This window comes from Ptychodera flava, chromosome 17 (assembly GCF_041260155.1).
Source record: "Ptychodera flava strain L36383 chromosome 17, AS_Pfla_20210202, whole genome shotgun sequence".
Classification (NCBI taxonomy): domain Eukaryota; kingdom Metazoa; phylum Hemichordata; class Enteropneusta; family Ptychoderidae; genus Ptychodera; species Ptychodera flava.
Window position 1 is genome coordinate 35566281 of NC_091944.1, and position 245353 is coordinate 35811633.

At 36.5% G+C, this 245353-nt stretch overlaps 8 protein-coding genes across 14 annotated transcripts; 4 read left to right on the top strand and 4 right to left on the bottom strand.

The window, feature by feature from the left end:
• Positions 1-395: 395 nt before the first annotated feature.
• LOC139116179 (FAS-associated factor 2-like) lies at positions 396-16172 on the bottom strand. The gene is made up of 10 exons (XM_070678731.1): positions 16038-16172; positions 14517-14585; positions 13672-13793; positions 12605-12851; positions 11459-11544; positions 11140-11231; positions 10752-11011; positions 8574-8663; positions 7503-7646; positions 396-6232 (listed from the first exon to the last, which is right to left on the bottom strand). The coding sequence occupies exons 1-10, from the start codon at positions 16101-16103 to the stop codon at positions 6032-6034; spliced, it is 1377 nt and encodes a 458-aa protein (XP_070534832.1). The 5' UTR covers positions 16104-16172; the 3' UTR covers positions 396-6031.
• A 161-nt stretch (positions 16173-16333) lies between these two features.
• On the top strand, positions 16334-44797 carry LOC139116177 (kynureninase-like). The gene is made up of 14 exons (XM_070678730.1): positions 16334-17319; positions 24657-24875; positions 27327-27447; positions 31266-31348; positions 31866-31927; positions 32413-32484; positions 33442-33516; positions 33773-33919; positions 34290-34388; positions 38146-38219; positions 38595-38647; positions 38833-38918; positions 42252-42506; positions 43224-44797. The coding sequence occupies exons 2-14, from the start codon at positions 24665-24667 to the stop codon at positions 43344-43346; spliced, it is 1461 nt and encodes a 486-aa protein (XP_070534831.1). The 5' UTR covers positions 16334-17319; positions 24657-24664; the 3' UTR covers positions 43347-44797.
• A 12851-nt stretch (positions 44798-57648) lies between these two features.
• LOC139116181 (alpha-tocopherol transfer protein-like) lies at positions 57649-75115 on the bottom strand. 2 transcript variants are annotated; one of them, XM_070678734.1, is made up of 6 exons: positions 74926-75115; positions 70475-70916; positions 63153-63346; positions 60455-60514; positions 59550-59660; positions 58287-59170 (listed from the first exon to the last, which is right to left on the bottom strand). In XM_070678734.1, the coding sequence occupies exons 2-6, from the start codon at positions 70860-70862 to the stop codon at positions 58967-58969; spliced, it is 957 nt and encodes a 318-aa protein (XP_070534835.1). In that variant the 5' UTR covers positions 70863-70916; positions 74926-75115; the 3' UTR covers positions 58287-58966. The 2 variants fall into 2 exon arrangements, with proteins under 2 accessions (XP_070534837.1, XP_070534835.1); XM_070678736.1 differs by lacking the exon at positions 60455-60514 and having other exon boundaries at positions 57649-59170.
• A 30-nt stretch (positions 75116-75145) lies between these two features.
• Positions 75146-84528, top strand: LOC139116180 (clavesin-2-like). 2 transcript variants are annotated; one of them, XM_070678733.1, is made up of 5 exons: positions 75146-75284; positions 76834-77500; positions 78971-79081; positions 79824-80023; positions 80476-84528. In XM_070678733.1, the coding sequence occupies exons 2-5, from the start codon at positions 76937-76939 to the stop codon at positions 80570-80572; spliced, it is 972 nt and encodes a 323-aa protein (XP_070534834.1). In that variant the 5' UTR covers positions 75146-75284; positions 76834-76936; the 3' UTR covers positions 80573-84528. The 2 variants fall into 2 exon arrangements, with proteins under 2 accessions (XP_070534834.1, XP_070534833.1); XM_070678732.1 differs by having other exon boundaries at positions 75220-75524.
• A 1689-nt stretch (positions 84529-86217) lies between these two features.
• On the bottom strand, positions 86218-138394 carry LOC139116183 (sodium/potassium-transporting ATPase subunit beta-1-interacting protein 3-like). 4 transcript variants are annotated; one of them, XM_070678741.1, is made up of 7 exons: positions 138218-138394; positions 99601-99738; positions 98590-98673; positions 96082-96279; positions 95466-95526; positions 94390-94483; positions 86218-90581 (listed from the first exon to the last, which is right to left on the bottom strand). In XM_070678741.1, the coding sequence occupies exons 1-7, from the start codon at positions 138269-138271 to the stop codon at positions 90563-90565; spliced, it is 648 nt and encodes a 215-aa protein (XP_070534842.1). In that variant the 5' UTR covers positions 138272-138394; the 3' UTR covers positions 86218-90562. The 4 variants fall into 4 exon arrangements, with proteins under 4 accessions (XP_070534842.1, XP_070534840.1, XP_070534839.1 ...); XM_070678739.1 differs by having other exon boundaries at positions 94384-94483; XM_070678738.1 differs by having other exon boundaries at positions 86218-90638; positions 94384-94483.
• A 495-nt stretch (positions 138395-138889) lies between these two features.
• LOC139116182 (uncharacterized) lies at positions 138890-164324 on the top strand. Its single transcript, XM_070678737.1, has 3 exons — positions 138890-139121; positions 161313-161486; positions 163395-164324. Exons 1-3 carry the CDS (start codon positions 139061-139063, stop codon positions 163844-163846), a joined length of 687 nt encoding a protein of 228 aa, XP_070534838.1. The 5' UTR covers positions 138890-139060; the 3' UTR covers positions 163847-164324.
• A 14-nt stretch (positions 164325-164338) lies between these two features.
• On the top strand, positions 164339-180513 carry LOC139116415 (aspartyl/asparaginyl beta-hydroxylase-like). The gene is made up of 10 exons (XM_070679053.1): positions 164339-164364; positions 164480-165938; positions 166390-166627; positions 166924-167060; positions 167757-167948; positions 171006-171143; positions 171934-172069; positions 172838-172929; positions 174438-174568; positions 176633-180513. Exons 1-10 carry the CDS (start codon positions 164339-164341, stop codon positions 176781-176783), a joined length of 2700 nt encoding a protein of 899 aa, XP_070535154.1. The 3' UTR covers positions 176784-180513.
• A 3705-nt stretch (positions 180514-184218) lies between these two features.
• Positions 184219-236252, bottom strand: LOC139116184 (E3 ubiquitin-protein ligase RNF217-like). 2 transcript variants are annotated; one of them, XM_070678742.1, is made up of 3 exons: positions 234730-236127; positions 209348-209549; positions 184219-190319 (listed from the first exon to the last, which is right to left on the bottom strand). In XM_070678742.1, exons 1-3 carry the CDS (start codon positions 235759-235761, stop codon positions 190039-190041), a joined length of 1515 nt encoding a protein of 504 aa, XP_070534843.1. In that variant the 5' UTR covers positions 235762-236127; the 3' UTR covers positions 184219-190038. The 2 variants fall into 2 exon arrangements, with proteins under 2 accessions (XP_070534843.1, XP_070534844.1); XM_070678743.1 differs by lacking the exon at positions 184219-190319 and adding an exon at positions 198134-199377 and having other exon boundaries at positions 234730-236252.
• Positions 236253-245353: the final 9101 nt, after the last annotated feature.

Here is a 245353-nt window from a genome sequence, read left to right on the forward strand (position 1 = left end):
CTACCTGGTGTTGTTAAATATGATGGAAATGGTTACATGAAAGAGAGACTAGATATTTTGTCTTTGCTGTAGATGAGCAGATTGGCTGTAGATCGATGAAGCAGAATGCCAGCCTACTGAATTAGACTGTTTCACCTCCAGTTTGAAGATCGCAAGATCTTGAACATCTTCGCAGTACATATGATTGGTTAAACATTAAAAATAAATTTGCATGGTCAAGATTTGTTTTCATGAGTTTGGGGGGTTGCACATTCAAGGCTTGTCATATCACTGATCTGACAATAACCCTCCATTCTGTGACTTGTATATCCATGCAAAGGTTTAAATGTGCCTTATATAATATGATAGGTTGTATCATTATTTGATGATGAAAAGGAGTGAGACACTGCAATAGATTACAATTATAAATGTATCACATAAACCTTTATTCTCAACTTTGGTGAACAAAACAAAAATCAGAAAATCAACAGAAGAAATGTTTGCACAAAAAATGACTGATTTATTAAATATTGTGGTACAATATTTTGCAGCAATGGTGCAGAGTTATATTGATAGTGTGATTTCTTAATTGGAAGCCTAGATGTTGCTATGTTTGTCAAGATTTTGTCAGCATATCTCGTTTAAGTCATATCAGACACATACTACTTTGTGGTGATGACATCATACATGATAAACAGATTAATGTAAAGGATTAGACACATGAAAAATATGAAACAAACATAACAATGATCTCAATATCATTTATCAATGAAGCATGTCAAATGAATTATTTCCAAGTAAGATCTAATATTCCAATGACATACACTGTGGTAAAATTTTTGCTATTATTACCAAAATGAACGAGAACACCCTAACTTGTTCACAAACTGAGTCAGATTAAAGATGAAGGAACATTAACAATCTTCTTTCTGAAATCTAATGAAACTGCAAGCTTGAAATGAACTGGATTTTGTGTACCTTTGTACTAATGCCAGAAATTGAAGATGGAAAAATTTGCATAAGATTGATTGCTGAAACAAATGAATTATCAAAGTGTGAAATACCACTAGTATGGCCAACACTAATGCAATGACAAAATATGAAACGAGGAGGGGTTTTGATACCGAGCATGTTATGAACACTGTAAATCAGATAGGGATATATTATTTCATACAGTACAGTAAAACTTATCTATAAAAACAGTCTTGGCAACAAAATAGTCTTTAATAAAGAGGTATTGTCACCAGATTGGTTAAGTTATCTTAGCTTTGGCAGCTTTTCAGTTCAAGTTTGTCCTCAGGAGAGAGATCTACGGAAATGAGAGCTGTTTGTAAGGACACGAGTCGACTATACATCATTGCTCATCAGTTAACCATTAGACAGTGGCTCTGTGCGAAGACTCAAAGATTTCACCACAAGGGGACCTTAATTATTCACCTGTTCAAGATACCAATGCTGAAAACTCTGCTTTTCTTGACAATATCAGACCAGAACATTATGATATCGACCAGACAATATGATAATATTAGACCAATATGATAATATTAGACCCGACCAACGTAATAATATCAGACCAGAATAATATGATAATATCGACCAGACAATATAATATCAGACCAATATGATAATATCAGACCAATATGATAATATGAGACCAGAACAATATGATAATACAATCCGTTTTTTATCAGTCAACAAGTCAGCATGGTCATGACAAACACAGGCAGTGTTGACATGGCAATGTGTTGAAATGTGCTTATGTATTCCCTGGTAATATTGTAAAATAAACTGTTATCATTGATGGCCCTTAATAGTTGTTTTGTTGTTGCTATGCGCGGTAGAGTTCCAGTGATTTTCTTTGTGGTTGTTCATGGCTGTTGGACATTATGAAACATCTTTGAACCAACACTAACCAACACTGACATGCAAAATGGTATTGAACTGGACAAGTATTTACCAGTGCTATTTATAATGCAGCCGTATCATTTGCCAAAGACACTTCAAAACTGAAAATATTACAAAGTACTTATTGAAAAACAGCTATTCATGCTGTCAGCTTTATCACTTACATGTCTGAGTTGGGTACATTGTCTCAGATCACATTTATGAAAATAATCATTGATGTGTGTTTCTGTGGATCATTTAACTTGAACCATGAACAGTCAATGTTGACAATCAATGATAAGATTTCTCTATCTAGATATCTATTTGACTGTCAGCGAGTTTCAATGAAAACATTTCTAAGTCAAAGCAGATGATAACATTGAAACTTAACAATGTAGCATTCACATTAAATATCGCCATGACAGCGAAATCTACATAAACAAAACAAATGTACATCCTTACATCTGTAATCATGTTTACCAACAAAGTACATTGAAAAGGGCAAGTAGGACTTTTCCACTACTTTTGATTTTTACTTCAACTACAGTTCCTTGATCTATTCCCAAAAGCATGTTGAGATACACAGTATTCAGCTTGTCAACACAGCCTGTACATGTATTGTTGTTGTTTACAAGTGAATTCTTGTCCAGACTAGAACATGAATAGAAATAATAACAGTGCATTTTACACACCTACACGCTATGTTAACAAGCTAAATAAAATGTTTAAACAAGCTATGGGGAGTAGGATAAGAACATTCAAAAAACCAATTAAAAGTGAAAAAATCATCAGAAGTTACAACTACTGGCCCTTTAAGTCTCCTTGGATCATTTACTCAGTATTTCTTGAAATCATGTCTTAAGAAAGCTAAGTACAAGCGTTACGTATGCTTACATCTGCTGTCACTTACGATATCTTCAACAGATTTCTCTCTCACAAACCAATCCCTAATATTGCTATAATACCTGCTGAACATGCCAATCCCAAGTCACTGAAAACTGTACAATTCCCAGTCGCTGAAAACTGTACAAAAGTTTGTAAATATACATTATCAGAATGTAACAATGAATTGTTAAAAGGAGTTTCAGTCCCGTCAAACATAATAAATGGTATTAAAGTTTATAAATTGAAGTTACACCAAATCATATATTGTCTAAACTCTGAAAAAACAAAAACAAATTGGCTTCCAATGATGTAGGCTCTTGGGTCAGTGCATTATCTCATGGCACTGGAAATACTTGAAGTGACTCATCAAACTGCCTTCAATAACAACAAAGTAACCAGTAACTCTCATTTGTATGCAAATATCAACTAGCAAGATAACACCTGTCAATGGCCGTCATGGCAAAAAAGATTAGATTTTGTTTATGGTCATATAAAAATGTAACATTTTCCAAGACATAAATACAAAGTTAAAGCATAGTCTTTGCCCTTGTAATAAATTATCTTTGTTGAAAAACTGAACTTGAAAATGATCAGCAAAATGCCAATTCCACTGAGCGACTTTTCACTTCAGTGAGAAAGTTTACTGACTTGTTTGAAATCAGAATAACAGTAAAATAAGAAAATTGAAAACCTGTTTTTGTTCAAAATGACCTTCTCTATAGGTTTTCAGTTTAAACTGAAAGCTTCAGATGACTGCAAAACACAGTAATAATTTCATTTTCTTAGAAAGTACTATCATTGATGACATGCAAAACGTGCTGATGGTGTTTTCCCTGTGACAACTGTATTGATAAAGACATCACGTACATGTCAGAATATACCAAAATCTAAATCGGCCTGGATATTGGCACAGAACAGCTTCAAGAATTTGCTTTCAGGATATCTAAAATAAATTCACTCCCAGTATTTTATGACTGATGTTGAATGAATGCATTCAGGCAGTTAAAATACTAATGCAACATGAATATTCTGCTGTGGGATATCAAATAATGCAGAAATTCCAACATGAATAGAACCTAACAAGGTGGTACAACATGAATTTTGTGAAGACCAAAAATAAAGTTACTCTATTTAGCTGATATCATATGCTCAATATAGGTTTACAATGGAACATACAGTATTTCTAATTCACTCCTTTCAAATTTGCACATGTGACTTTGGAGTTTTCTGTTAACATCAACAGACTTGAGAAATATTCTTTTAAAAGTCAAATTTATTTTCTGTCCCTTTTCAAATTGGCAAATGTACAAAACTCACCGTCTATGACACTACGATATACAATTATTCTGAAAAAGACAGTGTCTTCAGAATGTTGTATGCAATCAATGTAATGCAGAATACAGACCTGCATACTGGCATCAACTGGATGGTAGATCATGTTAACAGTTCGGTATTTCAATAAATCTATAGATACTATATATTAATAATCTTCCTGTATTCCTGTATCAAGTAACATAACTGTGGATCTACCCCTCCTTTGAATAATGGTATCTCCCTCCGACCCATATCAAACACTCCTCTGAATAGTAGCATCGCCCTTATCAAAGAGATTGTTGGCCTTTGGCAACTATCTAGCAATACAGAACTGTAGCAGATAACCTTTATGATGTTACCTTGCTTTGGAATACCAGTAAATTACACATAGATAGTTATTGATTTGAATTCAGAAGACTACAAGTGACTCATTTTTATGTGTTTCCTACTCATAGAAATGAGCATCAAGAGTTTCTGAGAAGAAAAGTTGCGTATTTCATACAAGGTAAACATTGAATAAAACAGATTTTAGAACAATGAATGTTGATGAATTATGCATCCAATAGTCTGACAAGCAACTAAAACAGAGCATTGCTTTGAGTATGTGTCTGATGAAATGACAGCTTATGGATTCGAAAAAAAACTAAGACGCATGCAATAGAAAGTGGAAGGCTAAATTTTTAGGTTTAATTTTGCAGTCTACAGAAATCTCCTAACTCATCCTCCAGTCAGAAATGTAATGCCTTTATATTGCAAGTCATTTGTAAAAATTCAATTTAACTGACAAAAACACTATCATCAAAGACATATTTGAAAGTTTTCTTCTACACATGTCACAAATGTCAATATTCTTCATTTTTGTACACAAAGTATTACAAGATAAGGATGGTGTGGTTTAATTCCCTATGCAAATCAAACTGTATGACAGTCATTAGATTTCTATGTCTTTTCATCATCAAGTTCAACGGGTGCTATAAAACTTTTAATTTAAAAATTCCAAACACATTTGACCGAATCTAGCAAGGATAGATTCACGAAAAAATTTAGGGTTGAGCGCCGTCAACGTTTCAATATCTGGTGTCATAACCCAGAGTACAAGAATTCTCTGGTTTTGTTTGAAATTATCTTTATATTATGTTGTGGAAGCATCTGTGGAAGAGTAATGACAGTGGGATGTCTTTTAAAAAAAACAACTTTTAAGGATCCTAGACAATGCCCAAGTATTTCAATAACTTACATCAGAAAGGTAGATATGGTCAAATATCTCAACAATTTACTTGTCGTTTATAAAACTGATGACAGCAAATGCGGCAGATAAACGACAGTCAACAAATGTAACATTTCTGATTTCAAGTTCATGTTCATTAAGAAAAAATCAGAACATGAGATATATTGTGATGCTTAGTGGTGACTGTCATGGCAAATAATTACTCTAGCTGTGTAATGTGTTCAGTGAGCCAATTTGTCACATCACTGTCACGGCAAATAATTACTGTGTAATGTGTTCAGTGAGCCAATTTGTCACACCACTGATCTACGAAAGTTTTCTGAAGAAAAAGTTTACACTTTCAATAAACTGGTAAAGGGTTGACTAGAGGAAATTTCCACAAAATTGTAAATTGACTTAAAGAGTTTGATAATGCTGGAAATTAGAGAACATGGTGCAGTAAAGTCCTTTCCCAAGAGATTAAAACTAATAGTTGTGTAGTACTAATGATAAACGACATTGCTAGATTTAAAAACATATCCATCCAAGAAATGTTGAAACTACTACGACAGCAAGACTGAGGAACAGTTGGCCTGTAAACAACAGTTTTGCAAATTAAGAGAATCCTAAGGGGTTTTACTTTTCAATTACAATAAGAAGACCCCCTAAGTAAATCCCATTGGTTTCATGAGGAAAACTGGGCCCTTTGTTCTTCAATTGAAAATAACAAACCCACAAAAGTCACCGAGTATGCAATCTTGACTATGAGTCATCTTCATCGTCGTCTGCGATGTCTTGTACAAACAACATTTCTGTTTTACCAAGGCCAGCAGCACTGAGTGTCATCGGCCTGCCATTGTCATCATTGGACACATCACAGGACAAGACTTTCCGAGGGAAGTTTGTGACAATGTGGAACTCCTCTGGTGCATTCTCATTGCAAAATACATAGTCATAGAGAACCTGAAATCAAACAGCAATGATCAGAAAATGCATTCGTCTCAAGGACAACCTCTGTCTTTACAGCTGTACTTTCAAGACACATCACAAGAGGCAGTTTGTGGTTCAAGATTGTGTGTAAGATTGAAATTGAATTGACATGATATATTTGACATTGACATGCTTAATACATCAGTTGAGGAGAAACATGAATTCTAGTTACGGCCATCCTTGATGTAGAATATGCAAACTGGTCTACAAATGAGTTATATCTCCCTATGCCAAGCAACACAAGGTGTGAAAAGTTGATATTTTTATTATGCAATCTTTTCTGCTTTACAGTTTCATTAGCAGCAATTTTTGATGTAATTTTTAGCACTATTTTAGTTCTGTTTGAGTGATTTACTTTATCGTTCTACTCCCAAAATCCTGTTGAAATACCAACCATAAAACATGTCAATACAACCTGAGTATAATGTATGTAATGTCTGATGTTAGCGTTGACAATTGAATTTTTAGTTTGGAATTGTATTCATTTGTCAATGGTAACATTGTATACTTTACACAATGGGTAGTTTGCAAGGCTTGTGGTTTGTATTACACAGGGTCTATACACTCAAAGTCACTTCAAATTCATGCACATTCAAGGACTTTTCAAGTCCGTACAAACCCTGATTTCAATATATTTTTAGAGGAAAAGATAGAAAATATGTTTTATGCACCAAAAATAACCAATATTTATCAAAAGTTACAGCTAGTAAGAGTTACTAGATTGCTGAGAATTTAATTAAAGAATCTATTTAACAAACTGGACTGTTTATGATGTCACCCGTTCGCCCCCAAATTCCCAATAAACAAGTCCACAATCACTGTTGACAATAATCAGTTGGGTCAAACCATTGTGGTAAAGGTAATTTTACTTGATGGCAGAAAGCAATGCTTGATTTATCATGAGTATCAAATTTGTGTCAGTCTTGTCTGTAGGTGAATATTTGTTTCAAAAAAATACTGTGTTGTAATACATGTACTAAATTTCACACAATAATCAGTGTTATGATTAGAACAACATATTCACGGACTCATTCAAAATTTCATGGCTTATTAGATCGACATGTTCACTTTTCTGTAATTAAGGAATCAAAAGTTATATAAGAAGATAATTTTACCAATATTGCCGAATATCTTCAAAATCTATGAATTTAAGAGGCATACTTCAAGATTAATTATTCAATATTGCCTGATCCTGTTGCTATCATGATAAAACCATGATACTTGACTGTTGGTATGGACATACCTGTACAGATTCTGAGTTGAGAAATCTTCTTTCTATTCTTGTACCATTGGGAAACTTAAGCACTAGTTTAACCGCATTTGGATCATCAGAGTCTGGTTCACTTGGTAAATTTTCTGACTTGGTAATTTTTAATTGCTTCCTCTCCTGAAATGAAAAATTGACATTGTTGTGCAATTAAAGACTTTCAAGTGGAACTATCTAAATTTTATTAGTGAATTCTGTTGAAACAATAACCTAGGATGTGTGCAATAAGCCCTACTCTTAGTAATATGCTACTTTTGATTGCTTAGATATTAAAAACAGAACACATTATTCATGACACATATGCACGGTACATGAATGAAAGCTGTTAAAATATAATGATAAATATAAATGAAAGAGTTTGTCCTGACCAAACAATCTATTACTACTCATACAAACCATTGTAAACCATGATTTACTGTATACTGCACAACTATGATACTAGACTGTTGATATTTATATTGCACAGGGAACTTAAAGTCATATAAAGTAATAATCTTAATCAATGTTCCTGATAAACAATTTGCTGCCAGAGGTTGCATAGCAATAGGGCCACAACTTTAGAAGGTCCTTCTAATTCTACTGTATGACAGAGGTTGCAAAAATGCTTATCAAGGCTGAAAAGGTTTTATCATTTACCTTATAGGGCATTATAATATGATTATAATAATTATTTTTCATATTTTTCACATTTTCAGATGTGAATCTGGTATTCAGTACAATTCATTCACAATTTGTATTTGATATGCAACATGTACGCCATACAATTGAAGCCTTGCCCCAGTGGACAGGTAATTCTTACAAGAAGACATGATTTGTTTTACATTCAGTATATCTCACTCTTACATATTCACAAACACCACTCTTATCATCACTTTCGAACTGCCTTCAACTCACTTTCAAATTCAATGCGGTCAAAACAAGTAAAATCATTCATATAAATACTTATGATAATGGATGTAAGAGCAACTGTCCCTATAGCATTACATCGAGGTCTTTTCCCAACTATTGATGATCTCTCAAAATTCACAATAAATCACACATTTTTACCTCTTGTTGTCTTTTCTTCTCATCTACTTTTCTCTGTTTTTCATCTTCCTGTCTCTGCTTCCTCTCCTTCTCTTCTTGTTTTCTCCTTTCCTGATTCAAATAGAAACAAGGCGTGTAAATACACAGTCACTGATATCAATAATAAATACAATGTGAAATGCTGGGTTTCACACAGCACAGATACAGAAATCATTTGAGCTGTATTCAAAGCCTTTTACACACAAAGTGATATAACTCCACCATGATGGCATGTGCAATATTCATGGGGCTATTCTATATAGAAAACGGGATGAGCAGGTCGTTCCATGGTTATGAGGTGTTAATGTGAATGGAATGATGATGCTCACTGATATGACACCCACCAACCTATTAGAATGGTGGGTTGTAAGTTTGGCAGTATGTCAGGTGACCATAGCATACAAACCTTGTAAGTTTATAACTGCATTTACATTGTGACTCATGATTTTGATCACCACATTTCAAAGCTGTGAGTTCAATGCATTCAATTTGCTTTCACAATCTCTGACAGTTATGAGGCATGGTATTCTCATAAACATGTCTAAATTATTATTCTCTTGGCATAATTTAATCTGTGGCTGAGAAATGAACTCTTCACTTGTTGGTTTGGCAATACTTGTATCGTTGGTTGCACAGCAAAGAAAAATATTATTTAATTTGTAAACAGAATTAATGGTCGGACAAGATGAGCAGTACATGGGCAAATTTAAGAAAACTATACAACTTTGCTATACACACTTAGATTGAAATATTTGGTCCAGTTGTATTTTATCATCATTTAAAGTTGTCATCAGTACATTTCAATGATCACTCACACTTTACCTTGCATAGCTGTGATATCGCAGTGGTACTTGTGGCGTGTATCGAACGCGCTCGGGTCATTGAGGTCATCGCCACAGTCCTGCTGCGAGCCAACGCATAGGCTTCGTTGGCAGTTTACTACGAGACCGACCGGTGTCGTAGATTTAGCTTGCAAAATAATGAACTATATTAGCCTTTGAATAAATAAACTTGTATCATCTTTATCATTGACTATCTGAGACTCATTCTGTACGCCTGCTAACTTTCTTGAAGATAAGAACACGTATTTTCGACCATTTTCCCGTGAGCCGTCGACGGTTTCTACGATGTTTGCTCGATCGCGCGTACAACGCACTGAATACGTTGGAGGTCAAAAGTTCAAATTCAAGCAGGAACCATCGACGACTCACCGAAAAACGGTCGAAAATACATGTTGTCACAGTCGGGCTCGTTAGCAGGAGTAGAAGATGAGTCTCAGATAGTCAGTGATACAGTAGGTATAATTTTCTTTATTGCATGCTTTATCTATTTTATCATTTTGCGAGCTAAATCTACGATACCGGTCGGTCTCGTAGTAAACTGCCAACGAAGCCTATGTGTTGGCTGGCAGCGGGACTGTGGCGATGACCCCAATGACCCGATCGCGTTCGATACACACCACAAGTACCGCTGCGATATCACAGCTATACCTTGCACTAACTCTGAACTTGTCAAGTCACATTAGTATTTCTTGATATTTTGTTGGGTCACCTCTTGACCAGAGTGGCTATACTGATATGTAAAGGATTCTTGTTTAAAAAGACTTCTTTGAGCCAAAGGTGCAACACTTTTCACTTTTAATGAATAGTAAAATGCATTGACAGAAAACCAAGAAACTACTTACAGGGTTCATACACTCAAGTCACTTAAAATTCCCGTAATTTTCAGGACTTGTAGAGGCTCAAAATACCACTTTTTAAGTATACTTTTCACAATACATCATTTTTGGATATCATTTTACTCGTCACTTTTATCATATTACAGTGAAACCTGTCTAAACCGAACCCTGTCTAAACTGGAAACCTGTCTTAACTGAACCCTTTTCCCAGTCCCATTCCAATAGAGCTCTATGTTAAAAGGACCTCTATAAACCGAACACCTTTCCAAACCGAACAATTTTCTCAGTCCCTGAACTGTTTGGTTTTGATAGGTTTTACTTTATTACCAATTATTTAATAATTTTCAAAAATCATTGGTGACATTAATTTTCCAAGACTTTCTGGGACTGAATTTCACATTCAATGACTTTTTATGGATTTATAAGGACTTTCCATGAATACCGTACAGAACCTACACTTTAAAAAATCTCGATGTACTGACCTTTTCTTCATCAGCTCTAAGTGACTCTAAATATGCAGCATCTTGTTCTTGTCTCAGTATATGAGTATGGTTTCTTTCTTCTCGCTCCATTCGAGTGGCTGTTAGGGCGCCCTCGTTGTCCTCCATTATCTGACCAAGTCTTTCTATAAGATCCTCTCCAGAAATGGGGCCTTGTATCCTAGCAACTACTGTCATTTTATTGTCTCTTAAAACTATGAAGGTTAATAAGGGATAAATGCTACCGCGAAGTGTTAATGATACTGTAAAGAAATAAGAAAAGGAAATTACATTTTGAAACAGGTACAAATATCAAACTGGAAAGGACAAAATTTCATGCAAAACAGACACAAGACAAGATCAATGGAAAGGACAAATACTACACACTTACCTCTATATCCTTCTGGTGTGCTAACTGATGCAGCCCAAAATAACATTTGGCTGTTAATAAACTCACAAACATCATTGCTACCTAGTGTATTCCTACAAACAAAAAGATAACAGGATAGCAAAACTAGCTGATTTAAGACAGTATCTATTACTTCTGAAAGGGAATGAAGTAAAAACAACTGAGTCTCCTTGACAAAAATCAAATGTCTGCATTTTGACAAGGGTTCAACTTTGTATGACTGCTTTTGTTGCTCACTTTATGCAATGCAACCGTATCACACATTACATAATGCTTATGGCTGTGTTTACAAGCTACTTACCTACAAAACTCATCGGTGTCTTGATGATCTTCATTGTGGAGATAAACTAATAAAAATTTCAGTTCTCGTTTTGCATCATTTAAAGCCTGAATGAAAGAAAAAGAGTTTAGATCTCTAAACCTAAATAAACTTGACAGTAGCATCATTGAGAATTACTTTCCATGTGGCAAAGCTTGAAAACTTCCTGTTTTCCTGTGTAAATAGGGATGTTGCAAAAGATGCTAATTAACTACATGAAATGTGACAAAATGGAATTGATTCTCATCCAATCGAAGAACAGTCTTTCTTTCCATTTTGGTTCTCATTCAAATATAACACGATAAACATTTCCTTGAAAGGCTGAATTAATGAAATTCTTTGTTTTGCATCCCAACATATAGATTTTTGGATTTTTTCATGAACAAGCTGTATTTAAATAGGACTTTACTATGTAGTTTTTCTTCTACAAATCATTGTAAACAGATTTCATAAAATGTACTCAAATTGTAGTGTAAATTATGGAGATGAAAAAGAAAAAAGTTAATTTTTCCGTGTGATGTTTTGATATGCTAAGGCCGAAGCAAAAAAACTGTGTTGTTCCGATAACCCGACCTACCCTATTTTTTACCTGCCGACCCTTAACTTTTTAGAACTAGGTAAACACGGAAGTAAAAAAAGAGAGAAAAAACGTAAAAGCATGTGTTCGATACATGGCATTTGATTTTTGCTTGAACGAGGATGTATTTTTTTCTTTTGAATTTGTATGTATGATACATTTTTCTGGCCAGTGTTTGACTGCACTGAACCCCTGAAAAATGCATATTTAAAAATAAATATATTTGGAAAAAGAAATTCCGGCTGACCTACCTACCCTATTTTTGAAAACCATGTTATTGGAACAGCACAATTAATTTTTTTTGATATGCTAACCTGCCTATCTTTCAAAACTGTGAGTGGGCAAAAACAAAGAATTTAAATTATTCTGGGGCAAAATTCTAATATCAAGTATACTTTATTGCAATCTGGTGATATCAATTTAAATCAAAAACAGTAACTGTATTCCCTGAATTCAGTGTTGCTGCATATTCTCTAAATATATTCATATATTCTACTCTATATCGGTAGTTTCCTGAAATGTAACAGATGCAAGACAAGTAGTAATTTTACCTGGCCATATGTTCCTTGATAAAAGATAGGATGCACTGGTCCGTAGGTCTCTTCATAACTTCTTATGAATGTCATTACATCCCCAACTGGGTCTGTAACAATTCTACGGGCATCTGGTCTAAATAGTCTTAACGTAATTCTAAATAAGTCTAATATAGTTGTGTATACAAAACGGAAAGGTAAAAATACAAGCATATAACCCCATTGTAGCCAGGTCATAGGATGACGTCTTGCTATGGTGTAGACTCTGTGAAATAAACAGACATAGCAAGATAACATGATTAGAGAACATATATGCAAGTTATAAAGTTCCTAATCAATTATAGTATACATATCAAAAGTGAAAGCACTGAACACTGCATCCAAGATACATTGGTGATTAATGGAAGTTGAAAACATATAAAATATAAATGTTGCAGCTATGTTGACGTGCATGAAATATATTGTTTGTGAACAAGAAAGTCACACAGGCACAGTTCCAATGACCCCCTCCCTTTGAATTAACTTTCATATTTGCCAAGGAAAACTTGAGAATGGTCATATTGAGAAGTGAAAATGCTGAATTTTTGGATCATAGAAACGAATTTCCTCAAAGTTATCCGCATTTGAGAAGTAAAATGGGAGCCATTCCCTGTGTTAACTCTATACATGAAAATTGGAAGGTGTGGTTTTGAAAAACCAACTGGACATTTTATCCATTTTACAGCTGTCAAAATTACTCTTTGAAGTTTGGAAATCTGTGCTGAGTGTTTGCTCCATTTAAAATAATACAATGCAAGTTGCTGCTCTAGGTTGTAATTTCACATTTCATAAATTGGTTATTACGTAGAATATTGTACAAGTCCCTGATGGGCAATACGCTCCTGCATGTAAGTAAAAATTTTACAAATATCACAGACATAATATTGATGTTTTTCATCATTTCACATTTTGAAATGATATGCTGCTGTAAATTTGTCTGCAAAGGGTATGTGCAGGGCAGGAATGAAACAGTTGAATACCATACAATGCAGTGACTCATTTTGCAAATTGTTTTTGACGGTTGACTTCCTCTATTAATTAATCACCTCTGATCTCTTGGTTGAAGATCTACCATCGGTGGTCTCATGCTAGGTCTGGGTGGTGGTTCCGGTTGCCGGAATACTGGTGAGGAACCTTCTGCTTCATTGAGAGTATCATGTACAGCTGCCTGGTATCCAAATAAAATTGAGATACTGTATATAAATGATCTCATCTCAAATTGTAGAATACTAACAAGGCGCAAGAAAGCAGTAAAACCATAGCTTTTGTTGTATCAGTGATGTTCACTTTGATAATTATTACATGTCTGTTGGTTTAGACATGTACCTTCCTTAGCCTCAGATGTTTAAATGGTATTTGGTACCCTGCCCTATTTTGTGAGTACAAGTCACCCTTACAAAATAAGCAAAATCCAAAGCAACCTTATTGTCTTGTATGGCAAATTGGACCTTTGAAGAAGTAAAACAGGGATGTCGGCAGTGGGCAAAAATAACCTCCTGTCAGCTAAAATTTGCTGGCTGTGAAATTATTAGTTTAAGTGCAAAATTAAGACATTTTGCCAAAACTTAATGCACATACACACTGCTTGACATCGCCCATACTTTTATTTTTGCAAACCTGTAAGCAAAATTTTCAACATTCCCAGAGTGGTAGTTACCTTTGAAGTGTGAATCAAAGAAGTTAAAGGACTCAAGGGCATGTTTCCATCATACATACCAGTGAAAGAGTCCTTTTCACTCTGTCATAACACACTACATATCTGCATTATTTAGGTCAGGAAAAACTGCAAACACTTCACATTGTTCATCAATCTCAGACTGAAATTGTGAGAATCTTTGCAAATGAAGTGGTGACAAATTGCAGAAATTTTCTCTATTTTGACAGAACTTACTTCGATATTCCAATTATGTGATTCCAGGACTCGTCGACATTCTTGCATGTCTTCAATGCCAGTTAAATCCTGCAAAAATCAGAAATGTGTATAGCTTTCCATCACTGCCAATTACATTTCCATATATTTAATACCAAAGTCCTGTGTGATACTGTTCAGCTCAAACACAGTGGAATTAAAACACTATATGTGAAAGAGACGGATAGCTCATGATGTGTAATAAAGGTTGGAGTACGCATACATACATACATACAAACACACACACACACACATATATACACACACACACACATACAATATGAAAGAAAGTTATATCACTGGTCGAATTTAAGGGTATGCCTTCCCACTATGCACTTGGATTAGACCATGAAAGCGCTCCATCATAGAAACTGTATTTCTACAGTATTTGTGTTACAGTCAATCTCTGCAGAAATTAGTACCGTGTCATTGAATTATTCTGTGTTCATGATATTTCTCTGCAGAAATAAGCACTAAGTAATTGAACTATTCTGGGTTCGTGAAACGGAAATTGCACGCCTATTTTTACAGTCAATCTCTGAAGAAATAAGCACTGAGTCATTGAATTATTCTATGTTCATGATATTAAAATCGTATTCCTATTTTTACAGTCAATCTCTGCAAAAATTAGCCTAGCTGCAAAATTGCAGTGCTACTGTCTGGGGTCAGTGAGTTTTTGTTTTTTCGTCCTTAGTCACCAGTAGTGCTACAAAGCCGATGGCCCTGTAGAGTTCCAAATAACCATAGTGGGGTTTGGAATTTGTTCAAACATATCGATGGTGTTCCAAAAACATTTCTGGGAGCTGCCATTACCAACTTCCGGGGATGGCGGCTCCCAGAAACACGGATGCTCCACACTCAATATTTATGGAACGCGATCGACGTGTTTGAACAAATTCCAAATCCCATAAATGACAAGGTTAGTGTAGTATAGTGTTTAGTCTTCCGTAGTGATAAATCGGTACGACCAAATGCAGTAAATATGTATCATTTCAAATCAACACGCCTCGCCCAGTGCGATGCGCTTATTTGGAACTCTACAGGGCCATCGGCATTGTAGCGCTACTGGTGAGCGAGGTCGCAAAAATCAAAACACCGACCGCCTCACCGTAGCGCTACAATTTTGCAGCTAAAATTAGCCCTGAGTCATTGAATTATTCTGTGTTCATGATATCTGTATTCCTATTTTTACAGTCAATCTCTGAAGAAATTAGCACTGAGTCACTGAATTATTCTGGGTTCGTGAAATGGAAATTGCACTCCCATTTTTACAGTCAATCTCTGAAGAAATTAGCACTCAGTCATTAAATTATTCCGGTATCACCACAATGTGATGAAACAGCGTCATCACAACATTCGGGAATCGCAATCTGTAACTGCAGCTGTAGCGTAGTCCGTATACTTTCACTGGTACGGGCATAAAAGGAAGTAACCGATCGTAAATGGGGCTCATTTTATAGAGATTCTGCACTTGGTTATTTCATCTACGGTAGACCACTGTACCTGAAACTGAAGCAATTGCTCGGTCCGCTCTTGCGACAGCTCCGCTTCCTCTTGCCCTGCCGCCATTTTGAATGTTCTCCCCTCATTCACGGACAAGTAAAATTAAATGAAATAGGTGGCAGAAATGACACTTCCAAAAAAGAGTGCATGTTCTATGTAGCTACTATTTTATTGCATTTACATCCATACAATCTTTTTTCCTATAATATTTCCTTGCAATAAGGTTTTATAAAAGGAATAACTTTAAATTTTATATGAGGCAAATCCTAACCTTTAACCTCTGACACCGCCAGGTTAGTGTTACGTACGTACGTACACCAACGTAAAGTTGGCGTCATCCTCATCCTCATCCTCAGCCTCAGGGGTCACGCGAAAATGAGGATGAGGATGACGCTACAGCGTCAGCTTCACCGGCGTCAGATCCGATTATTCCCGAATGCGTCTGATGGAACAATAAGTGTAAAAACGACTTTAAAAATGTGCTCCAAGTTTCATATCACTGTAAATGTTAATCAAAACACAGTGGGGTATGTATTTCATAATATTTAGTAACCTCTCCTCTTAATATCCGTTTCTCACGATGTAGTTATAACGCAATATTCTTAGCCTTAATTTCCTAAAGTTCAAAGGTTGTATGTTTAATACGTTGACTTTTCAGGCCTCAAGTCATAGTTATACGAGTTAATTGTTTTATATGTCCTCTGAATAATTAGGGCTTTTATATTGCCTCTCATGGTGGCGATTTTTACACATTTCGGACCACGTATACTTTTTTGCACCAATTTTTGGAAAATCTTTACGCAAGAGTTGAGAGGATACCAACAAACACATCCGCGGATCCATGGACTGAAAATTACGAACATTTCCAAAGAACTAGTCTGTATGAGATATTCTAACGATAAAATATTACCTACGAACCAGTTTTACGATTCAAAGAAAGTTGAGAAAGAATGGAGTTGTTATTTTCTTAAGTTTTGGGCGAATTTTATCATTTAACCGTCATCGGGTAGCGCAACTTCGGCAATCTTCGGATACGACGCTGAAGCTGACGCTGAGTAGCGTCATTTTCAGCGTCAGCTAGAAAGGTCACCTGAGGCTGAGGATGAGGATGAGGATGACGCCAACTTTACGTTGGTCCTATGTACTGCATAGTTCCTCTGCTAGTGATGCGGTTCGTAAGTATGCATATCATCATGCGTATCGTACAGTGAGCAACACTCGACAGTCGAGGCAGCTAGAGCAGCCAGACAAACACGTATGAAGTTTAAGAAAACGTAAAAAGGTATAGTCACTTCTTGATTAACGATAGCTAAGGCTTGTATTTTTCCGATTTGATTTCCATATATACACCTGGGATCGAAATCGCGCGTTTGACTACAAATCAATCTTTATTATACTCAACTCACACTAGCACTAGCAGAGAGTGTGGTATGGTACATTCCAAAATTGGACAGTGTACAAAACTGAACGCTTTCAAGAGGACAACAAAATATCCAAGTTGTACAATAAACAAACTGTTTAAAAATAACAGTGGGAAGGCTACTGGAGGTCAGCACAAATCAGTGTTCTTCAAGAATATAGCAAGACTAGAAAATTATGCTCCATAACCATTTTAAGGGCCGTTTCTTTTTGAGTGACACCGGAAAAGTGGATTCCACTTTCTTGTAATAATAAACTCGTTCAGTAATAAACAAATGTGTGGGCCCGGAGTCCTGCGTACCGCCCACAGGCGTGATGTTTTCTGGGTAGTTTCTAATAAGTGTAGTTTATTCTACTACCCAGAAAACATCACGCCTGTGGTACCGCCGACCTGCACCGGGGCCGGTGGGAGGCCGTATTAGATAACGCCGCCGGTAACACACACCATTGTACGCAGGGCCAGTATGTGGGCCTACTCGAGAATGAAATGTCCCACCACCGTGGGTGGAGGGACGATGGTCCCACTTTGACTTCTTTAGGCTGCGTTCACAAAAAACGGTAAGGGGGGCTGGAGGAATTCGCGGGGGTCGGGGGATTCGAAAATTTTGGGGTAGTAGAGGGGGAACTTGAAAATTTTGCTCTGTCTGTGGGGGGACTTGAAAATTTTTCGGTTCCATTTTTTGCTCACGTGTTTTTATTTCAGCTAAGGAGCGTTCAGTTTTTACGGCTGGGGGGGGGCCGGCAAAATCTTGTCGCCGGTGTTCAAAAAAATATAGACCCCCCCTGCATTTTTCATGAAAAAAAGATGACCCCCCCTTTGTCAAACGAAAAAAATTGATGACCCCCCCCCCCCCCCCCCCCTGCTTAAAAATAACTAAAACCCATGTCAAATTTACCCGCATGGTTTGGATTTGAACTCCGGTACACTTTATTCGTGTAGCAGAGATGCCAGTGCACAAACTTCTCAGCCACATCCATTGAAACGTCTGTTAATTAGGATGACTGTAAGGCAATTTTTAACTTCATTTCCATAGACAACTCATGTCCATGGACATTGTATAAAGTGAACTTTATTGGAGTGGTTCGCCAAAGGCAGCCCTCCGGTTAAGAGGGTCATGGGCCATTACGTAAAGTCAACTTTATTCTATGGGGCCACCAAAGGTTGCCCGCCGGTAAAAGGGTCGATCATGGCTATTGCATAAAGTAGACTTTACTGGACAGGGCCGCTGAAGGCGCACGGCCATTAAGATTGCCGTGGGGTATTACATAAAGTAAATTTATTGGAGTGGGCCGCTGGAGGCGGCCCGCCGGTAAAGAGGGTCGATCATGGCCATTGCATGAAGTAAACCTAATTTGGAGTGGGCCGCCAAGGCGTCTGCCCGTTAAGAGGGTCATGGGTAATACATAATGTATATTTATTGTAGTGGGCCGCCGAAGGCGGCCCGCCGGTAAAGAGGGTCGATCATGGCAATGGCATAAAGTGAACTTTATTGTTGGTATTATGTTTTTGAAAATGTGGTGACCCCCCCTTTCCTACCAGTGAAAAAGCGATGACCCCCCTTTGCGGATTCCAAAATTTGATGACCCCCCCCTGGATTTTGCCGGCCCCCCCCGGCCGTAAAAACTGAACGGTACCTAATTACATATTTGTATACTTCATGACCTTTTAGAATTAATCGGCGGTGATTATTGTTCATTATGTTGATCATAATAATTTCAATGAAGTTGCAAACATGTGGCAAAGGTTCAAATTTACACATAACTTCAATATATAATGAAACATGTGAGCATTTCCAGTTCATATCTGGTATGTTTTACATTTTCCTATTCCAAGTTTTTATAGGTAATTCAATAAAAAATGAATACCATTTTTATGTCATCAAATTGTTGAAATGTTCGTAATAACATTAACAAAATCTAGAACCATTTTGTCATATTTCATGACTTTTATCTTGAAAAAATCTAAATGTGTGTTTTGTCATAAAAAACCAAACTTTAGCCTTGTAACAGGGCAGAAGCTGCAAATGTTGATGATTTTGCAATATTTCTATGCAATATATCAACTACAGTTTCTTGCTGTCTCCCTACAGCATGCTCAAACACACAATATTCAGTTTGTCGACAAAGCCTGTATATACAAATATGTATTAGGTGATAATTTAGACTGACAGTCAGTTGTCAGTGATACAAATGCATGGTACACATACACAGGCTGTGATAGCAAGCTGAATACTCGACAGTTCAACATGCTGTAGGGAGTAGAACAAGAACGCAGAAGTATTGTCAAAATTATCAAAGTTAATACAGCTACTGCCTACGGGCAGTGTCACTTTTAGATACTGCCCTGCTACTGAGCAGTGACAGAGATAGCTCTAACTCTGATGTACATGGTCGTCGAAGAAGAGTTTGGGTCAAATGACGCTCATGACAGTGAAACATACTTGTACACAAGATCAGGCCAGAGAGCAACACATGGAAGACCAGGAGACTTGAAAAGTTATCAGGGATTTTTGAATTCTGGCATATGAGAATAATCAAATATTAAAGATAAAAGATGGGATCACCATGCTTGATTTCTGAATTTTCAAATTCTCGTCATAAAACAAATACAAAAGTAAAACTTTGAACAGTAAAGACTAAATGAAAGAATATGTGACTTAATGGAATTATTTATTTTTTAACCAAATTTGCCATTATTACACCCAACATTTCAGAGATTAAAACATTTATTTGATGGAATATCAAAATAATTGTAACCTTCCAGTATTGTCAATTTTGAGTAGCATCTAATTCATATATGTCTTGTACTTTTTAAACAAAATTTTTGGTAGGTCACTGTGCTCAGTTTTTTACAATATGGAAATTAGCCTGCAGAATTCACAATTTTCCGACACTCTCATGATAGTCATTTTGTGTGCTTTTCGGCAGGAGCAATTGACCCGGCCAGAGTTGGATTAAGTCAAGTTGGCTTAGATTGATAAATCCAAAAAGTTCCCTGATGTGTTTAAAAATAAATCAGTTTAAGAACTTGCCTTTAATAGGAATATGACTTTACAAAGTACTAATAACAAGTAGTCTTGAATACCTGCGAGCGGAATGGCGCAATACGTATTTATTTTTTTCCTGCACACATCCTTTACAAATATGTGGGCTTGTGATAGTTGGGGGGGGGGCATTTGAAAATTTTTTAGGGTATTGAGGGGGGATCTGAAAAAAAATAAGATTTCAATCACGGTTCCTCCAGCCCCCTCCCAATGGTTATTTGTGAACGCAGCCTTAGTACTTCTATGGAAAACGGACGCTGAAGACACTGTGATGGAAAGACTTCCCTAGGTTCACTTCCCTAGGGCCCTCCTCAACCTTCTCCCCGTTTTATGGAGGATATGTAATTGATACCAACCTTGAACAAACCTAATTTTCCCTTTCATTGTTTGATATGCCTCCTCCAAGAAAGCATCAAGGTTACAGTGATTTCAGGTTTAACTTCGGTTCGAAAGAGGGATAAGATTATCCGGGTTAGGATAATTACACCCCTTCTGAACAATTGTGGCGGTTGTATAGTTGTTTGAAGGCATTTACTGACTTGGCATTAACTCCGGTAGCAGGCAGGCTGTTTCATTCATCCGCAATCCTGGATATGAAGAAATATTTTTGAGGTCCGACTTAACTGTAGGCTTAAGGCTGCATTCACAAACACCTAGGGGGGGGGGCTTGAAAAAATTTACAACATGCCAGGGGGGAGGGGTCTGAAAAAATTGACATTGCAAAGGTGGTACTTGAAACTTTATTGAGTATCAAATTCCTTTTCAAATACCTTCTGGCACTTTCATTTTCTGCCATTTTCATTTTTCGGTGCACCCTTTGGGTGCCAATTATTGATGATCCAAGCAGTCACCGTGAGGCAAAAGATTAAGGTTGTCATGATCTCTACTAACCCAACCCCTCTGTTTTGCAAAACTGTCCTATAAATAATGACTAAAAGTTTCAACTCAACCTTTCAATAACAATTTGGGAGATAACTTACATTTGATAACATTCTCCAATTGACAATACATTGGGTCTAGGTCAGTGTCAAATGTTCATGTCGCCGTATGTACATTGTTAGTTTTTTAGGACTTCACATCATAAACCATGGTAGGTTCTGTGGTCTATGAAAATCAGCGTTTTTCAGATCTTGGACCAGACCGGTGACCTGTTGGTTTTCATATGTACAGCAACATTAAAATCAATCATTTTGTGATCACTGTTTCCCAAGTAGCCCATGAAGGTGATATTTTTGAACCATGCATGTCACATTAGACAGGATCAGGTCAAGGCAATTAGTTCCAGGCGTAGGAAAGTCAACATGTCATTTTTTGTACTGCATCCAGCAAGTCTTCACCATGTTTGTCTGATACATGTGCCGACCAATCTATGCCCTGAAAATTAAAGTCACCAACAATGATTATGTATACAGATTACATCTCTTTTGGCTGCATGTGCTATAGCAGCGTTTACCAATATTGTGTTATTGTTGTTTTTGTTGCTGTTCGGTGGATGACAGAGGACATCTTGAAGAAATTTTGCTGCAATGTGTGTAGTCCTTGCAGTAGAGATTTCACACCATATTGACTTGTGAACAAGAATTTCTGCAAACTTGACACTTCTTTAATAGTACCGGTATATTCTTCTTTTATGTAGAGTATCATAGGGGCCTAGAGGAAGTCTTGCCCTTTGGGATGGTGGTACAAACATATTCACACACTGAAATAAACATGCGTACCATGATACACATACAGTACTACATAATTCTCCCTACATTTCTGCAAGTGGTTTTGATTGTATGGCCATCCATGCAAATTTCAGGTTTAGCCTATTAATTTTGAAGCTATTGCAGCATTAAGGTCAGGTTCAATGCAACTCAATTTTGTGAACTTTCTCCTGATCCCCCTCGAAAACTTTGGCTGACAGTACAGTACCCATCACCAAGCTCTTTCTATAGTCAAATCAAGGAGGTAGGAAGGTATGATCTACTTGACCACCAACCTATAGACAGTTCATGGTCATACATGTACCTCCATGGTCAAATAGAGGGTACCAGCAAACACATTGCTGCTTTATTTTGTTACCAGTATAACTTTCTTCAATAAAGCTTGTATCTCCACAGGGGGCTCAGACCCTTCTTTGTTTGTTTGTTTATGCATGTTTGTTTACTTATGCAGAGTTATTTCCACATTCAATAAAGAACCAATAAAGAGTTGTATTTGTATTCATTTTGTCGTTGAAGAACATTGTTTATTTGTTTGCTTGTTTACAAGAATAGTCAATAAGTGATACTTTACAAAGTCTCTAAGTACAATCCAACATTATAAAATAAAGCATACCATTAGCCTTGGCCATGAGTGAGCACTCTTGTGTGTCCGTCACTCTCTGAATACTCAATGCCATGCACTCTAGTGAGTTACTGTAAATAGAAAGATTGAGTATTCAGAGAGAGTACTTCACTTTGTTCAAATGAATGAAGTTAGCATTTACCAAACATATGCAAATGAGCAGAACAAATGTATTGACATGTGAAATGGTGCAATTTGAGAGATGTTTCAATTTTTCAGTTCATTTTGCACCAAAAATTGAGTACCTCCCCTTCTTTCTCTCCACATTTTGAGTAACTCCCACCCCCACCCCCTGTAGCTTTCAATTTTTTGAGTGACCCCCTCACATTCCTCTGACCCACAGGCTGTAAATAATGACGGCTCCCTAACTACTGGTCACATTGCTTTTTAAGTTGGTATGCAAGTACCTTAGGTAGACTTCATTTTAGCTGATATCGGAAATTGTTTGTTTTTCATGATTACAAAAGTCCCTTGTTTGTTTCATTGCAGTTCGGTTTGCAAGGTCATGAAATACATATAGGTTTGTGTTGGACATTTCCCCATCTGGCTATGACACTGCCATGCTTGCTAAAATAACTTAGAGGCAGTTTGGTGCACGCTATTATCATGTAGATGTGGCAGAATTGTTGGCACCGCCAGATTGTTCATCATTATGACAAGAGTAAAAACAATTTTAGTCCATTTTTTGTGACATTTGCCAGTAGTACTCATATTGAAAGGCAGATGATAAGAAAATGACAGTTTGGATCGGTTCAATAACAACGTCTTGTCTATAGCTTATGTCACAATGTCGTGTGTTCTGAGTGATTCTGCTTATGTAATTCCACTTCTTGATCCTTAGCATTCAACATTCATTGTATGTCACTTACACAAGTGTGTAAAATAGGCTTTGTGTTATACTTATTGTCATCTCAGTGCCTCTATGCTTACTGCAATGTTATGTACGATAAGAATGGCAATGTAAAGTAGCATTGAACTCACAAAAATGTAAAGAACTGGTGAAAGGACAAGTATAGGAGAACATTATTGGGATGCCTTTCTGCAACAACTTCATGGTTCAAACATTTTTAACGCAGACGCAGAAACTTTGATATATCTGAATGTAGAGTTATCTTGTTTGCTGATCCATAATGTTTGCGGCAGTATACAAATTTGGTAATAAACTTACGCTATTGCAAAACAAATTTTTCATCTTGTTATTGAAATCTGCAGGTGATCCATGGATCATGTATTACCCGCAATGATTAAGAATGTAGCTCTGTGAAAAGTAACATGATTTCACCCTTTCATTCCAACCACTTTCCCAACAAGAAAGGAGATTTTATTTGACTATTGAAATGTAGGAAACTCAAGTGTGAAAGTTGAATTTTTTTCTGAATGTCATTTCTTTACAGTGAAGTTAGCATGAATATAGGTGAGATGCAATCAGACATGAATCAACCAATGAAACAGAGTTTTGTATGGGAAATAGGTGAACAGTTTTGTATGGGAAATAGGTAAACAGTTTCAACAGTCATTATGTATTGGTGGCTTAAATTACAGGAGGAATCAACTTATGCCATAAATTGCCATTAATTTTGAAACTTTATGCCTATTTTCACAAACATCACTCCTCTTTATTGGCAAAAGCTGACCCCGACCTTGGCTTGAGGGTCACACATATCGCCACTGTGGCATTAATCTATTGATGTTGGCTAAGTATGAGTGATGTGACATACACGTTGGTGACTTTTTACGCTCTAAAAATACACACTATGTGTGAATCGTATGAATCTTCCTACACTGTGTAACAAATTTTCACGTAAGGTTCAATACTTTCCCATTTCAGAACTAAAAATGATGGATCAACCTGATCTACATAATCTTCCCAAAAAGAAACAACGACTTGACTCTGATGCTCATCCCAGGGAAAGACTACTGGAAAAGGCAATGGAATTTGGTTGTGATGTCACAGATTTGGAGTTTGCTATGCAGATGGATCATAGAGATCCACTCCAGCGATTCAGAAATGAATTTTTTTATCCCAAAATGAAAGATCTTCCCAAAGGTAAGGTTATATAAAAATGAAGCAGTCCTTTCTGATAATACACAATTTGATTATTTCCATTGCTTCTGAAAAGCAGAAAACATTTTAACAGCAATTGCAAAATTTTATGTTATTGTTTTCATTGCATCCAATGATCCATAGTAGAAAAAACTGCATTTCTTTCAGAATGTGAAAAATTAATGCATCACAATGTCAAGGGTCACGATAATCTTTTATCCCTTAGAGATCACAGTCTATAATAACAAGATTAAATTTAAATGAAGGTATGCTTGATTTTTAATGAAATACAATTATTATGCTATCTTGAGGAGTTCTATTTGCTTGAGTCATTAATTCAGCCTCAAACTTATTTTTAATACTGATGTCGGATTCTGAACTTGAATGTTATCATGTTGATTTTTGGGTGTCAATTAGCACAAGAGAGATGTTCATCAAAATCTGGTTGAAAAAGATAAGGATCAATAAAAATCAAGTGTCTATTTGATCAGGAAAGACTATGCCTTATCTTCTCAATTTACTGATAATTGTTTTGTGGAGGAAATTTGATTGTACATAAAACACTTGGCAGGACTGTAATAAAATCAGTTGAAACAACAAAATGATTTAAGAAAGCAGTGTATTGTATGCTGCTTTTACTGGTACATGTTTATATGTGTTAACTAAAGATGTAAAAAGTTTTCACTGATCAATCCAAAAATTTAAGGATAACACAGTTTTTCTTTTGCAAATGTACAATGTACAATCATAGAATTGTTGAAAATTTGTGAATTTCTCTGCATGGTCAATTGTGATATGACAGTGTTTGGTTCATTTTGTGAATGGCTAAGTCACTTGTAAACATTGTATAGTGTATCAGCATGGGGAGTGATATCATGTCAGATAATCAGTAAACATACCGGTAATCATTGTATACACAGGTATGGACTTGTCTATACACATCTATCTTTACTGTGTGTGTCCATTACAGATAAAAATTCTACTGTAAGGCCTAAAAAAATAATATGTTTGTTTCTGGTCATTGACACATGTGGCAAAAATGATGTGGCGACACGACTTTTTTTTTCAATTTTTTTTAAATTTTTGGTGGAATTTGATACATTTTCCCTATTTGCCATAGGGCAAATGAAAAACAGGAGAAAAATAGTTGACGCGCACACTTTAAAGTGATGCGGGCAGTGACCAGAAAGAAATCAATTATTTTTGGCCTGATCATTGTGTTATTTGGAACATTTTACACAAAAAATAACAGGTCTGACTAGATCTTCTTGTAACAGTGAGAAATAATTTTTAATCGACAATCATGATCGTTGTTGCTTTTGATAATATTATCAGTGTTTTTGGTCTACAACAAGCTCATGTGCTCATATTTGTATGCCTACTGTAGTTGAAATACACAGTTATATCCTCAAAAATACATCCCCGCCCGTGCTTAACAAAATTCAATTATTTTATTTACAAATGAATTTTAGTCAAACTAACATTGAGTCATTGATTAGTAAGATCAAGCAAAACAACACTCGCATAGCTTGATAATGTCTTTGCTTCTTTTCAAATCATGGCCAAATCTGTTTTAAACCTATCAATACAGCCTGTATGCTTGTATGTACATTGTTATTGTAGGCATACGAAAGCTATATTAATCTGATAAACATTCTTAATCTGGAGTACAAATCATCCCTCAAAAATAAGGTTACAAATTGAAAATAGCGTGTTGTCTGTACAACTTGGCTTATTCTTAAAAGTCCTTTAATCAATGTAACAGAGAAGAAGAAGAAAGTGCAACCTGATTTCTAGAACAAAAGTTATGAAAATATCAAAAGTTTACAGGTCTTGCCTGTATAAGTCTTGTATATATTAGCCGGTGAATCCTCCATTATGGAAGATATTTTGGCGATTAATTTACTGACTAATTTAAGAATTTCCACAATGGCAATTCTTGTATTAATATCATTTAATAAAGTGCAGTTGATCAGATAATATTCCCATATGTAAAGATCAATCTATCCCAGGGATTAGCAAATCCAGTTGTTGAACATCCAGGACTGGCAAATATTTTGCCAGGACAAGTGAATTCACCAGTGGTCAGGCAGGCCAGTTGCTAGTAATAACACTTGAAACAGGGATGATGATGAAAAAGTAAACAAAACTACCAAATAAACTTTGATGCTTGTTATCTAACCATGGAACATTGAATGGAAATGCTCACTTCTCATTCTGTACACTGATTTGCAAAAAAACCAAAACCACTGTCACAAGTGCTTATTTTAGTTTATAAAATGAAATATAAGTAAAAAATTACAATAATTATCCTTCTTGAAGCACTATACAGGATTTGTTATGTTATTTGAAGTAAACAGAGAAAGACTTTGAGATTTTTGTAACATATCTGTCATTTTTTATGTTTATACATTATTGTAGATTTGATATATGAATCAATTTTTTTTATTCCAGTTGATGTGTCTCTTGTGGATCCTGAGTCAGACTGTGTTTACTTTGCTGGAAATTCTCTGGGTTTACAACCAAAAGGAGTTTCTAAGTATATAAACCAAGAGTTGGAAAAGTGGGGCAAAGAGTAAGTATAGTGGTTTGACTAACCAGCCAAGTTTAGCATCATGCAATGTTAACCTATTCAGCCCAAGTCCTGAAAAGAAAGTCCATAATCACCATCGGTAACAAGTGGGTTTGGGCCAAACCATGCTGGGGAAAGGGTTAAAGTACTGAACAGAAAGTTCAACTCTGTAGAAGGGAGCTATTGAAATTTATGTTATTAGAGGATATTTTCATGTCATTAGCATGCGTGATGTGTGCTTTCAGGCTTAAATTCTTATTTGCAGGCTGATAAAATACTTCAGAATATTAAAACCCCAAAAGCTGCGAACCGATGTCAAAATATCCTCAGTTTTCCAAGAGTTTTCTTTGAATAAAACCCATTAGAGACTGAAAAAGTGTATAACACTATCATAAGTGTTGAAAATGGCATGTAAATTTAAGCATTTTAACATAATTTTAGATTTCCAGCCATTTTCAAAAACTAAGCATATGACAGAGAAAATAAAGATTACAATAACAAAATGTTGACCATCGTGTGTTGTGCGTTCAAGTTAATGGCATCATGTGTGTTTCTGGTATGATCATGATGTGTATGTGCAGGAAATGCTGTTTTTTGTAATTTTCCATGGGGCGCCATTTTATGGGTGCAGCATCCATTTATTATTCAGCCTGTTAAAACGTGTAGACATGGTCCACATCAGCGAGCAGTATTACTTCTGTACATGTGCTTCAGTTCGCACATTTGGCATAAACAAACTTTTGTTTAAAAATACAAGTCATCGTTGATGACACAGTCCCCGCTTGTCCATTTTGTTATAATCTTTGGTGTCTAGGTAGCTGTGGTCTAGGTCGCTGTGGAATGACATTGGTGCAACGGGTGCATCAGGCCTGTGACTTGCATAATAAAGTAATCCGAGGAACGTTCAATAAATGACTCATCTCTGCCGGTAATGACCACTGAAGGAACTTTTGATTACATCACACATAACGATGCCCTCACTGCCTCTAGTGTCATGATGGCACGTACTATACACATGGTTTGGTGGAATTTCGAAATGCTATGGGATCGGGTATGTTGTTGTAATCAGCCATCAGCCATTTCGAATCATATAATGAAACAAATTAATGTGCACAAGAATGCAGCCATAGTATTTTATCTTCGTATCATGTTTGAACAAAATCAGTCCATCGAGGGACAGTGACCTATGTTTATGTTTCAAAGACATAAAAAAATCACACCAAAATTGAAATCAAATGGCTGTCTATTGACCATATGGATCATAGCACAAAATAGTAGACATGTATATGTATGCCATAGTTCTTTATCTTTGTACCAAGTCTCAACAACATTGGTTAAGGAATATTTGCATATGATTAAACCTCAAAGACATGAAAAAATCCAAAAATGACCATCGGGCAGCGATATTGGAAAAAAATGACAATCTGGCAGCCATATTGGAACATGTCACGAAGTAAATTGACATGTACGGTATGCCATAGTGCTTGATCTTTTTGCCAAGTTTGGACAAAATGGGTGTAATGACCTTTGAATTACGCTTCAAAGACATGCAAAATTCCAACAAAATGGCAGTTCTGCAGCCATATTGGATCCTATCGCAAGGTTAATTGATACATGCATATGCATGCCATAGTACGTGCTTTGCCTTTGTGCCAAGTTTGAACAAAATCGGTTCAAGGATGTTTGAGTTACGGTTCAAAGACATGAAAAAATCGCAAAAAAATGGCCGCCTGTCAGCCATATTGGATCATTTCACGAAATAAATTGGTGTTCATATGGAGGGCATACTGTTTTGCTTTTGTGACAAATTTGAACAAAATCGGTTCAAGGGTGTCTGAGTTATGGTCTAAAGACATGAAAAATCACAACAAAATGGCTGCCTCACGCCCATATTGGATTGTATCGCAATATAATTTGACATGCATCTGTAGGTCATAGTGCTATGCCTTTGTGCCAAGTTTGAACAGAATCGGTTTGAGGATGTTTGAGTTATGGTTCAAAGACACGAAAAATCGCAAACAAAATGGCCGCCTCGCGGCCATATTGGATCGTATCGCAAACTAATTTGACATGCACATGTAGGCCATAGTGTTATGCCTTTGTGCTAAGTTTGAACAGAATCTGTTCAAGGATGTCTGAGTTATGGTCCAAAGACATGAAAAATCGCAACAAAATGGCCGCCTCGCGCCCATATTGGATCATATCGCACAATTATTTGACAAGGATATGAAAGCCATAGTGTTATGCCTTTGTGCCAAGTTTGAACAGAATCTGCTCAAGGATGTCTGAGTTATGGTCCAAAGACATGAAAAATCGCAACAAAATGGCCACCTCGCAGCCAAATTCGATCGTATCACAAAATAAATCGACGTGCATCTGTAGGTTATAGTGCTATGCCTTTGTGCCAAGTTTGAACGAAATTGGTTCAGCAGTGTCTGAGAAACTGTTGATGACGGACGGACGGACGGACGGACGGACGGACGGACGCACAGACGGGACCCAATCTATAAGTCCCCGCCGGACTTCGTCCGCGGGGACTAAAAATCATGAAAATAATGCATAAAATTTGTAGCTGGTGGGTTTAAATGTAACAGCCATAGTTCTTACCTTTAAAAGTATAAAGTAGCCATCCCAGTGCCAGTGACAATGCTTAATTGTCTGTGTGATTTTATGAAAAAAAATAATGAAATAGATAATATATCCAATTGTGCATACTAATTTTCAAATGTCGATTGCAGCCCTAGATTCAGATACAATGATGTACATATAAATAATATTATATAGGGCTCAGCCCTTTGTGTCGCGCCAGGGGTCAAGATTGGCAATGTTATTTGTATTGATTCATGATAAACTGTAATTGTTACTTCATAAACGTTTATATGACAACTATGCCCAGTTTCCCTCTGATGAAAACAGTTCACGTACTTACACGACGTCAAACCTGCAGCAGGGCAGGTATAGATTTTCTGTAGCGTGTAAAAATTTTGGACAAAAATTGGCAATTTTTACTATGATAACAGCCTATTGCGTTAAACAAGGGACGTATTATGCAATAATTATCATTGCAATGGTAAACCGCACTGCCCACCTTCCACTTGCAAGCTGAAAACTATAGCATTCCGTCTAAAAAACTTGCAATTTTTGAATCTAATTATTGACACAGGGGGCGCTCTTCTATAATTCGATCCAAGCATTCTTTGCGTATGCCCCCGTTCATATGCACGACAGTTTTCTCCGTTTATCTATATCAACGATACTTTGTATCAGCGACAAGGTGTATAATAACATTACTGGCTAATAAAAGAGGTATATTTTATAAAAGGCATGTTATATCATAGTAATTTGTTTCATATTTGTTTATTTACGAGTACTCAAAAAAAAAACATGGCGGCGCCCATGAAAGAAGGGTACACTTCCGGTTACTCGCATAGTATATTATGAATAAGCGCATGCGTAGTCAGTAAGCCGCTGGCGCGACTATTACAAAGTCTGGCGCGTAAACAGAACTTTTGTTATAAAAATGTGAACTTTGTTACTTCTGTAATTAGGGAAAAGATACTGACATTGTTTCTTAACTTATAGATTTCATTACGAGTGTTGCTTTAGTTTAAAAGCTCTCGGTGTATGAGTGTCACATGTTTTCATCTCTTTTGTACATTGACTCCATGATCTTATATACCTACATTGCTTTATTCATTTAAATATACTAATAGGTGGATTACAGATACCATTGTCATCTGGTGAGTTGATTGCAATATACTAATACTGGTAACATGTTCCAATACAAACCGTTTTCATGTACTTTTATCATCCTATCGTAGAGGTGTATATGGTCACTTTACTGGGTCTATTCCATGGGCTTATGCTGATGAAGTTGTTCAAAGTCAGAGTGCAAAGATAGTAGGTAAGTCACTGTCTTGACTTTTTTGTAAGCTTTGGAATTTAAAACAAATGATAGCCTACAAATATTTCAGAACAAAATCTGGACGGTGATTTGGTATCACTGCATATGCATGGTTTCCATAGCGCAATCTTATTGGTGCATATTTAATGCAAAACTACACACAATAACCAACATAGTACTGACTTGCTTACCACTACCAGGTTAAGTCAGTAAAAATTCTGGTGTTTATGTGTGTAGTAACGCAGTCTGGAAATATACCGTACCATTTATGGATGAAAATAGAGACCACTGAGAATTTCACGAAGGAAATTTTCTTTTGGATGCTACCAGCTGACTTCATTTCGTATGCATATTTATGAAAAGTAGCATGGTAATTTGCATATTTTTGTATCTTGAGGTATAGGTCACAATCTAGGTAATGGGCACTAGGTGTTTTTCTCTTTGACAACAGAATTTGATGCCAAAATTTTTGTAATATGTACTGCTTTGTAATGTTAATCATCTTTTTCTTTGTCAGGAGCTAAAACAGAAGAAGTGGCCGTAATGAATGGACTTTCAGTTAATCTTCATTTCCTTATGGTAAATAAATGTGTGTTACTTTCTCAGTGTAGTGTTTAGTGTATAGCTGTAAAATTGTCACTTCATGTCTTGATTACAAAACTGCCCCAAACACTTGCATCATGCTCGAGCAAATTTTGTTTTGAAAGTATCTTCTGAAGAAAATAGAAAAACACCAGCATTTTTTCACTTCACATCAATTATCCATGGGTCATAGGTCACTAAGCTGTTAGGTTTCAAACAATAATACATATATAAGAAGAAATGAAATGTTCTCAAACTCTCTCTCTCGCTCTTTTCCTCTCTCTGTCTTTCTGTCTCTGTCAGTTTGTCTCTATGTCTCTGTCTCTCTATCTCTGTCTGTCTGTCAGTCTTTCTCTGTCTGTGTTGTGCTGTCTCTCATACTGGTACAGAATAAGGAAGTTAAAAAATATTAATTTATAATTAATATTAATTTAGTAGAACTCTGAACAATATTATGTACTTTTTTCTGATTTAATTGACAGGTATCTTTCTACAGACCTACCAAAGAAAGATGCAAAATACTGATTGAGAGCAAAGCCTTCCCATCAGATCATGTAAGTATACACAATAAAATCAACTAACTTCCACTTTTCCCACTTCATTACACGATAGTGATCAAATGACTCAAACATGAAAATGATGATTTGTCAGAAAATTTAATTTTCATGTTAAAATGACATGATTCATGAAAAAGATATGAAATGTTTTTGCTAGAAAATATTCCTGAGCAATCTTAAATTATTTTGATTTTCACCGAATGATTCCTCATTATGCAAATGTAAGACACCAGGAGAGAAAAATGTTCTATTTAAAGCATTTTGATTGTTTTATTCATTGCAGTTTATTTTGCACAAAGCCTTTATTTAAAGGTGACGACTCCATAGAATGTGGCTCATATTTTTAGGATTTGCCAACAAGTTTTTACCTTAGAGTGAGGCATGCCTATTGTATAGTTATTTATTCTTACCCTTTTGTTTGAAGTCAAAAGAAAAGAAATAGAATTACCGGTTGATTAGGAGTTCGAATTAACATCATACATCTATATTGTTATATCTCTTACAATTTTAGATGGGCACAATACGCTTCCTGAAAGCAAAAGACTTCAACTTTTGCTCAAGCTTTCAACCATTCTCTTACCAAATCAAGAATAAAAATGTGGGGTCACAGTGCAAAGTTTGGAAGTAGAAAAACAAAATACCTAACATTTACTGATGTTTGAAATTCAAAATGGCCACCATCCCTGTGGTAGCTTGAAGGGGAAAAATAAAATTGTCGATTTCAAAAACCTAAGATAATGAAAATTGTTCCTACTCCAAGAGCTTTGAAATGAGCCCCCCACAAGTGGTAGATAAGAAAAAAAATTGTGAAAATTTTACTGACCGAATGTCTGTCCCAGAGGTGCGTTCTATCTTAATGTGTTTTAGATGCACAAAGAAAAATGTCACAAAACATGATCTTCTCATAGTGTTGTTTATATTCCCAGTTAATTAATTTGTATGGTCTCTTCACAGTACATCGTAGAATCACAGATTCGTTTACATGGGTACGACCCATCAGACTGTCTGTTGCTAGCCGAACCAAGAAAGGTATGAACATATACCATTATCATGCTTGAAGTACTCTGTAGTACAAAGCTAGTTCATATGGCCACATGAAGTTTTCTATGTGAAAAGCTATGGAAAAACAGTAAACTTTTGCTCTTCACTAAAAATTGGAGTATAGTCTACACATTCTGTAGAAATCAGCAAAGAACAGTAGGATTTTTAGTTTGAAAGATTGTTGAGTAAAGTAAAAACAAACAAACAAAAACCACCAAAAAGATGTATGATTTGATATTGACAGGGTGAAGAGACTTTGAGAATGGAAGATATCTTGAATCTCATAGAGAAAGAAGGAGACAGCATAGCCTTGGTTCTATTCAGTGGTGTTCAGTATTATACAGGACAGCTATTTGATATGAAGGCAATTACTGTCGCTGGGCACAAAAAGGTGAATATGAAATCTTTTGTTTTCATAACTTGGTGTAAGTGTGATTCACAAGGGATATGGTATTATCCAGTAATGTTGTACTTATTCAAGTAATATGATTGGTTGTTACAAATACCCTGCAGATGATGTATTTTCTCTAAGATACATGTTCAGAGTTTACTCCAAATTGTCAAGATATAGTCTACTTTTCACTGTAACGATACACATCAGTCAATTTTAGCAAATTTTCAGTCAAGGAGAACTCTGTACACTGTTTGTTTATTTATGTAACAATAAAGAGAAAGGGAAGATATGTTGCTCCTCAAAGAAAAAAAATAGAGATATTGGTACATGCATATGTAAAAATTCTGTTATAAATCTGTTTCTGTAGGGTTGTTATGTTGCCTTTGATTTGGCACATGCTGTTGGTAATGTTCCTATACAATTACATGATTGGGATGTAGACTTTGCCTGCTGGTGTACCTACAAGGTGAGTCAAACCTTTCCAGAAATCCTTGATGTGTTTTATGTCTGTAGGGTTTCATGAATCCCCTTGGAGTGGATAGCCTGTTTTCAGCTGCGGAGCATTCTTGGTATCCTTGATAGGCATTATTTCTCACTTTAAAATTCATCAACCACACTGATGAAAGATGAGAAGACTTTGGTTTTTAAAAAAGAAAATGTTGATATTCCCATAATTTAGAGGGAAGATAAACTTTGACAAATCATACAACATTACGATTATTATGTTAAAAAAAACATTAAAATCTAAGTTCACTTTGTTCAATTCTTAAATTCATAATTTCTACTTGACAGCATTTTACCCCGTTTTACCCTGTTCAGATTTCTACAATAGGCGGGCTTTGTTTGTTGATCTATTAGTTGATCCATCTGGAGTCATAGCTTTAGTATGCTTGAATTGCTGTCATCCAATGAAGAAAGTGATTTACAATGACTGACCTTTACATGTTGATCAACTTGTTTTGAAGTACTATCCAACATGGCCACTAGGCAGCCATTTTGTCATTACCGTATTCCTCCGATTCTAAGACCCCCTTTTCAGAACCAAAGATGACGAAAAAGATATGGGGGGTCTAATAAACGGATGTCACCGCAAAATCGAACGTTGAAGTTAATTTATGCAAATTTATGCGATGTTATGCAAATTTTTATGCCAATGATTTTTTGATTCACGCTACAGACAACTCATACTTTGTGATATCGACTCATGACCATGCTGTGTAGATACTGGCAGTCAAATCTGTACAAGTATAAATTAATGGAGATCCACAAGTCTTGAAATATAACGTATTTTTGCCATACCTTCTAAGTTCTTTTACTAAACCATACGATAGCAATAAATCTTTGTATTTCGTGAATAGATAATCACCACGAAACTTGGTACAACAAGTACGTTCCTCAGCAGCAGCTAGCTCCCCATAGCATGGCCACAAAGGTCAGACAATGAGTGAAGGGAAAGTCCCTGAAGTTCCGCTGGCTGTGATTGGTCAATTTACGCAATAGGTCAAAGGTGTCAGTGCATGAGGTCAAGGTAAAATTCTGTTCAGTGGGATGGTGTCCGTCCGATGTTTTCTATGTACGATTTTCATTTACTGTACTCCTTAAAATAAACGATCAATTACACGTCGTGAGTTTTATTATTTTGCTCCTAGTTTCAAAAAGTCCATCCGTATCTCGAAACGAAATGTGATCTTACGAACAGGCAGGCTCGAACAGGTAAAGTGTTGAGGCATCGGCTGGCCGAGACGAAAGATTGCTGCGCCAATCTGCTTTATATTTGATGTGTTGAATTTTTGGCAATACACCCTGAAGTTTTTTTATTACTTGTATCGATGACCGAAATGTCTCCTGATGTGGAATTCAGTCATCTATGATCAACTGTTCGGAATATGGTACGATCATGCACGTTTTTGTTCTAACTGTAAGTGTATAGGGCCGTTTAAGCTATATGAAGTTGGGTATTTTTCCCTCGCAAGACTTCGAAAGCGTGCATACCCGTAATCTTGAAAATCTGTTACACTATCGTTCTACTCATTGCTGGGACTAGTTCAGGAAAGGACACACACAAATGCCATTCAAACAATAAATACCTTCATTACATGAGAAAAACTACAAAATTGATGAAACATAAACGGAAGAAATTCAAAGAATTTTCAGTTCATGCGCGGAAGAAACTTTGGATATCGCGTTTCGTTTGTCAACACAATAATTGCCCTCTTCATCTAAGTCAAACCAGTCGAAGTCGATATCGTCGTCATTAAGTCTTTTTGAAAGATTTTACGATGCCAATGATATTTCTATTTTCACTGGTTGCTTATACGGTAAAGTTGAACGTAAGAGAAAACTTTCAACTCTTCACAATGATCACAAAAGAAAACTTACGTGATAGAAATCTGTTGAAAAAATCTTCTTATACTTTAATGGTAAATTTGAACGTAAGAGAAAACGTGCAGCTATTCACAATGATCACAAAAGATACCTTACCTGATAGAAAACTGTTGAAAAAATCTTTATAAGCACACCATTTAAAGAGCAACTTTTTATGTGCCGTAGTCTTTTGCCTCAGTAGTATGAAAACAAAAGTGTAAAAGTTGAGCGAAGCAAGTTCAAAGCTTGTGTCATTCACACGTCCCAAATTTTCTATTGATAACGGCAACAAAAGGATTTCCCGACATCGTCACAAGATCCTATAAAAATGCGTCGATTTATCGTAGACTTTATTTTCCGAAAAGTCATAAGACAGTGCATGGTCGTCATGGGCAAGAAAAAAAGTAATTATTAAAAACATTCTCGCTGTCGGCATGCCTAACTACCGTCGCAATCAGCTAGAACTTGGTTTGCCGTATGAACTTCACCGAGATGCAGACAACATACACGATCGAAATGCTGTAGCCGTTGTTCAAGATGGTTGCAAAGTTGAAAGTTTGAAGCGAGATGCAGCACTCATACCGGGCACGGTTACTTTCAAATATCATCGATCGTGACTTGTCAGTCAACAGAAAATACTACTTGAAGGCAAAGGAGAAAGCATTCATCCATTCTCCAAGAGTTGGCATGGCAGAGACATGTCACGTCGGGTTTTGGCAAATAATGCGGCTGTACCTCTGCTAAAGCAATCAGTCCGAGTTACTGTTTTCACCGTACATATTCACTAAAACAGACCAATCATGCCGCTGACCAAAAAAAACGAAACGGCCCTTTTAAGGGCCACAACAGTCTCCAAAAGAACTACTGATACCCAAACTTTTTTGTGTTTGTATGAGTGAAAATTGTGTTGTTTGATCGTGATGAAATGAGCCAATCGTACTTGATCGACAAGTCCGAAAACCCGACGATCCTAAATGTTCATTTCATGGTAGCCAAATTGCATCGAAATGTTCGATTCGTACATAATCAGATGTTGAAAAATCTGCTTAATTTGATGGTAGCAAAATGACAGTAACAAAAGACGACATTGTACTAGATCGAGACGCTAAAAAATCCAACACTTTTATATTGTTCATTTAGGTAGTGAAATCCAAGTGTAGTTTTATCGCCAAGAAATGATGGAACTGTTCCCGATTGACATGTTCCAAACCCCAACAATAGTGTGCGTGTGTGTGAGGTTTGATACTTCACTTTGACACTTGTTTGTGACTTTGATAAGCAGCGTAGGTGTTGTGGATATTCTGGTCCCATTACATGACAATGGCTCTATTGTTCCAGTCAGAATTCGGGTGTACCCCCTGGGGGTCTTATAAACGAACTAACAGGTAATTACGAATTGATAAAATAATCCTGGGGGTCTTATAAACGGGCGGGGTCTTAGAATCGGAGGAATTCATTAAGTTGTATGATTAGAGCATCACTGAAACAGTCCAAAATTTAATGCATCATGTATCACATTAGCTATGCATCCCTTTGCTCAACCTGTATCTACCTTGCACATGTATCCATGAAAGTTTCTACCAACTGCTAAAGACTCAGTTTCCGCAGGGACTATATCATTCATGATGCATTGTTTCAACAGCATTCAAAATATTGCAGCTGGGAAGAGTGTAAAGTTTTAGAAGTTCTTCATGTCTGAATCAAGACATAATGTTTGTATTTTCAGTACCTTAATTCATGTTTGTATTTTCAGTGACTGAATTCATGTTTGTATTTTCGGTGACTGAATTCCTGTTTGTATTTTCAGTACCAAATTCTTGTTTGTATTTCAGTGACTGAATTCATGTTTGTATTTTCAGTACCTGAATTCAGGAGCAGGAGGAATAGGTGGTGCCTTCATTCACGAAAAGCACGCCCACAATGATTTTCCAAAGTAGGTGTTCAAACTTGAATTAATTATTATCATTTCACACTCATTTGCACATAACAATATAGTAATGTTATTCTCTTCCAATTCACCTACTTCATGTATCAGACACATGATTTTAACTTTAACATAAGTATTTATCAAAGTTTCATGCAATGATGTGTCTGTATTTCCATCTTTCAAACCTGAATTTAGTAACTTTCTATCTTCATCTCATTGTGATTCTCCAACATGTCAATTAATAGCCAGAATGTTGTCCGCAGAATAATCTACTGATGCAAGTTTCAGTATTGTTGAAAGTTTGATAGTCATTGTGATTGTACATTAAATGTAATCATCGTTGACTTACACTGTTGATCATTGTCCTATGGGTATTGTCAGGTTGCTTGGCTGGTGGGGTCATGACATGAAGACAAGATTTAAAATGAATAATAGTAAGTATTTGTACTACTGCATCTCATTTAATTTTGTAAAGGTCACAAAAAGATTTCATCTAGAATATATTTCACCCTCTATTCAATTTCCTTGATATTGACATTCTGTGTCATCAGAGAGTGTGCAACGTCCTTCATTTTGTCTTTTATTTCATCTCATGTTGATTTTGCTGTGTTTTTACTAGAAATGGATCTATCACCTGGTGTAGCTGGCTACAGAGTATCCAATCCAGCACCACTGTTGACATGTCCATTGCTGGCCAGTATGGATGTGAGTATCTGACCAATCATTGCTTATCATGCTTTCATGTTCAGACTTGCCCTCTTACCAATTACTAGAATATGTGTGTATGCCCCTTTACTTTGTATTGCTGACACAACATTTTTGCATTTTCCCCTAGATGTCTGTGTGCAGTATTTTACAAATAATCAAATACGACTTAATGTTTGAATGATGATAACCATAGTTGATGGGTCATAACTAATCTAGAGTGGTGTATCTTCTGATAGTAACCATAGTTGATGGGTCATGACTACTAAATCTGTTTTTAATGTGAGAGGCTTTTAAAGGGGCAGTTCTCAATCCCTTGTTCTGGCATTAGTAGTTGTTGACATTGACTGTTTATGTGATTTTAGTCCTGAGATCATTTCATGGTTCCTTTCATTGAACACTGATAAGTGTGTGAGATCATTTCATGGTTCCTTTCATTGAACACTGATAAGTGTGTGAGATCATTTCATGGTTCCTTTCATTGAACACTGATAAGTGTGTGAGACCGTTTCATGGTTCCTTTCATTGAACACTGATAATGTGTGAGATAATTTCATGGTTCCTTTCATTGAACACTGATAAATGTGTGAGATCGTTTCATAGTTCCTTTCATTGAACACTGATAAGTGTGTGAGACCATTTCATGGTTCCTTTCATTGAACACTGATAAGTGTGTGGGATCATTTCATGGTTCCTTTCATTGAACACCGATAAGTGTGTGAGATCATTTCATGGTTCCTTTCATTGAACACTGATAAATGTGTGAGATCGTTTCATAGTTCCTTTCATTGAACACTGATAAGTGTGTGAGACCATTTCATGGTTCCTTTCATTGAACAATGATAAGTGTGTGGGATCATTTCATGGTTCCTTTCATTGAACACTGATAAGTGTGTGAGATCATTTCATGGTTCCTTTCATTGAACACTGATAAGTGTGTGAGATCATTTCATGGTTCCTTTCATTGAACACTGATAAGTGTGTGAGATCATTTCATGGTTCCTTTCATTGAACACTGATAAGTGTGTGAGACCATTTCATGGTTCCTTTCATTGAACACTGATAAGTGTGTGAAATCATTTCATGGTTCCTTTCATTGAACACTGATAAATGTGTGAGATCATTTCATGGTTCCTTTCATTGAACACTGATAAATGTGTGAGACCATTTCATGGTTCCTTTCATTGAACACTGATAAATGTGTGAGATCATTTCATGGTTCCTTTCATTGAACACTGATAAGTGTGTGAGATCATTTCATGGTTCCTTTCATTGAACACTGATAAGTGTGTGAGACCATTTCATGGTTCCTTTCATTGAACACTGATAAGTGTGTGAGACCATTTCATGGTTCCTTTCATTGAACACTGATAAATGTGTGAGACCATTTCATGGTTTCTTTCATTGAACACTGATAAGTGTGGGGGATCATTTCATGGTTCCTTTCATTGAATACTGATAAGTGTGTGAGATCATTTCATGGTTCCTTTCATTGAACACTGATAAGTGTGTGAGATCATTTCATGGTTCCTTTCATTGAACACTGATAAGTGTGTGGGATCATTTCATGGTTCCTTTCATTGAACACTGATAAGTGTGTGAGATCATTTCATGGTTTGTTTCATTGAACACCGATAAGTGTGTGAGATCATTTCATGGTTCCTTTCATTGAACACTGATAAATGTGTGAGATCGTTTCATGGTTCCTTTCATTGAACACTGATAAGTGTGTGGGATCATTTCATGGTTCCTTTCATTGAACAATGATAAGTGTGTGGGATCATTTCATGGTTCCTTTCATTGAACACTGATAAGTGTGTGAGATCATTTCATGGTTCCTTTCATTGAACACTGATAAGTGTGTGAGATCATTTCATGGTTCCTTTCATTGAACACTGATAAGTGTGTGAGATCGTTTCATGGTTCCTTTCATTGAACACTATGCGGTGTGTGTGAGACCATTTCATGGTTCCTTTCATTGAACACTGATAAGTGTGTGAAATCATTTCATGGTTCCTTTCATTGAACACTGATAAATGTGTGAGACCATTTCATGGTTCCTTTCATTGAACACTGATAAATGTGTGGGATCATTTCATGGTTTCTTTCATTGAACACTGATAAGTGTATGGGATCATGTCATGGTTCCTTTCATTGAACACTGATAAGTGTGTGAGATCATTTCATGGTTCCTTTCATTGAACACTGATAAGTGTGTGAAATCATTTCATGGTTCCTTTCATTGAACACTGATAAATGTGTGAGACCATTTCATGGTTCCTTTCATTGAACACTGATAAATGTGTGGGATCATTTCATGGTTTCTTTCATTGAACACTGATAAGTGTGTGGGATCATGTCATGGTTCCTTTCATTGAACACTGATAAGTGTGTGGGATCATTTCATGGTTCCATTTATTGAACACTGATAAGTGTGTGAAATCATTTCATGGTTCCTTTCATTGAACACTGATAAATGTGTGAGACCATTTCATGGTTCCTTTCATTGAACACTGATAAATGTGTGGGATCATTTCATGGTTTCTTTCATTGAACACTGATAAGTGTGTGGGATCATGTCATGGTTCCTTTCATTGAACACTGATAAGTGTGTGAGATCATTTCATGGTTCCTTTCATTGAACACTGATAAGTGTGTGAGACCATTTCATGGTTCCTTTCATTGAACACTGATAAATGTGTGAGACCATTTCATGGTTCCTTTCATTGAACACTGATAAATGTGTGAGATCATTTCATGGTTTCTTTCATTGAACACTGATAAGTGTGGGGGATCATTTCATGGTTCCTTTCATTGAATACTGATAAGTGTGTGAGATCATTTCATGGTTCCTTTCATTGAACACTGATAAGTGTGTGAGATCATTTCATGGTTCCTTTCATTGAACACTGATAAGTGTGGGGGATCATTTCATGGTTCCTTTCATTGAACACTGATAAGTGTGTGAGATCATTTCATGGTTTCTTTCATTGAACACTGATAAGTGTGTGGGATCATTTCATGGTTCCTTTCATTGAACACTGATACGTGTGTGAGATCATTTCATGGTTCCTTTCATTGAACACTGATAAATGTGTGAGATCATTTCATGGTTCCTTTCATTGAACACTGATAAGTGTGTGAGACCATTTCATGGTTCCTTTCATTGAACACTGATAAGTGTGTGAGATCATTTCATGGTTCCTTTCATTGAACACTGATAAATTGGGACAGAGCAAACTGATGTAACAATTTCTCAGTCTTGCCCTTGCACTCCAATTGAGCAATGCGGTATATATTCTAAATGTTTTCTTTTACTTGACAACATGGCAGGTCTTTATGCAAACATCAATGACAGAGCTGAGGGAGAAGTCATATCTGTTAACTGGTTATCTTGAACTTCTTGTCAAGACATATTTATCCAAGACATCAGACAGAACATCTCAAGACGTCAAAAACTCCAATACCTTTCCCACAGTGCGCATCTTGACACCGTCCGATCCAAAGCAACGAGGCTGTCAGTTGTCGTTGATGTTTTCAATACCAATTCATAATGTGTATCAAGAAATGGAGAAAAGGGGCATTGTGGTAAGATAGCCAGTGTTTACATACCTTCAATGATCTACTGTAAATGCCATTGTTGCAGTTACCTTTCCGTCATTATCATCGGCATTATAAGGGATCATTAAGTGATTCATTTTGCATTGGTTTTGAACGTGTCAAAATGTCTCAGCATTTGTTAAATGAACAATATCTGTTCAGTACCTCCATCACCAAATTTTCATATTTTTTGGAATTGTCAGTTTTTAAATGGAAAAGTTAACCCTCTGTATAGTTAAAAGGGGTGACTGTTTGTTTGAGATTGTCCAATAAAAATTAAAAAATGACAGAGGGTTATGTCATCTGGCAAGTCAACAGGTTTTACTAAAAAATTTGTGATGCATAAAGAGGAATATACCTAGGGATGGAGTGGGAACTGGAGCTGATAATTAGTAATTGTGTCAGTTTGCATTGTTCATTGACCATTGTGACAAAAATTCTGATATCATTCAGCACTTTTTCCATGCTTTTTCCTCTGGAACAGGGATGTAGAAAATTGTGGTTACAGGTGGCAAAAATAAAAGTACAGGTGGTTACAAGTAGTGTATGTACACATGTGTAAAATATCCTGATTTTTCACTAAAACTAAATTTTCACAGCCAGCAAATTTTAGCTGGCTGGTTGTTTTTGCTGGCTATTTTCTACATCGCTGTGGAATAACACAAAGACCTACTACTCATTTCTCTTTTTCATGTTTACCTACAGTGTGACAAGAGAATGCCTGATGTGATCCGTGTGGCACCAACTGCTCTGTACAATTCATTTACTGATGTGCATAGATTCATATCACTGCTTCGTGAAGCTCTGACAGGTGCCAATGGTGTGTAATCAGACTTCGGACGCAAAATGCATCTTTTGAACTCAAAAGCCTTTCAAGAAATTCAGAATACAAGATAACATGTCATCCACTCAATACTTCATTCCAGGGTCAATATGATTGTAACAGTGAAGTTTTTTAATTCATTTTGGACACTTTGTGCTGTATCAAGCCTCTTCCAGAGTACATTTGCTATCATCAAGTTTGTATGTATATGTGTGTGTGCCATTTCCTGCTTGATAAGAATGTGTGTATGGGAAATTTATGACTCAGAGAAACACTTAAATTTTTCAACAAAATTTCATAGATTTATGTATGATGATGGTTTAAGGAAGTCTTTAATGATCATCAAATTTAATGATAACATTAGCAAATTAAGCAAAACATGCGGAGTGCTTAGCTCTGAAGGTTTGTAGAGCAGAGCCACTGGTGTCTGGAAATAAACATCAGCATGAAATGATCCCACATGGGTCTTGTTTTGATTTTTTCTTTTGATGTAAACTTTAACACCATGGCAGGAAACTAGCTTGAAGTGTCCGGAAATATATGCAGCTCTTTTAGAAATTTTCACAGATTGTTCTCAAGCTGTTAAATACCACAAGAGTTTATCAAGAGAGATGGCAACTTGAATGTGTGTCATTCAAACTATTTTGCCATGTGAACTTCAAAGGAAACACATAATGTCTGTGTGTGTGTGTGTCTTAATCTTACCACTGTATTATCAGACACAAAGTTTATTGGGGAAGAAGATTTTTCATGGGAAAGTCTTTTGATATTCATTGTTCTGATACTATAAAGAAAATCTTTCCCCATCATTCTTCAAATGGAATGTTTGTAGTAGTAATGGACAATAACATAAAATGGAAACGTATTCTTCAAGTCATTGATCAACTGGATTTGAAGGAGAGTATTTGAATATCAAGAATTTTACATGCTTTTATGGATGTCTATTGTCAGTGCATTGATTTGAATTGGAATGCACAGGGAATGCTGCTTCCATTGGTTAATCTATTGATTGGTTGCTAAGATAACCAGTATAATGACATTCTATCGTGAAAGCTGTCAAAAAACGTGTTTCTAAAGTGAAATCTTAGTAAATGAAAGGCTTTCAATATGAAGGTAATTCAAAACTTTTTGATCTACAAAAAGTATAGAATGGTAACATAAAAGATGACACTTTGAATTTGCATTGATTAGCCGCATACTCAAAAGTTCATGGCTTGATTGTGGGGAGGGTCAGCACACAGCAGTAGACTCTTGACCTCTTATAGGCTAAAGGTCATCCCATCTTAGGCACAATCTCGATTGTTACGAAATACTGTATTTTGATGGAATTTCCAAAAAGAATGTTATGGATCAAAATGCTTTATTTAAGGCAATATTACTTAATGGTAGATAGTATTGATTCAATCTATACTGAATAAAGTCTCTGAGATATTTTATCTTAAAATTTGCAATTGAAGATGTGTATGCTTAATTATATTCTGAGTAATTTTCATATTTTGCATGTCATATTTTTGTATAATAATATGGTTTAAAGTAATGAACATTTTACATTATGCTTCTTTTATTACATGCCTCGATGTGAGTGCAAATTAGTGCATTGATTTGAATAGGAACATCCAGGAAGTTGGGGGCTGGTGAACGATGTACTGACCAGTTTCCATGGTTACCCGGTCCAGTGAAGCCCTGCGACGTTTTCGAAGTCAAAGTAGACGCTTAACGCTAGATGTAAAATATCCATGCGTGCACTGCTATTTTGATTTTCGTTAAAATCTGTTTGATGCTGGTCGATGATGCTAAAATTGTTCTTAAATGCCCTGCATGTAATTAAATGTCATATAGCATTAACCGTGAAGAGGCATGTAATAAAAATATTATTGCCTGAATACATGGGTTTATGTGCCCTCGCAGCAGGTGACAATTTGCCCTCCTGGCGTCGGGCAAATTGTCACCTGCTCTCGGGCACATAAACCCATGTATTCAGGCAATAATATATAATATTGGATGTCAGGCAATGTGATGTGGTGAGTTTTTTCAGCTAAATGTGGACATTTTATAAATTGAATAATGTAAATTGTCAAAAGATTTTTACTTGAGTCTGACTGAGTTTGTAACAGCTCCCACATCAATTTATCATAGCTACTTCCACTTGTCGAAGTTTACTTTCCAACCAACCAACCAACTGGCCAACCTCAGGGTATGAGGCAGTACTCATAGCTGAGTTAAAATGTTGGATAAGATAATCACATCTACTCCCATACTTGTCTGTGATTGATGCAATAAATGATGGTACGGTAATGCAAGTGCTACTTCCTGAAACAACTGATGGGAACACTGTTAAGGGTCTATAAGTACTGGTAGTATAATTCTTTTGCTAAACTCCACTGGAACCCCTGATAAGAATTGACGTTCAGCTGAAAATCACTGGCTGCATACCAGTATGACTTTCAGCGCCTACTTGACATATGTTATATATATGGCAATGTGAGCTTAAGGAATCAAATGGCATGCATTGTCTGTACTGATGTATGTATATAATGTCCATCCACTGCAGCAGCTGTTACTTGACATAAGATGTGAAAAAGGCTTTGGTTGGACTTTGTCTTTTTTGTTTGTTTAGAGTTGAAAGTCATTCAAATTAGCATAAAAGGTGAAAAATCTTTTCACAAACCGCGTACCAGATAGCTTTGATACTCTGTGTTCAGTACTTCAGAGTTGATGTTTGTCAGATTGGTTCAAATCGTGATATTATTAATATTGTAATATTAGGGAAATTTTTGTCAGTTTTGGTAAAAAGTCTATCTCTCACAAAGTTCTTGTTCAGTAAGTTTAAAATTTGTTATGCAGGTTCGTTGATGACATTATAGTCTAGTTTGTTCAAATCATGACAAAATTGTAGCAAGATCATGTTTTGGGCATTTTTATCATATTTTGTTAAAAATCTGACAAACTGCTCACACTTTGGTTTTAAATTTGCTATACAACCCCCCTAGTATGACCTAAATTTAATCTGTGCAAATTGTGGCAAATTAGCAAGATTGTATTTTTGGGGACAATATTTGTTATTTTGGGTATAAAGATTGCAGTGCTCCAAAAGTTCATGGCAGATATCTTGTCAACTCTACATTGTAATATTTGAAAGGATGATTTCAGAAGTACACAACATAGTAAGATATGGTGATTTTTATGATTTTGCTGAACTTGAACGGTATAACATACCGGTATATAGTGAACAAGAACAAGGTTGTACATAATTTATGTCATAAATTAGCATATGGCTATTTATTGATATCATCGATGGGAAAATCTCTTCAAATAATGGTGATACAGCCTCATGAAGTATTCTATAGAACTGTAAACATGATGTTGTAAAACTCAATTCTGCTGTAACTCAGCAAGTTTACAGTGCCACAGCTCTATAAAGTCTGTGTCAAGCAGGTAATGGATTTCAGACTTCAATATGTAATTGAATACAATTTGACAACACCCCAGTGATGGGACAGAGGCCTGCATTATTACTTTGAGACAAAATATAAATGTATGGAGAGGTCAACACAGGTGAGAGGTCAACATAGGTCGTGTATCCAGGGCTAGGGTGATACAGGGCAGTTAGAGTTCACAGTTCACAATTGTCTTCACTGAAAGGTTTTGATTAGAGAGATAGAGATATCATTGTGATTGAAAGGGGATATCTTACCTTCTACCTAACTGTTACATATAAATGTATGTCCCTTAACTTTGATTTACTGTGACAAGATTATTTCTTATGACTCGGAGACAACAACTAAGCCAGACCTGAAGTCATCAAGAACCTCTCTGTAGGTTTTATCTACAAAAACTTGCAGCCAGCATTGTGCTGTACATGTTTTGAACAGTTCAGAACTGTTCAGTCTTGAACAGTTAGAGCAAGAAAAATCTTGAATGTTTTCCTAGAACGCAAAACTCCCAATAATGGACTCTTGAACAATATTGAAACATCACACAAGGATTCAACAATGTAGATGTTTACAACATTAAAATATAAAATATCAAAGTGTACATATTGTAGGCAACTTTTTTTGACAATTACTGAATCATCAAATTATCAAAAAAGTGATGGTGATATTACTCTGTAGAAGTACTTTGTGGAACTTTGTTGCCAAAAATCATGAATTAAAAATGTTTAAACGGTTTTTAATGAAAAGTTTTTTTTTCAAATACAATTTTTAGATAGTTTTCAGGATTAACTTTCAACAGAAGTACCTGTAACACAGCTTTCAAATGTACAATAAATGTTACTATAGGGATAAACTTTATTTTTGCTGAAGTGATGGAGAAATTTGCATGGGTGCATCTTTTGGGGCCAATATTCCGGGGTTTTTCTATTTTTTTCTCCTATTGAAATGGCTGTAAAATAGCATTCAGTTTAATTTGTGATGCCTTGGAATTATTTCATTTAGACTGGATGACAAAAGTATGAATTTCCATTCAATTTCAGGCTAAATATACTAATAACAAGTTTTGCCAAAACTCTTTAGAATTAATGTATGAAACTTTTTGTTTTGTACCTTCTCCTTTCTCTACAAATACATGTAAGAAATTGATGGATAATGAAAACCAGACATCCAGTCTGTCTTGCTTTCCAAACATATCACAAAGCCTCATAATTGTAAGGTCTTGCATACTTTATACTGTACTGTTCACCTTTTAACTCACCAAAGCCCACATCAGAAATAATAGGCCACAATAATCAATACCTTTGTTTTGCATCCACTCAACATTTGAAAAGGTATGTAGGTAAGTGGTTCAAAAGCAAAAAGAAATTTTAGGCATGTAAGTTTAATACTTGATTGACTCCCTGTAATATGGTCTGTGTGTGCCAATTCAAGAATCAAAGCAAAAACCACTTACTTTTTAACCTTCATGCTTTACACTACATGTACAGTGTATTTGCAAGCATGCAGGTGTTTTCAGTACATTACGTAAACAAAGATTTGTAGGCAGAACAACTATGGTGAAAAATCCTATTCAAATACACTTGCATTTTTTTCAATGGAAAATTTCAAAAACCGATGTAAACCGGGATGCAAAACACAGTCTAGAATTTAATAACTTTGGGTCTTTATGTCAGGAGTCCATCAAGCAGGTCAGGGTCAATAACTTTGGAAAATGTTACGCTTGCGTCATATTGCTCTTATATTATTTTGGAGATAATCTGCAGCTGGTAAAGGCATTACAATTCAAATCAGATCACTTTCTCAGAAATCCAAGCAAAGCCATGACCCTGTGACTGATTACAGGTCACAAACTTAAGGGATATCAGACAATTTGACAGATTTATGGCCTTAAAGACGTCATCCAATGTTTTGCAGTGTAGTACCCTAGATAGCAAAATTGTGTGCTGCTACTGTGAGAATACTATGTGGTTTTATGACAATCTTTGATATCATCTCGCAATGTCAACCAAGAACTGGATCAAAGTTGTCATCATAATTCATAAATAGTACTGTTTTGATATGACAATTTATCATTTCAGAGTTCTTTTAAACCTTTACAAACAACATGCTGACTTTATATATGTCATCAATTGCACTGATGGCCGAGTATTGCTCTTCATGATGGCTCCAGGTGATTGCAGAGTTGCATTTCACTCTTACAACCATTAGTAATTACGGTAAGAGAATCATGATGCGATTCAGAGCTGAGTGATGATTGAACAGTTCACAAAAACCTATACACCCATGGTTGACCTTCGGAGTTCTGAACTCTGTAGGTCTGGTTATTTTGTTTAGGTTACAATGATAGAGGAGTTATCAATAAGACACTTGAAATACTGGTGAGATGTGCTTTGCCCATGCTTTGATTGAGAAAATTTATCTTGAGCAACAGAGGCACTAAGACTGCTTTTAATACTGCTGGAAATTGGAAAGCTCAAGATCATTTTTATGGTAACTTTGTAGTATCTAACCATGGAAGTTACATTCCATGATCCAAGCCAAACAAAGATGCCTCTTTGGTAAAATTTACAGTCCACAGAAATGCGCCCCATACACAGGGAAAGTTTGACCTAAAATGAACCCGACGAACTTTATATTGAAAAATATATTGTTCATGGTTCCAAGAATCAAAGGAGATAGTGAAATATAGTCACTTTGGAACGGTCTTTTTTGAAACAGTTGCGACGTTTTGATCCGACTTCAACGGAGCTTGATCACGCAATGATGTTAATTATTCAGCGTTAATATGTCTCTGTAGCTGGCGGAATAATATGTCCGTAAATTGATGGTAATTGATATCCTTGGTCTCTATTCATGATTGGCCTCCGTTGTTTTATGTAGATGCTTCTTTTACTTTATGTTTCAACCAGTCCTGTTCCCTGGCTAGGACCTTGGTATTATGCCAGGAAACGCTATGACCAGTGGCGTTGCAGTGCTCCCCAATTCCAGTAGTCTTTTCCCTGTTGGTGTGTTCTTTAAAGCGGACACACAATGGACGTTTTGACTCTCCAATGTATGTGTGACTACTGTCCTGGTCACAGGTGATGTGGTATATTGTACCACATAGTTTTTCCTTCGGTGTTTTGTCTTTGGGATGCACCAGGATACTGCGCATGGTATTGCTAGGTTGGTGGTACAAGTTAACGCCATATGACTGGAATACCCTGAACAGCTGTTCCGATAACCCACTTAGGTATGATAGGCCAACTGAGATGCGGGTAGCTGGATTGCCATCACAGTTTATATTTGAATTCTTAGCTGGAGTTCTGTTCTTATTAGTAGGTATGTCAAGTGCCCACTCCTTGTAACCATTGGCTCTAAGAGAATCATGGATATGTTGCAGTTCAGCTCTTTTATCGTCAGATGTGGTAACATACTGGAGTGCGCGAAACTTTATGTAGATACAGATTTTCAAAAGTTGTGATATTTGTCATATTTGCCATTGTCTTTTGTTGCTGTGGTTACAACTATTATCATATCTTACTGGCACTGACTGTTCCTGATTGGCTGATCACAATTGTACAGTTTGCTTGGAGTAAAGAAGCATTATGAGGATGGAGCATGGTCAAGTCTGAAAAATCCTGTGAGACAACAATATCACCTATACATCTATGCATCACCTTGAGTGCATGCTAGGTCTAGATTTTGAATCTTGCTTTTTTGCGTAAGGAGTCAACATGGAAAGTTTGCTACTAGAGAAACAAATTATCTGACATTTACCAATATTTAAAATTCAAAATGGATGCCATCCCTGTGTAAACTCTGAGAGGAAAAACACATTTTTCAATTTTTGATAAACAAAGACGAAATTGTCAAAATTTAAGAGTCTGAATATCTGTCCCTGCGGCGCATTCTAGCTTAAATACTTGAAAAAGATGAATGATTGGCAAAATATGGTTGATCTCTGTTCCAGTGGTCTGTACTGTATATCCTGCATAGTCATCAAAAAAACTTTTATTTGTATAGCTATTTTTCACTCAATAACCTGATCCGAATATTCTTACAAAAATTGAAAATGGTAAATTTACGCCACATCACACTTCAACTCACTATCTAAATTCAATCAAAACATTTCTAAACACAATGAGTGATTTAAATGCTATATTCTTAATTTTATTACTCAAAAACATGACAGAATAGTTACAATATGCAGAAGAAACATTGTTGCTTGATCTTCTAACTATTTACTTTGAACTTTTGCAGCAAAACATAACTCTTGCCTCATAAAACACATTTAAATTAAAGCTTTCTGTAACCTGATTGCCCCAAAATTGTCATACATGCTTCAGGTACCATCATGTTATGTATACTTATATACAATATTACAAGCTGAGCAATGCATCTTCAAGTTCTAGCCGTAATTGTCTACTGATGTGAACTGCTCGGATTTTGGTATATCAATACACCTATGTACCTGTTGTTACGTGCAGAGAAAACGAACAAAAGGGTGAACTCAGCAGTTTCCGTTTAAACAAAATTTATTACGAAAACAAAACTAATTGCTAAGTTAGGGACAGAGTACAAGCTTTAAAAGTGTACAGACTACTTATCTCAGCTGGGACGGCAAAGCTCCAGTCTCAGAGTTGTAACAGTCAGTCGGATGAATGAACAGTCCTTTGGCTTGCAGGCTTGAAGCTGCATGAAGTCCACAGTATAAATCCAGCGTTGGCAGTGAAGGTCTTGAAAAGTCTTGAGAATGACTACTGCTGGAGTTTAGTAACACACAAGAGACACGATCCCAAAAGTCTGACTGGAAGCTGAGCACGTCCCTTTTATAAAGGCATATAAGAACAATCTAGAACTTTTATTGACATGCTAATTACTGTTCTAAAATTATCTCCCTTACACAACTAATCAACTTTCCAGAACATTCCAAACATGACTAATTGAATTCAAGGTTGTGAGGTCATCAAGGGCAGTGACCTTGGGAATGTTCTAGACTAATTGAACTCAGGTCATGATGAGTGTGGGGGAAATGACCTACATAACACACCCCCTCTTCAAAAAAAAGAAAATTTTTCAAAGAAAAATCTTTCTTTTACAAATGTAATCTTGAAAAGGATTTAAGTACTCAAATTTTGTTGTACTCTAAAGTAAAATTTCTTGAAAGTGAACAACAATAAACTCTAAATACGAGAGAGACAGTCTGCAATTAAATTGTCTCTGCCTTTGATATGTCTAATGTCAAGATTAAACTCCTGTAACATTAAACTCCATCTTAGCAATCTCTGATTTTTGCCTTTAAATTTCTGCAGAAAAACAAGAGGGTCGTGATCAATATAAATCACTATTGACTTATTTGAAGATGTAACATAAACTCCAAAATGCTGTAAAGCTAATATCAAACGTAAACACTCTTTTTCAGTGTAGAGTAGTTTCTCTGGGATTTGTTAAATTTGCGTGAAAAATAGCAAACAGGATGATCTATACCATGACTATCCTCTTGCAATAAAACAGCACCAGCAGCCGTATCACTAGCATCTACAGCTAATTTGAATGGCAAAGTGAAATCTGGTGCAGACAACACTGGGGCACTTTGCAGTATGGCTTTAAGTGTATCAAATGCCTGTTGGCATTGCTCTGACCAGACAAACTTTACTTTCTTTTTAAGTAAGTTAGTCAAAGGCTCAGTAATTGTGGAGAAATTTGGACAGAATTTTCTGTAGTAACCAGCCATACCGAGAAAGCGCATCAGTTGTCGTTTGCAGTTTGGTATGGGAAAACTTGAAATGGCACTGATTTTGGCATCAACAGGTTTTACCTCACCCTGTCCTACAGTATGTCCGAGGTAAGTTACCCTTGCCCATACAAACTCAGATTTGGCAAGGTTGACAGTCAACATTGCTTTACTCAGTCTCTCAAAGAACTTCCGCATAGAGCTTGATGTGTTCCTCCCAGGTGTCACTATACAGAATGACGTCGTCAACGTAAGCTGCACACCCGTCTAGCCCGGATATGATGTCGTTGATCATCCGTCTTGGAACGTTGCCGGAGAGTTCTTCATTCCAAATGGCATCACCTTGTACTGGAACAATCCGTCTGGTGTAACAAAGGCGGATATTTCACGAGCATGATCCGTCAGAGGGACTTGCCAAAATCCCTTCAGTAGGTCAAATTTTGTCACGTACTTGGCTTTTCCCATTCGGTCGACGCAGTCATCAATCCTCGGGATTGGGAAAGTGTCTGTCTTTGTTAAAGTGATGACCTTCCTAAAGTCCGTGCACATACGATAACTGTGATCTGATTTGGGAACAAGTATGCACGGCGAACTCCAGTTACTTTTACTGGGTTCAATAAAGTCATTGTCCAGTAGGTATTTGACTTCTTCCTGGAGATATTTCGCTTTTGTTGGATTCAGTCTGTATGGATGTTGTTTTACAGGCTTACTGTCCCCAACATCAACGTCGTGATAGATGACGTTTGTCCTCGTTGGAACATCTTGAAACAGGTGTTTATATTCGTGGAGCAGTTCTTTCACCTGTTGTTGTTGTTCTGGCTGGAGGTGTGCCAACTTTGTAGACTCCAGCTTCTCCAGGATTTCTGAGTTCTGAAGCTTGACCGAGCCCAGCTTTGAGTTTAGAGTATTTTCACTCAAGTCAGTTTCAGTATCACTATCTTCATAATGGTTTGAACTGACTACACTGACAGGCTTTGTTTTAGTAGGATTATCCCTATCCAAATATGGCTTAAGATATTTATGTGACATAGCTGTTTTGTTTTCGCCTGTCAGGTGTTATTATGATGTAATTTAAATCACTCAATTTCTTATCAATTAGGTATGGCCAAAGTAACGAGCATGGAGTGGTTTGCCAGGAACCGGAAGTAGGACAAGAACTTTTTGACCTGGTTCAAACTTCCGTTTTGAGGTGTTTTTTCGTATTTGGTTTCATTGACTGCTGAGATGACTCAAGATTTTCTCTGGCTAATTCACATGCTTTAGAGAGTTTTGTACGAAAATCTGACACATATTGCAAAATATTCAGACAATCATCATCGTCTGATAGGAATTTCTCTTTAACGAGCTTAAGTGGGCCACGGACTGTATGTCCAAATACAAGCTCAAATGGGCTAAAACCAAGAGACTCTTGAATTGACTCTCTAACAGCAAAGAGCAGAAAATGAATTCCTTCATCCCACTGCTTCTCTGTGTCAAAACAGTAGGTCCTAATCATGTTTTTCAAAGTTTGATGAAATCGCTCAAGAGCACCCTGACTTTCTGGATGATAGGCGGAGGACCTATACTGTTTAATGCCTAGCTGATCCATTACTTGTTGAAAAATTCCAGACATAAAGTTGGAGCCTTGATCGGACTGGACACATTTAGGGAGGCCAAATAAAGTGAAAAATTTGACTAAAGCTCTCACTATAGTCTTTGTCTTTATGTTTCTCAGTGGTATGGCTTCTGGGAACCGGGTTGATGTACACATAATTGTCAACATATACTCATTTCCTGATCTTGTTTTTGGTAGGGGCCCAACACAGTCTATTAGTATCCTACTAAATGGTTCTTGAAATGCAGGAATTGGTTGTAAAGGGGCCTTTGGAATGGTCTGATTTGGCTTTCCTACCATTTGACATGTGTGACAAGTTTTACAGAAATGTGCTACATCCTGCCTGAGATTAGGCCAATAAAGTGACTGAGAATTTTATGATAAGTTTTCCTGACTCCTAAGTGACCAGCCCAGGGGGTTTCATGGGCCAGGCGCAATATTTCAGCACGATAGGGCTTTGGAACCACAATTTGATGTTTTATAGCCCAATCGTCATCAACCAAAACGTCTGGAGGTCTCCATTTACGCATGAGAATACCAGATTTTGTATAATAGGAAACAGAGCTATCTGAAGTTTTACCTTCATCATCTACCCTGTCAAACAAAGACAAAATATCTGGGTCTTTGTCCTGTTCTGCAATAAGATTTGATCTAGAAAATGTCTGAACTTGGTCAGCAGAAGTTTTAAAGGCAATTTCAAATCCACTAGGGATAACGGAATGATCCATATCAAACACCTGACTGAGAAAGGTGTCGTTTAAGTCAGCATCTTTGATGTCAATTTTGAGAATATTTGATTCTCAGACTTTTTCTTTGACATGGCTCGAGTAATGGCACATGAAGGAAATAAATCGGGTATCTCTTGTTCAATTGGCTCTGGATCCTGATCTAAAGTAGGATTATCAGTCACAAGTGGATTAGTAATGACCTTGTCCCCAGCAAGGTCGTTTCCAAGGAGACGGTGAATCCCTTCAGAAGGCGAAAAAGGCCTAATACCTAAAGTCACAGGTCCAGAAACAAAGTCCGAAGACAAATAGACATTATGGAGAGGAACAGGAATGTAGTCATTACAATCTACCCCTTAATAAGAACTTTAGAACCTGAAAATGACTTTTCAGAAAACGGCAGGGTATCTGCCAACAAAAGAGACTGGGAAGCCCCGGTATCTCTTAGAATTTTGACAGGGGTAGCAGAAGAAAAATCACTAGAAAGTGATATAAAACCATCATGAATAAATGGTTCGAAAATACCCATAATGCTATCTTGAGAAGAATTGACCTTGACCTCATTAATTGGGGATGAGAGGGGTTTAACCTCAGAAAATGTGTTGCACACATTATTAGACTCTAATTGAGTTGATGAAGAAATGAAGCCAGTGGCTTAGATCCACTTTGACCACTTTGACCTTACGTTTTCTTTTCAATTTGAAACAATCTGACATTAAATGGCCGTCTTTCTTGCAATAATTACAAGAAAGTGTACCGAACTGTTTGTCAGAAGGAGATTGAGACTTGGGATCTGATGATGTGGAAGTGTTACTTGAATTTTGTGAACTGTTGTCATTTGATTTCCTACTCTCCTTTGAAAAATTCTTGGATGAAAAGGAGGAGTTAAATTTACCTGCATTGTTTCTGTATGAAAAGGACTGGGATGGTTTGCTGAGAAATGAAGATTTGTGGGTCAATGAATAATCATCGGCCAAACGTGCAGCAACCTCCAATGTATCTGCCTTTTGTTCATTGATAAACGTCTTGATGTCACTCCGAATGCACCTCTTAAATTCTTCAATCAAAACAAGCTGTCGTAATTTGTCATAATTCTGACTGACCTTTTCAGAAGAGCACCAACGATCAAACAGTTGTTCTTTTGTTCGAGCAAATTCAACATAAGTTTGATCCTTCACCTTCTCACAATCCCTAAATTTCTGACGGTAAGCTTCAGGCACCAACTCATAGCCCTTGAGAATTAATTCCTTCACAGAATCATAATCTGAAGCCTGCTCTACTGACAACTGAATGTAAATTTCTCTGGCTTTACCCACCAAAGCACTCTGCAAAAGCATAGACCAGGACTCCTTAGGCCAATTCAGACTCTGAGCAATTTTCTCAAAATGAAGGAAATATTATCAACATCCTTTTCTTGGAAAGGGGGAACTAACCTGAAATGCTTAGTGATGTCAAACTGTCTGAAGGGAAGAATTTTCCTGACTTTCTAAGCTCTAAACGTCTCATTTCTAACTGCAGTCGGTGTTCTGCTAATTCTCTTTCCTTTTCTTTTTCCTCTCTTTCTTTCTCCCTTTGTCTTTCTTCCATTTGTAATTCTTTTTCTTTCATTTCCAATTCCCTCTCTTTCTGTCTTTCTTCCATTTCTAATCTTTCCTGCCTATCTTTCTCTCTCTGTCTTTCTTCCATTTGTAATTGCATTTGTATTTTTTCTTTTTCTAATGCCTGTCTCTCTTTTCCATTTGTAATTCTAGTTTCTGATCTCCAAATTTGTCTGCATTTCTAATTCTAATTTTCTTAGTTCAAAGGTAGACTTGGGCTCATAATCTTTCAAGGTGGATTCCTCAAATTGGCCTAAATTAACTAAATGTTTTGCAATGTGGTACTGTATTTCCCGCTTGCGCATAGATCTTTTGACATCTACTTTAAGGAAATTGGCCAGTGCAATGAGGTTGTCTTTTTTGAGGGAATCAAATGCGTCCTGATCAAGGTCATCCATAAATTCGTCTGGCTTGAATTCCGCCATGATTGAATTTTGCTGAGTTCACAGTATACAGTAGTTTGAAAAGGCAGGCAAAATGTTGTCAAACGGCTCAAAATATTCGGATCCCGGACGAGCCCCCAATTTGTTACGTGCAGAGAAAACGAACAAAAGGGTGAACTCAGCAGTTTCCGTTTAAAACAAAATTTATTACGAAAACAAAACTAATTGCTAAGTTAGGGACAGAGTACAAGCTTTAAAAGTGTACAGACTACTTATCTCAGCTGGGACGGCAAAGCTCCAGTCTCAGAGTTGTAACAGTCAGTCGGATGAATGAACAGTCCTTTGGCTTGCAGGCTTGAAGCTGCATGAAGTCCACAGTATAAATCCAGCGTTGGCAGTGAAGGTCTTGAAAAGTCTTGAGAATGACTACTGCTGGAGTTTAGTAACACACAAGAGACACGATCCCAAAAGTCTGACTGGAAGCTGAGCACGTCCCTTTTATAAAGGCATATAAGAACAATCTAGAACTTTTATTGACATGCTAATTACTGTTCTAAAATTATCTCCCTTACACAACTAATCAACTTCCAGAACATTCCAAACATGACTAATTGAATTCAAGGTTGTGAGGTCATCAAGGGCAGTGACCTTGGGAATGTTCTAGACTAATTGAACTCAGGTCATGATGAGTGTGGGGGAAATGACCTACATAACACTGTATTTACAATTGCACTGTTTGGTCTCATGGTGGCGCACTTCACATAGCACCCTAAAAGACCAAGATGTTACTTTAAATATCTGCAACATGGTAGAAGTGACCTTGCCAAAGTATTACATATTTTTTCATCATTTTTTTTCAAAAACAAAGATACTGCAGCTATTCAATGTTATACAGTTCTGAATGTATGGACAGAACATATGAAAAATAACCCTTCATATTCGGCGCACCATCATATTCATGAAGTACTGGTAGCTGCCCAAACATAAAATTTCATATGATTTTGCATTATGTAAGTTGTGAACATATTTGGATAATAACAATATTTGATTAACTTCATCACTAGTTTAACATGATATTTAGAAATGTTAGATATGAATGCAAGCCATTCACTCACTTCACTGAAGTTATATTTTAATTTTACAGAGTGTACATCAGTTGACTGATGATAACTTTTATAGAGTTTCTGGCTTCATTTCTATTCACAGTATTGTAACATTATTATGTTTTACATCATGTTGTCACCATTGAAGGCAGAAATATTGACATAAGGACACTTTTGGAATTGTATATAACCGAAACAATTTCTCTTACCAAATTTTCTCAGTTTTCTTATCTATATTACATGTAATACTATACACCAATAACAAAGAAATGTAAATACAATTGTTTCTAGCTGGGTGAGTGAAGGATTTATAGGTATAAACCTCAGTTGAATTAAATCAGAAATTACACTGCAGTGTACGATGACCAGAAGAATTATGATCCTTCTTTTTTCTAATAAAACACAGCTATACGGTAATTGCAAAGCAAAACATGGATTTTGCAGCACAAGGAGCTTTGAGAAAACAATACCCTTTACACACAAATTAATAACGCAATAATATTAGCAGTTAACATATCAGTGAAAATACATAACTCCACTATTTTGCTGCCTTGTGTCTGATCCAGCTTCAGTTGAACCAAGCACAAAACTGTACATATCAATTTTTCCATCTTACTACAGTATAGTGTTTTGTTGAATGCAATCATATGATTTGAATGTTTTTCAAGACATTGTGGTTTGTTTACAGAACAGGAATCCATGATAAATTCATGCAGCAATTGGATTTGGGATGGTGAATATACGATGTTTTTTCCAACACAAACACTTGCTAGAAAATGTTTTGTGAACAACACTGAATGCTATTTTTGATAATTTATGACAATTAAAACCAAAAAAAAAGAACAATATTCACCCTGGAAAGAAACGATACCTGAATCTTTTTAGAGACCCTTTTGCTGTTTGGTATTTCAATGACGAAATTTGTTATAAACAGTTTTCACATGTAAAGCATGCATCTTTCCATCTGTAAGTAAATAATTCACCATATATTTCACAATTATTTATAACAAGTACATTGTTGAGAAGTAGAAGCTGGCCAAGATGACTTGAATTGACCATTTGATGAGAATAGTCAATCTCCCTGTGTGACATCTTTCATTTCTTGACCTAGAATTCCGTATTTCTCACTTTCTAAAAACTGGTCATCGAACTGCATCATGAAGTCCATCCATTCCTTGCTGTTGAATTCCGGCAGACTGCCTCCATAGTCAGACGGAAGAGACGATGATGGAATGAACTCGTGGAGTGAACTGAAGTTAGATCCATGGATGCGGATCTAGTAAAAAACAAACAAACAAAATCATATTGATATCTGCATAATAAGGCAAGTAGTGTGAGTTTTCAGAACTGGCCATCTTGACTTCAGTATTCATATAGGCAAATACATAAATCCATGGGAAAATATAGCAGTATTTCATAGGATTTGAAAACAGCGTACACTTGTTAATACAATTCCATCATTAGCATGCATGATAATTATTTGCTTTCATATTTCAATATTTCTCTCGCAATGTTTCAATTCACAATTTGAAGCTTTACTTAATATTGAGAAACAAGAGTGCATTCAATTTCCCAATCCTGAATGGGTAAGTTTTAGTATCACTGATTTATGAAAGCCATACATGAAGATGAATTTGTCACATTTCTGTACTTACCCGTTGTTTCAGTTTTTCTTTGAGGAATGGTCGAATTATAGCGAAAAGCCACTCAAATATTCTAGGCTCATTTACATAATGGACTCCCTTGATTCGTACAGGCATGGCATTCTGCAAGATGGATTGTGGAAACATCTATCAGATATCAAAAAATACCTCTTCAGGACTTCAAAATGTGAACACTTTACTGAGGATTTAAGTCAGTGTGAAAAGCTGTTTGGGTGTACTAAGGTATGAAATATGCATGGCGGGCAACCACAGTCTGCAAACAATGAATGCTTAATGGTTTCCACACACAGAATGTTATTTTTGAGATACTGAACAGATCTATTATTGGCACTCTTTACAAACTCAGAAAGAATGTAGATGTAACTAAAATATCAAGACAGGTACATATCTTAATTGTGGTAATATTAATGCAGCTGCAATATTAGGGTGCATGAGTTACATTATGCTTGCATTCAAGCATTGACAAATTCACAACAGAACATAAGAATACCATGCAATGTGGGTCACAATATCCACTGTTGACAAAATATACCAAAAGATATAACTCAAATCATATACAGATAGCCTACATGTTGTCACAACCCTTTCACAGGCATTGCCAATTGTGAACTTGTTATGAAATAGTGTCATTTTGTGTCTTTTCCCTGTAACTTTGAATGGACATTATGTGGAAAACAGTGATATGTGTCATTCACAGTGAGATGGTAACATGTACAAAAGTTCCTGCGACTGTATTTGCTAGTTTTCAATTGTGTAATACACAAAAATGTGGTCAAATTCCCTCTAATGAAATACACTTGACTGAAGACACAACAAAAACAATACGACAAGACCATATTTTATAATGCTATGTGATGGAGAAGACATAACAACATTGAGATGACATGCACTGTTACCTGTAAAATGGAATCAAGATGAAGGATAAATAAATTGACTTCTCTGAACCAGAGACACGGCTAGAAAGAAATTACAGAGCTGATAGGTCAAGATTGCAGCAGATTAATAAAAACACATGTTATAAAGTATGTGGTATGTGATGGCATAGAGGTATGAGATGTGATTGGTGTGTCTTCCAACTGATATTTCACAACTTTCTGGGTCAATTTAGAAATATCTTGACATTTCCTTGAGACAGCCCTGCTCCATTGCGTGCAAAATGTAAAATTTTATGATTCTGGGAGAAATGTGTAGAGATGGTGGCACATCAAATTGGCTTAGGAGGTACACACTGATTATGTTCAATGGGGAATAGGGAAAACTTTAAAGTGCCAGTAACAGTAACGCTTTACTTTTTTCAGGTTTTTTATTGCATACCTCAACTTCAGTTTCTTGGTCTACTTTCCAAAGCATTATGAAATACCCAGTACTCAGCCTGTCAACATTGACTGTATTATCTGTGTCCTGCATTGTTTGTGTTGAAAATCAAATTACCATAAGTTCCAGACTTGAATTCAAGTTGTGATCATGATAGTAATGCAGGTCACACACTTACACAGCGCTCTGACAAACCAAGTACTGGGTATTTCAAAATGATGTAGGAAGTAGACCAAGAAGCTGTTGTTGAAAAACTGAACAAGAAACTCAAAAAGTTGTCAAAAGGGACAGTTACTGTAGCTTTAAACTTGATGTATGACAGCAAATTTAATATGAAGGTGCATAAATTGCCATGAATTAACTCCATCATGGGTGGGGTGTTTGAAGGTTCTAAAGGAAAACTTAAGTTGTTACTTGTACAAGGAATGAATGAAAATAAGTATGCATACCAAAGATGGCTGAAGGAGAATATGGATGGGTGAGTGCAGTGACTTGGTTGTGAATCACACAGCATTAATTTATAGTTAATACTCCAGAGATATGATACTCCTTGTGGACTCGTAAAGGACAGACTTTTGGTATGCATAAGAAACAGCCATTATTATTGCAATATTGTCCTTAGGTCCAACATGACAGGAATAAACAGTTATCTAAATCACAGTCCCTCTATCACAGGTAGAGGGACCGTGTCTAAATAATATGAATGGAATAGCTCCAGAGTAGAGAAGGTGGGATGAACTGAGAGACAGTGTTGTAATTTTTGGTAAGTCATCTTCGTGATGCTGTTCAATTGAGTTCATGTAGCAGAGAGGACTACTTGCATGTAGATTTATGTGAAAGTATTTCAGAAATGAAGTATTTTGTTGAATATTATGCAAAATTTGCACAATGGTAAGACTGCCTTTGATAGAAGATGGATCCATTATGCAAATATTAGTACTGGTAGGTAGCATTAATGTAGCATTAAAGGTATACTGTCACCTGATCCAATTTAGCCACAGTAACCATGGAAAGAGAAAATCTAACCAATCACAGATTTTAAGCGGGTGGCCGCTTTTAAAAACAGCGCCCTCACATGGACATTTTGCATACCAAGGAACGCCCCTTTGACCATATATGGGCATATTTAGATTGCAGGTGACTGTATATCATTAATGTGTGAATTAAGAATGATTGTAACGGGGACCCTGTTGTTATTAAATGGCAGCCTAATGTGAGCCACCCATGCCACTCCTTAATTTAGGCAATGCTGAGTGTTTTATTCCTAAACATTGACAAAACAACCAGCCTAATTGCTGTTTGAATAGGTTGTAGTATGTTGTAGTCTGTGAGTATGTGTTTCTGAGTTGCTATACGTTAATATTATTATATGATTCTGATTGGAAAATGGATATGCAATTGATGGTTCAAATTTGGCAATGATAGTGAAAGGGTTGCGATCAACAAAGAAATGATGATGAGATGATGAAAATGGATGATAGGATTAAAATGGTATCTTTTACTAAAATTCTTAATATTTCTTTTCTACAAACTTTTCATTTTTGTCTATCTAGAGTATTTGAAATACATGGTATTCGCCTTGTAAACAATGTATTGTATACAATACACTATGTTTTTGTTGACAAATATCTGAACTAAAATTCACTTGTCAACAAGAACATCAGATATTAGAGACATACCAGTAGAGGCTATGTTGACAAGATGAATACTGAGTATTTGGACATGTTTGGTGAGAAACTGTTTTTCACAGACAGAACAATGCTAGCAACTACAACAAAATGTAGCTTTAAAATGAGCACGTTAAATAGTATATGCTTTTATTATTTAGGATCCGTCTTAAAGCTGGATACCTGTATTTAAAATTTTGTACAACATAAAAGCAAGTACAGATTATCAAAGGACAAAAAAGAATTTGAGTATGATTTAACCTTTTACCTGCCAATTCTTATTTCACCATCAGGTCAAGTTGATTAAAACTAGTGAAGCAAAACATGTCCCATATGATGCATTTTAACAAAGACTTGAAGACAGAGATAGTGTAAACATGATTTTTACAGACTAAAGCTGCAATAACATACCAAGCTAAGTGGGTGAAAATGCATATAGTTTTGGCTCAATACCACTTTTTAGTGACTAGACAGATTGGGAAGTGATACTGTCTGGCAGGTAAAAGGATAAACATACTTGGGTCACTGAAAAATCATTGTAGTATTATGTACAGTTAGTGTGATTAATAAAAAAAATCACATTTGAAATATGCCATGCAAATCTGCAACTTACTTGAAATATTGAAGTGACCTTTTTGGCAAATATTGGACCTATATGTGTAGCATGGGAGAAACTCAATCCACTGAGGTCTATGATTATTACAACACCATTGACCTGAGTTTCTTCATCTTCTAGCAATTTTTCAAGAGACAAAAAGTTGGCTTTGATGATGTCTATGATAGGGTACTTGTATGGATCCCATTTACCTATTGTGAGAGAAAATATGGTAGTCAGAAAAAAAAACAAGCAAACAATGAGAAAAAAGATTAAGTACCATAGTTCACAGGAACTTTCTCCTGACAAACGGAATCAATTTTCCTAAAGCCTGTGGTAATGAATCCTATCTTTTTTTGAAAGTACCTGCCTGGTATCGTAATATCTGTTTATTTATTTTTCAAGTTTACCCTTTCACCAACATGGTTTGTCCTAAATCCATTGTTTTCTATGGTAAAGTTGGACCTGTGTACAGGGAACTGGGGGTGAAAGGGTTAATAGTGTGCTGATTGTTAAAGGGCCAATAAAGCTGTGCTGATTGTTAAAGGGCCAATAAAGCTACCAACTTTTGATATTTTTTTTCACCATTTTTGTTTTGAATGTCGACCATAATTCCTTGTGTTACTCCCCAAGGCATGTTGATATACACAGTGTTCAGCTTGTCAACGCAGACCATACATGTGTAAACTGCATTGTTATTGTTGAAAAGTGATTTCTGGTCTGGAATAGAATTATTATGTAAACAATAACAATGCATTTTACAAATATAAATGCTAAGTTGACAAGCCAAATGGTGGGTGTTTAAACATTTTTGGGGAGTATGATAAGAAGTTGCAGTTGACATACAAAATACAAAAAATGAGAAAATCATCAAAAGTTAGCATTACTGGCCCTTTAACTGTACAGATATTGTACTATGTGGGTTTGCTGCGGATCCGTAGCCCTACTACTCCCTTTGTTGGTTGTGTTGGGGGAGTGGGGCCCCACTCCCCCAACACAACCAGCAAAGGGAGTGGTAGGGCTACGGATCCGCAGCAATATGTGGGTATACATTGTCTGTGATTCAGTAAGTTGTTCCAATGACTTTGAGTTTAGATTTCAATTCACACAGGACTAACGATTATTTACAGTACCGGTATGCTGCTACTTATACAAGCTATAATTGCAAGCTGACTACTGGGCATTTTAAATTGTATGGAATAAAACTACCGGTTTAAGCTGTTATTGATTCATATAACAAACGTATGATGAAGATCTTGACACCTAACCACTCAAAGTCTTCTAAAAATATCAAATTTGAGTACTGGTAGCCGATGTTTTAAATTTTCAATGAAATGTAACATTTTGTATTTTGAACCATATCCCAATGAGTCACAAGTTTCAATATGCATGACAAGGAATGCATTATCAGATAGAAGTACTCTTTGCATGTTGCCGACACCTCAAATGCCTAGACTGTTCTATGGACAGATACACTGTAGCACATGCAATGTACTCTCTATTAAAATTTGCAGATTCAAAAATTCCTAAAATAAAGTCACTTCACCTTTTGTCACTAGAAGTTAGAACAGGGCGTAGTTAGCATTTATAACTTTAATGTACCGGTATGAAATACATGATGGTTATTCTCATCTCCAAAGTGTTATTTTTCCCCATAATAAATTCTGATTTACCCAGACACTTTGAATTTCAGATGATGGAAACTAACATTACTATGGCAATCCACTGAATGAAATATTCTCATTTATTTTATCTGCATGTGTTCAAAGAAAACTCATGCTATAGTTATACGGTATCTTGCCTGAAAAATAGCTTCATAAAAATCAATTTGAAGAATATCAGTTGGCGTGCCATGGTGTAATGGTAAATAGAAAAAGATGACACAACTAATTGCCTACCGACTTAGTACCGGTGTGTTACACAATAATGTATCTCGTCTTTTCTCCTATCACAATAAGATACAGTATATTCAGGAAGTGAGAGAGGGTTAGGTTGTTATCAATTATTCTGAAGGCTGGCTTGGATTTGAATTGAAATCAGTTTTAATGTGATTATATGATTTTTTCCATGGATTTCCATTTCATGGCTATTGTACTGGGTACTATTTCATGAACACATACTGGTATACATGATTGATATGATGTCACAATCTCAGCATCAAACATCACATTCATCTCAGAATCTGAGCTAGATGGATTTGGATTGCAATTGTGATGAAGAACTTCAGACACATATTCAGGATAAAATCAAATTTTTCAAAAAATCTGCAAATGACAATTATTCAAAGCATTTGTTGGACATTATTTTTTAAAAATGTATTTATTATATGGATCAATGGGTAAACCCACTTAAAGTCTGGAAATACAAAAAATCACACAGGAGAGAGAGAGTTTCACTATAGATTAGGGATTCACAGATTATGAGACTAGCTGCAGAACAATTGATATGAATCTGATGCTGAAATAGATATTGGCAGAGAAATCATTTTACACTGCCATAGGATATCAATAATAATTTCTACAAAGGGTAAGTCTGGATTGGTTTTTACAAACTATTGAATGCTACAAAGTCTGGTGCCATTTATGTACCGTCATATAATAAATGTTACACCATACCATACGCTGTCATACTATTGCAGTTCAAAATTTTTGTTACAAACTTTGACAGATCTATAAGGTAATGCTTCTTCTATTGAAACATGCGTTAATTATATAGCATTGCCATTGCAAAAGATCTGAAGATCCACTCTGTATTTTGTAATGATACAATCTAAAGTATTGGCATGATAAATGTTAAAGACCGTATCTGGGATGACATTTTCAATCACATTTTTTACTCATTTTTCATTTAACATACCAGGTGACTTTGCTGTTCAATCTGTATTAGAACTTAATCATAAACTGCTGTATCTATGTACCGGTACATTGGGTGGTGGAAGCATAGGGAGAACAGAAATGACCTTGCATGTAGAAGAATGAAAACTGATAAATGGAAAGCTTGGCTGAAAATTGTAAAAGATTTAAATTTCAAAAGATTTCAATTTCACTAATGCATGAAATTAACATGTCCAGGAATTAAATACCGGTATCTTAGAATTGTTTCATTCTACAGTGTATCAACTTGTCATTTTAAAAAATAAATTTTATTTCTGATGGCAAATATTAATGAGACTTTTCATAGCTTAGAACATTTGTAGTGTTTTTCCTGAATGGGAATATTGAGGTTTCTCTCAGTCTGACATTTCAATCCAAACTTTTATGGTACTCTATTTCCATGCTTGGTTCAACGAGAAAGTATAGTTTTCTGCCAGGCAGTTTGAATAATATTTCTGATAATTTTGCCCATGAGTTTTCATCATACATACCGGTATGTTGTGCAAGTAGACATTATTTTGATATTGAAAGTCTCATTATCACACTTAAAGGGACAAAGTCGGCCATTTTTTCATGAATTTTTGTTTGATACGAGATACTACTTATATTGTTTGACATGTTGAAAGATACTGAATGAATGGGTGACCATGCATACACTGGTAGACCCCAGTTTTAGGCACGATACATGAAACCATCACGAAAATGAATTAATGGTCATGACCATTAATTCATTTTTGCGATGGTTTCATTTAATTTGTCTAAAACCGGGGTCGAATATATGCATGGTGACTCATTCATTCATTATCTTTCAACATGTCAAACAATATAAGTAGTATCTTGTATCAAACAAAATTCATGAAAAAATGGCTGACTTTGTCCCTTTAATGCGTTTAATGGTGCCTTGCAGCTGACCAAAATTCTAGCTGTCTGTCATAATACAATATCAAATGGTATAATACACTGCAGTGTGTGATGTATGTACTTTGCATGTATTATATTTCAATGCATTAAGATGATTGAAATCACCAAATTGTACACACTACACACTATGAGACGACTTATACATTTTCCATTAACACACAGTCAGGGATAGGTACTAGTTTGCCTATATTAATATTTCAATGCTTTCAGACTATTGAAATCACCCAATTATGTACTCTATATGACAGTGTATATTTCCATTGACACACTGTCAGGGATAGGGATTACCCAGTCATTTGTGTACAAATATGATAAACATAATTCTTTTAATAAGGTTGTGTAAAGTATGATGTACGGTATTTCGCGTGTTTTGGGACAATAATGCAAAATTGAAAATCTGAATGATGTTGGTGCACTAAAGATACAGAAAAATTGTACGTTAAAACTGAACATCTTTCTAGCCAGGGTTTGAAATACATGATGTGGTGAGCAGACAGGAATTTGCCTCATTGAATGTGAAATAACACTCTGACTCAGTGGAGTTCATTCCACTGGCTCCAAACATTCCATTCCACACTGTTCCCAGCTTTCAAAAAATTCCATTCCATGGAATAATCAGCAGAGATGAAGTAACTGAAATATTTTGATCACGATTTTAACCAATTCACTTTTCCAACTGTAATTGTGCCATAGCATTTTAACATCCATGTTGCACTGAAACTACCACATAATCTGAGAAAAATGACGTACTGGGTGGATTTGAAAATATTGGCATGTGTTCCTAAGAGGGGTCAACCTGAGAGGTCAATTCAACAGGTCTCTATTCATATCATGGGTCAGGTAATATTGATGACAATAACCTACAGCAATTTATGATATATTAAAATTGTAACTTACAAATATCAAGATAATTATTTCAATTTTATCACAGAGCCGGTTACAATAAATTTTCTAATTTGAAAATACATGCATCCGCCATCAAAATGATTTTCTGTGGAAATAACATTGTCTATTTATAAAAGACGGCTTTCATTTTGAGCGAGTTATACAATATTTGCATTTCTGTCACTTCTACAGCTGTTGCAGTGTCCTTGGGCAGAGTCTGTATAGTGTGATGTCACGTATTTTGACCAACAGGCAAGTCAAGCTCTGATTGGTTGCATGGAGCTACTCACAGACTGTATACTTATAATGATTACTGTGATGTTTACTTTCATATCTAGTTGTTTCTGTGATACAACTCTTGTCTTGATTTCTGAGTGCTAAAGGTCAAATTGAGATGGATAGTTTTGATGGGAATCACACAGCAATAATATTATTATAACAGTACTATGTACAATATATAGGTATTCATATTCAAAATCACACTGACTTCAAGTAGGAAAAACAAAATTGTGTAGTTCCTGAATATTGACAATTATTATTATGATTTGAATGAATATAAATTTTACTGACAATTTTCTTTCCTTCATTTTCTCATCAAAAGCAAAGTTTTACAGTAAGATGACCTGCATATCTGTTCATTATTGTCATCAAAACATTACCAGGGCCAGCCCTACAGACATTCTCTGTCATAATCTTTGATTCCATGAATCACCAGACGAATTCATGTCATATTATCTGGTTTGTATAAATATTCAGAATATTTTAATAATCACTATATATAGTTACAGTATCCAAAATACATCAAAATTTATGACAGAATCACATCTAAATATGGGCTCTTAAAATCATGACGACAGCAATCAAGAATGGATTAAGGTACTTTGGATTTTTTATTAATATTGATATAAAAGTGTGAGGAATAAAAAACAAACTGATGTCAGTATAAGATGTCTAAAATAATGCCCATATTTAGCAACCTCACTCACAGTTCTTTGATCAAAGTGATGAACATAATAACTGTTCAATAATAATAGTGTTTACAAGCATTGGCAACCTATTTCAATATTGCACTAACCTTGATACTGTGTGAGAAGAACCATTGGCTCAACAGTTCATCAAGTATTATAGGCTAAGGCTAACAACAACAACAACAACAACAACAAAAACAATCACAATAGACAAATCTGGAGCTTGCAAATGTTTTAAAATATTATTTTTTCCCCTTAAAAGTATCATGATCTTAAAATTTACTCAACAGCTATAGACATTGCACAATATCATGAATATTAAACAAATCCAGCTAAAAATGTCTGATCAGAACACACCATTCAGACTGGACACAGAAAGCTGTTTTAGATAAAGTATTAGTCTAAGCATTAGCTAACCTATTTAAATATTGTGTTAACCTCAATATGAAATCAACTGTGTAACACTGAATGATGGTCATTGCAAATCTAAATCAAACAAAACACTGAATCAACAAACACAATATGCTCTCTTCTTTTATTCGAGATGTAGTTCCATTTACAGTGACTTCAATATTTTGATTTATTTCCCCATTACTAGGTCATTTATGCTGGGAAGAAAAGAATGAATATATCTAAAGTTCCATATATGATCAAAATTTTCTCTTTATTTTGTTTTGGCATTTGACCCAGAAGGGATCCACAACATTAACCCAAATATTAAGTCGTCATATCTAATTGAAAGACTTTATTACACTGAAATGATGTTGATAAAAATTTGATATTCATTCAGCATAATTACATCAATGAACTCTTTAGTGAGTTATATAATCATAACTCTATGAACATAAAATACATTGTACACAGGCTTAGCAACTCTTTATGAAAATTAATGACCTGCGGAAAAAAGAGCTTTCCTTTTTGGTTTTGCTTTCCCTGTAATTGCTTGCGGACAACTCTAAATACAGGTCACAAAAGTTGCTGGTACACGGTGTACAATGTACTATGGCAGTGTTGAGTTTAGAGATACATGTCAATGTGTGTCAATTCATAGACAGGGCCTAGATTCCCCGGTGTTCAACCAGGCTTGTCTGCTCATCAGGAATTTTCAAATACATGAATCACATGTGGCCAATCTGATGCCAAATTTATAGCTTCTGTTCATCATGAAAACATTTTCCTATACTGAATGCTGCACTTGATCAGCCATGATATTGGATGCTATGGTACTGAGAGTTGGCTAAAATGTAATTATAAAGTCATATTGTATGTATGACATCTTAATTTGCACTATGGTAGAGTTTTTCAATTTTTCATTTTTTTGATGATTGGATCTTATTTGTTCCAGACACCAGTATAATTTTTAATGTTAACTTTGTAAAGTGTGTGATATGGAGAGAATATACCGGTACCTCACAAACACAATATATGTTGTATTCAACATGCAACATTATTGATCAAAGATGAATTCGTCTCTACACTATTAAAAATACAGTTGTCCAAAATATAAACATTGGGCATTACATACTTACTGTATGTAGAAAGTGCATAGACAAGTCTGGCGCTAGGCATTTTGACATGATTTTGTCAGTAGAATAGGAAATAGTATTTTAAAAACAGAACAAAAATAACAGAAAATGCATTAACAGATGACAGTATATGGAATTTTAAGCAAAATTTAAAAGGAGTATCTTACCTGGTCTAAAGACAAGAACACGTCTTCCATCTTTGTCAGAACATGGTAGTACAGCTTGTAAACTATCCTGCCATACATGTTGAATCTTTGACGGAAAGAGTTCAGTATAAATATCAGGGTAGTCTCTGCGTACTTCGTAATAGTTCACTAACATTTGAAAGGCACGGTCATAGTCAAATTTCTTGGCTCGTAGAAAGCGTAACAAAAAGGCATTGTCTGACCGAAAGTAAATGTCAGGTCGTTTTTCCAGCATGTCGCGGAGTGCATTGATGTCGCGCTGTCGCCACTGGGCTTTCTCATTGAGTTCTTTCTCAGCTTTTGTCAGCAGTTCTGGAGACAAGGAACTCACAAAGTCCTCCTCCGGTTCACTCTCCATGTTGGAAGCCATGACACGTCAAGGGAACTCTGGATGAAAATCAATGTCGTACACACTGAGCTACAGCTGTGGAAATGAAACACACAGAAAGACATACCGATAATCAATAAAATGCCCAGGACAAGTGAAAGCAAAAATCAAGTGGTCTTCTAACAATTACATCCCATATATGACTGAACACCCTCATTATGATGTTTCTAGCTCACACTTATTGTCTACCATTGAATACAGTGAAGATCATCATATCACAGCTTTTAAATATTAGAATACAAAATCAACCAAATTGTTCCTCCATAGTATCATTTTTGTTATTAGCTGCATCAGTGACTACCAATATCTTGACTATTTCAAATACAGTTTTGCCATTTTCTTTAAAAAATGCTGAACGTACTTGAAAATTTAGCACCTCTTTTGTAACTTTCTCTCATTGATAGACCTTATGCATTTTTGATTATGTTTAAAATCATTAATTTAACATATTCCGAGAGAAAGGGCCAATCTTTCATATTGCAATTTGAATATGATATACCAAATAAATACAGAATAAAATAATCAACAAGACAAAAATAAAGGAAGTATAAACACAAAGAAAGATACCGGTATGTAAATCTTGAATTAAATCTATGATTTTTCTGAAAAATAAATAGAAAATACAAAAGAATTTGTCATGTTCATCATTTTTCTGGTTTCTTTAAAAAACTTTCCAGTTAGACCGTGTTTGTGGACTGACAGTGAAGGTGGAACTTAAGAGGCACATCTCAACAACACACTTATGCAAACACTTGAACTTAGCACTATCAATCACTTTGTCATACACAAGTACCCACATATATGCACACACACTTCAAAGTCTTACCTACACCTATCAATCTAGCATTTGAAAATCCATTACCTTCAAGTTACAATATCATTACAAAATACCTGTACTAATTCACATGAACTATTTGATTCATTACTTCTCTATTACACATGATATGAATTACATCGTAGGAACAAAACAACAGAAAAGTAGAACGACAGCCTTTGGGATAAATCTTTCATGATGAATGACAGAATTTATTGGTAAATGATGAATGCTCTCATTTGAATTCTTTCTGAGCAAAGCTAATTTCCAAAACTGGATTTCAATACTTTGTGACAATTCAGACTGTCATGCAAGTTTTATATTAGTGGCTTTCCTACAGTTGCAACTTTGGAGCCCAACAGGAAGTACCGGTATATTATGTATACTTCAATGTCAATGTGTAGATTGTGATATAGTTAACTGCTTTTCTATGTTTTTCAGTGTAGATAGTGAACTGCATTTCTGTGTTGTTCATTGTAGGGTAGATAATGAACTGCTTTTCTATGTTGTTCAGTGTATGGTAGATAGTGACTGTTTTTCTAGGTTGTTTGGTGTATGGTAGATAATGAACTGCTTTGCTATATGTTGTTCACTGCAGCATTGACAAGTGGTTCTACTCAATGCATATCATGCTGCCACTGGGATTCTATCTCTTCCTTCAGGCATATTTTTTTTAAATGAATATCCCAATGCAACTCACCTACCGGTAATCTATTTTTGATATTACTGTCTCTTCAAAAATTATGCCACAGGCTAAATCTGAGATACTGAAAGAATACGATTTGTTATTTTGCTTAATACAGGATCATGTGAGGATAATTATTGGTATCAAAACTTCTAGTTACACAAGTACTGGTAATGCTAGTCTATTAGTATGTTTCACCCTACCAAATAAATAGCCTATATGAATTTAGGATTGAAGATCAATAACCTTAAATAATGAATTTTTTCACTTGTCAGTTTGATAAACACTTGCCTTTTATGTATATCATGATGCAGGTACTGGCAACCTACATTACCGGGGCTCAAAATGTATTTATTATATGGTAGTCCCTTGTCCCAAGATAGCTAAACTTGGCAGTGGGACTACTAATTTCTGTCAACTAATTTCTGTCAATGGTTTTTCCATGGAACTACCACTTAGTTAATGTATCATGAATGAAACCGCAGAGGAATGGGGTGTTGGCTCCCAGCAGGCAAACTTTTCAAAAAACACTCACTGACATGTCTAAACCCGTCAAAATATGCAATTTCTTTGTACCAAAATTTCTTTGGTAATTCAAAATGATCAAAAAAAGGATACAAAGTAAGATGTACCTTGATTTGTCATTTGTTTTAGGCTGTTTGATTAGCTTACATGCTTGGCTGACTGGATGGGAATCAAACTACATGAGAGATCTTCTTTGGCTGTGAGTTTCATTTGTTTGTCAGATTTTCAGAAATACGGTAGTATAATAATATTAAATTTCAAAAAGCACAGCAACACATGTTGCCTTGGGACTACAAATTTCAGAAATGGTTGTCCACTTTGACTTGCACTGCCATGTAGAAATATTTCATTTCAAATCTCTGATTACTGGTACTGAGTGTGGTCTGACAATAGCCATTGTTGAATATGAAAAAGATATATACAGAATTACTGAACCTAAAAGTATCTGGTCTAGGAGATCTCTTGATAATTCTTTATTATTGTACCCAAAACAACAGATCTTGGAAAAATGTTTATCCAAAGGCAAAAAAGCAAAATAAAACCAGCTAGCTCATTACGGTATATCTGAATTTTTGTGTGTGATTTAGTAAACATAAAACAGTTAAAACAGTTGATCCTGATGAAGCAAAAGGGAACAAAATAGTTGGGACGCAAAAGTGTTAATAATGGTACAAACTTTCTATTATTGGTTACCATTCAATAAATTCAAGTTTAAAAATAGCAGTAGATGATCATGCAAATAAATGTTGATAACTCCAGCTGTTACACACAAATCTGGAAATACCAATACTTTACCTGACACCAGCTGGCCCTGAAATACAGGGGCTTAACAACCCTCGAACATAATGTGTAATGTATTTGAAATTTTACTTTTTATTTTCACTTTATCTTCACTGTGTATTTTTTGGTGTCTTGGTTAGTACACAGCGTTCCAAACATTTTCGTGTATGAGTGAAATTCCTACATAACACTAACCGCTAAATTCAGATGATAAGAACAGAATATCAGACATACAGCAAAAAACAGGATGGTTGGACAGTCTCATATACATTACGTTTACGTTTTTGAATGTCCCACACAAGTTCTGTTGATAACATTGTAGATAAGAAGAACCGACTCATTTGAGTAAAATACTAATCATGTAACACTCCACTCCACTGTTTATCCTTGTATGTCTTAACAACAGATTGGCTTCAGTAAGTGTACATTGTTTTATGGTTTGTTTAGCCAGAGTGCTGTACTAATTAACTTCAGTCTCTACTATCAACACACTCAGTAATTTAGCAATTCCCTTGTGTGTTCAGTCCAGACACTCAAATGAGTCGGTTTTTTTATCTACAATGTTATCTACAAAACTTGTGTGCCACGTACAAAAAGTAAACGTATGTATATGAGACTGTTCAACCATCCTGTTTTTTGCTGTATAATGTCAAAATGCGTATGAAAAGTATAGATACAATAGCCATTCTTTCCACAGTATTATCCACATTACTTGATTGAAACTGGAGTGGTTTTTGCAAAAGTATCTGTCAAATATTGACTTGTTAGTCACATCGCCCCACTGTACTTTGCGAACGCGTGGAGAAAGTTTACAGTCATCTGAACTGTTATTCGAGTAGCTCTGTGTGGCAGGGCTATGTGTACTGGAGGCAACCACCAAACCCGAACCACTACTCCAAATATAATGCTGTAACTGAGCAATTGCCTGAAGTTAATTTTCAATCAAATGAAAAACAAACCCAGCGTACTGCATAGACACGACATTTAGGTAAAATGGCAATTCGACAGGTGATATGTGTTTAGTGACGTTGTCATTAGTACCAGACAATATTCACAGATTTATTTACGGGTGTAGTACCAAACTATAGACTATAGCACTGTAGTCTGCATCTATCATGATTGGCACAGGTTCGTCAGCTGTTTATCAAGCAGGGACGCGCAATAGTAAAAAAATTCTATCAACAAATAGAATGATGAGGCGACATAGAAATGTGGACTGGTACGGGGCAGGTAGAACTCACCTGGTTTGGCTTTATACTTTCAATCATGTCACTCAATGGACGCCGGGAACGAAAGCACAGTATAAATGCTCATTGCATAGGGACAGAGTTGTTCCAGTAACAGATGTAGAATCCTTGATTGGCGAAACGTTAACAGAGACGATTTTCTTGCAGAACTGTTGATGTTGTTTGAAGCAACAGCTGCTAGCCCGCCATACGTTCGATGCAACGAATCTCTACTACCTGGCGGTACAGCGGGCAAAAGAGCAGCAGTAACATGTGACCTCTAATCCCGGAAGGGAACCCCTAAACTATGATGTCATCGTTTCATATGTCAATGAGATTGAGCTCGCTGCTGAGTTCAGCCCGGTGATTCAAAGGTACGGTGCACAGAGAGTTGTCAGAAGCCATGTTAGTATTTAAAATGTTTGGTCAAAGCACAAAATGAAGCCGCAATAATATTTTGATTATGCTATAATTCACACTGCTAAGTATCGTATATCGATGGAAATTGTGCTCGAAAATTTCGTATCCAAACGTAATTCCGCACTCGCGGATCGGACAACATGATGAAAAATATTGGTTGCAGTGCAGTGCATACATTATGAAACTCTCTCAGGGTAAGTCCCGCCATAAACTATGTTTATACTAATGCTACAATGTTTACTTGTAATACATGTTTTATTTAGAAAACAGTGAGCCCGTCAAGAGTGTCAACTTTGGTTATAAGTGGGACAACATATATAATACGGCTACTCGATCAATTATGATATTCTGTCGTATAATTCTATATATTTATTATAAACTGATATAACGCCATCGAAAGGGAAAACACTGAATTAGTGCAAATTAAAAGATATATTGCTCCTATTCTAGTGTTTGTAACCTCGTTTTTATCCCGGTTATAATCTTGAAATTAGTTTTGTTTTTACAGACTAGCTTAGTTTTGTTTTTACAGACTAGTAGCTAGTACTTGTTGTGTTATTATTGTACTTACTACCATGCCAGTTAAAGATTGATAGGTTTGTTTGTAACGAATAAAAACCCGGATTTACGTATCTTGCTCCAGGGTTCAATATAATCAGATTCGGTATAATTTTAACTTGACTCGATCTGTTTGTAGTCATGTGAACACTGATACTAAAATCAAGATAGGAAGTATGCAAATTAATACCCCCGGTAGATAATGAGTCATGATGATCATCAGTGGAGCATTGTGCACACTTAGACTCGCCAATAATTGCTGGTGTGATGAAAGGTGTCAGATGTAGGATAATTGTACAAGTATGTTCATGACTTCAGCATTCATTGGAAGCCAGTCTCATTTCTAAGCCAAGCAGATGTTTATTTCAGTGACATCCCAGACTGGGTTTTTGTAGATTTGTTGTTTCTTTTAGTAATCGCGATGTAGTGCGAATGTCAATCAGTTTATCTACTTGAAACATCTCTTTAGCCTATAGGCTTTAGAAAGCATGCACACACATTTTCAGCCTCTATAACCAGTATTATCATACCGGTATATTGATGGCACAAATGCAGCAATCTGATTGGTCGGGATGTGAAAAGAACCGTGGTATATATTCCCGATATACTACGGTTGGCAAACACGCAAACTCTTGGCAAGTACAAAAGTCCATTCTTCAGGTTTGATCCCAGAATTTCAATGTACCGGTACTGTTATGATATAATGGCAAAGCACATCCAATGACGGTATACCACTTCATATATGCACTCACTATCGCTCTTGCATATATGTCGTGAACTGGTCGAGCTTTATGTATACTGGGGGAGCTTTATTGCTTAACTGATATCACATTATATAGGCATGAGCAGTGACAGTCATCAAGTGAGTTGTTCTCACTTGAAAGTATTTATTCATGTGTATATCTTATTCATCTATGTAATTATTTTTGTTTTTTGTGCTGCCAGGTTAGAGACACAATTTATGCAAGACCAAAGGAGACAAAAATTGATCATGTAGACATGTCCTTGGTTGCTAATTCATATATCAGTATATTCTGAAAAATCAAATATGGCAGATTGGTGTGGACGTTTTTCTCCTGAAACTGAACTGAAAGCACAGAAAGAACTGAATGAAAATCCTGCCACCAGAGATGATGATATCCAGTCTGTTCGTGACCTCGTCGTTACAAGACCAGACATCAAGTTCATTCGTACTGATGATGCGTTCATTTTACGATTCTTACGAGCAAGAAAGTTCGATACCTACGAAGCTTTCAGGTTGTACGCAAGATATTACGAATACCGTCAAATACACAAGGCCATATTTCAAGAGTTTTCCGTTTCAAATCCTGAAATGTACCAGGCACTGATGGATGGTTTTCCTGCAGTGCTGGATAACACGGATCACTTTGGTCGGAAGATTCTTGTCTTGAACACTGCTAACTGGGAAGTTTGGCGATATCCTTACATCCACATTCTGCGAGCTATGTTGCTGAGTTTGGAATACCTTATACAGGATGAGGAGACACAGATCCATGGTTTTGTTATCATTGTGGATTGGACAGCGTTCTCCTTTAAGCAAGCAGCAAGACTGAGTCCTGGGTTGATGAGATTGACCATTGAAGGACTACAGGTGAGATATGTATAAGACTGTATATCCCTGGACCCATTGGTAGAACTCGGGGTGGGCAGTCCACCTCCATTTCAACCAACGAGTCCAGGGCTATAGAGACATCACTGTGCCTGGTAGTACAAACTTTCTAGCCTATGTTCTGGAGCACTTCTGACTTGCAATTTGATGAAAGATTGTGCTACCTTGCATAGAAGAAGTGAATGGACTTTGTCAACGACAATGACATGATGCATGTATAGCAGTCAAAAAGTACTCAGATAAATCAGAAATCTGATTGTTGTGTGATCATTCGTTGGGAACATCTATAATGCTACCGGTATATGTGATAGTCTTGTAATGATAGGTATAATTATGTATGCAATTCAAATGATGACTGATTGTCCATGATGAACATTGGTAGGAATCTTACCTTGAGTAAGATGATAAAAAATTCATTACTCACGGAAGACATTTTTATGAATGTATGGCAGACTTCTGTTGTACACATCGGTATCAAGATATTGTCTGCCATATATATCAGGTTAAATCAAATTTATTTTTGGATTTTGCCTTGAAATTCTATTTTGGATAGTTGTTGAGATGTCTGAGAGAGGTGTCATTCCTGGACAATAATCTAACACAATTAATGTGTGAACAGAATGTACTCATCCTGGAGATTCTGGCAGTCAGTCAAACTCCTTGCAAAGGCTGCTGGCCAATGCAAAATGATACTGATCTCTAAGATACTGCAGAGCTATTGGAATGTCAACACAAATATTGTTTTAAAACAGCCTTGCGACATAGCAACACACACTTGGATCTGCCGTACGTTTGTCAGTGACATTGTGTTGTGTGGCCAGAGTTGATATTATTGTCTCTGAATGTCTAGCCAAATGGAATGTTAATTTTTTAACAGGTTTATGCAACCAATGTATTTCTTTTTCAGAAACATGCAATGACCAGATTATCAGAATGTAATATTTGAACCCAGGCCTAAATATTGAACATTAATCACAGATAATGTTGCTTATGGGAGCTCATGCTAACAATATTTATTGATCTTCTATAACAAATTCACTATTACATAAATCCATCAGCCGAGCTGATGGCAGTGTAATTTGTAATTTTCCTTTACTCTTATGCGTCACATCTATCTGGAACATTACTTTCTCAAATAATTTCAGTATTCTTTATCATAACTCATATGGTATAGTGAAAAATCTGTTATAAAAATGTTTGTAGCAATGTAATGATGGACTCTATGTAATCTTCAGAAGTGTAAATTTGATAATTTATGAGTATCTATACATTAGTGCAGATATTACCTATGATTATGTTCAAAACTTCCATTAGGCTATGGGATGATATACAAATAATGGAATAATGTCAGTCATTTCAGTGCAGTAAAATTTTGCAATATTATGTTAAAAAATGGTCAACTTTGGTGAAGGGTATTCTGTCGTAATCTAGAATTGTCCATTTTTATTGCAGGATTGTTTTCCTGCCAGATTTGGAGGCATTCACTTTGTAAATCAACCATGGTATGTTGAAGCTGCATTTGCTATCTGCAGGCCATTCCTGAAACAAAACACCAAAAAGAAGGTAATAGAATGTATGAAAGTTGTCCAGACAGTCAGATTCAGTTGATAAATCATCAATATCATGTACAGCCATCAGTAAGCAATTACATTGTTATCACCAACTGTAATTATTGCCAAGTCTCAAAGCATACGCTATTGATTCACACAGTCTGCCTAAGGCTTTAATGCTAAACAAGGTGCTCCTTAAGTATCTACTTCAAAAATTGATTTTTCTCAGCACATTGACTTAAATGAGAAATGAATTTAAAGAGACTGCAATGTAAGGACACATAGCTTCCAGTGAACGTTACAATTTTTTCTATACCAGTCTCCATGGTTCAGTTGAGATTTACAACAAAAGAAATATGATGACATGGTAATTCCCAATGACTTGTATCCCATTATCTTGAGAATATTTCTTGTATTTGTCATTCATATTCATGCCACAGAGGAAACATAAATTGTAATTAGACTCTAAAATACGGGTAAAAATTTAAAATCCAAGTATTGGCCTTTCCTGCATGATACCTATTGTCTCAATAACTTGTAAAATTAATCTCTTCACCGACAGTGTTTAGTAAATTCCTATCGCGGCTTTCAATGTCAGAGTTGGACTTATACAATGAGAAATCAGTACGTAACGACAGTATAAACCATCACATTGACTTTAGCTTTAATTGTTTGAACTAAAAGTTTCTGTGTTCACATGTTTGTTTTATGACTATTTTAGCTTTGTGCCATTAATTGCTGTAATTTTAATGCAGATATTTCTCCACGGCAACAACTTGACCACATTACACAGTCATATCCACAAAGAGATCCTTCCTAGTGAGTTAGGGGGTCTTTTACCAGCATACAACATTGGGAAATTTGCCAGGGAGTTACTTGAGCAGGATTTTGGTATTGATTACGGCAGTTCAAGCCCATCTTCTGATCATAAAGATATCACAATGGGTCTGACAAGGTAAGCACATTTCATTTTCAATCATGAAAGTGATGAAATAAAAATATGTCCATTTCAGTTTTTGGTTCTGATACTAATAATTGTTTTGTTTTCCATCAAATGATCAATTTCCTATGTGAAATGTAGCTAGCAATTTTTAGAATGCAAATTGAATTTTGATACAACATTATCAATGGAAAATATTCACTGTGCTTAAGTCATGCATTATTATCTATTGTTACAGTGGGTTTCTTCAATTGGTAATTATTTAGTAAAAGGCCCATCTCATTTTCAGTGATATTACTACTCAGAAATAGTAGCAGTATTTATTATGCTCAATTCAGATTCTTACTCGTAAACTCAAACTACTTGTTTTTTATTTCTTTGACACTGTAGTAAACTATATAACATTACTCATATTTATTGATTTGTTAACATTTATTTATTGATCACTATTTCCTTTCTATCAACAGATCATTATCTGTTCCACTTGCCAATGATCAATACAATGATAAAGAGACTAAAGATGACAGCCAAGATAACATGGAGTTACTCTTGACCTTTGACTGACAATGAGATCCAGTGAAATGGATAGGTCCAAGTCTGTTTATTTGAGTGTTTGTTTTTTGTGTTGTTATGAAATTAGTCAGTGGTTTGTTGTTGGCTGGTGTGGGGTAGAAAACTTGATAAAATGGATTGATGTTTTGGAAGTGCAGATTACAGATATATTGATAAAGAGTATTTATGTAACATCCTAGCATGATATGATTCTTGTACAGACAACAATGATGTCAATAAGTCACTTCACAAGACCTAGTGTATTCTTCAGGAGTGTTAAAATCTTGTGTCTGTTTGTCATCTGTTAGTACGAGGTGTATACTGTGCTTGCTTAGTGTAGCTTACACAAAGTAAAACATCATTGTTACTTTTGACAATAGTCATCAATCCGTCAAAAAAACTGTGGTTACCAATTGCTTGCCCACTCTGACACATACTTGTTGAAAGGGACTGTATAGTCATGCTACTGTGTTGATTATGCTCCATGGATGTTAAAGCTTTGATTCCATGTCATTCTGTAACGTATAAATACATTCTGGCAAAGACTGAGGTCAATTACAAACATCTTGGATCAAAGTGAATGCCGGAATGACTATCACAGTTCCCGAATGTCTGGTATCTGATATGGATATTTGAAACTAAATTCATCAACGCACATTTCTTGAAGATTCATCAAAAACTACATGTGAGATATTATTTGTTACAAGAAATGTATACCAGATGCAAGGTTGCACAGGAAAACTTTTTAATAGTTATCTACCTAGTAACTGTTTGTTGTCTGAAAATTTGTGCAATACTTGTGTTTAGTTCTTTTGACATTTGTGATAACATCTGCATGTATTCTGAAGAATAATGTATTTACAATTAATATGATGCATGTCACCATGGCAACTCATTATTCTAAGTGATGTGTAGCAATTCTGAAATGAAATAGTAGTTTTTATTTGTGTCAAGGGGATTGGTAAAAGCAATTCCATATACAGTGAATGTCAAGGTGCAATATTTTCTGTTTTGTCTGAAGGTGTTGAAAACTGTAATTGATGTTAAACTGATGGCAAAGTATCAAAATCATGTTTATTATTTTAAAAAATTCAGTCCTGATTATATCCTTAACAAAGGGAATGCATGCAAAGCCTATAACCATTTAATCAGTGCTGTACCCATGATGCATCTGATGATCAAATTCATCAGTAATTGTATTCATTTCCGCAAAGTACATTAATGAGCATTGTTTTAGTATGCAAATTAACTGATAAGTCCAATGGAGACTATTCATTGGTCTAAAATTGTGCATTATGTGCAATAATGATAATAATAGAACGGTATAGCTATAAGTAAGTCCATGTTGTCATCGTGCTTACAAAGTGAGTATGTGTTTATTGTAACTGGTACAAGTAAATAAGTTTTGTAAAAGTTATGGAAATGATAAAGTTAACACCTGAATGACCTGATAAAGGAGGTAAAGTGTGGTTTGACCATTGAGCGTCACAGAGCAAAACATTTTTTGGATTTTGGCGCTATATAAACTTTGCTGATTGATTGATTGTAAATGAAGTGCACAGCAAAGTCGGGCAAAAACTTAAAACATTTTCTCTCTTGTTACTCATCATTGTTGATTTAATACTGTTATGCAAGTTTACAGATCTTCCAGTTTTCTTCAAAGCAATGTTGGAGGTAATCCAACAACTCATATTGTACCTGAACTGTTCAGTTTTAGGAAGGTGAGTGAAGTGCAGAGTTCAAAGGTCAAGCACATGACCTCAGTGAACCATAGATTTGTTTTTGAAAGGTGGATGAGAACTTACCAAGACAAATAAAAGCTTAGGACCTGTGGCACAATTTGAATAATTTGTGAAGGGGGTTTGAAATATGAATAGAATTTACAAGTGTTTAAAATGAAGGTAAAAGGAAATGTTCCCCATCAGTGATTACCAGAATTTAGGAGTTTGTCCAAATTCTGTCTTTGAAAAAGTATCAAGTGTAAATGTTGTTTAGTCTATGCAAAATGAACAATGTAAAATATTTCAACAGATTATTTTAATTTTCATTACTTGCCATGACACCATTAGTAATATTACTTATTTGCATCATAATGATGTTTCTGCAGTTTAGAAATCTTTTCAGGACATTTGTCCTAAAACACACACTGTTTGTACATGTAAGGTCCTTGTATTGGCACTGAAGGCTAAACTGGAGATGCTTTGGAAATTAACAGAAAACAGTATGCTGTGTTGTAAAATGTTGGTCATTTTTCTCAATTTTGAGGGTAGTATGAATCAGGTGATAATCTGCTAAAACAATTGATGAAAATCGCAGTTTTTAAGACTGAGAAGTTCAGTTCTTGTCTTTGCTGTTCAGAGCAATATTGTCCAAGTATCAAGTTTTTATTCTCGTCCATTTTTATTAAGTGAAAATTTCAAGACAGCACATTGACTTACCATTTGCCATTCAATGCAAAAACATTACCAGTGTTATATTTTGTTCATAAATTACGTTTTTGGTTTCAGGCTTATATATTATTTACGTTGTTTGTATGTACATGTAATACATTGCTGTCCCTCATTTTAGGGACTAAATGTCTCAGATTCTTGCCATTAGGGATTGTCTCAGATTGTTGCAGAAGTTCAAATAGCAAAGTGTTTTTGTTGAAGGCATCGAGGTTTGACCCCAGTTCAATAACTGAACTTCACCTAAGTTGGTGACTGTGTTTTATTCTTTTTGACAATTGTTCTGTTTAGTTTATTGATTACATTGTGGAGAGCACAACAACACCATTGTCCTGGTGGAGGGAATGATGACACTAAGGCCCAGGGAATTGAAACACAGTCCCTTTATCCAGAGGATAGAGGGACTGTGATTGAAAGCTATTGCAAATTGTTACGTTAACATTTACTCTATGGAAAACAACAATGCTTTCATTTTGATGTTTCATTCAGGGGAGATGGTTTTGATCTAAAAGAAAAGATTTCGTTCGTTGAGCTTATATTGTGACAATCTGCGATGGTCCCTTTACCATGTTACATGTTTTTGTGTACTTGGATGTCTGGATAACCATTCATATCATTGTCATTACTATAAGTACTTTGAGTCATAGAGTAGAAATGGTAAATGATTGTTTGAGAAGAGTGTAGACAGGAAGATCTGACACTCAAGGCACAGTCTTTCCTTGAGTGATGGATATCCTAGTCTAAGAAGAGTTCTGAGAGTTGCTACTGTCTGCAATCAATGCTTAGTGCTCTTTTGATGACCACAAATGTTAACTACTACCATACTACTGCCAGTTTATAAATACACTGCTATTCTTTCTTCTGCCATATCCTTCATCCCAGAGTAAAGGTAGAAGTTCCATCACTCAAGGCACTGTGGACTGTTTTACCCTGCCTTGAGAGAGGGATCTTCCATAATCTATCTCCTTCCCTGCTATCTTGCAAGTGCATTCACTAGACATAAAGGTACAGCTCTGAAATTATTTTTTGACAATCTCAGTAAGCTTTCTTTCAATTTCATATTTATTTGTAATTTACTGCCATCAATCTTGCTTGAAGAAAATTAAGTATCTATTAGAAGATACAGTATTTAAAATTAATAATTATGCAACCACTGGCCTGTAAGGTTTTGTTTTTTAAGTTATTGATACCTTCAACCATGTATTGAACATAGAATACCCTGTATGTCATGATGGAATCATGTTACCATGGTGATTTGTGAATAATTTATATTCAAAGATGTTGAAGTAATATGTGTATATTTGAGATCAGTGTAGAGATACAGAAATTGTTTGTAATGTTGCCATCAGAAGGTACAATAAAACAAAATAGATGAAATGAGAAATTGGCCAAGAAATCTACATTTTGTATGTGGCTGTTTGTTGACAGATCATCATTGTGGATTTATTGTCTCAGTTTCAGACAATTGTCACAGTGGTTATCTGTTCTTGTACAATAAAACAAAATAGATGAAATGAGAAATTGGCCAAGAAATCTACATTTTGTGTGTGGCTGTTTGTTGACGGATCATCATTGTGTATTTATTGTCTCAGTTTCAGACAATTATTGCACTAGTTATCTGTTCTTGTACAATAAAACAAAATAGATGAAATGAGAAGTTGGCCAAGAACTGTACATTTTGTATGTGGCTGTTTGTTGACAGATCATCATTGTGTATTCATTGTCTCAGTTTCAGACAATTGTCACAGTGGTTATCTGTTCTTGTACAATAAAACAAAATAGATGAAATGAGAAATTGGCCAAGAAATCTACATTTTGTGTGTCTGTTTGTTGACGGATCACATTGTGTACTTATTGTCTCAGTTTCAGACCATTTTCACAGTGGTTATCTGTTCTTGTGAGAGAGTTAAAGTTTGCGTTGTGTAAATGTCCTAATCCTTCTACTTTACATGTATTGTCTACCTTGCCATGGAGACAGCCTTGGATTGAAGCGCAGAGGTCATTGAAGCATAGACAGTTGAGGGGGAAGACCCTATACTTTCTATGGTTGAAGGCTCAGTGATCCCTGTCAACTTTTGTTGAGAGGTCTTCCACTGAGAATTCACAAGTTATGTAAGACAGCATTTGTCTTTTTCTTTGTTATACATTCAGTGAATGTGTTGTTTTTAGTTCCTGGCTGGCAAAAGTAAATCTTGTCTGCAGAGAGATCTACCGTACAATGCATGTGTTACATTGCCATGCTCACTGCCAGTTTTTTCATAATTATTGTAGATTGACTGGAATTTGTTAGATCGTGTAGAACAAACTGACGCTTGCATGATTCCTGTCAATAGGCTCTCAAGTGGGCTATGCCATTGCCAGACACTGGATTGGTCACATACTGATGTGCAAGTCACTCATTATGAGCGCCCTCACAAGCTACATGCAAAAATTATCCTGAATGCTTCTGTACCAACACAAAGCTGCTCCAACTAATGCCAGTCAGAAAGTTCGCCCATGTATAAAGTAACTAATAACTTGTACATATCTTTTGTTGATTCAGCAATATCAGTGAAACTCTCTATCATTTGAATTGAGAAACATGTCTGACATTGTCTGATATTGCTATATGACTTACAGAGTCCATCAGATAATTTCATGTTTTCAAAAGTTTGTTTGTAAACCTTGACATCCAAAGACTTTCTTTTGCAATTTCAATTAGGTGATCCCAATCTCAGAAGGAAATGCTTATAATATTCTCACTACAGCAAATAAGGCAACAGAAATAAGTATGCCTCAGATCTGTCTCCCAATTTATTGACAGCCTTGATTACCTGTGTTATTTTCTATCAATTGTCTGGTGCAATGGTCATGTACCTTATGTTCGACTATTTATGTTCTGAGGATTTTGCAGCCAGGTACAGTGTAATTTGGACAGCAGAGGGGTGAGGATAAGTGTTAATACACACGTCTGATGTGTAAACTGTTTTCCCATCAACAAATAAAATAGGCAATGTGTACATTGAAGCAGTATTGTCTATAAACATGGTACATTTGAAAAGATCATTACGAAATCACTGTAGTTCTAACAAATTGTTTCCAGTCTGGGTGATGATAAGGGGGGGGGGGGGGGGGGGGACATTAGAGGAAGAAGAACAACATTATCACCAACATTGATGGAAAGCACCGGAAATCTGGTGAAGTTACAGTAACATCAATGACACAGCAATGTCAAAACAATAGTAAATATTCATTTTATTTCAAGAAAATTCCAATGTGCATCAGACAATGCACGGATGAGATAGTATGTACATCTTGTTGCTGTATTTAAAATTGAATTAATGCTGAATCCATAACAATTGCAGTTATGTCATTTGAGAATAACACATTTCCCACCCAGCTCCAGTGGGGGCGCTATTATAGCTGCCATTTATAAGAATTTGTAATTACATCTTGTAGAGAAATGTGTGAGTATAAAATAAAAACTCAGAAATTTGAAATACTGCGAAAAATTTGACAGGGCAGTTAAAAGTTCAACTTTACTAGTGGAATGTAAAATTCCTCTGCTCTAAAGGGTGTTGTATTCTATATATTACTGTGAAAACCTGCCACTTGGCTAGTTACAACATATACTTGGGAATCAGACCTTTTAGAAACTTCATTTTATCACCATTGTGTATTCAGTGACAGTTACATTAAAATATATCTTCTGATGTAATGAATGAGTATTTTTAATTGTGAAAGGACATGCCGTGTTACGAACATAGGTTAGGGTTACAGAAACAGGCTACTTCAACATGGCACTATTGTTAAACCAAGAAAGAGTAAATTTCCACATTTAAACATATGTCAAAAAGAACTTGTTCAAACAAAATTGACATGGAAATCTGCTGTACTATAAAAAGCTGAGTGTAAAACCATAGTACAAGTGAAAAACATAATTACACAAACTAGTTATGCAACAAATTTATAGAAAAAAGGAACAACATGACCAGATAATCTTGCTAAAATCTTGTGGGAATTATTATAGAAATTACAGACTCCAAGGTAATTATCATATTTCGAGAATTACAGATGAAAACATGTCAGCTAAGTCATTTCAAGTTTTACCAGTGTAAGTCCAAGAAAAGGAAAGGTTGCATGCATGGATCTAGACTAGCCATGTTAACTTTTTGCCAGTTTCACAATAAGTTTCAAACGTGACAATGCACTACACATGGTAGCATATATCTGCAGCTGAGAACTATACCTATGCATGTACAATTATGAACAGTAAACTTATGCCCTAATCTCGCTGCACGTCACAATTATTGATGCGTGATGCGAAAATCACTTTCGTCACTCTCTTGCTTAAGGGTCTATGATGCACGTAAACAGTTCTGTTTTGTTGTCCATAAGTCTAAAGTCGGATCTTGTCAGCTCAAGAAAGGAAATGAAAGCATAAACCACATCACACGATCATTTTTGCAAAAAAAAGGATTTGAAACAAACATAACTTTTTTTTTGGACTTCGAAAGTGAGCCCTCTGTGGCAGAAGTTTAATTTCTGCTATTCCCCACTGTGTAATGAGGTCACCACACTCATAAGATTTCTCTGAGTCACTTGAAATAGATGATAAAATTTACAATTTCTACTATAACCTATTATTATTTCTCCAGCTTCATTTTTTTGATACTGAAATATAATAATCCCATGGTCATATATAATACAAGTCTTCCATGATATACAAAATATTTATCATAACATTGAACTTACTATAGTTTACAAAAGAAAGAGTTGTAACAATATTAGTTGTACACACAGAGACGAAAGGTACAAAATTTTCCAAAAAAATATTTATATGTACAATAATTTACAGATTTCAATTGAAGTTTAAAACAGCAGTTCAGAGTATACTATATCTAATATACAATTGACCCTGACAAGAAAGCACCTAAGAGTCACACTTTGTGTGGTAATGGCATAAATTTAACATTTTTGGTTTATGTTGTTCTTATACAGCTTATCTATATGTTGCTGACAGGCCATCTATGAAACATGAGTGTTATTTCACTGAAAGGGCTAGTATGTTGACGTACAGTTTGTGATCTTTCACGATAACATTGATTATCATCTCATCCCACAATGGTTACATTGTAGCTTACAACAGAGTTCTCAACTTTCTCAGTGGATATAGCAGTTTCTTTGGGTTAGCTCTACATCAATGAGTGTGTATCATAAAATATCATGTTTTGAGTCAAAGAGTATACTCCATGAATACCAACATCAGAGTATTCATGCCTGACAACACAAAGAGTGACTCTTTCAGGTTGCTGTGTACTCTACACAAAGAGAAGGCTGTGTTATTTTAAGGCAGATGAGAATAAAATCTCACATTACACATTACTTAGAAATTTGAGAATTCTTTTTCATTTCTACTTACTAGCAAGGCCTTCTTCAAGTAAATCCTGTGTTTTGTAACCCTGCATTCTATAGCAAATGTACAACTACAGTAAATAACAACATCTACGGTAAATTAAAACTTCACATAATCCACTACAGGTTGAAGACTGAAAATACAAGACACTGTTTCCTCATACATCCCTTCTTACCAACAGAGAGATGGCTTTTCAGAAATACTACCCTGGTATTTGATCTGTCATCATTCTTACTTTTTAATGTCAACACAAATTTATTGTTCTACTCCCTAAAGCATTGAGATACACAGTATTCAGCTTGTAAACTGCACTGTTATTGTTGACAGGTGCAATCTGTTTCCAATGTAAAATGATAACACATATAGACAGTTTGTTGACAAACTAAACAGTTGGTGTTTCAATATGTGTAAGAGAGAAGAACAAGAACTTTAAATTGACAACCAAAAATAAAAGATTAAAAAAACTATGAAAGTTACAACTAAACGTCCTTTATGTTTTGCACATCCCTATACTTTGTTCTGGCAAAGACTGCCCTCTACAGTCAACGACAGGGTAACACACATTTTGAATTCAGTTAAAATATGGTGTAATAAACTAGAGAGTTTAAAAATGCAAAACCATAACACAACTTCTGTAGAACCATCTCTCACAATTCTCTCTTGAAAAAGACAATATACAGTCTTGGCAGTGTTTCTGAAATGAGATTGTGGATACTTGCATTTATAGGTAAGAAAAAAACACAAATACGCAGTAAAAATAAGGAAGAAATACAACGAGTGCAAAATCTAGTTTGAAGTGCAGCAGTCATACATCTTATCCATATGTGCAAATATTGTGATTTTGGATTAATTTTGTAACATCAACTGAATAACAATGTAACACCAATGTAGTCATGGAAACAGCTGCTTGAACCTCTCTTCATCTCATTTCCTTCTGGTGATGGATCAGACTTTTCAATGGATAGCAACAGGGATGTCTTCAAATGAAGGCGCTTCCACTACCACAGCAAGACATACCCAGTAGGCCATACAGAGAGGCAGTAGAGTAAAAGTCCTCGGCAGATGCAACGTGTTTTGGACAAATGCAAATCACATATATCACAAAACACACCATGATTCTATGTTGTGTGTACAGTGCATTTTTTAAAAAAATTGCATGTGATACATTACTAGCTACCTTGTTATAAATACTGTTATGGAGTAATCAGGATACAGTTATTAACCTGTTCACCCCTAATTCCATGTAAACAGGTCCACATTCACAATTGATAACAATATGTTTGGACCAAACCATGATGGTGAAAGGGTTAAAAGATAACAATGTCAAAATTTTGATACAGTTATAGTCTCTAAAAATAAGAATATTCTTTGATGTGCAAAGGTTGAACCTTTGCACATCCAAGAATATTCTTGTCTGGATAGTGTCTTAGTGGTTACTGTGTACGGACAAAAATTGTACAAACACTGTTGCCATGGCTTTGCTGTCAACCTGTGCGGTAAGTTTGACATCATGCTCGTGAAAGTTTTTACTTTTTCTCCATGGCTTTGTATCACAAAGAGGGAAAATTCAAAGTATTTTGAGCTCAAATCTGTTGCATTTTGCTACCATGTGTTCTTGAATAACAACTGCTACTATAACATTTTTTGTTGCCTACATCACAAAAATATCTTCTTCTTAGTGTCCACTCCCACCAAACAGTGAGTATGGCCTAGTTCACATTAGAAAAGCACTGGATTATACCATTTAGTAAAGGAAGACAGGGATGTGCTGTTCTGAATTGATTGAAAGTGATTTGTCTTCTGTACATGAAAGTTGTGTAGTAAATATGTTTGTAAAAAGAGAAAATAAAGATTGTGTACATTCTAACCAATATGAAATGCATCTTCTATAAAGTCACAGTTGTATTCAAGTTTCTCTCAGATATATCATCGTCTGATATATCCATCTTTAAGATCATACTCCTTTTCTAACACACACACATCTGCAATACTGATAGTGTAAGTCTTTTCTGTGAACTTTCTTTGCTCCAATTATCCAAGGAACACTTTGTGGGTGAGCCAACTTGAAGATTGCATCTATTTCAGGAAATGATTCTCTTCAAGGACATTCCCTGATGGCTGCAGAGATTCCGTTGATTTCAGGAATTCTGTTCGGCTCTCCTAGGACATTCCGTGATGGCTGGAGAAAGGAAGAAAGAAACCAAGTAGAAACTAGTCTGTCATGGTGTCCACAGGTCTGAAATAAAAACAGTCATATTTCCATGTAACCGCAAAAAAAATCACAGACCATCTTCATTTACAGCTATTACCAACCACTCTATGTCCATGGAATATTATTACTTGAGAAATGTCAACATTTCAAATTATTTACCTATTACTATCGGTTGATGCATAATCATTACATATCACAATTGTTTACATATATTATATTGCTTTTTGTTTTCACAACAACGTATCAAAATACTTTAACATATAGTATGCTATCTTCAATGGACTCTCCATTGGGAAAAATTCTACGACAAAGTAATTTAATTCTGTAGGTTGCTAATACTATGAGGGTGGCAAGTGGCTGAAGCTTAACACATGGCAATTGATATTCAATGTAAAACTACCCTTAACACATGTTTTACCCTGTTCAATCTAATATCATAAACTACTGGGGAGGGGATATAATCAGTATCAATATCATGTACGTTGCTTTCACATTGAATCATATTATTTTATGATAATTAGGCAGTGAAAAAAAACAACTGACACTAGTGTTTCAAAATTAACCACATAATTGGTAATCAGAAAATGTTGTAAAAATTTGAGTGTCCTAAAATGTCTGTTCTTGAGGTGCATTGATATGGTTTATGTAGCGCAAAACCTGCCTGTGTGAGATTTGTTACCGCCATCCTGTTTGCTGTAATTTGGAGCTTTCATGGGATTGAAGCAAATGTACACACAGACTGTATGGAGTGAATATCTTGAGACAGCCATGAAATATGGTAACCCAACACCAAATCAAAACATGATCCATAACATAGACATAATGGGAAACAACAGAATACACATGCCAATATCAAATCATCATGAAAGTGTTCCATGGACCATGACACAAAAGTCTGAATTGTACGTAATACTGCAAGATGAACTTGAACTCTTAGATAGCATTACTCAAACCACTTAAATCATGTTAAGTGAACTTGTGGCTGAGTAAATTCCCATAGGAAGTGTGATAGAAACATGCTATTCAAAATACACCCTTCCTGAGATACAATAAAGCGAGCGGTTGCATCGTCTGAGGGCGCTTTGTGACGTCACAATCAGGTCAACGCATCTGCTTGGGTGGGACCAAAGCCACGCCAAAACTGTAGCCCTTCCGTGCGTGAAGTAAGACGTACCGCTATAAGATTTCCTTCGTTTTGGCTAAGTATTGCATTATTTTTGAAAGCTGTTTAGTGCAAGACGGGCTTAAAATGGTTAATTGGTTTTGTGCGGCGCCTGAGTGCACAAATAGTCTGCGTTAAAAGAAAAATGTCGCCAAATACCCAGGCTTGAGCGACGTGACCTTTCATGCCTTTCCTACACACGCGATTGTGCAGTACCTTAGTCCAAGCTTTGCGGTACTCTGAGCTTGAGCGAAGGTTTGCCAATGCTCTTCGGCCAAGCTTGTCGTCGATAAAGATTAATCCAATCTTGTTTGCAAATCTTGAGATAAGGATTGTGTCCAAAGCTTGGAACAGGGTTATTGCCAAATCTTAAATCAAGCGTACCAGGGATTAAGCTTCAGTGAAGCTTTTCATTTTAACCTTCACCTGAGGACAAACAACGGAGCTGTTACGTACGGCGGAAAACGCAGACACGCAGTTTGGTCCATATCGCGTTGTATTTGAGTGATGTGCCCAAAATGCAAACGCATTATGTGTAATAACCCCTTTATGATCATTTCCCTGGCGACATTCCGATACTTGATACGAAATCGACAGAAATAGGCCCTTGTTTATTCATTATTCGCGCTGTACTCATATAGAAAGTTGGTTGCGAAGGAGTGATGGCAATCGTTTCACTTATTGATATTATTCCGCTGTTGGGCCATTCCACTTCACTGGGTAGTTGTAGTAAAATTTCACATTAAACAATTTAATTATTAAGATGTCAATCCGGGTTTCCATAATTTGAAGGATGTTAATACTTATGTGAAGTCCCGATTTAAATGTGAAACATAGGCTGGAGTGTGTAAAGTGAGTAATTTTTCAGCTCTGAAAAATACTCAAAGCCCTTCATGAAAGTTACGAGGTCCACCAAAAATCCGGTCAAAATCGACCTCGCGCAGCTCCCGGAGGAAAACCTACAGATATCTGTACGGCCGCGCCTCTCGTACGAATGCAACGTGGATGTACGTTTAATAGTATAGTTGTGCCAGTAAGTTCATCTTCAAGAATTATCCATGCCCTTCCTTACACGTCCAATATGCCGAATTTATGATCTTAGAAAGGAATTTGTGAGCGGATTAGGGAATACTTGAAGTGAGTACAGCTTCGTAACTTGTAGGCCTATACTGTGTACATTTTGTTGCAATATAAGCTTACGAATAAACCATTTCAAAGGTATTTACATCGTCTGCTCGTATAGTTTTGTCACTGGCTTGCCTTAACATGACTAAACTTGTTAAAACGACCTACATTAAAGTTTGTCTTTCTTGGGAGTATCTTTACTAGTAATATGATTTGTGTCAAGAACTTACAAGGAACAGGATCACGAACTTTCTGAGTACAAATCGTAAAGTGTGGTGTGTGGGTCTCTTTGCTGTCGTGTATTTTCAGAAGAGTACAGTCGGATTTTTGTGGCTCATTTATGGCTATACTCGATATAATTCAGTACATCGGTATTAAACGTTGTCAACAAGAAGCTTGTCATGTAGCTGTTATTTCATAAAAGTCGTGATGCAGTCGATCAAGCCGCAATCTTCAGCTGTACAGACGACATGAAATTGAAAGCACCGGGCGTACTGGACCGTGATGATAAAGAGGTGTTCCTGTCGCGATGTTGGTCTCAACGCAAACACATTTCAACGCGTTCGTGTTTATTTTATCCAAAGCCTGCTTACTGGTCTATATTTTTACTTAAATGTTGATCACAACTTTCAAACCAATAATTTGCCAAAACTCGGCAGCAAAATCGGCTCCCTAAACTGAGCAAAATAATAACCCTTTAGGTCAAATGCTGGGTCAAGGGACTCAAAAGCTACAGCAGAAACGAGGATGATACAATCAGACATGACGTACAGGTAATCAGAGTTTGGAACTCGGTGGAGCTTGACATCGATGATATGTCCATCAGCAAAGAGATGATGACCATTATTCTTACGATATTGAGCCATTCTTTCTCTTGTCCACTGACAAACATCCCATAGGTATATCATTACATCAGTGATGACTATCGGTGGGAGGGAACAGAGGTTACTATCCCAGTTTCTTATCTGGGCTGGGTCTGGCAAAGTTATCGGACGATTTCGAGCGTCGACCACAGTGCGTCTTCTTTTACTGGAAATCTCACGATCGTCCGGCTCGATCGGTCGAATGTCCAACTCGATCGCCAACTCCACTAACTGTACAAGCTTGTCTTTCCTTGCATTGTTACATGTAGTCCCTCTCGATGCCAAAAAAGTCTCGCAGTTCAGGAACTCGCATTGTTCTTATTTTGTCCATTGTGCTCGTCATTGTCCGCAATGCAGTGGATGGGTCCCACCCCATAACAGGAACTGCGTTGATCCCAATGCATACGCCCTCACGCGGCAAAATTGCTTACCCTTTCGCTACATGTTGGAATCTCAGGAAGGGTGTATTGTTTGTATGTTTTATTAACTGTCTTAAATGTAAAACATTGAAGTGATTGGAGTCATAATCACAGCATGTTACAATGAATTTACACCAGAAGATGTACTATCATGCATGTGAAATGAGATGGAGATGAGATAGCATGCACTGTTTACTTACACATACACAGGTTGCATCTGCATCATGACATTTGAACTTGACCCTGCCTTCTGGGGTGATGAGTAACTTGAATATGAGTCAAACCCACCAATGAAATCAACTGAAACAGAGAATAAGTCTATGATCATGCTGTCAGTATGTGAGACGACCTGGTTAATTGGCTTAGAAAATGTGCGGACATGAGAACTAAGGGGACTGTTTTTGTAGTCTGTCGCCCTCTAGAGGTCATAATGGATGTTTACCAAGGCACCATGATTTACATGTTAGAGTAAGTTGGTGAGGTCACAGTGACCTGAATTACTTGAATAAGCAGTTATCTCTTAGCAAACTTACAGCATTCCAATGATAATGTATCTGTCACAGTGACCAGATATAACTACATAATACCTTCCAGAAAACACATTGCTATTATTGCTCCATTTGCCATAATGTTGGATGTAGTTTCCTGCCATTAATCTATTTTTGTGTTCATATTTTTCTGCTTAAACATCATACACAGATGCTCCAAGTTCAATGTATCAACAATGCCTATATGTGTACAATGTGTTGCTATTTGATGACGACTAAACTTCAGTCTGAACCAGAGTTTGTTTGTCGACAATAAGATTGCATACTGTAGGAAATGCTGTGTGTTGACAAGGTTCATCATATCTAAACATATTAATAGGAAAAGAAGTTGTTCTCATTTTTAGAACAATAATCATAAACATTTTATCAAAAGTTGTTGCTATTTTCCATTCAATGTTCAAGTATTTGCCGAGAGATATTCTGCTAGTGAGAAGCATTCAGTAAACGTCAATGATTTAGTTGTGAATACAGTGAGTGAGGTTGGATCAGTGGGTAGTATAGTAAGGGATTTCATGTTTAGCAAAGTCAATATGATTAACACTGTTAGGATTGCCCCTATGTGAACACCTTTGCAATACTTTCAAAGAAACCACCTGGCTTAATATCGCATGATATGCTTTAAAAAGAATCTGAAAAGAATTTAATTTAATGAAATCGCAATAAAAAATGTGGATGTGATGAAATGAACAGGGTAAAAATTGAAAGAGGGAATTGGATGGTATCCCAGTACTCACAACTGTCATCTTCAGATGTCAATTTATGAACTACATATATTGCATAGATGAAACCAAAAATCTGAAAGACAAAAACCATGGTATTCTTTCAATCAGAGATTCCTTGAAAACAACCATGATCCTTAACACTTTCACCACATGGTTTGGTAAAAACCTGTTGTTTCCAAGTGTTAATGTGTACCTACACCTATCAAGTGAAATGGATAATAAGAACATAGTACTATATTCTAAAATTTAACTGGTCTTATTGATTTCTGTACTTTGGTTTGTATTTCATAATGTATTCCAGCTGAATCACAAAATGCTTTTGTCAGCTTGGAACGGAAGATTTATTGGCAATTATTCTACCTTGGCAACAAGGCAGGGAATCAAAGACAATGCAAATTTGAAATCCAATGAATTCATCTTGTTATTCAATGTAACGTAGAGTGACGCCATGTTTACAAACATTACCAAAGAAAGAAATTTTTATCAGGCATACATAGATGATTGATCAAGACATTATATTCACTATCATACTCTACTATGCAGACTTAAAAACCAATTTAGTGGCTGTTGTTTGAAACTACTATAAAATTTTGCAAGTTATACACTGAGAGCAAAGGAGTCTACTTACAGCTAATAGGCACTGAATTCCTGCGTGTAAGACTTCTATGTAACGGTAATCTAAAATACAACCTTCTGTTTGAGATATTTGCTGATAAGTATCTCCATTACCAAATGTAGTTGTGTTGTACGTCACACTACATCCGTAACCGTGATGTTTCCACCAACTCTCATTGCCTGTGTCTATTGTAAGGTATTTTAGATGTTTCTGCAAATAGACAAAAACAGGAAAATTGATATGATAAGGGAGCCATGTTAATACCGTGAATGAATGTACAACACATGGGTCACAGGAAGCAATGGAAGCAAGCTGTCAAACTACATGTATGACTGCTCCACAGTATGTTACAGTAATTTGTATTGTTTAAGACCCTTGGTAGTAGCAAGTCTTTGGTGTGTTGAGAATTGTATTTATAAATTATCGTGAAAAAACACTATTCTTGATAAACTTGATGTGTATTTCTCACCCAGTTGCAATATAAACAATAACAATGTTAACACCATATGCCATACATTTGTTTTTGAAAGACCACACATGATGTTGTTTTGTATTTACAAATGGTCAAACATCAGGACATCTCAATTTAATAGTACGTTCTAAAAATTCTGTCATATTGCTATGCAGATATAACATGCGGCAAGTCAACCCGAGTCTTGAAAAATGCCCTTACAAGTTACAGTTTCATAACAGAGAGAATTCTGAAAACCTTAGGTAAACTGTTTGTAATCTAGTATTTCATGTGAAGATGGTTAAATGTTACATCTACTGATAAACATGACAAAACACTGTCAGAATGAAACATGATGCTTTGGGTGGGGTTTATTATCAGTGTTCCCAGTACAGCTGTTATAAATAACTGATTTTAATCAGAGTTGGTAATCAGGTCACCACAGCTGTTAACTTCATTTAATCTACCAAATACCTACTACCATTTCTATTCCACTGTGTATGCGTGCTTGCATACATAGACATATATTTGCCACTAGTAATACAAGTCTAGAATTCATACATTCCTTTCTATCCAATTAACTTTCAATTTGAGTTTTCAGATATTTTAAATGACTTGGAACAAAGCTGCCATCATTGGAGATTATTTTGTCAATTTTGTACACTTGTTAATATGGTCTGTTTGTCAGAACGCTGAAACATGTTGTGAAAGTGGTTGACAAGTGACATCACACCCATGTACAGGTAGAGAAAGCAGTGATATCATTTCTGGTTTCTACCAGTAATACCAGTAACATACAATGAACAAATGTCTGTCCATAGAAACTGAAAACCTATGGGTATACATTAGAGCCATATCTTGTTTGACAATACCATTGCCAATGGCTGATATTATTTGACTTTACTCTTTACAGTTGACTGTGATTCTTTGGCCAAAAGTAACTTTGCTGCTTTCAAAAGTTCATGAACGCTACCTTGAACAGTTAATGAAAGTAGTTGTCCAGTGGCATGGTGTGTTGTCTGTCACTGAACTTCCCTCAATGTTTAGAAATACAATGTACTAAGAAATCATCTGTATATCCATAGAGAGATAGCTTATCATTTTCAGTACACTATATCTCTTCAATTATTTTGTATGTAAATGAATACGGAGGTACCGATTCCATGTTGCCATGACTATGTGGTTTAACATATTTCAAAAGACGTCATAGCAATGCAGAATTAAAGTGTTTTTAAACACATGCATTGAAATATTTTTCAACTTCTTTTCACTGAAAGGTGCTAAATAAACAATGAATATAATGACATTTTTAGATTACAGTTTAAAGTATCCATAAAATTGAAAGGAATATTAGATTCTGCTATGCATCAGTTGATTAGGGTCAGTGAAGTCAGGTGTTGTTATTATCAATCATGAATGATTTCTAACAATAGCTGTACCTACATGTTAGGCATACTGTATATATGCCAAGACAATGACACAATAGACAAATAGCTATTTTAAGCAACAAAAGATAACACTAATTATGATTTTAAAGGAACAAATTGCATGGTTGTTTCTCATTTATGTTTACTTGGCAGAAATATTTGCTAAAATGTCTGATTATATTGTATATTTTTCACACATTTCACATACTTCACAATTTGGTGACGATTTCTCATTTTAAAATATCTCTAATGATGAGGCTGTATATATCTTGGCTGAGTATATCAGCCTAACTTGCAACATTAGTTAACTGGATAGCCAGAAGTTAACACTGTCTTTCCCAAGCACACTTACCTTCCAACAAAATTCTCATTCCCTTGAACAAGATTAGTTTGGAGTATTCTGAGTTAATGGAAATCGATTGCAAACACAGGCTTGAATTTGTATTTTCAGTGATGCAAATTAAAAAGGTTCTTTGAAATTATAATTTCAAAAATTTCTTTAAAGTTACCCGATGTGTTTTGTGTTCGAAAAAAGTCTTTGATATATAATAAGATCAGCCTGACTGATCAATGAGACAATCGTTGGAAAGGAAACCTGGATTACATTAGGAGAGAATTTTACCAAATTGAAATGATACTTACTTCTAATGAAAGAATTCCTACTTCAAGATAAAGACAGATGACAAAGGCATTGCAAGCTATCCATAATAACTGCCAAACCATGTACTGAAAGGCAAAAGATAGGTACACTGCAGATAAAACTAGACAAGGCTTCAGTAGCAATAGAAGACATCAAGTTTTGCAACAAAAGAACTTTTCTTCCTGTAATGACATTATGACTTTAGAAACTGTATGCAATATATGTAGCAGTATCCTGTCTCTTTGGCCCCTACACAGATATAATCAATATAACTGTCTGTTCAAAAAGGCAATTTCTAAACAGACTAGATGATTTCCTGTAACTCTCTGCAGTGCAAGTTTCTATTGTGAAACAGAAGTCACAAAGTGCACAGCAACAGCGCCCTCTAAATAAAAAGTTAGTATGAAATAGCAGTACTAAAAGCTTGAAATTTCCACCATACATGAGAAATAGGTCTTGACTTCAAACTACAGTAGGTGGTTTTCCTGTATTCTTTGCAATTGGTGACGAGTTCGAGTATTAAATAGACTACATCAAATTTAGCTATAGCGCCCTCTATAGTTACCATATATAACTTTGGTATGAGATATGTAAGTACAGTGCAGCGGGAGTAAAAATTTCAATGACAATTCTTGCACATGGAAATGGATCTAGCTTCAAATCGAATACACTTTTTTTGGTTAAATTTTAACATACTCTCTAGTAAGTTGATTAAGGGCAAGATCACACAGTCTGGCATATATAAACCATTTATTTTCATTCTGAAAGTTTGAAATACATTTAATAAACTGATCAAGCTTTTTTCTTGCAAAAAGGTAAGACATGATTGGAAAGAAGAAGCTTCATTATCACAAAAAATGTTCTTTGAAGTCATGGATGGTTACAATTTGTTGTAAAAAATCTAGGCCATAAGCACTTGTATGAAATATTCTTCTTAGCTGAAAACATTGAGAATGAGAAAGTGCTCAGTTGGTATTTTTATTGAAAATTTTGCGACATTGAATTGAACTTACCACAGCAACAAATCTTGGTCTGTACTGATATGTACCAAATATTCCCAATATAACACATACTATATGAAGGAAATTCCCTATGATTGGTGTCCACATGTAACCAAGGAAATCAAATACTTGTCTTTCAACAACTGCTATCTGTGGATAGAAGAGAAAATCACACATTACTCAACACAGAAGTGTATATCAACTGTATTTCTATCAAACAGCTCTGTTGTCTTTTTATTCTTTGTTCCATAGCTATGCAAATTTGACATGTGAACAGTATTTTGCCCAATCAATATCACTTTCAACACAATTTACACAATCAGTTACCTCATTAATGAATGCTAATAGCAATTAATGTTGCAAATTACACCCTTTGCATGTACTGGGTATTGAACTCACTGGTGAGGCATATCAATGCTAACATGGTGGACAACTTTGTGAGGTATATTGCATGGCTCTATAGTCATATCTTATACCACTATCAACAGTTTTCTGGTTACAGCATACAGGATTCACTGTTTTACCACATACAGTATATACATTCAAGTGCATATTTTGTGGGACTGAATGCCATCTGTGGTCTAAGATATTTTGTGGTAAAAACCAAACGCGTCTGAGTTTTGTTTAATACAGCAAACCATGCCAGAATCATTTCATTCAAAATGCATACCGGTGATGTTCATACTAGCTGGCATACATCAAATCACAGACACTTGTGGTTGACAGTGATACACACAAAACACAGAATTGTCACAATCATCATGTCAATTTAGATCAGTCACCATGATGATCAGAAATTGTCATGACAGTTGCACCAAATGTTCAGTTGTTGATTGATTCATTTGGAAAGTTCTTTGCATTTGTCTTATGAAAGCAAAATGTGAGCATCAAAACTGTCATTTTCAGTTGATGTAACACTACCATGCACCATCATGCTGACATGAATATTCTTGACAGTATGTTTACTGGTATTTGTAAATTTGACTATGCACTTTACATTATGAATGATGATGAAGTATAACCTATTAGGGCCAATATTATACTTAAGAGCAATTATATAGATAACAGGGTCATAGGGTGTGTTTGTTTTTTATTGTGATTGAATAATATTGAATAAACAGTATTTTATAGCTTGACTAAGAATCTTATTATTTTAGAGTTTAATGCACATAATGTCTTCAGCTACAATAGCACAGAAAAGGAACATTTTTCCTTTTTCCCTTAGCATTCCTTCTGCATAGCCTAGTCAAGCTATAAATTTTGTCTTCTTTTTTATCAGTTGAATTTGACACTAGGCAAATGAAAATATTTGATAAATTTACACATCACTATGAAAATGTTCAAACCCTAGGTCTGCAGGTCAAAGAAAGTACAGGTCTGGATACTAGACACCAAAATATTACTTCGCTTGGTGTTATTATTTTTACCCTTGTAATTAAAATCTATAAAGTATGATACCTTTATCATAAATTGTACATTTTACATGTCACCGTTTAAATGAGAACACATCTGTCAAACAGAATTACTTGTAACATATTAAGGTCTGTAGGGAATGTGTGCATAGCGTCAATGAGCCGGGCAGAAAGAAATTTCAACTCAACAGAAAGGGATCTCACTTTACAAAACCAACCTTGACCATGCATTAACCAACTCATTGTGGAATATCCAGTCTAAAAACACTGATTACAAAGACCATGTTTCATTGCTATTTTACCAGATGTCACTTGTGATAACCATGTGATTTGAATTATCCAATTAAAACTGAGGACACACTTTATGTGACATCAATAAACCCATCATAATTGAAGGCGCAAAATAAATCCTGTGTGTTGAAATAGGGGAACATGTCACAAGTAAAATCAAATAGTGTTACTGTTATGTTGTTTTGACAACAACTCATTTCCTACCTGCATATCAACTAATTATTTTTCATGTTTATTTTACAAATGTGTACCGAGGTCTTTGTATTAAAATGCCCTGACAACTATGCCATTCAGTTCCACATGAAAGATAATTGTTGGTTTTTGTGGGCCAGAATTTTGAGCAAGACCCATCTTAATTAAATTACAACAGATGAAGTTACTGATTATCCAAAGATCCAATCAAAATTCAGATTGTCTAAAAGTTTACAGAGATTATATTATGACTTGCTGGTGAAATTAACAGTTTGAAAATTTTGTTATGTATTTTTCATATATTGTTACATATATCCTCAGAGAGTAAGGTTACCCTTCTAATAAATTCATCATATGAATGATATGTGGATGGTACATTTACATGTTTATACATCCTGACGCAGAGAGGGACTAGTTTCTTTTTCTTGTGTTACAGTATGTAAAACTGATCTTGAAAAATACAAAAATAAAACTCCTAATGAAGCTGTATCAATATTACCAGCTACATACTGATTTTGAAACCTTGTATTAGGTACGCATTTTTGCCACTTTTGATTAGTAACAACAGTTTTTAAACCTGAAAATGGTACATAACATCAAAAGCCCCATACAGACATCTCTGAAAAGATGAATGAAAGGAAGATAAAATGTTTCATTTACTAGTATTATACTACAGCTCTACACAGGAACTTCCTCTAATTGCCCTTGCACTATTACTAGAAACTGAAATTACACAACTGGAGAATATTCTGATACAGAATGAACTGAAAAAAGTAAAGTTTCATGTTACTTTGTAAAATATTGACCCTGTAATTCTGGGAACATTCTATAAAATACACATACACATGTAGCAATGTGTGTATACTGGTCAAGAAAAAATTACCCAAGTAACAGTAGAAGTGCAGTAACTTTAATAGATCCCCTGTGCATCCAAAGTAATTCATGCCCATTATTGATTTTTCCCTCTTATACCTGTAGGGTAAACTATTGAAGACAATTGCCATCCATAGAGAGAGATCAATCATAAGCTAAATGGAAAGTCTTTTTGCATATATTATTAATTCCTCAAAGGACCAAGCCACTTTCACTGTTGCATATTTCTTTATCATCGCAGAACTACTGAGATAATCAATTACCAATGTTTTCTATTTCTCTTCACAATTTTTTACACACCATTGAGTGTCAAATGGTCTTTATCTATTCCTGCTTGCAAGAACTTTGTGTCCATATACATGTATAAGTACTCCCAATGGGTTCACTGGTGTGTCTTAAATCCTGCTTGCTGGAACTTAATAGCCATATATTCTTTATGTTGATAATATATTGCTGTTAACAGATATGTCATCTGTGTGAAAGACTGTAATGTTTTATAGCAGGCCCATTCACATCACTCATCTTATTCCTCATACCCTGCAAATCCCATTTCCTTACACAAGTATTTCAATGTACTGTATAGAGCTACACTCTGAGTGCTGACTATGACAGGCAACTTTTGTACCTGGTGTTGATGTTCATAAGCCGACTTCAATCTCAGTAATTACCCATCATATCAAACACATATTCAAATATACCTTTGAAATCATTACAAATTCAACACGTTTGAATTAAAGTTCCCCTTAGAGGTAACTGTATTTTACAGTATTTATTTTTTGTTCTGTTTAAAATGCAGTTTCATATTCTACACTTAGAAAATCATGCTAAATTGCCTGGTTTTTATCTTGGAAAGATGGCCTGTATTATTATATTATATTGTATTATATTATATTATATTATATTATATTATATTATATTATATTATATTATATTATAGAAATAACGGGCGACGCGCTGACCATTAATGTTTATTTATGGGCAAGGACGAGAGGAAAGCCAAAAATTAACGGGCGAGGCTTGCCGAGCCCGTTAATTTGGCTTTCCTCTCGCCCGCGCCCATAAATAAACGTTAATGGTCAGCGTGGAGTCTGTTATTTCAATTATATTATCAAAGAACCCCAAAAACCGTCAAAATTTACGAAAATTTCCCGTGCGAAACAGCGGGGCCCCAGAACCTGTCAGTGAGCAGTGTGCGCACTGCAAACATTTTGCAAATCCGGAGATTTTTTTGAAAAAAAGCGCCTTACCTTGGCCTACAAGTGCTCCATTTTATTTTATGGTTGATTATGATCTTCATACAAATCAGAATTTTTGTTTTAGCCATAAAGTTACTATGTTTACACTATTATTCATATTCACAGGCATGAAAACAAACCATTACTGTGTATTTGTGGGTAGTCACATGGTTCAGCTCGACCGATTAAAACGCAATGGACAGGGCATGGTAATATAATATATTATATTATATATCATATTATATTATATTATATTATATTATATTATGTAAATGTTATTGCTGCTAACTGAATTTAAGCCTAGATTTGAATTAATTTGTTCACAATTGTGATTGATACAGTGATGAAATGGAATAGAGCTGATGATATACAAGTATCTGTTCCATATAAAAATGACTGTTTGATTTCTCCATTCTACAAAATTGCTATTATAAAAGATTAGAATCTAAAATACTCCGTTACTTGCAGAGAAACATAAAAGTGTGATGTTCACCCTAGAAATTTTAGAATGTTGATATTGATGACCAACTTCAATTACATATTTCTTAGAGGACATTGTTGAGAATTTAATTCCAGTAATTATGTATAAAAGCAACAAATAAGTCAGTGGGGATAGGTCTTCCCAATTCAATATAGAGTAATTACTACACATAACAAGCATGACAGTATAATCCTCATGTCATTATGGCCAACTATTGACTTAGTGAAATGTCAATGACCTGTGATCACAAATCAGACAAGAGTCAATATTACAAGCAATGGTCCATTTAAACAATCATGGAAGTCTGTCAATGTATATACACACAGCTGTGTTATTGACATACATATACTTCTCTACATTCATCCTGAGATGATAGCACAAAATAATCCACCTATACATGTAGATATGAAGCTGATGATTATAAATGATTCATTACTTGAAATTGAATTTAATAATCATTTGATTATGAGTTATAAAGAGTTAAAGATAATGCATTTATCATTCTTTTTTGCGATGAATAATTCGCAAAACTAGAAAGTCAATCTTTGTAATTTAAATAAAATTGAAATCCTCTGACTCTCTTTGAATCAAATTCTTGGAAGTAACCAATCTATGGATATTTCTACTGTACTAGTTAAATATTCAATAAATAATACTTTATGCACACTGTACGGGTCTGTATGTGCTTTGTTAATCTTCACATCACTTCCTTTCACATGATTTCTGTTTGGATGAATATTTGATGGCCTGCCCACAGAGGTCAAATTATTCTAAAACCAAACAATGACTGAAGTTGCCATGTTTAACATGATTGACAACACAAATGCTGTCTCTACACCTGTCCTGTAGTGAAATGTACAGAACCATAGCATGGCTCAATATTATCACCTGGTATTATCAGCGCTATGTGCAGTGTATACAAATGGATGTGAATTGTGACTCACTGATGCCATACAGAACATGTACATAGTATACCACAGGAAACTAGACTGGTCAATAGATACTGTATTGGTATTTCCTAAACCCCTTGACGTCACTGTTTCATCGACCATACCCAAAGGGTCAATGACCTGTGACAGTAAAGCTACTAGAATTGATATGATTCCATTTCCATGTATGAAAGCCAAGTTGTTCCTTTGACAGTTCAGTACTTTTATCATTAAAAATTTGTATATTGCCCTATTTCAAAATCCATAGGAGCTTTCCTAAATACATGCTAAATAATTTCGATGATTACACAGCAAAAACGATGTGGTGAGTACATCATGTCTATTTTGTGACATTTTATCTGGTCAATATGCATGACTATATGTACATGTACCAGTACTTAGATGTTGACAACAAATCCCATCATCCGAATACCAATATCAACTAGACTTTCTCAAATCCTGCTGGTTGGGATGCATGTGGTGCTCCCTCGCTGTCGCATTTGATGTCTTCAGCATTGTTCAGCAAGAAGGCATAGCCAGCAAGGCTATATTGCTATGTACATGTATATGTAATGTCTTAACAACTCATTGAGCACAACCATTGAGGTCACAGACACACAGAGTATTGGATATGGTATACACGCAGAAAAAGGGCCTGTTACATTAATGTACACTGCACAGTCTATGTGCCTGTGATTGAGGCCGCATCTTTGTATGGGTAAAGCTGAGATTTGAATATGCGTCGTAAACAAGGGAGCTATGAAAGAGTCAGGAACCATGTTATTCTGCTTGCAATGACAGCCAATGCAACCACAGGCTATTTACTATTCAGTAAATGTCTGGAACATTAGATGCTCATTTAGGGACATGGTGTAGATTCCTTGATAGTCACCTGACCAGTTTTTGTAATTCCTACTAGGGAAAGAAAATAGTGATTTTGTAGACTGATCAGATACTGTACTGTTGGTATAACTTTTCCTTTTACACTCCTGGTCTGCAGTAAATGAACCTGCATTACATTTGTTTTCTCAGCCACAGATATTGTTTATGGTATATGCACACTGTGAACTGGCACTCACTGCCAAGGCTGACCACAAAAGGGAGCTGTAAATTATTCTTTCTGGCATGAACAATTGTCAAATGAAAATTGATGAGACAGAATAGTACAAAGTATGTGCATAGCTTTGCTCACTGGACTGGATAAAATCAATTGTATGACTCATGAATGCCTATACAAATACATTTGTATTTAACATTGGACTTGAGATGAAAACAAGCATCCAACTGGAGTGAAAATAGTCATCTTAATTTTTTCAAAAAAGGAACAAATTATTACAATTAATTATTGATGAAAAGGACATATTTCTAATGACTTTTAAATTGTATGCGCTATAACTCTTGGTGCTTGGAGTTACCAATTTGGTACATGTACTGTACCTCCATGTTACACATGGTAAACCACTGTACTAAATCTTGTTGGAAATTTTCAGTTTCCATATCTAATCAAGACACTTAAAACAATACCGGTAAATCATATTATTGAAATACATTGTTGCTGTCAGGAGTAGAATTTACATTTTTACATCTTGACATATTATCATTTTTCAACAATTATAAACATATTTAGTGTTACACTGCCTGACCTTGGCTACTTTGACAGTCTCACTACCTTGTATACAACAAGTATGCAATACCAGTATATAGATAACAGCTGAAAGAAAAATACCGTCAAGGACACTAATTGTGCTCACATTCGGTTTGAATTGGTCCATTCAAGAAATATTTAAACAAGAAAAAACAAGAATGACAAAAGCAAATAAGGTCTGCAACTTAGGTACTGGAGGTCATTCATCTTTAGGAACATGCATATCAACTTTTATAGCAGTGGGACAAGCAGATCCTACATACATGAGCAAATGTCAACAACAAAAAATAGATAAGGCTTGATAAAAAAAGAAAAGGTGGAGTGGGCAAAAATGCACAAGAGATCTGGTAAAAAAGTAATGCTGGATCATCGATCTTCTAGACCCTACCCCCTCCTGAATATCAAATGTTCCACCCCTTGGTATACATAAGACCAAATGACAGGAAGTACATTTACAACCTTGGAGATTTTTAATTAATGCCATGAGTGTTATCATTCTAATGTAAACAGCACTTAAGTAAGTTACCGATAGTGAAATGCCTTCCACTGTTGGCGGTGATTACAACATCTGGAATTATCCTGGATCCAAATTTCTCATCAGTTCTTGTATGTCTTACATAGAAAAGTTGCAAAAATTGGTCCAAAATAAAAAAAAAATCACCTCAGCTTTGTTTTCTGGATCAAATTTTCCTACAAATTGGTACAAAATATGACAAAATTATGTTCACAGCCTTCAAAATTGTCTCACAACATATCCTGGGTTGGTGTAGGTCATTTAAGGTCACAAACTGAGAAAAGTACCTAAAATATACAAATTTTGGGGTTTCCCAACACTTTGAGCAGAAAATTTATCTAATAACATCTTTCGGGACTGTATACCAAATTACAAAGCTATCAAAAGGGACTTTATACCAAATTACAAAGCTATCAAACAAGTACTTTTGAGATAAAGTTTTCTTGACCAAAATGACAATATTGTCTTAAAATACAATTTTTTATATTTCAGGACAATTTCCACATATCTAACTATTGTCATCTCTGTACGTCTGTGTACCAGATATGAAAGCTGTCTGTCCAGGGTTTAAAAAAGGAAATACTGTCTAAGATTTTTTGACCAAAAATGACAAAATTGCTTAAAAATAGTAATTTTCCCAATTTTGTCATAATTTCAACAAATTGGAAGAGTAACACCCTCGCAAAGAGACGACCCAAATTTGAGATCGATTGGGCTGGCGGTTTCAGAGAAGAAAAATTTTTACTGAAAATGAGAAAAATCACAAAAAAATTAAGCAAAAATACAAAATTAAGGATATCTTCACAATATTCATAAAACTGTATAAGGTTCACCTAAGGTACTTGCACACAAATTTTCAAAGCAATCAAAAAAGCGGTTCTTGAGTTATTAATTCTTAACCATTTTCACATTTTGTAAGCTCATTTGCATAATTTTGGCAATGCAGACTTCATTTGAACAAAATATATAGCCCAGGATGCATCCACACACCAAATACCAAGCTGAAACGTGCAGCGGTTTGCGTGTTTTTGATGTTGACGGACATACTGTACTACATACATACATACATACATACATACATACACACATACATACACACATACACACAGACGCCATCGACTTCAGCCTTTACGATAAACTCACATTGGTAAAACCAAATGTGAGCTAATATAACTGTAATCTCTTAAAACTGTGAGTTAATCACTGGACTCAAGTTTCAGCATAGCATTAGACGTAGAGAAAAATTATCCTGTGAATTAAAATTTGTACACATGATGCACAGTGCCATCATGGTTTTCATAAACTCATGTGTTTTAGCATTAATTCTAATCTACAACTTACATGTACAAGTTAAAAAGAAACAGAATTTTTTTTCACTCCTTTGTGACTTCGTTACATTATTTACTGAGAAAAAAGCATAGTATTTGATTTTTCCTTTCTGCAGGTCAAGTGCTAGGGTTGTGACCTACATACAATCCAGGAGATGAATTCTAGGGCAAGTGGTTTGAATACTTGTCACATCAAATTTATGATCACTTGAAGTCAAGTGAACACTCTGTCTCTCTCTTTCAATGGTAAACATTGGACACTTCTTTGTCAAACTCATGCTCTGTTTATCAGTTACAAACAAAATACGACTGATTTATTAGAACATGCAAAATAACTTTTTTTTCAGAAACCTAAGTGAGATATTTCAGCTTTCTGTACATTTCTCTAGGTACATATTTCCTACACCTTTACCCTTCAGGGTATATTTTCTTAGCAGTAAATAAATAACAGGCCAAGAAGTCAGGCATGTCTAGGGACTAAGGCATATGCAGTATTGAATTCTATTTTCGGTATCCAAACTTCCACTGTATATGTCAATGAAACAGATGTGTCCTTGGCATGGATAAAATGGCAAACTGAATGTCTTGCAAGGAAAATGATAACAAACATTAACTCAGGCAACAACATACAGTCTCGAAGATGATGCAAAACATGGGTGCAGTACAGTGTACACTGGTAGTGTTGTCTACATATCGGTACTTGATAACAAGTAATAGTATTGACTGCTAACTGATTGAGATGTCCATTATGTACTTCAAGTCAAGCACATGATCAAAGCTATTAGGCTTGCTATCGTCTGGCCATCTCTTGAAATACCACACTTCAACCGCCTATAAATGTTCCCCTCTGTGTTCAGTTCTTATAACTTCAACAACGTACTTACTGAGTACAACACTAGCATGTAGATTGATACATTGCAGGGCAAAATTCTTACCAAATTCAGCATATCACAACGTACATTATGGAGAGAATTTTCAGGTCAAAATTTAATTTTATGGGTACATGTAAGTATCACCATACTGGATAGTAAATGAACCATATATTTACATATATCATTTGTAATGATGATGGCAATATATTTGACAATAAATTAATAAATGGCATATTTGTGGGTAATAGGGGCAATCAACACATCAAAGCATACGAGAGCCACATTGACATGGAATGAAGGATAGCTTCTCAGTAAAGTGTTTCTGAGGGACTTCTATGAGTCATCCTGAAGTTCTGTCTTGGCGTATTTCCTGAAGATTGATTTGTGTAATGTACCACTTTCAGGATAACTTGCAGTGTTGAAAGCCAGGCATTGTGCTGCTATCTGCATATGGATAGGTAGTATGTAAACTGATCTATGGCAGCACAAAAATGTTTTACACTGAGAATTTTGAATTTTTTTATTTCATGTGTCTCTTGAATCGGTCAGTATCTTACTTTTTTGAGGCAAAAACTGCACAAAAGGCATGTCTGTGTCAAATATTTTGGAATCTTTGTAATTATAGAAACAGTATGAAAAGTATCAATCAACAATAAATCATAGGTTGTTTCTTTGGATGAAGTGTTTGGCTCTATAAGTGAGTAACATTTCAAGGTGTTATATTTACAATGACCTTATAGTCTACTGGACATGTACAGTCAAAGTAAACACAAAGACAAGGACTAGACCAGTAAATTTCACAGATCTAGTTATGTAATCACGTTATGATAATCCAATTGTATGAAATATGAACATTCTATCATTCTTTTGTTTGCAGGAACACCTTTCATTCTATCAGACTATGCTATAATGGATATAGAGGCTGGCTTTCACTTTAAACCATGTCAAAGTGTTTAAGATATGATAATGTACTGGGGGTTTTTCAGCATAATTTTAAAACAGGCACGTAGATCAAATAATTCGAGTATGTTTATGATTTCCGTGTTGAAATTTTGTCATGACAAAATAAACTGATATCAAACAATAGAAAGTAAAATGTTTGATAACATATGCGTTTATGTTGTATTTTACTTGTTCAATAAAATGCCAGATGTGGTGAATGTGTGGGCTTGTTCTTGCTTGCCATTCAGCTGAATAATTCTGGGATACAGGCTTGCTCAGTCTTAAGATCAAACCCTCAAATCCAGCACAAAAAGGGGGCTAGATCCTACACTGACTGAGGTGTGTAAAGAAGTGATCATAAATTTTTCAAAGATTTTTCTCATTTATAACAATTTTGCAGAAGAGTAGAGGCTAATTCTGAAACACACGTTATACATGATATTCTAATCCTGGGCAGACCTGATAGGGCTATCAGTACAGCTGAGGTTATTTAGCTGATCTTCTTTTCCTCAAGCCAATGTGAACAAGAGAATACTAGGATTTGTTGGCAATGTGACTGAATTTCCATCTCAATTACAATTTACAACTGAATGGGCCTACCTGACCATATAGATTTCATCTCTGACTCTTGTTGTATGTTCTTTCCACTCCATGGTTTGATAAGTTAAGGAATACTCAATATCTTATAACTGATTTATAGTATTAAAGAGAGAGAGCCAGGCTGTATAGATGTATACTCTCAAAGTAACTTAACATTCAAGGACTATGAAAGACTTTTTGAGGACCAACATACTGTTTACCAGATATCATTCTTACAACCTATCATTCTTATGTATCATTTTATGTATCATTATCACAACTAATTATCTTGTCATTTTTGAAATTTGTGGATGGATTATCAATTTTCTGGGACTCAATTCCATATATAAGGACTTTTCCAGGACTTTCCAGGAGCCTTTAATTAAAATTCAAGGACTTTTCAGGAGTGAACGGACTCAGGAGAGCATTTCACAAAGTAGCTGACAATAAACTTTCATCAAAGTATCACTGTATTATTTCTCAGTCAGAGAATTGCCCAATTGACACAATGTTAACCCTGCAATATCACTCTGACTGCTGTCTGTCAGTATTGTGTACAAAATATTCAAGCTACAGTTGCTACAGTGTATTGGATTGCTTATGTGACAGGTTAGTTTTATAATCCCCTCATTTACATGTAGCAACCAGCAATTACCAGGGTAGCAATATCAGCGCTTGTACAATAATTTCATATTTTAGTGTCAAAAGGTACCACCGAAAGATGATTAATAATAATAATTTATGTGGATGGACACAGCTGTCAATGGTCATTGAGAGTTCAGTGTTCTCAACAACTTGCAAAGATAGAGAGGCAGCCAATTTAGATAACACTGCATCATTTGCATATTCTTTTGTTATGTAAAATAATATTTTGTATATTACTGAAAACATTGCCTGAAAATCAGAGGGGTGTCCAATCCCTAAAAATCCACTTTGGAGAACCCTGAGGTTGCATGATTTGATACTCAATATGATATTTAAAGGGATACAGATCAACTAAATGTGAGGACAAAGTTACCTATATATGACATATTTGTCAATAACTGAGGTGTCCGCGTGTTAGAAATACAGCTTCAAAAGATAACCTATTTCAAAACACTTCATGAATATAGTTTGATGATATACATAATGCTATTGTTGCATATCAAGATGCCAAAATGTAATATACTTCACTTTATCTTGTACTATTGGTGTTAAATTCAACCTAAACATAAACATATTATTTAAAGCACATATACCGGTATTTATGCCTGTTTTGTTAGGTGTATTTCATTGGAATCACATCAGGTGTATAAGCCCCAGAACTATCAGTGAGGAATCAGTGTTGTAATTTACTAATTGATATTTCCAATGTTGGTTTTAGTAATGGTACCTTTCTACTATTGTTGTTTCCTCTATAGTTTTCATGTACCTATTCTGAGAAAGGTAGTGCGTCATAATTCACCGTAGTAAATATCTCGTAATGATTATGAGCAAAGAGCTGACGTACCCGCAGCATGTTGCCGCCCGTTTTTATCTCACTACAAACCATTGCATGTATAATAGTGAGGTGATTTTAACCATGTGACGCATGAAAGTATTGCTGAATAAATTCTGATATGATCAAATTGTGATATAACTATGTGGCATATAGACAAGATATAATGTGTGATAAAATATGCTTTACATATTGCTATCAGAATATGAACACTAAAGTGATGATTCCTTGAAGACTAGTTAGTATTCAATCAAATACCTGCATTACTACAAGGTTAAATGGTAGCATGACATTTATCAAACAATAGGGCAGTTCCTGCATGGATTTGTAAATGGTTAGTTTTGAATTTTACTAAATCATAAATGTATCATTTGCTCTAAAATTCTGACAACAAAATACAATAGAGTAATACATGTCGTTCACAGCCTGCACTGTATACATGTATTCTCAATGGTTGATGATGGGCCTTGATGATATACACACCGTTTAAGTGTGTAGATCAGATTGACAGAACTATTCAGCCCTGGTCAAAGTACAAGTCACCTTGAGTTCAGCTTGTTATATACTATACAAGTCAATATAATAACGTTACATGTCAACTTCTGCCTAGAGATATAAATGGATTAAAGATTTCACTCACTTGCGATTATGGTTACATATAGCAATATTAACATGATTGAACTTTCTGCAAATCATAATTCCAAGTTTACATCAACCCAGATGTAAAGTTCCATCAACATTTTAATGTTCTGGGTATAAAAGAATGAAGAAAATTATTTTCCTTCAAGAAATTCTGAAGGCAGTTAAACGTCATCATTAGAGGGCAAATTTTACAACATCACTGATTTTTCTAGAATTGGTAATTCTGTTCTGTGTATTTTGAACAGTAAAAACTGTATATCACTTGTCTTCTAACGACTGAATTCTATTTGATCATCAATTAGAAATCAAGTATTACTTCAGACATTACACATCAGTCATTATTTGACATGTCTGAAAACTCATTTCATTATGATAGATTTCATCTACAGTTATGAGAGAGCTCTCAGGACGTCAGGCCTATCAAAATTCTATAAAGAACGTAGCATTGATGAACGTCATAAAGACTCAGGGGATTACTGTACAAAGCTGTCACAACTATGTAAAAATATCACCTTTCTTTCTTATCTTCCTCTATTGCCACAATAAATTGCTAACACTAATGTATTGACTGCAAATTATGAAATAAACCTCCACAGCTAAACTCAAGTCTGTGAACAATTTTACCAATGATGTAAACAAAAGCTGTGTTGACAATTCATACTCTATAAACACTGACTGCATGGGTTTTGTATGCACTGAGCCTGTGTTGAGAGACAGTTCTTTCACTGCAAATATCTATATGTACATTTACTCTGTATTTGAGCACAGCTGACTCTACTCTGCTATCTGTGTGGAATGATTGACTGAAACCATACAACTGAATCAATAGAAAGTAAACGCAGACACGCAATCACATTATTCACCCATCACAATGCTGTACAGAGTTCAATAAATGTTTATAACTCAGTCAACATTATAATATACAAGTTACAGTCAGTAAACAGGCAATAACCATACACTATGACATGCATGCCCATTGCTAGTATCACTATTACTACAACAAGTACAATTGTTGCACTGTTTATATTGCGAATGCCATAAGTGTCTATTATATTATTAGATAATAATTATTTTTATATAACATTTCCATATATACAGTCATCTAGGTAGTGGGGTTTCAAAGACCGGCAACTGATTATATACAATAATGACAGGTGTAAAACATTCTCTGCTGTTGAAATGGTCAATTCTTTATCATTTTTTGTAAATTCTGTGGTATAAACCCGGCTACTGAGGTGCGAACTACTTACTTTTGATGGGAAAATCAGAAAAGGCAACATAGCCGTACCATTATATTGGGTCTTGTAGGGATGAGGTTACCCATCTACCACAAAGTACTTTTAGCAACACTTGTGTGTAAAATAAGACACACCTATTTCATCAGTAGCCTGTAATAATGAAAGTGTGCTTACATAAGTTTCTCTTCAGATTTTGGGTTGGGCACATACCACAACATGTTGTTCAGAGAATATCACACCAACTGAACACCCAAGTCATTAGGCTGCTACAGCGGTGACTCATAAAGTAAAGATTGAAAGCTGAAGCACAGACTTTTGTTCAAATTGACTGTACAATACACAAACTCCTTCGTAACTCAATACAAATGTATTGTTATATTACTCTTGAACAAAGTAGTTCTCAATGTTGTAATAATTCCTCATTATCGGCTAGAGTTACTTATGCCTGGAGAAACGTAATGACCTTCCATTAAATCTACAGTTCTGGATGGATTTGATGAGAGTTCCAGTTTAAGGTTACTGAAGAAGACAAAGGAAAATACTTTAAAATGGAAGATGACATTGTGATGTGAATGACATTTTCTTGCTTGTTTCCTGTCATCATGATCTATTAATGTGTCTAGAGTCTATGTATCAACTTTCTGACAACAAACCTTTGACACTGAGATTTATTATATTACTCAATGTCATTAGCTGGAACACTGCTGACATACAACATTTATGTGGATGGTAAAGCATTCAGTGATGTTATCATAAGCATTTGTTATTTGTACATGTATACTGAATTCTAATGACAACTGCCACAATAATTGTATTTTGAAAGTACCGGTAATGTTTTCTACTTGCACAATCTTCCACTTTGATTGTCAGAAAAAAGACATTTCATGACTGTATAAACAAGTCTGAAATGAAAATCTCAGCATTTTCTTTATGATCATCTGATTAGTTCTGCACAAGATTTGACACGTCTATGACATTTGATCTGATAGCTGCTACTCTTTGTCTGATAGCTACAACTCTTTGTTGAAAATAACATCCTGGAAGATGCTGATTTTGACTTGATTGTTCCTACAAAGTGTTACTACAAAGTGATCAGTGACCTGTAAAGATTTTATCTAAATCAGGAATTAACTGTCAACTCACAGGACTGACTGCTTTATAATCTGACCTTGTCCAACAAAGACTTGTACTGACTACCCTGGTAACCAGACCAGACAACCTGGATGAATATATTGGACTGGCTTGCCTAATGGGTGGTCAATATTTGAAATGCTGGCACTCTACATGAAGTACACAGAAAGTAAGCTTGCAAATGGTGATCGTAGAAGCAATTGTGCAATGCATTCAAATATGACAACAGCTTTGTACAGCCACACCCTAAAGCACCTAATAATTATTACTCTTGTCTAGATTATAAGTCATTACATAAATGATATAATTAAGCGACAAACCACACCAAGCCAGGGTATACCACGAGATTTTGACCAGTTAATGATTTAGTGAGTGTATATATGAGTGAACTGGTCAAAACCAAATCGTATTCATGTACCTGTTGCTTGGATGGTTTACTGCCATTATATCATGCTAGTATACCAAAATTCTGGCTTGAAACTTTACGTCAAAACAGGATTTTTTTTCTTGAGCTGATAGCTTGTATGTGTTCCAATCATCATATATCACACATGTAGCATAATTATTTTTCACGTCTCAACCAATTACATCGCTTTATTTGTGTCATCAATATACTGGTAATGATATGATATTAGAATATTTTGCATTTAAAATGCAAAATATTCTCATGTTGTATTACGACTCCTGCAGTTGGTTTCACTACCATTGTATTTTACATTCTATGAATACTGACTTGGGGCAGGTTCAACCAAGGATGAGGATTAAAATGTGATGCATGTTAAACTGATTTTCATATTTAAATATAGCATTCTGCCAAAATTTATCATAATATAATATTATGTGTATTTACAATGTACATGAAAATCCTCTTAGACTTCAACCAGTCAAAACAGAGTTTAATAAATATATTGGTTTATATAAATATTGGTTTATATAAATATATTAGTTCAAATTTCCCTGGCAAGGTTAGAGCTTCAGTGTACAATGTGCTTTGTACAACGTTTTGTTTTCTGTTGAATTGTTGAGAACAGATTTAACAGCACATATTGCGGGCTGGCCAATGTAATTAGACAGCCTCTGAAAACTTGCCTAGAACCATCATGGCATGTGGTACATATTTACTGTTTGTAATGGTCATCAATGGTGGAATCCATTGACAGTCATTGGTTTTTGTGTGTTGTACTGAGAATGAGATTGTTGGCTGTCACAGTTTTTAGGTGAAAGGTTTGTGCATATCAACATTTCTTTATTCTATTTTTATATTAAATAACTTGATTTTTGTGGACTACAGATGCTACAACAGACCAAGCCAAGCAGGTGAAAATACGTCATGTTTTGGCTCAATTCCGCTTTTTACTGACTTGGCTGATGGGGAAGTGATACTGTATGGCAGGAAAAGGGTTTTCCTGCCAAGTCCACATTTCGCCATCAGGTCAAGATGGTTAAAATTAATGAAACACAACATATTCCATATGGTGTATTTTAACATAATATTGAACATTTGAAGGCTGTTGAAAACATAAATACTGTAAAAGTCTGCACTACAGTTTACAGCAAATTACACCTATTTATTATGATCTGTTTCTTATAAAACAGCCACCATTACCAATATGAATATATTTTATAATGTTCAATATTTGTCACTTTTGCACTGCTCCACATGAAGAGTATTGTTTTGTGTGGTTGCTGAATGTTTTCAACTCTCACAGCAAAAAGTTGATATGAATAGTCCTAGAAACTGATTCCCACTTTTTTGAAGTTTACAGTAATATGTGGAAAATCTTACAAACACAGGAAGTCCTCCACACCTCTCAAATGCTTTTCAGTCACACAAGTGAAACACGCATTTAGAGTACACATACTTGATTGGCATTGGGAGAAATTCCAGTGAAATATGATGGTACATGTAGTTGATGAAGCAGAGTACCTGTCTTTGTAATCATAGTATTAGGTATCAGTATCAGTGTATTCTACACTGAAGTATGTCTAGCTGTAAATGTCAGGGTAACTACTGTACTGCCTTCAACTGTTGGTGCATGCAAAGAGGCAAGTGATTTTAGTCTACCATGATTTACATCATTGTGAATAGTTTCCCTTTCAAACTGTATGGAATTAGTGTACATGCAGTAGCTTTAACCCTGTCAGGTTCAAATTTCACCATTAGGTCAAGTTGGTTGACTCCTGCATGTTGTATTTTAACAGACTTGAACATTTGAAGGCCTGCAAAAACTGAGGAACTGTAGACATGACACTTACATGTACATGTACATGGACGTTAACTCACTAAGCACTAAGTTCAAAAATATTCAAAAATAAATTTTAGGAAATCATACCTGCCAAAACATACTACCACACAATTGTGCTCAAAATAAGACAATGGGCATATCTCTACATTTAAATGTTTTTTGCCTGTGAGATGAAACAAAATCCTAAATTCACTATTGGTTGGGCTTGAATCTGACTGAACACACATGTACTTGTACATTGTCTGGAGAAACATACACCACAGGGTACTCGGGCTTGTTGTTTATTTGTGTCTATTTGTTTGTGTGTATGTTTGTGTTTGTTTATTTGTTACTTTTAATAAAATAACAGCGAAAAGCTGTTTTGTTAATATTTGTCAATAAAGAGCAGTTTTTATTTGTTTGTTTGTTTATTTATATATTTGTTGTTTGTTTGTTTGTTGATAAGTATTTCCGATGGTTAGGGTTAGGGTTAGGCTTAAGGTGGTTGAAAAGGCTAGAGCGTCAGTTATAACTTTCAACAAAACTATTAAAATATAAAAGTAGTCAACATTCTCTGTGGAATAAAAAAAAACTAGACATTTGGGCACAAAGGCATTGCAGAGTTATAGCCTGTTAAAACTTCTGAAAAACTGACCAAATAAGAAGAAGTTGGGGAGTCCTTAGTGTATTAACTATGGTAGAGGTCCCCTAGCTTTTAATAAAATGTTTGAAAAAGGAAAGTCATTATTTGCTGTTTTTCAGGAAAGTTTGACAAGGCGGTGCTGGCATTCAGAGTGAGTGACTGCTATTGTAAATGCATTTTTAGATTCTTTGAGTGTCAAAGAGGTGTCAAAAGTGAGATTAACCAAAAAAACTGCTCTATGACTTCAAAAGAGGGGTGCAAATATGGCTTGTTTTCAACATTTTTGACAGAATAACAGTTTTCCTACATAATTGTATACCAATTTAATCCAACTTTGAAATGAGATATGGACATGGAATTTTTACAGCCTATTAACAAGGTTACAGATAAGATTTGTACGGCACAATTTTCCTGTATTTGAAGTACTTTTTGAAATATCACATTTTGAAATTTGAAAGAATTTTTAATAATTTTTTGATATATAAACCCATGTAAAATCATAAAAACAATTTTATTTACAAATCCTGCCGTACAAATCTTACAATAAATAGTGTCAACATATTTATAACTAATTTGGTAATATTAATACTATCCAATTATTATTAAATTCAAATATGTAAAAAAAATTATGAAAAATTAAATTTTAATATTTACTGATGTCATATATCAAAATCATGGCTGCAAATATACAATTTTTATATTCTTTGGAGAAAATATTAACTAAGGGAGTTATCCTGAAAATTTGAACTAAATATCTTTATTGTAACACTTGAAACTTGACATTAACTCTGAGAAAAGAATTGGTGCAAAAATAGCCTTTCCAACCACCTTAAGTTAGGGTTAGGGTTAGGGTTAGGGTTAGGGTTAGGCTTAAGTTAGGGTTAGGGTTAGGGTTAGGCTTATTCACTCCCTCTATATATTGAGGGAGTGAATAAGCCTAACCCTAACCCTAACCCTAACTTAAGCCTAAGCCTAACCCTACATGTAACTTAAGCCTAACCCTAACCCTAACCCTAACTTAAGCCTAAGCCTAAGCCTAACCCTAACCATCGGAAATACGTATCAACAAACAAACAAACAAATAAATAAATAAACAAATAAACTGCTCTTTATTGACAAATATTAACAAAACAGCTTTTCGCTGTTATTTTATTAAAAAAACAAATAAACAAACACAAACACACACACAAACAAACAGACACAAATAAAAAACAAGCCCGTGTACCCTGTGAAACATACACATGTAATTTACCATACTGCATAAAGAGGTAACAAATTTAGGATTATTGTGGGATTTAAAGATGTCACAGCATGAGCAGAACATGTAAAGCATTATGCAAAATTGAATACAGAATGAAAAATAATCCACTTTTTGACCACAGAACCTCTCTGTGGGTGTTAGTGTTGCCATTCACATCCTGAAAGGCTTGCCTGCTGGCGTCTCAAAGACTGAGATCACAATTTAAACCACAGTTGCATCATGTGGTTGACAGCCTCTAACAGCTACAGAAAATCACGACTACTTAGCAGGAAGCATGCTGTTTTCCAGTCATTCATTATGTGAACTGCTAAATACAGACTTCCCAGAAACAAACGTGTTATTCAGTTTGACAATTTGTAGCTCTGCTTACAGGTTTGGTACTGAGAGTCATCAATGACTTTGAAATCTCTGAAACAAACAAAATGCACACACCAAACACATACATGTATATACTTACTGGCACATAATAGATTACAGTGCCATAGTGCCATACATTACTGTGGTTTTACGACTTATCCAGACACCAAACTTGCTACTTACCCAGCAACTTCGCTGACAATATTGAGACTTTGATAGGTAATTACCAAAGCACTTCGGTAATTCACCTCAAACTTGATACTCGATCTGGCTGCATGAGTGCTCCATGGGGTACACAATGTGTATACAAAGTCACTGATAAGTATCATACTAGTGCCATAAACTAATTTGTGACCAGGGGTTGGCATTCCACTGAACAGCATTCCTCAGTAAAACCAAACATGTACATGTGTGCTGTTCGTCCGTGTTACATGTAAAACTCAACTATGGAGAGGTTAGGAGAGTATAATGGGTTGTTAGAGTTTGTTTTCAGAGCAGAAAAACTATTACTAACGTTAATACAAGGGGACACTTGAATTGCTGTGACAGCATTATGAGGAAAATCCGACATTATCCAGTTTATTTATAATCCTATGACCCTCCGTCCCCAGAATATTCCCACTCCACGCATCCGCCATTGGTTTTCCTCCTCTAAACCTGCAGTTTCATTCATTTGAAGCAATTATCCGTTCATCTTTGAAGAGTTTTTACTGGTGACTATTACAACTTTCACTGCCAGTTGTTGTTTTCATAAGATGCAGACCATTTGATACTGAGTACACTGAGTTGCTTTTACGTGCAGGCAATGCAGATGCCACTTCACAGCTCACACTGTGCTGTTGATCGGCAAAGTACAAGTCGTCTTTGTTTCACTTTTTTTTTATTTCAAGATATGATTCATGTGAAAATTTTACCAAATGTCACTGATGGGATTGTGTTTTCAATTTCATTTGATGCAGGGATATGAAATACTGTGTCAGTTTAGCTCGGAATCGTTGCTGAGTTTTGCTGCCTTTTGGCAATGGTTGTCTATCAGCATAAATGTGATTGAGGAATGCCCGTTCATGAAGATAGAGAGATTGAAAATCTTTTCTGTATTCTAACTTCCTTTACAAGTTCTTCAGGTGTAAGTCGATTTAGGAAAGTGATTGAAAGTTTGAGTGGTGTTCAATAATTGTGCCTAAATCAGCACGAATTGAGTCAGGCATGATGTCCATTGAAGTTACAGAAATCTTTTTGGTGCAGTGGGCAGGTTTACTGCAATGCAAGTTGTATTTGTCCTGTGCCATTTTCATCACTTTGTTCAGCAATTTTTTGTATGGGTACACTGTTGAAAACTTTGAGTGCAAACTCATGTCTCAAATTGGTTTATGCTATCACAGTATGCACTGAGATGTCGGCGTCTGTGTTTACACTTTGCCACCCATGGAGTTACTGCAGCCAGATCAAGTATCAAGTTTGAGGTGAATTACCAAAGTGCTTTGGTAATTACTGATCAAAGTCTCAATATCATCAGCGAAGTTGCTGGGTAATTAGCAAGTTTGGTGTCCGGATAAGTCGTAAAACCACAGTAAGAGAAGATTGTTACTGTATACATTGTACATATGTATGTATATCCAAATAGTAGTTACAGTACATTTACCAATGATTTTGACGATGAGATACAGCTGGATATTGATACACTACCTAATTAGGTTTATCAGTTTGCTCGCGAATTTACCCTTTTAGTGGTCAACTTTTACAACTTTGCGCCAACATCAGACAGACTAAAACAGCAGGTGACGCAGCAAGATGTCTGTAAACTAATTTACTATGTAGTATGTTTATATCTTTACAGCAGCTATCAGTTTCAATGGTGACACACATAGTAAAAGTATATATCTATTTGTACAGCATGTACTTCTCAGGGTTAGCTGAAAAGGATGTCTTTCAAAACAACAAATTCCTGATTTGCAGTTTGCATATACCATTAGTAAAAGGATCACAATTACTGATCTGAAATGAGCTGGCATATTGTATTCACTGGTCTAGTCTTTGTCTCAGCTTTTTCCTCCTTGTCTTGGAAATATGCTGTGTGATGCTGCCAAAGTTGCTCAAATTATCCTGGATAGCCATTTCAAACATTTCCATATACTAAAATTTAATTTAGGTTATTATTATATACACTTATCCAGAATAAGACAGAATGACTCACAAATGTACCTTCATTTTTACAATGTGATTTAAAGGCCATTGAAACATAGAGTGCTTTGAAAAACAAAGGACAGTACAATGTAGCTACTATTCAACCAATTTCAGAGCAGAGTAATTACAGAGATACAATAACTGGTCTGTATGTGTGTACTGTCACTGACTACTAAATACCACAAATGCCAAAAAGAATTGTGTAAATTTTTGCTAGATACACAATTAAACTGGCTCTGAGTGAGATAATAACAAATGCAATTTATATCAAATATTGACAGATATTAAGGTGACATGCACTCTGTGTAGCAAGTGGCTAGGTCATGAAATTCCTTGGTGCTTGAAGTATGTTAGTAAACACAATAAAGATATCATATGACAGTACCAGTTTGACATTTAGTCTTTACCCTGAAATCTACAAAGGTAGTCCTATTGCTAATAGCTCTAGAGACGTGATCTATATTACTCTAATGATCAAAGTCTACACACACTGGACTTACAAAGAATCGATAATATCATATGACTCTGCTGTTACTATGGAACCAAATAAGCATGCATTAATGTACAGTATGATAGTTTTTCACAATGTCTTTTTTTGTTTCAGATCAGTGAAGTTCCAAAACTCAAGAATGGGACAAAACGCTGTCTACATAGGACATAAACTCTGGTATCTGTTCATGAGTATGTACAGAAGAGTTGTGCTACAGGTGTGAAATGTTGTCTTGGAGTACAAACGAAGGCTTCCCCCAAGGAATGCCTTGAAATGTATAGGCATGTTACAGTTGCAAAGAAATGAACTGAAATTCACTTTTCACTGTAATCTTCTACAAATATTTTAATTTTATGGACGGAAGTTGAAGCGGAAGAGAAATGTCTAGAAATATGGAACTGATAACAGTTACATGTACATGTACCACTGGATGATGATACAAACCATAGACCCTCAAGAAAAATGAGGGTCTATGTATAAACTAACCCTAACAGTAGTTGAGACCATTCATCAAATTACAAATAGTTTCTCTGTGAATAAAACTTAATTACTCTTTTAGAAGGGATATAGATCAGCATACCACTCTACAACAGCTAAATGTAAATGTGCAACAGTCTACTGTGAATTTGTGCATTTTTCATGGTAGTAAGTTACATATTTGCTGTTTCCTATGAGAAATACTTGAGGCACTACAAAACGTAATTTGGCACGACAGTTGGGAAGCCTGAACAGTTCATAAGTTGAAGGTTTTCCCACTGCTCCAATGCAATGAAAACAGTGCTAGTACCGTCTGATCCACTCTGTAATTGGTACACAGTTTGACCTCTAGGGCAGAGCATGTTGCAAAGCTCGCCGTGCGTCACAGATGTTCAGGTGAACATTGTGAAATCCTAGACACACAGCTGAGATTTTATCAAACCTGTACAATATTCATGTAGTGCATAAAAGGTTGCCTTGAAAATATGACAGACCTGTGTCCAAAATGCAGTTTCTCACCTTGACATCTGAACCTTTGATTTAGCAGATAAATTATTTATCAACCTAAGATTTTTCAATTTTACAAATATCCAATACATAAATTGAAACTCACTGATTTCAACAAACTGAAAGTGGTACACTCTAATGCTAAAGAATACTTTTAATAGCATGGTTAATTAAATATGATATAGAGTAATGTACTTCCTACAATCAAGTATTAGCAGTGCACTATTGCAGCTGTTTTGAAATCTACTCAATAATAGCCTTAGAATAGTCCATACACATGTTAATCAATCACGCTGAAACTATATATGCATCCAATGTAATTAAAAATTGCTGATCTGCTTTGTATGTGAATCAAAGCAAATATAACTTTAAAAACACACTTGGAAGATCAATACAACTATGTATATAAATATAATGTAAAAATGATTTTTCATACTTGTACAGAGCAGTTGACAATTTAAGACTGAACACAGTCACTTCCATACAGTTTATTGCCATTACTTTTCAGTCAAATTTTAATCAACAAAATCTCAGACTCAGCCAACACACTACATGTGAATGTGTGCATGAGCCTATGCATCATGGTTATTGCGCTCCAGCCACAAAATGCTACGCCTAGACAACAGGTTAATGTCTTTATGTCCAGGATAATGTTATCATATAGAGTCTTTGCAGTGCATATATCATGTTACTGAAAGTGTGCTTGTAACCATGGTAACCAGGTATATTCAGTCTGCCTTCTTACCATGCAACAAACCACCCTAGCAATGGGTAAAGTAAAGTATCATGACATTTTGAGCAAGTGTACATTTGGAGTAAACTAGTTGGAGCCGTACACACCTGTTGCTGATGTGGTTTATTGCTATCATGCCAGTACTGTATATCAAAATTGCAGCGTGAAACGTCAGAAAAGGAATTTTCCCTAGTTGAGCTCGCATGTATTCCAACTGTGCTACATTGTGAATGGTTCTTTCCATGTCTGGACCAATCAGATGGCTGTATTTGTGCCATCAATAAACTTGTACGATGATGATGATGATAATCCTGATGATTATTATTATCACCATATTTTACTTGACTACAGGTATCTTTTATTTTTGGTAAAAATTACATGTTTGCTTTTCCCCTTATCTGCTACTCAAACACTAAAATATTCAAAATAGTGAGATTTGACCACACATGTTTCCTGCCTGCTATTGTAACCCACCATCCTGTCAAGTCAGTGATGGGTGGAACAGAGCCCAAACATATTTTCTCCAATTTGCTATGTTTCACATGAATGAAAGTAATGTACCTGTATTCAACTTGACTGTTAAGTCCTTAAAAAGCAACCTATACATGTATGCATATGGCTGGTCATACCGATAGATATTACAAACACTGCATTTCATTGACTGGACAAGATATCAGAGTCTGAATGCTAGCTCCTTGGCACCCTGAAAATCAATGCAATTTCCATCAACTTAGCAGGATATGCAGTCTCCTAATGCAGATTTCTTTCAAGTAATCCAGGTCAAGGTTAGAAAGCACACCGTAATTAAAATGATTGGTGAAAGCTGTAATAACACTGCAAGTACTGTGAAGTCTTTGTTACTAAATTATATTCAATGTAGGTGTACTTATGAAGACAAACCACAATAGTGCGTACCTGAATATACTGTCAATATTGGAATAATGTTTATCAGCTATGATCAAGTGATATTCTAAATGACAATGACATCATTATGCAGCCGAAACTTTCAGATTCACATCAAAGCAAATTTTTTTCATTAATTTGTCTTTTGAACGACCATATTTATTCCATTTAATATTTTCACTACTTTCCATCATTACTACAGGGGAAGTATAACCAAGTACTATTCCGGCAGAATTTTATTGCTATGTAACTTCCAAGTTTTGATATATCGGCAGATCTGCCAGTCATGACAAAATTTGCACTATGAATATTTGATCTGCATAATTTATGTAGCGGATGAAACTCAGCTTATCAAAGATCTGGAATCCCTTAGTAGAATTTGTAATGTGCAAGATGTTTGGACTAATGCTTGATGTTATCTTGACGCACTCTTATCATTATATTATGTGCATCCAGGCAATATTATACTGCATATGTTCTTGGCATGTGATAGAACCTGTATGTGGATACATATACTGTACCTGGTAGACACTGCAGTCACTCAGTTTTCAAACAAAAACCAAACTGCAATATTTACAAAGACAAATTACCCTTCACGTAATATTGTAGAATTTAATAATGACTATCATTATAATTTATGCAATTTTACAACACAATTTATCTTGATAATTTACATGGAAATAGGTTCATGATTAACGAGAATAAAATTCCAGAGTGACGCAGATACAAATGGTGTTTACAAAAACATATTAAAAACATGTATCACCAATACTTTGAGACATAAAACTAATTAGTATGTCACATGTAAGATTGAAGACTGCACTAATAAATGTGACATACAATTAATTGATTTAAATACTCAGATGATGGTACTTACTGTAATTACATTATCATAACGATGTAATGAAGTAATTTCTGCAAACAAAGGTCAACATGAGGCTAAAGCTGAACGTCTCCTCAAACATTACTGTATACAATTACAGAGAAATTTGTCTTTTTACTAGACACAGAGTAGAATAATTCCAATACGATACTGTTCGTTTAAATCTGTTACATGCATAATTATGTAAGAAATATAAAATTTTATTATAACAAAATATTACGGATTTCAAATTTAATCTTTATCACAATAGATATCAACTTTGGAAATTGGACAATGGAAGAAGGCAAATGATATCATGTCCTGATGTATGTATATGCCAAATCAATGTCAATAAAGTGATATTATATGCTACACAGTATATCAGTGAGTATGGTACATACATTTTGGTTACTATACTTTCTCTTTTCTAAACCTTTGTTTGCTGTTCAATGCAGATCATCATTTCTGGTGGAGTGTGGAAGGCAGCTTAGGGAAGATCATTTTGGGAAATTGGCTAGTCTGATTATCCATTAACAAATCTAGCAAATTAACTTATCCATCATTGATAACTTTCCCTTAATGCTGATAATATACATTATATATTCATGACTGAATGTCAATATCTTCTAAAATGTGGATTGTGAATATTTGATGATCAGGAAAAGGGCAAATCATTGTATATCAGTGTAGGTAGTAGTCAGTCATACAGTGTAGCAGCTACTCTGTCTATGTGACATGCCATGGGTCATTCCTCCTGTTGATATCACATTTGTTAACTCATTTCTTATTGGAGAAATCTGACTTGTTTTATCAGAAAATATGTGGCACTTCTTGTCTGCTATTTAATATTGTACATAAATGTATGTGGATGATGAATATGCTATATTTTACACACGATGTCAATGATATTCTTGACTACCATGAAAAATATTTTATTTGTAGATTGGAATTACCAAAAGTTCATGACCTGTATGGTACACAAGTGTTCCTATAGTACATACATACATTTACTGCATTAGAATACACATATATGTGCTCACTGTACAAATACATGTACATGAGTGTGTATAAATGTTAATATGCTGCAACTTCTCCAAATCATTTCCTTTGACCAAAGATATTCTCAGCTGGTTTTTCACATCTTAATATTTCATTCTGAGTTTCATTCTGAGTTCTCCTTGTGAAAAACTTTTTATTCATTGTAACATTGATTTTCAGAAACTTAGTACATAAGATTCCTATGAACACATATGAACAGGAACACATGCCTATGAAAACATGGAATGCCCTGCAGAACCCTGTAAAATAGAAAATCATTAAATCTCACTACATACATGTAAAGCATTGAACGGTGGCAAGAGTCCATGAATTAATCTTCCACTAAAATAGACTCCTATTGCCATTTGATACTGCACAACACAATTTGATTGTCCAAATTACACCATATACTCAGCCGTACAAATAGGTAACCGTATAACCATCACCAGGCAAGCCCATGGGCAATACATGTGTTTTGATTTCTTCCTACCAAATCAGACGATAATCTCAAACTGAAACTAAGTAAAAGGAATCAAATTCCAATGATTGCAGCTTGGCTTCACCAAATTTAATTTACAGTTAATGGTGGCCCCGACAGGGTGATATATTAAAGCACTATAATCTCTATTACTGCAAAACACAAACTGATGACTTGCTGTAGAACTCTTGTACATGTATTAGTGAAGCCCTGACTGACTGTAGCTGCTTGGACTGCATTATACTGAGGTAACACTGTGATGCTACACTGTTGGCTAGCAACTTTGACAAGTTTCACCACAATTTCACTTGTTTAAAATCAAGTTTTCTTTGATTCATTGATCATACATTTACATGGTTTTTGGAAAGTCTCTATTGCCAATGATGGAATGAAATATTATCACATTAAATTTCTTAATTTCAATTTGGATCACTGAAAGTGATACATCTTTGTATCTACAGTTGATTAAGCAATTTTTTCACACTCACTTTCAATTTATCAAATTGTTTACCTTCCAATATTACTTTACAGCCATTACACAATTAATTCAAGTCCTTCCATAAAAACACATTAACGATTCACATGCCAGAATTGACTTACTAGGAAGATAGCTGATCTTCTCTGTTTCCATGGCAACATTTTTCTTTTTATAGGGAAAGAGGCAGAAGATTAGATTGACTTGAAGGAGATAATATACAGCATTTTCAGCAAACTGTACTCATTACCTTTATGTTTTCAGGATAGCTGACATTACTGGATATATCGTATAACTTGTCATTTGCTAGCAACATAGAACATACAAAGCACACCAAATACATTATGGTATATTGACCCTTGCAAAAATCTCTTATACTTGACCATGAGTACAGTGTACAAGACTACCTACATTTTGTACATGTATGATACACCCTTCACAACATGTACACATCTCATGGTCAGCACATACAATTTTCCTCTGTGCCAATTGTCTTGATGTAAGTTTTTGTCATTTTGATTTGAAATTGTATACATGTAAGTATAATACATGTAAGTAAGTAAGCGTAGTCAGACTTGGTCAAATTTCAAGGATTTGGGGAAATGATTTGTATGACTAAGTCATTATCTCTTCAATTACATGTACAGGTAAATTGGATTACACGATACCATATATTTAATATACAGAGAGAGAGAGAGAGAGAGAGAGAGAGAGAGAGAGAGAGAGAGAGAGTCATGTATGAAAAACAGATGTGTTCAGATGATTCAGATATTAATATGTGCATATTTATTGCTGTTACTCTCTTTAAAGCCAAAAATATCCAGTCATACATGTAACCATGGTTGAATACATTGAACTGGTCACGATTGGGCATGACACCATAGGGATTCTAAGTCAATAGATATTGTGATGTTAAAATATAGAAGATACTGTATGTAATACGTAACAGCTACAAATGTACATCAACAGTCTGTATGAAAGTATTTGTGAATAAAGTCTGGAATTCACATGGATACATGTATCACAGTAACAAATCATTCTGACAACAATAATGATTCCTTTATGGTAATCTCTTACCATTGTTAGTTGTCAACATGTACATGTATGTCCTACATGAACATGATCTTTTGCTTCAATATACATGTATGCTCTTAGGTTTTTGTTGATTGAATTTTTTGTATTTGTGTAGAAATGATTCATTACATACTGGAATCAACAAGTGGTAGACAAATGGATGCAATAATTTATGTATTAATATTTGAAGTGAAAAACCTCTAAAATCATCATTACACTACAGTTTTAGTAAAATATTCCTTCTCAGCCTGAGGAACAATCATGGAGTTCAAGGAAAGCCCACATATGAAATTCATGAATGTTGGTAATTGGTGAACAATTGGAATTTTGTTCCTGGTAGAATATATAGCAATATTTATTTCCTAATGCTGAAATTATAAATGGAAAACTTGATGGGTGGAATTAATGATTTGACACCATTGCTATACAACAAAGTACTTGACATACATGTATGTGCCTTATCAACACTTTGGTCTATAAAGATACAGGTACACTGACACATCTATGATGCAAATACAGGTACACTGACACATCTATGATGCAAATACAGGTACACTGACACATCTATAAGGCAGATACCGGTACATGTACACTCTACATGTATCTATCAACAGAAAAGCAATCTTTCTGATGACATCATTATGGTCCGTGTAATTTTCCTCCAGTTTATGTACCGTATTGTATGAAGCTACAGAACTCCACTGATTATTGATAATAATTTTGAACTTTCAGCATTGTGAATGAGTCACAAATGCCAACCTATTCTGTTCAAGCCGGTTACAATCTCTTCATTGGCAAAACACATTGACAATGGAACAGGTGATTGTGATCCTGAACCTATGATACAACTACAGGTTAATTAAGGTGGAGCTGCATGTTGCCAACACAGTTTTTTTCAAAGCAATATTTCTCATCAAAGATGACAAGGAAACCCCCTCATACTATATATTTTAAAAAAGCATAGACTCCAAAGTTTAATACGGTATCAGTAGTTTACTAAAAGGATGACGTGGGTGTCTATTTGGGGTAAAAATCCCTCAATTTTGGTATAAATGATAAAATTTATTTTAAGTAAAAAATTGATGTTATTTACTGAAATGTAATATTGCACTTGAAAGAAGAGTATATGTAGAAAAAAAGGACTATTTTATTTGGCATTATCTATCCTCATAATAAAATGGCAAGGGTTTAAAGACTGACAGTCAAAAAAATTTATTAAAATCATGATAAGCAAATTTAAAATGCCTCTTATTCAAACTGAAAGAACTTTATTGCCAAACAAAATAGTTGTTTTGTTACATGGCATTTATATTAAAGAATATAATGTGAAAATTTCAGAAAATTTGACCCTGCCAGAGCGGAGTTAAATTCTTTGGAAGTTTCAAAATTTGGAGGAAAAAGAAGCCAGGAAATTTGGTGATTTGCATACATTTGCATAATTAACACTTCTTTATCAGGCAACTTTCAATCTTGGGTTAACAAATTTATTAAAATTGAATAAATATTTTGAAAAAAGTGATTTTTGAGCAAAATATGGTGTGTTGGGTGCAGCACCCCCTTAATTTCCTTCATTATGAACCAATTTAACTAGCCTATCAACATTACATGAACTTTCATTATACCAGATGAACTTTGCCCCTTGGGCAAGACTTACAGATGACTGGGCCCAAACTGAACAATTGTCCAATTCAACATAATCCTAAGGGGTTCAGCTGCTTCAAAAGTGACTGCAGGACCCCTAAGAAAACTCTAGTTTTTTATCATCAGGTGCCCCGCCCCTTCAACACCGCCCATTGTCTTGTCTTAAACTGTCTGGTGTAATGTTGTAAATATACATGCATAAATTTGAACATCGTATATGTACACGATAATGTATCTTCATTGTATACTTGTGTACAGTAATAGAGACAACATGTTTCATAACACATTTTTCTGTGATGAGTAAGTGAAAATATCTAATGATGTTTTGACAGAGCAATCCATTTCTTAAGCAGACTGTGTATAAAACCTAAGAATTACCATTTGTAAAAGGGACCACTGACTGAAATGTTAGTATTTTTGTTGTTGTTTTATCACTTTGAACAATGGACAATGCATTCAGAATGGGAGAGAACTCTTTGTGACAAAGATCTAAATCAAGACATACAGGTATAAATAGCCATGAGCTGACCAAATGGACTAGAGGGGCAGTCCAGTAGGGCAGTAGGTCAAGCAGCTTTGCTATGTACATGTACTGTATACAAACTACTTTGTTGAAATGCTATGTGTGGAGTGCTTAGTAACAGAAATGTTGATTTTTGCACTATGCAATACAAACATAACATACCATACTGTACCATTTGGAGAAAATTACTGCTTTGTTCTCAAGTATTACACAAAATATTCCTACATTGGTGAACAGAGTCTACTGGATACCAGTGATTAGTATGCAATGTGATAAAATTATCAATGTAAACAGAAGTACTAACTTTTAGTTTCTTCATACTCTTTTCTACAACTGTGACTGAAAATACCAGCGATGGAAATAAGTACAGAGCATATGCTGCATGTGGGACATTTCCAATGTGTTCTGGTAATATCATGTGCTTGACAATAATAACAATACACAACTGATCTTTCATGGAGGTCATTGAGCCAACCAAATCAATGATGTATCTGGTAGGTATATGTGTACATGTTCAAAGACTTTCCCCTTACACCACATCACAGTATAGTCAAATATTTTATGTTTGAATGTCAATCATGTCTGATGAGAAGATTTCAATGTTGTTTATGATATAATACAACTAATAATCTAACACTACTTATCACCTCAAAGTACTTGTGTGTATATATCAACTCATTATTGCATAGTTTTTCAGAACATGTACACTGTTATATTTGGATAACATCAGATCTCTGGAATTTTGTTTACACCTCATTGACTAATTGACATGTATAATAATGGAAGCCTGTTTAACATATCCTGAGGCAATGGTTACATGTAAAATTCCGTTGTATTTTGTCTGGCACTGTGGCAGATTTGAATTCCATAGAATTGAGTTGTGAACTGGTGGTTAAACTGATCAGTATGGTCTAAAGATTTCATCATTATTATATAAAATAATCTGATCAAAAGCTTTGCTAGTTTAATTTTGATGAATTTCTATTATTTTGGATCTGTTTGACAAATACATGTACCAGTACAGCCATAGACCCTAATCAACCCAGCCTGTACAGTGTACACTACATGAGTATGATGTTCAAAGTCACTAGAACTATCAAATTTTAGTCTGTCCTAGAAGTGATTCATTTCTCAAAGTTCAATATTGTGTGAACACAAGTTCAACACAGTATGTTTACAAAACAAATACTTCGTAATTATACAACATAATTTGGCAGTAGAATAAACATAAAATGTGCTTGATTTTTTTCACAAAATTATGAAGGCATTGTAGCTATGGATAATTGATGCTACTAATACATGTTCCTGACAGTGTAAACACCAACAATGGCAAAGTTACATATTTACATTCCAATAAAACACTTGAAGATAGCCAACTGTTTTATTCTACTCTTCAGTTTTTTAAAACAACAATTGTATTCTACATGCTTACATATATAACTCATTTTACAGACATGTCCCTGTATACGACTTAGTGTTGAATATGTAATTTTCATAAGCAGGAAGTTGAATACCAGTGTGTGGTCGGCCTCCCCGACTGTAAACTTTTTATGAGTTCAAACAAGACTGGAAGTGATTCTAATAAAGGTTGAAATGTCAAAGGTGTTGTAACCTACCACTATTATGATTATTGTTATGTATCTTGCTATTAAATTGCAGGGTGGGTCTACATCAGACTCTCTGACAGCCCTATGCTGGCTACACACTGAGGCTGATGCAGTCTCGCTGGCTACGCCAGCTTGCTGAGCCTGCTTGTCTGGCTTGTGCTGAACAAGACCATACCAGTGTGTAGCCAGTGAGCGGCTGTGAGAAAGTCTGGGTCATGTAACTTCTTGTTGTATGGGTTTTATTAGTAGAACTAGTTTCTTATATGGTGCAATGATCATTACAATATGTTGAGACTGGGAAAGTGAACACCTACATTGTATTTTGCATGATTTTTTTAATATTATCAATCATCCTTAAATAGTGTATTGAGTGTATTGATTAGGAAAGTAGTAAATAAGTAATATTTGGTTGAAAATATTGGCTAGGAATATTCCATTCAGAATGTAAATGTCAAATTTCTGTTTTTGTCCACATTAAGTCTTGCCAGTCACAATGTGGGATTCTGATGGTGACTAGAGAACTTCTCTGAGAGGAAAGTGATGGTGGAATTTATAGCAACTACAGGGATGCACAAAATGACCTACCTCTGTGAGGTGAATGTTTTGTCAATTCCTGAAAGACTAGAATGATTTGATTATAGCTATATGCCATGTTTGTTATTTTTCACAGACAACTGATATTTTAAGTACTGAACTCTGTGAGATTGAACTACAGCTGTTTCAAGTGTTCCATTGCATTCTGTAATTGACTCTGATCTTTGGCCCTCACTTTAAACAAACACAGCCGTTTGTTGTGTTGTCTGTGCAGTTCTGATAGACTACCAGTACACTCGATCATTGATGGTCAGGGCCTGGCAACAGATCATGAAGCTGGTATGGATCAATGTTTAGCCTGGTTTAGGCAAAGTTTGATCATTGGCAAATGGGGTCAATCTTTTGTTAGTTCTTCTGAGGGTTCAAAAGGTTATAGTTATACAAGTAGAAGATATATTTCCCCTTTGTACAGCGGTATAACAACACAACTGTGCAATATATTAATATTATGAAGGGATCCCTAAAAACTTTAACATTCTTCTGTACTTGTGAGTATAGCAATAAAAATGCGCAGCTAAATTACAGTGTGCTCCTCTGATGAGACTTAACTCTGAGTCAATTAAGGAATTTATAGAAATGTCCTTGTCAACCAGATACCAGATAGATGTAATGAAATAAGTAAAATTTCTTCCACAAATGGTGCATTAATTTAACTAACAGAGCACACAAATGTACTCAATGTCCAAAGGGGGATCCAACATTAATAACTCTAAAATAAATCTAGAATGCCATATTTTAGCTTGACAGTTACACAACATGTGTATGATATTTTCACAGTTTTGTCTCATATACAATAGAGCAACCAGTACCTAGCATAGATACAATGAATACACCGATATATGCCATGATCTTTATGGATATCAGTGTCACTTTATACAATGTACACGCTACAAACTGAATTTAACTCAGTTTGTATATCCTTTCACACATTGTACATTGTTTAATGGGACACACTGTGAAAATGTGTAGCAAGACCAAAACACTTTAAATTGAGGTGATAATGATACCACTGACAAACTCTGAAATATGCTAATTGTAGGAGTTACTTTTCAACATCAAATTATCACCAACATGGCTGCCATTCAAAACTACAGACAAATCACTCTTCAAAGCACATGGAAGCAACACTTGTCATGTACATATATCATACCCATAATATCATGATCAGAACACCTGTCTGATTTGTGCAGATCTTTCATTTCAGATTGCTATACATCTGAATGTTAATGTCAATGAAATGAATGGATAAAAACTACAAAAATTAAACTTCTGATTGATACCAGGTTCATTAAACAATTCAACATACTAGATCATACATGTACATGCGCTGTATTCTACGTAGATCAAGAAAGCATGTTAGAGAAAGCCGACCTGAATTCTCTTCATCATCTTGTAAATTTTTGAGAAAACCTTAATTAATCAATGTTTTCTGTAATGAACACACCAACAATACTGATGAACGTTTCAAATGTAGTGTCACTGCAGTGTACAACCAGAAACAGTATACATGTGAAAGGTAATGCAGCTTCAATTGGAAATCACTGACCCAAAATGACTGATATATTGACATACTCTGGTATACACATGGACTATGGTGGTAAAACTACACTCTTCTTCATCATGCTATGATAGCTTAATTTGACATTTGGTTGGAATGAGCATGGATGTCTATTTTTTACATCCATGGAATGAGTAAATTGTTCTGTCTTTTGTCTTTGGGAAGTACTACATCGCTAGTTTTCACATTTGCACTGAGCTGTGATTTTTCCATATACATCTACCATGTACTACACACGTATGTCAACACTGTGACATGTTGAATCATTGTCTTGTTAATGAAATTCCAGAAACTCAAGACTTTCTTTCACATGAATGCAGTGATAAAGTGTTACAGGGATCTGACAAACTGACAAAGGTCAAGGTTAATTTGACATCAAAAACACACAATACTAGGTGAAACCTATGAGAAATGATCTGGGTAAACCAACTGATGTCAACATAGCCAACCTGACTGGCCACTGACAATTCCTACATTCAGTGTCTGGATGACCTTAGGTGTTGTTACGTATTATATTCCACCTGTTCCCATCCCAGTGAAAAATCAACACAGCCTACATGTACAAGTATTTCACACTCACCGAGACAAAAAACAATGATCACTACAGACTGTCATATTGGTTTTCTATTATAGGCTGTATTGTAATATTTTAACTTAGTCTCTTAATTCATCAATGCCTGAATTCAAAATAAAATTACTCTGAGAACCTAATCATGGATGTAAAATAACAATGGTAAAATTTTTCTGTATTAGGTTTTTGAGATCAGAGTTTACTTTTAGCAAATTAAAGTCTACCAGAACAAATCCTTTGAGTGAAGGACTATGCACTATGACAGGGTACTTATTGATGCATGATCTGCAATTTCCCAATACAGCCACTGTTTCACAGTTTTCATCTTCACAATAAAAATTTGTTGAACTCTGAGTACAGATAAAGTTAAAAATACTAAGCTATCACAGGTTGATGCATTTTCACTCTAATTTTGTAATTTGTCTGACTGTGTCCATTTCAATTAGTTTACTACAGTGTAAATCAGTGGTTAATAGTCCAACGTCCCAACAGAGCCAATGACTTATTGACTTATTTATTCGTCAATAAAACAAAGTCTGCATGTTTGGTTTTCCTCTGACCAAGAAACAGTCTGATAGAGCAAAATCACAATAAAATGGTAGAATATCTTGCACACTACAGAACATAGAAACAGGGCTACTGGTGTTTGGGTTCAACAGTGCACCAGGTCAAAGATGGTAAATCATTTATGACTTTCAACCCACTTTCTTTGATGTAGGTCCAGCCAACCTAGTGAACACTTGGACCATACCGTAGTCTAGTAATGAACTACGGTTTAGCCTTGCATCTATACAACTGATATGTTTGGCACACTTCAAGACAAGACTTTTGTAACTTAGAGTGTAAATGTTGATCACAGTCGGTTAATATCTACATGTACAACAATACAATCACAGAGGTACATGTAGAGGCTACTGTCTCTATGACCTGATATGGCTCATTCAGGAAGTACTTGCGTTCCACAGGAGTTAAGGGCTTCCGGAAGTGATTGATTTCAAAATACTGGGAACTTTTGACTTCTTGATTCATGTTGTAAATAAATCTTAGAAGTGAAGAACATTATTCACAAATTCCAAGTGTACTATCAACAAAGATGAAGAACCAAAAACAAATTAAACAGGCTGTTAGTAACAGGAATTCGGTCTGATTTGTACTATTGATGGTACTATGGTCCCTGTGGAGGGAGTCGACTCTGATGGTACCACTGATTCAAACATTGTTCACAGGTGACAAATCATACCTTACATTTGTAAAAGAGTATGGTACCTTTTCATCTCAACAGGCGTGGTTGCACTGATCACCCACACCGCCAAAACCCTGTGTGTAATGGTTACACTGAAGTTTATTTATGGCTAAACTTTCCCGAATTTTCACAGTTCAAAAAGATTTACAGTTATATGTAACAACTTGCTTTTTCTTTCAAGTACATGTAAACAGCATTTACACAAATAAGAGACAGCTCTCTAGTAATGGTTGACAACTGTACATAATACTGTAAGTTTTATGTAACAGTTGATATAGTAAAATCACTGACAAGATAAAACGGTGGAATTTTTTGTGATTTACTCTCAACATCTATTTGGAAGGTTTTATATGTACTGTGTCTTCATAACTGATATAACGGAAGAAATGTGAAGGTATATGTAAACTATCTACACAGTAACAGAAATAATATAATTTGATGGACAACAAATAAATTATTAACATAATTTTTGTTACTTTGACAATTATTATTACCTAAGGGCAAAGCGTCCAATTATACAGTTAATACGATTTGTTCCAAACTTTTGGGCATCCAGTGAATTCAATAAAGCAACCTCGAACCACAGAAGATAATGACTTTACCCCTTCCATTACATTTGAACAGTGCCTCAAGGTAGAAGTTTGACTCAACTTTTATGAAGGTATATTAAGGCTATTAAATTCATTTTAGAACTTCCAACCAACGGCACTTTATTGTTACTACATCCATTATGTGTCAAAAAGTCAATACGGGTATGTAGTCTTGGATTGAAAACTTCAATACTCATATCAGCTTCCCGCCCAATGCCATGAAAAAGTTTATAGCTTATAAAAGTGGCCGACATGCAGGTAGCATATTTGACCGATGTACGAGTGGATGAAACACAAAACTACACCAGTACAATTTATAAACGGAATGAATATTAGAAAAATGGGCGTTTACGAAAGGAAAGTGTCGCAAAAGAGGTAAGAACGTGGCATTTGCAAATGTTGTAATCACCGGCGACAAGTAAAATCATTAATGTCATGGACATATCGGTTGGAGTTCGCTTCGATTTTGCGTGATATGTCAAACGTAAACATACTTTACACAGAGCTCTATGAAGACACAATAAACACGAGTACATAGGGGTTGAAAACTAAAACCGTCTTTTCAAATCCCAGTCCGTGTTCCTATCTGATAACAAAAACTATGCTATGTTGGCTTCTTCCAAATATGCTTACAAGGAATTGGGGTGAAACGTATGAGTGTTTCACAGTTTCAATTTTAGTTCAGTCGGTAATCAGCAAACGGTACACAATCTAACCCGTGCGGTTGATGTCGATCAGTTACTAGTCAGTGTTACACAAATGAATGGTGAGAACTATAATTTTCACGAAACTGCACAATTTTCACAGAACTTACCAACTGGAGGGCACATATTGTTATGAGGGTGCATCTTGCCGTACAGCACCCCATCCTGATCGAGATCACGTAGTGGATTTCTCCGAACTTCACTTGAAATCGCCGTTAGATTTCTGAGCACTGATAGTGGTTCAATCCGTCAGGCAGGGACAACAATGTTTATACCAGATGCAGTGTTGTCTACTATTTCAAAGGATTTCCCTACGCTTGAAAAAATGTAGTTCCTCTGAATTAACTTATTATGTGATACAGAAAGTTTGGAGTGAATCGCAAAAATCTAAAATGAATATCATGATAATGTGTTGACCCCAAAATTATTTCTTTGGAAAATTAAGGCCAAAATATTATATTTAGCAAGTTTAGTGTTTCGCGTATGTATACATTATTGGGGAATCCTTTGCGCCATATATGGAGCTAGTTAATAAGCCACTGGAATTCCGTGATAATTCGTAAATCGTCGTTCATGTTAAATTTATGTAGATTTACAACGGCCGGGCTCCCTTAGGAACTGCTGAATGCGGAACTTGTACCGGTTTGGTTAAAAAAAAAATAACGAAGATAAAATTTTCTTTTATAACAGCTTCTGCATACTTAGTGCGCCCTCCTACCGCTACACTTAAAATCTTTCTTTTTCTCGTTTTATCACACATCATTACAACCTCTTGAGGTCGCCATGTAGGACCAAGGAGCCAGCAAGCTTGTCTACTTCCAGATCATAAGCGCAGTACCTGAACCTAGCTCGACTTAGAAGCAGCCTAGCCAGCTGGGTCAGACACTTTCTTGATCGGAACGCCCAACACAACACGTACACATCACTGTGCGCGCATCAATCCATAGAACAATATGGAGTCGAGTAAGTCGAGGAAGAGGAATATCAGGCAAAAGAATGGCAGCAGCGCGAAAGGTAAGAATGATTTCACTCCACCGAGACCTAGGCTTCAGTGCAGCATGCATATCATGAGTGATGTGTGTGTGCCTGCTACTTCCATAACTTCCGGATTCTGGAACATACTTAAACACACAGCAACATGCCGTCCAGCATTGTCTTATTCTTTCTGTAAACTGCAGAGTGCGTATATCTCCGCGGCATCAATCTAGGCTCGTTTTCTAGTTCTGTTGTGCGGACGTCCGGTTTGTAGCAAGTTCGAACTCAAGAAACGATAAGTGCCAACGTGGAAACTTTCCCTACTAAGCTACTGTGATCCATGCCTTCCAAAAAGTGGCAATGAATGGAATCACTTTACCCGTTGCTGCCACGCTCCTCAACTGAGTGTCATATTTCGACGGTACAAAACTTTAATAACGTAGTGTGGTTCAGACAGTAAACGCATGGCGTCTAAATGTCACAAGCACCAAATTACAAGTCCCCTTATTTTAAAGACCTACATTAATCATAGTTGAGAATTACCCCGACAATGAATGTAACTTATGGTAATTCAGCCGCAGACACAGGTTAAATCGCAACGTTTGTTTGCACACATCTTTATCGAGTAACATTGCACGAGCACTCAAGCCCCAAGGTGATGTATTTTTCAATAGATCAGTTGATCTTTTTACAGTGATTTTTGACGCCTATAGATTTCCCAGACAACGTTGCATTGGCACCGCTTTGACAAAAGAGTTCGTGAATAGGTGAAGTCATTGAACTGTCGTGCATGAAGAATTAGTCCACGTCAGCTCTCAGAGTGTATACATAGTTATGTAATCAAGCGTCTATCATGTCCAATGTGATCTTGTGATTTCGAGTTCCTTACTGTCATACTGAGACCTTGAGACAATAACTGTGCCTTGAGACAGGAGATGGCCCTATTCAAAACTTCACACCGTCCATAACACATGTGGAGCAAGCTATCGCTATATTGCATAAAATAAGTAAATTTTTCATACATTTATATGGCCATAATAGTCTCTTTTAATTAATGAGATTCATTAGTGTACTAAGAGATTATGCTTAACCTTTAATTATAAAATACAGAACAATGTGTTCTTCAGTACTGTAAATGTGAATGGCATTAATTTTGTCTCATGCAAGGAAAATGATCAGACATGTCAGGAAGAGCATTGACCAGGTATCCACATCATTTGTATTGTTCAGCTTATTGTGTTATCTTTAAAATTAGCATAACAATAGAATAGAGTTTCAAGGTGAAAAGCCACATTGTCTATTGAATCCTGTAAAGTGTAAGCCCAAAGTTCTGATAACTTACATGAGGATACAGCATATGAGAATTTTGACGTTTCCTTGAGTTCGCAAAAATGTATGTGTCCGTATTCTTCATAAAATTGAATGGAACTAATGTAGTTCTGCAGATAGTGTCATAGTAATATGCCAGTGCTGCTACTTAATACACATGGTTTATTTGTTCAGCAACAGCAGTTTTATTCAATACAGAAAGCTATCAGCAACTATTTGTAGTAGATTGATACTGATACACTGAGGTAATTTAAACATATCGATTATAAGGCTTGTTAAATGTTGTATTATATTTGGGAATACCAAAGTGAAAGCAATGTTTACATTTTGTGCATACATTCGTCCATTGTAAAGTAATTTTTGTGGATTATAGCTAAAGAGGATTAATTGAAACAGGCAGGAGGACTATTTTTGTACATTGTGGGCAGTATCTTTGCTACTTTGTATCCATTATTAACCAGGAAACAGAGATCAGATAGCTGCAATGTGCACAATGTGTGAATTTAATTTGTCACAGCTGTGAGAGAAAATACCAATGTTCTATTGACAAAGGGATAAAGAAAATCTCATAAATTGCTTAAATCACATGAGCTGTGGTATTTTTAGGAATTTCTGTAGTGGAAACCCTTCAACCAAAAGGAATGTATTGTGGCAAATGTGTCCTGTCATCGTTCAGGTGGAATCTACCTCAACCCCATTATGAAATGGTGAATGAATGTGTGGTATTGACAGATCAGCGTTTGTATAACCCTCCGGAGAATTTATTTTCTCAAATATGTCAGTCAATTTTGTAACATATTAGGATTTAGAGTGGTGTGATTGAGGATCTTGCTCCCAGTAAGGACATAAGAGATCTTGCACACAAAGTCACGTTATGTAACGTGTGACCTTCACTGTTAAAATACACACTAGACATACGCATGATACACGTGACAAGCTTGAAGCATGGTGCAGTGTCCTCCAGGCCCATGCATGCATGTGACATTACTTGCTGTGTGTGTTCTGAATGCCTCTCCAACAACAGGCTGTAGACATAAGACAAACAGACAGATTACAATGTTATGCTGGTAGGCATATATGGTAGCTGTGACATAGGAATAACATGAGATATGAAAGTTTTACTTACTACCTATTGTCCAGGCATCAAATCATATGATAATCTTACGGATAGATGTGGATTATAAATTTTTCACCCCATGGCCTGACCATAGTCTGATGTAGCTCTGCATGGCAGGGCTGTGTGTTACCGGCGTTACACGGCCTCCCACCACAGCCCTGCAGACTGATATAGAAAGAACCGCTGGTCCACCTGCTGAAACACGGCGGGCAGTTTATCCGCCGAAAACAGCCGATTTTGAATCCAAAACTTGCATTGATCTTCGTTTTCGAGCACACCCCCTCGCCTGGGTACACGATGTGCCCAGCTGCGCTTGTAAACTCCGCAAAGCCTAATTTTCACTCTCTATGCGAGGGAAGCATTCGTAACCGCCGCCATTGTTATTGTCATTCAACCCATGAGCACTCGGGCGAAAACCAGCCTTGCTAACAAAAGAGCATCGCGCGATATAGAGCTTCTAAAGTCGACGTTCTGAGAGGAGTGGAACAAGAGAAAATTGTGAAATATATAAAATGCTGAAGAGAAAAAGAAAATTATTTTGTCAATAGAAAATAATCATCGTAGATTGTACATAGCTGAGTGGTGGTTAGAAATGATATTTATTACAGTGTGCAACATCGCGATGCTCTTTTGTTAGCAAGGCTGGTTTTCGCCCGAGTGCTCATGGGTTGAATGACAATAACAATGGCGGCGGTTACGAATGCTTCCCTCGCATAGAGAGTGAAAATTAGGCTTTGCGTGAGGTTACAAGCGCGGCTGGGCACATCGTGTACCCAGGCGAGGTGGGTGTGCTCGAAAACGAAGATCAATGCAAGTTTTGGATTCAAAATCGGCTGTTTTCGGCGGATAAACTGCCCGCCGTGTTTCTGCAGGTGGACCAGCGGTTCTTTCTATATCAGTCTGCAGGGCTGTGGTGGGAGGCCGTGTAACGCCGGTAACACACAGCCCTGCCATGCAGAGCTAAGTCTGATGGTGTATTTGTTTCAATCTTGAAGGTGACAGTTCAAATGGTAGCTAGTGTAAATACCACTTGTAGTATGTGGAGTAGCTGACGCTGACGCTCAGGAAAACATAGAGCTACTAATTATAACTAGCTCAATGTGAATTAATCTGTTGGTGAAAACTACATGTGCAAGAATTATCAAAGGTTCAATTCTCGTTAATTAGGAAAAAATATTGTTAATGGTACAATGGTGTGTTACATGTCAATATTGAAATAGGTTAGAGCATGAACCGACCACAGTAGGTGCATGCATGGATATCTATTTTTTACGTCCATGGTGCATGCATATTGAAACACTGTCTCTTTCTGAGTTCTAGGGTCTATAATGCATGATGAAGGCACAGGCTACCCAGACAGTATTAATAAGCCTATTATTGAGTTTTCTCACTGTTTTCTCTATCAGTTCCTCTCCTTTTCTTCATCACAGTCCCTCTATGGATATAGGGACTGTGTCTTCATGCTCTGACTGATCGGAGTAAATAAAATAAACGGTTATATAATCTAACCTAGCCTCTTAACCCTTTATTCATTTTACATACATTACAAGGACGTTTATCTCTCATATACACATCTTGTAATTAATTAGTCAACACAACTAATTATGCTAATCCGTGGACTTATCAAGAGTTGGTCAACATTGCAAAGATAGAGATGTAAATGAAAAAGGAGAAGGTATAAGATCTTGGGAAACGTGTCCCGAGGACGTCCGTAAACCTAGTGGACGCTTATATATTCATGATATGCTCAAACAAACTCTGCTCATTATTCAAAAAAAACGGGAAGTTGGATCGAAAGGAACGCTGAAAACGCGCACGCTTTTCGTTGCCAAGCGCCAAATTCATACATAGCCAAGCAGACATGGCCCTGCTCCATGTAACAAATGCCACCCAGAAAGTATCGACCGACCAAGCAGAAAAAGATCGCCGGAGTGGCCATTTTATGAGCTTTTCAACAAAATTATATAGATGTGTTTCACGTCGTCGTTTTCCGGGAGTGTATATACCAAGTATAATTTACAAACCGTGTCGTGATTCAAGGCACAATGGTGACACATTAGCAGCAGCACGCACTGGAGAATTTTTGCCAGCACTATATATGAATTTTAATCCAGTCACCGTCATTTCTCTGCACTCGCTATTAAATCCATGTCTGCCGGTAACATATCGTTATTTTCTGTCTCAAACTACGTACCAGCAACAGGCCTTTGACGTCAAAGTCGGTTGTTTTCTGATATATGGTAGCAACCAAGCTCATGACTAGAATGACTCTACGGCGTCAAAGAGTTAATCTCGCCGGTTACTTTTTTCGCCTAATAAAAGAGAGTTGGTCGCTACATGGAGCTAGTTCCCAGCTCTATGGTCGCTACTAGTCTAAGGAATTCATCGATTTTCAATGGCGCCTTATGCTGTTCGTGTACACTTCCCGAAAGAAGCGGCGGACGGGCTATAAAACTTCTTTTGTACTGTTAGGCTAGCTGTGGATTTTCGGACGGGATTTCTGCCTTTTACGGCTTGTTTTGACTTTTACGTTTTTTGCACCACAGCCATGGGAACGTCCATGTTCTGCCCGACAGCACGCTTGTCGCAACTTTGTTCGTCGATATTTCGAAACGTTTCCACCCAAATTGCAATTGCCAACACTCATCAACAGCTTGGTTATTAGGGGCCTACCACGACCAGAAATCCGCTCAAAAATCACCAAACTATCGCCGTTTTTCCAGCTTTTTTCCGACATGACTACTTGCAGACCGTTCTTTTTTCTGGCGTACAAGCGATGGGCAAGGCTCAGGGCAGCCCGTCACTAAAGTCACGTCAGCGGTGACCTCGCAACTTCTGAACACAAACTGACATCACCGATGATGTCGGCCACTACGTTAAGAAGCAAGTGAGAATTTTTGCCAGCACTTTGAATTTTTTAAACCAGTCACCGTCATTTCTATTCACTCGCTATTACCTCCATGTCTGCCGGTAACATATCGTTATAGAGAAGTTTAGTTGCAAGTAATTACGTTCCATCATCAGCTCGGGAAGTGTCTTTGTCACATGATAACAAGACTTCGCGTACGTTTAAAACAGACGTTCGGAACGGCAAACAACACCTCTACATATACAAAATGTAGTCATAATTACGTGTAGCATTTTTTAGATATTCTTGATGATTTCCGCGAATTTAGACAGGAAACCTTGTAAACATTGCAAACATCTTTGATATCATAATATTTCGTAGAGTTTGCACCAGCGCAAGAAGTACTTGCTATATGATTTCCTTACATGAACGAAATGTTGTCTCATTCCACTTGTTATCTGACGCCGCCCTAAAGATTTCTCCAAACCACATAAATAACTGTATCAAAGAAAATCGGCCGATTTAATTCGAGGATACAACAAGCTAGAACATTCCTGTCATAGAGAAATTAATGTTTCTTAAAACTTAAACGAATTTCCCATGTTTCGAGAAAAATACAGCAAAATTATCGAGAACGCACAGCTAAACTAAATGACTGACAAAACCCATGCAAACCTTGGCAACACCACCCGATTGAGAGAACAACTCTTAACCACACGAACTTTGACCCCAGTCAAAATCAGACTTGTCCCTGGGAAATATGTTTACAAGTTTGCCCACTTATAAACAACGTAAAGGTCAAAGGTTTCAACTTCCGACTTCCTGCTTTACGGACGTCCTCATGCCATGAACTGCACGCAAGGCACTGGTAGGGTTTGCACTGTTCGCGACCATATACACGTTTGAAATTAGAGTAGCTGGCTCCCCTCGGCCATCGAAATACATTGGCTGCAGTAAAGTTTGGATTAATGGTCATGAATGGCAGCAATTTAGTAATTTCTGAAAACATTTCAGGAGAGCTTCTTACCTTCCCGTTTTAGTAACCTTTCCTATCTTTCGCGATGTTGACCAACCCGTAAAATCTCTGATAAGTCCACGGATTAGCGTAATTAGTTGTGTTGACTAATTAATTACAAGATGTGTATATGAGAGATAAACGTCCTTGTAATGGGTGTAAAATGAATAAAGGGTTTATAAGAGGCTAGGTTAGATTATATAACCGTTTATCTTATTTACTCCGATCAGTCTAAGCATGAAGACACAGTCCCTATATCCACAGAGGGACTGTGATGAAGAAAAAGAGAGGAACTGATAGAGAAAACAGTGAGAAAACTCAATAATGAGCTTATTAATACTGTCTGGGTAGCATGCATGATGAAGGCATGGATTTAGAAGCATGATAAGCTCCATGGTTAGGGCATGATTACTTTACCCCACAGTGGATAGATCTGGACTGTGTTCTTCCCACGGCTGGATGGTAATCTGTTGTTCTTTGAATCCACCTCTACCTCATTCACAGTTTATAAGCTTTGATAAGTTGGAACAACAACCTTTCTGTTTATTGGTCTAATGAATATTTTCTCAGTACATTTGCATGTTGGCATTGTCTGAATTACTTGTTTTTGTGGTTTCTTGCAACATGGAACAAGAAACGTTTCTTGCTCCATGCTTGCAATAAGATATGAAATGACATATTTGTGTGCAAGTTCGATAGTACAGCAGTAGGGAAAAAGGTTATATTGACAATATTCTTGATCAAATATAACTTCTTTAAAAGTAACTGTACTTATTCACTATCATGGTCTAGCTACCCAGGATATTCTATTCATTTGCATACTCAGCTTTCTTCACAGCACACTAAGTTTTTCTTTAAAAAATTAAGAAAATACTGTGCTATTGCATATAATGCGATTATAAGAGTTGTTGAAATAAGTAAAATTGTGGAACTAAAAACACATCTACTTTAGTGTGGCATTGTTAATGACCTTGGCTTCAGAATGGTGAAACCACTCTGACACAGGTGATGATAACATAACAAAATGATTATTTCTCTAAATACAATGTGAAATATCAATTACCAGGACTGTTCAAAAGGGTCAAATTATATTATCATTGTTATTATTATGCCATTATAAATTTTTCTCATTTAAACAAGAAATCAATAAATAATTTGATTTCAGAATTCAAAGATTTATACAAACTGAAACCAAGTGAAAATCAATTGGAGAATGCATCATTTCTAAAATTCACAATAAATTGCTTAGAAATTGCAGTTCTTGAACGCATATACTGCTCAGTTTTATGTGAAGGCGTCTGCGTGCCTCTTCCACTGTCTATGTTTTTACACTAAACGATGGTGTGAGTCCAGTAACCGTGATTAAACTCAAATAAGCAGACACAATTAGTTTGAGCAAACAAGATTGTATTCCATTAAAAAGAAAATTTGTGTGAATGGTATAAGTTGATCAGCAAATACAACACCTATTTAACTTTCAATAGCATACATGTATTACTGTCATTGTCCCTCATCAAGAAGATTGATTTGTAAATAGTGTTGAACACCAACATTTCACTTCCAGGGCACATACATTAATTGTTTGCCTAGTTATGTCGTGGTTGTGCTGACCTTCAATGAGAAATGAGGAAAACATTTTATTGAAATCTTAGTTTTCTGATTTTCAACAAAGTAGAACACTGAGTGTGCCTGTACAAGGTCATGACATAGGCTATAGGCTTCATGTCTATCCTTTGTATTATGTGTATAAAAAAATCAGGGAATACAGAGATAAGACCAAGGCAAGCCCTCAGGGACCCTATCCACTCAGATATAGATTGTTTGATCAAGGAAGTTCTTCCATTACTTGATTTAAATAGGGTATTTTCCCTTTAAATTCAAACTGACTTGCAAAAGTCATAATTAAAATTTGACGGATGTGCTGGAAAGAGTACAAATATATCTTGTAGAATCTGTAAAAGTACATTTGATTGTGGAGTCAGTATTTACATTCATTTTTATAAGCATGAATAGAGTGTGAGTAATTGATGCCTTCCAGTCATTAAGGCAATCAAAATAGTATCAAAATATCCAAGCAATTTATCAAGGAGGTGAAAGCAAAAAGATAATAGCAAAAGTGTTTAGTGTGTAGGATATTTTACTGACTAGAGCTTTATGAACTTTTAGTTTACCATTAGATTCATTGCAACAACTTTATCAGTTTATCAAAGACGACGTTTCGATGAATGTAAACTATGGTAATTTTGTTAAAACTAAATAAACTGTATTAAATATTAACTGCACTAAATATTGAATTCATGTTTGATATTTTAGCCAGCACTAGAAATGTAGGGGCTAACAATACAGGTGAGCAAATTATTTGCATAGATCACCATGTCTGTGAAAGTACACTTGTTTCCAAGCAACAGATGATTATGAACAATCTTACGAATGTTGTAACATTATCACAAAAGCGCTACTAGTATTAAAACCCATCATACAATTTATAGATTCTGTAATCCAATACATGTATTTGCTAATATCAGCTGTTCACCCAAAGTGCATTTGTAATATCATCATATTTCACTCTCCTACCCTATTGTATTTGTACAATAGATCAAGCCTCATTGTTTAGAACAATAGTGAACAATTACACAGGACAGGTGTGACCATAATAGTTGATCCAGTGTCTATTACTTGATAAAAAGATCATTGGTGTCTGTGGCATGACTCCATAGCAGTATTGTTGCTGCTGCTGCAAAGCTCTGTGTTAGTCATTGCAGTCGCACCGTATGTCAATGAATAATTTAAATGTCAAACATCATACAAATATAGAATATTTACTTATTTAAATATCAAACATTGAAAGGTCAAAGAAAATGTCATTTACATAATCAACATGTCAGTATTTTTATTTGACAGCTGTGGTGGTCAAAGCAACCCTCATACCAGCTCTATTGATTATCAGTATTTCTGTAATGTCTTCAAAACTGTTAAAACAGCTTTCCAAATTAGTATCATGGAATTTGATATACCAATGTCTATTGTTATGAAGGGTTTAATGTTATGATAGCAGTCCACGCAGAACCCGTCACTGGTGCGGGAACAATGCCCGCATAAAAAGTGCATTGTGCGCGCACGAAACGAGCATCATTGCCAGCAGTATGCGGGCAGATAAAGTGCAGTGTGCCCGCAGTGTGCGGGCACGATTCGCGCATCGTCACTGTGCGGGCATTGTTGCAATGTGAGCCCCATTCACACCTTGACCTTGAATGTATGGCTGAGTTGAACGCTGTTGCATGTGAATGTAAGTTGGAGTTTCATTCTTGTGACAAAAATTGCAACAAGTGGACGTACAAGTGACTACTGTAGTGCGTGGTTTTTGTCCTTATCGGCTCAGTCAAACTTTGACCTATTGCTGATTGGGTGGGAGTTGCGACGTTTAGTGTCATTTACTAATACTAGTACGATTTTAGGCCGGGGGTAAAGTGAAAACGCTTTACGTACAATGCATGATCTGTTACTGTGAAATTGTTTCTCTGACTTGGTATGCTGTGAAGTTCGAGTCCGATAGAAAATTATCGAATTTCTCAATAAAGATGACATCACTGGTCGTGAGAAGTGGTGTTGAAGAAACTGACTGAGGCTGTGATGGTGACGATATGTACACGTAAGTTGTTGCCATGACCGTAACGCATCGTAGAAGACAAGTCAACACAACAATAAAAATTCTCGATCTGTTTTCTATTTTTCAAAATGTGTACTTTATAACAGAAAGACGATCTATCATGGCAGAAGTGAATGCCTGTTAACTTGAATCACTCTAGTCTATACGAGCTCATATTCTTTTTTCAATTGTCAAAAAAGACGATTTAGAACTAAAAAGCTGAACTTCTGTGACAGTTTCACGGCTTTCTTCCTCTTTTTCATGCCTAATCGTAATCATGACACTTATTTTCGGTTCACATTATCATGTTTATGCCATGCAAGGAGGTCAGAAATAACGTTTCGTTGCTTAATCCCCTGTAGCGCGTCATACTTTCTCGATATACAGTAATCACGGTCCGTCTATCACAATGATATTACCGGTATGTACATGCAGGTGAGGTTGTTTTGTGTGACGCCTGGAAAGACCAAAATTCTACAAGACGCATACTCTTATATGGTTTGGTTTTTCCTTTCGAAGTACGGAACGATTGAACTGAAAATCGCGACTGAGGTTCTGCCTCGTAAACCTGTCCTCGTAAATTTCAATGATTTCACAAGCCGAACGTCTCTATCAGCATTTTTCTAGCCAACTATCACTATTAGTGGCAAAATAAAATGAATAATGTGAGTGGAGTAAACTGACCATGTTCGTTAGTAATAACTTGAATTTTCTCAACAGACATGAAAACAAAATATTCGTTTTGGGCGACAGCGCTCGACGTTTTGCTTTCTTGCCGATCATGCCGATGTTTACAGAGGGTGAAAGGTCGCGCGACAGTACACGTTGGTCGAACCATTATCTAAGTTGCGACAGGAAAATTTCCATGAAGTTTTGATACGTTCCTCGGATATTCCGTACGAAAAATTAAATGGACAACATGGTAGTCGATGTAGAGAAAGTCATGATCATCATACTGCCAACGCAATCATACAAACTACAACGACGCCGCGTATTTTTCATCGCCACCGGTGCTTCACGATGAAGTCGAACATTGAAATTTGTTTCCCGGGTCATTACGACCATCTGAAAGCAAATACTACCGAAAAAAATACGGCTTCTGCTTATATTTTTCATATGAGCTAATACCCGATAAGGTCCAATATTCAAAATTGTTCCCATGCACTCCCAATGAAATTGGGGCCAAAAATCTTGAAAAAATATCACGTCTTTTTTGTGATAACGTCAGACAATACCATGCCAAAAAAGTCCGATGTTCTAAAACTGTTCCAACCCCAACTTTTTAGTGACGAAAACTAAAACATTGTGCCAGTTTCTGATAGTATTTTCCGTTCGAGTCGACACCTGACGAACCGAATTTCAAATGTTTCCTGCCCCCAACTATTGCTGCAGAAAAATATGTCTTTTTCATGTCGTGTTTTACGTTGATCAAATCAAACTCAGTAAAATATGCTCGGTGCGGTGTGTTCAAAATCGTACTCCTACTCTGAACGTTATTAGTATATCACAGTGAAGTCTATTACGTCACCACAGGTCTTCAGTGTCGTTTTATTTTGTGACAGACAGTCGTTCGGGCGACGACATTCCCTCCACATCGAATAAGTATACATTGAGGTACCAGAAGAACGAACTTTCCTGGTTACATTGTGAACAAAAGCTTGGGGCCGAAACGGGAAGAGTTGCCCGGGAAACACGTCAAATTTTGCTACACTGTCGTCCAGATGACCTTGAAGACTTGACGTGGATTGCAATCGCCACCCAGAGCAGACATTGTCCTCAGCCTATTCAATAGCGTCTACGCACTAATCAGCATGATCAGGCGATGGGTCACAAAGGTCATCGAAGTATGCAACAATTTACAGTACAGATTCGCGTCGGCATGATTGTTTAAATAATTGCGATCACATAGCTGTGTATACTATCAAGTTCGGAAACACTTTTAAAGGAATAAATATACTTTTTTACAAAATTAATTCCGTACTTTTTTGAAGGAATCATAAATCCATGAACTTAATGTTTCGAATCTGCACCTGGGTTATTGTTTAGATGAACTCAACCACGCTGAAACACTGCCAACTTCAGTCATAACTTCAGTGCAATGGGTAGTCATAACGAAAGAACGATGTCGCTTCTCTCATCAACGTGTCAAAGAAAGTCACATTTTAGTGTTGAAGTAAAGCAGACGTATAATCACTACTTGTAGAAACAACGTACCGCATACCGACATTGGATGTTTTTTGATAATACCGCATGCTGGTATCAGCCTTGATCCACGGATACATCAGCACCAAAAAAATCTCTAACTTTCCGAGGTTTGTGTTACAGTCGGTACGATTTAAAAATACTTGCGATTAAATCGTTGTTTGACGCAGTTTTAAATGTCGTCAATGCATTTGACTATTCAAAAACTAAAAGAAAATAAAGTTAATGTGCCACATAACAAGTTGGCCTTTTAAGGGCCACCAAATTTTGAAGAAGAATTACGAATAAAAGTTTGGAATAAATGAGACTCACACAAGGATTTCAAAGGTTATGTTTTTATTTCCACCCCCTAAAAAGTGAAAACTCAGAACCGGCGATTGTCTGAATATTACACCTAATTAAAACTGCAATAAAAGGTTTTGGGCGGGGCGCTAACGCGGAGATGTATGACACCAATTTTCACATACGGAGAACTTCTGGAAATGTATTGTTTATGACACATTCTCCACGGGTTATGCGATTTATTGAAGTACATGTTCGTCGTCTTTGAGTTTGCAGAATTGAATAACGTTGACAGTATATAGCCTGGATATGTATGGGAAAATGTATGGTGCGTTTTTACACCGACAATGACAACTTTTGAGGTATTTTTTGCTATTTCCATCATTTTATATGACTCGAATCTTTGGTTCAAAGTGAAAGTTCGGCATGTAAAATGTTTTATTCTACAAGACCGCATCGGTCAACAGTCAATGGTCTACACGTCGCATGGTCGCTATGGAAACCAGCAGTTTCCAAGAATAGCAGGCAATTCCTCGAAGCATTATGCTCCATGGGACTTTGTCGGACCACGGTCCCACAGAGGGCTTTCAATTCGACAAAATGGAATTATTCACGTTTATTATCTGTCACTTCTGAACGTCAAATACATGTTGTCGAACCACGGTCCCACAGAGGGCTTTCAATTCGACAAAATGGAATTATTCACGTTTATTATCTGTCACTTCTGAACGTCAAATACATGTTGACCACGAAATAAGTTCAGTCAAGTTACTTCAATTTGTAAATTTTGGTACATTTACATTTCAATGTATGTTTGACTCGTCATGAAACAAAGGTCGCAGTTCGGGTCAAAGGACGTTCACGCAGGAGACAGTATATCGACACGAGTCTAAAAAAAACTCCGAAAATTTTTAACGTTTTTTAAAGCCGATAGACGCAAGTTGCTGTGAAGACCAGCATCCCAAAACTGACAGAAAGCGTCTCAGATTTAGTTCTATAGTATGTATCGCATCGATATAGGTAAAAATGTTATGCTTTTAACTTTCTACAAACTGTGGAGGGACGGTACATCATAATACAATACAGGACCTGTATAAATGTTCAGAACTTCTGTCGTCATATTTCCCGGTCGGATAAAGCCGCCTGCTTTAATTCACCGAAACCTAGAATTGTATTTTACACGATGACTACAGAGGCAGATTCGGGCTTAGCGGTAGCCATATTTGCTTGGAATGCCCGATCGGACAGGGCATGCAGTTTGCAGTCTGGACACTTTCGCGACTTATAGGTCATTTTGGAACAAGGTTTTCTCGTTTCACATTCTGGCATCTCAGTGCCTGGATTAGTCGTAGAGTGTACTACTGACCCTCTTTCAACACAGTGCATGCGTGATGGCTCAGATATTTTTGAAAATGGACCCGCACCGGACAGATCGCGGATGTATTTTTGTACGTGACATCCATGGACCACGGTCCCTCTACAAAACTCTGACTTAGCATCTCAGCAAAATGGTTCGCCGATTCGGCTACATTCGAAACTTCAGTCCGATTTTTTTGGTGACAAACACGGCAGAATTTGCAAGAAAAATCAGTAAGCCAATGAAAACACTTGCATTTTCCTACGACATCACCGCTGACTTTACTTTTACTTCAGTATGATAGTGACTCCATATTGCTAACTGCTGTGTCTACTATTGACAGTCGGATCCAGAGCAAAGTCGTTCGTGTAATCGTAAAAGTTCAGGACAAAAATACAAGCTGTTGATTTCAAAAACAAATTTTATTTCGATGCTAGTTGTTATTTCCTGGTCTCTCTCTCTTTCCTTACCTGTGTAAAAAGGATGCGTTATTTCAAATACAACAAATTGACCGGGCAACAATTCAAAACTTGTTATTCTTCACCCTCCCTAATATAAAATGGTTTACAATCTGGTGCTTCTATGTATCAGGTTTCGCCATCATGCTTCAGCTCATTTACGATGTCTACTCTACGGCAAATTCCCCTGGCATATTGCATAACAATGTGGTCTGTGCCTATGATATTACTGATACGTGTCATGAACTTATTTATTGTAAATGGCCACAATAATGTTCACTTGTTGCAATTTTTCACAAAGCACGTCCAACCACGGTCTACAGGTCCGTGTTCCAACCTTAGACCACGATCCGTGAGGTCTAGTGTCGAGGTCCAGCAGAGTTTGAGGTAGATTTCTTCGGAGCTCTACGCATACTGTACCCATGTGATAATATCTTACTGTGACCTGTTTACGACTAAGATTAAGAGTTGCCTTAGGCAGACAAAGAGAGTTTGGAGCTGTTTTATGACTCAAGATTATTCAGTTACTCCCAGCCGCCGCTATTTCAGTTAGGCAAGTGTAGCAATGTTGTCACCGACAACTACCTCAGCGTGCACATTTTTTTAGTTCAATACCCGCATTGTGCTGGCACATTTTGTTCAGTGCGCGCACAGTGCCCGTAAAGTGCTCGCACGTGCTCCTAAAATGCTGGCACTTCACACCTGATTGTGCTGGCATAATGCGCTAAGAGTGCTGGCATTGTGCTCGCAAAATGCCAGCACAATGACAGGTTCTGCGTGGACTGTACTGTATGATAGCAGCCAGGCAGTGTTATTTATATACTTGTATTTGATGTACAAGTGAGTTTACATCTCAGTAGGTGGATACAACTTTAAACATCAGTCCTGTAGTGTACCTAACGTGAGAGAAATATCATGCCAGTAAGGGCTGTTCATAGCTGCTGATACGTGTATACATATGTTACATCCTGGTATGGTGATATCACCTTCCCTGTGTATTCTAGAATGATAATATTGTCAGCTTTGGAATAATCATTATCCAGATAAGCTGATTGAAGGTACAATACCATCTCTCTAAAAAGCATCGCTGCATTTTACTTAAAATTATACGAATAGACAAGTAACTTGGTGATACATAACTGTTTCACCACCATGGTTAGGTTCTAATTTAAACCATTGAACTATTCACAATGAAATGGGCTGAACAGGTTAAGCCAAACAGAAAAGATGCACTGTGTTTGTTGTCTTGGTAACGCTTTTATGAATTTGAAATTCCACCTGTGTTTAATTCATATAACATCTGTACTGAGGGTTAGTTCTCCATTGAAAATGTTACCATGGAGATGATGCAGGGCTGTTGAATATCCCAAACCCCAGCATGTTATCGACATCAGTACAATGGAGTTAATTTGTCTTGCTAAAGTTTGGAATAAATTTGATAACACCTCAGAACATTCTCCACTACATTTGAATGATCATTGCTGGTGACTCCCTAGAAATTTCAAAAATAAAACATCAAAAAATCAACTCGTCCAGGTAGTCGGTAACCCTTAAAGGTCTGGTGAAATGCCCATGTTGCAAAATCACAAAAAATACAGTTGATGGTCTATAAAACAGTTACATTCATTTCTTTTTTCGTTTAGCGCGCGTCATTATGAAATATGGCAAAAGAAAAATGCAATGTGGGTGTGTCCCCCGAGCCTCTCCAGTCGATTCGGCTTTCCGAAGTTCGCCCGACTCCGTATCTCATAATGGATAAAGTAAAGTATTTCACACCTCTGTAAGCTCTCCACGGGGGTAACTTCTACGGTTTCCGCTTACATGATCAGGACAGCGTCCTCCTTCACTATGGGAAGACGTTGTTCTTTTGGTGGCTGTGACAGCGGCAAGAACATGAACGGCTCAACTGTAAACTTTTTCAGTGTTGAGTGTTTGAACCATAATGTGCTTGTCTCTTCTGGTTCGTACGATCGGCCACGGTCCCTCGGCTGAGCCTGCCTCGCTACTCGCTACACAGAAGGTTGGGACCGTAATGCAAATCAACTGCATGAACACCAACACTGAACGTTGTGACTGCCACTTATAAAATGCACTAGTCTACAACACGGAACGTCTGGACCGCAATGCAAATCGACAGTAACTTAAAACGTAAATGGGACCGTGATTAAAATGAACTACAACACGGAAGGTTGGGACCGCGATGCAAATCAGCTGCATGAACAGCAACACTGAACGTTGAGACTACCATTAAAACGAACAACAACACGGAACGTAGAGATCGCGATACAAATCATGGAGGTAGAGTCCTCCCTGATACAAATCGACCGGACGCGTCGTTGGGACGGCGATTACATTGAAGAACAAGGGGGAATACCGGACCACTAGGACTGGACCGCGATGCAAATCGACCGCAACATGGAATTACAATGCACAACACAGGACATCTAAACCGCAATGTAAATCAACTGCAACACCGAACCTTGTTGCCTCGATTAAAATGCTTATGTCTGCTATGTATAGCAAAAGTTTCAATTCTCACGAGCGAGCGTTCCTATGCCTGCTGTACACTAGACAAAATGACGTCAAATTTATCGCGAGGGCTCGATTGCGTGTGTCAAGTTTCAATTCTCGCGAGAGCCATGTATGCATGTTGTACACCAGACTACATGACGTCAAATCTCTCGCGAGACTTGGCTCGATTGCAAATATGTACGACGGAAAGAACGCAATAATACGGAAGTAGACACAGTTTTTGTGAATCGCCGAGAGAGAAGCACAGATTAAACAAAAGACTAAAAAACCCACGTTGTTCTTTATTTTACCATATTTCTTAAACAAAAATCAGCTTCACCACTGTGGCGAATTAGGAAAGATTTTTTTCGCCACTTCGGATTTCGATTCGCATTGGCGAACGAACGTGGCGAATGGGCAGCACGAACACTGAGGCTGTTTTGTTAGCGGATACCGGGCAAAGATAAGGCGACGTTGGACCGCTATTCGATGTAAATGAACACACCTGTGACGTCACAGACGGCCAACCATGATCCCCGCTGCGGGCGTGACCTGAGTGTCGCAAAATGACCCCATGAAAGCCGCGCATAGAAATATCAAAAAAATTAACACTTCTGCGTACTTTTAGGTTGCAATTATGTTGCGAGTGTAATAGTATTGACCCCCTGCAAGATATTCAGTCACATGAACGGGACCATTTCACCAGACCCTTAAGGTTGAATGGATGAAGATTCTATCGATAACCTGCTGACCTCTGGTATAAGTATAACTTAAAGCCATAAAGAACATGTCTCAATGGATGATAATTTGCATAAATAAAGATTACAGCCTGTATGAATGAAGTAGTTTTGTGGAGGGTCTATGGTAAAATGTATTTCAGATCCAAAGTCACATCTCATTCCTCATGAGAAATGTTTTCTTGGTATATTGTAAATAAAAATGAAGACTTAAAGTTTTGCTCAAACTTTCCTCAGTGAAACTTTCAACCATTCTTGTTTAAAATCTACAACAAAAATCAGGGGTCAAAATGGAAATTTTGTAACTAGAGAGAAAAGTTACCTTTATGTTTACCAATATTTGAAATTAAAAATGGCCACCATCCCTGTGTTAACTCCACCATGGGGAAAAATTAATTTTTGGTTTTCACAGAAAGAGGATGGTGAAAATTTTATTTATTTAAAAAGCTAAAAATGAGCAACATAAGTGGTAGATCAGAAAAGTATTTCAAAAAATGGAGAGACCAAATATCTGTAACTGAGACGCATTACATCAGAAAAAGACAATCATAGTGTCACATCAGAGATTTTGCAGAATGCCTACCATCAAAACCCTTCCACAAGATATTTTCAGCTGTTCTTAATCTATCTCTTGTTTGATGCTCAGTTTGCCTAGAGTAGAAATACATGTATGAATGTACCTGCAAATCTAAAGGCACAAATGTAATATTGATGTACCTATACAAACAATGCAAACCATCAGTATGCAAATGTAATCATGTAATTCTCATGAAGTGATCAACTTTGATGCAGTGGTTGAGTACGCTATTGAATGAGAAGACAGAGCTGTAAATTCACTAAAAGTTACAGCTCTTACTGCCATTTTCTGTGATATGTGAATATCAGTTAGATGTGATTGATATGTGATTCCCCACATGTCTAGAACATATGTTATGTGAGGCTGGATTAAAGCTTTGTAGATAAAAAACAACAATATAGTATACTGTTGTATGTAATATTGCCTGAGTTTGAAAACAATACCGACTTTTTCCCTGACTGTGGATTTTAACATTTCAATATGAGACCATGTGAGATGCATGTTTAATATAATTTCAACAAATGAAGTAGCTTCAACTTTTTCAATAAGATATAAATGGTGTGATCCTCCAAGGGCTATGGTTCCGTTCAATGCTTTTAAACAAGATGTATTTAGTATTGACACAATTTGTGGTGAGTTTCTTCGCATTGTACCAATCTTTCACTGTTCTCGATTGTAAATCCAAGTGATTGAGGTTGATATCAATGTGATTTTCAGCAGAATGTGTGAAACAGATTTGTGACATCAGCAAACAAGTGGAATTCAGAAAAAAGGTGGCTGAATGAGCTATGTCAATAATAAACAGTGAAAATAACGTAGGGCTCAAAACAGACACCTGTGGTACTCCACACTCAATACTATTAAGGATCATTGCAGTACATGTATTATTATTGACAGAAACAATTAACATCTATAGTGTATGCTGAGAAATCCATTAAGATGTAACTAGTTGTTCAATAATACTTAATAGCCTTGAAATATACCCTTGTAATTTGTTCATCAGTGTTGGCAAATCACTGAATGACATGTGACCAAGCTGTTTAGAGTAACATAGAAGAAAGCAAGGACAAGTTTAGAAAATGCATTTAGGAAGATATCAATGGGATCTGTCCATGCAATGTGCTACTGAATATTCACAGGAACTCAAATACCATTCATTGAATGTGTGATAAGGAGCCTTCAAATAAACTGCAAGAGATTCAAGAGATACTGACAAATCTGCAATATGTTGATTATAGTTTATTATATTATATCATGCTACCATGCGCCATTCTGATTGGACGAGAGCTGCATTCCACCGATGCTAAAATACTGTTTTAGCACTGATAGCGGTGGTAAAACGGGCCCCTAAACCGGCATTTTCGAAAATTGCCAGGTCGGTGCATTTGAACGTACTATCTAAACCGTAGACCCTCGAGAAAAACCTAAACAGTCCACTTTGTATGAAAGACCGACGACCGAATTTTGATACACAGATAAAGTGTGGGTCTGTAACTCACCTCTCGGTGTAAATAAGTTTGGATACATGATGAAAGACATCTCTGAAGCAGCACATTCGGAGTGTGATGCACACAAATATTGGGGCGACATAGCGCACCGTGAACTTTGCTGTATACGCGTATGCGGTACAGAATGAGACAAATCTATTTTTAGTATGCCAAAAAAGCCAGGACTATTGTTCTTATGTAAATTTACGAAAAAAATTGTTACTTTTTTCTTTTGATGTGAACTCTTGACCCATTTTCTGTGCGACTGCAGCAGGTATTTATGTTCGTGTTGCATGCGAATAAAATGCAATGTCGATATGAATGTAATGCGTATTTTTCCGTAGGATACTGTTTGCCTATACGTAATCCCGACTTATAAAAATGCTCGCTCTCGGGCGCAGAATTTCCGACGTTCAATCTCTCAGCTGTCCGTTTTCTGCATTTGGGGCTTAGAGTGATGAAAATACCCAAGTAAGACAACAAAGACACGCAAGTTGATATAATATAATAGCAATAACCCCCTTCGCAGGAGGGTATACACTCGATTTTGGTACAATTCGCTCCATATAGCACTCGCCTATCGGCTCGTGCTATATGTCGCGCATTGTACCAAATCTCGTGTATACCCTCCTGCGGCGGGGGTTATTGCTTAATTATACATGGAGATTATGCCATTCATTTTATGCATCAAATATAAAAAGGATAGTGATTTCATTTCTATCTAAAGTAATGGTGAAATGGAGAGATTTCTTCAGAGAGAATTGTGATACTAACACTCACAGCAACATTTTGCAAGCACATATTCTTTAACCCTTTTCCTGCCAAGTCAGTGAAATCCGCTCGAAATTCGGTGTAGCCAGGTGACCGTTATTCTACCAACCTGGTGGAAATCAGGCCCTTTTTGGGTACCCCCTTTCCTGCCAAGTCGACGGTACTACGTTTTGCTATCCCCTGTGCGTTTAGGGTCATCCGAGGAGAGGTTTTCTGACAAGGAACGCCTTTTCCCCTCGAAATGGGTTCGCAGGGAGTCGATAGACAGGAAAGGTGCAGAAACCTGTCCGCCAGTCCCCCACACCCGAGGGGGGGCTGGGTTTTTTTTACCGCTTTTTAGCGGACTTGGCAGGATAGCATGGTGACGTTTTCTGGCGGAGTTGGACGTACTTGGCTGCCTGGCACTATAGAGATTGCTGCCGAACTTGACCAACTCGGCAATGCTAATCTAGAAGGCTACCTCTTGCAAACGACTTGGCAGATGGTGCCGATGGTGCGAGACGAAAGTCACTTATTCAGTTGTGCGTGACTGAAAATGAGAACATATTTTTGACGGGACGGCTTGACTTGTTCCTCCGATGGAACGGATATGAACGACTCGGAAATACCATTACAAACTGGTGTCCAACGTACTAAGATGGGCTTCAGCTCTGCAAGTTCAAGCCAGGCAACTTCCTTCACCGCCTTGGCCGTGCCATTCAATGGACGTGGCTTTGGATTTTCTATTTATTCCATCGTCCGAAGTATTGGCTCTGGTTTGCAGGCAAACGTTTCCTCTTGCCGACGCATTGGTAACTGTACGTACGCTGTTTGCGTACGGAGAATTCAAAGGGGACATGAGGTCAATGCTACGGGATACCGCCTGCACTTAGCAGGGACTGCTTTTGTTATGCAAACCAGCTAGTAGTACAATGGCCGTCAGGCATGTGGACACGTCGATGGCTAGAACAATGGAGGCATATTGCGTTGTACCCGTGCATCGCAAAAGTGAGACTGATGACTTGGGTGTAGTGACTGGTTATCACTAGTTAGCTGCAGCCCAAGCCATAACGGTACAAAACCGTACCTGACTGAGGACCACTCGATTAAGTCGTTAATGAACGGTAACACTAGTAAGCCAACTCCCAAATGAGCTGGTCAAACTACGTGAAGCTGTGCTTCAATGGCTCAGCCATGTCGTTAATACAAAGGCAAAAGCATAGTTTTTGTGCTACACTGCCAAGTCGTTGAAGGTACGTATTCAATTGACCCTACCCTGGGGAAACAGGACAGGTTTGCCGGTGCTGCTGCACCCCTAGCACGACCCCCCCAGGGTCTCTGACTAACAGACGAGTGAGCTGATGTTTGTGCCTAGCGGACGTGCGCAATACTGAAGGAGTTTATTTCCGAAAAAATAACATGAAACGGCAATAAAATGATGCACTCCCAGGGGCAAACAAAGCCGGTGACCTCAAATTTTTTCTGCAGTAACCCTTGAGCTCCTTCCCCTGTCTAAGGGCATGTGAGATTATCGAAGTCTAACACGTATAAGTAGGGCTAAAACTACCCTGAAAATGGGCGTTTCTACCAAAATGCCTGGCAGGATAACGTGCAGGAGAGCCAATCTTTTGCAGGCACGGAAAAGGGGCCGTTTTCTACTCACTTGGCAGGATAACGGACAAGGGCGCTCGGCAGGAAAAGGGTTAATAAAATGTTTGTATCCCAAGTACTGGTGTGTATATGTGCACCATGTGTATTCTGCTTGAATGTATACAAAAGAATACTTCAGAAATACTGCATATTTGTGTATATAAGGAAATACAGAAAGCAGTTACTTTGTCAGAATAGAAGGCAAATTGAGCCAAAATGTATAGTAACAGTGTACTGTATTTTCTCTTTCCTTATCTTGTACAGAATCACCGAAAAGTAAGAAGTCATCATCAAAATCATCGTCGTCGTCATCATCAGCATCAGCATCATCATCTGGTGGCAGTGGATTATACATTGTTCTAGCTGTGGTGGTAGTTGTTGTGGCGGCAGCTGCAGCGGCATATTACTTTGATGTTGTAGATTTCAAACAGTTAATTGGTAAGTAAGAAACTATTGCAAGATATAAAGCAATATGTTTACTGTTTCAGATACTCTACCAGTATTGATATTCTTATATATAATCCCATGGTATTTTTCTCTGTTTGACGTCATCGTATACGAGTGTTTTTCGCGGAGCCGTTCAACTTCGAGCCGAAGGCGAGAAGTTGTGCGGCTCCGCGAAAAACACGAGTATACGATGACGTCAAACAGAGAAAAATACCATGGGATTATATATTTATCACATGAACATCTTCTTATTTTTCTTTTGATGTGAATGGATCAAATTATCGTAACAAATTGCATTAATTTCGTCGCTATTTGTGTTTTACTTACGCGGATTACTTTCATTTAAAGAGTAAAGCGGCCCGTCACCCAGGAGATACTTTCATTCATAAATCCCATCAAGCTGAAATTTGCTACATGAAATGGTATCTCCACCAACCAGACATACGGATTCTGTCACGTGCACCTGTCAATCATTGTCTCGCGCTGTACCGATGCCAAGGCAAGTCGGCCATCGGTACGCCGCGTACGGTACGGTGCATGGTGGACATAACTTTCATCGTACTAGCGACGGATAGCCATAGTATTCAGAGTTATTCAGAATATTTACAAATAGATTTTTGAAGTAAATGCAACGACACGATCGAAACAGTAATTCTCATTCTCAGAGATTCCGTGGCTTTTCAAAATATCACACAAGTTTACGACCGTGGCGAGCGCGAAATATTCTGTTCGATGACACACAGAGTGTACCTCATTGCATGTTTATGCCCACAACGCTGCCGTCACCGGTCTCTGCCATGCCGGTGTCAACTCGTTAATCCCGATCTCGGTCGTCAATGTTTTCGTATTAAGGACTTTGATGTTTGCAGTGACACATATCTCACCCGTAATACATGTACATCCTAATTTTACTTGACGGAAACTCTGCTTTGAGTGTTGTCTGAGTCAACTTTCGGAGTACATCGGATTCCACAGATATGTCTTCGCTATACAGCCTTACGCCGCGCTACAGGTTTGATTCCGAGCAAGAATTTACAGAATTTGTTGTATGATGAAGGAAATTTATCGTTTTTAGTCGAATGACTTTATGCTTGTGCCTGTATGTCGCTTTCCCCGAAGATTATACTGTACTCATTTATTCAGTTGAACTTCCGTTGAGGTGTAGATTTCAGGTTTATCGCCAACCGGGATCGCCAGGTACGACGTCCACATTGAGCGTTACGAGGCGACGTGGCTGGATCGGCGGTATTAGGGGCGGTATCCCCATTCGATTCCCGATAACAGCTATAGTTTTAATAGCGACTAGAAATTTCGCTGGACATGCCTTTTATGTTTCCATGTGTGGATTTATTGGGTCACCTTTTTTGTAAAAATGTCATGAGAGCACGGCATCGATCACGACAAATCGGTCTATGTTTACGTCGCGACCCGCATAGTGTATGAACGGTACCATGCAAGAAAAAGTTCCGGTTGATGACGTACAACAGGGGTAATTCGGATTTCTTATCCGTCCTGTTCTACGTCACACAGGTGGGAATTCGGGCCAGTTCATGTGAAATGCTTCCTATTCATAACATTAATTTGTGATTTGTCGCATTTTGTGTTCAAATATTTGTCCAAGGTAGTAATGAGCAAAGAGATAAGATATCATATGCATGCTCCAAGTCCTCCCCATTTCCCCATCACTCAATAAAGATGTTACAGAATGTCAGTTTTAAAATCTCACATTTAATGTTGTGGGCCAAATGCAGACAACTTTGCGACAGCACTGTGAGTCTGCCAATGATTACATTTATTATTTGCAGTTTGTGCTGTATTTCCTTCAAAATATTTTACCAGTGTGTGGTTTTGAAAGGCTGAATGTGATAGAAATATGTAAAGTCTTGTTTCTTCTCCAAGGTGCCAAAGATGAAGATCTTGTTGTCCAACCACTCAAAAAGAAACAAAAACCAAAGAGAGAAGAAGAAACGAGTCAGGAAACTAAACCTGATTCTAAACCTGTGAAAGAAGACAAACAAAAGGACAAAAAACCTCCTGAGAAGCAGAAAGAAAAGAAGAAAGAGCCAACTCCAAAAGATAGCAAAGCAAAGGAAGATGAAAAACCTGCCAAAGACAAGAAAGAAAGCCAACCACCAGTCAAAAAGGAACCTGAGCCAGTGAAGGAAGAAACTAAGAAGGACATACCTCCCCCACCGAAAAAAGAAGAAACACCACCTGTAAAAGAAGAGGTAAAGAAAGAAACTCCTCAACCTCCAAAGAAAGAGGAAAAGGCACCTGTGAAGGAAGATATAAAAAAAGAAGCCCCTTCCCTCCAAAGAAAGATGCAGTACCACCAGTTAAAGAAGAGGTGAAAAAAGAAGCCCCTCCAAAGAAAGAGGAAGTACCTCCAGTTAAAGAGGAGGTGAAGAAAGACACACCTCCCCCACCAAAGAAGGAGGAAAAGGCACCTGCAAAGGAAGATATCAAAAAAGAAGCCCCTCCCCCTCTAAAGAAAGAGGAAGTACCTCCAGTTAAAGAGGAGGTGAAGAAAGACACACCTCCCCCACCAAAGAAGGAGGAAAAGGCACCTGTGAAGGAAGATATCAAAAAAGAAGCCCCTCCAAAGAAAGAGGAAGTACCTCCAGTTAAAGAGGAGGTGAAGAAAGACACACCTCCCCCACCAAAGAAGGAGGAAAAGGCACCTGCAAAGGAAGATATCAAAAAAGAAGCCCCTCTAAAGAAAGATCAAGTACCTCCAGTTAAAGAGGAGGTGAAGAAAGACACACCTCCCCCACCAAAGAAGGAGGAAAAGGCACCTGCGAAGGAAGATATCAAAAAAGAAGCCCCTCCCCCTCCAAAGAAAGATGAAGTGCCACCAGTTAAAGAGGAAGTGAAGAAAGAGGCACCTCCCCCACTGAAGAAAGAGGATTCACCAGAAACTAAAAAAGAGGTGAAGAGGGAAGTACCCCCTGCACCGAAGAAAGAGGATGCACCTCAAGCTAAAGAAAAGTTGAAAAAGAAGCTCCTCCATCACCTAAGAAGGAAGAGAAGGTACATGTCAAAGAAGAAGTAAAGAAAGATACTCCTTCCAAACCAAAGAAAGAGGAAGTACCTCCTGCCAATGATGAAGGAAAGAAAGAAGCCAAACTCCATCCAAAGAAAGATGAGAAGGCACCTGTAAAAGAGGAGGTCAAAAAAGAAGCACCACCACCAAAAAAGGATGAAAAACTTCAAGCTAAACAAGAAGTCAAGAAAGAGGCCCCACCCTCAGCAAAGAAGGAGGATACACCACCAGTTAAAGATGAAGTGAAGAAAGAGGCACCTCCTCCACCCAAGAAAGATGAAGCACCTATAACTCAAGATGAGATAAAGAAGGAAGCCAAAACTCCATCTAAGAAGGAAGACAAAGCACCTGTTGCAGAAGAAGTCAAGAAAGAAACCCCTCCGCCACCAAAAAAAGATGAATCATCACAAGCTAAAGATGCAGAGAAGAAAGAAGCTTCTAGCACTCCAAAGAAGGAAGAGAAAGTTCCTGTTAAAAAAGAAGTCAAGAGAGAAGCTCCTCCTGAACCCAAGAAAGATGAAGTGCCCCCAGCCAAAGAAGAGGTGAAGAAAGAAGCCCCACCCCAACCTAAGAAGGAAGAAAAGGCACCTGTGAAGGAAAAGGCTAAGGAGGAAGCACCATCCTCAGCCAAGAAAGATGAACCTCCACCAGCTAAAGATCAAGGGAAGAAAGAAGCCCCTTCTCCATCAAAGAAAGAAGAATCAGCACCTATTAAAGAAGAAGTGAAGAAAGAAGTTCCTCCCCAACCTAAGAAGGAAGAGAAGGCATCTGCTAAGGAAGAGGTGAAGAAGGAAACTCCTGCTCAACCAAAGAAAGAGGAAAAGCCCCCTGTTAAAGAAGAGGTAAAACAAGAATCTCCTTCCCAAGCCAAGAAGGAAGAAAAGGCACCTGTTAAAGAACAGACCAAGAAAGAGGACACCCAAGCCAAGAAAGAGGATGCACCTGCAACCAAAGATAAAGACAAAAAGGAAACTGCTGCCCCAACCAAAAAGGATGAAAGCACAACTGTGAAAAAGGAGGGCAAGAAAGAAGTCCCTCCCCCACCAAAGAAAGAAGAGACAGCTGCTATCAAAGAAGAAGTGAAAAAGGAAGCACCTCCTTCACCCAAGAAAGATGAAAAACCACCAGCTAAAGAAGAGGTCAAGAAGGAAGCCCCTCCCCCTGCCAAGAAAAAAGAAACTCCACCGGTCAAAGAAGTGAAAAAGGAAGACCCTCCTAAAAAGGAAGATTCTCCACAACAAAAGAAAGAAGTCAAGAAAGAGAATGCAAAGGAAGAGCAGAAGGAATCTGAGAAAGAGACAAATGATCAAGGTCAACAGGAGAAGAAATCAACACTAGAAACCCCTGAAGATCAACTTGTAGAAGAAGATTTGGAAGTTGCTAATGATCATTTGGCAAAGGTAATGATAGCTATTTGGTCTTCAGGTGATTAGGGATTACTTCATTTCATTCATATTTGTTTGAAGTGTGACAGAATTAGCTATATTGTACAGTTGTTTTTATATTTGTGTTGAGATTAAATGTATAACATGGTAGAGTCTTCATATATTGTCACTTTGTCAAATCTGCATATTATTCAACACCAGAATAAATCCACTAGATTTTATTCAAGTTATTTCTTTATATTATATATCAAAAGAGAGCCTTGTCAGATGCTTGATGACTGCATCTTTCAATATCATAGTAAGATTAGTGATCTGTGGATTTGAGGAACATAGACAAAAGCTGAATAATTGTGAAGGAGTAACAGTGCATGATTGATCACCTGTAGCCACGTGTCTGTCTTGTTGATAAAAGAATTTTTCACATTTTTCCTACATTTTGACATAATTTGTGGTGTGCCTATTGCAGGGTTTATTTGCAGAAGCACTTGCTTCCTTTGAAGATGCATTGTGGAAATCTCCAGACAGTCCAATGGCAAGATATGGCAAAGCTAGGAGTTTAGATGAACTTGCTGAGAAAAGGCAGAGCAACAAATATCTACAAGAAAGTATTGCTGCATATGAGGAAGTTGTAAAGGCACCTAACTGTCCACCTGACTTGAAGAGAAAAGCACTTGAAAGACAGGTGAACAGACTACAGTTTTGGGGTATGTTTTCCTATTTCCTATTTAAAATCTTTTTCCCCAAAGACTTTTTGCCATGTAGAATATATTTCATGGCGATTCATCACAGGCTTATTAGGCTTATTGAATTTACATTATCGTGAAGAACACATTAATTGAGTAGACAGTATCATTAAATTATAATAATTTTTTTTATTGTTTTCTCCAGACCCTAATGTCTTTGTGCAACTGTGCTGTAGTGATAGCTTTGATTTGTGTTGTTGTCCATGCGACACAACTTTGCTGTCTGACTAATCTATACCTGTATTTTACATACAAAGGTAAGAATAAGAAAGCAACACAGGTGATGGTACAACTTGCAGAGTTATTCCCAGAAGATGTTGAGATTGCGTGTAAGTTGGGTGTTGCCCATCTGATAGCTGGTGAAAATAACAAGGCAGAACGTGTCTTTGGAAAGGTATGTCACAGTTGTCTCTTACACTGACAAGTAGTTTTATACTTGTGTATTGGTCAAGCTTTGAGATATCCACCAGATGATAGACCTTTCAATAACTAAGATTAGATGAACACATAATGCAGCACAACTTGGCAGCTTATGCAAATAATTATGCAATATTAGTGCCATACCCTCTCGTGGTACTCAACATTAGCCAGCAGTTACAGTACACAGACTTTATACAAGTCAATACATGAACACCAACAACACGCCCCCCCACACTCACACACACACACACACACACACACACATCCATCCATAGCACAGGACTTGTGACAGAGTTACCATACTTGTAATCAATGTTTTTCACAGTGGTATCACTTTCCATCCTTGAAATGAGGAAATGATCATTCTTTTCTGTTCACTTCACAATGAAATCAGGCATCTGTAATAGCTTCCCTATCTTTCAAAACAATTGGTTTCCAGTAGGACTAGACTTTTACAGCATCTGGTTTCATATGTTACATGCCCTCGATGGTCTGGCCTGGCCAGTCCCCAAGGGAAAGTCATCGTCAAGTCACCCTACTGACCATGCCAGCTTGCTGAGCTTGGCCATACTTAGTTCAACCTTAGGACAGGAGAGATCCACAATGTGCCCATTGGAGAGCTGTGAGAGTGTCTCAGTATAACTTGGCATGATTTTCCTCCCATTATCAGGTTGTAACAAATCACCCAGATAATGGTTTTGCCAAAGTCCACCTTGGCTTCATCCTGAAAGCCAAAACAGACTATGCAAGAGCTGTGCCACTGCTCAGAGAGGGAATTGACAGTAAAGAACAAGGAACGAATGAAGGAAAATTCTACTTCCATCTTGGTGATGCACTCTATAGGCTTGGACAAAAAGATGAGGTAAGTGTTAAAACCAAATAGTTGCTTAACGATGCGACTCAGGTTCAAAGGTCAATTTTAGCAATTTTTTTTTATTTCAAATTTCGAACCACTGACACGTGGTCTTTCTTTTGGGGAAAGGTGTTGGGTCACATCGTACCGGGAAATTCCTGAAATATTACTAAAATGGCAAACTATCAGCTACACCGCGTGCCATTATTTCCCTTTTGCCTTAACGGTCGCGGATTACCGACCACGATATCTTTGATAAACACGCAGAGATTATGTATAGGCTTTGCGGTATAGTGCGCATGCGCTAGCTTCAACGTTAGGCTCAGCGTTTTGAACTCAGCATGTATCGGTACGGCAAACACGTCGAGCAGACCAAAGCCGGCGCTTGCGCTCCTTACCGTCGAAAAAGCAAGCGAGGTCCACAAAAGCAAACCTGAAAAAGACGGCAACGTGCGCAAAGGTCGATATAAATGTAAAACAGTCCGACTTTGGCTCATACTCCCTGCAATAACGATCAAGAATGCAGTGAAGAGTCAGATTTGGCCGAGGACGCAGACGATAACGGAGACGTGCTCAGTTCAACAACTATGAAAGTATTTGACACGCTGCTTTTCGAACATATTAGGCCATGCTGATTACATACCCGAGTCCAAAAATTAGCCTGAGCGAGATGAAACTTCTGTTAGTTGCGATAATTTTATCACTCTTGCTGTACATGCTTGGTGTTAGTATCGTGTTCTTTTATATTTTTAAACTCGAGTTTTCTATCGTGCAGTCTTTTCGTGTCTGCTAAGAAACCTTGAACAACACCGTACCCGACATCACGCGACATTTATGTCAAGGAGTTTCCCAAGCCAGTACAGGAGTTCATACACTAATAATGTAGATTCACAAGAGCAAGTTCACCGATCTGCTAATTTTTCGAAACGAAATGCAAATATTTTTTTTATTTCATGCCTTTTCTTTCTTTAAATATAACCCAAAAATTAAATTACGTCAAACGTGAATTGCGAGGGTTCTCAAATGATTCTTGTGTGCGTGTTTGTCTAAACTTATCAATTACCCGCAGACTCCACAGCTGCTAGCTGGACCTCAACACTGAACGTAAAACAAACCCGGCTCAACTTCTAGAAGTGCTGAAACTAGCAATTTTTGCTATATGAGGTCAGTCATCGAAAGTTTGACTAAAAGTAAAATCTCCGAAATAATTATGTGTGCGCTGGTATTGCGCAAGTCGAGCGACTCCACTGTAGACTAGTCGATACTCTGTCTCTCGGAACACGCTGTCGATGACAGCCTGCACTGATCTACGCTACGGCGTGATTATTATTAGTTTGATAAAATCGGTACAAGAACACATATAAAATAAAGTTTGAAAAAATAACACAAGTCAATCTCTCCCGTCATACGAAGGGCGACAAGTTTGCAGTGCGGTGCAAAAGCTAAGAAAATACGACAGACATTTTATGTTGTCAAGAGTTACATGTGTTCGTCTCATCTTGAGGTAGGAAAACTACAAGTGACGTCCCGTTCGCACAGTGTCGGCGCTAACATGAACTTGACAATCACTTTTCACAAAGAACTAGCATAAATTGCCGATCGCGAGACAGGAAGTAGACAACTTGAGTCAAGAACAAGTGAATGCCCGACGCGATCGCGCGACGACAGCACATAAGTCTCGATCGGATAGACTTTTTTACGCAAGTTTCTACGTCTTCGTCTTGACTGTGAACTCTGGTAACCAGATTGTAACCGTTGAGACAACAGTATACAGTTAATCTACTAGTTAAACGTTCCAAAAATGGATTAAATCGCTAAGTACCCCTCTGTGTTTGTTGTGTAAATACCACCCACTGCTGGCACTAAGCATTTGCCAGTTCAGTGTATAATTTCTTTCTATTTTCACACGATCTGCAATCCTAAACATATTCAAAATTCCCAAAACTGACTCTTAATATTTCAACTTAGTCCTGATGTAAGAAAATTCGCAGAAAATAGTGCGCGAGTTGGACTTCTTGGTCACAATGTGTGACGCATAGGTCGTTTACACCAATCGTCGATTTTCTCAGTGCGTGCATTATTCAAATAAGTATAAGTCGGCGGCGCCTGGACAGACCAGCCTGATTTTTCACCTGTGGACAGTGAATGAATATATCTGAAAGATCGTGTCTCAGATTTCCGATAAAGGGCCTGGAAGTGATATCCTGACAAACGTGAACAAAGGCCGATAATTTATGCAAAAACGTCAAGTTGACACTTTGAAGGTGCATTGTGCGAAAACAAAAGCGAATTTCAAAAATCCGGGACACGGTTTTTTTGCCCAGTATACCCAGCCGTCGATAGCCGTAAACAGATCACCAAGGCCGGTTGGAGATTTGTACTTACATTTTTTGAGTAAAAAAACTAAGAAACACGTGTTTTTGAGTAAAACAGCCGTATGCGCACTGTTTTTAAAAACTAACAAATTTTCTGAACTCTTCGGTGACCGAGCAGATAAAAAAAGTACCACATGTCGGTGTGTGACCACGTCTTCTTTGTGAAAATGAGGATTGAAAATAAGTGACAATGAACCCGAGTCGCTACCTTAAGTATTAGATATTACCAGTAGCCAGATTAAAGATGTGTAATAAGAATTGTACTCATTCTGGGAAAGCATCCCATTTCTTGTAGTGATCACTGCATAGTATATACTTGGAAACATTGTCAGTATTAGGAAAAACTGTCAGTTTTGTTATTGAAACAATATTAATATTACAAGAATGATACACACTCAGTATTTCAAACCTTTGAGTGAAAAAAGTGGCCTTCCTGTTTGTGGCTTATGACCATGTAGTCATTGTATTTACAGCTGACACAAACATGTACTCTGATGAGAATGTGAGAAAAAGTGTGTCTGATTTTGGATTACTATAGTTTCTGATGATCACATGTTATGTATGCTTGTATATTTGTACTATTTTGTCTGTGTTTGTGCTTACAGCATAAGACTGAAAGACAGCAATGTTTGTGTCAGTTTGCATATTGTACAGATACATTGTCACTTTGCTTTTAAACATTACTCTGTAGGCATACAGTGTGTATTCTAAGGGTGCTGAAATGGGTCATTTCAAGTCAAAATGGCAGAGATCACTGTATAATGTGGACGGTTTGACATCCAAGCCATGGTGGACTCCCCAGGAAGCTAGATTTACACACCATGTACAGGTAGGTACCCCTAGCTGCTACTTTGCTAAGTGATGATAATACCCTATGGTGACTTTTATGAATAAGACTGCATTCATGATAATGCTATGTGATCCGTATACTGTACATAGAAGACAAGGAGATGATATAAGACTATGATAGCAGAAGCACATAGAAAGGGGATGGATTGAATTTATTGAATTGCGACTGCTTCTGCAACTGGATGAGTAACTGTATATGAATATATCCATGCTACATCATCATATTGACCTGAAAGTTGCAAAAAGAGCTTTACTGTTGTAATTATCTTGCCTTCGGTTGATACTAGATTCACAGGTCTTCTATTGGCCTCACCACTCACTGTACATTTGATATGCATCATAGTTTTTGGACTTTGAAAGAAAACTGCCATCATTTTGTACATAATCTAAACTTCTGTCTTGATTGGGATGATATTCAAATTTATGTAAATCAGGGAGAGTGATGTCACCGTATAAGCTTCATTGGTACCATGCTTATTGGTTCATAGAAATCAAACTGTATTTGGTAATAATTTGTCACAAAGTATACTTGCAAATCAGATGCAAATGTGATATGCAAATTAGTGAAACTTGCTAACCTTGGAAACTCCTTTGCTAAAATCTCCCAGTAGTCAAAATCTTTATGAAACTCTTACATGTGATTGGAAATGAAAACATGATGTCATTGAATGATTGTAAACTAGTTTGAATATAAAGAAACACATCAGAATTAGCTTAATCTTTTGTTATTGTACTCCTCTTACCTTTGCTAATGTTTTTGATTTCTATAGAAACTGGAAAACAACTGGGAAGTAATCCGAGATGAAGGCCTTGCCATGATTGATCAAAGCACTGGTGGATTTGTGTCAGAAGATGAAAATCTGAGAGAGACTGGAGATTGGAAACAATTCACTTTATATCAACAAGGTGAGTGTGTTCATAAAATGTATCAGGATGGTTTTATTGTCAAGACAGAGTTCCAGGGATGATGTAAAATGAACATCAGCTGAAAGTTTATGATGCAGAATTCAGATATGACATGTAATCTAGGATAGCAGCTGTTGTCTAGATTTTGTAAAAATAATGTAACCAATGCTTGTGTGTAGGAGAATATTTTTATTAACATGATGTCTGCTCTCCAGAGTATCAGAAAAAGTCATAATCTTGTTTATTTACCAATAATGTGATGGACAATTGTCATATTGGAATGAGCAAGTAATAAACATCCAACCAAATTCACAAGAGGTTATCAGATTCTCTGCAGTCATCAGTGTTTTGTATCATTTTCAAATTGGCAGTTCTGCTTCAGAAGAATAATTTCTCTGATTCCATGTATCAGCAAATGAAACTGTAACAGATGCTTGATAAAGTGGAAAAAACACAGTAATGACACTGTAAACAAATGCTGCAATTAAACTGTAAATAAATACCATAAGTGATCTTTGGGATAATATCGATACTTTCCTTCAAACATTGTTTGGAATCTTTGTCCACAATGCATGAGGCTTTCAGTATTAAAATTTGACGTGAGAGTGATTTGTATGTCCATGTGTTTGTGCAACAGAAAACGTATTACCGGTATCTGTCTGTGTTTACATTACGTATTTGTGTGAATAAGGGTTGTTGTTTGAAGATGTGAAATGTTACATGTAACCATAGCTGAATTAAATTTAGAAAAATCTTGTTTATATACAGGTAAAAAGATCAATGCAAACTGTCAGAAGACACCAAAGACTTGTGAAATTATTGATTCAATACAAGAAGCTGCTGGTTGCAAGAGAGGACAGGTAAAAATATTTAAGATGATTGGTCCAAATGTTATAATTGCTTTATAGAAGCATAGTCTTTCACTGGGAGTTTATTTTGCTATTTTCACTGATAGATGAAAATTAGCTACATTGAATCCCAGTGAAAATGTTAAATGACAAGAAATTCTTTTGTTTTTACTGACAAATCTATGAATCGAAATACAAGTAAAAATGTTTCAAATATTAATATTGTGAAATTATATCCTTGTCATAATTGATGATTGTACAATGGTATGTGCAATAGTACATGTAATACTGGGTTACAGACAGGGCAGATGCACTTTATAGGTACTAAAGATAAAAATGATTTTTATCCTCTTTATTGTACCATATATCAATAAAATGTACGTGTTAAATTGCTCTATAATCTTGTGGTTTGGTTTGGTTTGGTATGCAGTGTTACAAAACAATGTTTGAGTTTTTTATGCAAATCAAGCTTCAGAGGAATTTGTAGTCTGGACAAGTTGACCAGATATACAGAAATCTTGATGAGCTAGTCATTGTAGACAATAAAATTATGTATTCTGATTACACTGTGGTACATATGTGTGAAGCATGCATGAGGTATCATCTCATTTCAAATAAAGTACACCTGTATGCCAATTTAGGATGGAGTTTCATTGGACATGTAAATTTATCATGTCTTTCATGAAATTACCCTCTGTCAAATAGGTTTGAGTACTGAAATACCATACATGCTGTGGACATTGTCACTGTTATTTCCTGTATACAAGTTAATTTGCCGTAGAATGCATCTCAGGGACAGATAATCAGACTTAAACTTTGACAATACTTTCCTTTATATTTATTTACCACATGTTTTGGCTCATTCTGAAGCTCTTGGAGTTACCAGTCTTCACCGGCTTATTTTGGTGAAAATCAAAAATGTAATTTTCCCCATAGAGTGAACACAGGGATGCAGCCATTTTGAATTTCAAATACCACCATGACCATGTGTCAGATGATTTGTTTCCATAGTACGAAATTTTCATGGTGACTCTTGATTTTGAAACAATGGTTGCAAGTTGCCCCAAGGAAAGCTTTTAGCAAAAAAATTCAGCATTTCAGTTTCAAGGCATATATCTACTACATTAATGTCCATGTGTTTCCAAATATGTATGGGTGGATTACTTGATATGCCTGAGTTATCACTGATATAGTTGTCCACAGAGGGAAGACAAGATATGTTTTCTAATCAGGCAAGGTTAGACTTGGTTAATATCTCACGTAATCGTTTGGAAGAATATTTGCTAAATTTTCAGAACATTTACACCTACTTTAAAAAGTTACATGTTGTTATAGTTGTGTACATGTGTAGCCATTCTGTTTACATTTAACTGTGATGGATTTGAACTGGTGACAGATTATTGTAAAGTTGTAAAAAATATAGAAAACTGTTGACTTGTAGCAATCATAGCATGTTAACTTTGTAAGTGTTTACTCAGTAAATTCAGGTATCCTTCAATGATGTCATTGTTTGTTTACAGGTGAAGTTTTCCATCATGCAGCCAGACACTCATGTCTGGCCACATTGTGGACCAACAAACTGTCGACTAAGAATGCATCTAGGTCTCAAAATCCCTGAAAACGTCAGGATAAGAGTCGCAAATAACACAAAGTAAGTTGTACTGCTTTTTCTGTGACCTTCATGCACAAATTTGTGGTGGACTTGCCCCTGCAGGGATATGGTGGTGTCTCATATGTTAAACTATGTTTTTTGCTCTTGTACACCAAAATTTCCGATATTTTTGAGCTTTCCTTCTCAAAATACTAAGTTGTCAAATAGCTATCTACTCTTTACAACTGTAAAGACCGTTGTTCACCCAAACACAAAAACTATGCAGCATTTTGAGACAAACTATCAAAAAGCATATATATATATATATATACTGTATTTTAGAGAATGTCTCTGACAAGCAACATATCCATTGAATTTTAGCAAGAAGTATGTTCCGATATTGAAATTGTTAATAATCTATTCTCAGGAGTCCAATTATTTGCCTTAGAATGTGGATTTCATTTCTTTGTGATATTAGCCAGTTGAATGCTTTTGAAGGTCAACTCATTAATTCATTAATCTAACTATTGCTTAGACATATAGAATAGAGCATATGTATGGGTAGCATATATATAAGTCAACATATGGAACTACCACGCAACCAACTTGTGAACAAAAAATTTCAATTTTCAAACTCAAAAGATGACCCTTTATAATCATGTACTTAATGCCATGTAATTCATAAATTAAAAAAACAATGATCATAAAATTATTTTATATACAAAATATGCAGGGTTAATAATATGTAGCAGTGTACTTATTATTCATGAAGAAATATTGCATATTGGATGCCTCCATTCTAGGGATATTTTTGTGAGCAAGTAATATTTCATGGCATTTTAAGCTGCATGATAGAGTAAAGACGTAAAAAATTTCAATAATTTCACACAAAATTCATGATGAAAATATTTATTAATTATATTTTATGTATATTTTGCATTTTACTTATTTCACAAATAAATCTACATAGATTTTACAAAATATATGCAAAAATTTAAACACTTTGAATGTTATTGTTAGAATTTTGTTGGTGTTACATGTCACTCCATGCAGTAGTTACTGAAAATTATGTCTTGCATGTTTTTGTCACACATTTATTTGTAATTATTGTAAGAGGGTAAAACATTTACAGGTTGTTTGTCTTGTCTGCAAATTGAAATCCCAGTGATAATGACCTGTTCTCAGTCAAAACAGGGTCATTGACCTATATGCTTCTACATTCCTCACGTCCTTGGCTTGCAAAATTTGCATATGCTGTGTTGACAAGCACCCTCATGGAGACGGAGATGTGTTGAATAGGCGTTTCAGTGAGTGAGGGCGCTGCAGTCGTCTGTTGTCCAAGCTTTGTTCATAGTAAACGGTACTATCATTATTGATGGAAGAAAAAGTAGAGAGAAATATTAAGAATTGCACTTTTTAAGCCTATTATAGTTATAAACTAGATAATTGTCATTTTCAGACAGATGGTTTGAATACTTCATATATAAGGCATTCATTTTACTTGCATGATCATGATCATGATATCTGTGATGTCATAATTGAAATCAGTTGTGAACAAAATTCGCTAGTGCAATCATTTTCATCTCTTGTGGCGGCCCTCAGTGTTGACATTAAGCTTTTTTCATATTTTCACCATCTGTGAGAGAGTTTGCCGTTTAAAGCCAATATTGTTATTTTTCTGAAGACGATGATATCTGGCTATATTTCTTAAATGCTCAAAACAAAAGAAATCCAGACTAGAAATTAAAGACTACACTGAAAGTGTCATACCAGTCTCTTTGCACAGGTGCTCAGTGTGTTCATTGTACACATCAGACACTCTAAGTAAATGCCTGTGGGTATCCATCCATTTCAGCACACAGATGGCTGTGTTGTCCACCATCTTTTAATCATAATCACGCCCTGTGGTGTGATTGCAGTGATTGTTAACCATAATCATCATTGGGCAAGTTTAAATGTACCATCATGATTGTACACATCCAACACACTCCAGGTAGTTATTTGTACCTACATAACATACCATAGTGGTGCATTTCAGCAATGACCTGTTTGCATCACAAATGGACTCAGTCTATCAAGCAGTGGCCTTGAAATAATTTTTCCTTTGTTCATGTTTGTTTTCAGAACTTGGGAAGAAGGAAAAGTTATCATCCTTGATGATTCATTTGAACATGAAGTTTGGCAAGAAGCAGACACCTACAGACTTATTTTCATTGTAGACATTTGGCATCCAGACCTCACAGCAAGACAGAAGGCGATGTTAACACCAATCTAAAATTTCCAAAACATTCTGCTAGATTTTTATAGAATTTAGACTTTAGTGAAAGTGTTGCAACTCGACTCCCCAGCCCTTTGCAACTCAAGTTTCCATACCCTGCACCAACGAAGCCTCATTTCCACAGAAAATGACTGCCATACTGCTTGAAAAGTAGGGTTAGAGAAATCAGATAACTCCTCCATTTTGATGTCTTCTTTTTTTTCCAGGGATTAATTCTGGATACGTCATGTTTATTATGTCATTTTTTTCTTTGTATCAGGATATATGTTTAGTCAGTTGGTCATGGTGCGTTTTGATGCTGAGAAATACCTCATCCATAGCGTACATTACACTAGCATCACCGCTGATTTTCTGTTACCAGTGTATTTTTGGTCAATAATTGGTAGTGGCTCTGATGGCCATTGTAATTCAACATGTTTTGTATTTGCTGTCTTCCATTTTCTCAAAGAGCACAATAAGGGTTGTTTCCAACATGATGGTTCAAGAATTTAAAATTTAGAAAAAATTCAGAAAAAATTCAGTAACTGTAGTAAGGGATTGTGAATCAGTTTATAGAGCATTAACAATATTTCATCAAGATCTGATGTGACACAAGAGTCAATTGTCAAAATAATTTTAAAATCTGATACTGTATATGTAGTGATTTATTTCCACACTGTGTTAAAACAGCATTATTTCCAGAATATTGAGTAAAGTGCTTGTACAATTATCAGGGTGTATAAACCAGGACAAGGTCTATGTGTATAACTCAAGTTTACCAAGCATACACTTTGAAATTCCCCCTTCTTGACTGAACCAACCCAACTGAATCTTCACTCATAACATGCAAGGAGAACCATCTCAAAGTATTTTGTAGCCAGTAAGGGTGAGAGACTGCCTGGTTTGTGGGTTTTTTTGAAAAATAAACTTTTAAATCATTATATCATTGAGATAATAAAAAAACAGCATTTAATTTACAAACTGTCTAAGTGACACAAATAAACATTGCTGAAGTGTTCAGTGATGACAAGTACTTGTTTATGTAAGACAGGCAGGGTAATTCATTGCAAAATTCTCCACAAGATGTGAAAGTTTATACAATGAGCTTTTCTAGAAAAAAACTGAAAATAATTGCTTTCTCAGTGTAAAACCTGCAGTAGATGAAATAAAAAAGTATAAAAACACAACAAAACATTAAATTATAAAAAAAATAGTCTTGGAGTTATTACCGATTATAATTTTCGACAGTCACCTTATCTGTAAATGAGATGTTAATTTCTGTAAAAGTTTACTCATTTCAGTTTCATGTTATGTAAAACGTGTCTGTTTCACTTAGAAGGCACCTCAGATACAAGATTCAGCTTTTAAGGGCCAAAACTTTCGAACAGCAGATTTATTGCAATCACAAATTTTGTCATTTGACCCTGACTTCTGCTTAATTTCATGTGAAGAATTTAATTTTTCTTGAACTTGACAAAGCAAAGCAATAGCAAGGTGAATGACTTAAAGTGCTGAGTTACATCACTCAGTCATAGCTGACCCATTGTTGCAGTGCGAAGTTGTCAGTGATTGGTCCATTTTGTGTGCTAGACCAATCAACTAACTCGTACCATAAGTGCATAAATCTTGCAGCAAATTAGATTATATCTTCCAACCTGATTTGGGTTACTCTTCAGTTATAGTTAGAAGATAAGGATAGCTATATTGCAATACTGCAATAGACTTAATCACCAAGGTCTCATTCTTGTGTTGAATTTGTCAAAAGTACTTTTTAACATTGCTTTTCTATACAATGGTACACAAATTCTTTTTAAATGAAATGGAGAACTTTTGTTTTTCAAAGTAAATGATTTTATGCATGTTTCAAAGATCTGTGTCATTGAATTAGAAACCTGTATTTCAGTGCACTGGGCCTAGAAATGTAACATGACAATGTTGAAAATACTGGCTTTGTACATAATGGCTGAAATACACAGTGTCACAGTATTGGAGATAAACTTACTCCTAAACAAAGTTGATCTTTACATTTAACACATAGGAATATTTAAGGGCATTGTTTTATTGCCTATGTGAAGGAGTTCTTTCAAAATCTACCGTGCCATACTGATGTGCTGTGTTCTACAGTCAACAAAACGAATAACTTTGTGTAAAAATATATCAATGGAAAATGTCCAAGGTTTGAATTACATGTCAGTCTTGAGATATGTTACCATTCTCTCTCTTCAGACAATGTCAAAATGTTTATGTAATGTCATTACAGTCATTACAAAATACCAACTGGTCAAGTTTCTCCCTAAAGTTCCAAAGGCCAAGTGTCTCCTTTCAGTACCAAAGAAACCATAGATGTATTAGCATTGACCCCATAATCTACCTTCTTCCTGTGTGGTATTACCTGATTTATGTCAGTAGGTACCAGTAGATTGGACATTTTCACAGTGCCATTGGGGTTATGGGTTGTAAAATGACATGTTTGTAGATCATACAGCGTTATAGCCTGTAATCTGTGAGGTTGTATAGATGATGGGTTTAATTATTTTGTACCACTGAGCTGATGTGCTGTCTTTTTACAATGCTGATGAACACTCATATTCAGGTGAATAGAATCAAAATTTATGTTTCTTTGTGGGATTTCCAACTCAGTTCTTACTTTCTGCTGTGATTTCACCTCAATTGTTAACATGTCAGTCAGCTACAATTCTAAGAGAAGCTTGTACATTGGATAATAGCAGTACATTTTGCTCCAATCATATGTACCCAACCAGTCATTTTGTATCAATTGTTTGACAAATTGTTCACACACAAAATTGGCTAAGCACTCTTAGAAGGCCTGTATGGCTGCTACAACTTGACAAAATGTGGTGTTTCTTTCCTTTTTGTGAAACAAAAGACTGATACAGTAATTGTAAACGCAGATTATTGTGCTTGTATCTAAGATAATAATGACAAAGAGTTTGTTAAAAGTTATGATTTTGCAAAACTTGGTTGACTCAAGTTTCTAATGTCAAAGCATCTCAATGTAGAATAAGGTGGAATTATTCATAAATCTCTTTTACACTCTGAAGCCATTTTTAGAAAGTCATTACCACTAGGAGTGTGGAAATTGTCATGGAACTATCAAGAAGAAAATTTGCCAAAGTCTTGATTTCTCCCATCTTTATGCACAATATGTAAAGTTACTGTGATGTTTGAAGAACCAATGAGAGTGACTTGGTTGCCTGTTGATCTTTAATACAAAGTAAACCAGAGTGTTTGGACTGAGGTATTTTGGGAACACTGTTTAACAGATTAGCCTATTGCATCATTTCAGAGCTTTGTGTCAGGAGTTGCAAAATGAGAGTTTGACTGAAAGGTGCTCTCTACACCCCCTCATAGGAGGGGAGCATAGACAGCGCCCTCAACCGACAGATCTCTCAGTCTAAATGAGAGTCAACATAATACAAACCGTTATTCATAATCTAACAGTAACATGTATCCAGTCTCAGCCATCGCCCTTTGTAACTAATAAACAAAATCATTTCTTTATTTACATGTTTACATGACTGTAAACCTCATTGGTATCAGCCTTTTATGAAAGTCAAATATTAAAATGTGAATTTAATGAAATGGAGAGACTTGCAATACAAAAGTAATCAGTGAACTCCATTATTTGGTTTGATTTGCCACATCAACTCTTCTTTACTGTGAATTCACATTTTTCTATGATGTTATTTTTTGAAGCTAATAAAAGGTGCTCTTTACAAGTTTAAAACATTGTCTTCATTGTTTTATTATGGTCATCTTCCGGTAATAAAGCTAATTTCTTTTGTTTTCAGATTCCAAACTTCCCACTTTTTAGTCCCCACGGACACCGTCCGGGGGACTTATAGGTTTGGTCGTGTCCGTGCGTGTGTGCGTGCGTGCGTGCGTCCGTCCGTGCGTGCGTCCGTCCGTTCACGCAGATATCTCAGAGATGCCTGAAGCGATTTCATTCAAACTTGGTACAAGGATTACTTCATATGTCATACAGATGCACGTCGATTTGTTTTGTGATACGATCCAATATGGCTGCCAGGCGGCCATTTTATTACGATTTTTTCATGTACAGAGCCATAATTCAGGCATGTTTCAACTGATTTTATTCAAGTTGGTACAAGGACATTGACCAATGTCATAGATATGCATGTCAATTCTTTTGTGATACGATCCATATGGCCGCCGTGCGGCCATTTTGTTACGATTTTTTCATGTACAGAGCCATAACTCAGGCATATCTCAACCGATTATATTCAAACTTGGTACAAGGACATTGACCTATGTCATACATATGCACATCAATTTGTTTTGTGATACGATCCAATATGGCCGCCAGGCGGCCATTTTATTACGATTTTTTCATGTACAGAGCCATAACTCAGGCATGTTTCTACAGATTTTATTCAAAGTTGGTTCAAGGACATTGACCATGTCATAGCTATGCACATCAATTTTTTTGTGATACTATCCAATATGGCCGCCGTGCGGCCATTTTGTTACGATTTTTTTCATGTACAGAGCCATAACTCAGGCATATCTCAACCAATTTTATTCAAAGTTGGTACAAGGACATCAACCTATGTCATACACATGCACATTGACTTGTTTTGTGATACGATCCAATATGGCCGCCGTGTGGCCATTTTATTACGTTTTTTCATGTCCAGAACCATAACTCAGACATGTATCAAGCAAATTTATTCAAAGTTGGTACAAGGAGATTGACCAATGTCATACATATGCATGTTAATTTGTTTTGTGATACGATCCAATATGGCTGCTGTGCGGCCATTTTGTTATGATTTTTTCATGTACAAAGCCATAACTCAGTCATATTTCAACCAATTTTAATCAAAGTTGGTACAAGGACATTGACCTACCGTATGTCATACATATGCACATTGATTTGTTTTGTGATTCGATCCATTATGGCCACCATGTGGCCATTTTATTACGATTTTTTCATGTCCTGAACTACAACTCAGACATGTATCAAGCGAATTTATTCAAAAGTATTTTTATCACAGACCTAATGAAGAGGACTCTATCCTCTCTGAGGACCTGTAATCAAAGCACCCATTAACAAGTGGGGACTGTGTCATCAACGATGACTTTTCCCATTTAACTTGGGCACATTTTGCTCGCTTCAAATCAAACATAGAGTAAAAACAATGAAAGGTAGATCACAATAAAAGTGCACTGTATATCAAAAATCAGAAAGTGCCTTTAAAGTACCCTTCTTAGGATTCAAACTCCATTAGAAACAAAAACAAAATTTTATGCAAAAAGAATGATGCAAGTAAAAGCACAGATAAATGCAGCGTTGTCTATTTTATCAGCACTGGGCAATGTGCTTATGGTACAGTCATTTCACTCCAAAACGACCTTCCACAATATTACCCATCAAAAAAGGCCCTTCTGCCCCCCAACCTCTCCTCCTCCTCTCTTATATACATGTACCGATATATGTATGTGAACCTATATATATGTACGGTAAAAATTGATAAGTAGAAAACAGGACTTAAGCATTACTCAGTTTCACGCTACATTTGTTCTCTCTAGCAATCATCAGACGAATGGTTCAACTTGTCTTATCTTCGAATGTTTCCGTTTCTTTGCTTCTGTTGTTCCATGCGTGGTTTATATACACATTTCAGAGAGGCATGTAATACCCAAAACAAGGGACTAATATGTGCTCTACAGAAGATGACAATGTGCCTGACATCAGGAGGGCAAAAAATGGTCTCCTGTCGATACTGTCAGTTACCCAGACTGCTGTGTGGGGCTCTTTTCTGGCCACCCCTACACAGTCTGTGTAGGGGTGGCTAGAAGAAAGCTTTGCAGAGCTGTGTGGGTATTAAACCGAGACTATGACCTTGAAAGTACATAGTCTCTTGTTTGGACAGTGTTTTAACATACCTATCATACATACATACACTCCCAAGTCCTGAGTTTTTAAAATATATATTAGTTTTAATGTCAAGGTTTGGTGATTAAATGAAGACAGTATGTCAAGTCAAGATAGACATTGTAGCAACACGGCCCTTGGTGGCGGGACTGTGGTAGCATAGATGGTAGTAGAGGGGAACTCATCCCCCTTTACTATTTATGAGTTTAGTGAAGAATGAACTAAACCAGTCTGTAGACGCCCCCAGGTGTCAGGAAAGCTGGTTGAAACTGCAGAACAGCAAGAAAATGAAAGTGTTGGACTGGCATTTGAAGTTAGCAAAATACTGGAGGTTTGATTTTTTCAACTGCCAATAAAACTTTTAGCAGGTAAGGCTGTACTACAGTTGAACTTTGCACCTGAAGCAATACCAGGGATTTGTCATTGAACAAGTTGAAATTTTCAGAGTGCATACAAAATTGAAATGTAGTTCTGCTACAATATCTCCTGCATCTGTTTTGACACAATCTTGATCTCAGAACATCCATGTAATATTCTCAGTAAGTTGTCAATGGTTATCCCATAATGACTAATTGAAATTTCCATTAGCTGTAATCTTGTTTTCTGGTTCCAGTGTTTTCCTTTCCTAAAATTGTTTCTTAGTTTACTATTCTAAGTCTTGTCAAAATGCCTCAACTTAGCAACACAGCCTGTGTGTAAGGTCTTATACTATTGTTGACAATGGGATTCATTTGTCATAACAACTATAAAACACAGCATTTTTCAAAAATACATTGTTTGCAACACTTGTACTTCACATTTTCACACATTGTATATAAAAATCACTATGTTTTACGCAAAATGTCAAAAGATGAGGCCATTGTACCATTCAGAAAGGCCGCCAATGAAAATTATGTACATCTCTCACTCACACACAAATAACCAATCTTTTTTTTTTCAATTGAAATCTGATTAAAATCAGAATTCCATTGAAGAGATGGTGCTCCATCTTAATACCTTATTTGTTTGTGACCTATTTTACCACCTGACATTAGCAAAGGAAGAAATAAAGGGCAAGTAAGAACTGCCTTCTTTCAGTTGTTCTTTCATTTGTTCTATAACTGATGAGAATTTGCCAAATGCTGTGGTGTTAGAAAGTTTTTCAAACGTTTAAAGAGTTTTCTGAGAATGTTTTTGGCAAGAAGTGGTTAAATATATACTTGCAAAAAAAGAAATTGCCATTTCCTTACGGAAGTTTAACCCTTTGAGTGCTGTAACTTTTCCCACCAAAATTTTGATGCAGCATTTTACCAATTTTTACGAATTTTTCTCAAAACATTTGATAATTTTAGACCAAATGGACAACACATTTCATTGGCTACAGTTTTTTACCAACATTTGGGCAAAAATCTGACAAAAATTGACAAGGTTATATTTGTAAAAGCGACAAAATTTGACTTAGCACTCAAAGGGTTAAAACAAATGTTGGTACATATGCACACAACAAAAAACTTGTCTTAGCTATTGATAAAAACAAACACTGAAAAGAAGCCATTGAATTCACAATATACTTTTATTTTCCATTCATATTTGAAGATGCACAATATGGAAAAAATGTAAGCCAACAGAACCTGACCAGTCTTACATCCACCATCACACAGTTTTAAGTTTTGTAAGGTATAGTCCAACTTTGAAAATTATCATTTGTCGAAAATGAAAAGTTATCCAACAAGAACAAGTGCAATGGACTCTGTAAAATATACTTCTGACAACATTCATAACAATGTAAGGTGAATAAGCTGTGAATAAATTACTTGCTTTCTCAGCTCAAAGCAGAAACAAAACCAATGACGTCTAATAAGTGTAAGTTTTGACAATTTTTTTTCAGATTTTAAGTTTACTTCCTGTAATGTGTTACTGTCAGTATTCAGAACTTGATTTGTCAACACAGCCTTAGTCCTGCATTGTTATTGTTAATAATCAAATTTAATTGAAGACATTAAGTAAATTGTCAACAACAACAATACCTGTCATTCTCAGTGACACACAACACAAAAAAAACAAATAGTATTTAAAATGCTTTGGGAAACCTTCGTTTATATAAATATATATATATATATATATATATATATATATATATATATATATATATATATATATATATATAAAATACTGAAAAAAATTGCCAAAAGTTACAGATACTTTAGTTTTAACAAGTAACCATTTTGCCACAGCAATTTTACATCTGAGTGAAAAATACCAGTATTCATGGTGTGAAGTCTTACAAGTATGTTAAAACACCAGAGTTTTGTACATATATATATTTACGTAATGCAGTCTGGCATGACTATTTTGCACATACAATATATTTAAGCAATAAAGCACACCCAGCGATGGTATACCGTCGCTGGGTGTGATTTATTGCTATTATATCATAACAGTATGTTGAAATTCTGGCGTGGAACGTCATAAAAGGACTTTTCCTCAAGCCGAGAGCTAGTGCGCATGCCAGCCGTGGTATATCGCCAATATACCACGGTTCTTTTCGCGTCTCGACCAATCAGATCGCTGTATTTGCACCATCAATATACACATGCATACAATATATTGTGTAATGAAGTCTTGAAAGTTTACTTAGCATGACCATACTATCTCCTGACTTTTCTGTGAAGTAAATTGACAAGTGACAAAAACTTCGATACGGACTTGCTACTGGTTAAACTTGTCAAATAATTCCAAAATGTCAAAACTCAGTATCTTGCTGGAGATATTTGAATACAAAATTCAGGGGGTAAATGTATGTGACAGAATGAGCTACACTGTAACTGAATCTGCAACATTCTGATAGAAGAAGCTACACTTTAACAGACATTTGTAACAGAATATGCAACATTGTAACAGAATGTGCTACAGTGTAACAGAATATGCTACAATGTGACAGAATACACTGACATTTTTTTCACTGATGTTGACATGGTTTTGGGACATTTCTTCACATGTAATGAAATCTAAATAAGGATGTGGGCACTCTTCCATAATGACACAGAACCAAGTTACAAACAATAAATAATCATGGGATAGAACAAAGCCAACACATGCATATTTTTGAAATACTTGGCATACTGAATGAAGTATGAGAACTTACAATCAAAAGATATGGAAAGTTGTTTTTGTACCCTGTACTTTGTGTAATTATATCATACTATACAATGTATTTTTTATTCAATCAATAACAAATACAATGCTGCATGCTCTGTATTTTTCACACAATAAGTGTTGTAGGATGATCTTGGCCAAATATGCTACCATTCAGAAACAGTATAATACATGTACAAGATGAATTGAGGCTAAGGGCCAACCATATACTATGGCCTGCGTCAAGACAACACTTGCATCACATGGAAATAACCAAAGGAATGTCTTGAAGAAGATGATAGCATAATCAGAACGTCTTAAAGAAGATGGGTACATTGAGCACCTCAATGTATATGTTCCATAGAATTACAATCTGATGGTTTATTGTCTAAGAATTTAAGCTTTCTTTGCTGAGGTGAGCAAATGCCAATGGTCAGAAATGATAGGCAGCATATTTTCTGCTCAGACCGGTGGCTTCATAATGCAGATAAAGTGGACCAGTGAATGCTAGTTGGACAGTATAAGAAAAAAAGACTGGCTCATTAGACTACACCAGACCAATGGATTTACTTTGGTACTAAATGCCCAGTGAAATATCAAATACAAAATGGATTCACTTACTTCAACATTTACCTCACATGGTTAATGTTTTCTTGACAACAGATATATCTTTTTTATGTTCTGAAGTGTACCCTGTTATTGTTATTGACTAGTGAATAAAAGTTTCTGAGTACATCCACAGCAGACATGGTACATTGATTTGTTAACACAATAAATGACCCTAAGAGTTTCAGTTTTCACTAAAATCCTGACACTCTTTTGGGAAGTGTACTTTTGTGAAATGATAACTTAGAATGTAGTGAAAAGTTAGATACTAGTATATGCATTCAGCCTGGTTCACACTGTGAGAAGTGGGTCCGCTTTGCAATACAAACAAATATTAATGTACTTTATGTACTCCATATACTGGAGGGTAAATGCAAAAAGTAATTGTATACTTTGAATGAATTGTTTTGGTACTTGGTAAGAGTAACACTGTAGATTAACTCGGATGTAAACAATAACGATGGTTTTCTGATCGCGTACTCAGGATCTGCTCATGCTTTACTGCAGCCAAACTTTCAACCACAAAACTAAACATGATGAACCTCCTGTATAATGCTAGGGTCTTAGGACACTTTGATGAGGGAGTCTTAACTGATTGGTGATCCGCAATCCTTTTAGGTAAAGTTTGCAATAGACAGAACCAGCTATATCTATTGATCCTAATGTCCCTGCTATACTGGTACCTTGTACGATCTTGGAATTTGATCAGAGTGCAAGGTTTCATACATCAAGTAAATCACAAATTTGAGAACCTTGAAGGAATGGTAAAAGTTTGTTACAAGTAAAATAAAGTGGAGTGATACCTGTTGTGTAATATCAGTATCCAATAAAGAAAAAAGTCCAACATGATATTTTGATGACCATAGACAACAATGAAGAGCTTTAAAGGTACGCTACGTTTTCAAAAGTACACTTTTTGAGATAACTATTCTGTTTTGCTTAAAGCATGCTGAAACATTTGTGTTTGCAGCGAAATACGTGAGATGTCTGTTGACAACATAATGCAAAGATTCCCAATATGAATCCTTGAGAGGATGAGGTGAAATTTTCAATTCAGAAATACAAAATACGCTGTTGAATGGAAAAGCCTTACAGTGTACATTAAAATTGTAATGTTAAACGAGATATTCAGGAGAAAACAAGCAGAAATACTGCAATAATTATCACTCTGCTTCTGGTGTTTTTATACTAAACATTCCACTTCCCTTCCTTTTGATTTAAATTTCAAATAAATGCAGTACTTAATGCCTTTATATGAGATATCTCTATGCTGTCTTACCACATCAAACACTCACTCAAAAGTGTGGAAAATTGTCATACTTAACTATCTACCCAACAGATTACTGCATAACTGGCAGCAGTGTTCTAATTTTTCACGTCTACACAAAGCTATTTCAGTGACCAAGTCTCTTAATTAATGCACAAATTCAAAATGATAGAGTAGACAGTAATTAATGCACAAATTCAAAATGATAGAGTAGACAGTAATTAATGCACAAATTCAAAATGATAGAGTAGACAGTTATGCCCTGAAGCCTGGCAAATAAGGTAATGCTGTGTTTGTAAAACATCATTGACCTGTTCATGGCAAAAACAAAACAAAACTATTCATATTTTCACCTCTCAAATAAGTTTTATCTTAATGCACTGGTCACATCATTGTATGCTGATGTTTAATAAAAAGTAAATACAAGATTTTTTTTTGAAGTCCTTTCAAATATGTAAATACAGAGATACATGTACTAAACATCATTACATGTTGCTTTCCAGGGTAAATGTTTAAGGTAACAGTAAATATTCAAATGAACATTAAGCACTATAACGAAAATACCATTATCTATTGATATACAATATATATCTTGCTATTTTATAATGTCTTTTTTGAGTTCAGGCGATATGACTGAACATAAAAGCATGATTTTCTGTTAAGATAGAGAGAATTTAGATGATACATACTCAGTACTTATCACTCACAAGTTTTTTCTATTTTCCATCAAAGGATGAAAAAAAAGTTTCAAAATTTGATTTTCCACATCAAGTCATTCGGAAATCCTTGTTATTAAGTAACCTCACAAATCACAATTGGCCTGATCTCACACTAAATAAGATTTTGTGATATTCAACCACTCTGGTTAAATCACACATTGTGACATCATATACACCACGTTTTCATCAAAATCAAATACAGTTTCAACCGAGACACAAATTACATTTGACATAATTCAACACAGAGTTGAACAAGCCTGTGTGAAATACAACATTGCAATGTCTTCTATATCAGCGCAAACCTAGTCCACTCCTAAGTAAACAGCGCCCTCTACAGGATTCAGCTGTTTGCATCACACATACACAGAACTCGTACTGAAAAAAAATACATTTCCGCAAAAAACTATGGAATTCTCATGTCAGAATACTTAGCTTGACAAGCAAAATCCATACATCAAGGCTAGTTTTTGAAAAAACACCCTGAAATGAATGTGTTGATAAGAACTCCCACTTTAAAATTGGGAACACATTACTGAAAAGCAATGTAGTATGCCTTACCTCTATAGTTTTTTCCATATACATCAATGAGAGAGACAAACCAACTAAAACCCTGATAACTACAGACTTATCCTGGATTATGCAGAACGCTTTAGTGTTATCACATTATTTTATTTCACCATTCGTTAATTGTTTGAGATAACAACAATCCAAGTCACTGTCTATGTTTTGAAATTACCACAATCCAAGCCGTTGTCTACGTTTCAATACATGTACAAGTCAATTCATTTTTAAGAAAAAATTATCATTAATGTTGCTAACTCTGTCAGTATTGTTTTTGTATACATCAAACAACACATGAAAAGCACATACAAGGATCTTTAGGTCACATGGTTAGCTTCAACATTATCATATATGTTACAAGTACATCACTACTTATAGTAAAATGAGTTTGATAATATTAACTTATCCATCAGTAAATAAGATTGATGACGATCAACCCTAGAATTCAATACTCATCTCTGACATATCAGGTAATCAAAAGAAAATTCTTTTTTCTTACCATTCTTTATGTAAATGATAAATAGTAGCTTGCTTTAAAATGGAAATGTTTCCATTCTTGTAGCCAATGATTGAAATCTTACTTTTGCAACAGCCACCCTTGAAAATGATTGCAGGACAGTATAAAAACAAATACTGACACCAACTACAGTTGTAACACATTAATGGGGCATGTATGCAGTTTTGGCTATTTTACTGACTTAAAATTTACGTCAGTTGATTTTGTAGGTCATCAACATCTTTTGACTGGAAGACAGAAAGATGTTACCCCTATATTTCCTTGTAAATAGGTCTATCAGTACCTCTATAACAATGGGATGATATCAAATTATGCTTTAATGCAAGGGTTCAAACCTTAGAAATTCATGTACTGTCTCATTTTTGTTGAAAACTGCTTTTTAACTCTTTCATTTCTTTGGCTACAAGGGTGAATTCTTCCCATGTACAGCAATGATGCCACACAAAACAACTTTTATCAATGATATGGCCAAATGATACATACAGTGCATATCATTGGCTAGCACACAGTCAATGCAAAGCATTTCAAACTTATCGTTGAACAGCTACATTTAATGAGTAATAGTTTCCTCAGTACAGGATGTCAAGTTCAGCATCTGATGGCATAGTTGTTGGCTCTCGTGGTACAAGACGAGATGGGGGCCGTACAACCACTCTGTACTGGAGCTCAAAATCCATTGCCAACTTCTTTCTCCACTTACGAACTCTCTTCTCCTTCTTATGCCGCTGTATTTTCTTGTGTAGCTTGTAGCTTCCATAGATTGGCAATGCTACTGTGCCGACAGCTATGAGCAGACCACCAGCTCCAACAGCCAGAGTTGCGACAACAGGTGCCGCAAGGATCTTACCACCTTTAAAAATACAAAATGGATAATGATGATGATATGAATTACCCGCCAAAGTACTTTACTTATTCACAGAATTGTTTCATTAACAAAAGAGCATCTGTGTTCCAATGGGTACATGATCAGAGTACTTTGCTGACATTTCTACTCTCCTGTAATACTGAAAGATTAAAATGATAAAATTACAACATTTATTGGTTTACAGAGTGACAACTTTACACAAAGTAACCCTGGGCCACGTTCATTGAATTTAATGTTTCTGATCTGCAAAGACAGTTAGTTCAACTCTAGATGCCTTGATGCAAAACTTTAACACTGAATGCTGTCAATGCCTCAACACTAAGTATCAGTGAATCAAGTACCGGTATATAAAAGCACTGTATGCTCAGATTTTGGAACTCATTAACAACACACCCAACGTATGAAATGCACAAACTAAACATCTGTAAAAGAGGGCTTCACTTGAATATTTTACGGGACGTTTAAAAGGACAAGTAGCTGTAACTCATGATGATTTTTTCCACTATTTTTGTTTTAATGTCAACTACAGTTTCTTCTGCTTATCCAAAAGGCATGTTGAGATATACAGTATTCAGCTTGTCAACTCAGCCTGTACAGTATAGACTACATTGTTTATGTTGACAAATGAATTCCCGTCTGTATGTAAACAATAACAGTGCATTTGACATGTATAGAGACAGTGTCAACACACTAAATAGTTGGTATTTCCACATGCTTTTAGGAGCAGCTGAGGAACTTGACATGTAGGACAATACAGTAAAAGAAATTATGGAAAGTTACAGCTACTGGCCTCGAACATTAGAGATACAAGTAGACTTCAGTTTTTATAAAAGTTCTTATCTGGACAATTTGAGCATCCATTGAGAGCACGATCATTACTGGTTACTGTCTCTATGATACAGTAAAGTGATATGGCAAATAATTTTGACAAATTCAAGCCATACTCCTACACATACTATCAACGCAAAATAAAATGAAAGATGATCTTTTTGTTCTATAGTGTGATGGCAATATACTGGTACATCTATCTTGTACAGAGTTTGTCAAAAAAAAAAACATCAAACATCATTGACTGGAAATTTTATACCTGCATGAATGTACTGTGTAGCATTAATAGAAAATGAAAAAATTTGTGAGTCGACTCTTATGGTGTTGCTAAACTCTGATGAAAACTAACGTTATACCAAAATGTAGCATTTTTTCAGAATGGAATTATTTTTTACCAAACATAAAAGTGTATTGCAGTATCCTATTTTACATATTTTCGTTCATTATCCATATTTTTCACACGGTGTTGCATATAGGCTGCTAAAAGCTATATAAACACAAAAGCTGCAACATACTTTATTTTTGAAAATTCCATTTTTAGCTCCTTGAGTTCACACGAAGAAGCTAATGTCATACTGACATCCGTCTGTCTATCTGTGTATCTGCTCCACCATTTAAAAATCAGCCGATTGAATTAACATAGGATCTGATACTGAGATGTACATTGGTGATGTTCAGAGCTACTACTCAGACATTCTTCAGCCAATTCATTTTCAAACTTGATAACAGAAATTGGTACAAGCAATATGGCTATTACAGGCAGCCTTGCTGCTACCATTGTTTTTATATTCAGTGATATTTTACTGAGATAATAGTTTATGATCCAACAAGACTGCTGCATGGCTATAAGTTGTTGTAATTAATTATTAAGCCATTATGAAAAAATAACTCCCAATCCTTTTAAAATGAGCAAATAGACAAGATATTAGGACACATACAGGACAATTGAAGATAGTGACTAGATAACCAAATAGTGCTGATCTTCATCTCTTAAAATAAAAGCATATTTAGTTCACATCTAAATCCAGTTTTACACTTCGTTGTTTATGTAATACATTTTAAAATTCTCTTTGAGAAAAAAAAACGTACATTTGAAAGTTATACATTCACACCGTGAGTTTTCAGTGCAAGAAGATGTTTGGATGGTATGCAAGACTGTGGACTGGAGATGGTTGTAAGTAAGTTCAAAGTACAATGTGAGTCTCTCGCTGGAATAGATGTAGATCTCAATGTAGATGGGTTTATCCCATCGGGAAACAAAATGAATTTGAAAGATCTCTGCACTAACTGGAGGAAATAATTGGTGAGATTAACAGTTAAACTCAACATGTGACCTGAATTTAATCAACTACTTCAAACTAACAGACAGCTGACTATACGAACCTTGAATAAAATTTTTGTGAGAATTGACAAAACCAAAACAATTATGTGATAGTGCGTACTATTAGGGAAAAGTCCTTTTCAGTAAATATATTGAATATAACAATGAAGGACACATTGAGCTGATATAAATTTTGGTTAGTAATTTATCACGAATTCATTATAAATATCATAAATTCATGATTAAATATCGCAGATTTGTTCTTAAAGCTTAAACCATAGACATATTAAGCACTGAAATATATTTGAGCTTTATATTAACATGAAAAGGCACAAATTGGATTAGTTTTTCATTTTTGACTGTCCCTGTAAAGAACATATCACATGACATGAACATGTGAAGAAAATAAATGAGTCAAAAATGTTGAATTCCCCTGTGAAAACCATCTCACTTGAAGAACCATCAAAACGCCTTGCCTGGAGGGGGAAAAAATCAATATGAGTTCCAGACATTCTGATGTTTATGATTGACAGATTAAAACATTAGAGGAAGAGCATGCTTGATGATAACCATTAGTTTTCAACTCAACTGCCATCACTTTCTATTAAATGCTTGCAACCTGTGTGTCATGGAGGGAGAAAATAATTGCCTGAAAGGAAAGCAAATGATGTTAGCATGGTTGCATGTGCCTAAATGACCCTCATTACGTATTCAGGACAAGTGATGGAATCACACTAAAGTGAGTGTCCTTGTGACTGCAAAGCTCTGTGTTCACAATGCTGAGCTCTGGGATACCCAGCCAGCTTAAAAAATGCACTTCATTTGCATGCTCCCAACCAATGGGATGTGCCTAAGTTGGTCACATGGAAGTCACATGACCAAACAGGGCATCACAAAAAGTTCCCCTTAAATTTTGATTGCCATTTAAACAAACAAAGTGGTTGTGTTTTGATCAACAGCTAGGCAGCCTCAATATGCAATTTTTTAATAACCCCTACATTTGACTTTATGTGTGCTAGCCTATGTATCAGATACACTAACAAATTCAACTTCTCTGACGAACATACCGGTATTAAAGTACACTACGACAGGAATGTAGTTTTCAGAACAGCTTTATTTTAAATATCATTCAGAATTTGTACATGACACTCTCCTTACCTGACCTTATTAAAATACTGTACACAGAACAAAACATGTAACATGTAATCAACATGTTCAGAGAGCAAAGCATGACAATGCCATGTCAATTGCTGCAATTTTACAATATCCAAAAATAAAAACATTTAAACATGTGATACATATTGGTACATATGAATAGCTATACGATATTAATTTGACAACATATAACTAAATTGTTCAACAGATTTTACAGAAAAATTCATACTAACATGTAATTTTAGGTAAAATTTTACCACCAACAGGATAGAGATTATATCTCTTTTTGTAAAAACAGTTTTGCTTGGCAAAGTCACTGATATGATTTTGTCACATTTTCGAAATGAAAATTCCACAAGTAAAGTTTTAATAATGATATTTGCATTTTTACTATAACAACATGCTGTATGTCTTTATGATAAATGAATTTTTTTAGAAAAAGATAACATGACAATGCAAATATTAAAATTTATGATAAATTCACATCATTAGCACCACAAAAATAACAAGTTACATTTGATTATGCATTAAAAATGAGCAATTGATATCAGTATACAAATAAAGGCAGCAACTCTGCAGCCAAGATATTAATTAACTTTTTCAATTCTTCTCCTTCTTTCTCTGTGTGTCTAGTGAATCCATCATAAACCTACTCAGCCCTAGAGCTATCAATTCTAGGCCATACATCGCTATCTTACATCATCAGCAATGAACAAATTCCCTCTTCCGCTAGGATTTCCTGTACATGGTTTTCAGAATACCACTCACTTTACCCAACTAAGCCATTGTACATACTGTCCATGTCTAGATTGTCACTGACTGAATTCTAAATCAGATACGTGTCACTGAGATATATGTAGCTATTAATAGATTCTATACAAATAATGTAATTTAATAATTCAATTTTTGTAAATAATCCTGATCAATGAGTATTAGAAAAAAGAGCAAAAAAGAACAAATGAGAAGAGAGAAATAATGACGTTTCAAGGCCAGAGGAGTAGGTCAGTGAAACTACGATGAACGTGACTGTCGTTGATCCCATCTGAACATCATTCCCATCTAACCTAGACCTTTTGGCGAACATTTTAGTGGTTTCTATGGTTACTTATGGTGGCTAGAAGGATCAGCCCATCAATTCAAAGTGACTGTTGTCATGACTACAGAACTCATATTTACAAGTAAACCTGAAAACATTAAGTGGGTTCATGATTGATGGCATTTTTATCTTAGAAGCTGAAGAAGAAACATTGAGAATGAGAGAGCTTTGAGAACGGTGACCTCTGTGACCTCATCATGGAAAATCAATAATGACTCTCTCCTAGAGACAGACAGGACATCATACTGAAGAGTAATGTTGGAAAACGTCATAGCATAGCTAGAGTCAATCTACTCTGTGGCATTTTGACAGTTAAAGTTACTGATTCCAATGAGAACTATCCCAAAGCCCTTCTCACAATATTCGTTCACTTTCCTCAACATTAATACAAGTTTTTTCTTACTAAAATAGGACAACACTATGGAGAATCTTTCACATTATGTCTTCTGGTACATTCAATTCACCTGTTTTGTGAAGTCGCCAATAAAGTATATACTCATTTCTTACTTGATAAAGCACTTTGTAATACAGGCAGTTCTTTTTTCTGTAAGTGTTTCTGTTAGTAATATTTTCATAATGATTAGTATACGATGTTTATATCACTGAGAAATATTCAAGCATTAAAAGTGACGTCTGCTGTTGAATTCACAGGAGTGTGGAAATTTCAGTCCACCTGGTATGCCAGGTGGCACATTCTAAATATACGCACATCTGCTGGTACAATTTACCTTGCTTGAAATTAGATTCTAATTAGATTTAATAAATGAATGATTCAAAACATGTTAGATTTCCATTGTTTTTCTACTTTTACAGTACATTTCTTAATCAAGTCTTAAAGTTGTGTACTCTATATTGGCATAAATTTGAAAATTTTAGAGTATTTCATTTATTATTGGCCTATCAAACAGAGAAACAGAAATGTACTCTGACACTATACTACAAGAGAGAGAGAGAGAGAGAGAGAGAGAGAGAGAGAGAGAGAGTGAGAGAGAATTCTAACATATGGGATAAAACCCAAGAGATTTGAGGCAAAGATACAACATTTTACTAGTTAAATATCTCTATACACAGAGCTATTAATCTGGCTTTGCATGTGTCACACTACACTGTGTACAGTGATATATCAGTATTATATCTTGATACACCTAATGACCAAGAAAAATATCAAATCTTCATCATCTGGGAATTTGACAGCTTTAACCTTCAAACTATTGATTTTATAAAGAAAATACTTTTAAAGTCCTGAATCATAAGTTTACCAACTCAAAAATTAGCATCACTCTTAATACGATTATTGTGACACTCACAGTCACTTTAGTGACATTCGCCATCACAATCTGGTTGTCAACAAAAATCACCATTTGCCTTTCATTCAAGTCGGTGAAAATCATGTTTATGAGTATTTTTAGGAAGGTTGAAATGACAATATCTCCTAAATTAAGACATACAGAATGTGTGTAATAGTAAGTATTATTTATCCTACACTATTTTTATCCCACTTGATTTTATGGCGGAAAGGATTCAAGATGACTCTGGCATGGAAAAGACTGAAAAGAAATGTCACAGAAATTATTTGTGTATACATGAAATATTCAAAGGACATAGTCACAGTGATGATTCTGAGGTCACCACTGTATGTAGACAATTCAAACACGAATCTGATTCAAGTTACACATGACTGGCTAACTCACTCCGGTCTGAATCTGTTTGTTACTGAGGATGACATTAGGTCACGCAAACATGTTCAGAATTCTAAATTTATACATTCAGAGATGAGAGTGCCACAGACATCTGCCCAGATTAACAGGATGTTACCATTTTGAATAAAAATATCATCTCTACCCTGATCTGAATATGATGTCCTTAACTGTCACATTTTACAAAATCATTCATGTTTCCTCCTGTTTGTCACTATTCATTAACTGACAGTTTACATCTTCATTCCTGACAGCCTATATTTAGAAAGGAAATCATTTTATATATATATTGTTTGAATAACTTCTGTTAGAAAACAATACTTCTAAAAGTCGTTTCCCTCAAGATATTTACAGTCATATGAATCTACATAATGTATAAATCAAAGAAATTGTCAAGTACTTTGCAACTTTTACCACATAAACATTGGTTTTCCATGTGATATAAATACTTTTCATCTCCAAACAGTTATTATTTGTTGCTACTTTGCAAACCATTGGTGTGGGTTAAGCACAGGTGCAAATATTATCAAGCTATTTACTGTGTGTTAGTCTTTTCACTGCTATTTACCATTTCCTTGACTTTGTCAAATTAATATCATTGAAAACATCCCATCAAACAGAATGACTTGCCAGCACAGTACATGCACTCTGATCATTATTGTCACAACTCTGCTTTCCCACATCAACAATTCAGCAAAGACTATCCCTTGAGAAGACTGGCCCGAACCATTTTCCAAGAGGTAGGTAAATAAACTAGGGTCACTGACATGAAATTGGAATTTAATCTCATCTTCAAGTATACCGGTTCATCATTTCTTTCCAACACAGATCTGACAATTACAACACACTGACACACACTGGTATAAAACGTAATGCACAATGAATGATTTTGGCACAAAAAGATTTAAGGCAGCTGATAAAGTGAAAATTCATCAAGATTAATTAAAATGGCATCTAGCTCATTCACATCACTCTTGTTACATGTACTGCATATTCCTATCTTACCTCAGAGATTAACTACAATAATATCATCATCTGATTCAGTGATACTTCATTTAAACACTTGCACATGAACAATGGTTATGATCCTTCTACAATCACATATACATTTCTAATTTACATAACTCTTCAACCATATATGGTTAGAGTACTATCTTATGATAAACACACACTAAGATTATGTCTACATTCACACAAATATTTAGTCATTTTCAAGTTTGCAGCCTATTCATTGTACCTTAAATTTTGTTCCTATTTGTGGATCTAATTTATTTCATTTCACAATCTATTATTATCTCTATCTTGCGATATTTCTATATTTATTTCTTGCAATTTCTCAGAATTCATCTTATTTTACAGTCCATTCTTGCTTCTTTTCTTCAAATTCTGTACCTTTATAATTAGTAGTCTATTTTCTATAGTTTTATTTTCATGATCTATTTTCTATACATTTAATGGCCTTTTTCTTTATCCATTTAATGGTCTAGTTCTACCACTCCGGATCATAAATATTTGTATGTCATAATATTTACAGCTGCAAGGTCAAAGACATTTAAATGATAAATAAATTATTTTTATTTAGTGACAGCAAAACAAATCAGAATATGAACTCCTGTATGAATGTTATTTAAAGCCCATCTATAAAGTTATAATGTACCTCTTTATGATAAAATGACAGCTATTAAAAATAACACATACAGTATTCAGGCTACAAACAGCATTGTTATATAATGATACACCCTTGACACATACAAGCACTTTCAGAAAGAGCTTGCAGAGATTATAAGCAACTGATTAACTCTCTCATGCCTAAATCCCTGTACACAGGGGCTATCCTTGAAAATTACAAGAAAGTCAGGCCTGAGGTTAAAAAATTGACTTGAAAAAAATTGAAGCATGATATAAAATGACATTTTAAAACTTCTCCTCAGAATAAATTTCATCAAGATTGCATATGTGCAAGAAGCAGAATGTGCAAGGTTTTATGCAGTGACTTGCCAAGAGCTACACGCAGGTTCCCTTGGCTTATAGCAATGTTGAGGCCAACGACTCCAATGGATATCTGTTTGAGTTCAATGAATAATTTAGGTGTTATAGCAATACATACATTATCAAACTAATGGTTGGATGAATTATTGAAAACCTTAGCTGGAATATCAGACCAATGTCCTGACAATCTGTAAATGTGTTGAACTATGCCAGTAAATAGTTAGATAAATCAATTATTCATTTAGCTGCAATTCTTCATGTCTGATTGCTCGTGAAATTATGAATCTGGTATGACGGCAGTTCACAATTACTATAAATAATAAATTATCACATGCTTCTGAAACATTGATGAAGATATAGATCTAGTAACAGTTTGCTGAACCAGGCGCGATGAATCGAACGAATGAAAACAGTGCTTGTAATTACACATACATTCATTAATGCCTATGTGGGACAGAGGCCAGTACCAATATTTCATTATCCCTCATCCATGCAAATTTTAAACTAGAATGTCAGTATTATTTCATTTAAGTTAGGGTGTCCTAAAACTAGTAGCACACCAGGTATCAGCATTTCATAACACTTCAATATTTGTATGAAATTCATACAGACTGTGCAGACGATGTTCATGGCCAACAAATTTCACTTGACATTGACCAATGGAGTGAACACAGAGCTTTGACAGTTATACAACAATTCCAATTCAGGAAAGTTAATGGCCAAGTATATTGCCAGGCCACACATATATCATTTCACAAAGCCAGGCAAGGCGTCAACTAAATGTAAGCAATGATCAGTTCTTTTGTGCCTTTTCACGCTTGCGTTTCTTTCCCTTCAGCTTTCTCCGCAGCTTCATTCCACCGTAAAAGGGCAGAATGACGCAGCCAACAGCCAGCGCCAGGGCCAAGCCCACAGCGGCCTGTGCTAAGAACACTGGAGCAGCTAGCAAGTGAGCACCTAAGAAAGACGGAAAGTTAAAAGCAGAGAAGACAAGGTGTTAGTAATCACTATTCCAGTGAGGTTAGAAAGAAGACATACATTAGATAGTTGTACAGGTATTACTCATTGTACTTAATCCATTGAGACTGTGTTGTGGAAATTGTCATGAGGTTTAATTCAGCCATGCAATATACACTTTGGTGATTGCTTCAGAAATGCATAGTAAGCACTCAGTACCTTGGGATCAGCAAATGAATGCTTACATACCATATATGGTCAGATACAATGTCTTCCTAGCAGAATAAGTAAGCAATTTTGACAGCATCTGACCTTACAATGATAGAAGCAGCAATGAAATGGATTTTTTTTGTGGCAGTTTTTTACAACAAGCATCACTTTATGCTGCCGCTTTACATCAATCTTCAACTCTGGTTAAAATGATTCCACAGTCAACAGAAATGCAGAGAGAGCAGTTTCACAGAAATCTCTCAGAAAGCCAGTCTGCTTGTAAAATGATGTTGTTCTGTGATTTTCTGCCTGTCCACTCCAGTAATTTCACCTGTGCTAATACTCTAAACATACACTGATTGGTCATGGGGGTAACAGCATATCTTTCCTTCCTTGTGGGACAGTGAGTGCACGGTCCCTCGGAGGGACCGTGGTGAGTGTAAAACTAGGTTGGGGTTAGCTCAGTCAAAGGCCCCATTCCTCAGTACTTTTATCAAAGCTGGGTTTGGGGCAGCTCACAGGCCTTAGGGGAAAGGAACATTTATATGCTGATATGGCAAAGTCAAATACGTATTTTATGACAGACCTGATTAATTATATCTTACAGAAATATCTAGAAATTTTTACTAAAATCGATGATCTTGGTCATCGACGACTCAATTCTCAATCTTCACATACAACAATAGAAAATGCACATTTAAAGAAGGCCCTTGAAATTTCATCCATGAACTGTCACCTGCTAAGATAACATGTTCAAAAATTTGTCCACTGGTAACTTGTTCTTTGTGCGTGTTTTTTGCAAAAATGGTACAGCCCATGTGGAACAATTAAATCAACAAATCATGACAGCCATCATGGATTATGTGGTCTGTAATTTGTAATAACAACCACGATTTGGCAAACAACATTTTGTTCATGGTTATTTATACACACTTTAAGAACAGAGTACCGGTACATGGTGATCAGAATTACATTAGTTCAAACGGAATTTTTCCATAATTACTACATTGAAGAAATTAGACGATAACTGGAACAGTAAACATATTCTACCCTGTTGTTCTGAGCCTAGGATGTACTGTAAATTGACAAATTTCCACTGATATAGTTCATAATTAAACAAATGATGGCTTATAACAGTAAATTGTTTTGTTATGATATTTCAATTTGACATTAATTATTTCCGTTGTGTGAATTGAGTACTGTATGCTTTACTTTTTAAAGCATGAATTTTGCCAGATCATACAGTATTACAGCGAACGTCAAAATGAACCGGAGATCAACTTTGATAAGCCCCTATCAATTTCCCTGGCAATCTTCCAATACCCCTTTGAAAACACCGAGGTACTTTGGTCAGTAAACATACACTGCGCCTGCTGTGCTATCTCCATTCCATCTCCCTATGCAAGCTTCTGCGTTGGATCAAACCATTTTGCGCCAGTTTACAGCTATGGCTGTTTGATACTAGTGTATTCAACGAAGCTCATGGCATACTTGTTATATATTACAAAACAATGGGACGCTGGAGATCCCGAGACAGTATCGTTAGAAAAATGACACGTTTTCCCAGTACTTTCTTGATCTTTTGACCCTGCCCACCCCCGTCCCTTAATAGCATAGTTCATTACACAGTTACGTCTGCCATTGTTTATTTTCATCCACAGTCCACGATGTTAGTTTTCATCCTCTGAACATGAAGTTTCTTAGTTTGAAGCAATTATCCTTTCATCTGTGAAGAGTTTACTAGTGACTATTACAATTTTCACTGCTATGTTGTTGTTTTCACAAGATGCAGACTGCTTTTCCGTGCAGTCGATCATAGACAGTTTCTCTACACTCTACAGTCCATGAGTCAATAAATGCCAGTTCACATGTGCACTATGCTGTTGATCGGCACATGACGTCCTCATGTCAAGTTTTGGGATTTTTTGATGCTGAAATTTCACCAAAATACCATTTCAGTATCCAGAGATTGTGTAATCAGTTTGATTTAAAACAGCGATATAAAACACTGTGTCAGTTAATCTCGGAAATTTCGGCTGAGTTTTGCTGTCTTAGTCTATGGTTGTCAATCAGTATGTGCACTGCATTAGGGCCTGTATAGTAATCAAGGTATGCCAGTTCATAAAATCGTGAGCATATTTTTTTCTCTGTCGACGTCGATTTGCCTTACAATGGATTTTTAGGCAAGAAAGAGCATCATAGAAAAATGGTTGACAGGCGTTTCCCAAACCAGTATCACCACAGAAATACATCGCTCAGCACTGTAAAGATGTCATAATGAAATACCGTAGAACTGGGCATTTCCACGAGTAGAAGTTCACCGGCCGCCGAGAGTCAAATCAGGGCCTCACTCAGTACAACAACATTGTCTTTCACTAGATATACTAACTGGCTGTATCTCAGTTGTTCCGTGTGAATGTTTCTAATTTTATCGTGGAACTCAACTTGTACTTGAAATTGCCATTGCCCGTCCATGTGCTCTCACACTGACATTTGTTTACTTTGCAAGCTCATGGAATTTACTATTCAATTTGGGTAAAGTATGTCGTGTCACAGTTACGAGTGGAGTGATACGTACCGGCCGCCGCGTACTATGCATATAATAATTGGAAGTTGGGAAACGGAATGGCCGTTATACGCACCCTCGCCGAGTTTGGAGGCCGATTTCCCTCACAATAAGCCTCAATTATATACTAAACCAGCATCGATGGCCTCCAATACATCTTAGAATTCATACCTACAAGCCTCTTTGCGTCAAAAACGACCTTCTGTCCGTTTTTGGGTGCGATTTCCGTGTTTTTTGACGTGATGGAACACTTTCATTCTACAGCTGTGGGCGGGGTCAGACCAGCCGCGCTGTGATTGGCTAATTTTTTTCCGATCGACCCCATGATGACCTCTCTTGTTTTGATCGCTCGTTTGAGGCATAAATACGGCCCGGTGGTTTCAATCGGGTTCGAACTCATATAGGGCCCAAATGAAGGCTACTTCACATCTGCTCTACCAAAGTTGTTTTATATTACGATATGGTGAATAACAGGATCATTGTAGTTATTTTGTTTGGAATAAATGGCGAGACACTGGCGAATCGATAGTGCTATGACCCTGTATAAATATAGTAAAGGGAAAGCAATTCCACACGTACACATCGTCCGCGTCCATAGATTGGTGGTTTGCGTTTAATGTATAGTAATGTGTAATTTTTGTTTCACTGTCTTGTATATAGAGCCGATTTCAGGATTTTAATTCCAAGGGCGCCGTCCTCCCTGTCACAACGCTTGTCCCACTGCGAAACACACACACATCCTGTGTAGAAAAAAAAACACCAACAAAACACTGCAGACTCACTAGAATGCTTGTACAAAACAGACAGCCGAGAGACACCGAACGAAGTTGATACATCAACACAGATGAGCGGCAACTTAACCACACAGTTGGAAGTCTCAAGTAAAAAACAGTTGGTGAAATGTACCTTCACGTCTCAGAACTCGACATCACAGTACATTCGCAGTGAGCACCGTACATGATTCAGTGTCTTCACCACACATCATAACGGACACATCACAGAGAGTCAAATCCGCCTTCAACTCTATGTTTAAAATTTCGCCAAATTTTCTCCCTGCACAGTTTAATATTGATGAAAGCGTTGCAGATTCAATTTCCTTATATGTTGACCTTTCAATTATGACATTTTGGCATCTGAAAATAGCTATGCGATAATTAATTATTCATATACACAATAGGTGAAAAACACAGTCAACAGCCAAACGATCGTTAACTTGTCATTTCATAAAAATAAGAGGGAAACTCAAAAAAATAAAACGAAAGTTTCATCAGCTGTGTTATCTCAAACACTTTAAGAATTAAAGCGAAATGAAAAAATTAGATTAATGTTTTTTTGGGGTTTTTTTTTCAGATATATTTTTCATTTTACAACGCGGCAAATAGGCTTGATTTCCCATGATTGAAAACAATGACGTATAATACACCGAACAGACTGCACACTTCTCGCCGGTGCAAATTCCTCAATTTTGAACGAATAATGATGAAATTGAATGAATAATGATGAATTTCTCCATGAAAATGTTTTATTTGCATTTTTTATTCCGATCACTGAAATATACGGACTGTTGCCGTCCATAATTTGGCGATCTTACGGCGTGTACATATGCAGAACAAGGGTCTTAAATTGACGCATTTTAACCAGTATGCGTCTCATAAGTTGTACAGCCCAAATATCTGTCATTTTGTTGTAATATAGACCAAATTTGGGCGAATATCAACGATAAAAATTCCAGTAAATTTGAAAAAATAAAACAGAACGGAGGCGAACGGGCGCAAAGTGTCCACTGTCATCGAGCGGTGAACGTTATCGATCGATATTGTTTATTGGAAATTGATACTATGTTGTGTTGCTCACTCGCATGACCTTCCCAGCCAAAAATAGCGCAAAACTTGGCCAATGTGCGCCAAAATGTGCTGAAACATAAACACATCACAAAAACTGTAAAGAGAGTCGACGATTCAATTTAAGTTCAAGAAACCAACGGATACGTTGGTGGTACTATGGTATGTAAGTCAATATATACGGGTTATTGTGGACATATTCATGACGTGACCTGAACGCATGAGCCGATACGCCAGCAGATTTCGATCGATATTCTATCGAAAATAAATTGATACAATGTGTTCGCTGTCGTCACTAGCAACCGGCCAAAAAGTGCTCTGAGGTAAAATATGCTTCGCAGAATATGAGACACTCGGGCATAGTTTCGCCCCGCAGTGGTTGTAGCTTTTGAGTAACGGTGTAACAGTCTTCTCGAATATGCCTATCAGCAATCCCTTTCTATAGCGTAATTTTAATGTCTCCGCTAGGTGACAAGATACCATACGTTGTGAGTTCGAACCCGATTGAAACCACCGGGCCGTGAGCGATCTAAACAAGAGAGGTCATCATGGGGTCGATCGGAAAAAAATTAGCCAATCACAGCGCGACTGGTCTGACCCCGCCCACAGCTGTAGAATGAAAGTGTTCCATCACGTCAAAAAACACGGAAATCGCACCCAAAACGGACAGAAGGTCGTTTTTGACGCAAAGAGGCTTGTAGGTATGAATTCTAAGATGTATTGGAGGCCATCGATGCTGGTTTAGTATATAGTTGAGGCTTATTGTGAGGGAAATCGGCCTCCAAACTCGGTGAGGGGTGCGTACAACGGCCATTCCGTTTCCCAACTTCCAATTATTATATGCATAGTACGCGGCGGCCGGTACGTATCACTCCACTCGTAACTGTGTGTCGTGTGACATGACTGCATACGGAAAATACTTCACGATAACAGGATCGACGCACGTAACAATGCAAAACAAGTTCTGTGAAAAATCGAGTTTGAAATTATTATTACAATTAAAGGTCTTAAAATCGCATGCTTTATTTCATTTCTTGTCAACCACGTTGGGCTTCAAAATGGTTTCTTACGGAAAGGGAGCCAGAAATAGAAGGGAGATCGAATGGCGGTAACATAGCAGGCGCCTTGTATGTTTATTGGCCTGTTTATCGGCAACACTAACCAAAGTACCTTGGTGTTTTCCGAGGGATATTGGAAGATTACGAGGGAAATTGATAGGGGCTTATCAAAGTTGATCTCCGGTTCATTTTGACGTTCGCTGTAAACCAGGTGCATTTAAAATGTTTCTGTGTTATTGTAAAATATATGCAAGCAAAGAAGAAAAACATAAAACACCTAGGAAATGTAACTTTTCCACATTTTCATCACACCGAAGTACCGGTATGTACAATTACTGGATTTTACTTGTATTTTCATACTCATCCCTTTTTACAGTCATCAAATGACTCATATCATGGGCATGCATTTTTTCTCAAGGGGTACATGTATACATGCAAATTTATCAGTGATAGTACCATGCTATCAGATATCATCTCCATTGTAATTATTGTAATACAAACATGATGATCATTTGGAATAAATATTTTCTAATCACCTCTCTTCTAACCAGTTACATGCATTGATGCTGTAAACATTTTGCTATACCAATTGATTCATGTTTTCATAAATCTTTGGTATATGTTGCATTTTGAATCAACATCAAACACGCGATCCATACACTACAAACCTAGTTGACCCAATTCCATATAACATCAGTATATTTGGTTACATACATGCGGTAGTATCGATCATTGACCTGTGTGGCAACTGAATCATCTGTCAGTTGTTGCTGTATAACACTATAGGTATAACAAGCGACCTAGCGGCCGATATAGCTCCGCTGTGTTTATGTAGAGAATAACTATTTTTGACACATGTTGATGAAGAAGGGTGGAAATCTTTGATAGCTTGATGCAGTGGCCAGAAAAAAGTGGCTAAAATAAGCTGCAAAAATACGCAATGAAGATTTCATCATACTTTGAATGTATCACATAGGATCATCCCTGAGAACATGTCAACCAAAGCTATCTGATGAGTAGTTTTTGAGAATAAATTTTTTGACCAAACATGGCAACAATTGCCCCCAAAAGTAAAAATTGCAGATTTCATCATAATTTCAAAAGATCAAATTTAGTTCATCTATAGAAACCTGTATACAAATTTCAAAGCTGTTAGACGAGTACTTTTTGAGAAACGCATTTTTTAACCAAAAATAGGAAAAATTGCCCCAAAAATTCAAAATTGCAGATTTCATCATTATTTCAATAAATATCACTTAGTTCATCTATGGAAACCTGTATACCAAATTTCAAAGCTATCAGATGAGTACTTTTGAATATACACATTTTTTGACCAAAAATGGCAAAAATTGCCCAAAAATTCAAAATTACAGATTTCATCAGAAATTCAATATATATTACTTAGCTCATCTGTAGAAACCTGTATACCAAATTTCAAAGCTATCAGACCAGTACTTTTTGAGAAACACATGTTTTGACCAAAATGGCAAAATTGCCCCAAAATTACAAAATTGCAGATTTCATCATAATTTCAATAATCATCATTGAGTTCATCTGTAGGAACCTGTACACCAAATTTCAAAGCTATCGGATGAGTAATTTGGAAATACACATTTTTTGACCAAAAATGGCAAAAATTGCCCCAAAAATACAAAATTACAAATTTCATCAGAAATTCAATACATATTACTTAGTTCATCGATAGATACCTGTATTCCAAATTTCAAAACTATCAGACAAGTACTTTTTGAGAAATAAATTTTTTGACCAAAAATGGCAAAAATTGCCTAAAAATGCAAATTTGCATATTTCTGCACAATTTGAACAAATCTGAAATAGATCATCCCTAGGGACCTATGTACCAAATATCAAAGCTATCTGACTGGCAGTTTTGAAGAAGAAAGATTTTTAAAGATTTTTTTACCAGAAATGACAAAATTGCCTTAAAAATACAAATATGCAAATTTCGCCACGATTTGAACAAATCTGACTGAAGTCACCCTAAGCAAACTGCATATTAAATTTCAAAGCAATCGGACAAGCGGTTTCAGAGAAGAAGATTTTTTTTACCAAAAACACCAAAAATGCCCCGAAAATACAATAATGCAAATTTCACCACGATTTGAACAAACTGAAGTGAGGTCACCTTAAGTGAAATGCATATAAAATTTCAAAGCAATTGGACTTGCGGTTTCAGAGGAGAACGCAATTGTTGACGGACGACAACGGACGACGACGCACGACGGAAAATCAACCTATTTGATAAGCTCCGCGTCGCTGACAGCGGAGCCAAAAACAGATATGCTACAATTTCCAACTGCAATGGAATATTTCAAACAGTAACAGAGGTCAATGACCTACAAGTAAACATATAGTGAAGTACATGTTCATTATCATGAATATTCTGCAATACTATCAGCATCAGGGTGTGTTCATCTGCTGGGTTTGTGTGATATCACTTTTGACAATTATGTCAGCACAATAACATATAGAAGTCAGGGTTCATTGCAAGTGGTGATCTGCAACAAAGAAATGAAGTTGTCTTTGTTGAACATTTTTGGTTATTTTTGTGTTAATTGATATGTTTGATGGGAGCTAATTTTGTTCTATTGATTTATTTATCAAAACATGATTTAATCATCAATTGGAAGAAGTCTGTTTGTGCCCTGGGTGTAAAATGGATGATGTACATGTATGGTATGATAAGTACGACAACTCATACCATCAAAGTATTTGCAATCTCTGCTGTTAACCCCTTGACTACCTACCATGGTACAATGCTGATTATTATGTATCATACAAGAGGGAAAATTTGGGTGATACCAAACATATTTTGAAGTGTTTGTTAAATAGGAAAGCATTGGCAACCATGATAGTCACAGGGTTAGGTAGCATTTGAGTTTGCATACAGGCTGACTATGCACATATTTGACAGAGGAAAACAACCAAACTAGCTTTCTGAATCAAATAAAACAAACAAAAATACCAGTAGTGTACAGAGATTGCAACTTCATCCATTTCCAATGTTGTCATTTCCTATGAGTTGAAAATTTAAAGATCAGTGTTATGACTTCACTACACAGGCACAAATAAGTTTCTCTAAAATAATAGAACGACATACACGCAAATAAATGTTCCTAAAACAAGTCCTCAGTAGGGAGTTAGGCTGCAACATTAAAAAGCTTCACACATAGATACATAGGTAATCAACAAAGTGGTGTTTTTGTTAAGGTGAGTACGCAAGCAATGTTACCAAGATTTCCTCAGTCATTGTATCGGGATTTTACTTTCTGTATCTAAAGCAGCTGAATTTAAGGACAGTAGCAAAGTTACTGTTGTTACCAAGGTGATTACATAATATCTTCCAAAACTTACAACTCCATTAGCTTTTAATGTTTCTGTGTATAAACTGCATTTTTTTGTTCTACTCCTCAAATCATGTGGACGGCCATGTGTTCAGCTTGTCAACACAACCTCTATGTGTGTGACGTCACATGGTATTGTTGAAAGCTGAAGTTAAGTCCAGGCTTGAATTCATTTCTTAATGATAACATTACATTTGTTTACAATACATGGTGCTTGTAAAGGCAATGCTTTGTATTTCAGCGTATTTTCAGGTAGTGAGAAGAAAGTGTACTTATTTTCAAGCGCTGAAATGATGAAAATATCATGGACGGTTGGATAGAAACAGGGAAGTGCAAAGGTCAGGTACACTATGGTAAAATGAAACAGAAACATGTCTGTAATGTCAATGAGGGAAATTTCTACACATCTCTGGTGTGGTTGTAGTCGACATACATCACAGCTGATTGCTGCATGGACATATAGTGACAGGAATAAACAATAGTTGCTCAGAACTCATTGACAATAATTGCTGTCACAGCAGATACTGTATGAGAATGTATCAAATACAATTCTATGCTTTACAACCACCATAAACAGTGAAAGTGCCTCCTAAAAAATTTACAGTCTGCAATATAAAATAACTATAAATCAGGACAGGCCTAGACCACAGGTCATCATGTGACACAAGGATTACATTATTAAGTTGTTTTATGGATTATTGCAACATCAAAATTCCATTCTTCACCCTTTCAACACCAATATTTTGGCCAAAACCCACGGTGATTGTGTACCTGTTTACAGAGATTGGGGACGAACAGGTTAATCCTTTCATCACAGACATTTGGTAGCTCTTCATAGTTTCCAACAGGGATGGATGGACTTATCCGTATGTATCAAGAAATGGGGAATGAAAGAGATAAAAGAGAAGCAGGATTGCCATAATGACTCACCTAAAACTGCTCCTCTGACCATTCGGCGTTGTACAGGATTATCAGGTTTAAAGCGATATTTACATCCAAACACACTGAGTCTTGAGTAATGATCACCAATGAATTTCAGACTTCTGAACTGCTTGCCACAGCGGTAGCAAAACTCTGTCTTGCATCTGGAGCAGGTCATGTGATCACAGCCAGAACTTCTCTGGATATACACCTATGGATTGAAAAAAGCAAAATTCTGGTAATGTTTGGTGAATTTTACCAAAATTGCTAGTGATGCAATAATTTGCTGGCTTACATGATAACTGGCCTTAGGAATTTACCTACTGTTACAATGCAAAAACTATGTGCAAATTTTTATCACTGCTGGTGCTGTAACTACAAGTTCATATGTCATCACATCAAGCTGGTTAAAAACTTATAGTGAGGCATTACAAGTCCCATATATTGCATTTTAACAAGGATTTGAGCATTTGAAGGCACCTGAAAACATGGATACTATAGTGATTTTGCCAATTTGACTTGTTATGACACACATGCAAAGTACCGTAGGTTCAGACACAAGTACCCAGTATAACTTGTGGCTTGACGCTGCTTTTAGCTGACTCAGCAGATGGCAATTAAAGGAAGGGGTTACCAGGAAAAGGGTTAATAGTTTGGTGCCACCGACTGACATTTTACAACATACCGGTACATATGTAATACACATTGCCATCAGTGCTGTCAACCACAGACCCTAAATATGTCAACCGAGGGCAATGCACACTGACAGTAACTTTGACTTTTGTATTTTCCTCAAGGGAACTTTTAACCATTCACTTTCAAAATCAAGAATAAACATTGAGGTCATTAGGCAAATTTTGGAGTTTGGAAACGATATACCTAAATTTTATTGATATTGAAATTCAAAATGGCTACCATCCCTGTGTTGGCTCTATGGGGAAAATTAAATATTTTATTTTCACTTGATTCAAACTTGATTCACTAAAAGAGCTTCAAACTGAGCCAATATAAGCAGGAGATTAGAGAAGTTTTGTGAAATTTTGAGTTCAAATATCCTTTAGGCACATTCTCCCTTAACACAGAGTAAAATATATATCATAGGAAGCTCCATTGCCAAAAAGTGCACTGCTAGAGATGCACAAAGCACCAGTACTGGTATATGGCAATTGTTATATTTTGCTATACAGGCAAGACACTACATTTGCTTGCCAATTGCTGCAACCCAGAACTAGCAACAGTGGTAACTGCTACAACATATTAACCATAGTAATATCATTTGTATAGTAATGTATATACATATATGCTCACCATGCACACAACAATACCAGAGAGGATAATTTATGCATTGACATTTCCAACAACACGTATGACTAAGATGCAAGAGAAAGGCTATGTCACCATCATGACTTTTTTGCTATGGAAGGATCAATACCGTGATATGTACTACAGATGATCAAACACAACAGTACATTTAAGGTACATCAAAACCAGCAACTTGCATATGATATGAATCATATGATTGAGTACAACATGATTGTGATACGCTGGTTAATGACCCCCTTTAGTGATTGGGAAAAATATGAATGTCAACTGGAAAGATTCAATAACATAATTTTCTAGATATTTCTGTGATGATTATATATGACTAATGAACCTATGAAGGGTAATAATACAAAACACGTCTTGATTTTGTTCGATGCCTGCACACATTGTCCGACAACCTTTACAAAAGTGCACCTAATCCCCCTTCATAAATCAAAGAGTGCTGTTGCCATGGTAACCAATGATGCAAGTCATAAGTTGCCCTAGCAACTATAGTAATCATGGCATAAATGGTGTGAAGCTTACAGTAGCTCTTGCACCCCAGCTTGGCAAAATAACGTTAAGCTTTGATCAACCTGCTTTCATAAATGACACACATTTTCTATTTCATAAGGGAGCTCAATAATTTTCAATTGTGAAAGCTGCATTTTTAGCAAGAGGAATCACCATGAGAGAATATATAGTGGCAAAACTGATATACCCATTACAAAGGAATATGATGTATTGCTGTTATACCTTTAAAAACTTTCCTGTGAAAATGAAATTATCCTTGTCATTTGTGATGATGTGTGTTAAAGTAGAGCATAGCAGTGTACAGGGTCCACTCATACCAGTATGTTCATTATGTACAAGTAAAATGCCTGACTGACACTATTTCAATCTGCAAACACCAGTATTGATTTCATGAATATCTGACTTGACCAAAAACTGATCATCCTGGTGGTATGTGCACATTCACTGCGACAAGTTTGTAGAAAATGATTTTACATGCAAGATGTGTTTTGTTGGAATCAGCGTTCCCTTTGTACACATTGTAACCACGGACGTCAAAATAATACTGATAGTGATGCTTTTCAACTCCAAAAACCATGTTAAAATACCCATGGTGTTCAACTTGTCAGCACAGATTACATTTTTCCTTGTAGCAGTAACTTTCAAACAGCAGAGTTGGTACAAAATCCTGTGTTCAAACACTGGCTATATTATATATGGCGTGAAAGCAAGGGAAAGAAACATGGGGCCAAAGTCCCTGAAGCTACTATAGACATGGATACAAAATTAAGTATTTCCTGACTGTATGAAATTATCTCACTAAGGTCATCCTGGGGACCTGTTAACCAAACATTAAGGCTGTCTGACCAACGGTAACCAAGTGACCCAACAGTTGACAGAGCTCTGCTGTGTTATGTAGAGAATAACTTTTTGTGAAACATGTATTGATGAAGAAGGTTGATATCTTTGATAGCTCATTTCAGGATGACCTGACCAAAAATGGCAAAATTCGCTGCAAAAATACAAAATTGATGATTTCATCATAATTTCAATTATTAACATTAAGACAAAGCCTAGGATTGACCTCAGTGTATACCAAATATCAAGCTATCAGATGAGTAACTTTTGAGAAACAAATATTGTGACCAAAAACTGCAAAAATTGACCCAAAAATACAAAAAATTGAAGATTTCATCAAATTTCACCAAATTCACACTAAGAGAACCCCTAGGAAGCTGTATACCAAATATCAAAGGCATCAGACACGTAGTTTTTGAGAAAAACATTTTTCGACCAAAAATGGCACAAATTGCACCAAAAATACAAAATTGCATACATCATCATATACTCAATATATCATATTTAATCTGTCTGTAGGAACCTGTATACCAAATATCAAAGCTGTCAGACGAGCGCTTTTGATGAAATAAATTTTTGACCAAAAATGACCAAAAAATTCCTTAAAAATACAGATTTGCATATTTCATCACAATTTTAACAAATCAAAGTTGGGTTATCCCGAGGGATCTGTATACCAAATATCAAAGCTGTCTCAGCAGTTATGAAGAAGATTTCTTACCAAAAACGCCTTTTTTGGCACTAATTTGCATATTTTCAACAATATCAAAAAATTAAAAAAAAATAGTTTCTCAAAATCATATTTTTCATCCACAGAACAAATATCAAATTAGTAAGGACTGCGGTTCTCAAGATATTTGAGTGGACGGACGCCTCACAAACGGACATACCGGTACATACTGGTACATACATACAGACTGACGCCGGACGGATACCCATCCCAATAGCTTCAATAGACTATACCGGTAGTCTATAGTAGCTAAAAATCTACAAGATGAGTAAATATGTAATGTTGATGCTACAACACATTCTCACAGGACATACAATACTTAAAATGTGTTATATTCAATAAATCAAATTGATTTTACTCAATGGAATAAAAGGTATTATAATAACTTTTTGTAAGTTGAACTGTATTGGATGAATACCTTCTCAGTACTCAGGAAATAAATATTCAGGGTTCGAAATACCCGGTGGTCATGCGTCAAAAGACCACCAATTATCTCATTTGGACCACCAGATTCTATTTTGGGTGGTCAATCTGACCACCAAGTTTTTGGAGGTCACAATAGTTCACTGCAGAGCTGTAAATCTTACATGCCTCTCACAGTTTATTGCTACGAGTATCCAGAAACAATATATTGTCCCAGAGATAGATATTTTAGCATTTTAAGTAGTACACAGTGTTTCATCTAGGCTGCGCGATTGCGCGATTCCCCCTCTTTGGTGTGCTGCGCGCCGCCAATTGTACGTAGAAGGGGCGACCCATCGCGCACTGCACTGAGCTGGCTGGAATGGCATATCAAATATCATGGGTGTCACACTTCGATACTTTTGACCCATTATCAGCACCTGTTAATACTTTGGCAACAGGCATTGTATAGTGTAGCAAGAACATTTACATGAAAGGAACTAATTTTAGTTCGATTTTGATACTTTTTGTACTTTCCGTATACTGATTTTGCATATGAAAGCCTGTCAGCCCATTGAGAGTTACGTTCACAAAAGTTCATTGCCCTTGTCTCATTACCTCAGTACGATCGAGAACAGGAGACAAACTGAAGTTTTTGTAGCAAAAATGACTCGGAAATTGGACTTTACTGTTACAGAAACGTTTTCAGTTCAGTGAATGGCATTGGCACTGTGACGGGATTGCATGCAATGAGAGTCACAAGCAAGCTGTAGTGTCAATGGGCCCGGTTTTTGAATTCAGTGAACAAACATTGACTGACTTTTCGGGCAAATAAACCCTAAAGTTAACTGTTGGTGACAACCAACTTTCTGTTTGTTATTTCGTACTTAAAAATGACTGACAAAAAGCAATTGGAGCGAATCTGACATCGATAAACTCGACATCTGACAACACATTCAGAACACGGCAGACAGAGACCTCCTAAGTTGTTCGTTTTAACTCTACTGAGTCTGCGCACAAGACTACAAGACCAGCTAGGTCACTAGAAAATACAGCTCACTTGTTTGTATAGGGCAATCTTGATCCAAACTCTACCGTGGTTAGGGATGATATAAGCACAGTATAAACGTGACAAACAAATATATGTTATTTTTTTCAGAAGATAGGAAAACATTCCTTTATAACTACTAAAGATTTTTCTTGCTTTGTGTATGTGCACACAGTTCATAATCATTTAAAAATGAAAAAAATCCCTTGAAGGTTCATGTACAGTGGAAATGGCCAGCTGCTAACAAACATACAGAATATTGTAGCATACAAATTCGCTACAATTTTTTCCAGGAATATTAATGCTTATTAATATTAATGAGCCAACCGCCACTCTTCTAAGCTCTACATACATTCACAACAGAGATACTCAAATTTGTTGACTTTTGAAAATATCTTATAAAGAATGATTTTGCAGCCAGCATCTTGGATTGTGTAAGCAAGTGATTTATGGCTTGTAGTATGGGCATCACAAGTGACATCATTGCAACATTAAAACTTACCTGTAAAGCCGTGATTATATGTTTTAGTTAAATCCCCCTCAAAATTTTAAAATCCCCTCAAAAATTCCTGCAGAGGGGGACCAGTCCCCCCTGGTGTAGCATCGTAGATGAAACACTGGTACATGTCTTGTCTGTTCAATCACAGTCCCTCCACTACCCCACTCCACTACTCAACTGAGTGTTCCTTTGGATAGACAATGTCTCTCTTTGTTTTACTGTTTACTGCTATGATTATTGTGATAAAGTCTGCAAACGTTGAATAACATCTCCTAGCAAATTTCGTCTAGTCATTTATGTGACAGAGATCAATGTACAAAACTCTTACAAGACTTCATAATAATCAAAAAAATGCAATAATTGTCATGTTATCAGTAGTAATTGTCATTCTTTATTACACAGTAATTCTGTAAAAACTTAAAATCTGTAACTCAAGTCCTTTGCATATAACCAGTCAGTCAGTCACTCATGCAGCAGTCATGTTGATCTGTAAATGACTGAACATTTTCCAGTGGATTTACTGGGCATCCATCATACATGTAAACCAACTTAACACGTGTAGCAGCATGGTGAAATGGTTTCAAAACAGCATGTACAGCCCACTATTCAACCCCATGGACCCCAACCTCCACAAGATTTACACTCTGATATGATCAATTTTTTGACCACCAAATTTTGCAATTGACCACCAAAATTTGAATCTGGTGGTCAAACTTGACCACCAAACAAAAAAATAAATTTCGAACCCTGATATTTGACATGACAGTGTAAATATGAATAAGTTTCTTTTCCTGCTTGCGTTTTGATATTCAATTCCACACTGAAGCCATAAAAATCTTCCTTACTGACTGTAGTCATAAAAATTGAATTTGCTAGTTCCCCTTTGTGAGAAGATTCAAAAGTCCAACAGTGCCGTAATACATTATTCTTTACCACAGCTGATCTTGATTGCAGCTATTGTGGCTAAACATAGCACGACATAAACTACATTTGGTGCCACAGACAGATATTTAAACAGATTTTGTCACAGCTTGTGGTTAGATCTTTCAACATGGCACTGTGATTTTCAGAGTTCAAATCAGAACCTCTGTGGTAACTTCAAGTACCAATGACAATATCCTAATTCCTATAGGTCTTTTCTAAACGTACGTTTCATATAAATTTTCGGATTTTTATTTTTGTGTAGTACAGCTACAGAACTCTGATATTTTTTTGGGAAGCAGCACTATTTGAAATGTTTATCTCAAAACAGGTAAGCTTGACAATGTATTGGACCATCAGTTATTTGACAAGTACCAAGCACGTATATCATACCATATAATGAACACATATCAATCTGTCTATGTCAACACAGCTATTGAGAGCACACATTATCCTGCAAATGTGGAGGAGAGAAGTACCAAACATCAGCTGCAGAAAACTGTCGTTGTTGTTGGGGTTCTTTTTCAGGAGGTGGGGTTCTTTAAAAGACTGAAGTTCAAGCCATTTAGAGTTGATAGCCTATATCAAACCATGGAATTGTTAACAAACCCAGACTGTCTCCATTAATTCTTTACAGTCAATTCTTTGAGGTCCATCAAACTGAAAGGAAAATGTCTGAATTATTGACATGCCATTTCAACTGTCGGCTGTGCTCTGAATGCAAAGATGTATTCAGATGGCTCTATATTGTGAACTCAAATCATAAAATATTTCACAGTACTTCTATAACCCTTCTGTCTTATCTGTATGCACTAGAGTCTCTCTTTTTCTTCATAATACATTTCTTATTTTCATAAATTATGAATGAGTATAAAATATACAAACACATATAATATTCTGTGTTAGCTTGCTCTATTAATGCAGCGTAAGCTATTCCCCCCCCCCCCCCCCCCCCTCATAAACTCAATAAATGCACATCAGAATTTCAACCCTCATCCTGCCAAGGTCATATTCCCCATCAGGTCAAGTTCATGAAAACTTGAAAAGCACAATATGTCACATACCGCTATGATGCATTTTAACAAATATAAACATTTGAAGGCTCTTGAAAATATAGATACTATGAACATAATTATGATAGACTAAAGCTGCTATAACAGACCAAGTCAAGTGGGTGAAAATACAATGGTTTAGGTTCAAAATTACTTTTACTTGCTTGGCAGATGAGGAAGTCTTACTGTCTGGCAAGAATTTCCAAAGGGTTAAAATAGTACCAAGGGTCAGGCATATGGATACTATTGTCAAGTATAGTTTTTATAAAAATTAATGACATTTTTGCATAGGTTTACATCGGTGACTTATTTCAAAAACACTGACCAGATATACCAAACGGAACACCTGTGAAATCTAACAGGCAACACCCTTGGCAAAAATACCAGTTTAGGTGATGAACTGTCTCTTTGAACTTCATCGCAAGATGGAAAGATTTGGTATAAAAACAAGTGAATTCCTCTATGAATAAAAACATTTCAAGTATACATTTAATCCAACACTACTGGATACAGATGCTGCTTGTGTGAAAGTTATTTTGTTTCATGAATATCACACATCAATTTTCATCACAACATCTAATTTCCCTCAAGATAGGGAGAAATTGTAACTACCATTATCAAATGATGTACCTGTAGTACGGTACTACACGGATGTTACTGTGAAATACAGCTAAGTATGAAGTGAATTGTGGTATCTACTGCCAGTATTGTCAAGTGTAATTATAATTCCTATGAAATTCTTTTCTTCTTATTTTTTTCTAGAATTTAACCAGTTATTTATGCTATTCTGACTCGTATTATTTTGAAACAAGCAACCTAGTTGCCAATAGAAGTCCTCTGTGATATTGATATACAATACATGGCAACCGTTCAATTCATGACAAATGTGAATAACAGTTATCAAAAGGCGACATACCGGTATAAAGAAATTACATTTTGAGGACTCTTTAAAAAAATGTACAGTATGAATGAGTCAAAAGATGATGTGACAATGATTGTCAGTAATAATTTCCCCCATGGAATGAATGCACTTTATTTGAGTCCAACTCTATGGGTTGTTTTTGAACCACAAAATACAAAATTGCAAATTTCAGTACAATCTCAAATCTAAAAGGTCATCCTTATAAATGTTCAGTAAATTTCAAAAGCTATCCATCAGCCAGCATATTTGCAGAAGATGAATTTTTATCAAAAACAGCAAAAATTGCCGACAAAATACAATATTGCATATTTTGTTACAATTTGAACAACTCTGACCACATTCATCCTAAGGAACCTGTACACTGACTTTCAATCAGAGAAATCACACTGATGGATTTTGAGAAGAAATCAATCATTCACAGACAACAGACAGACAACAGACAAAAGTAAACAATCAGCCTATCTGGCAAGCTCTGCATCGTTGACTGCGGAGCTAAAAAACTCAAATTTTGCAATATTGTTTTTTCACAGCTATTTCATCATCATTCTAGATTTTTAGTATTTCATTTCAGGGAATTTGATATTTCATATATTTATCATGACATTTTGTATAGATTTTCATTCACACATCTTGTCCTTTATGTGCATAAAATATTCATAAGACCTATGAATCGAGGTCTGCTTTGGGTTATCTGAAAATGAAAGTCACCTATCTTTAATTGCCATGATGAAGCCATACGCCATTCATCAACCGACTGACGATATTATATTATTGTATAGTTTGACAGCATAATAACCGTCTCAGTGAGATGAAATGTAATAACGGTATTGGGAGTGACAAGAAATGGTTAATTGATGGCTTACATGGCAATATGGGTATTGTTGTCTCACAGACAACTAAAGGTAAAGTAATCAGTCAGCTATGATTGATAGTTTAGATGAAGTGAGTACATGATAGTTTAGACAAAGTAATCAGTCCGTGAAATAATTCAGTAAATTCACAATTGGATTCAAACTCACATACCCGTTCCAAAGAGATAACCATGCTATTTCATGTTATTGATACAAATACCATTTGCTCAGAACTTTCTGAGCAAAGAAATCAATTTATTTCATACCTTCCAATTTCATTGGCACAGTTTTTCATTCACGGCATTTTTCTCTGGTCACGTCTATGGGTCTAGTTAGATATTTATGTGACATAAATTTCTAAGATATGAACTTGCTTGCCAAAATATCATAAAGGCATGCAGCTACTGTATCTCACAACATTCAATACTTTGCATAAAATATTACATGTATCTTCTTGAATGTCTTAACCCTTTTCCTGCCGAGCGCCCCTGTCCGTTATCCTGCCAAGTCGGTCAAAACCGGCCCCCTTTTCCGTGTCTACAGAAGATAGGCTCTCCTGCACGCTTTCCTTCCAGGCATTTGGCGGGAAAATACCGCATTTTTCGGGGTACGATTACCGACCATATACGTGTTAGACTTCAAAAATTTTTGCATGCCCGTATAGAGGGGCAACCGCTGATGAGGTTGTGTCCAGAAAATGACGAGGTCACGGGCGTTGTTTGCCCCGGGGGACGTGCACTTTTATGCCCTTTTCTAGCTTACTTTCGCGGAAGTAAAGCTCGTTCGCCGGCACGCACGGCCACACCGGGGAAACGTCACCTCTCTCGTGGGTTAGTAGAAGACCCAGGGGTTAGTGCTATGGGTGCGGCAGCACCCTCAAACCTGTCCTGTTTCCCCTGGGTTGTGTCACTTGGCCACATACTTTGAACGACTTGGAAGAGTCGCACAGTGCAGTCTGCTTTGACGTAGTGTCAACGACATAGTTCCGCCATTGAAGGAAGGCGTGTACGTAGTTTGGCCAGTTCAGTGAACACTTAGCTCGCTAGTGTTCCGTTTCCTAACAGGTTAGTTGTGCAGTTGTTACTAAGGTGCAGTTTTGTACCACCTTAGCTCTGGACAGTGCAACTGCTCTATGCACTAACCCCAACGACACGTCGGGTTCTCTTGCTGATGGGTGTCATCGGGGCTGTGTGAGTAGAGGTCTGCACGCCAATGCTCCTCTTACCTCGTAGCATCATGCGATGATGAAAAGCTGCAAAACACTCGCCCTCGTGAAGATGAACCCCGCACAGACTACATCCTTTGGACGTCTCAGACAGTCGTCCGCTCGCAGTGGTCTTACCCTCTCTGCTGCATACTTTACAGCATTTCTGCCGCCCCTCCAAACGGCTGACAACGTGCATCGGCTGATTTTGTGGATTGATGTACGAGGCAAGAGAAACGGTGGCCTCGACCTCTCTCACACTGGGCTGCGATCGCCCACAATAACCGCCAATGAGTTGTTTCCCGACACGCAGATGAAACATCTTATGGGTCAGCTTACTATCAGGGTGTACATGCTTGAAGCATATATATGCATTTACCAGGGCAACATCAATCAGGTAACATGCCAGATATGTCCACCATCTGTGGTTCTTGCGCCCAGTGTGAAAGTACTTGCGCTTCTGGTTGGCTCGGTCGACGCCTCCCATGTACCGGCGATAATTATACAGCGACAGAGGCACTTGTCGCCGCTCGTCTCCCTCCCCCACTGGCACGCACTCCAAGGGTGGATAGACCATATTCAAGATCAGCACTGAGCGTTACTATCCTGATAAGCAGTGATGTTAAGACGAGAGTCCGTTCTGGTCGTGGCTTTCATATCCCCAACAGACAGAGGAAGGCGCTTCCTCTTACCCGGCGGAATTAATTGAGGGGGCATGGTGCGACAATTACGGCGGTTAAAACTCCCGACCATGTAGATCCCGGTCTCCATCAGCTCTCTAGCAGTAATGACCGTGCTAAACAGGCTATCACAGAATAGGCTGTGATTATATCCACAGAATGGCTGGACCAGCTCCATCGTAATTCTTTTCACCACACCTCGCTCCTGCCGTCTCCCATCAGTCCGATCCCGAAATTTCACACCTAGGTACGGTGCAAAGTTAGCGATTATGTATGCAGTGGTGGAGTCACACAGCTGCCATATCTTGAAACCGTCTCGATCAGGCTTATGCGGTAATCTCTGCTTAAATTTAGAACGGCCCTTAAATCGCACCATGCCCTCGTCGATGGAGATCTCTCTACCCATCTTATAATTATTTACGCACCGGTCAACTATGGGCTCCATCCATGGATTGATTTTATACAGGGGATCCTCCTGACACCGACGTCGCGGCGTGCCTCATCAGGATCACGACGTGGATCGTTCTCTGGGTCTGCCAGATGAAAGTATCGCATAAGCTGCTGAAAGCGACTGCGGGTAATCACAGTAGAAATACCCTGGTTTCTCAGAAAGGGATCGCTAGACCAATAATCCTCCACTGATGATTTACGGTCGACACCCATACAGACTAAGACGCCAATGAACGCCTGCACCTCTCGGTAGTCAGCGTTACGCCAGTATTTATCTATTTTCCTAGCGATATATCGCTGGTGGAATTTGGCGTATTTATTAGTCTCGTCCTTGGCCAATCTGATCAGTGTAGCTGGAATAAACTTAAAAAAGTAATCGAGCTCACGGGAGTGGCTGGGCAAGGTGAAAGTCGGTCCTCTCTCATGGTCAAAATCGGTCTCCTCAAATATATTAGCATCGGTAGTCTCCGACATACGCCAGAAAGGAGGGGTGTCGTCCTCCGCCAACACAGCAGCAACGTCATCATCGTCGTCAGAGCTTGCCTCACCTACATACTGCCTGTCATAAAAGTCATCGTCCTCTGCCGCATCCTCGTCAACCTCCGAGTCGGACTCAGCGGTGATATCACCGTCGTCTGGGCGTCTGGGCCTGAACTCGCCCGTAGCGGCATCAAGGATCATATCTGGCTCAAAATCAGGTGGGCTATCCTGATAACGAACCCTCCGCACTATCTTTTTCGGCGGGGACATCGCAGCACACGAAACTATGGCAGGAGCGGGCTGGGCAGCCTCTGCTGATGACGAGGACTCAAGCTCTTTCGCACTGGGCACAGGAACCTCTCCTGACGCAGGATGAGGGCTCATAGTAGCAACAGGTGGTGTCTCTCCCGGAGCAGCCGGGGGAGAACCAATGGCATCAGCCGTCTCGTTACTCACTGTCTCACTAGCAGCAGCAGACGTAGTCTGTGCAGGTGAAGTATCTCCCACAAGAGCAGATGTAGTCTCTGCAGGTGAAGTAGTCTCTCCCGGAGCAGCCGGGTGAGAACCACTGGCGACCGGTGACCCGTCATCATCCTCATCGGCAGAACGATCGCTCTTACGTTTACGCTTACCACTGGGTTTTTCAGCCGGAGATAGCTTCGCCTTACGGGAGCGTTTCTTGCCCGACTTCTTAGAACGTTTACTAGGGACATCACAACGATCGCTACCACTACCGCCCGGAGACTCTGCATCTTTGAGCTTCAGTCGTCTGCTCGCCTTCAGAAAACTTTTGCGGTCCGTCAAGCTCATGTCTGGAACAGTGTCGACAGACTAGCAGGTCCCTCCCTTTTAAAGCCACAGGGAAACAAAGCCCTGGACATGATTGGACGCAGGGGGTTAATATATGCATCCACCTGTTATTATAATGGACCTACGGCAATCAGTCCACCAACCGGCGCTGACATTCCTACCCGTCATGTAAATTGCCTGTCCGCACCATTGATATGCTAATACCGTATTCCTCCGATTCTAAAACCCCGCCCGATTATAACGCCCCCCATGATTATTTTATCGATTCGTAATTGGCTGTTAGTTCGTTTATAACGCCCCCCAGGGGGTACACCCAAATTCTGCCTGGAATATTGCCATTGTCATGTAATGAGACAAGGATATCCGGACACCTACGTTGCTTATCAAAGTCACAAACAAGTGCCAAAGTGAAGTATCAAACCTCAAAACAAGCACACTATTATTTGGTGTTGGAACATTTCAATAGGGAACGGTTCTATCTTTCCTGGCGATAAAATTCCACTTGGATTTCGCTATGTAAATGAACATTAAAAGAGTTGGATTTTTGAGCGTCTCGATCTAGTACAATGCCGTCTTTTCGTCACTGTCATTTTGCTACCGTCAAAATAAGCAGATTTTTGAACATCTTGATCAAGTACGAATCGAATATTTTGATGCCATTTGGCTACCATAACATGAACATTACGATAGTCGAGTTTTTAAACGTGTCGATCAAGTACGATTCGCTCATTTCACGTGGTGAAAAAATCGTTCCTTTCCACGGGTATCGCGAATGCGCTCGACGGAACTAAAGACAACATGATTTCCGAGGAGATTCTGGTACTCGATGACAACTTATCAAATGAAGCCGTAGGACTCGTGTTTGATGACGAGGGGGAAGATGACGATATAGACTTCGATGGGTTTGACTTCGATGAAGAGGGCAATTGTATCGACAAACGCGACATCCGAAGTTTCTTCCGCGCATGAACTGAAAATTCTTTGAATTTCTTTCGTTAATGTTTTATCAATTTTGCACATAGTTTTTCTCATGTAATAAATGTATTTATTGTTTGAACGGCATTTCTTGCTTGTGTGTGTCCTTTTCCTGAACTAGTCCCGGCAATGAGTAGGCGATAGTGTAACAGATTTTCAAGATTATGCATGCTTTCGAAGTCTTGCGAGGGAAAAATACCCAACTTCATAAACGGCCCTATACTGTATACACTTACAGTTAGAACAAAAACGTACATGTTTGTACCATATTCCGAACAGTTGATCATAGATGACTGAATTCCACATCAAGAGACATTTCGTTCATCGATACAAATAATAAAAAAACTTCAAAGATTTATTGCCAAAAATTCAATTCATCAAATCGTAAGTAGATTGGCGTACATGGTAGCAATCTTTCGTCTCGACCATCCGATGTTTCCACACTTTATCAGTACTTCGACTCGTTCGAGACTAGCGCCTGCCTGTTCGTAAGATCACATTTCGTTTCGAGATACGGTTAGACTTTTTGAAACTACCGTAGGAGCAAAATAATAAACTCACAACGTGTAATTGATCGTTTATTTTAAGGAGTACGCTAATTGAAAATCGTAAATAGAAAACATCGGACGGACACCACCACATGCATGTGCTGAACAGAACTTTACCCTGACCTCATGCACTGACACCTTTGACCTATTGCGTGAATTGACCAATCACAGCCAGCGGAACTTTAGGGACTTTCCCTTTACTCATTGTCTGACCTTTGCGGCCATGTTAGTGTTATGGGCAGCTAGCTGCAGCTGCGGAGCGCAACGAAGTATCGTGGTGATTCTCTATACACGAAAAACGAACATTTATTGCTATCGTATTGTTCGGCAAAAGACGGTATGGCAAATAAACGCCAAATTTCAAACTTGTCGATCTCCATTAATTTATACTGTACAGTTTCGACTGCCAGTATCGACGCAGCATGGCAGCATGTCTGCAGCGCTCGCGTGAATAAAAAAAAACATTGGCACAAAATTTGCATAACATTGCATTAATTAGAATAAATTAACTAAGTCGTTCGATTTCGCGGTGACATCCGTTTATACAGCCCCCCACATGTTTTCCGTCACCTTTGGTTCTGAAAAGGGGGTTTTAGAATCGGAGGAATACGGTAATACTCATTTGCGATGCAAATCCCTCGAGCACTTAGCATAACATAGTCAATGGTCATTAGCATCTCAACTTGACATTCCGTCCAGCTGGGTACGTGGCATGCGCACCTGCCACCCAAGGACGTTGGCCCAAGCCCATGTTTAGTACTGGTGGAACCCGTATCTTTAACCTCATGTCCCTTCTAAGTACGCCTGCGCAAGGCGTATTGTCATCCAAGTCGGTGACAAGACAACCCGACAGATCGCCCATTAAGCAGTAATGGACTGGCCGTCTCGTTCTTGTACGGCAACGAACAGTGCTTCAGCGGCTTGTTTAGGTCATAACCGTTGCCTGCCGAGCGGCCTTACCCAACTAAGGCGGTCAAAGATGAAGGATGCCAAAATTGTCAACGGCTGTCTCGGCCTCGTCCGTTGGGCAAACATGGCTCCTTCAAATAACGTGGCCAGCACGTCTACGTCATCAGCGGTGATGACGACCCGTCATTGACGCCCGAGTGCGTAAAACTCGGAATATACCGACAGGTACCTCTACCTGAGTCGGTCATACTACGGTATAAACCAAACACAGGTCTGCCAACTCCCGTTAGACTCGGCCGTTAGCCGAACTTCACAGGGACAACATAGGCGTAACAAGTCGGTGAACAACGGTTCACGCACCTAACCGCAGCCGCCAAGTCGGTGAACAATGGTATCAAATTTTGAGGCCATGTTCGTGAATGGCAAGGCTGAGGCGGTGTGTTTCGTTGCACGGCTTGAACGTCTAGAGCCAAGTGCAGCCGACAACGTCCGACATCTGAGTGGGTAGTCTTTTCGAGAAGGTAACAAGTCGGTTAAAAGCGGTGGTTACCCTTCACAAATGTCGCTCAAGTCCGTTCGGATCAGTTCCATGTCAGGGACTAATCAAGCCGAGTCCGTCAAATCCGTCCGCACTTCCCATCAATCAGGACCAAGTCCGTGATTTTCGTCTCGCACCATTGGCAAAAAATTGCACCGCCAGCTGAGGCGGTCTTAGGCGGTTGCCTTACAAATAGCCGAGTCCGTCAATCCGTCCACACTTCCCGTCAATCAGGACCAAGTCCGTGATTTTCGTCTCGCACCATTGGCAAAAAATTGCACCGCCAGCTGAGGCGGTCTTAGGCGGTTGCCTTACAGATTAGCGTTGCCGAGACGGTCAATTTCGGCCGCAATCTATGTAGTGCCTCAGAGCCAAGTTAACCCAAACTCCGCTAGAATACGTCAACGTGCTAACCTGCCAAGTACGCTACTCGTCCCCCCAAAAAAACCAGTCCCCCACCGGGGTGGGGGACTGGCTGGGTAGCTTCCGCACCTTTCCCTGTCATTGGACTCTCTGTGAACCCATTTCGAGAGCAAACGCCGTTCCTCGCCCAAAACCTGTCCTCGAACGACCCCTAGCGCGAGCAAGGGTTGCTACACGTAGTTCCGTCGACTAGGCAGGAAAGGGGGTACCAAAAAGTAGCCAGATTTCCACCGCCTTGGCAGGATAACGGCCGTGGCTGCTCAGATTCTAGCTACACCGAATTTCAAGCGGATTTTCACCGACTTGGCAGGAAAGGGTTAATGAATCGACTGATTCTCTAGACTGATTCATATTGAGCCAATATTTTAATTTCAAAATGCTACTTCACAGGAATAGTTGGCAGGTTCAAGTTATTCAGGCCATAATGCATGTATTTCTTATATGATACATAGTCCTAGGAACATCACTAAATCATGATTAATTTATGCAAATTCTGCTGCAAGTCAGATAGAGGCACCAAAGTGTTCTCATCCCAACAGACTTACAGAACTGAAGGCTGACAATGTATCTTTACAATACCGGTACTCACAAGTTTAAACCACCATAAACACTTACTTCATGCTTGTATTACTGCATATGCAGTATATATATGTATATTGAATCCAGGTATTTTGTTTTCATCCAGTTCAGTTTGAGTCGAACAACAGTAATTTGGAAAACAACAATTACATTTCAAATGTCCCCTGCAAATAACATTGAGGGAAAAATTGTTCTGAAGTTCAACATAATTCAAGAAATATAAGGATACAATACAGTAGGCCATGTACAGGTATTGGTGCAAATAGTTTGAAAATTTCTCATTGATGGTTTTGTTACATGTACCGGCATAATGGTATGTTAGAATAAGTTATAACTACATGTATTATAAAATGATGCACTATGTAATCATTTTGGAAGTTATTACTCTTAGATGTTTCTAAGGCCGCGTTCAAAAGAAGTGGTGAGGGGGGGCTGGAGGAATTCAGGGGGGATTCGAAAATTTTTGGGGTAGTCAAGGGGGGACTTGAAAGTTTTCCTCTGCCTATAGGGGGGGGGGGACCTGAAAATATTTTGACTCCCAACATTTTGATGTCGTCCAATGGTTCTAATGTTAGTAATAATTAAACAAAATCTAGAACCGTTTTGTCATATTTTATGTCTTTAATCTCGAAAAAGTCTAAAAAGTATGAATGCCTTTAAATTTTCGTAGAACAAGTTGGCCTTATAATGGGGCAGGAGCTACAATTGTTGATAATTTTCCAATATTTCTATGCAATGTATCAAACACAGTTTCTTGGTGTCTCTCTACAGCATGTTGCTGAAAAACACAATATATTCAGTTTGTCAACAATGCCTGTTTGTCTAAATATTGATGATATTGAATGATGCAAATGCACGGTACACGTAGGCTGTGTTGGCAAGTTGAATACTGGATAGCTCAACATTCTGTAGGGAGTAGAACAAGAACACAATTGTATAAACTGAACAAAAATATTGTCAAAATAAAAAGTTAATACAACTACTGCCCTGCTACTACATACTGGCAGTGACAGTCATACATGTAGCTCTGACTCTGACGTAGTTTAAGAAGAGTTTCGGTCATAGGACACTCAATCGACAGTGAAACATACATGTACATCTACTTGTACACAAGATCCAGCCAGAGAGCAACACATAGAAGACTAGGGAACTAACAGTTACCATGGATTTTTGGGATTTTTGAATTCTGGCATATGAGAACAATAAAATATTAGAGAAAAAAGATGGGGTCACCATACTTGATCTTATACAAATGTACGATGAAAAGTCAGTTTTTCTAAAATCACTTAAAATCAATATATAAAACCATTCATTTCAAGTTCATGCAGTGAATGAAATTTTCACATCTCATTGTACCAATAACACAAAAGTAAAACTTTGAACAGTAAAGACTCTAATTTAAATGGAAAAATGTGTGACTAAATGGAATCTTTTATTTTTTATCAAATTTGCCATTATTACACCCAAAATTTCTGAGATTAAAACATTAATTTCATGGAATATTTTAACCTTCAAGTATTGTCAATTTGTAAAACATTTATAAGTAGCATCTAAGTTGTATATGTCTTGTACTTTTGAAAAAAAAATTTTCGGTAGGTCACTGTGCTCATTTTTTCACAATTTGGTTAAACGTAGCTAGGAATACACAATTTCCATACTCTCTCATGATTGTCATTTTGTGTGCTTTTCAGCTGGTGCCATTGACCTGGCCAGAGTTGGATAAACTCAAGTCGGCTTAGACTGAGAAATCCAAAAAGTTCACTGATGCATTTAAAAATGAATCAATTTAAGAACTTGCCCTGGGTACAATGTATATGGCTCTACAACCTGCTGATAAGAGGTAGTGTTGAACATTTGCATGGAGAACGACACATTACATGTTGTTTTTTACTCTGCGCACATTCCTAATAAATATGCGGCTATATAGTAATTTGGGGGGGGGACTTGAAAATTTTTGAGGGTATTGAGGGGGGGGGACTTGAAAATTTTTGAGGGTATTGAGGGGGGGGATCTGAAAAAAAATAAGATTTCAATCGCGATTCCTCCAGCCCCAACCCCCCCCTCCCCTTACTTTTTTTTTTGAACGCGGCCTAATAACATACCAGTACATGGGTGACAGCTATGATACTGACAGAGCCCCTTGTCCACATCATAGAAAGTAAAACAAATGCAAACGTTTTTCCCTATATTGTCTGCCAGGCTAGCAATTACCGGTAGAGTGAATAGTTGAACTTGTAACCTCTTGCTAATAATACTGGTACCTGTAACCTTAACCCTGCCAAGTTCATATGACATAATCAGGTCAAGTTGGTTAAAACTAGTGAAGCATAACATGCCTTATACTATATATATATATATATATATATATATATGGTTATTGCATTTTAACATAGACTTGTCTATTTGAATTAAGGCCCCTGAAAATATAGATGATTTTTAGTTTCTAAAACATGCCATGCCAGCTAAGTGAAAATACTGGTAGGTGTAGGTTTTGGGTCAATACCGCTTTTTATTCAACTCTGTAGGTGAGGAAGTGAAAGGCCTGGCTGGATAAAATGTTATAAGTTTGGTTGTTGTGAGTTACAAAACATGACAAATGACTTCTCATTTTATTTCCATAAATAACAGATATTTTAGATCAAGAAACTTGTGATTGCTATCAATTGACACAGAAATTAATAATCCTCATGATCAGCTCTTTCTGAATGGAATTTTATGGAAAGTTACTATCACTTGATCCTATCTCCAATAAACTATGATAAATTACAAAACTATAAAACTAAATACAGCAGCTGATAGCCTATAAAATTTTAATACTGCAAATAAAACACCCATACATGCAGACTGTTCATTAGCATGATTGAGCTGCTGACACAATGGTTGACATATTATGAAAATTCAAATGAACAGTTAAGGTACGGTAGATGGTATAATTTGCAAGTACATGAAAACTGAGCACTCTTTTCAACTACATGTTGTTGAGCACTGTAACCCTGGCAGAAAATGGGATAAAATAAACTCGGACAGAATGGTGTGTTATGGTAACTTTCAGGAAGTGTATGAAAGAATATATACATGCACTTGTACTTGGTATGGCACTGAATTGTTGGTATTTGTCCAGACATTTGGAACAGGATTGTAAATAGCAACTGTTATCCAACTGTTACCCCTCTAGTCTTTTGTCTCAGTGAATGACAACAAAAGCTGGTCACTTCTGTGTCAATTGTGTTATGTCTGACAAGCAGATCATGAACATGTAAATAGATTCAGATCCCTAGAAGTATGCTTTAATTTGTCAAACACTTTATGACACAACAGTTCACAGACATATTACTGTCTGTCCATCACTGTTCATGTACTGGCTTGTTTTCTTTGATTTCTGAGATTTCTCTCATTTGTGGCTACCTACACGTGATTATTGCATTCCAGACTAGTTTCAGTTCCTCTAACACAATGTAGCTGAAGTTTAATATATTCACACTCAGTTGAAACTACAAATTAATATTGCAACACAACATAGAATAGTAGGCTACTGCATATACAGTACTGTTTCATATATTTTTAATTATTCCTTTAGCTGATTATGAAGTGATCACATGGGATTATCAGATGAAGAATATCTGACTGATGGATGAATCGGGTAATTACAACATGGATACACATGATGGTAAACAAAACTAAATTTGACACTAAGAACCCTTCTCTGAAACAAAGAATTTGAAAGCATAAAATCGTACAATGAACTTTTGATTTAAACTTCCATACATGCACATAACTTATCAAAATAGATAATGGAGATTGTTAGAAGTTTGAACTATACTGAAAGATTGTTGAACAACAAATATTTCAAAACATCATCTACAAGGTGTTTGAGTGTAAAGCATATTAAACCCATAATAATAAGCTAACAGAGTCATACCCCTTCCCCTGAATGCAAAATGAGCATCATTTGTCATGGGTTTTGGCACACAGTTTAATGGTCTGGGCCCTAACACTGAATAGAAATTATCAGGTTTGCCACTCTCTGTTATTCTAAACTGTTATTTTATTATTTTTTGGAGTTTACCTGAAGTGATTTTCTCTGAAACAAGCTTCAGTGGAAATACAGAAGTGACATTCAATATTATGTCATACCTGTATATTGATGGCGCAAATACAGCGATCTGATTGGTCGAGACACGAAAAGAACCGTAGGATATTGGCGATATACCACGGCTGGCATACGTATGAGCTCTCAGGTTAAGCAAAAATCCGTTTTTGACGTTCCATGAAAGAATTTCAATATACTGTTATGATATAATAGCAATAAATCACACCCAGCGACAGTATACCACTCGATTTTGACCAGTTCATTCCATATATGCACTCACCGTCACTCGTGCATATATGTCGTGAACTCAGGGCTCGAAATACTTTTTTTCAACCACCTGTCCACTGGACAAGTCAAAATAAAAAGTACCTGTCCCAGTGAGAAAAGTACCTGTCCAAAATGGCATAATTTATTCTAAGAAACTATACTAGTTTCAATTCAATTCAACAAACTCATGCCTGTATCACATGCAAACTGGTGTAACAGCGGTGTCGAGATAGCTCAGAGAATCTCCCAATCAACGAGATTTGAGATATGACCTTAGATAAATCAATATGGCTGCCTCTTGTAAACAGTGATTAGATATTATTGAATTTTCTTTTACTTTTTCTGACAGGTAAAGATCCAAATAATGATTTTCAAAATTGTAAAAGGTATATAAATTTAAACTTATGAAAATTTGCTGTAGTCAATAGGTTGAAATACTGGTTGCAGGTTGAAAAAACCTACCTGTCCACTTGGACAAGTACTTTTCAAAACTACTTGTCCAGGCCAAATTTCACTTGTCCGGGACAGGCAGACAGGTATTATTTCGAGCCCTGGAACTGGTGAAAATCTCGTGGTATACCATCGCTGAGTGTGCTTTATTGCTTAAATATAGTCTATGTAAAATAGGGATGTGCAATACAATATAGCAATCAAGTGACATGCCGATAAACACATGGTATTTTTGCAAAGTTCTGTAAACATAAGCTTAAATGGGAACTGCCAGGCCACAATCATTATTGATTTGCTGTTCAATGACTGGTACACCAAATTATAATTAAATTGATTAATTTACCTAACATAACAAGATCTTTGCTATCAACAAAGAGTATAATATATTATACATTTCTACTCTCACGAACAAATGAAATGCCAGACAACTGGCTGCTGACTTCTCATATTGTAAGCAGAATGATCTATTCCTACACCTTTGATTGTCAACATGCTGATATTAAACCATTGCCTAAAATCAAGCATCATATTTTGTATGCATATCATGTAAGTCTATGAGATAAAAAACAAAGAAAAAACAAACTGTCTTTTAACTTACACAGTGCTCTGGAATAGAATTGAATACTTATTAATCTTCTGTGATCCTACTGGATGAATATAAATCAGGTTTTTGTTACTAAGCTTTTGTCTTAATAAACTCTTATGGAACAGGACAACATGATATTGAAATGCATTGTGGGTAAAAAGTCGACTTCTAACCACAGCAAGAGTTTGAGATAGTGATATTATCAACACTTCTAACACCAGTACAAGCATTGACATGGCAAAAAATTCTGTTCGATTGTGAAAAGAGTTAAACTTAATCTCATCTTTTCATCTCAGGCATTACTGGCATCAAAGTCATGTACAAACTAAAATTTCACTGTTCCTTCTGTAGTCTTATCCGCCATATTGAAAATATGTTTGACCAGCTGAGACTTTTATGACTCACTTAGGTGGTAAAATCGTATCTAAGGTACTGAGAATTGGAGTACTTATTACAATGATGAATGAAATTGCAGAAGATTGCTGATTTTGTCCCTTTAATTAAAATACAAAATTGTAGATTAGAATTCTAGTTGTTTGTCTTTTCTTTCACAATACCCCCAAAGTACAGCAGCCTTGTGTAACTGTGGCCTGGTGTCACATGAACTGGCACATTCAAATGCATTATTTGACATTGACAGTTTCCTGTCATTAACAATGACAATCTATTTACAGAGGTAGAGCTGGGACTGGAGTACCAGACCTTGTTATGCAACCACGTCATCATTATACAAAACATTTACATGGTAGCCAAGGTAACCGAGGTCAATATTGCTATGCTGTACACTTTCATTCAGTGATCCAATGTAATTGAAAACTACTTCATTTAGTTATTTTTTGTCACCTAAACTTGCTGTGATCATGCATTAGACATATAGATTAGAACTAAAACATGACAATTTCAATCTTACATGTTAAAAAGTATCTTTCCTGGAGGCCCCCCCTCCCCCCGAGGTTTGGGTTATATATGAGGTTCAGGGTACCCCAAACAAAGGTGAACAGGTATACATAAGTTTTTCACCAAAAAACCCTAAACATTGGTCAATAACATGCCTTAGGACAATCTGCACATGGCAAATAATTACGGTAAAATGAATGAAGATCATGTCCGAATTTGTCAAGACTGATGGCTGGCCATGATATGCATGATGTCATTCAACTATTTAATTAATAGCAACTGACAGCCCTGCCTGGAGCAACTTGGATCTTCCAGTCTTGGTTTCTAAGCTTTCAGTTGAAGTCCCTTGATTAACTATGGATCTGATTTTGACAATCAATCCCCAACAATGGATCAATTTTGAAGTATAAAGTACATGGGCAGAAGTGTTCAACTTTGGTTGCCACCACCCCCACCCCCATCCCCACCCCCTGTTCCTAGATCCTGACCAATATCTGAACTGATTGCATTCTTTCAACTACTACTACTTCTTCTCTTCATCATGAAAATGTGACATGACATAAACAAATGACAACCTTGAAATAGCTCAAACAATGATAAGAAGACCAACAACAGTACCGGTATATGGCAGTGGTCAATCTTTTTAATCACACTGATCACTCAGAAAAGTCTGCATCCCCCCTGGCTTTTTTCTAAGTTGCCATCAGGACAACAGAATTACATTCCTAATCTACTGATAGGAGACATTGTCCTTACACACACCAAGATGCAACTTCTAGACATTATTACATAGGTATAAGTTTTGGCTCAACGTCTCTTTTTCCTGACTCTGTAGATAGGGATGTGATAGGCCTGGTAGGGAAAGGGTGACTAACAGAAGCTACTGCAACAAATCTGAACAAGTCCTTGAAATATATACAGATCAAGTATGAAAAACTCCAGAAAATAGGCCCCTCAAAATTACATTATGCAAATTTCATCATCATTTGAACAAATCATGATGAAGTCTTCCACTACAAAACAAATTCAGGAGCTGATCTGGGAAGCAGTTTCAGAGAATATACCAGTAATTCTTTCGCCAAAACTGATGAAACTATTATTAATATACAGAATGTATACAGTCATATATCATACAATAATTTCTGCCAACACACACACACACACACACACACACACACACACATATATATATATATATATATATATATATATATATATATATATATAAATTATATTGCATATAATACATGATCAGTGACAGGAGACAGGGGTAGAGAAAAACAGACAATCTGGCATCAGTATCTGATGTGTCACTAAATCATCTCTCTGACAATGCAACCATGACAAGGTCTTCAATGTGCCTCTTGTTCAAAATTATCTAATGATAATTTAGAAGGTAAAATACAGAAATTCAAACTAGAAATTCAAATATCCATCTGTACGTTAGCACAAGCAAACTTCTGATAACTTGCAGTAAGTTACTGTGGGACCTTGTCTTACTTCAATCCTAGTTAGGCATATGTTATGATCTTATATCATTATGTATTATGAAATGTCAAGTACTTGCTGAGAAGAAAATGATCTACCCATCTTCTGGAAAGTAACACAAATGTCTTGTTGAACTGTTTATATAGTGTGTGGCTATTTCTTTTTATGATGTTATCATAGTGTTTTAATACACTTGGTCAGTGAAAATCTGGTGTAGCAAGGAAAGCAAGTATTCTTTATGTAGGTTTCACAGACCAGAGGTTTCTTTCATGAGATGAATACATATTCACAGGAATAAAAAGTGTTTTTAAAATGTGGCCGGAAATATTGGCAAAATGAGATGGCACAATGCAATGCCCCTTTCCTTTGACTATTCAGGGACCTGATACTGATAGCCAGTACTGTGCGGAAGTAAGCTCTTGCACTGCAAATCAGTGGATTAGAAGAGTGCTATCCGATTTTGGAGATAGTCATTTTCAAAAAGTTCCCATTTTAAGGTCAAAAGCAAGACAGCGCCATTTTTCAAGTATGTGTCGTGTCTCAACAGATAAAAGAAGACAATAGATCTGATGACAATCAGATTTGTCAGGTCTGTGTTCAGTGTATTCTATGATTGTGCAATTTAATCTACAAATCTGTGGTCAATGCCTTTCAAGGATGGGAAAAACATTTTGGGATGACTGAAAATTAGTGGACACACCTTTGGTTGTGAACTAAAAGGGATTTCCTTAGGGGGCTCTAAATAAAAGTGATGGTAATGAGACTCCCTAGGTTACTAACAATTCAAACAAAATTTCTTTGTGTCCACTCTTCAGTCTTGCCAACATTACATGCAAATTATATTCAAAGAAAAGTAAAAAATTTAACCAAGTTATCATACTCATATTATTTCAATAAAATAAAATGAGTTGCAACTTACTCTACATTTGGGACACCGCTGTGCATTATTTTGACCATAACTTCTTTCTTTGGCCCAAGCTCGCAATAATTTATCTCCTTTCTTGTACTCCCTACAGCTGATGCCTTCATGCCAAGGCGCATGGCATGGAAAACACCATACTAAGTAGCATTCGGGACAAGCAACTTTTGATTCCTGCGGGTTCATCTTCGTCTTTGCAAAAATCTCCTTATCGAGGGCAAACAAGTGGCTGCAACGTGGGCATGTTTTGGTGTGAGGTTCTTTGTTGGCTTCCAGGAGGAAACGGTGGAATTTATCCCTGTTGCTGCCATCCAGATGAAAGACTATTTCGTCTCGACTGACGAAGGCATTACACTGGGGGTTGGGGCACGGCACTTTCACTATTTTCTGGTTAACTTGGATACTACAGTATTCTTGCAGGCATCCATCACATACGGGCATGGTACAACAAGTCCGCAAGTGAAGGTCTGTCACCACCAGACATATTTGGCACTCGGTCTCAGCTGGCTTACCCATTTCAAACAACGGCATTTTCGGTGGATCTGGGTCTAAGGAAGGACCGCGTATTGTAGTTATAGGATCCATGATGGGCCACAAATCTTCATAGTTCTCGAAATGGAGATCTAAAACTGGCCTCTCAAAAAAATCGTCAATGTCAGAGAATGTTTCGTAATCCGATATGTCACTTTCTGAGTCAGAGCCCCGATTTTTCCGGCGAGGAACAAAATTTGTCAGATATTTACGTACACTAGGAGAGTCAGTTGCTGTCGGAGCCTCTTGTCCAATGTCACTGTCGCCTGATGCTGCAATCGAGCTAGGCGATGGAGCCTCCGCTGAGGGGATGGAAATTTGAGAACCCGTTTTATCGTCTTCTTGACTCTGGTCTGACGCTGCACGATGTATGTAGCCTATCTTATCAGAAAAGATATCCTTATCGATTATGAGAAGGAAACTTTCGATTCTAGACTCGCTTTCTGTTTCCGCGCAGTCACTCTCTGATGCCACTCTCTCCATGTTTTCTTCATTCGCCATTTTGTTATCAGTCTCGAACTGGAGGCTCCGTCTTGTGGATTCAACAATATGTTGATATCTGTCAGCACCACAGTGTGATTATATTGTGCTTAGAAGCGCTGCCGGACAACTCCTCTAGTTCCGTTTGTGGACAATTGCATCCCTTTCGTGTTGATCATAGATCTAATATAAACATGACGTTTCTCGCTCCAGTCCGGTCACCTTTGTTTTTATGCCATGCTAATTTTTGCCTCATGACGTCATGATGCCCCTGAAGTGCTGCATAAACCGTGGCTGATTGGTCAAACTTGTTTTGCGCCCTCTAGGAAAATGAATATGTGTAAAACGTGTACATGTGTACCACAACACATGTTGGCATTAGCATGTTTCGCAACCAGGAGTTCTGGCAATAGTGTGGTGTCGAGAGTCGGGCATGTACAAAGAAATGTCAGAGTTCAGGGCACACAGCAAAGGTAATGACACTACAGACTGCATTGATATTGTTAACGGGTGAATTCCGGCCAAGACCAAATGTAAACGATGCAAGTTGAATAACAAGGCATTTTACACACAATATAATTATAAAATAAACATAATGAAAAAATCATCAAAAGTTAGTTACTGACCATTTACTTGTAGACTTTGGTCGGATATGATTGGCGAATACATTAAACCTGAGAATCAGGAACAACCTGAGGCTGAGACAGTTTTATAAGTTTTTAAATGCGCTTTATGTACTGCCCTCCAGTGGCAGAACCTAAAGGTCCTGAGTAGTCACCGGCTGTGATGGTGTTGCAAAACAAGCAAAAAGCATAACAATCATGGTATATAAGTCATAAATTTCAAGATATTTAATTATAGTTTGGTCTTTTTACTAACCTTCTTACATAATCTTCTGATTAATGTGCAGATTACCTCCTGATTCTGGATCTATCATATTAGCTGATTAGGGAAGTGATTAGACAAAGCCAATGCTTTCAACAGCTTAGGCTGCATTCACAAACATCTGAGGGGGAGGGTGGGAGTTTCCAAAAACAGTACTAAGATTATGGAATTTTGCCAAAAATGTTGATTAACTATACATTCGAGTCAATGAGAAAACTATTAATAATATTTTTAATGATAATGTTTTTTACAATACTAAATTAAAATCTGTGCTCTTATAAATGTTTGACAATTGATACAGATGTACTTGATTCAGATAGGGTGTGAAAGTTCAGATGCGGGCAACAAATATGATACATGTATTGAAATTTCATCCAAACTATTAAATCTCTTCTTATGGTAGTCTACATGTAAACTATTACATGTTTTCCCTGACATAACTAGCTATATCTCTAATATGTGTAAATACAGTAATCATTGTTATTGATGATAAATGAATTCCAGTCTAGACTTGAATTCATTTTTAAACAATAACAGCGCTTACTGTACACATATGGCTGTGCTGGATTTTCATCATGCTCCAGGGAGTAGAACAAGAAACTGCAGTGGATACATAACCCAAAACCACCCAAAAATTAGCCAAAGGTTAGTTTAAATTTACAGTACAACACATATTTCATATCAATCAATTCCCCCCTTTCAGTCCCCAAATGCTTTCATATGCCCCCAACATACCCTTGATATTTTCAAGTCTCCCCCTGTCAATTCCCCCACCTCTCCCCCTCAAGAGGTGTTTGTGAATGCATCCTTAAAAGTCAATGCAAAACAAAACGGTTTGAATCATGTATATTCTATGTATATTTTATTAAGCATCAGTGGCGGGGCTGTTGGTAGTGTACCTGTGGCTTATGACAAAAATGTCACTTAAATGTGATTTTAGAGGTATCTGATCAGTATTCCAGTCCGCTACCTGTTTGATAAAGTGAATATATATTTTTCAGGTTTAATTGTCCCCAGTTCCTGTATGGTAAACAACATGTTCCACTTTATATGTGCACTTATCTTGGTCAAGCTGGTATTGCAAAAACAAGCTTGTATCGACATGTTACCAGGACAAGACTAACATGTTCATATATTGTGTTTTCCCCTAGCCTATCTTCAAGCCTGTCTCCTTAAAATAATTATTGTGCAAGAACACATCCATGGCCAGAAGTCGGGATTTTTTCATTTTAGACATTTTTACATTTTAGTAGTGCATGTTTGACATGTTAGGTCGGAACTAACAGCCGAACTAACGTGACCAAAAAAGCCAAACTTGCAAACCTATCGTGTATCGTGTAGACCCAACATATCAGCACCTATCGTTTCTAAAATGTCTAACGTGTATGCCAGGTTGGAACTTACATGCCTAAAATGCCAAACGTGCTCGTGTATCGTGCAGACCTTACGTGTACGAACCTAACGTGTCTAAAATGTCTAACGTGTATGTCATTTTAGGTTTTCAACATCGGTCAAAATCTACCATGCCAATCATGCTGACCTATCGTGTATCGTGCAAACCTAACGTGTACGGACCTAACGTGTCTAAAATGTCTAACGTGCAGACTTTTACAGTGTTTAGTCATGCACGTTTGCCTTACACGTTTGGGTTCTATAATGTACAATGGCATACAACTCCCATAGCACGATAGCTTCAACAATGTGAAACGTGCATTTTTACCAACTACTGGCCATAGCTCCAAGAACAATGGCCTGCTGGTTGCACTCCTGTTTCAGTAAAGATTATGAACTGAATCAGTTATCTAAATCTCTGAATTTTCTTTGTACACACATTTGCTATGTACAAGTGATGAGTGCCGGATGTATTTGATGATTAAAAACCAAGATTACACATGATTAGAGATTGAGACAGGAAATCTTCGTATCTGTGTCCTAGCATTCTTGATTTGCACTGCCTATCATATCTTGTATGCTAATTCTGACATGCCTGATCATGCAGCCTTTACCATACAATAGCTTTATGTCGTTGAGTACAATAGGTTTGAGCTGAGGGGGAGAACAATATTGGTGCATGGTGGTTTAGCAGGGATGGCATATCAGTCGAAATGAACTCTCACCTGGTGTTAGAACATGCAAATATGTAAATATTCTATATATTCAGACCCTAAAATCTTTCCACCTTTCTTGGTCTACTGCTTGGGGTATACTCACTTTGAAGCTTTTGTGGAGTAAAATTTTCACGGTTTTAGTTTTGTGAAAATTGAAAATTTTATTTTTTCCCTCATAGAGTCAACACAAAGATACAGCACTTTTTGAATGCCAAATATCTGTAAATGGTTGGTTGTTTGAAATTTTGGATTATTTTTACACCAAAATTTGCTCAAAGACCCCGGGGCAATGATATTTATTCTTGAATTGGTAAGACAATGGTTGAAAGAAATTTTGAGCAAAAGTTGACGTATTTCAGTTTTGAGACGTGAACTACCTCAAAGACACCTACAGAGTAAAATATGGTTATTTTGCTGTTATCCCAAATATTCTTGTAAGGAACACCTTTGTAACGTTAAAACATAAAACCAAAATCAGCAAAGGACATGCTTAACATTCTGTATGTTAATGAAACAAAGAGCAATACAGAAATTGAAATGCATGAAATGGGTTTATTTCATCCACATAGCCAAGTTTGGCAAGGTGTCCATAACAGTTGACAGTGCACATAGTGAATAAATTAGCTAAATTCCTTGTTTGTAAAACAACATTCTTTTCTGAAGAGAATGAGCTTTGACAAAAATTGATGCAGACTTATACAGTTTGGCAAGATAAGATTCAAGGCGGCAAAAACAAGTTACAACCACTTAAAGCTGAGGTGACATCATAAAAAGTTCTACGTGATTATTTGTATTTCCTAGTAGATAGATCCACGTGTATCACTGTTACCTTAATTAAGTTTAACCTGTTCACCCCCAATTCCCTGTAGAGAGGTTACAATCACCACTGATAACAATGGCATTGGGCCAAACCATGGTGGTGAAAGGGTTAACGTAATAAACCTTTCTTGTACCCACATTTTGCGTAGCGGTGTACAAAAGTGACAATAGTATCATTCCTGTAGAAGCAGCTATTGTAAAGCTGTAGAGGTAAGTGCGTTTGTGAACATTTCTTAGAAATTTCCGATTAATTATGGTATTTTCAGCTGAAAATGCAGGTCAATAAGAATGTATCTGCTGAAAGACAGTGGAAACAATTTACAATATGGTAGACACACAAAGAGGAATCAGGATCCATACACTCAAAGTCACTTTAAACTCAAGGATATTTTCACCAATTTTCAAGGATGTTTGAGTTCCAAAATGGCATTTTCCAAAGTTTCATTTTAACATATCATTTTTATGATATCATAATTTTCAAAACGTTTGGGTTTTTATCAATTTTCCATGATTTTTCAAGGATTCAATGTCATTTCCAAAGACCATATAAGAGATTTTAAAATTCAAGAACTTTCACTTAGCATACAACCCTGAAAAGTATTAGGTGTTGTTAGTTGTGTTTATAAAAAACAAAGACTGGTAACAGAACCCTTTGGTAATTTCTGTGATGAAATTCAACAACACTGCAGTTAAAGTCAGTATGTGTATGCTTGGAGCAATGGTTACTACCTGCTAATATCTATGGCGTCTATCACAACAATCAAGAATACTGTCCAAATACATGGCTATAGCAACAATAATTATCTGTGAACATGCAGTGAGGAAATGTAGCAATGGCAGACCAATAACAGTCTAATACGCATGATGATGGTGAAAATATTGTAATGTTTTTCCTAATTGGATTACTGTAATGATAAAATAATATTGTGAGCGCAGTTGAATATGTGTTAAAATTTCTAGAAATCAGACTAAATTATTTTGAAGGTATTACTTTCCAAGCATGGCTATTAGCTTATGAGCAGTGTGATATCTCAATACAAGTGATCAACTTTATGATAAATTTCAGCAGTTTGCCGAAAAAACAAAAACAAAAACAATATTGTGGTATTGATACCATATGACACTACGGGCAACACAACTGCTTGACAGTGACTTTGCAACACATGTAATGATTGATTGATTATACTACTAATGTAACAATTAAAATGATTGGTTGACAGTGGCTATGAAATACTTTGTGATTGCTTCACACTAGTGACACGACCACTATGCAGTGTGCTGTTAGAGCTAAACTGGCCCACAACTGTCTTGGGGATTAACTTTTTAACAACTTTGTTCGGTAAAGATAGACTCACACATTGACTTCAAAGTATTTAGACATGTTTTGAGTTCTAGGACATACTTGCAACAAGGTAGTCACTGTTTGTCAAGAGTATAATCAAATCAAGAATTAAACTGTGATTGAAGCATCATTCTTACAGTGACAATCTTTGTGACCGTATATAGATGAGGTTTTATGAAATAAATACTAGTGGTATTACAGTATTTTATAGGTTGTCTCAATTGACTCGGGTACTGTCTGTGAAATCATTTACAAGTGATTAGCAAAGCTTACAAAACATGGCAAGGAAAACCCCGGAAACTGGAAGAAAAGTGAAGATCATTTGTTAAAACAGGTGTTAAAGCATGGATCTATAGCACCAAGTCATCAATTCATAAGTCAGAAGCAAACCGAAACTTGTGCAGCAAGCACCTTGTACACAAATGGGTCTGAAAAAATCATATTATATGTGTTCTATGTTTCTCTAATTGCTTGCATTAATGTTGTGGCTAGATTTTACATCTCTGATACATTTGTAAGTAATGCATTATGTTTAAACAATGTCAAATGTAACACGGTGGTTGCAGCATGAAAGGTGCAAAATTGCCGGTATACAGGTATATTTTGTATATAGTTTGGCCATATCATTGATTTTATCTGATATTATCTGATAAAAAAGCTTGTCTAACATCTGCTGCTACCTTTGTCTTCTTATATCAGCCTCTAACTTAGATGTGACACAATACTAATGATTTCCTCTGATATTTTGAAATAAAACAGGTTGTCAAGCCATCTGTCACGACAACCACCTTCTGATATCAGACTCTAACTCTAGCTTGACAATATCAATTTTATCCGATATCATTTGATAAAACAGCAGCTTATCAGCCCTCTGCCAGTACCTCACCCATCTCATATTAGACTCTTAGTGGTTTTCAACTCATTTTACAACTGTTACAGTTTTTAGGGCAATATTATCCGATACAACAACAGCTTATCAGACCTCTGCCAGTACCTCACCCATCTCATATTAGATTCTAATGGTTTTCAACTCATTTTACATCAGTTTTTAGGGCAATATTATCCGATACAACAACAGCTTATCAGACCTCTGCCAGTACCTCACCCATCTCATATTAGACTCTAACGGTTTTCAACTCATTTTACATCTCCCCAAAAACTGATTCAGTTTTTGGGGCACCTTTTTTTTTATGAAGAAGGCATACACAAACCCAATGTCTTTAACATGTTCTGATATGCATTTGAGAAATGCAAGCAAATGATTTCTGTGAATTAAAAGCTGTCTTGATAAAAAATTGTTTGACTTTTTTCATTGATAATAAAAACAATTCTTGTACTGCACTGTCAATGAATATTCTCATATGATCGGTTTTATGTTACACAATAAAAACAACAAAATTTGATTTTCTCAGGAGTATCTTCAGAGCTGACTCGCAGCGTGTTTGCAAGGTTATATCTGATTGGTCGATTGTCACTATTCACAGCCACTTAGGGATCTATTTGTATTGTTTTCATTATATTGGTAAGATTCAGCCACCCAATTGGATAACAGCTTCGAAATCGCTGCAAGTCGGCCCTATCTTCAGAGCACAACATTAACTAGCTTGTATTTTGACAAATTTATATCCAATAGGAAGAGAGAGTTCTTTGTAGCAGTATTTTGGTAGCAGAATCTCTGAAAGTGTTGATGCCTATCAGACCAGCAAAATCTCAAAAATGTCTTGTGCATGTTTTAATTTAAAAGCTTGTCCTTAATAGTTTTAAAATCGTAATGGTTTGGCTCTAAAATGCTGTGACTTAGTTACAACATGTAATAAAATTAAAACTGAGACAAACTTTAAAGTCAGTTTGAGATCATAGTGCAAACAAATTATCGTTATTTAGCTAAAATCAACTTTTGTAATTAAGTAAAAGGCCAGTAGGTCTAACTTTTGATGTCCTATAATCTTTGTTCTTAAATATCAACTATAATTTCTTGTTCTACCCTCTCCAGGCAGCTTATTGATTTACTCACTGAAGCATGTTGATATATACAGTATTCAGCCTGTCAACTCCGCCTGTACATGTGTAGACTGCATTGTTATTGTGAATTCTGAACTGGACTGGAATTCAAATGTAAACAATAACAGTGTAATTCACATGTACAGACACCCTGTTAATAGGATAAATAGTTGATATTTCCACATGCTGTGGGGAGTAGCAGAACTTGACCTACAAAACAAAATAGTCAAATAAATCATCAAAAGTTACAGCTGCTGGACCCCTAGTAATACATGGTAAAATAAGGTGGCAAGAGTGAAGATAAGTGGACCCAGAAAGCATTTCCCAAGAATCACAGCTAGGGAGTTGTCAGGGTTAGGGATATAGAAGTACATTGATTGCTAGTGACCCCCTAGGAAAACCATTTTAATCTATAGCCAAAGACTGGTGTCTACTAATCTTCACTCTTAAATTGCTAATCAATCAGGCTGCACAGTAAATTGAAAATACAATTTATCTCTGTTGTAATTAATAAAAGAATACCGAAATTGAAGACCATATCACTGATACTTTCAATCATTTCAATCTCTTACATGTAGAGCCATGAAATTATACATATATGATACTTCTTGAGGATATTTGTATTAAAATATAACATACATTTGATTTGATACTCAAAAACACCATAATGTTTTAAAGTGCAATAGAATTAACATAGACCATAGACCCTCAAGAAAAAATCGAGGGTCTATGCATAGACACAGATTTTATCAGTATGACAACCAAAGGTCACATAAATATAGGAACCTCAGTATCTAACACTATCTGTGAGGTTATGTCACTGTTGCTCCATATTTCAGATTCAAGTATTGACAATGACTGGTGACAGGACCAAGCAATACCAGATGTGATACAGAATTCAAAGAACACAGCTGGGAAGAACAGATACAAATCAGGATTGACATAACCTCATCATGAACACAATGGAAAATGCACATCTGTAAATCTACCTTTTCATCTCTGAGAATCACAAAATAAATGTTTATTTGCTCCGACTTAAATGAACAAGCAACCTCTACAAGGAATTTTTTAACATTCAGAGGTTGCTTGATGGCACAAGTCAAACAGAGCTTTCAAAAAGTCTGTCATCATTGTTGATCTGCTCACCTATTGAATCATAGTCACTGAAAGAACAACTTTTTGTTTTTATCTGAACACTGTCATTGTTTTGCATGATGTGAGGTATTATAAATATCAATCTTGCTAATTGCAAATTGCTTCCATCTTGGTACATATTGAATGGATAACTGAATTTTAAAGTCTTAATTATTTGCATGAATTTTTGACAAATTCAAGAGGTTACCTGTTCATTTTACAGGATGACTGCATGTGTCACTATGACAAAAATAAACTTCTAAGAAGATAGCACCCTTTTTCCTTCAACCAACATCCCCCAATTCCCTGTGTAATGGCCCAACTTTGTCATACATAACAAAAGGACTGGGCAAAACCATGGTGGTGAAAGGGTTGTGCACAACACTTACGTGTCTACGTAATGTAGACTACATTCTCTTGACGCTTATTTTCTTAAGAATTTTCAGTGTATGAGGATGGTTTGCTTCTTAAAGCAGAGAATGAGAAAATTGACAGAGATGAGTCTCTGAAAATTTTACAAGGATTGTTTCTTGCTATGCAAAAAGGATCATGACAAATAGAAAGGCATATATACCAAAGTACAGATTGAAGTAGAGAATTCAGTAATTTCCCGATCAGATTTGAACTCACAACCTACGCATGCTATTCACCAAACAAAAAAGTAAGTGACCTGAACAACTCAGCTAAATTCTCACCTCTAGAGGGGGTTCAACAACCAGGCTATAATGTTGCTAGTTTTGAATGTAGACATGAATACATGTACTGCCATACGACTACAATCATACAAACACATATGACCTAAAAAGTACTGCACATGTTTGCAACAAGGAGGCTATCAGCAAAATAGAAAAGAGTAGAACTATAAGTTAAACTTGAGGATGGGAAAAAGGAAGAAAGCATAGTGATAGAATAAGGAAGAAGTGAACTGGCTGTGAAATCCATTTAGAGAACAGATTAGTGCTATCCTAGAATGCTTGGAAGGTTACTAAGGATCAAATGTGATGAAACTTTTATTCATTGCATATTACTCAAATTGAATCCCTGGAACCAATGGAGCAACTACAACCATCAAAGACCACTGTGAGTTATTTACTGCTACCTGAGTTATTTTAAGAATAAAACATTATTACTACACATCATTCTGAAAGGAGATGGAATCGTGCGGGGTAAAACTCTGCGTAAGGTTTTCATTCGGTATTAAGTTTTACAAAGACATTGATTATGCTCTATAACATGCTTTTCAACCCACATTCCTGCATAAATGTCCAGTATCACCCTTGAAAACGATGGGTTTTGGCCAAACCATGGCGGTGAAGGGGGTCAA

Excerpts from the sequence above, each read along its gene's own strand:
- LOC139116181 (XM_070678734.1), bottom strand. The coding sequence starts at position 70,862 with ATGGCTTCCAACATGGAGAGTGAACCGGAGGAGGACTTTGTGAGTTCC. Across the intron at positions 63,347-70,474 it reads TGTTCTTGTCTTTAGACCAG|GTAAATGGGATCCATACAAG; the intron begins GTAAGATACTCC and ends CTCTCACAATAG. Across the intron at positions 60,515-63,152 it reads AGGTCACTTCAATATTTCAA|CCGTGTCTCTGGTTCAGAGA; the intron begins GTAAGTTGCAGA and ends ATTTCTTTCTAG.
- LOC139116182 (XM_070678737.1), top strand. The coding sequence starts at position 139,061 with ATGGAGTCGAGTAAGTCGAGGAAGAGGAATATCAGGCAAAAGAATGGC. Across the intron at positions 139,122-161,312 it reads GAATGGCAGCAGCGCGAAAG|AATCACCGAAAAGTAAGAAG; the intron begins GTAAGAATGATT and ends TATCTTGTACAG. Across the intron at positions 161,487-163,394 it reads AGATTTCAAACAGTTAATTG|GTGCCAAAGATGAAGATCTT; the intron begins GTAAGTAAGAAA and ends TTCTTCTCCAAG.
- LOC139116415 (XM_070679053.1), top strand. The coding sequence starts at position 164,339 with ATGAAGTGCCACCAGTTAAAGAGGAA. Across the intron at positions 167,061-167,756 it reads CAGAACGTGTCTTTGGAAAG|GTTGTAACAAATCACCCAGA; the intron begins GTATGTCACAGT and ends TCCCATTATCAG. Across the intron at positions 167,949-171,005 it reads GGCTTGGACAAAAAGATGAG|GCATACAGTGTGTATTCTAA; the intron begins GTAAGTGTTAAA and ends ATTACTCTGTAG.
- LOC139116184 (XM_070678742.1), bottom strand. The coding sequence starts at position 235,761 with ATGGCGAATGAAGAAAACATGGAGAGAGTGGCATCAGAGAGTGACTGC. Across the intron at positions 209,550-234,729 it reads AGCGGTGTCCCAAATGTAGA|GTGTATATCCAGAGAAGTTC; the intron begins GTAAGTTGCAAC and ends TTCAATCCATAG. Across the intron at positions 190,320-209,347 it reads GGTCAGAGGAGCAGTTTTAG|GTGGTAAGATCCTTGCGGCA; the intron begins GTGAGTCATTAT and ends GTATTTTTAAAG.
- LOC139116179 (XM_070678731.1), bottom strand. The coding sequence starts at position 16,103 with ATGGCGGCAGGGCAAGAGGAAGCGGAGCTGTCGCAAGAGCGGACCGAG. Across the intron at positions 7,647-8,573 it reads AGAAGAAAAGACAACAAGAG|GAGAGGAAGCAATTAAAAAT; the intron begins GTAAAAATGTGT and ends TTTTCATTTCAG. Across the intron at positions 6,233-7,502 it reads TCAACTCAGAATCTGTACAG|GTTCTCTATGACTATGTATT; the intron begins GTATGTCCATAC and ends GTTTGATTTCAG.
- LOC139116183 (XM_070678738.1), bottom strand. The coding sequence starts at position 138,271 with ATGGGGTGCTGTACGGCAAGATGCACCCTCATAACAATATGTGCCCTC. Across the intron at positions 96,280-98,589 it reads TAGGAATTCTTTCATTAGAA|AAACATCTAAAATACCTTAC; the intron begins GTAAGTATCATT and ends GTCTATTTGCAG. Across the intron at positions 95,527-96,081 it reads GAATTCAGTGCCTATTAGCT|ATTTTTGGTTTCATCTATGC; the intron begins GTAAGTAGACTC and ends TTTGTCTTTCAG.
- LOC139116180 (XM_070678733.1), top strand. The coding sequence starts at position 76,937 with ATGGCAGATTGGTGTGGACGTTTTTCTCCTGAAACTGAACTGAAAGCA. Across the intron at positions 77,501-78,970 it reads TGACCATTGAAGGACTACAG|GATTGTTTTCCTGCCAGATT; the intron begins GTGAGATATGTA and ends TTTTTATTGCAG. Across the intron at positions 80,024-80,475 it reads ATCACAATGGGTCTGACAAG|ATCATTATCTGTTCCACTTG; the intron begins GTAAGCACATTT and ends TTCTATCAACAG.
- LOC139116177 (XM_070678730.1), top strand. The coding sequence starts at position 24,665 with ATGATGGATCAACCTGATCTACATAATCTTCCCAAAAAGAAACAACGA. Across the intron at positions 27,448-31,265 it reads TTGGAAAAGTGGGGCAAAGA|AGGTGTATATGGTCACTTTA; the intron begins GTAAGTATAGTG and ends ATCCTATCGTAG. Across the intron at positions 38,220-38,594 it reads GCCCACAATGATTTTCCAAA|GTTGCTTGGCTGGTGGGGTC; the intron begins GTAGGTGTTCAA and ends GGGTATTGTCAG.